Source organism: Podarcis bocagei (assembly GCF_964188305.1).
Source record: "Podarcis bocagei genome assembly, chromosome: 11".
In the NCBI taxonomy this organism is placed as follows: Eukaryota; Metazoa; Chordata; class Lepidosauria; order Squamata; family Lacertidae; genus Podarcis; species Podarcis bocagei.
The window spans coordinates 46,147,614-46,430,000 of record NC_138136.1 but is presented as its reverse complement, the minus strand read 5'-3'; the positions used below and the strand labels follow the sequence as shown (position 1 = coordinate 46,430,000).

The window sequence follows — 282,387 nt, the reverse complement described above, 5'->3', positions numbered from 1 at the left end:
TAGCTGGACCTGACCTCCCCTCCGTTCCCCCACTCTCCGATAGAGGCGTGGTCAGCCCTGACTCATCTTCTCTCCCTGCTTGAGGAGACGCTGGCCCTGACACACGGGACTCTTCCCCCCCACTACGCTCTGGTGGGGAAGCTGGTCCTGATTCCCAGCTGCTGCTTTGGGAGTCCCCGCTGGCCCCTTGTTTCTGGTGTGTCCCCCCTGGGACCCCCCTTGCTCTGACCATCGGCGCCTCCTTCTGGGAATCTTCTGATTCGCTGGAGAAGCTCATGGAATCTCTCGGGTCACTGTCATACTCCCCTATGCTGCCCTCAGATCCTTCCCCTTCGCTCTCCATTTCCTCTCTCCCCTGTGCCTCTGTTCCTGAGCCCCTGACATATATATATGTATATTGAGAGCTCATTATTTTTCTTCCATTTTTTTCTTCAGTTTCTTCTTCAAACTTTCAAGAAACTTCGCCTGAAAGGACTTCAGCAGATCCAAGGACTTCAGCAGAATCAGAAGTCATTCTGCCTTCTTTCCTTTCATTGGGAGATGGGATGCAGAGTTTGTGTGTAACACTGCTATTCAATTCTGAAAGAGGTGCTGTCAGGTGAAATTTATAAAGCTGCTTTTCAGGAAAGCTGAAGGGTGGGTTCCGAGAAGTCAAACATTTTGAATAGATAAAGAAATTTAGAGTGGTTCACAATTCAAGGTGAATCTACCTAAATAGCACTTTCCCAAACAATTTGTGAACCAAAAATATAGATTCCAGCTCTAGAATTCTATGATTCTATAGACATCCTTCAAAACGTGCACTTTTCTGAATTTTGCAGTGTCAAGTAATATGCACAAAAATGCATATACTAAGGTCATGTGTGCATAAAATGCGTACTTGCAAATTATATTAGTGAAAAGAACATACAAAAATGAATTGGGTGGAAAGGAATGTTTGCAACAGATGCAGACATGCTTGCCAGTCTAAGCTTAAATGTAGTATCTTCTGTGAAAAGCCATGAACACAAAGACAGAATTAGCTTGCCAGTTTAAGCAGGCTCACAGCCAAATGCCCATCTGCTATAGTAAGTGGGCAGCAGGTGGGGAGAAGTCGCACCTTGGATTTGTATAATGACAGGATGACACCTGGTGTTTATTAAAGTTCCTTTTTCACACACTGCCTGCCTGTCAATCTCACACTCCCTGGGTTATAGACAGTCAGAGCATGGCAAACTGCCATGCACTTGAATAAGCCCTCTGTTCTGTGACCTCTCAGTAGCATCCAAATTCATTCAGCTGTGTTAGCGTTGCAGTATCAGCACATGTTCATAGAATCATAGAATCATAGAATCATAGAATCCTAGAGTTGGAAGAGACCACAAGGGCCATCGAGTCCAACCCCCTGCCAAGCAGGAAACACCATCAGAGCACTCCTGACATATGGTTGTCAAGCCTCTGCTTAAAGACCTCCAAAGTAGGAGACTCCACCACACTCCTTGGCAGCAAATTCCACTGTCGAACAGCTCTTACTGTCAGGAAGTTCTTCCTAATGTTTAGGTGGAATCTTCTTTCTTGTAGTTTGGATCCATTGCTCCGTGTCCGCTTCTCTGGAGCAGCAGAAAACAACCTTTCTCCCTCCTCTATGTGACATCCTTTTATATATTTGAACATGGCTATCATATCACCCCTTAACCTCCTCTTCTCCAGGCTAAACATGCCCAGCTCCCTTAGCCGTTCCTCATAAGGCATCGTTTCCAGGCCTTTGACCATTTTGGTTGCCCTCCTCTGGACACGTTCCAGTTTGTCAGTGTCCTTCTTGAACTGTGGTGCCCAGAACTGGACACAGTACTCCAGGTGAGGTCTGACCAGAGCAGAATACAGTGGCACTATTACTTCCCTTGATCTAGATGCTATACTCCTATTGATGCAGCCCAGAATTGCATTGGCTTTTTTAGCTGCTGCGTCACACTGTTGGCTCATGTCAAGTTTGTGGTCAACCAAGACTCCTAGATCCTTTTCACATGTACTGCTCTCAAGCCAGGTGTCCCCCATCTTGTATTTGTGCCTCTCATTTTTTTTGCCCAAGTGCAATACTTTACATTTCTCCCTGTTAAAATTCATCTTGTTTGTTTTTGCCCAGTTCTCTAATCTGTCAAGGTCGTTTTGAAGTGTGATCCTGTCCTCTGGGGTGTTAGCCACCCCTCCCAGTTTGGTGTCATCTGCAAATTTGATCAGGATGCCCTTGAGTCCATCATCCAAGTCGTTGATAAAGATGTTGAATAAGACCGGGCCCAAGACAGAACCCTGTGGCACCCCACTAGTCACTCTTCTCCAGGATGAAGAGGAACCATTGATGAGCACTCTTTGGGTTCGGTCAGTCATCCAGTTACAAATCCACTGAGTGGTAGCATAGTCAAGACCACATTTTACCAGTTTCTTTACAAGAATATCATGGGGCACCTTGTCAAATGCCTTGCTGAAATCAAGGTAGGCTACATCCACTGCGTTCCCTTCATCTACCAGGCTTGTAATTCTGTCAAAAAACAAGATCAGGTTAGTCTGACATGACTTATTTTTCAGAAATCCATGCTGACTATTGGTGATCACAGCATTCCTTTCTAGGTGCGCACAGACTGTTTGCTTAATGATCTGCTCCAGAATCTTCCCTGGTATTGATGTCAGACTGACTGGGCGGTAATTATTTGGGTCCTCTCTTTTCCCCTTTTTGAAAATAGGGACAACATTTGCCCTCCTCCAGTCTGCCGGGACTTCGCCTGTTCTCCAGGAATTCTCAAAGATGACTGCCAGTGGTTCTGAGATCACATCTGCCAGTTCTTTTAATACTCTTGGATGCAGTTCATCTGGCCCTGGAGACTTGAATACATCTAAACTGGCCAAGTATTCTTGTACTATCTCCTTAGTTATTCTGGGCTGTGTTTCCTTTGCTGAATCATTTGCTCCAAATTCTTCAGGTCGAGCATTGTTTTCCTTATCGGAGAAGACTGAGGCAAAGAAGGCATTGAGGAGTTCAGCCCTTTCTGTGTCCCCTGTTTGCATTTCACCATCTTCTCCTCTGAGTGACCCCGCTGTTTCTTTGCTCTTCCTTTTGCTATGAACATACCCATAGAAGCCTTTTTTGTTGCTTTTAACCTCTCTAGCAAGCCTGAGTTCATTCTGTGCTTTAGCTTTTCTGACTTTGTGTCTACACGTGCTGGCTATTTGTTTGAATTCCTCTTTGGTGGTTTCCCCCCTTTTCCATTTTTTGTACACATCCTTTTTTAATCTTAACTCAGTTAAAAGTTCTTTAGATAGCCACCCTGGCTTCTTTAGGCACCTTCCATGTTTCCCTCTCATTGGTATTGCCTGACGTTGTGCTTTTAGTATCTCCCTCTTAACAAACTCCCAGCCATCATGAACTCATCATGAGCCATCATGATGTTGGTGTCATCATATAAGAAGCATGGAGTAACAATAGGAGGGTTGCTGTCTGGTAATGCATGGTCATTTTTCATTTCAAACACATGCTTCTGGACCACAGGGGAAGAGCTGCAGATCAGCCTTCTTTGTGGTCCAGCTCTCACTTCCATACATCACTACTGGGAAAACCATAGCTTTAACTATACAGATCTTTGTCTCTGCTTTTCCTTAAAAGGTAAAGGGACTCCTGACCCCTGACCAGTCACGGACTACTCTGGGGTTGTGTGCTCATCTCACTCTATAGGCTGAGGGAGCCGCATACAGTTTCCGGGTCATGTGGCCAGCATGACTGAGCCACTTCTGGCAAACCAGAGCAGTGCACGGAAACGCCGGTTACCTTCCTGCCGGAGCGGTACCTATTTATCGACTTGCACTTTGACGTGCTTTCGAATTTGCCATCCCCACCTGGGATCTACCTAAGGAGGGCTTGGAAATAAGTCCTGACCATTCAAAGCCTGGTTGACATCTGTTACATTACCAGGGTATGCATAGGTGCTTCTGAAGGAGCAGTCAAGGGGTTAAACAGGCAACGGAGGCAGGATCCTTTTGCTACAGAAGTTCCTACAAGTCGACGCTGGCATCACTCTTTCCTCTTGTGTCAATCAACCAACACAACACAAGAACAAGAACGTGTTCATTGCCCAACTTCTCCACTAACTTATTTTCTAACTTTCTTGACATGTGCTGCTAATTCAACAAATTTGCATGCTTCCGGTGACTGCAGTTGTGCGAAACTAAACTTCCAGCATCAGTTCAAGCTCAAAGGTTAGAAAGTTAGATTGATCATTCAACAAAACATCAAATGGGAAAAGTTTCCCCTTCCCCCCAATTTCCTAAGGCTCTTAAAATTTGTTATTGATTAACCAACTGATGGTTTAGAGGTAGAGTTTCACGGGCTGGGAGCCACTTCAATCTTCCCCATGTATCTTTAATGTTTACTATTGCTTAAGGATTAGTCCAGGCAGTAAAATCTCTCCCTGATGGGGAAATACCCAGCCTTTCCTCTTTCATTTCTAATGAAAAGAAAGGCAATCACTTCCTGCCTCAGTATCAAAATGTTCATGAAGTCCATGTTCTTTGGTGCTCTGCCAGACTCAGGGTGGGACTTCCCCTTTGCTCCCTGTGATGTTCTCTCAAATGTGCCAGTAAGGACTGATATCAGATTCCATCATACAATGTTGTTTCATTTATTTAACCATCAGAGGGTAGTTTCAGTGTTTACTTGGTCCTTTTATTTGCTAGCTGCCCCCCAAAGCTAAGGCTGATGGGAGTGGTAGTTCAGCAGTGTTATGTACTGAGTTGAATCCACTCTCAACTCCAAGTATATTTCAAGCAGCATCTGCAGCCAAAGGTCCCTAATGATAATAATGATAATAATAATAATAATAATAATAAAAATAATAATAAAAATAATAATAATAATAATAATAATAATAATTTATTTATACCCTGCCCATCTGGCTGGGCTTCCCCAGCAACTCTGGGCAGCTTCCAACCAAATATTAAACTACAGTACAGTGGTACCTCAGGTTACATACGCTTCAGGTTACATACGCTTCAGGTTACAGACTCCGCTAACCCAGAAATAGTGCTTCAGGTTAAGAACTTTGCTTCAGGATGAGAACAGAAATCATGCTCTGGCGGTGCGGTGGCAGCAGGAGGCCCCATTAGCTTAAGTGGTGCTTCAGGTTAAGAACAGTTTCAGGTTAAGTACGGACCTCCAGAACGAATTAAATACTTAACCTGAGGTACCACTGTAATACATCAAACATTAAAAGCTTACCTAAACAGGGCTGCCTTCTAAAAGTTTGGTAGTTGTTGTTCTCTTTGACATCTGGTGGGAGGGCGTTCCACAGGGCGGGCGCCACTACCCCATTCTTGAAATAAGGGGTGCATTTAGGTAGAGAATGCCTTCAGGAAAGGCTCATGGCCAAATGGAGGATGATAAAGCATATTTTCTTGACTCGCTTCATTGCACTTTCCCTTTTCATCTGTTTTTCTCACAGCTTATTATGTGCTGTTTAAAGGTACACTCAGGTAAAGGTAAAAGTACCCCTGCCCGTACGGGCCAGTCTTGACAGACTCTAGGGTTGTGCGCTCATCTCACTCTAAAGGCCGGGAGCCAGCGCTGTCCGCAGACACTTCCAAGTTATGTGGCCAGCGTGACAAGCTGCATCTAGCGAGCCAGCGCAGCACACGGAAACGCCGTTTACCTTCCCGCTAGTAAGTGGTCCCTATTTATCTACTTGCACCCGGGGGTGCTTTCAAACTGCTAGGTTGGCAGGTGCTGGGACCGAACGACGGGAGCGCACCCCGCCGCGGGGCTTCGAACCGCCGACCATGCGATCGGCAAGTCCTAGGCGCTGAGGTTTTACCCACAGCGCCACCCGCGTCCCCTACACTCAGGTAGATTACTTATTTATTACTGCAATCGCTAATTCCAGGGAATAATAGGGTTTCAAGATCATGGACATATTCATGATTGTGTTAATGGATGTTTTCAGGCCATTTGAATTGAATCAACTTATGTAAAGATCTGGTGAACACGTTATATTACATTGTCAATGTTTCTGTCTGCCATGGTGAACGATCCTCAATCAAACATTGATAACCAAAAAAATCAACCTTCCCTAGATGAAAATATCTTGTATGAGTGACATTTCCATACTCGCCACTCCGAAGAAAGGAGTTCATATATTTTCTCAATATGAATTTAATTGCATTTCGACCACAGGAAGTCAAAAACATTCTGGACAGCCACTGAGTGAATTTTTTAGGCTTGCTGAATTCTACAGGGCTGCTAAGACTCCAGTCTCCCTCTTTTTTGTCATTAGAACCCTTAATTCATTTACTGCAGAGTTTGGAGGACCTTGTTTTTAATCAGAATTGTAAAAGATTGCCATCCCCACCTGGGATCTACCTAAGGGTGGACTTGGAAATAAGTCCTGACCATTCAAAGCCTGGTTGACATCCATCTGTCTTGGGAGACAATGGAGGAATGTGCCTTTGGGGGTGAAGTCAAACTGTTGGAAGGTTCCAGCACTTGCTCCAGCTGTAGAGACATGTTTTGTTGCAGCTGGGGCAGATGAAGGCATCTGATTGTGCTGCTGCAGGTGTACCATGGCGTTTTTTCTTTCCACGCTCCTCCCAGTGGTCATCCTCCTCTGGTCACTGCTGCAGATGCACAATCTGACTGATTGTTTCCAGGCACAGTGGTCGTCTGGCAGGGATTCCCCCATGGCAGGGTTAATGCTGCTCGCCTTCATGTCACGTTTACAGATATCTTCAGAATATAAATGTTATGTGCTGAAGTTCTCACCCTGGGCCAGCAGGGGGATACTGTAGATAGTTATGCAAATAAGGGATTGAAAGTGACGTTCAGTGATTGGATAGTTTTAGAAAATTGTTACAGTTACGTTGTACTGGAGCTCTATATAAGCAGGCTGACTGAACCCTTCAGTTCAGTTCTGTTCTGGCCTGTGAATAAACAAGAGCTGTTTGAAGAATTGCTGTGTTGTCTGATATGTTCACCCACAACTTAACAATAAACAAGCAACTATGCAGTCCTATAGATGTTTACTCAGAACACTGTGCTTAGAAAGTGTGTTTAGGATTGGAGCCTAAGGGCTGCTTCTTGTACTTATGAGTGAACAGAGGGACATTAAAAGTTCAGAACATTGTATTATCTCTGTATTATCTGCACTGCCCTGACTGATCACAGCTGTCCAGAGTCAAGCATATTAAGGCAGCTTCCTGTGGGTCCCTACACATACTGTATTTAGCATCATACAGTGGTACCTCGGGTTAAGAACTTAATTCGTTCTGGAGGTCCGTTCTTAACCTGAAACTGTTCTTAACCTGAGGTACCACTTTAGCTAATGGGGCCTCCCACTGCTGCCGCCATGCAATTTCTGTTCTCATCCTGAAGCAAACTTCTTAACCCGAGGTACTATTTCTGGGTTAGCGGAGTCTGTAACCTGAAGTGTCTGTAACCCAAGGTACCACTGTATTGAACTATGGCTGCCTCCCACTGTAGGTGCTAGCTCCTAGAGACTGAAGCACTTGGGGGGCAAAGGTTTTTTTCCCCCAAGGGGGTCAGGCCCCCTCAGTGTTCAGAGGGCATTCAGCTCCAGCCCCTGGCTCCTGGCGACGTTGTGCACAAGATGTCAGAACATCGCATCTCCTTGATCACCCTGAGAAGCCGCCGCTTCTGCCTCCCACAATTTGTATATGTAATCAGGAGCTACAATAATGTGTCTACTCATAATCAATGGTTTCTAAAGGGACCATTTCTGTTGCAAGCATGACCTCTATATGGAATACCTGCTAGAATTTGGGGTGATGTTTTTCTGATGTTTTTTCCACTGATGTTTTGTCTTCTGTAGGACAGTTCATGGTCTAATTAGAATCATAGAATCATGGAATTGTAGAGTTGGAAGGGAACCACAAAGGTGATCGCTGAAGCTATATTTACCACACTTTGAGCGTTCCTACCTTAAAGCAATGGGTTAATAATCTCTATTTAGTGGCTATAACTATTTTTGCTGCTGTTAAAAGGCTTCCTGCTAACTCCAGATGCTTCCTTTTTAAGACCTCTTTAAGACACCCAAGTAAAATATACAGAAGATTAGCAGACACAGATTTCACACACATCTCTATCTTCTTTGATCCTTTTTTATGGCCACACTAGATTTGGGCCAAAATTGGGGAGGTTGTCTAAAAGGAAATAAAGTACATTGTACTTAGTGAGAAAATGGCACTTCTTAGAAGTCTGTTCTCCTCCTCTCTCCCCTCCCCCCCCCGGCTTTAATAAATACTTTAAAGGATTTTAATAGTGACTGTTACTATGACAACTTGCTATAGTAACCAAGCAAAAACCAAGGTTTTGCACTCAAAAAAGGAAACCAATCTTTGCTGCCAAATGAAAGAGACATATTAGCATTTTCCCGTGCTTAAGTCCGTCAGTTTAATATAATGCTGAAGAAAAACCAATTCAGAATAACCGAAGCCTTTCATTACAGCCAAACATTTCCTGGGCTTGCAAGATAAAAATCTTACGGGCCATATTGGCTCAGCCAAATATAAATCACAGGCATTGAAATAATACGTATGATTGGAACTGACTGGTGTTTAAAATGCAATGTTTGAGAGCTTTAGAGCTGCACTGATGGAGCTCCTCTCTTCATGGATCTGCCCATTTCTGTAGGCTTTGATGATTCCACAAGGGAATGGAAACTGCAGTTGGCTTTGCTGAAATCAGGAAGGACATCTAACTTGTGTTTCGTTTTGCAGCTCATCCAGGAGGTTAACACACCACTACCCTCTCTAAAGTGAGCTTGAGGTTGTGAGCCAAGGAGGTGCAGTAGATTGAGAATTAGACTTAGACTAGAGATGTCGGAGAATTCCAACAAAAAAATGAAAACAGGAGAAGAAATTGCCAGTGTTCGCACATTTGTCCCCCATGCATCATGGAAATCAGTCCAGCAACTATTATCATTACTCACTGTTGCTTTCAGTCTGAAAATGGTACATAATAGGTTATGCCCCCCTGCCATTTGCATTGCATAGCCTTTGCATTGTAAAGAATGGGGTTGAATTGTTGTTGTTGGTATCCGTCTGTCTCAAGAGACAGTGGAGTGCACCTCTGGGGGTGAAGCCTAACCTCTGCGTTTGCAGCATCAAAGCAACTTCCCCTTGGCTGCAGGAGTTGCTGGAAGGAGGCATACAAGACACCATCCAACTATCCTTAGTCTTTTCTTCTCCTTCTCCAAAAGATATCCCGCAAGGGAGCGGAGGTTTAGGACCAGAGCTTCCCTTCTCCTAGCTGGGTCATCTTCCCAAACTGACGAGCCCCATCTGCCTCTATGGCGCAGAATAATATAACAAAAAAAAATGTATGTAAGTTATGTCAGTACCTGCTAAAAACATTTTTATTTAGGCCAGCCTACCCTGATACACGAGGGATGCGGGTGGCGTTGTGGGTTAAACCACAGAGCCTAGGGCTTGCTGATCGAATCTCCGTGACGGGGTGAGCTCCCCTGCTCGGTCCCTTGCCAACCTAGCAGTTTGAAAGCACATCAAAGTGCAAATAGATAAATAGGTAACGCTCCAGCAGGAAGGTAAACAGGGTTTCCGTGTGCTGCTCTGGTTCGCCAGAAGCGGCTTAGTCATGCTGGCCACATGACCCGGAAGCTGTATGCCGGCTTCCTCGGCCTGTAAAGTGAGATGAGTGCCGCAACTCCAGAGTCATCCGCGACTGGACCTAATGGTCAGGGGTCCCTTTACCTTTACAAAGAATGTTTACATGTGCAATCACTTATTTAAACTATTGTTTGATATATATTTTTTGGAATAGCTGTTTTAAACTATTTTTTACAGCCAATTTTATTGCTTTATTATATTTGTAAACTGCTTTGGTATTGTTGGGTTTTTTACAATCAAGTCGTATATAAATTGTATGAAACAAATTTTAAAATACATTATATAATTAAATTACATAATTTTGCTGCAGCAGACAGAGATAAACAAAGTAGGTTTTTTGCAGAAGGTGAACTGCAGCGGAACAGTAACAGTGTTGCATGCAACAAAGCTAAGCAGGATCCAATATGGTTTCAGATTGGATATGGCCTCCCCACATGTTGAGATTCCTGCATTGCAGGGGGCTGGACTACATGACTCTCTATGGTTCTATGATTCTACGAAATACATCCTCTTCACTGACTTCTTCTAACTGAGCTCTAAAGACTTCCAACTCTCATCAGCTCCACCCAGCATGGGCAATGGCCAGGGACAATGTGAAATCTAGTCTAGCAACATCTAAAGGGTCACAGGTTCCCCCATCCTTAATCATCAATGTATACATTATGTATAGCTAAGGCATTAATCATTTAACACCATCTCTGTGTATCATGCAGGTCTAAATGAGAAAAAATAATAATATTTTCTTCATTCAGTTATAAGGTTGCCAGGTTTTAAAAACTTGCTCTGTATTTTTAACAGCACCCTGACACACAGAAATTTAAGGATTCCTCATTGTTTACCTCCATACCAGGAAAAACTGCTTGACTGGTAATTTCTGTTGTAAGGGATATAAGTTCAGGACTAGCAAAAAAAAGAGGCTGGCAACACTTTTCTCATGGGGGAAGACAGAATGCTATCTACGGATTGAAATCTAAGGTCCTCTGGTTGCTATATAGTGAGGCATCAGATCTGCAAATATGCAAAACTTATGCCATTTTTAAAAAATGCATAATTGCCTACTAATATATATTTGGTTGCATAACCCTGAGAAAAATTAATATCCTATACTTCAAAGCAAACTCCACCACTAGGGAGCACCAGCATACTAGATATTCAGGAGGTCTTCTTCTATTAAAAGCAACAAACACAAATACCCACTGGAATAGTTTAAAGTCAACATACTCAGGTAGCTTCAAGCTTCCATCAGGCAAGCAGCTCAATGAGCTTTGTCCCATTGATTTTAAGGAAACTGACACCATAATCAATATGCCACATATTCCTGAATCCCGAATCGTCCAACTGGTTTAATAAAAAAAAAGCATTGAAACTCATGTATTACATCCTGAAATGAATGAATGCAATATAGGATACTTCCACATTACCTGTTTCCCTGCTGGTATTGACCTTATTTACTTACTCATTTACTATCTAGATATCTCAAGATGACTCACCTTTTCCAGCTGAGGGCCACAGTTGACTCATGGTCAATCTGCCAGGGGCCACGAACTGATAGTGTAATCCCAATCCTGCCTACTCAGAGGTAAATCATATTGAATTCAATGGGTCTTGCTCTGAGGTAAAGAAGGGGGGCTTTTAGGATTTCAGACACGGTGCATTGAAAGCCTTACCTGGGCATGCCAGAAATTAAACCTGGAACCTTTTGTGTACCCTGTACCACTGATCCAAATGCTTCTCAAAAAACAGATGCAATTTGGCACTGGACAGAAGCAGCCAGCAGCTTTTCTGCAAAAATCTTCTACACAACAGCAAAAAGAACTTGGAATTTTAGAAGCATATTCCTTAATGGCCCACCATTGTTCTTAATTTGCCCAGGTTGTAGGAGGGGTGAGTTAGGATTAGGACCTCTCTCCTACTTACATTATTGTTGTGAATGAGAGCATAAAATGAGTTAACACTGGCAAAAGTATTCTACCAGGTAGGGCCATTGGAGATGGGGTGAACCCCAAGTCTTTTGTACAGGTCCCCAGATCTCCTGCCTCTTCCTGTCTCTTGAAAAATTGTTGTTATTATTAGTACTATTTTTTTAAAAAAAAAGCTTAAGACCTAAGATGTTGTCTTATGGTGAGTGAAACAATGCGTCCATCTAGCTTAGCATTGTCAACATTGATTGGCAGTGACTGTCCCAGATTTCAGGCAGGGAATGTTTCTCAGCTGTGCTTGGAGATGCCAGGAATAAATTTGCAAATGGGATTGTGCTCTGAGTGGCTGACAACACCCCAACCGCTGGTGTTATCCATCAGATTTTTATTGTTTGCGACCAATGGCTAGAAAACATGTAGCAACAACCTAATCCAAGAGTGAATTAAGCATAGGCATATTCAGAATGGCAAGTCACCAACACAAAATGCTCATTTACTTTTTAAAAGGCAGTTGACATCATCTGGGGTCAAAGCCTGTCACTTTCTGACCACCACAAGGGAATATAATGCTATCTTGAAGGTGTGTGTAGTGGTTAAGAGCGATAGACTTGTAATCTGGGGAACTGGGTTTGTGTCTCCGCTCCTCCACATGCAGCTGCTGGGTGACCTTGGTCTAGTCACACTTCTCTGAAGTCTCTCAGCCTCACTCACCTCACAGAGTGCTTGTTGTGGGGGAGGAAGGGAAAGGAGAATGTTAGCCGCTTTGAGACTCCTTCGGGTAGTGATAAAGCGGGATATCAAATCCAAACTCTAGCAAATTGGTTTGCATCAGCCAGCAGCCATCTAATTTTGAAGTCACCTGACTGACCTTCTAGAAAATTATGAATCTGTTCGTAGGTGAGTTGTAGAAAAGGCAAGACAGGCACAGCGGGGTGATTTCTCATGCAATACAAGCAGAGTTCCAGTCAAGCCACAAGGCCTCCCCTTCCTCTCCTCTCCCCCAAATATGGTCCAGAAGCACCCCCTCCAAACCTCTGGAGCAGACTTTGAGAGTGCATGGGGTGGTGTGGGGTGGTGAGGAGCTGTAGGGGAGATGAAGGGGGAGTTCTACTGAGCAAAGGGGCATCTGCTTCACCAGAGAAACAGCAGGCTTGGCTACAACTCAACATCTTTGATCTGATCTTTGATCTGATCTGAACTCCCAACTCAAAGATGGTCATTTGATAGCCTGTTAAAGAACTCACCAGCTGCTAGTAGAGAATGTTGGTGCATATGGGGCCCAGCAACTTAGAAGTCTCTGGGTGGGAATGCACTAACTTATCGCTATGACTTCTGGCAGGCATCTCCCACCCACTGGCTCGGCAGCAGAAATATCCAGAGGACCGTTTCCATAATGCGGCGCAATAAAAAAAGTCACGGTGGCATCTGTGCTTTGTTTATGGCTCCATTAGCCTTTCCTGAACTGCAAATTATTTGGCAGCAGCTGGGGAAGTGGAAGAAAACAACGCCAGAACATCACGACCAATTCAAGCCCTTTCAGGCTTCACTATCTGCAAAGGTATACGCTTACCTCTTGCCATTTAGAAAAGACGGGGGGAAACTCATTAGCGGGGGAGCCGCCGCATTCATAGCACCTAGATTAATGCAGTGCAATGGAACATGGAAAAGCTTTAGAAGGGTTTTAACAGCAGAAGCCGTAATCATCTTATAGGGATGTTTGGCATGTACATTTTTTATATTATTATTGCAATATTCAAAATAAGCCCACTGATTGCTTTTTTCTTTTTCTTTTGCTGAGCAGACAAGAGAAGGAAGCACAGTGAAAGAAAGAAAGAAAGAAAGAAAGAAAGAAAGAAAGAAAGAAAGAAAGAAAGAAAGAAAGAAAGAAAGAAAGCTGCAGACCGACATATCAGAACTTCAACAGGTACAGATTTTCCTGGCATAGAGATAAGGAAGGTGAAAGAGGAAGTCAACTGCTACATTTTTGTGTGTCAGATAGCTAATACAGTGGTACCTCAGGTTACATACTCTTCAGGTTATATACGCTTCAGGTTACAGACTCCGCTAACGCAGAAATAGTACCTCGGGTTAAGAAATTTGCTTCAGGATGAGAACAGAAATTGTGCTCTGGCGGCGCGGTCACAGCTGGAGGCCCCATTAGCTGAAGTGGTGCTTCAGGTTAAGAACAGTTTCAGGTTAAGAACAGACCTCCAGAACGAATTAAGCTCTTAATCCAAGGTACCATTGTAAAGACACAACTTAGCTATTTGAAAGCACGCCAGTGCAAGTAGATAGATACCGCTGCGGAGGGAAGGTAAACGCCGTTTCCGTGCGCTCTGGTTTCTGTCACAGTGTTCCATTGCGCCAGAAGCAGTTTAGTCATGCTGGCCACATGACCCGGAAAGCTGTCTGTGGACAAACGCCAGCTCCCTTGGCCTGAAAGCAAGATGAGCGCCACAACCCCATAGTCACCTTTGACTAGACTTAACCATCCAAGGGTCCTTTACCTTTTACCTTTAAAGGCACAAGAGCAAGGCTGGGTCAGGTGGGGTGGGAGAAGTTGCCAATCCTAGAACCTGGCAGTGGTTTTTGAATTATTACATGGCTTTGTAGACTCTTCATTCATAAAGTTCATGCAGAAGGCCCCAGGTTCAGTCCCTGTCATCTACAGCCCAAATAAGACCTGTGGTTCCTGCATCAGGCAGGGGGTGGCCTACAAGCAGAGCTGGCCCGCCCATGAGGCAGCCCCCTCAGGTGGAGGAATGCCAAGAGGTGGTCCCCTGAGGACACCTGCCCAGCCTGTTGCCTCTGCCACTGGCTGAGTAGAGGCGGAGCAGTGGTGGCTTCCAGCAAGATCTCAGGAGATTTCGTGCACTCCATGAGATCTCACAAGAGCTCTGTGAGATCTCATGGGATTTCACAAGAACCCACCACCACCACTTTGCCACAAGACCCAAGTAAAGGAGCTGTGTGCCTACTCACGGTATTAATGTACACTTTCATATAGGGTTCCAAGAGTAAAATTAGAGAGTCCATGCATAACATATAGTCAGTCATTACTTCAATTTCCATTGCTCTATTTTCCTAGAATTTTTAAATTTGGGGTCACATCCATAATATAAGATTTTCTACATGCATTTCAATTGCAATTTTGGCACAGAAGCTGCTTTGGTTATCCTGTGTGATGGCTTCCGTTGGGACAGAGACAGGGGAAATGTGTCCTGGTTAATTCTCCTCAACCTCTCAGTGGCTTTCAATACCATCAACCGTGTTATCCTTCTGGAGAAACTGAGTCAGGGGAGGAGAGGAGAGTGATCTTTTGCTGGGTGCTGCATTAAAGGTAAAGGGACCCCTGACCATTAGGTCCAGTCGTGACCGACTCTGGGGTTGTGGTGCTCATCTCGCTTTATTGGCCGAGGGAGCCGGCGTACAGCTTCCAGGTCATGTGGCCAGCATGGCTAAGCCGCTTCTGGCGAACCAGAGCAGCACACAGAAATGCCGTTTACCTTCCCGCCTGAGCGGTACCTATTTATCTACTTGCACTGCTGTGCTTTCGAACTGCTAGGTGGGCAGGAGCAGGGACCGAACAACGGGAGCTCACACCGTCGCGGGGATTCGAACCAACCTTCTGATCGGCAAGTCCTAGGCTCTGTGGTTTAACCCACAGTGCCACCCGCGTCCCCTGGGTGCTGCATTAGTGATGGATTTATACCAAATAGTCCACATGTCATTCTGCTTTATTAGTTCTTGTACTATGATTTCCCCAATGTCACTGAATTATTGCTGGTCTGGAGAGGCGCTCTTGCACTCCAGTGCAGTAAAAGCGGATTGAAAAATAAAATGTACCATCTGTCATGTTGCAGGGTTTCAGTTGGAAGTTCTGGGACATTCACTGAGTGGAAACAAAGCAGTATGTCTAAACCAAAACATCTGAAAGCACAAATGGCATTGAAAGCAGGACAGTGTATAACTGCCCTCATGAGCACTAATGCAGAAAAGGCCCTAAGATCATCAGTGACTACTATAGCCAAGTTGAATGGGCCCAGCAGCTGAAGGCCAAATCTCTATCAACTACATTATTTTGACTAATGATGGATAAGTCAGCTTCATCCTTTATAAGTCAATTTCATTTCTTACACCAACCAGCCTATTTTTTATTAGTCAATTTCATCATTTCAAAAGACCTTCAAGACCTTTGGAAGAAGACGGAGAGAGATTGCAACTGCCTCTTTAAGGGAACTTGAAGACTTACCAAGCTGAGGTTGGAGTGCAGTAGGAGCTCCCTCTTTTTGCCCCTTTAGGCCCCTGTAAAGAAGCAGTCTGCAGCTAATAGCATCAGGAAGCATCAAGCCCTGATAGCATCTGGAGCATCACAAGTAACTCAGCCCCATGTAATTATGTTAATTGCCTTTAATTGCGCCCAGAGACCCACACACACACTGCTTCACAGATTGCGACAATCAAATAGTAGTGAGTTAATTTAGAAAGAACTTCAACGAGCATGTAAGCCAGAATACAGCATGGTGGTACTCTTACTTACTGGGCTCACAGAATTATCTGGGAGCAGTTGATGCCAAAGTACCTGGGGAAGGGCAATGGGGAAGCATCAGTTTTGAATGCTCTACCAAGGTCCTAGGTTCAATTCCTGGCATCTCCAGGTAGTTCAAAGCCCTGTCTGAAATTCTGCTGCCAATCCGTGTAGATCATACTGAGCTGGATGGACCCAACGGGTATAAGGAAGTTTCCTATGTTCCTGCATCATGAGGTGGAAATGTCTGATGAATCCCTGTGTGGTAGATAACTGGGAGTCCCATGTAAGCTGCTTCAGCCTAAGGAAGTGGAGGGTATAAGCAGAACTAATAAATTACCTGTTTATAAATTACCTGTTTATACCTGTTTATATCCTATACAGTGGTACCTCTGGTTGTGAACGGGATCTGTTTCGGAGGCCCATTTGCAACATGAAAAGGGTGAAATCCGCAGCGGTGCGTCTGCGCATGCGCAGGTTGTGATAAGCCGCTTCTGCACATGCGCGAGTGGTGAAACCCGGAAGTAACCCTTTCCGGTATTAGGGTAGCCAATGTAATGTTCTCCAGTTATTGCTGAACTACAACTCCTATCAGCACCAACCAGCCTGGCCCAAGGTATTATATGTCTAACAACATCTCAAGGGCATATTGTGGGCTATGCCTGCCATAGATTGAGGACAGCTTACAATAGCTGGGGCAATCCTAGCATGAAAGGGCTTTTTTTTCAGCTGGAACTCACTGGAACTCAGTTCCGGCACCTCTCAGGTGGGCGCCATTGCCATTCTAAGAGAACAAGGGAGGTGTTCATGATGAGTTCTGGCACCTCTTTTTCCAGAAAAATAACACCGGCCGGAATGAATTTGGCCTGCTATTGTATTTCTGAACTCACGCGCCGCTCTCTTCTCCGACCCTTCTTCGGTTTGTGTGCTCAATTAAAAACACCTCAATCCTCGCCTTCACTTTTCCTCTCTTGCCTCTCTCTCTTCACCGCTGGAGTCGCCTCGTCCTTGTTAGAATCCCCACATGGAAGGCTCTTAGGCAGTTGTGGGTGACAGTTCTTCCTAAGCTGTCTTGACTATTAACTTCTCACATTCTTGAGCCCCATAGTGAGAAGTGGGAATTGGCAATGTTGCCTGCCTTCCTTGTCATCTCCTGTGACATTTCTCTCTATTTTGATTGCAATTTTTATTAAAAAAAAATATTATGCTCTCTCTCTCTTTCAGCTCAAAAAATTGGCTGATGTAGGTATGATCTGGTTAGGCAGCGAAGCAGGGCATGGAGAATTGTAGACTGTGGACCCCAATACGCCTCTGTTTCTGTATGAGCTGAGCACACCAATTTATCAAAATGCTATGCAGATCATAGGCTGAGAGCGCAGGTGTACACTTGGTTACAAATGCCCACATACTGCATGATTAGAATAACTTTGCCATTTCCCTCTTCAGTATAAGCAAACCTCAATAGTTGTCTTCATGTTGTTTTCTGGCAAGCAAAGCATTTTCAGCATGTCTGGATGAAAATTGCACAAAACAGAGTTGCTCTGGAAAGGACTTGGGTGAACTTGTTTCATTCAGGGTCAAGTTCAGACTATTCCCTTGTTTCATGATTTATTTATTTTTAATTATTATATCTGGGTTGAAAAGCACCTTCCATTTCTAAGATTTTTGGTCCATGGTGTTCTGACTGGCATGATCCATCACATTTTCCTCCTTTGTTTCAACTCTGCTAGGCTATCACAGATGTTGCCAAGCGTGCCTCATCATGCAGGGCAAATGCTGAGCTGAACTGTGCCATATTAGGAGGAAAAAGCAACTGACTGCCATCTCTCTCCCACCTTTTGAAATGAGAACTTTAACGCTGGGAGGTTCTGCTTCTGTTGCCGCCGGTATGAAACACAGAAACAGTTACACAAACTGGCACCATCCCCAGTGCATTCTGAAGAACTCTTTCATCAGTGGAAATGGTTTTATATTCCTTAATCAAAATTGCTTGAAACAAACATGTGAGCCACAACACACCAAAGCAGAGTCGAGCGGTTTTTGTGTCCTGCCACCAGGGCACCACTGTAGGAGCACAACATTCGTATGTGTTCATATTATCTTGTATTTACGCTGCATTATGGGTTTAGTGGAAAGCAATTCTCCCCAGGCACGCTCTTCAACAGCAGAGATGCAAAATTTGACCCCAAATCCATTTTAGATGCAAATAATAATAATAATAATAATAATAATAATAATAATAATAATAATAATAATTTTATTTATACCCTGCCCTCCCCAGCTAAGACCGGGCTCAGGGTGGCTAACAACCAATAATAAAAACAAGTTGATTGAAATACAACTTAAAAACAAGATTAAAAAACAACATTAAAACATTAAAATGCAGCCTCATCACAGGAGGAGGAAGGAAGGAAGGAAGGAAGGAAGGAAGGAAGGAAGAAAGAAAGAAAGAAAGAAAGAAAGAAAGAAAGAAAGAAAGAAAGAAAGAAAGAAAGAAAGAAAGAAAGAAAGAAGGGAGAGAGAATCAAATTGATTCCAAGCCAAAGGCCAGGTGGAACAACTCTGTCTTACAGGCCCTGTGGAAAGAAATCAGATCCTGCAGGGCCCTGGTCTCATGAGACAGAGCGTTCCACCAGGCCGGAGCCAGTGTTGAGAAGGCCCTGGCTCTGGTTGAGGCTAATCAACTTCCTTAAGGCCCGGGACCTCTAGGGTGTTGCTATTTATGGACCTTAAGGTCCTCCGTGGGGCATACCAGGAGATTCAGTAGCTTCTGTAGATTGAAATATATCACACATTCAGGATCCTCTTTTTCATCCCCATTGTCCTGACAGTTCACAACAGAGCATGATTAGGAAACCAACAACAGCGATAATAATTGCAGCAGTAGCGGTGACAGGAAGACAGCTCTGCCCCACCACACTGCCCCTCACTGTTGCTCCCTGAAGCTAGTTCCATCTCCTGCAAGGCAGCCCCTCAAGAGTTTTGAAGATGGCCACAGGAAGCCACACTTCTGCACCACCTTGCAGCGCCCGGTTTTGTACATGGCTAAGAAATGCCAAAGCACCACGGCCAGAAGATTAAATGCTTAAATATTATTTCGCTGAGCTGTTTGGGAATTTATGAATTTGAACAATGATCAATTTCCTCCCTAATCCCAGGAGAAAGCTATAAAACCAGGTTTTAATTAATTTAGTCACAGCAGAACATTGTTATCGACGTTCGGCGGCCTCATCTGTATGCAGCAGCACCAGCCTTCGTGCGATAAGAAGTGGGCAGCCAGGCCGCTTTATTAGTTCGCCTTCACCTTTTGCCACCAGAGCTAATTTGCATTGAGATTGCTTGAATCAATGCCACCAGCAAATTGCCACATCTCGTAATTCATAACAGAGCCGTTCTTAAAGCGCAGCCTGAAACCATGAACTCGAGAGCACAAACAGGGAGTGAGACCCATCACTTCGACAAAAGCAAGCGATGGAAACAATTCAATTACATTTTGTGCAATGACCTATAAAACGCTCTCTCTCTCTCTCTCTCTCTCTGTGTGTGTGTGTGTTTCTGTAGATGTGCATTGTGAAGGAGAGCATACAATTGTTCTTGTGCTCCAGTTCTGCTGAAGTGGTTTTCCTCTTGCTTTCAGATAGTCTTCGTGCTAAATGCTTGCTACGTTTCCCATTTGCTCGGACAAAAATGGCAACCTAGATTAAGAAGTGGAAAGTACGACAGACGAGGCTCCGTGAGTTCTCTGCAGAGCATGCGGCCTGTGTGTGCAAATTAGCATCACTTTTGCACATTTTGCGTGTGCATCGGATTGTAGTCCTCATGATTACGGGGGTCAGTTGGGAAGTATGGGGACAGAAAATGAGGAAACTGTTACATACTGAAGTTCTCACCCTGGGCTAGCAGGGGGATACTGTAGATAGTTTTCACTCAGGTCCACATATGCAAATAAGGGATTGAAAGCGACGTTCAGTGATTGGATAGTTACAGAAAGTTGTTACAGTTGCATTGTAGTGAAGCTCTATATAAAAAGGCTGGCTGAACCCTTCATTTCAGTTCTGTTCTGGTTTGTGAATAAACAAGAGCTGTTTGATATGTTCACCCACAACTTAACAGAAACCATGGCATGCAGTCTGCAAGAGGCATATGAAAGACTTTGGTGCATTAGTATTTTCAAAGGTAAAGGACCTTAAACACCCAGAGCAAAAGGCACGATAGATATATGCAGCATACAAAACCTTTATCTGCATTTTGGAAACTTGTTTGTTTTGTTTATCTGTTTGCTAGACATTTGGACCCCCCATAACCAAATTTGACAGGAAATCATTGCTTGGAAACAGTTGGACACCATTTTGAATCAAAATGATTGGCAGAACCTTTCAAAATCCTCAGTTTTCAGGGGTTCTTGGAATTCTGGAGCAGCAGTCTGGGTAGTAAAAAAGAAAGAAAGAAAACAATACAAATACAGGGCAGATCACCTGGTGTAGACTTACCTTTCAAACAGAGCTGGAAGATCTCAGTCAGTAATAGGACTCATTAAAACATTCAGCCTGGCACAGAGAAGATTAGGGACACACATGAGAGGTGCCTTCCAATATCTGAGGGGCTGCCATGTAGAATATGGCGCAAACATATTGCTCCAGAAGGGAGGTCTAGATTGAACAGGTGGAAATTGCAGATGAAGTAAAAACATCAAGTTAACATTAAGAGAAACATCCCAGTGGCTTTTCGACTGTAGAACAGGCTGTTTCTCCTGAAAGAATGTCTAAACAGGGTAAAGTGAAGTGTATCATATATTAATATGGACTTTGCCATGTTTAAGAACTGAAGAAACCACCCAAAGCCATCTGATGGGTACCAGGGCTTTATTAACATTTCACTGAATACAAATAAACTCAGCTGTCGCCGTTGTCTTTACATTAAATACATTCTTTTAATAAAAATCCACATTTGCTATACAGAACTGTAGGCGCGTTTTTTTGTTTTTGTTTTTGTTTTTAAGAAATGCAACATTTACTAAAGCACCCAGATTCTAAACGAATGAGAAAATCAGGTGCAGCCGTGTGAACCTTTGGTACACATTTGCAATTTGAGCCAACTTAACACATCCACAATTCTCATCCAAATAAAATCCAGTCACTCTGATGCTTTGAGCATGTGTTTTCTTGGAGAAAGAAGGAAAGTAAGGAGTTTAGGGATTAATGCTGTCCTGTCAGGGGAAAAAATTCCATTTGGATTTTCTTGTTGACAATAATTAGTACTGCATGGTGCAATGTATAGTTTATTTCTGGTCTGTTGACTGCAATAAACTGATGATGGTGTCAATCATTATAACCCCAATCCAGTTACAGTTCATTGCAAATGCACCCCATTGAATGCAATAAGCCAGTCACAAGATGTGCAACTGACATGTCTCACCACTTTCAATGCAGCACTTGGCCTGATACATTTAGCTGGAAGCAAATCTCAATAGGACTTACTCCCAAAGTTCTTGTATATACAACATGTCTTTAGCTTAGCCAGGAAACCAATGTTCTTAATGGCAATGAATGGTGGTTTAGCAGGTATTTCTGCCTGTAATAGTCCCTCAAGCATCAGCTATGCTGGCTGAGACTGGTGAGAATTGGAATCCAACCATGAAAATGTCCTGCTTTGGAAATGGCAGCTCAGTCAGTAGGGCGTGAGACTCTTAATTTCAAGGTTGTGGGTTCAAACCCCATGTTGGGCAGAGGGTTGCACTAGATGACCCTTGCGGTCCCTTCCAACTCTACAATTCTATGATTCTATCATCAAAAGCATGGTAGCGCCACATAATTTCCTGCTTATGAAGCAGACCCATTTAAGAACCAGGCCACCACCCTGCATGAAGTAAGACTTCCTTAAGGTCACTGAAAGCAAGGGTACCTGACTAGGTGCGGGAATGGGGCTTCAATCTGCAGCTTACAGTTGTGGTCAGCCATTGTGGTGGTGGTTAATTCCATGCTTAGGGCATCCCTTTATTTTCATATGTTTCTAATAGCTGGAGAGACGATTGCCTGGCACTCATGCGCAGCCCCACACAAAGTACTTACCTTGTGACAACTGCTGCCACCTACCGAAATTTGAATTGGCCTCAATGAACGCTTTCACAATAGGACTCATCTTGTTTCTGTGGTTGTAAGGTGTTTTTAATTGTTTTTAATGTTGTATTCTAATTGTTGTAACCCACTCTGGGACCTTAGGGTGAAGTGTGGGCAATAAATAAAGATGGTAATGATGATGATGATGATGATTTGCAAATAAGAATGGCATTATCTTCAGTTGAATTTTGGTAGCAGGACTATATTGACTCCTAATTCGAGAAGTGGGTTTTCAAAAAATAGAAGGTGTACTACAAGCCTATGCTCAGAAGTAAATCTCAGAGTCTTCTCCCATGTGAATATGCACAGGATTGTAATCTTATCCTTAGTCATGTCTACTTAGAAGTGGATGTTGATAGAGAAGCAAGTCCCACTGTGTTGAGTAAGTGAATTTAGGATTATAGCCTGAATCAATTTTTCTCCCTGTGAAAGAAACACCAGACTCAGTTTTCACTTCTGCTCAGAACTTCAGTGAAATGGCTGGCCAACTGACTTCCACTCCCACCCATTCCAGACTTGATAACGTTGGGTGGGGGCAGTTGGCACTAAAATGTTGCTACAGTACCGTATTTTTCGCCCCATAGGACGCATCGCCCTATAGGAAGCACCTAGTTTTTTTGGGGGGGGAATTAAAGAAAAAAAAAATTTTCCCCAGGCACGGGGCTGGTGCGGGGGAAGCCCGAGCTCCCCCCCCGACCCCAGCCCCCAGAAGAGCCTGCTATCCGCAAGCCTAGGGAGCCGCGCCGGTCTACCCAGGCTTGCGGACAGCTGTGCGAAGCCCGGGCGTGCTGAGGCTTCCTAATGCAGGCAGCTCTGCGCGACCCTCCGGAGCCCGGCGCGGCTTTGCACTGGGCTCCGGAGGGTTGCGCAGAGCTTCCTGAAGCCTGGAGAGCGAGAGCCTCTCACTCTCCAGGCTTCAGCGAAAGCCTGTTTTCGCCCCATAGGACGCACCCACATTTCCCCTTCATTTTTGGAGGGGGAAAAGTGCGTCCTATAGGGCGAAAAATACGGTACTTGAATTAGGTAAAAAGAAGTTAGTGCATACTGTGGGATACCCAGTGTTACTTAGAGTGAACCCACTGAAATCAATGAAGTTGTCTATTGATTTTAAATGGGTCTACTTTGTATATGACTTGGTTGGTCACCCACTGAAGGAGAGGCATGGGTTCAATGATGAGGACAGAACACCAGTGTTTGATATGTGTCTGAATGAAAACTGCTTCCTTTTTTGTTTGGTGATTCCCTTCATTGTTTGTGAGAAATGCACCATCTGAATTATTTAAAGAGGTTGTGTGACTTGGCTGTATAAATTAGAGTGGAAGTAATTTTTTCCATTCCATTTGAAATTTGACAAATCCCCCCTATCTATAATAGCTATAATATTCAGAACATTGAAAAACAAACCTAGCATAGTGTAGGCATGTATTTATGTTTGTTTTAAAATATTATATCCCAAGTGTCAGGAATAAAACAAGAATTTTTGGTATCTGACTTTGGTTTCAGTGTCACAAAACCTGCCCTCCCTCTCTCCTTCCCAGGTTTGAAACCTGGCAGTGAAACACAGATTATGCTGAATTTCAAATTTAATTATCATGAAACCTGCAAATCAATCCTTGCAAATTCATTCCATTGTAAGATTTGTGGTTGTATATTTGACATTGTTTTGATTTTTTTTAAAAAAAGCAAACATTCATTTTTCTTAAATCTTTACAATTAAAACTTGCATACTAAGAAGGAAAGCAACCGAACCCTAGGAGTGAGATCTAGGGAGCTTCAAGAGATCCATGCACTCGATGGTTTTTAAAGACGTCTTTCTATTAAAGAGCTCTCTGGATCTCAGCCCAAATACATTAATCCTCAAGCACACATGAAACTTCAAGATTTCACAAGCTGGAACATTTGTAGCGTTAAGGAAGATAACACAACTACCCTTTCCATTGAGGCTGAAGTTGCTAATTCTCATATATTGTACAACGTAGTACACACCCCACACCCCTGAACACATACATACACACAAACACAAACGTGAAAACTTACAGGAACACTGGCACAATTTCAAAATTATGAGCTGGGGGAAGAAGGAATCACTGAACTCTTAACAAATTGGTAATCAATACATTTTACAGAGTATACAGCGCATTTGATCTTTCTTTCTTTTTTTGTCGGCAGGTAAACGGGAACAGTTCAGAACAATGTAAACACAGAAGCTACTGCAGAGTTATGCCACACACATTGTATAATACACAATTAGCTTTTGCTTCACTGTAAAAGAAGCTAGACTAGTTATTGGCTGAGCTCTTACGGTCCACACAAAGGACAGCGTTCAGGCAGCTGGGCTTGTCCCTCCAGGTGTCCTATTTGAAATAAAGTACACTGAAGCTGTTCTGTAAAGCAGACTGACAATCCATCTTCAGAATTGCTTGCTCTAAGGCTGTGTACACACTCCTGCTTTTACTCTGCACTCAGTCTGCTCCCACTGCTGGTCGGGGAAGTGGTGTACACATGATCCTTATCTACCTTGTCATTTCTAACAACATACTGTGTTTTGAGGCATTCTCCCCCAAACCAGCTTCAATCTACATTGAGAAAAAGAATGACTGGCAGCTGGTAATGTGTGTACAGCCTAAGGCAGAAATGGAGAACCTGTGGTCCTCTTGATGTTGTCAGGAGTCAGTCAGCCCTGACGTTGGGCTGATGGGATGTCTGGGGCTGATGGGAGCCAGAGTCTGGCAACATCTGGAGGGCCAAAGGTTCTTCAAGCCCTCTTCTCAGGTGCACAATAGGCAGCTGTGTTTTGTTGTCCTACGACACCAGAAGGGAATATTTATGAACATTCCACTGAACCAGTTGAAAAAAAAAATCACACTGGATTTGAATGGGTGTTAAAATGGAAATATGGGATTCGGCCAAACAACCACAACCACACAGAAAGATACCCATCCCTAAACATATTGGCTTTAGCCAGTGCCCTTTTCTAGAAAAAGAGGTGCTGGAACTCACCATGAAGCCTCCCTTGTTCTCTTACAATGGCAATGGCGCCAACCTGAGAGGTGCCGGAACTGAATTCTGACAAGTTCCAGCTGAAAAACATCCCTGGCTTTAGCTATGCTCAACACCTGATAATTCTGGGTGCAGATTCCTAATTCGCATCCAATGATGTCTCAAGGTAGATGTTGGATATGCATGACAATGTGGATGGAGAAATCCATCCAGTTGTACGTTTGGTAGCATATCTGCGTCAGCAACTGTTACGGAAGGCTCCTTATGCTCCTGTGTTGGATCAGAATAATTCTTGCTTCTGGAAAGTTTGTTCCCAATAGTTTTTTTTAAACAACAACAACTGATTCCCACCCACCCCCCATCACTTCTTCCCATGAAAAATTGGTGTCAGATGTTGGTGAGATGTTTCATACGCTCCACTCAGCAGACAATGTTGGATGATTAGCCATCTTTGAACATTTGACAGTATTAGCCCATAGATGTTCAGTGTTTAGTCTTTCTTGTCGTCATTCATCTAAGGCCAAGGTTTTCTCAGACTATGATTTGGGGAACCATGGGATTCCTTGGAAGTTTATCAGGGGTTCCTCAAAAGAATAGTCATGGTGGACTTGGGGAAACTCCCCTTTGGCAGCTTTCCCACCAGCTCCACAACTGATATTTGCTTGAGTGCATGAGCACAGGGGAAACCTGGGCAACTATCCATTCATATATGGACTAGGATACTCTCTACTGTCACACCATTGGTCTGTCTTTCCCAGTAATGGGACTGACAGAGGCTCTGCAGAGTTTGAGGCAAAGATTTCTACCAACCCTTCTGATCCCTGTAACTTGGGACTGGGGGAACCTGTGACCCTGCAGATGTTGTTGGACTCTGACTCCTGTCAGTGCCAAGAAGCATAGTCTGCTTTTGCCAGAGATGCCAGAGACCAAAATTGGAACCTTGTGCATGCAAATCCTGTGCTTTGCCACTGACCCAATAATCCATCACACAAATGAGTTTGGACAGGTGGGAATAGAAGCAAGATCTGGGGATATTACTAAAAGAAGGAGCCTCAGGGAGCGAAGAAACTTGGAATCTTGCTACCCTGGAGCACAATTTGCTGAATATGGGAATATTGCACACCCATTACTGTTGTCCTAGCAGAAATGGAGGTGCAGTTAAGGCTGGACTTTGGAGCAGAAATCTAGGGTCCCCTTCAGCAGAATGAGCAGTAGGATCCCCAGCTGACATTTTGAAATAAGTGGAATAATATGTCTTACTCCACTAAACAACTTCCCTGTAAAACCACTAAGCTGAGAGTCTAGAATTACAGCGAACATTTCACCACTGAGTGGGACAATTGAAGTGACTTGAAGGTTTTCCAGTCATAGTGAAGCAAGGGAGGGGAGAGTTAAAAGAGGAAAAGGGGTGAGATTATAGAGTAATGTGGGATCCAGAGGTGAAGAAGTAGAGATAGTTGAAGTGGGGCTAAGATTGTGAAAGATCTGAATTTACGTATGGTGTCCACAGACTGAGAAGACCCGTGACAGAGCAACAGCTGGTAGATCAACTAAGCTAGGATGTTTCTCAGATTTCTCTGAAAATTCAAATAAATTATCAGACCTCTTCTTCATGTTCTGTTATGAGGTCTTATGAAGTTATGAGGTACTTCTCATGTGCTCTCTCTTTCGGGGGGTTAAAAAAAGAGGTGCTGGTATATATTGATAAAAGTACCATAGGTGCCAGCCCAAATTGGCTGGCATGGGCCACAAAAGAAGTACTGGTACTTCATACCTGTGAGTACTATGAGGAAAAATGCCCGAGGGGGGAGGATTACATATCTTCCAACTATATCTCTGAATTCTAGGATATGTTTATGTGTGAGGTACTTCCTCACATGGTCAAGTATATAAACATTTTGGATATTCCTTTAAGAACAACATGGGGCAGTCTTCCTTTGTAACTTTCTCTAGAACAGTGGTTCTCTCCCTCCTCGCGGACCACTTATTGTTTTTTTCTGCCTGTTGTAGCAACTGTAATGTGTGGTGCTACTTGTTGTAGCTTTTAATTGTATTTTTTAATTACTTCTTTTGTTTCTTCTATATTGCAGCTTACAGTACTATAATTTGAATTCCATAGAATGCAAACTGTAGTACAATAAAATCCAATATAAGGAATAAAAGAAGCAACAAAAACACAATTAAAATTCAGTACCATTATTTAATGGGATAGGTGTGCCTTCTCCCATCTTGAAACACAAATCCACAGACATGCTGCACACTACCTGAATGAAGCTCATGGACCACATTTTGGAAACTCCTGCTTTAGAAGGAATAGCTTTTCATCATTGATTCAGACAATAAAAGCTTATTTTAGCTTAACAAATGGGGCTTGCAACAGAACGCTGCAGCATGGAGTGCTTCCACTCAGGATCCCAGTCATGCCCTTTCCCTGGATGCTCCATTGCATTCCTACTCCCCAAAGGTGGTTAATGCATTTTATAACTAACTAACTAAAGTGACAAATCAATATAATGATTTTTTTTTTAACTGACTTCTCAGGAAGCCATGGTTCCAAATGGTAATGTAGAGTCACCCTCTAAAACTGCATAATGAAACTCTGTGCATAAGTCTATGACAGGCCTTCTGCCCCTCACAGGAGAAGACAGAATTAGACTCACAATGGGGAACTTCTTTTAAAAGCAATAGCAACATATACAGTGGTGCCTCGCAAGACGAAAAGAATCCGTTCTGTGATTCTCTTTGTCTAGTGGTTTTTTCGTCTTGCGAAGCAAGCCCATTGACGGATTAGCGGATTAGCGCTATTAGCGGCTTTTAGCGGCTTTTAGCGGCTTATCGGCTTATTGGATCAGCTGATAAGCGGCTTAGCGGCTTAGAAAAAGGGGGAGGGGGAAAAACCCGCAGGAACTCGCAAGACATTTTCGTCTTGTGAAGCAAGCCCATAGGAGATTCGTTTTGCGAAGCACCTCCAAAACAGAAAACTCTTTCGTCTAGTGAGTTTTCCGTCTTGCGAGGCATTCGTCTTGCAGGGCACCACTGTATTTGAAATGTTTAAAAATTTCAGGAAATCTGCAAGTTATTAGGCATTGTAACTGCAACTGTTAACTTTTGACTGGTCTTTTCTTTACGATGCCATATCCTTCCCTCCCACCTGAGTTCAACAAACCTGATGCCACCAATTTCTGAAACATTTCTATATACATATGGAGCACCTGGATAAGACTATACAATGTTCTTGTTCAGCAGCAGAATTACTAAAGACAATGAGAATCTACTGCACGGACAAAGGGCAATTCATGAATGCCAGTTACAAGTTAAGCATAGCGAATGATCCTCAATATGGCCAAAACCACATGTGGTTGTTGGAGAAATATTTATGAATGGCTTTCTTGAATAAGATAACTGTGTAAATGAAACCTGGTTGGGTTTCATGAGACACAAGCTAATCAATGTCAAGAAATGATCAGGCCAAGTAGAAAAACAACAACCCATTTTCTTTCTCTCTCCCCCCCCCTCATCCTTTCTAAGTCCTCAGCATTTCCAAAAGAAAAGAATAATATTCAGCATGTGCTTGCAAAATCTGTGCCACAAGATTACAACCTAACACAACTAAGGGAGATAAGTTCCACTTTAGAGCATGTCGGACACATTACGGTACTATCAAGTCGTATCAGCTTCGCCTTCAGCCAAGATGTAGTTCAGTTTTATGATCGTGCTGATAAAATCGCCAAGTTCTACAAAGTCCGCAGTGACAATGTTGACACCACTTTCGCCCGGTGTCTGAGTCTGGACCCACTGCATCATGGCGGGGAGAGCTCTGGGGAGGAAGAAGAGAAAAAATTACCCACCGTTGAAAGCATCAAATGTGCAGGGACATAAGAAGGCGCCTTACATTGAGTCAAACAATCAGCCCATCTAGTTAAGTGTTATCTACAATGACCAGCATTGGCTTCCCATGGTTTTAGACATGGTGACAACTCCTGTCAATGTTGTTGGGCTCCAACTCCCATCAACATACCTCAAGATGCCAGGCGGAGGAGAGAGAGAGAGAGAGAGAAAGGATTTTATTCTCAGCATCTTGAGAAATGTTCTTTTTTGTTTTCTGTTTCATTTTGGATGCTCTCTGGGTTTTGATGTTCTGACTGAAGTTCAGAAACATCAGGAGGGCCAACGGTTCCCCACCCTGATGGGGCCAGGTCTCAAAAATAAATAAAAATGGAGGTAGCAAATACAATTGGAAAACTTGCAGCAGAGAATCCAACTTAACAAAAGTCTACTTCATTTATTTCTCCTCAAGAGGAGAAGTTCACAGGTAGGAAAGTATATTTTTCCTTCCACAGATAATCTTAAAATTCAAATCACAACCAAAATCTGAACCATTTTAATGAAAATATTCCATATGTACATGGCAACGAGAAGAAAAAAACCAAGTCGGTGTTTTCCCTGGGCTGGAGGTGGTGTGTCTTGTTTAAGGATGGACAAATTTGTTTAAGGATGTATAGATCCATTAGTTTGGGTTTCTCAGTTTCTCAAACATAAATTCAATTCTTCACATTCCTGCAGCAATTAAAAAAAATAGAAACCAAACACCTCATATAAATGTGTTAACATTTTAGTGCAAATTTCTGCCAATAAACTACATTTTGTATGCAATTTTGATTACTATACACATGATTGCTATCAATTTTCGCTATTATGCGTTTTAAAAGTCATTTTCACTAATATGTGCATGTTATGCACACTTTCCCCTAATATGTACATTTTTGTTTGGCTGGAGAACTGCATCGCAAAATTTGGAGGACGACGAATTTCAAAAGATAGATGTGTTTTGGTTCACATATTGGCTTGAGAAGTGAGAATTAGGTGGTTCCTTATTAGAATTCAAACAAAATCAAATTTGTCCCTTGTCTTGTTTACCATTCCTTGTAATTCCCAGTGCCTCCATCCCTGTAATTGGCCTCATTAAGCAGTTTATTCAGCGAAAGCACAGCCCATGTGGCATGGCAGATACCCACATGGCTGAATGCTCTTAGAAACATAAAACAGCTACATTATACACCCTGACATTAGCAATAAACACCTTCTGGTTAGCTGTTAAAAAAGAGGGGGAGAGGGGGAGAGAAAGTGGATTATGTGTCTGGCCCAATGTGTTTCTCTTTCCCAATACAAAAACCTGCAGGTAGCCAAGGTCTTTGGAGAGTCAGAGAAAGATCCATCACAGTGTGGTGTAGTGGTTCAGAGCGGTGGACTTGTAACCTGGTGAACTGGGTTCGCTTCCCTGCTCCTCCACATGCAGCTGCTGGGTGACCTTGGGCTAGTCACACTTCTCTGAAGTCTCTCAGCCTCACTCACCTCACAGAGTGTTTGTTGTGGGGGAGGAAGGAAAGGAGATTGTTAGCTGCTTTGAGACTCCTGAAGGGGAGTGAAAGGCAGGATATCAAATCCAAACTCTTCTTCTTCACATCCCTGCAATGTTCCTAATGATTCCTCAAGTTTGCATCAAAATACCCACCCACCCCAAGGGCCAGTACCAGTTTTCTTCTCGAAATAAATAACAGGGCTATGGTTCCAATGCTACAGAATGGCCCTGATCTGACCCAAGACTATCTGGAGCTTAGAGTATACAGATCTGAGTCTCAACCCAATTTGGGGGCCTTGGGCAGTCATGTGGTAGAGGGATGGGGAGAAGGAGACAAATGTTTTCTTCTCCCCCCTGGACTACTTAAACGCGGTGAAACATGCAGTTGCAGGGAGAGAAAAGAAACACACCGGTTGCCTGCAAATCTCCTTCTGCCTCTCCTCATCACAATCACCCCCAGCTCTTTTGACATTCCCCAATCACTCCAGGCGAACCTTACGTGGCCCAGGCCAATCTTGGGCTGCCTCAACCCAATCTGGATGAATCCTGGGTTGCCCCAAATCAGCCCACTCCAGTTCAGAATCTGAGAACCAGCCATATCCAGTACATAGCCCTAGGAAGCAACAGCTACCAGTGGAGATTCAGATCGGTGCCAGGGCAGGCCAAGTGTTACGTCTCCTGTCCCCTTACACTGTGGCCTTGGCCTGGATTGGGTGACCCAGTGTCATGGACTGGCTGGATGCTAAGGAGTGGTGAGAGGCACCAGCAGGGGAACCCCTAAGGGAAGAAGGCTCAGAGCCAGGGAACTGGTGGTGGGACAGTGATGAGGGAGAAGAGGGAGCAGACTGGGAGGAGAAGGAGTCAGAAGCCGAAGACGCAACAGGGTCTAGTGAGCAGGAAGAGGCTGGGAAGAAGAAGAAGAAGAAGAGTTTGGATTTGATATCCTGCTTTATCGCTACCCGAAGGAGTCTCAAAGCGGCTAACATTCTCCTTTCCCTTCCTCCCCCACAACAAACATTCTGTGAGGTGAGTGGGGCTGAGAGACTTCAAAGAAGTGTGACTAGACCAAGGTCAGAGGCAGAATCAGAGGCTGAATTGAGGTGGGGCAGAGAAGCAGAGAGGAGGCAGGCCACTAAAGAAGCCTGGGATGTTCTTAGGTTACAACTCCCATCCAGCATGGCCAATGGTCAGGCATGATGGGAGCTGTAGTCCAACAATATCTGGAGGGCTACCACTATATTATGCTGTTTGCTTATCTCTCAGCCTGGTCTTTGCAACCAGAGAGAGGAATTCAGCATAGTGCTAGCAGACTGCTCTATCACTGCTCTATCACTGCTCACTCCACTGGCTGGTGGAATGACCTGACCTCTCTCCCCCCTGCATACTGCTCAGGGGATCTTCTGCCCCCCTCCCGAAGCCTATTTGAGAGATGCAGGGGACATGGGGGGGGGAGAGAGGGAGAGGGAGGCATTGTGTTAGTGGAAGTGCTTGCACAGGTTTCCACTGGCTGAGCTTGTTTGTTGTATCCCACCAAGAAACACAAGTCCTCCAAGTCGGTGGTGGTTCCTTATTAAAAGGAACTGATCACACGGGGGGTGAGGAATGGGGGAAGTAATCAGCTCATGGTTGTTGCCAAGAAACTACCGGGTAGTTATCAATCATATTAAAATGTTCATCCAGCCTCAAAATGTTAAACTGTGCCATCTGATTGAATATGCTTCCAAATTTTATCCAGCAATTGGAGAGTGCTGAATTATAGATAAGCATTTCAGCAGAATGAATTCCACGGCTGCCGAACGGCAATTTAGAAAAGCTGAATTCATAAATTTGTAAAAGTTACTTCCACTTGTTTCCAATGAGCCTGATGCTTATAAGAATGAAGAACTTCCATGGCTGATGCCCTGAGATCAGGAAAGAATCTATGTCAGGGACAGAGAACCTGTGGCATTCAAGAATTTGTTGGACTACAATTCCCATAATCCCGATTTTGGCCATGTTGGATGGGGCTGATGGGTGGTGAAGTCCAACATCATCATCCATGTCACCAAGAAGCTACTTGCACATTACTTTCCAATGTCCTGTTTTGTAATGGAGTGGGGGCTTTTCCAAAAGCAACAGACCCAGAAGAACCCCCAAACTATGTATCCGCTCCTCCAGATCAGCCAGCCCCCCAACCATCTGGTCTAGGGAACCACCCACTAACAGTGCCCAAGTCTTTGTTGGCTCTCATCCAGTCCATTACTGAGGCAGGACAACAGTCCAGCACATCCACTGCCTCACCCACAGATGTAAAGGGGAAGCAGAGCTGTGGGTCATCAGCAAATTGCCGACAGTGTACTCCAAAACTTTGGATAAACCCACCCAGTCATTTCATGCAGATGTTAGACAGCATAAGGGATAAAATCGAACCCCAAAGAACCCCAAATTGAAGGCTCCACAGGGCTGAAGAACACTCCCCAAGCAACACTCCCTGGAAGTAACCATCAGGCAGGACAGCAACCACCTCAAAGCCACCCACCTCTAACTTGGACACCCGCTCAAGAAGGATGCCATGGTCAATGGTATCAAAAGCTGTTGAGAGGTTGAGGAGAATTAACAGAAGAAGAGGAGGAGGAGGCGGAGGAGGAGTTTGGATTTGATATCCCGCTTTATCGCTACCCGAAGGAGTCTCAAAGCGGCTAACATTCTCCTTTCCCTTCCTCCCCCACAACAAACACTCTGTGAGGTGAGTGGGGCTGAGAGACTTCAAAGAAGTGTGACTAGACCAAGGTCACCCAGCAGCTGCATGTGAAGGAGCAAACCCGGTTCACCAGATTACGAGTCTACTGCTCTTAACCAGTATACTCCACTGGCTCCACACAGGGACACATTTCCCTTGTCTCTCCCCAACAGAAGTCATCACACAGTGCGACCAAAGCAGTTCTTAGAGCAGGGCTGGTGAACTTCAGGCCCAGGGACCAAAATGGCCCTCAGGATTCTCTCTAGGCCATGCCCTCCCCAGTTCACACCCCTTCTCAGGACACACCTATCACTGACTCTGCTCCAGATGCCCCAAAGAGCTTTTTACAGGCTGGAATGTGCCTTTAGCCTGTGATCACGGCTCCTGCTGCTTGGATGCAGGATGAAGATGTATGTGTGGGTTGAAACCACATCCACTTTTAGCTCCTGCCCCACCTACCCCTGGCTTGTGCCCACAATTTTGCAGCCCCCAAGCAGGAAAGTGTTCCCTGCCCCTGACTTACAGTAACTGGTCTGTGTTCTCATTTCTCCATGACTAAAGAAGAGTCGTATTATTAATGTTGTTAATTTTAACGACAGATGAACATTCAGATGAGCGGTAGTGTCGCTGGAAGGGTCCAGGCCAGGAGTACGTCTAGTTGCGCATGAGGGAAATGGTTGGCTTTTGCAGGAAGCTTCAAAACACACCAAAGGTTTAACGAAGGATGGCTAGCTGCCTAGTCATCGAGGTCTGTTGTGTTTCCCAGACAGATGGGCTGCCAAGGCATACCTTCTGTTACAGACAGCCAGTCTCACGGGAGACCACAGAGGGCCTGACTGTGGTGTCTATTCCCATCGACCTTCTTTGGTGACAAGATAAACCCTCTGTTCAAACTCCCACAGGCGTGAGGGAGAGGCGTTGGAGGCGACATTGCATTTGCATGCCGTTGTGAAAAACCCTGCACTCCTGCTACAGATACCCTTCCCACCATTTATATTTGCTGGCTGAGGAATTCGCCTTCCTCTCCCATACGGAGTCTCAGCCCCTCTTTTAATTGGATCCTTTGAACTGGCCTCTGCTATAGTAGAGAGATCGCATCAAAAGCCTCCTTACTGGCTGACTACATTCAAGGCCAGCAAGTCCTAGAATTCCATGTGGAGCAATTACGGTAATTTCTGTCAATTTATTGGGCTGATGTGGTTCGGTAGACGCCAACAAGAGCCAGCAAGCACCGTGGGCCTCGGGACGGAGGTCATTTGACACTGCTACCCAGACTTATTAAAAAAGTTATTTAACTGCCTTGCTGATAGATAATTCATCCATTGTAAGAGGTTGTAACAAGCATTATATGCTATTCATATTCAGGGAATATTCAGAGGATGATTTAATGAAGGTGGCATTTATTTTTCCTCTAATTCCCACATAAAGGTTGCAGCATCTGGGACTTTTTAGTTTAGGGAAAAGGCAAGCCAGTGGTATAATGGGGGGTTATGAAGATTTGCCTTTAAACCAACCTGGACTCATGATCTGAGGCCCTTCTTCAGCACCCCCTCCACAAACGGTCCAGAGCAGGAGTTGGCAAAGTTTTTGTGGCTTGGGCCAGTTCATGGTCCTGCAGACGCTGCGGTGAGCCGGAGTGCGCATGCGCAAAGACTATTTTCGGTCCTCCTTCCAGTGCGGAGGAGGCGTGCACAGCTTCCCATTGGCTGCAGGAGCTTCCTGCAGCCAATGGGAAGCTGGCCAGTGTCGCAGAAGGAGGTCCCCACTCTGCTCTGTGCCGGTTTAGCACAGCACATGGGAGCTGACCGAGCAGGCGGTGGGGGTCCATGGGCAGGTTAAATAACCCCCATGGGCCACTTGTGGCCCATGGGCCTTAGGTTGCTGACCCCTGGTCCAGAGGTTGACAACATGAGAACAACAACTTTCCTGCTCTGTTTGTGGAATGCTCTCCACAGGGAGGCTTGCCTGGCACCTTCACTACATATCTTTAGGCACCAGACGAAACCTTCCTCTACAACCAGGCATTTCGCTGATTGAACATGCTATGGCCTTTTAAATGTGTTTGCGGGAGGGGGGGTTATTGTTGGGTTTTTGTTGTTGTTGTTCTTATTATATGTATCTTGTGTTTTCGTTTTCTATTTTTATGCTGTAAACCACCCTGTGATCTGATGAAGAGCGGAATATGACCTTAATTAATTAATAATTTAAATGTGGACTGAATTGAATTTGTCTCCTAGCCCTCCATGCCCCCATTTTTCCTTGCCGATCATGAGGAAATGTTCATCAAATTTGCCCACTCCAACTTTAAAGGTATGTTATAGATTAGGGGGGGGCCACCACCAACCCTAGAAATTAATAAATGGTGGGATTTTGATTATTTGGGATGCGAAGGGAGAAATACAAGCTGCAGATGAATCCCTAAGTTAGCTTATGCAAAACGACCTGGCCAAGCGAGGGCCATTGAGAGCCATTGGCAATGCAAGGGAGCTGTCCTTTCCCCAGTGCCCTGAGGTGTGAACAGAGACTGGAGTCTGGAAGGTTGCAAGGATAACTGGGTGCAAAGTGACAGGAAAAGAGAGTTTTTAGCAGGGTGTTCTGTGAAGGAGGAGGAAGAAGAAAGACTGGGATCCATCTTGGGCAGGCTGGCTGAAGGCTAGCTAGGAGAGATGCCTTGGACTCCATAGCTGCACTGCTGTGGGGGACAAGCTCCTCTTGAAATGACCATTTAGTAAGACCTGGACTCCCTCCATGGAGACTGAAGGTCTAAATAGGTGAATATACCATATTTCTTAAAGATACAACGGTCTCTGAAGTCTTGGTTCTCCAAAGGAACACAGACCCTGGGCGAGTGCCTGGACCCCCCTAGAATCTTGCAGGTATGACACCCAGCTTTTGTAACAGCACCTTGATTGCACATTTCCCCACTTTTCTAATATATAAGGGAACATAAAGGCAAGTGTATGATCCTTGCACAAGTGTATGTGACCTACCTATGCAACACAAGATTCCTTACAGCTCATACCCCAACACAAAGGCTGTTGGTTGATGCTGAATTTCCAGCACCAATGCCCGTGGCAGTTGTGTATTCACTAGAGATTACCCAAGAAAATACTGACCAGGCTTACCCTCTGTCTCCGCTTATGATATCTGACAAGAACACGGCTGGAGGTAATTCAACTCCAGGCAATTACAATAGCCCTGATCTGCCCTTCCTGTACACAGCATATGTTATCTCCTTAAATAAAACCACATCGAACAGGCAGCGTTTTCTCTGCAGCGGGAGCCGGTAATGAATTGATACATCCCAGCGCTGTTGGATGCATTTCCCCGATGGAATATTCAGCGAGTGTAACCAAGAGTAGGAGCCAAAGTGACATGGTTAACCATGCAGCTGTGAAATGGAGCACTGATGTGAGAATCCAGGAAAGTGAAACTAGCTAGCTCAGGGACCGAGGCATACATGTCACTGAGCAATCAAGAGCTACATAAAGAAACAGCAGGGGGACGAATGATGAGACAAGTGACATGAATGGAGAAAGGGAGAGCCAAGGTAGCCTAGATTTTACCCAGGGACAATGGTGCAGCAAAAAAACACACCTTAGGGTGGCTCAAGGCATTTCTTCAGTGCTATAAATCTGGTTCTTTGCAATGTAAGAACCAGTCTTGAAGCAATGAAGAAATCCCTTGAGACACCTTAAGTTTGGGCCATTGCCACTGGGTAAAATCTAGCTAGCTTGTTTTTGCTAGAGCCAATGGATTAAAACAGCTCTTTTCTAATTATGCTTAGACATGCTGGTATCCTTAGATACTTGGAAAAATAGGTTCCCCTGGGCAGGACACCTTTTTAGCACACCCTTGCCCCAACCTGGTGTCCTCCATATGTTTCTGACTTGAACTCCCATCAGTCAGAAAGTTTTTGTCTTGTAAAAAGTCACCATCAACCTGGCAACAATTTTGCATGAACCCAGCCTCGCAGGCTGAAAGCTGGTACTATTTAGCACACAAAAGAAACAAACTCAACAAATCAGATTTTCTCCTCGTGGCAAAACTGACCTGACCTAAATATATAAAATACTGCTAACGCAATCTGCTGCCCTGCCTCCTTTTTGCACATTTCATTTATAGATACTATAGCATTTGTAAACTTGGGAAGTTGGATAAGAGAATAGATCTCTCCGCTCCCTTAAAAACATCTTGATGAAATGTCTGATAATAATGCTTAGTAAAAAATGGCTAGATTTAATGCATGCTTGCACCCCATTGCAGCTGAAAAATAACACTGAAAAGTACAATCAGTGCAGCTTTTCTTCAAAACAGCTAGAAATGGGAATGACCTGGGTTAGATTAATCTTTGTGATCTCTGGAAGGACACATTCCTACATTGTACAGCAAAATAATTATTGTTATGCCACAACAGCTACAAAGTAAAATACATGATTGAGACACCATAAGTGATTCTCTTAGCAATCATATCTAAAAGGTTCTAATGTAGCAAATAGGCAGTCCAATCAAAAGTGTCCAGATGGAGATCATGAACACAGCTCCCCCATGAAATTAACGCCAACAGTGATTCCTGCCCCCCCCCCCGAAGTAAGGTATAACTAGCAAAAAAAAAGGCAGCCTTTGAAAATAAGGAACCCATTGTGGCAATCCCACATTAAGGAGCTGTTATGAATTTATAGGTGGATTCCAGATTGTGTTGGTCTTGGGCATTTAATTCTCCACACCATGCATTACTGCAATTGTCTTAAAGCTCTTGAGGCGAAACACTCCTCTCTGATGAAGCTCAGTAAACAAAGGACGGACCTGGCAGATCTCCAAGGCTCCAAACTGCTCATCACCAATCAGTTTTGCTTCAGTCCTTAAAGCCACTTTATCAAGCAGTAATATATTCTACATGACAGTTGCTTAGCTACCAGAACTCTAATTTAGATGGCTCTACAATTTTAAAATCTCCCCAAAGGTCAAAGCCCATTGTGTGCTCCATCCTTCGGTCACTGTAAACCCATCTTTACAGCCGCCTCTTCCTTGTTCATTCCAGCCCCTCCAAGTGTCCCTGTTTTTCAGGAATGGCCCTGGATTTACAGAAGAACATCCTGGTTTCTGATTTGATCCTAGAATGTCCTGATTTTCCTTAGGACGTCCGTAATTTCTTCAGAGAAATATTGGAGGGTATGGAGCTATGCAACCCCAAGCCAAGGAGATAAGTATAACTATACAGTGGTACCTCGGGTTAAGAACTTAATTCGTTCTGGAGGTCCGTTCTTAACCTGAAACTGTTCATAACCTGAAGCACCACTTTAGCTAATGGGACCTCCCACTCCCGCCGTGCTGCCGCCGCCCGATTTCTGTTCTCATCCTGAAGCAAAGTTCTTAACCCGAGGTAATATTTTTGGATTAGCAGAGTCTGTAACCTGAAGCGTCTGTAACCTGAAGCGTATGTAACCCGAGGTACCACTGTACAACCTTTGGAAGACATCTGAAGGCAGTCATGCATAGGGAAGTTTTAAAAAATGTTTAATGTTTTTATATATGTTGGAAGCTGCCCAGAATGGCTGGGGCAACCCAGTCAGATGGGCGGGGTATAAATAATAAAATTATTATTATTATGGGATAGGACGCCCCATTTTCATCAGAGAAATGCTGAAGGATATGTCATTCTTTTACCAGCTCAAATCATGAAGTCTGGGGGAAGCGTCATTATAGCAGTTTGTGCATCTGTTTCGGCCCAAGCGTAATGTGTCTTCCCAAGCCCAAAGTTATCCCATCTCCATTACAAACTCCTCCTAGACCTCCTTTTACTTCTTTCGCTATAAAATTTGACTTCCGACAGTCAAGTGGGAATGCACAAGGCCTAACACTGAATTTGCCCGCCTTTCCCCCTTGCAAGGAAAGTACAATCAAATCGGAATAATGGCTCTTAAAGAAACAAAAACATCATCGCCTGTAATAATAATAATAAATAATAAAGAAATCACTGTGTTTTATCCTACTGCTCAAAATGAAGTCTGCATCTTTTTCCAGCCACGAAGAATCATGGAAAGTGCTTTGCAAACATTAATGAATTTAGCCTCACAAATCCTCAATGAGGTATTATAATAATTTTCACAGGGAAGAAAATGAGAAGTGAATCGCTGGCTCCAGAGATATTTCATGAACTACTGAGAGGCAAATGCAGTGAGGCAAAATGCGAGTCTCTGTCTTGCCTGCTTTTTATTGATTTGCTAACAAAATGACTGCTGTCATGGTGGGTGGGATGTATGTGGTCATAAACTGTGCTCTGGTGTGAGACTGGATGGAACAGGGGAGTTGATGAGAGGATGGAATGTGTTAAGGTAAGAGGCAGGAGGAGTCTGCAGAGGGACGGGAAGTTGGGGAAGAAGCAGTTGCAGTTTGCCAGTTAACATGTTGTTGTTGTTTAGTCATTTAGGTGTGTCCGACTCTTCGTGACCCCATGGACCAGAGCACGCCAGGCCCTCCTGTCTTCCACTGCCTCTCGCAGTTTGGTCAAACTCACGTTAGTAGCTTCGAGAACACTGTCCAACCATCTCGTCCTCTGTTGTCCCCTTCTCCTTGTGCCCTCAATCTTTCCCAACATCAGGGTCTTTTCCAGGGAGTCTTCTCTTCTCATGAGGTGGCCAAAATATTGGAGCCTCAGCTTCAAGATCTGTCCTTCCAGTGAGCACTCAGGGCTGATTTCCTTAAGAATGTATAGGTTTGATCTTCTGGCAATTTATGGGACTCTCAAGAGTCTTCTCCAGCACCATAATTCAAAAGCATCAATTCTTTGGCAATCAGCCTTCTTTATGGTCCAGCTCTCACTTCCATGCATCACTACCGGGAAAACATCACTACTGGGAAAGCCAGTTAACATACCCTCCAACATTTCTCCAATGACAATAGGGACATCCTAAGGAAAAGTGGGACATTCCAGGATATAATCAGAAATGGGGACGGCCTCTGTAAATCCAGGACTGTCCCTGGAAAATAGGGACACTTGGAAAGTCTGAGTTAAAGGAGTTGATTGGTCTGGAATTAGGGCAGAGAGTGCGGGTCTCTTATTAGGAATAGGTCTAGCAGATGAGCTCTGCTGCTTTGAACATTTTGAACCCGGAGGGCACCAGCTTTGCGGAGTCTGCTTCCAGGCGCTACAGGACTCTCTGTTGTTTTTCCTTGCAATAGACTTGGGTTGTGAAGCTGAAACACAGTTAGCTGAGGCTAAGGCTCATAAAACTCATTGGGACTTCTGAGTAGATATAGGTCAACATTCACAGCATACATATAAAGCACCATGACCCCCACGTTAAACTTTCATAGCTACCCCCACAGGATTCTGGGAACTGTAGTTTGTTAAGGGTGCTGAGAGTTGCTAGGAGGCCCCTACTCCCCTCAAAGAGACACAATTCCCAGAGTTCCCTGTGAAGAAGATTTAATTGCTAAACCATTCGGGGAACTGTAGCTCAGGAGAGGGCGGGTAATAGGGGTCTCCTAACAATTCTCAACACCCTTAACAAACCACAGCTCCCATAATTCTTTGGGAGAAGCTGAGACTGCTTAAAGCACTTTAAATGTATGGTGTATATGTGTGACCATACCTAGATTGCACTGTTGTTGTTTTTTAAATCACAAAATGATGTGGAAATGTGGAAAAGTGAACTTATATTTGTAAAAGTGTAAAGATGAAGGAAACCAACATTCACAAGATTCGCCCATCCCTGTTGGAGATTTTGACTCCATAATCCATGCCATCTCTCAATTCTTGCAAATTACTCCTCAAAATCCCACTTTTTCTAAAGTCTAGGTTTGGGCCAGGCAAAATCTTAGTGGCAGTCTCAGCCACACTACTGGTGGCCTAGAGCTATTCCCAACTGCTTCCACAATGGTGAGGACTCCTGATACTTCACATTTAATTCCTGCCTATGCTCCAAGCAACTCAGGATAGAAAGCTTGTGTGGAATTCTCTTCATTTTATCCCCAGCACCCAAAACCCTAGAAGGTTAGTGGGGGCTTTGCGGCCAAGTTGAACAACTCTAAGCTCCTTTAACTCACTGGCTCAGTGAGAGCCATCATTACTTAATCCTCGTCGCCAACTCTAAAAATACAGCTGTACCCTGGAGCAGCTAACACAAAGAGATATAAGAACCTTTGAAGATAAAAACCAGTGCATACAAAAGTTAGAAAATCTGGGCCAGAGAGCAGATACCTCTGGAGAGAGATCATCTCTGCCTGTTCTTGTAAGAAGGCTCCAACATATCTGGGAGGCATTTGGAGCAGTGTCCTGAGGACTGAAGTCGAGAGCTGGGAAAACCCATGGTAGGGCTGTCATATTCTGAAAAGTGAAAACCAGGACACCTCCAAAGTTGAGCTTACAAAAAAAAAAAGCCAAAATAACACAATTTTTCAATTGACTTGCCTAAGATCCAGTAGAAAGCAATAGGGGAGATTTATAACTTATCTTAAAGGTGACTGTAAACAGTTAAAATCGTTAGTAGGATTGGAATATCACTTGTAGTTTAATGGGAAATTTAGGATACAATGGAGAGATAAAGATCTGGGTTGTTACAAAAGATGCAGAAGGAAATGATTAACAGTGGGACCCACAAAGGGTAGGGGGGAAAGTCCAAGAGATTCCTTGTTGTGTGTTCTATGTTGGATAGGTGACTGCAAAATTTCAATCTGAGAAACAAACCCCCCCAAAAAAATTTCTGAAAAAAATAAGATCCAGGAGAAAGCGCCACCTTTCAGAAATCCACCCCCACCCCCACCCCTGGACGTCAATTCCACCTTTGAAATCCGAGCAATGTCCAGGAAAATCTGTGGGAACAAGTAAGTGCTTTCGCTTTTTTCATGCCTTTCAGAATGGGGTTTTTCTACTTTCAGAATGGAGTTTTCCTCCTGAGTTCAGGCCCCTAGGCTCTCTCCTCTGACTTGGTTGGAGTTGTGTTGACTTCCCAGGCAGGCTATGTACCTATAGGAGGCACATAGGTGAAGCCAGGCCAGCTCATTTGGCCAGGTCTCAGTTCTGCACAGCAGGTCAGAGCTCCCTCATTCATTAGGTGACAGATGGCTTCCTTTGGACAGAACCAGCATTCATCAACAGCTCCACCAGACTGGGGAAGGGGAGGGGCGTTGACCAATGCTCATCCCAAATTATGAAACATTACAGAGTGAGGGCCTCAATGTACCTGGAACTCCATCTTGCCCCTGGGAGTTTTAGGGGGTGGGTGGGTGTGAAACTTTGTTGGTTAGATTTAAGGAGGATCCATTCAAATGAATTAAGAGCGTAAGAACTACTAGCAGCTTTTATTTTCAATAATGGCCCCATCAGATCCCCTTTAGAACAGAAAAGCTGAACACACAACTGACTGCTGTTTATCCTCCAGCCTCTGGTTCCAGCCAATGTTGAAATTGTAAAAGGGAGAAGAAAGGCAAAGAACAGGATGGAAAGGGAGGGGAAAGAACAGCAGGATCGTGGTGAATTTGGCACAAGCTGCCTGCTAGTCAAAGAAGCTTGGCATGTACACTCTGTACAGGAGAACATGCGAAGTCTGATGTTGCCGCGAGCCTTCCATGTTTCTTAAGAAAACTGAAAATGGCAAAATAACAGGCAAGTGCCTACCTGAGTCTTCCCATTTACCCACCCATGCCAACCGCTGCTGGATACAACAGTAATCCAGGTTGCAGTTGTGAATTCAGAAAAGAGCTTTGAGGAACCTGACATTATGACACGCCCCACCTTCTTTTAGACACCAGGGACTAGCTGCCTCTGGTATCAAGCAGCAGAGTTCTTCAGTGAACATTATCAGCCAGAAGCAGACAAGACATATTTGCTATTGAGCTGTGTTTTAGGGGAGGCCTGCAGACTCCTTTCGCTTTTATCTGGATTACAACGGCGCTGCCTTATTGTACATTTGCTGTGTTGCTCGAGGGAAGGGGGCTGGGGAGGAGAGCAGAGCCATTTTTCATTCTGAGGAGGACATATGAACTGCGCCCTTGTAATTCCCGTCTGCATTAGAGAAATAGCTTTGTGGCAGGTGAGACGGTGTTTGTGCGTCAATGCACGGCGTCAGCACAAGCTGCTTTGTTGTGGGCATGCACTCATGCGCCACATCAGTGAACTCATCAGTCTTCAAAGACCTTATGGCTGGCTGCATATATTTCCGGCCTCCAGTGGAACATCTCCTCCTGAAGAATTAACATTTGGAGGGTTAGGGTCTGAATATGTACCTTTCTCCAAAAGTGTGTGTGTGTGTGTGTGTGTACGTGTACATGTACATATACATATACATACATATAAACATACACACACATATATATACATATATACATATAAAGGTAAAGGGACCCCTGACCATTAGGTCCAGTCATGGCCGACTCTGGGGTTGCGGCGCTCATCTCGCTTTATTGACCGAGGGACTCGGTCTACAGCTTCCGGGTCATGTGGCCAGCATGACTAAGCCGCTTCTGGTGAAACAGAGCAGCGCACAGAAACGCCGTTTACCTTCCCGATGGAGCGGTACCTATTTATCTACTTGCACTTTGACGTGCTTTCAAACAGCTAGGTTGCAGGAGCAGGGACCAAGCAACGGGAGCTCACCCCATTGCAGGGATTCGAACCGCCGACCTTCTGATCAGCAAGGCCTAGGCTCTGTGGTTTAACCCACAGTGCCACCCACGTCCCTACATATACACATATACACATACACATATACATATATACATACACACACACACACACACACACACATATATACATATATGAGTCAGATCACCCAATTAAGGAAATTGGAGCTGATTAATTGTATGCATTTTAATCAATGCATCCATTGTTTAATTGTATCTGCACAAATTTATGCATGCTTTTAACAGTAATTTAGAACGGGTTATGGAACCTGGAGCTTCCAGATATGACTGGAAGACAACTTCCATCATTTGAGGCCGATGAGAGTTGAAATCCACTGATTCCCCACCCCTATTTTAAAAGGGGGGGAGCATCGTTCCTTTGTTAGATGGTGCATGCTGTGTTTCATAGCAGACAACATCTTAGAAGAGTTATTTCCATCTGTAACACAATATTAGTTTAAAAGATATATATATATATTTATAAAGGAGTTCATTATAAACACATAAAGCAATAAACCCATGAATATATTCATTCTACTGAACCGGGGGGAAGGGAACAAGCCAGCTTTCACTTTTTCTTTAAATGTAAAAAAAAATAACCATAGGTGAAGAGTAAGGGTTGAGATACGGACTCACATTTACAGCTTTTGGGGAATGGGGGGGGGAGAGAAAGGGGTATTGGGGGGGAGAGAGAGAGTTAAAACCTGAAGTATTGGTTACTCCAAAGTAAGTCCAGGTCTTCAGATAACCATTACACAAATATTCATTAGGATTTGTAATGCACGCATTAGCAGTAAGATCAAATTTCAGACTGAAAACATACAATTAAGTGATACAATGAAACCCTCTAAGGCTTAGATGTTTTGCAACCCAAGCTAGGCAGCTGAACTTTGATCATTGCCCTATTTTCTTTGAATAATATTTCAAGTGCGAAAGAGCAAAAAAGGAAACTAATCCCCCATGGTAAGAAAAAACTAATCCCTCCGACAACCTTTGTATGAATGGAAATATATTTCAAGGTATTTTCCCAACAGAAGATGCAGAGATGGGTTTTGCACTACTTGAATAATCAGGTTCAAAGTAGTCCTTGAAGTGAATTGTTTCAAGGAAAAAAATTAATTACTCCTAAAACAAAGAAAAAGAAAACAAGAAAAGTGTTTTGAAAATAAATCCCCTTTGACAGAAGTAAAGCATGTGGTAAGAAGCATCCCTTGAGATGCATCTACACTTTGAAAATAAATCAGTTTAATAATGATTCCTTCTCTTTGGGGAACTCTGGGAATTGTAGTTCTATGTCAAGGGCTAGGGAGCGCTAACAGAGAAATCTCAACATCCTCACCAAACTACATTTCCCAGGATTTTTTGGGTGAAAGCTACTGACGTGATATCTAATATAAACAATATAAATTTCTGGAGTAGGACGGCCTTTAGCTCACATCATTTTATTGTGGCTTTCAACTTAATACAGGAATAAAAACTATTGGGAAGAATCATTTTTGGAAATAAATTGGTATTCTTCCCCATCTCTAACTTCAGGCAAGAAAATGTCATGGATTAGCTCTGCCTTGGTCAAGAGAACACTGTTGTGTTGTGTTGTGTTGTGTTGTGTTGTGTTGTGTTGTGTTGTGTTGTGTTGTGTTGTGGTGTGGTGTGGTGTGGTGTGGTGTTGTGTTGTGTTGTGTTGTGTTGTGTTGTGTTGTTGTGTTTTTATGCTCAGTCCCCACTTCCCTTTCTCATTTCGGAAAGGATCACAAAGTTGGGTGAACTGCAAATCTATCCCTACATATTTACATCTGGGTCACCCATTCCTTCCTCTCTGCATGGTGGCCACACCTAATCTTCAGACCCAGACTCAAGCTGCATTAAGGACATTAATCAATACTTAAACCCATCACCTGTAGATAATAAGCATGCATGTTTACAAACACAGACCAAAAAAGAGGGAAACAGTCATTATCTGATTTCTGGCCAATTGCTCACGAGCACAAGTAACAGTAACAATTGCTGTTTCTGCATTTTTTGACCATCATAAATGAATAAGAGAAGACAGCTCTAATAGGCTCTTACTTCCATGTAGTAATAATAATCATCATCATCATCTTTTATTTATATCCCACCCTCCCCGGCCGAAGTCGGGCTCAGGGAGGCTAACATCAGATATATAACATTGGTATAAAATCAAACAATAATTAAATCACCTCCTAAAAACAGGTCAAAATCAAATTAAAGTCTAATTAGATGGCTTAGGGTTGGGAACAGTACGTGCTCATAGGCCTAACCGTTTATGCTGATTTTATATGGGCCTGTGAGAATGCTGGGAGGCCGCTTTCATATTAGTTCTTATACAAAAAGAAAAGGGGAGTCAGGCTGAGCCCTGACCAAAGGCCTGGTGGAACAACTCCGTCTTGCAGGCCCTGTGGAAAGATGTCAAATCTCTTGTGGCAGAGCATTCCACTAGGCCGGGGTCAAGGCCAGCCTAATTTCTCTGAGGCCCAGGATCTCCAAGGTGTTTTTATTTGCAGACCGAAAGGTCCTCAGTGGGGCGTACCAGGAGAGGCAGCCCGTAGGTACGTATATCCTAGGCCATATATCCAAGCACACCTGGATTTGTAAGGCACTCACCTTTCTGTGATGGTTTCTCTGAGACCACTAGTGACACCTTTGACCACAGTGCTAGCCTTTGGGGTCAGCACCACCTGAGATATAAAAAAGGAGCCCTTCTTCCTCTTTTCAATGATGGATGCCTGGAGAAACTGGATCAGTTTTTCAGGATCTGTTGTGTTGGCCCACGGAGCTGGCATCATCTGCCCTGGCCACAAGAAGGAAACCTCCAAAGCCACTGGACTGTGATAAAACACCAGCACTTGATGATCCTTCTCCCACAGATACTGGAGACAGACTTCGTGAGCAAATATAGCCGGGCACATTTTATTTCCAAAAGTGTCTTTGAGCATTTGAACCAGTTTTTCATGGTGGCACATTTGCATCCCGTAGAAGTGGTTGAAGTCCAAAAAGACCACTTCCTTGTGGTGGTCAGCAAGAAAGGCACTGATCTCCTCGAGGCCCTCGTTGACTTTGGCACTGAACAAACCGTGAGCAAAGTAGAGTTCATTGTCGGGGTCTCTGGGCTTGGTAGAGATTCTAAGATCAAAATACCGTATGCCTGCTCCAAGCTGGCTTGTGAAGTTCATCGTCTGCGTCGCCAACCATTTCCTCATCAGCTTTTTAGCCACAGTTCCAAACACAGAGACAAAATTCTGGACGGTGTCAGGTTGTTCAGGTCCAACAGGTGAGGCTTCATCAATGTAGAAGCTAAATGAGTCATGAGAGCCTAAAAATAACACAAAACAACACATTTGCATTTTTTTTAATAAAAAAAAAGCAAGATTTGAAGACTGATACTCAGGGTTGCATGAAAATATTCCAGAGCTCAAATTACAACACAAATCACTTATTTCCTCTCTAACTGTTTTAATATCAGTTATTTTAGCATTGGAAAGATGTCTCTAGTAGTATCCAAATGGGCTACCTGTGCAGCAAGAGAATCACAAACTATGTTCTTTTCAGAAGGCACCTGATTGCTTCACACTTGCGCTGGTGTTCTGATAGCATTAGTTTGCACCTCGCAGAGTCAATGAAAGGGATAGCTGTGTTTGTACTATGTTGAGTGTTTGGAGGTCAAAGCATATTGTTTGCTGGGAGGGGGAAATGACTTAACTTTTCAGGCTCAGTCAGTGGTGTGCCGAGTCCCTGCTGGGTTGTGCTTCTTGCACAGAATATGACTCAGCACTGGCAATTGTTTGGTTTTCATTCTGCAACTCCTCGATGTGTTTGAGTTAGTCTTGAAGGAAACACACTGTTAGTCTTGAAGGCTGACAATGAGGAATAGCTCCAGCTGATATCAGGCCAAAATATATGAATCCAACACCTGTTTAAATTATATGAGAGAGGGCTTAGTCCTAACACCTAATCCTGACATCTGTGGCGGAGCCAGAGGTAAAAGCAGGCAAAGCCACAAATGTACAGTGGTACCTCGGGTTAAGTACTTAATTCGTTCTGGAGGTCCGTACTTAACCTGAAACTGATCTTAAGCTGAAGCACCACTTTAGCTAATGGGGCCTCCTGCTGCTACCATGCCGCCGGAGCACGATTTCTGTTCTCATCCTTAAGCAAAGTTCTTAACCTGAAGCACTATTTCTGGGTTAGTGGAGTCTGTAACCTGAAGCGTATGTAACCTGAAGTGTATGTAACCCGAGGTACCACTGTAAATTTGCAGCAGACTAGTTTTGACACACACTCATGCACCCTTCTCTATTCTCCATGAAGACAAGCCACTGAGATGTGTAGCCCAAGGAGAGTTATGAGGGCTGGATGGTGAGGCCATATTCAGTCCCTGGGTCTAAGCTTCCTCAACCCTGACCCAAATGTGCACTCAGTTTGGATCATCACCATCACTGTGTCCTTGCAGCAGCACAAACTGTGGCACTGTGCAGACACTGTTCAGATGATGGGGCAAAGTGCCAGGTAGACAGAAGGATGGCATGGGAATGGTTGTCATTATGGACTCATAGGATGAGAACCTATAAGAGCACCACTATGATGCAACTGGACCCTCTCAGATGACGATGAAACTGCACTATTCCTTTGGATTTGGATGGATGAATCAACTGACTCAATGGCAGGTCTATCACATTTCTATTCCACGCATCCTCAGAGGAGCAAAGGATGTGTCAGTTTCCAGGGCAGAAAAAGAGTTCATAACATTCAAAAACCAATAGCTGTAAATGAAAGGGGGCCTGCCATGATTCTAAGAAGGCTTTGAGTGATAATACGAGAAGACCAGTAACATTATATAAAATGAAACTTCAAAAGACTACAGAACAGTGTGAGCATGGAGGCAACAAGCTTAGCTCATCATAAACGATATCACGGGTTTTATCCAAGAGAGTCTTGGGACACTTCTGCCACCGTATTCCCTACAGCTCCCCCCAAAATGCAAGGATGACACCACCACCCAATACACATGCATGCATATACATAGGGATCTTTTTTGTTTCAGGTAAAAAATATTGCTGTTTAAAGGTTGAAAAACATAATACCCCAGTGCCATAGAGGATGAATCTGACAGAGGATAGGGAGGTTTGTTACAGGAGACGGATAGCTTCAAATCTACCTGTCTCACAGGATACCCAGGGGAAGGCATCCCCCAGGAAACAGTAGTGCATTTTCTTGCACAGCCTGAGGATGTAGCTCTTCCCTCTTCTAGAACTCTGAGCAACCCCTCAGAAAACCTGCCGGTGAAGCAGGAAATCCCACAGGCAGCAGAAGGCGCCCTAGTCCCATCACAGTCCAAGCCTAAGCAATAAGGCACAGCCCCTTTCAGCCCTGATAGGATTCTCCTTGGGAGTGGAGTTGCAAACAGCAGCCCTCTCTTGATTGCTCCAGATAATTGCTGAAGCGGAATTCCAAGTTTGCACGCCTGAGACTCATGTTTCCTGCCGGAGTTGGAACCTTGCTCCCCAAATGTGCTGACCATGGTCCTGATCTCCAGCGACCTATCCTAGGATCCAGCCCTAACCAAAAGCAGAGCAACAAAGGCTGAGGCTCTCTTAAGGAGCAGGCATGTGAAAGCGCCAGCAACAAATAGGAAACACCTGCACGTTATCTGCATGGCAAAGAGCCCTAGAAAGACTCTCATTGTGCCACACTCTGTTTAAAGTGTAGCGTCTTCTGTTCACTGCACTCACACTACCCTGCAGCTCATTTATTGAATCATAGAATCATAGAGTTGGAAGAGACCACAAGGGCCATTGAGTCCAACCCCCTGCCAAGCAGGAAACACCATCAGAGCACTCCTGACATATGGTTGTCAAGCCTCTGCTTAAAGACCTCCAAAGAAGGAGACTCCACCACACTCCTTGGCAGCAAATTCCACTGTCGAACAGCTCTTACTGTCAGGAAGTTCTTCCTAATGTTTAGGTGGAATCTTCTTTCTTGTAGTTTGGATCCATTGCTCCGTGTCCGCTTCTCTGGAGCAGCAGAAAATAACCTTTCTCCCTCCTCTATGTGACACCCTTTTATATATTTGAACATGGCTATCATATTACCCCTTAACCTCCTCTTCTCCAGGCTAAACATGCCCAGCTCCCTTAGCCGTTCCTCATAAGGCATCGTTTCCAGGCCTTTGACCATTTTGGTTGCCCTCCTCTGGACACGTTCCAGTTTGTCAGTGTCCTTCTTGAATTGTGGTGCCCAGAACTGGACACGGTACTCCAGGTGAGGTCTGACCAGAGCAGAAAGGGGATTAGACAAATTCATGGAGGACAACATTATCATTGCCTACTACTTATTACCAATGGGTAGTCAATGGCTATACATGACCTCCGGGATCAGAGGCAGTACTCCTTTGAATTTCCAGTTGCTGGGAAATACAGACGGACTTCCTGTATGGGAGCCTCCTATAGGCACCTGGCTATAGGCACGGTGAGAACAGGCTGATGGACTAAATAGGCCTTTGGCCTGAACCAGCACAGCTCTTTTTATGTTCTCAGCTCTTTGCAGTGATGCACCCAGTCCAATCCTTAAAAGGAATCTGAGTGGCTAGAGTGCTTTTCAAGCCCAGGGGTAAGAGAAAGGGTTGCATTCAACGCAGTGCTAAGCCTAAGGCTATCCTTGCACAACAGAATGTTCTCCCCACCCCGAAATCTATTCTGGGTGTTCTCCAAATCCTCCAAGGCAGATGGCCTGGGGGGGCAGGCAGGGGGAGGAAGGGAGGGAAAATCTCATTGTTTTGCTGTTTTCATTTTAATTACTTATTTGTGTTTTTATTTTGTATTTTTATCTCGTGAACTGCCCTGAGATCATCTGATGAAGGGAAGTATATAAACCTAATAATAAAGGGTAAATGAAATAAAAATTATACTAGTGGCAATCCCAGAACTATCTGGTTTTCTCACTGTGAGGGGGGAAAGGGGAGGACCTGTCACTTTGAACTCTTTGGAAGAAAACCAGTAAAAGGGAGGGGAACATAAGATTCCGTGCAGAAAAATACCAAAGAAAGGGTTAAACCAGCTGACCACTCCACCCCACCCAAGTCTCCTACCTTTAGAACATCTGTGTGTCCTTTGAAGACTACAGATAGATGGGGAGATACAGAGCAAGGTGAGATACCGAGCAATGGCTTGACTTAGGAATGAAGCGGATTCCTATGTTCCTAATTCCACTTGCAGAAGAACTCTATTTTATCCAGACCTCAGAATGTTTTTGAGGGCTGATTCACTCACGAATGTTTGTCATATAATGACTGAAGCACTGAGCAGTGGATTGCCATCATAAATCAAAATGCCACAGATATCACTTCACGTCACCTCAAATAGAGTGTCTTTTATTGGAGTTGGATTAGACATATTATGGTGAATCATCAAATGCTGGCTAGCTAAGAGCGTGCATGTATGAACCGGCACTCGCTCTTCGTGACAACAAATTTCACCAGTGTTTAAGCCACCATTGAAATAGTTCCTGCTAAAAAGTTCTCTTTTTAAAAAAAAATTTAAAAATACCAATCTTCGATGTTTCCTGCAAGCGTTCTTACTCAGATCTTACTACAAAGGCAAGCATGTAAGCACATAAAGTTAAATATATTTGTGCCTGGGTGGAAAATAATCTGGCAGACTTCACTATTCCCTCAGTTAATTATCTGATGATCTGAGATTTTCTTACACCCACAATCATTATGTTTTGCAAACCCAGGTCTGTTCATTCATGTGCAAATACTGTCTTCTGTCAATCTATTCTTGCCTTAGTCACTGAAAAGAGGTCCCCTGTTAGGAGAAATGTCTGTGTTGATTAAAAGCAAATAACTAGTTTCTATGTTGAAACCAGGGATGTGGAAGCTGTTGCCCTCCAAGTGTTCCTGGACAGAACAGGCAATGACCAGCAATGATGACAGCTCCCCAACCCTGATCTAACCCAATTACTACGTCATATGAGATGTTGCTTTTCATCATGAGCTGATTGTGGTGTTTTGTGCCCACACCTAGTAAAACGTGCTTTCTTCACTGCAATCTTATGATGTTGTGTCCTCACAGCAATGCAAGGATGGACAAGCATTTCTGAACTGCAATGGGAGACCTCACGTACTCTAAAGCCCCTTTCTGTTTTGCAGGTCCTGCTCGGAATGGCAGTCTTTGGTCCGCAAAGACTTCCCCTTTGAAGTTTAACGCAATCCCTGCTTCTCTGCAAAATTAATTAATGAACCATTTCCACCATCGCCTTGAAAAGGTTTGCAACCCAATTGTCTGCATTTCCACTCAGATGTGAAATCCTGCTGTATTTAGTGGGTACAGAGTTAGAGCCTGCAAAAACCTACCCCCCCCCCGAAAGAACCCAAGTTAAGGGGCAGGAGTTAGGCAGAGACCACTCTCCCCATCTCCTTTAGAAGTTCAGCCTCAATCCCAGCTGCACTTCCACAAGATGGGGCAGCAGTGCCACTCTGGCCCATGGGCATAGCCAACGGGGGACGGGTGGGGGGCAGTGGCCCCCTCTAGATCAAGTAAAACAATAGAAATACTTAACTAACTGACCAATCACATCGGTTCTTCCCCCTCCTCACACAAAAATCCTCCCCTCCCCACAACCAAGTCGCCCCCCCCCCCAAAAAAAAAATCCTGGCTATGCCCATGCTCTGGCCTAGAGGTTGTCCTAATGTCATCCTCTGGCTCAGAGGACTAAATTTCAGGTGCTCCAATGAGATCAGAGGGCAGGATTCAACTAATGAGTCCTCTCAGTGGAAGCCATGTGCAATGACTTCCGCTTGTGCAACAGCCTTTCCCCCTCTGTTTGCCCCCCCCCAATGCCACCCCCCAAAATGGAGGGAGGAGTGGGGGGGAAAATCTGTCTGGCAAGCTCAAACGCTTGAACTGTGCATGCTACTGAATTCCTCTCCAGGTCTGCCCTGCTCCATGTGAGTGAAAGACGGCTGGAAGGACCTGGTCTCCTCTTACTGAGGAGGAATCTTTCAGTGTAGGTGAACACAGGACAATCGCTGCTCCTATAAAGGGCTCGGTCTAAGCCTGGCTGTTGCTGAAGCAACATCCACCTGCTGTTCTTTGCTAGTACAGTGGTACCTCGGGTTAAGTACTTAATTCGTTCCGGAGGTCCGTTCTTAACCTGAAACTGTGCTTAACCTGAAGCACCACTTTAGCTAATGGGGCCTCCCACCGCGCCGCCGGAGCCTGATTTCTGTTCTTATCCTGAAGCAAGGTTCTTAACCTGAAGCACTATTTCTGGGTTAGCGGAGTGTGTATCCTGAAGCATATGTAACCTGAAGCGCATGTAACCCGAGGTACCACTGTAGTCAGGCTGAGCTCTCTGCTCCCTGCAGAACAAGCTGTTCTCATCTTGGCATGAACTGGGTTGAAGTTCCCTTCCACAGCTGGTACCATCAGGGTGTAAGGAACCAGTACCTGGGCCACAGGACTTTCTTGTTCAAGCTTGAGGAGGTGCAACTAAAGTTGTTTTATTGCAATATCAAAATATACAGTGGCATTGCTTTTGGTGGGGCCGGGCGGCGGGAGATACCATTTGCACACGCTTCAATTTCCCCCTTCCCACCTCTTGTGAGCACTTAGGAAGGATATATTGCATTGGAGACCTTTTTGTGATGCAAATGGTATTTCTATTAAAGAAGCCATCAGTCAAATGAAAGCCCTGGTTTAAATAAATCTATTTACCCAGCGTAAAATGTTTGCATTGTATCATCAAAACAAAAAATAAATCAGTGGTTAATAGCTAATTCTTTCTCCCAAGTCACATATATAAAGGCAGAGAGATCCATTGCCAGGCAGTTAATCTGCTCAGGGTTGCCCATATTGACTGCACAGCTTTTAAAAACTCATTCTTCAAGTACAGGAAGCCAGCTTTTTTTCTTTTTTAAAAAGAACTCTTTCCAGGATAAATTAGTCTGCAACGACTATGCAAAGATAAAGATATTTGGAAACCAATATTCAGCACAAAGGCAGATGTTAAAATATTGGGTGTGTTGTGCTATGATCATGAACAAAGCTGGAGTTGGATGCTAATGGATGGAGATAATTTTCTCTCTGTCTTTCATAATCTAATACTTGAACACAGAGGGAGGAAATGAAACCAAGTGGCAGAAGGTTTGGGACAGGCAAAATAACTTATTTGCACAACACACAATTTATGGAGTCCACCGGCACTTGCCTCGTATACTGAACTGTGCTCCTCAAAGGCTGAGTACCCAGCGTGTTCCCCTCCAAACGTTGCTGGACTCCAAATCCCATCAGCCCCAGTCAACATGGCTCATTGTCAGGGATGATGGGGGTTGTGGTCCAGCAACATCTGGCTATCCTATGTTGGCTATTCCTGCTCAAGGGTATCCTTTGGACTGCAATGCAATCCCCGTCACCCATCTTCAGGTGGCTCAGTGGACCAGTCTGGATGAAACACACCTCACTCTCTGAGTTTTATCTTCCATTTTCACCACTTGACTCAACCTGACACCCCTATTTAGATTTGTTCCTGTTCCCTTCCTCCATATTGCTACCTGCCTTGAATGAGTTTACTTGCTTCTAAACCATGGGGTTTTTTTCAGCTGATGATTCTGCAACTTGACCTTCATCCTTCATGACCTTCTGCCTTGTTTGGACTACATAACCCAAATCCATTGGGCCTTCACTCTTGGGGTTGCTTCCATGGACTGTTCTTCATTCTTCTAGCCCTGTGAAACTGAATCAGATCCCCAAAAGTATGACTGCCAGCAGATCCTCTCATCAAGCACGCAGCACCCCACAGCCAAAACAGCCACAAAAATAAGGAAATGAGCCCTTAACTTACAGCACAAATTATTAATCAACTTGAGCTTCAGTTGATTAACCTACCAACTAAATGGTCTAGCAGCTCTTGTGAGAAAAGTGAATAGGGATTCCATGCAAAGAAGGAGATCCACACACAATTTAATCAATGACCAGCATGCTCAAGTGAAACATGTCTAAAGTAGCCTACATTGCTGGGCAAAACCTGGGGCTTGATTTCCGCCCCCACCTGCAATTTCCTCCATAAAGCAGAATTCCTTGAGCACTTTCACGCGACTGAGCATGAGAGACAGCATCTTTTCTACGCAACAACGTCCCCATCATCATTTGCGTTTGGAGTAATCCTGGCACATCTACTGATAAAAGCAATTTAAGAAAGAGAATCGCTTGTATTAGAAAAGAAGATGATGAGATTTCCAGACGGTCCCTGCTAAAGGTCTTTGTAGCACACAGCATTAAGTGAGTGAGGGCAACACTTTCTAGTAAAAGGAAGTTGAAATCAAAGTGTTCCCGCTCAGCCCTGAGCAGTCTCTTGATTGATGTTATCTGTAACAACAACAATACTTAATAGATTTTTATAATGGGGAGAAACCTTTCTTTGAAGTACAGTGCTTCACAGTACTAACACGATTGCTGGACGAAAAAAGAAAAGAAAATGCAGTCTTCATGCCAATTACCGGAGCTCATCAGCGAAAGAAACCTTCTGGATCGCTGGCTTATTTTTCCACTATAATTTTCCCCCAGTACAATCCGTACAGTCCTTCCTCAGTGCAAGGCGGACTTGGATGTATATTTTTAGACTCCCTGCAGACTTTTTCCATGTTACTTTCACCTGCTGCTTGTGTAATAGGTTTTATTAAGACTGTAAAAAAAAAAAAAAAATCCAGAATCCATGCTGGAGTTTCATATTCTATCCTTTAAAAAAACAACCACCAGAAACCAACCAGCCCTAGCATTAGGCAGTTTGCTGCCACTGCCTCAGGCTGCAGATTCCAGTGAGAGGCAGTGGTGCTTCTCCTGGGGGGGGGAGGGGCATACCCTTCTGTTGGAGGACAGAGCTGTCCGTGCTATATGGCGTCTCCTGCATCCCCATAACTACCTTTACAAACTGCCATTAGTACGACAGCTATGGCCATTCCTGGTGCAGGAAAGTTTGACCACAGTAATTTATGCATCGATTCATTCAAGCCTGGGCTTCCCTTCCACTTGATCTGTAAGCTGCAGTTGGGTGCGGGATGCTGCCCAATTTAGAACCCCGCTCTGTACCCACTCAGCCACCCAGTCCCCAGTCCTAACTGGCAGATCACTGGCAGATCCCCCTATCTGACTCTGCTCTATATACTATATGTTTGTTTACTCTGCAATAACCTGTCCCCCATGGATTTAAAAGCTGGCAGAGGCTGCTTGTTCTTTTGCCTAAAGATACCCGGGGCGGGGGGTGGGGGGACTTGAATTTGCCTTCAGTGTGTTCTCTATGCTTCAAAATATACCTCAGCAGCTGCAGTGTGTGACATATCAAGCTGGGCACTGCACGGTGCCTTAATGTTCATGCCCAGGCAAAGACATCGGAGATTGTTAGAGCCCAAAACACCATGGTGGATATCACCATTAGAGGTATTATCTGTTAAAAAGAAAAACACAGAAGGCAAATGGGTCAGATATCAGCAATTAGTAAAAGAAGATCAAGGCCAATTAAGGTTAAGATCATATGAAGAACTTGGCCAGTATTGTAACACATGGCTACAATATGGAGAGGTGTGGAGCCATGCTTGCTCTTGCATTTCAACAAAAGAGAGCTCCTGCGAGTGCTTTTGCTTGGCTGGAAGGTACTGTTGAACTGTGTTGGTACCTCTTCCTGGGCAATGGAGAGATGAGCATGTGGGTGGTGTGTAGAAGATAATGGCTTTTGCATGGAAGGAAGGTAGCCAACTTTACATATGTTGGCCCACCACTTTTGCTTCTGGTTTTGCTGGCTTTTGCCTCCGCCCTGCCCTGCCAACCTCTGGCTTGCAGCTCTCGGCAGGTTGCACACAAGGAAAAATGGCCCCCTCAGACTGAAAAAGGTGTCCCTATTGCACGGGATAGCCCAGTTTAGGAGCTATATAAAGGGGCAGGGCAGACTAAGACTTGGGGCTGCAAATTGTCTCTTGCTTCAACTTGTGATGCCCCCCTTGGAGTGTGTTTGCAGCATCTGCATGCTAACAAATATATGCTGGTACAGCCATAAATCTCCCCCCACAACAAGTGCATAAAAAAAAATTCTAAACAGTTCTTACAAAATATGAGTTACGGCTAATTAGCGCGTGCCAGTAGCACAATTAGCAAAATGGCTTGTTGCCAGAAAGGAAGGGAAGAGAGACTTTGTAGGCATTTTAATTCCTTATGCAACAAAAATGGGAGCCACAAAGATGAGAGTTTCTAAAAACCAGAACAAGCAGCATAATAGCATATAAATCCCAGCCAGAGGGATGATGATGACAATGACTGCAAAAAGACTGAAAATACAAAGGTCTTCACCAGGTGCCAAAAAGACGTTTATGTAGGTATCAGGTCCTTAGTAACCTTCAATTTCATCTCTTTAAGTGGGGAACCTAACAAGGATCTCTGGTGGTAATAATCTGAAGGTCCAGGCAGGTATATATGAGAGGATACCTGGCCCAAACCGGTGTAAACAATGAGTTCTTGAGTTGTCAGAGTGAACCTTCTGAAGGTCTCCCTCTCACATGCAGATGTGCAAGGCTGCTGTGTTATGACTGTGTTATGACCAGTTTATATCTTTAGGATAATTAAAGGTATAATTACTGCAGTGTACTAATTCAGGCTAACCATAAAGAAGGCTGATCGCTGAAGAATTGATGCTTTTGAATTATGGTGCTGGAGGAGACTCTTGAGAGTCCCATAAATTGCCAGAAGATCAAACCTCTCCATTCTTAAGGAAATCAGCCCTGAGTGCTCACTGGAAGGACAGATCGTGAAGCTGAGGCTCCAATGCTTTGGCCACCTCATGAGAAGAGAAGACTCCCTGGAAAAGACCCTGATGTTGGGAAAGATAGAGGGCACAAGGAGAAGGGGACGACAAAGGACGAGATGGTTGGACAGTGTTCTCGAAGCTACAAATGTGAGTTTGACCAAACTGCGGGAGGCAGTGGAAGACAAGAATGCCTGGCGTGCTCTGGTCCATGGGGTCACGAATAGTCGGACATAACTAAACGACTAAACAACAACTACTTCAGGCTACAAAGTGGGGGGACTGCTTGAATGTTTGAATGTTCAGCACTTTCCTATACGTTGAAGTAAGACATGTAGGAGAAGTCTAGGCTGAATTACCCTGACATGCTGAGTTTCTACATGCAAGGAATTGCTTCCCAGCTAACAACTACTTACAGTATTAATTTACTTCTCAAATCTATTGTGGTTTTAGGAAACAGGTAAAAGACACACCTCTTCCACAGCAGGCTTTGGAATGAGGGGACAGCGATTGCAGTAATTTATTAAATGGTTTGACACTGCGGCTTTTGATATGAGTTATACAGAAATAATAGTTTTAAAGTTCTTGTGTTGCATGGTTATTACGTTGCAAAGTGGCCTGTGCACCAAATAAAGCATACAATCTAATACAGCATCAAAACCTACCTACAGCGTCAAATAGTATGATACAGCTAAAGCTTGATCTCAACATGCCTACTTGCATCATTGGCAAGGTAAAGGTAAAGGGACCCCTGACCATTAGGTCCAGTCGCAGATGACTCTGGGGTTGCGGCGCTCATCTCACTTTATTGGCCGAGGGAGCCGGCGTACAGCTTCCGGGTCACGTGGCCAGCATGACTAAGCCGCTTCTGGTGAACCGGAGCAGCGCACGGAAACGCTGTTTACCTTCCGGCCAGAGTGGTACCTATTTATCTACTTGCACTTTGACGTGCTTTCGAACTGCTAGGTTGGCAGGAGCAGGGACTGAGCAACGGGAGCTCACCCTGTCGTGGGGATTCGAACTGCCAACCTTCTGATCGGCAAATCCTAGGCTCTGTGGTTTAACCCACAGCGCCATCCGCATCCCTTATCATTGGCAAAGGCAGAAGCAAATTAAGCAAGGCTTCCTGAGACTTTTCTCAGCTAAGCAATGTAAGGAGTGTGCTCTCCAGCTTTCCAGTATAAAGTATTACCCAATTTTCAGAGTATTCAAAATAAAATGGCAATAACAGTTATGCCCCAAATATGCATATATTGTATTGATTCATTTCATTTATTTTGTACACAGAATTCAACTTGCTGTTTCTTGGGGTGTGTGGTTTGCTTTGCTTTGGTTTTTTTTTTTAAAAAAGCATTTCCATTTTACAGCATTTCCAATTTTCAGCTTTAGTGCCAAAACATAAACAAATATATTTGCCCAAAGCGCCTATCTATGGTGCATATGATCACTGTAATTATCTAAGCCAATGTTCTGCTCTAATATAGACTGTTTACACATCTTCCTTACATCAGTTGGGGAAAATAGCAGAATTTCTGCATAATTTAGGCAGCATAATGTAGATTGCATAATTTAGACCCAATTTGCATAATGTATTATATGTGTGCATATGTGTGTGTACACACAGCATAATCAAACTATCTTCCGTTTCTATAGTGCAGAAGTTTGCCAGATCTACCTCCCAGCTTAGTTGCTATGCAGACCAGGAAGCATGTGGCGCCGGGAAGTGGGGGGCGACCTACAGACTGGGGAGCGGGGCACAATACAGTACTTAAAATTGCCTTTCTGTGCGTCATAAAAATGATGCTCAGAATAATTACTATAATAGGCACGCTGAAACGCTGTTAAGCCAAGCAGTTCTCTGCAGAACATGCTGTTTTGATTGATGCGTCGGCTAGAATGCAAACTTTACTTAGCAATCTCTTATCTGCTGAATCAAAGTACTTAATCAATGTGGTTGGATGAAATGGGGTGTTTTCTCTCTCTCTCTCTCTCTCTCTCTCTCTCTCTCTCTCTCCTGCTTGATGCCGAACCAAAAGGAAGGCATGCTCTTGCACACTAGGCTGGGTGAGTCCAAAACAGATGTTTATAAATCCACAGCTTTCAAAAGTGAGTGGATCTTCTTGCAGTGGTCAAATATAGCAAGGAAGTTATGGCAGGATCAAAGAGGTGCTGGCAGGTAAATAAAGAACCTCAGAGTAAGCTAACGAGGTCAAGCTGTAGATATGATCACTCCAGCTAGAAAACTTTGCACAAAGGCATACAGAAAATATCAGATCCCAATAAATTAGATCTAATTAAGAAGGTATGCAATCAGTTAAATATGGTTAAAATAAAAGCTGTATTTGAGGAGGAAGGGAGGCTTAAAGAAAGCAGAAATAAGAGGAAACTGGTAATTTCTTTTATCTCTTTTCAGTGTTGGGAAATCCAGGACAGGGAATGGATAATACAGTGGTACCTCAGGTTACATACGCTTCAGGTTACAGACTCCGCTAACCCAGAAATAGTACTTCAGGTTAAGAACTTTGCTTCAGGATGAGAACAGAAATTGTGCTCTGGCGGCGCGGCGGCAGCAGGAGGCCTCATTAGCTAAAGTGGTGCTTCAGGTTAAGAACAGTTTCAAGTTAAGAACGGACCTCCGGAACGAATTAAGTACTTAACCTGAGGTACCACTGTATGTAATTATGAAGACATGAAATTAATGTTTTTAAGGAAAAGTCAAAAGCTTTAAACAAAACGAAGAATAAATCAAATGCCAGTCAAAGTATCTGCCCCAAAGATGTAGTATCTTCCCACTCCACAGCACACAGGATTTTCTTATCTATACTCACAATACAGGTACCCAGAAGGAATGAGTGCCATTAGCTTCGTGGTAATCTGCATGTATCTCTGAGCAAAACTACACATTACTTTTTTTAAGGGGCACTACATTGTTTAGCACGGCAGCAATGGCGCTTTTGAACTCCCAGCTTATTGATGCCAGGCAAATACCTTAACTGTATTCTTTTTGGCACCTGCTGAAGACATTCTCATTTAGACAAGCCTACTCAAAGGTTTGGGGACTCGGGTGGTGCTGTGGATTAAACCACAGAGCCTAGGACTTGCCGATCAGATAGTCGGTGGTTCGAATCCCTGCGACGGGGTGAGCTCCTGTTGCTCAGTCCCTGCTCCTGCCAACCTAGCAGTTCGAAAGCATGTTAAAGTGCAAGTAGATAAATAGGTACCACTCTGGTGGGAAGGTAAATGGCATTTCCGTGCATTGCTCTGGTTTGCCAGAAGTGGCTTAGTCATGCTGGCCACATGACCCAGAACTGTACGCCAGCTCCCTTGGCCGGTAAAGTGAGATGAGCGCCGCAACCCCAGAGTTGGTCACGACTGGACCTAATGGTCAGGGGTCTCTTTACTTTTACCTTACTCAAAGGTTTATAAAGTTTGTGTGAGTTTTAATTTATTTTAGTCTGTCCTATTGGAGAAGGGGACGACAGAGGACGAGATGGTTGGATAGTGTTCTCAAAGCTACTAGCATGAGTTTGACCAAACTGTGGGAAGCAGTGGAAGACAGGAGTGCCTGGCGTGCTCTGGTCCATGGGGTCACGAAGAGTCGGACACAACTAAATGACTAATCAACAATAATTGCGGTTTTAACTTTCTGTTACTTTCTGTATGTTTTAAAATTACGGCAGTTTTATTCCATCTTCCCAACGTTTCTCAAACTGCTGATTTTGTTTTATCTTTTACACAATGCAAAAGTCGCTTCTCAATGCTGTAGATCAAAGCATACCCTGTGGATGTGAGCTTAATCTGTAATGTCGTAAAAGATTTTCCAAGCCTGCTTTGATGCCATATGGATCACTGCATACAGAACATAACACTGCTACTTGTATTTGTCCTGAAAGACAATTCTCAGTGTTTGATAATTATTAATTTTTAAATTTAATAGTGTTTGTATTTTTGTAAGTGACTTCTGGAAGTCTAGCAGGATATAGTGGAAGCCTAGTGCTCATTTCTGTGTTATTTGCTGCCGGGAAAAAACTTCTGCTTGTGATCCCATTAAATCACAAAACCGTGGCAATTTTGTCCCAGTTGTTTTCATGATCACACCACTACTACTCTCATGACAAAATTTGGGGTAGCATCCTTGGCTGGCCAAACCTCCCCACACAACACACTCTTTCTGAATAAAGCTGCTCTCTCTACTTGTGCTGTTACAAATAACCTCTAACTCTGAAATTCAAAGAAATTCATAGGTCTGTTATACTGTGCCTTCTGCAGACAATGATGTTGGGTGTGTGTCATGCACTGCATAATGGAGTGTATCTTCATGAGGGTAAAAAAAACACAACTATTTCCAAATACTGAGATCTATTTATATCAATTGCCGGAGTTTGCCTCGTTAAAATGGCTTGCCAATTGTACCTACCGTACATTTGTGCTGATTAGCTCAAGGCCAGAAATCAGAACAGGCAATGCATCTCAAAAGGCTTTGGGCATAATCTGCTACTTTGTGCAGGAAAACTTCCCGCTAGATGAGCTTTCCCCATGCTGGAAACTTTAACCTAGTCAGGGCTGATGGGAGTTGTAGTCCAATACATTGGGAGGTCGCCAGCTTGCAGAAGGCTGTGCTAGATGGTGTCCATTGCCTGTCTTTGTCCTGGCAAGATTTCCTGAATCACTACCTGAATTGTCAGCAAACCCCTGAGCAGTGCAATCCTTGATACGTCTAATAATGTGCCGTGAGAATGGAGAGCAGGGGCAGACTTGGAAGTTGCCCACTGTCAGGCTTTGGGGGATCAGATCCCTCCCCTGGTGGCAGTAAATAAGCAGATCAAACGAAAGGAGCATTCTTACCAGTTAGTTTCTTTAATAATCACAGTGAGAAACAAAGGAATGCATATCTCTCTAGAAATGGTGTTGCTCCCAGTAAAGGTTTACCCCCTCCATCCCCATTAATCTACGTCACTCCTATATCGGGTAATCTGAGCTTGTGGCCGCTGTGCTCTCTGTTCTATCACTCTCAAAGTCCGTCTAGTCTTAGGCGAAGGGGGGTTAGGAATGCTGTCCAAGGGCACTGAATCTGCCAGCTGTCTCTCTCCTGGTGTTTCTTCTTCTAGCTGTTCCTCACCCAGTATTTCCCACCTTTTCCCTTCTGGACTATGCCCCTCTGCAAACCACTGCTCTAAATCAATACTGTCTTCCTGCCCTTAGGAAGGTTGAGGAAAAGGGGGGTGGCTCCCACCATCTCCTCAGTCCAGCGCTTGACACCCACCAATACTTTCCAAATCCTCCACTTGACGTCATCGTCTGCTGTTGGGACACATGGACCTCCAGGGGCAGAGGGAGGCAGGCAGCAATGTGAGAGCTTGCCCCTGTGTTACCATCTCCACCCAAATAACATGTGTAGAGAATTAGACATTTTGAAAAGTTATTATTGCATTTTGAGTTGACTTGTAAGACACCTTAGAATGATTTCGGTCCTTCAAGGTGAGATACACATGATTTCAAAAATAAATAAGCAACTAGATTGCTAGACTGATGCAATGCTGAGAGAAGGGAAGGAGGGGATTTTCTGATGGGAGCCAAGAACTTAGCTCTGCTTCCAGCTGGATCTTACTCCCCCTCCCCCCCCATCCCGCCATGCATTTATAAAATGTGCTAATGAAGAAAATGTGTTAATCAAGCTAAATCAAGGATAGGCAAGAGGGGTTTTCTGGTGGCAACAGAAAACAATGATCAAGATAAATCATGGAGGAAGGGGTTTTTTTTCCTGGTGGCAACTAAGAACTTATCTCCACTCCCAGCTGTATTGAGATCACTTTGCGCACATTTATAGAATGTGCTAATGAAGAAAATGACGGATTTATCTACGCTGTGTTAAGCTAAATTGTGGATGGGGGGGAGGGGTTTTTCTGGTGGTTCCAGAAGCTATGTTTAAATCTCTCCATTTTAATTGTTTTAAACTCTTTTTAATTATAGTATGTGTAAGTCACCTTGAGACAGTGGTTTAGAAGGGTGATTAATAAATTAAGCATAGAAATAGTAATTATAACGATACATTTGTAAAATGTGCTAATGAAGAAAACGAACAATTCACCTGCCCTGTGTTAATCAAGCTGAAACTAAACGCACGTGAAAATGCTTTCGGCGTTGCATTTGATATTCATGCTAACAGCAAGATGGTCTCGGAAGGAAAATAAGTATCCCTGAGACAATTCTAGGCACATTTTTTCAAGTTTGCCAAGTGCTGGCTTCCAGGTGATGCCCCTTGTTAGGGTTTGCTTGTCTTTTCCGTGTTATTTTTGGGTTTCCTCCTTCACACAAACATATACCCTTTTGGATGTACACACACGGAGGCAGACAGAGATTTAAGACGGTAAAAATAAACTTGCTGAGTTTATTCTCCAGTGACTCATAGCAAAGAGCAAAGGTAGAATAGAATAAAAAATTGTAGAGTTCAAAGGGACCCCAAGAGTCATCTAGTCCAACCCCCTGCAATGCAGGAACCTTTTCCCCAACGTGGATCTCGAACCCACAGCCCTGAAATTTTGAGGCTCCTGCTCCAACGACCAAGTTATTCCAACAGAGGAGGAAAAAAGTAGCAAGAATATTGATTGCAAAGTATTGGAAGACACAAGATTTACCCACACTGGAACAATGGCAGATGAAGGTGATGGACTACATGGAACTGGCAGAAATGACCGGCAGAATCCGAGACCAGGGAGAAGAGGTGGTGGAAGAAGACTGGAAGAAATTTAAAGACTACTTGCAGAAATACTGTAAAATTAATGAATGTTAAAGGTATGTTGGACTGAAAATAAGCAGTATTGGTAAAAAGATTAACAAGAATATGTAAATACGGATTGACAATGGTTGAAAATATATAGTTATAATAGGTTAAGATATTGAGTAAAGATAAATGATAGAGGGTAAGGATTTGCTGAATTAACCACGTGAACTGGAATACAAAAAAGGGGGGTGTGAGGAGGTCAGGAAACAAGTAAATGAAATATAAGATATGAAAATACTGATTTCTTTTTGACTTTTTATGTATTTTGTCTGTGTATTTTTGTATCTTTTTTCTTTTATTATTGTTGTTCTTTTTTATTTCTTATTTTTAATTTTGTAACCTTTTATTGTTTGTAAAATTTCAATAAATATCATTTTTTTAAAAAAAAACAGAGGAGGAAAAAAGAATGGGGAGCTGTTGATCCCACCCCCACCCCCACCCCCCGTTATCAAAATGATCAGGAATATCTAACCAGCATTGGTCAAGACTAAGACTTCTATACACATATTCACATAAGAATAAGGCCTTAGAATCATAGAATTGTAGGGTTGGAAGGGAGCATGAGGTACAACCAATCCCACCCCATGCAATTCAAGAATCTTTTACCCAACATGGGGCTTGAACACACAACCCTGAGATTATGAGTATCATACTCTACTGACTACCAGGGACCGTGCTGAGGAGCGCTGCACTGAGGAGGAATGGTGGGAGCCATCCCCTCTCCTGTTCCTGCTCCTGAATCTTCCCAGGAGCAGGAGGACAACATAGATTTGGAACAGTTGTTTGCAGAGGGGCATAGTTCGAAAGGCAGAAGCTGGGAAATACTGGGTGGGGAACAGCTAGGAGAAGAAACACTGGAAGAGAGAGAGTTAACAGATTCACAGTAGTTGGGCAGCATTCCTCCACCGCCCTCCCCAAGGTCAAGAAGAGCTCAGAAATTCTCAGAACAGAAAACGCACAGGGTACAAGCTCAGATTACAAGATGTAGGAGTGACGTAGATTAATAGGGATGGAGGGGTGTAAGCCTTAATTGGGAGCAACGCCATTCTACCAGAGAAGAATGGCAAATTAAGCTGTTGGAATATCCCAAAAAGGCAAAACTGACCGGAAGGCTCAGGAACCAAGAGGACAAAAACTTAAAGAAAGAATGGGAAAGTTTTATAATTCATTTAGGAGACCACTGTCTCCTATTAGCAGGATTCTAATAACACTTGTAATGTAACATAGATTACGGACAATATGGAGAGATACAAAATATGGATGATGAAATATTATGCAGTTGAAAATTTTGACAATAGGACCCAGGGAGGGGATGGTGGGAAGTCTGGAGATTTGGAGAAATCTCTGAACATGAACATGTCATGTATTTGGTATTGTTATAACTTTAAATTTGTAAAATCAAATAAAAATCATTTTTTTTAAAAAAAAGTGGTTTTGCTTATTAATCAAGCGCAACCTAGGCCTTTACATCTAGGCCACATGACACGTCCTTTCAGCACTAAACCCTGGCTTTTGTCCTTCTCACTCTCTAAGAACTGGAGGAGGGGCCCCACCCATTTGTCATCTGGTCCATAGCCCTCTCTCTTGCTTTCTTAATGGCCCCTTTGTTCTCTGAATACTTTCTGAATCCAGGGACTAAGTGTCTGGTACCCCAGTGTTCCCCAACCTTGGGCCTCCAGCTGTTTTTGGACTACAATTCCCATCATTCTTGACCACTGGTCTTGCTAGCGAGGGATGATGGGAGTTGTAGTCCAAAAACAGCTGGAGGCCCAAGGTTGGGGAACACTGTGGTACCCAGTTTAACACCCCAAGTCTTGATTAAACTCTAAAACTTACTAGAGGCAAGAATTTAGAGGAGTCTGGCACACAAAAACTCTACTTAAAATACTGGCTTTCACCTGTCTATGTATACCCATTTCTCTGTGTTTATACAAACTTACATAAAGTTAATAATTCACCAACAGATGGCTAATCAGTTAAAAGGATTTCATCAGTTGACAGCCCTAATAGAGAAACTGTACTGCTGAATCTTTTCAACACAGGTGTTCAATTCTTAATGATTTTTTTAAAATTGCCTGCAACATGTAGAAAGCTCAGTATGTGCATTTTATTCTTTGCAAAACAAATCTAAATTATCCTGCTTTTAATTGCCCTTTAATTGTTCTTCAGTAACATTTGCACCGCCGCCTTAGAAATCGTCCGGCTTTCGGTTCTGTGTTGCACACTGCATTGTGCTTTTATGATATGTAAGCCACTTTGTGTGGGCAGTGCTCAGAATGGCAGACTAGAAATGAATTTATAATAACAATAATTAAAAGCAAAGCATACTAAAATCACAAGCCCTCTGCCATTGTCATCTCAGGTCCTCAGACTCACATCGTGAGAAAATGTCCCAAACCTTCTGCAAAATGGCTGGATTAGAAAAGTTTCTCTGTAGAGTTCTGGTAGTTCTATTTAAATAGCCAGGGTGAATTAATGTAGGCTGGGATGGGAGGAAGCCCCTGTGAACCTTCTACTGAATGTCTGCTTTGGAAAACTGGGTTACAAGTCAAAAGCAGGGGGTCCAATGTGTGTACATTAATATGCAAATGTGCCCAGACTTCTGTCCTGGAGTAAATTTGTGGGTCAGGAAATAATAATACTAAGAATAACAACAACAACAACAACAACAACAACAACAACAACAACAACAACAACAACAACAAATTCTTCAGATACCAAAGATTCTTCAGCTATCTGAAGAAGTGTGCATGCACACAAAAGCTTATACCAAGAACAAACTTAGTTGGTCTCTAAGGTGCTACTGGACAATTTTTTTTTTTTATGGGAGCGGCTAGGGGCGCATTGGAAGATGGCCGGCAATACCATCTCTCTGGCTCACACAAGGTAATTAAGAGGCTAATATGGGAGTAATTAGCCTCCCGAGTTTTCCCAAGGGATTGGGAAAACACTGCCTCGCCTGCTGTGCCCATAAATCACCCCCGAGTTCGAAAGAAGGGGGGGTGAGGGCACTAGACACTTAGCACTCGTGTGGGTTTTCGCTCTCCCGGAAGCTACTTCTGATCATGACCTAGTTGCAGGAGCTGAAAATAAACAATTAGAGAGCAGCAAATGCACATGTTTCGAGTGAAGAATGGGAATATTGATTGATTGCTAATTGAGGCGACCTCTGTGAAGCTGAGTGACGGGCTGGACTGAACAATATATCAAGATGATTACATCCAAGATGTCGGTATGTCGGAACAGGGTGGAAAGGGGGAGGGACTTTTCTTTTTCTCTCTATGTGATTACCTAACAACCCCCCCCCCCAAGAAGAACCGTTGCAATAACCGATAATAAGTGAGATAATAATTAACTGTGTGGAAAATGAATTCTTAACCAAAGGCTTTGCTTTGCGGAAGATCTGGAAAGGAAATGGACGGCTTTTGGAATGACACACTTCTAAAAGAGACGCGCCACGACAAGAAAGATTTTGTTGCAGGATTGACGATCAAGAGGGGGAGGAAGCCATGGTTTTGTTATCATACTTGACTTTGTGTTTGATCTGGCAGAACCCCCTCAAAAGATCGATGTTGGAGCAACAAGTCTGCGAAAGATAATGAGCAGACGCTAAGATTGTTTTCTATGGAAGGGCTGAAATGGCGTCTGCTGGCTGAATATGACTTTTGGATTAATGTGAAAATCCACACAGGATTATAACAATGTTTGTTCCAACTCGCTTGTGGAGACTTTCAAAGGTTATAAAGAAAAGGGGGGGGAATACAATAATAACAAGAAGGTTGAAAGATGATTTGTAAAGGAAAACAACAAAGAGATGAATGGACAGAACTATGAGCACCAAAGCAGCAGAATTAAGAGTCTGAGAGTGAACCGGAGGAATCCCAGCCGGCACAGGAGTCCCCGCCTCCAGGGCCGGCTGAACTGGGGCAAGGCCTAGATGCTGAGGAGCCTGCACCTGTGCCAGATCCTCAGGGGCAGGCACCAGGTGAGACCATTCTGGCCCCAGAGGTGCTGGAGGACTCAGTGGCTACAGGTGAGCCTCCCCCGGGGCCCAGTAACCCTTCGGCCTCTCCTGAACTGCAGAGGCTTAGGGCAGAGAGGCGAAGGGAACTGGTCTCTCCCAGGAGGAGTGCTCGCCTTAAGGCCAGGAGAGGCGGGGCTCCTGGGGGCCGGGACCGCCCCTGGCCTTAGAAGAAGATAAAGGTCAGGCAGCCCGGTCCCAGGTTGCGGGAGCAACGTCGTTGTGGAGTACCTGCTTTACCCAGACCTAGATCTGCACTCCCGGTGTGCCTGTTCCTCGCCCGGCTTCCTGCTTCTGACTCTCCGGTGTTTCTGTTCCTCGCCCGGCTGCCCGCTGCTGACCCACCAGTGTTCCTGTTCCCCGCCTGGCTCCCTGCTTCTGCTCTACCAGTGTTCCTGTTACCCGCCTGGCTTCCTGCTGCTGCCCTACCAGCGTTCCTGCTTCCCCGCCCGGCTCCCTGTTTCGGACCTCGCGTCTCATCTAGTGATCGTCTACCCGGCTAGTGACTCTGGACTGAACTTCGGCTACGGTATTAGTACCTTTCCCCCCCGGGACCAGCACATGTTGTAAGCAACCAACAAGACCAGTTCTCTATGGATCCTGTCCATCTTTGTTTCACCCTTGCTTTCTAGGGGGACAGTGGACATGATTTTCACCGCTTGACAGCTTCAGGAAAAATGGAGAGAGCAAAACCAACCCCTGTATATGGTGTTTATCGACCTGACTAAGGCTTTCGATACTGAAAATCATAATGCCCTATGGACTGCCCTTCTGAAAACTGACTGCCCAGATAATTTGTAAACATCATTTGGCTCCTCCATGATAATATGACAGCAACAATTGCAGATAACAATGGCTCTCAAAGTGAACCATTCACACTGGGATCTGGTGTTAATCAAGGTTGTGATATTGCCCCAACTCTATTAATTATTTTCATTGCCATGATCCTACACTTTGTCGAAGGAAAACTCCCCACCAGAGTAGAAATCATATCTCGAAAAGAAGGAAAGCTCTTCAATCTGAGCAGGCTGAAAGCAAAGAGTAAGGTTACTGTAACTTCCATCATAGAGCTTCAGTATGCTGATGACAACATAGTGTGCGCACGCTCAGAGGATGACCTCCAAACCATCCTAAATATCTTTGCAGAAGCTTACAAAAAGCTTGACCTATCACTCAACATACAAAAAACCAAAGTGCTGTACCAACAAGTACAAAATAACCCCTCTGCAGTGCCACAAATCCAACTCAATGGTGTAACGTTGGAAAATGTCAATCACTTCTCCTACCTAGTTAGTTATCTTTCCACAAGCGCCAACATTGATGCCGAAATCCAGCATCATCTAAGCTGTGCGAGTGTGGCTTTCTCCCTATTGAAGTGCAGAGTGTTTGAGGACCAGGACATTCGCAGGGAAACCAAAATGCTTGTTTACAAAGCTATTGTACTACCAACCTTACTGTATGCTTGTGAAACATGGACCACTTATAAACGCCATCACCAACTCCCTGAAAGATTCCATCAACGGTGTCTCTGAAAAATTTTACACATCACTTGGGAAGACAGGTGAACTAATATCAGCGTACTGGAAGAAACAAAGATCACCAGTGTTGAAGCAATGATTCTTCAACATCAACTTCGTTGGACTCGTCATGTTGTGCAGATACCTGATGATCGTCTTCCAAACCAACTATTCTATTCCGAACTTTAAAATGGAAAGCATAATGTCGGTGGTCAACAAAATAGGTTTAAAGACTGTCTCAAGGAAAATCTTTAAAAATGTAGTATAAACACTGACAATTGGGAAACACTGGCCTGCGAGCTCTCCAGTTGGAGAACAGCCTTTACCAAAGGTGTCATGGGCTTTGAAGACACTCGAACTCGGGACGCAAGGGAGAAACATGCTAAGAGGAAGGCACGCTTGGAAAATCCACACCGTGATCAACTCCCGCCCGGAAACCAATGTCCCCACTGTGGAAGGATGTGTGGATCCAGAATTGGCCTCCACAGTCACTTACGGACACATTGTTAAAACCGTGTTTATGGAAGACAATCTTACTCGACTATGAGTGATCACCAAAAAGAGAGAGAGTAATATTTTATATCCAAGACATATCAGAGTCTCTATCGCTTACAATATATCTGTATCTATCTAGCTAGCTAGTTGGGTATGTTATGTGCCATCAAAAATTGTTAGCTCTCCCCCCCCCCTTTCTGAAACAAAAAGAAGAAAATACTGAAACAAACTGTGTTCAGCAAAGATACCAAGCATCTGTTAGGTCAAAACCACCCAGTTTCCTGCTGTGGAAACTTTAAAAGAATGAGAGATGAAAGGGACTTCAGAGTCCAGTACTTTGCTTCTACCACAAGTCCCAGAAAACTGTAGCGTGTGGCCAAGAAGACGCACTGGGATACAGCCAACTTATTTTAAGCCACTTTGAAACCTTTATGCTTATTCTTAGCAATTGTCTGAAAACGTTACCTTAAATGTTCGTACAACTTATTCTTTCTTTTTTTGAAAAATATACTGCAGAGAATTTATATTAACAAAAATGCCTGGTGCCCTTGAGCTAATATTGGACTACAGCTCTCACCTTCCTTTATCATTGGACATGCTGGCTGGGACTGATGGGAACTGTGATCCAAAACATTTGGAAGGCACCAGCGTCATGATGGTTGATCTGCAAAGTAAATGGGGGCCAAACCCAGGCACATTTAATGCTGCAAGAACATTGGGTACACATTATTATTATTATTATTCACATCTCCCATTTCAAACGGGACGCGGGTGGCGCTGTGGGTTAAACCACAGAGCCTAGGACTTGCCGATCAGAAGGTGTGGTTCGAATCCCCGCAACGGGGTGAGCTCCCGTTGCTCGGTCCCTGCTCCTGCCAACCTAGCAGTTTGAAAGCATGTTAAAGTGCAAGTAGATAAATAGGTACCGCTCCGGTGGGAAGGTAAACGGCGTTTCCGTGCGCTGCTCTGGTTCTCCAGAAGCGGCTTAGTCATGCTGGCCATGTGACCTGGAAGCTGCACGCCAGCTCCCTCGGCCAATAAAGCGAGATGAGCGCCGCAACCCCAGAGTCGGTCATGACTGGACCTAATGGTCAGGGGTCCCTTTACCTTTACCCATTTCAAACAACTCCTCCCAACCCTGCAATAAAGAACTCCATTTCTAGATGACCTTTGGGGTTCCTTCCAGCTCTACAATTCTATGGTTCTATTTTAGTTGTGCACCAGGACCTGGAATGGCTGAAACTTTGCCATTTAATTTATTCCCAGCACAGCATGTAACAAACATGATGGCTTCAGCTTAATCTGTTTGGGTTTTTTCCTTGCTTTAATTAGATAGCAGTGTCTCTTCCCCACCCACCTCAAGTTTTTAGGTTCCTGCTTTCTTTTATTCACCAACCTGACTGCAGAACAATATGACACTGCAGGTGTCTGCTGAAATATTCTGTTTGTTTATCTGTTTTTACAGTTTTATTTTGCTTTTGTTGGGAGGCTAATAAGGAGCAATTAAAACATGGCTTTCTGCACGGCCCTCTCCCCTTGCGTTTGTGCTTTTTCCACATTAACAGACTGCTCCATCCACTCCATCCACTGCCGTGGCGCAGGAAAATGGCGGATGCCACGGCAGCGGGCAGCTCCTGAAGCTAGCCAGAGCCAAGTGCGTTAACAGGCTGGCTCCAGGCTGCTGAGGCTGCCGCTGCCATGTTTACCGGGGACAGATTTGCAAATCTGGGGACATCCCAGGGACGGAATTTGTCCGGGGACAGATTTGCAAATCAGGGAACTGTCCCCGGGAACCGGGGACGTCTGGTAACCTTACACTGAAAGCCTTATTGTCCATGAATTTGTTCCCTTCTAAAGCCATCCAAGTTGATGGCCATCACTTCATTTCCTCCTGCTGGAGCAAGTTTAATTATGTGCTGTGTGAATAATTGTTTTCTTTTATCTGTCCTGAAGATTCTTCAAACATTCAGTTTCACCGGATAGTCACAAGTTCTAGTGCTATGGGAGCAGGGCAAAAACTTTTCTCCAGCAACTTTCTCCATGCCATGCATAATGTCACCTCTTACATTTACTCTAAGCTAACGGCAAAGTGCAAGTAGATAAATAGGTACCACTCAGGCGGGAAGGTAAACGGTGTTTCTGTGCACTGCTCTGGTTTGCCAGAAGCAGCTTAGTCATGCTGGCCACATGACCCGGAAGCTGTACACCGGCTCTCTTGGCCAATAAAGTGAGATGAGCGCCGCAACCCCAGAGTTGGCCACGACTGGACCTAATGGTCAGGGGTCCCTTTACCTTTACTAAAAAGTCGCAATAAGCTGCAAAAGTGACCCTTTTCTGAAGCTTTTCCAACTTTATGATCTCCTTTTTGAGGCAAGAGGCCCAGAGATGTATTCCAGACATGGTCACATATTTGCATCACAGCATTATGATATCAGCAGGGGGAGAACCATGAGCACCTTCAAGGAAAGGTGGGGAACAAATGCTAAATGAATACATAAAATTCGGTGTGGAAGGGGGCATAGTCCAAGCAGAATAGAGTCATGTGTCTGGAAGCTGAAAAGTCAGGTGGCACATCAGAGATAAGCTATTGCCACAGCAGCTTTTGTAGGAAATGGCTTATTTTATTGACTGTTCAACTAAAAAATAACAAACTACTAGATCTAGAAGGCTTCGATAACAGATTTGGATGGCACGCTTATTTATAGTTGGAGAAGAGGAAAATCCATAAGGGCTTTGCTAATCATGTCTTTAGGAGCTCCATAATAGAGGTTTGGGACAGGTACAAAAATATTTTGGAATCCAAAGTTCCACACTGGTTGTCACCATTAGAGGTAATGTCGGTAAAGAAAATCAATATGAGGGCAAACTGGATAACATATGGTGAGTTGGCAGTGAAAGAGGGGGAGAAATGGAAATTGAAGCCATATGAACAAGTTAAGGAGCATGTTTATGATTGGCTGCATTATTTTCAGGCAAATGAAATGTTCAATAAAGATCTTAAAGAGAGGGGTTATACAGAAAAAGTGTCTAAATTTCAATCAGAAATAATTGATAACGATGTTAAGATAATCTCAAAAATGTACAAAATACTTTTGGAATGGCAAACAAAAGATGAGGAGATAAAGTCGGTAATGATTAAGTGGGCCAGAGACTTCGGTTATAATATACAATTGGAGGATTGGGAAAAGGTATGGAATGAGAACATGAAATTTACTGCATGTACGGCACTAAAGGAAAACATAATGAAGATGGTATACAGATGGTATATTACACCGGTAAAATTGGCAAAAATGTATAAGACATGTAGTAGGTGCTGGAAATGCAAAGAAAAAGAAGGATCTCTCTTTCATATGTGGTGGGACTGCAGGAAAGCGAAGGGTTTCTGGGAAATGATATACAATGAGTTGAAAAAGATGCTTAAATATTCGTTTGTTAAGAAACCAGAAGCCTTTTTGTTAGGAATAACAGGAAGAGAGATAAAAAGACGGGATTATAAACTGTTTCAGTATGCTGTTATAGCGGCAAGAATATTGATGGCCCAGAGGTGGAAACAAGAGGAATTACCGACCTTGAACGAATGGAGGATAAAACTTATGGATTTTTCAGAATTGGATAAAATGACTGGAAAAATTAGATATCAGAAAGATCAAAAATTTATCGAGGACTGGGGAAAGTTTACGGAATATCTGGAAACTATATGTGATGAACAAACAACGCTAGTGGGTTTTAAAGAGACTTTGTGATAATTTAAGGTATATTGCAAGACAGAATTAGAGGTGAAAGGTTACTGTTAAATCGGCAATATTATATAGAAAATGCGGGAAGATAAGAAAAATGGATGATTGAGGGAGGTGCTGCTGGAAGTTCAAAAATTGTTAATGTGTAATCACGGTTGTAACTAATACTTGCAAAAGGAAACTTAATAAAAATTTAAACTAAAAAAAAAAATAAAAATTATTGACTGTTCAAAGTGGTCTGACAACAGCAGTCTGTTTATACTGCAGCTGTGTACTGAAACATTCACCTGGTAGCTATAGGCACCAGGGAATTCCACCCAGGCAAGAGCACTGAATTCCATGCTGGAGAATTGAACGGGCTGGAGGAAGAAAGCTGGAGCATTCTGCTGCTTTTCTGCATCCAGCATCGCTCATTTACTGCGTGGTTGGAGAACCTCCAGACTAATTTGGCCCAGCATGGGTCTCAATTTGACTCATAAGGCCACATTCCCCAAACCACAGCTGCTTCCCCTACACCTAATCTGGTGTAGACCTGGTCTTTTCCTCAGAGCAGACTAGTAATACTCCATTGACTGGGGTGGAGTTTGGGGGGGGGGGGCTCAGTGTGAGTCACTTGTCATGGATAGACCATTCTCTGGTGAGGTTTAGGCTAAATGTAACTACTCAACTCTGCCGGAGAGACTCAACGAGTTGGTGCACTCTCAAAGACTGATGGAATCTGATGGATTCCTGAGTGTTCTGGGGAATTTTCAGGCTGGCGCACTTATCAAGTCTCTTGTCTCACTGTGGAATGTGCTTCTTGAGAGACAAAGCGGCCTTTTCCATAACCACTGGTTCAAACAACCTAGCTTTTCTTTTGCTTTTTTTAAAAAGATCTGTCCTTGCTTTCCCTTTTTCTTTTGCATTAACAGATGAACTTTCACTCTGCCATACAATGCGCTCTAACACACTCTTCTTATGAAGCTAGATTATCGTGCTCGTGGAGTGCCAAATAATAGAAATCACAGAGTTCTTACACACAAAAAACATGCCATCCCATGTACATAAATGTCAAACTTTCATCACAATGCATAATGCTTTTCAAGATCTGCAAGGCACAGGGAGTATACTAGGGACAGCATGTCTGTGTAGGCAGGATGAATAGCAGGAACATTAATGCATGTGGAGTGGTAATGGCTTGGGTGGGGCTTACCCCCTTTTTATTTTCCACAAATGCGGGGGGGGGGGGGAGGGTTACCATACGAAACCAGGGAGGGAAGGGGGAGGATGGTAATGCGATCCCACCCATTAACCACTCCCTGCTAGGCACCAGCATAGCAGTACACACTTTCAAGAATCCGTGCAAATTAATAATGAAAAGGAATCCTTTACTGCTGCAGCCAAGAAATTACTGCATTAATTGGTGTTTAAATGATAGCAACACCCCGCCGAACCTCTGTTTTCTACATTACAGCACAAAGAATCACTATTGTCACTCAGAGAGCTAAACAGTGGCTTCTAACTCAAAAGAAAATTATACACGGGGAATTCCTGCTTTGAACAGGTTTTTTTTGAAAAAAGAGCTGTCCAAAGCAAGCAAGTTCTTTAAAGATTGCTATTTTTGCTGCTCATAGAATTTCTCAGCAACAAGGAAGTCTTAAAGCAGAGCCAGGCAGCTGTGAGTTGCAGGCAGGAGCCTGAAGGAGCTGCCTAGAACTGTGACGCTCTGCCATAGGGACCACCACAGCTCACTGATCAAGCACCAGCTTCAACATATGGAAGACCCCTGACTTGGTCTAATGTTCCCCCTTGAAATGACTAAGGCAGCTGAGAACGCAAGAAGAGTAGAATCCAGAGTTGGGTTCACAAGGTATTGCCATGTGTTTCACCAAGAGGTGAGGAACCTCGTGCCCAGGGGGGCAAATGTGGCCCTCCAGGTCTTTTCCTCAGCCTCAGGACACAGGACACACCCCCTCCCAAAGCCACCTCCTCTTGGAGTGATTTTCCAGGATGCATTTGGGATAAGAGGTTGTCCTATCCTTCCAGGAAGTGCAGGAGGCTGTGGGGGCATTAGAGACAGGTTTGTAACTTTCACGAGTATTAAAATGAAGAACACCACTCAGCCACCTCACAATGCAGGAGTGGGAAACCTCCTTCCTGTCAGCCAAATTAGGCCCCTGCCGTGCTTCCTCCTTTGAACTGTGCTTAAAGGCAGCCTACTGCAGCCTCATGGAGTTCTGGTAACAACACACACAACGTAAGAGGCTGTTCTTGACTATGTAACTTCTATTTCAAACACAATTCAACATATAATATCTCACAAAGTGTAGAACATATATACAGTGGTACCTCTGGTTGCGAATGGGATCCGTTCCGGAGGCCCGGTCGCAACCTGAAAAGAACGCAACCCGAGTCTGCAAATGCACGGGTTGCGATTTGCCGCTTCTGCACATGCGAGAGTGGCGAAACCCGGAAGTGACCCTTTCCAGTACTTGCGGGTCACCGCGGGATGCAACCTGAAAACGCGCAACCTGAAGCAAACATAACATGAGGTATGACTGTACGTGGAACATCAGAAGATAAGCATACCATATTGTGGTTATTGCCAATGTGCCAATTTAGGAACCGAATGCACTTTTTCTCCTGACCATCCATTGGACTTTAATTTCTCTTGATATGTTCTGTTTGCATGATATGTTGGTCTATGGAATTACACTTTGTGAGATATTATATGCTGAACTGTGTTTGAAATAGAAGCTACAGAGTCAAAAATAGCCTGTTACGTTGTGTGTGTTGTTACCAGCATTGTATTTACGTAACCTAAGATTTAGTAGTGTTTTGCCTCATGGAGTTCAGCAAGACTAGCAGCAGCAACTGAAATCTGATTCTCTATTCACTTTCCTTTGCTCAGTACTTACGTACTGAAGTCTAGATTCGTTGGACTGGTCATGTTGTGTGGATGCCTGATGATCATATTCCAAAGCAGTTATTCTATTCTGAACTTAAAAATGGAAAGTGTCACACTGGTGGTCAACAAAAGAGCTTCAAAGACTCTCAAGGCAAATCTTTAAAAATGTAGTATAAATACCAACAACTGGGAAACACTGGCCTGAGAGCGCTCCAATTGGAGAACAGCCTTTACCAAAGGTGTCATGGGTTTGAATACACTCAGACTCAGGATGCAAGGGAGAAACATGCTAAAAGGAAGGCACATTTGGCAAACCCTCACCATGATCAACTCCCACCCGGAAATCTATTTCCCCACTGTGGAAGGATGTGTGGATCCAGAATTGGCCTCCACAGTCACTTACGGACTCACTTTTAAAACCGTGTTCATGGAAGACAATTTTACCCAGCTATGAGTGATCACCAAAGAGAAAGAGTTTCTTTTGTAATACGGAATTTACTCTGTGTTGGTTCTGTTGTTGATTTTTGCCCTGCTTGAATTTATGGATACGTTTTGTAAGCTGGCTTATCTCAGCTACCCCCAATGCTTGCTTTTTTGATAAGTGGATTTTTAGGGGCATCTGCTTTGGGGCACAGCTCACTGTGGAACGGCAGCATGTAATTAATGAACTAAGCCATTCTGTCCACCAGGGCCATTTCAGCCAAGCCGCCACCACTTGCCCTATACCTAACATCAAATATGGCATCAGGGATAGGGAAGGCAAGGATGCAGCTGGACCAAAGCAGGTTTGTAGGCAGTGACAATCTGCTGACCAGTGGCACCCCTGAAGTCCTGCACACAGCATTTTGTATTGGTGGAAATCAGCACATTGCAATACCAGGTGACTGACAGGTAGGTGGCTCTGACCCCCTGCCAAACTTGCCTCATGAGGAGCAGGAGAGGTGAGGATCTGGTCCACCAGCCTAATTCAGGCTGAATCCACACAGTATCTTTTCCCTAACTGTTAATTTCCACATTTTACTTGAGGTTTCACACAATATAGAAGCCACCTGCAGAAATCTGGTGGCAGTTTAGTGCTCATTTCTCTGCTCATTGCTTCCATTAACTGCAAGTCCATTAAGTTAGAAAACTGCAGGAATAAAATGATGGAATTTGGGGTGGCATACTGACATGTAGTTCATTCTTGAGGTTTTCCTGGGTGATCTGTGGGGGAATAAGAAGCATGCATGGGGGGGGGGCAGTGACAATGTCCAACAGCATCCATTGTTGTGTCACAGCACGACCGCTGGTATGAATGAAATTTAGCATGATATGCCAGTGTATTGGTCAAAGAGCCACTGTTCCACAATGCAACAGGCACAGCAGTGAAAGGAACATTAGAAAACATGACAAATTTGCTAGCATTATAATCAAGAAAGTTTACACAATATTTCCCAGGTCGGAATGAATTCTCAAGTCCCCCGCCTCTCTCATGATGCTATTCAGCAAAACACCGACAGGCCACAGGGCACTGAATTTCTCCCACTCTTTCCTAATATGGACAAGGGAGCTATTTGCCTCTGTCCTGAATGGGCAGGGGAGAAATGCCTCCCAAATATCAGGTCATTTCTAGTCTTGACACCTGGCCACCCCCAACAACACTCCCAACAGTATGTTTTTATTGTGGTAAATTCTAGGATTGGCAATCTACAGCTTTTAAGTCAATTATTAAGGCCTTTTCTAAGCATACGTGTCTCAGCTTTCCATTGCAGGGCAACCATCAAGGTCACCCAGATCTTGGCACAGCCTCCAAAAACATTGAGCACAAAGCTCTAATGGAGGTGGAGAGAGGCAGCTCTTCTGACACAACCCTTGCAAAGGGTGCTTTGCAAAGAACTTCTCCATGCTGAACAATTTGCATTTGTTTCCCTCTGTTTTCTGAACAATGGGTTAGCAGGAAAATAACCTGGGGCATCATCCACCACTTTTCTCTATTAGATGATCACATGTTTGCTCATTACTTAAATGTTCCACCACAAATGCATAGCGCATTAAAAAAAAAAAGTTCACAGTAACGACAGCCAAGCTCCAGGTTCAAGAGAACGTCCTCCAAAAATATCTATAAGACATCCATTAAAACTCCATCTGTACTATACATTTAGAGTGGTGTAACACCATTTTCCCCTTCATGGACCACTGCCTTGTCGTGGTGAAGGGGCTTGAATAACTCCAAGAAGCTATGAGCTATGCCGTGCAGGGCCACCCAAGATGGACAGGTCATATTCGAGAGTTTAGACTAAATGTGATCCACCTGCAGAAGGAACTGGTATACCACTCCAGTATTTTGCCAGGAAAACTCCATGGACATAAAAAAGGAGAAGCTTTGAGAAGAAAGTGAGAGCTTCCAAGGTATGCTCTGGTTTATGGGGTCATGGAGAGTCGAACACAACTAAGACAACTAAACAACACCACAATTTTAAGCCGTCATAGCTTCCCCACCGAGAATCCTGGAAGCTGTAGTTTGCCAAGGGTGCTTGTAGTTGTTAGGAGACCCATATTTCCCTTATAGGGCTACGATTCCCAGAGTAGTTTATCAATCAATCCCTCTTCCCAGGGAACTCTTGAGTACTGGAGCTCTGTGAAGGAGATAGGGGTCTCCGTACCAGACACTTAACCCTAAACCTAATCCAACAAACACAGAGAGACAACCACACTCTCACTTCCACCCCAGCAATTAAGTTTGAGAGGTGATCTTGTGGAAGGCATCGAGGCATCATTCCTGGCAGTTGTAGGTGGCCCACAACTCTCTACCATAAAGCCATGTGCTCACCATGCAAGCCTGGTAGACCATCTTGGTATTGGATGTTAAGAATCACATTGTCCCATACCCTTTCAGAGAGGTAAGCCATTGCTGTAGCTGCCTTGCCAATATGCTTGTCTAGCTCAGCATCGATTGAGAGGTTGCTGGTTATGGTGGAACCCAGGTGGACAAAATGGTGTTGGTAAAGTCAAACTCCCCCCCCCCCTCAGTGTGCAGGGAATGAGAACAGGGCCACCAATTTCCAGGGATATTGGAAGCAGAAGCAGGACATAGTCTCAAGCCCTTTTTTTGCATGCATATGAAGGAACAACTGAATATGGCTTCAGACTGTAGTCAGTGGGTTGGAGTATTCTGAACACAGCTGGAGATTTTAGCCCCCAACTATCAGGCTTGTCTCTCCCTCCCTCTCTCATATATATAGTTAGCTAATTATTTGTTTCATAAATCTGCTGTTCACAGAATTTTTTTAAGAGATTCTAGATGTCAGCTTGACATTTGTATCAAGATAATTATGTGCAACATATTATTAATTTTTGGTTTTATGCAAGTTGTACGCTGGTAGTTTCCTTGTGACTGTTATTCAGACTTTTTTTTTTTGACAGATTCATAGCTCTGTTCTTACATCGATTTTACTTTCAGTCCATTGACACCTGCAGCTGCTTCTGATGAAAAGAACTGTTGATACACTAAGCGATCCTTTGTATTAATACATTCTCTTTAGGCACTTGGTTTAGATTCACCACTCTTCTCACTCCTCTTTTTTTCCTATTCTTTCTTTTCTGGCTCTCTTCTCACCACTGCCAAATCTGTGACACCAAAACCATTTGCTACAGTTATCCCTATCAGGGCCAGAGTCAAGCTCTTCTTGATGTGTGTTACTGGCACAAGGTCTGTTGGTCAGTGGGAAGGATCTTATTAGCACAGGAACATAAAGGGAAGTCTCCATCAATGATAAATGATCACATGTAATCCCCACCTTTCAGATGTAATTCCCGCCTTAGTACTTATGTTAACCAATTACAAGTTTCTGTGTGAATGTATCAACCAATCAACCACAGGCCCACCTGGGGCAATGCTTGCAATATTCAATAAAATAGGCTCTCAGGGTCCGCCCTGACAGACACCTAGCTACACCTGCCTCTCTCGTCTCCCGTGATTTTTCATTTCTACAGGAACAGAGTGACTGCTTGCATGTGGAAGTTCCCAAGTTCAAAATAATAATAATAATAATTTATTATTTATACCCCGCCCATCTGGCTGGATTTCCCCAGCCACTCTGGACGGCTTCCAAGCGAATATAAAAAACAATACAGTGTCAGACATTAAAAACCCAAAACAGGGCTGCCTTCAGTTGTCTTTTAAATCCCCAACACCTTCAGTACAGCTGAGAATGTTCCTGGTCTGAACAGTGGTGAAGGAAGGCTCTCCGGCCTCTGGTACAGGGTGTTGAGGGGCGGGGCAAACCACCCACAGGGGCGGGGCAAACCACCCAGTGGAGCATGTGTGGCACTGATACAGACGGCGCCAATCGAGCACGACCGATATGGACAGTGCTCGAGCAGCACCCATAACGACAGCGTGTGTGCGCCCTTGGCCACCCTACAGTGAGCGTAGCCTTCAGCCAGCCACCATTTTGTCATCCCCCCTCAGGGTGACACCTGGGGTGGGCCATCCCCCCACTCACCCTTCCTACGCCCCTGGGTCTGAAGCCATAGAGAGCCACTGCCAGATAGTATTAGGAGCTTCCAATATTCCTAAGCTTTCTGATAAGAATCACAGAATTGTAGAGCAGGAAGGAATTCCAAGCGTGTTCTAGTTCAACACAAACACACCCCATAAAGTGAGCCACAAATCTCAGAGGCCATCCAACCTCTGCTTAAAAGTCTCCATGGAAGGAAGATCCACAACCACCCGTGGGAGACTGTTGCATCGTCAAACAGCTCTTACTCTCAGAAAGTTCTTCCTGATATTCTTCCTGATGTTAAGTCGGAATCCTTTCTTGTAAGTTGAAGCCATTGGTTTGAGTCCTATCCTCCAAAGCAGGAGTAAACTAGCTTGTTCCCTCTTCCATGTGACAGCCCTTGAGTTACAGTGGTACCTTGGGTTGCAGACGCTTCAGGTTACAGACTCTGCTAACCCAGAAATAGTACCTCAGGTTAAGAACTTTGCTTCAGGATGAGAACAGAAATCATGCAGCGGCGGGAGGCCCCATTAGTGGTACCTCAGGTTAAGAACAGTTTCAGGTTAAGAACGGACCTCCAGAACGAATTAAGTTCTTAACCTGAGGTACCACTGTATTTGAAGATGGGTATCATATCGCCTCCGAGTCTCCTCTTTAACAGGCTAAACATACCCTCTCCCTCCACTGTTCCTCATGAGGCTTGGTTTCCAGACCCTTGATCATGTTCCAGCTTGTGACCCACTTTCATCTTTCTATCATGATACTGTACTTATAAAATTATAGTAACATGGTTCCCTTCCATTTATGCATGCCACTTTATAATGCTTCCCTCCTGGTTTGGGAGATTACCTTAACCCCACCAAAGTCAGATGCAAGGGAACTTTCTTATTATAAAAATGTTTACTCTGTTCTTCTATGGTTTATAAGCCATCCAGGGAATGGTGATGGTCACTGAAGAAGCAGGTATTAATTTTAGAAATAAACACATTCCTTCAAGGCTTAATACAAATACAAATGGGAGCCATTAGGACAATTTATCTTAGTGGCTTATGAAAAATGTACCCAACCCCCCCCAAAAAACCTGAAATATTTAATAAAAATATGCATGCACCCTTTGAAATGTTTTCACCTCCAGTAACTCTCTCCCTCCTTGTCTTTGTACACAGTAATATTGATTGAGAGATTGATCACTTGGGGCATGAGCCATAATTTGCAAAGCTGTTTTATTAAGTTGAACGTGATAATGATTTATGGACTGTTGTGTCATTATGCTGTCTACGTTTGAGAAAATACGAACCTAACAATCAAATAGCTCCTTGGTTCCTTGCCCATGTATGGTTTACCTTAAACCAGCAATGGGCAACCTGTGGCCCACCGGCTGCTTGTGGCCTTCACTCAAATTTTATGTGGTCCTTGGCTGACTTTTAAAACTCCTCTGCAGGTAATCTCGGCTCAGACATCTGGAAAGAATGATCTGTCCCTCCTGTCAGCCCATTGGATGAGCAGCAGGGGAGAGAAGGAGAGGGAGGGAGGGAGGGAGAGAAAGAGAATGAAAGAGAGGGAGGGAAGGATGCCATACCTACTTTGGGCTCTGGTCATTTCCACCATTGTCTTCAGCCCCATCTACAATCATCACAAGCCCCCTAACTTACACCAAAGGAAATTGGGCCACCAACAGCAAAATAAAGTTTGCTCACCACTGCTTTGACCATCTCTCCAGGAAGTACATCTTTAGGTTGTAAGCATGGCTGCTGTTCCACTCAAACAATAGACCTATTCTTGCACAATGGAGCTCCCACTCCTCCTTCACGTTGCAGTCCCTACTCTGTGCACCTTCAAAATCTGCTCTGATGGATTTAGGGACCCTCCATAGCACATTTCATGGGCATGCAAGTGGAATTCTGCTTGCCCAGCAGGATACAACCCTCTTGATTTCACCTCACAAAATGAGCCATTCTGAATTCCACCCTAGCTTATTGTCCTGTTTTGCGCTTGTGCTGACAGTATGCTGCCACTAAACTCCTCAAATCTCTTGTTCACACAAAAGGTCATCTTGCAAAATGAGAGTTAGATTTATATATACTGTCAAAAGGCAGGAAAATAAAGCCTAGCTTTCCGCCAAGATCCCAAGTTCAGATTCTAGCTCCCCGGTGATTTTGAGCCACAATCAGTTTCTTTTTCCAGCTACACCTTGCTTCAGAAAATTGTATTACAGGAATTATTTCGAAAGCTGGAATAGCTCCACTTCCTCCCGGTCTCATTTTTAAGAGCAAATTTTGTAATCCAATAAACCTCCTCAACAGGCTCTTCCCTCCCTAGCAACAGCAGCCTGTGTGTATGTCATACATCTCAGCTAATCTGCAGATGTAGTGCCACGTATCAAGTGCAGCTTTGTCTGAAATTGACACCGTAGAGAGCATTTTACTCTTCCCAGAGTGCTTGGAGATAGGCAGTACTGAAGGTTAGGTGGAAGAAAGATTGAACAACCTTTACACAATAGGATGTGGGCACTTCAAGCCACCATAATGGCCCCTGAGAGCACAAGAGGCAAGCAAGCCTTCTGAAGCTAAGCAGGTCTGCATCTGGACTGGGCTGGATGGATGAGACACCACAACAGACCCTCCAAGAGTCCCTGTTTTCCAGGGACAGTCCTGGATTACAGAAGCTGTCCGGGTTTCTGATTCATCGGAATCAAAGAAATGTTGGAGGGTATGCCACAATTGCTTGGAAACTCCTAGGCAGCAATTTGAATTCAACAGAAGAAAGGTGGAACATAAAACAAAATAAGTAGGTATAAAACAACTCTCAAGGAACTAGACAATATAATGAACTGGGCTATTGTTACTATTTTTTATTTTTTTGTTAAATTTATCTTCTTCTTTCTTTGGCAATCACTCATAGCCGAGTAAGATTGTATTCCATAAACACAGTTTTAACAGTGAGTCTGTACGTGACTGTGGAGGCCAATTCTGGATCCACGTGGTGGCGACATTGGTTTCTGGGCGGAAGTTGATCATGGTGTGGATTTGCCACACATGCTTTCCTCTTAGCACATTTCTCCCTTGCGTCCTGAGTTTGAGTGTCTTCAAAGTCCATGGCACCTTTGGTGAAGGCTGTTCTCCAACTGGAGCACTCGCAGGCCAGTGTTTCCCAACTGTCAGTGTTTATACTACATTTTTTTTAAGATTTTGTTTTTAGATTTGCCTTGAGACTGTCTTTAAACCTCTTTTGTTGACCACCATCATTATGCTTTCCATTTTTAAGTTCGGAATAGAGTAGTTGCTTTGGAAGATGATATCAGGCATTTGAACAATATGTCCAGTCCAACAAAGTTGATGTTAAATAATCATTACTTCAACACTGGTGATCTTCTCCATACCTACAGGTCTCAGGGTGGTTCACAAGCTAAGTAATGGTTGTGTGTTGGCTGCAATTTGTAGCTTAGCAGCCACCATTCCTTAGAAAATCATTAGCCCAAAGTGGAGACTTCAGCCTGCTTTGCTAAGGAATAGTGACTCCTAAGAAACAAACTGAAGTTTTGGTTTTATCTTCAATGAACCTCAACTAAAGGGGTACCTAGAGTGCTGGGTTCCTTATTACTTATACACAACATAAATGCTGGACTCCCAATTTTCCCCAATGCCAACAAGCAAGAATGTCTAACAACAATTTCACAGGAAGCCCTGAGCTCAGACTTTTGAAGCATCTCCAGGTATGACACGTTCACAACTGTGCAACAAGACAGCAAAAGTGGCCTTTGTAAATTCCTTGACCGTTTAGCCAAGTGGATGTTCTTGGCTGATATATAGTCTCGGCTGCTATGAAAGTCTGTGATGAAATGTAAAAGAGAAAATGGTCTCTACATGGTGCATTTAGAAAATCCTGTAGTTGCAGGGAGAGAGGGAGAAGATGGGGAAAGTTTTCCAGTCAAGACTTAATGGTATATGGGAAATGAACGAAGTAAGAGATATAAAAGAATAATTCCATATATTTTGTCCCCCATAGAACCTATCAATAGCAGTGGGATTTTACTGAAAGGAGTAGTAATAGGAAAGACAATGCAAAACTATCTTAATTTGCACTGAAACAACATGCAAATGAAAATGCAGGTTTTTGGTTTGGTTTTGTTGTTGTTGTTTTTTAAAAAAACTTCTTTGAATTTTGTGCTCCAACCAAAAATGTTTGCAAAAGTGGGGGATGTGTGTGGATTTTGTTCTCCAACCAGCCACAGTTTCCACCCAAGAATCTGGAGAACTGTAATTTGCTGAGAGTTGTTAGAAGACGCCTCTTCCCACCACAGACCTCCTCTGATGATTTCCAGAGTGGTTTAACAATCAGTCCTCCTTGCCAGGGAGCTCTGGGAGTTGTAGTTCTGTATTGGGAATAGGGTTCTCTTAGCAATTCAAAACAAACTACAGTTCCCAGTATTCTTTGGGAGGAAGCCATGGCCATTAAAGTGGTATAGTACTGCTTTAAAGGCATGCTCTTTCCAATTTTTTAACTATTTTAAATTGGTTTTTAATGTCAAGTAACAAAACGTACTCATACAGAGCTTAATACAGAAAAGATAATACAGAAAATAGCAGCCAATGGTTGTACAGTGGTACCTCGGGTTAAGAACTTAATTCGTTCCGGAGGTCCGTTCTTAACCTGAAACTGTTCTTAACCTGAGACACCACTTTAGCTAATGGGGCCTCCCTCTGCCGCTGCGCCACTGGAGCACGATTTCTGTTCTCATCCTGAAACAAAGTTCTTAACCCGAGGTAATATTTCTGGGTTAGCAGAGTCTGTAACCTGAAGCGTTTGTAACCCAAGGTACCACTGTAGTTTGAGACGTTCCAAGAAAAGCAGTTCCAATGAAAGCGCCTTTCCATAAGGTTCCATGAGTCAATGGAGGGTGAAAATCATGTTAATTTTCTTAAGAAAAATTGGCATCATATTGCAGTGAGAGCTTCACAGCTGCTGGTCTCTGAACCTGCATGCAGACACCACATGGATGATGCTCAGTCCATTCCAACCTCCTGCTCAGTAGAAGCATCTACAGTATCTCTAACAGATGTCCAACCTCCTGGGGTGGGATTCAACTAAGTTCCTACTCCAAGTAGACCTAAGTCATGTCCATTAGTTCAAATGTGTCTACTCTGAGTAAAATGCATATCTGAATTCTACTCCTTGTTCTACCTTTACAGGCATCCCGGATCTTTTTTCCAGGAGAAATTAAAATCAAGAGCTACATAAGCAACAGGCAGATGTGCTGCTGGCAGACGGATTTGTAAATGTGAGAAGAGCAATTAATCACTCAAGGTTAAGCCACCAAGGTTACTATTATTAAAATCAAGCAGCCATTGAAGTCAGAGAAGTGCCTCCTTGGAAACTGGCTGGGATTGGGTCTGAGACAAGAGACAGACAATAACTTTTAGGAGAGCTGAAAGTAGCACAACACGGATGTTGTCCCTCATGGCATCTGCAGAAATGTTTCCATTGTCCAACTCACACATCTGGTCAAAAAGATTTTCAAACAGTCCTGCGGAACCTCAGGCATCTTTTATCTGTGGTTTATGAAGTTGGCTGGTTGTAGTAAACCATAATTAGCTGAACAACAGCCTAGAGTTTAGACAGAAAGCGAAACTTGGATTAACTGAAAATGGAAGCCTAGGCTTCTGAACTCTTCCTTGTGCCCACGCCAAAACTGGAGATGGAAGTAGGAGACCATGATCCAAAGTAACATTTAGCAGTTATGTCTAAATTGGCCTATAGTGGCTGGCCCAAAGTCATACTGCAAGATTCATGACCGACCAGGAGTTTGAACCCAATTTTATCCACTCCGAGCCAGACTCTTCATACCTGCAGTGGCTCTCAGAAATGGAATATTCTAAGGTGCAGAACAGTAGCTGCAATCAGGATAGAGAGAAAGGAGACAGAAGAGCCCCAGAGGAAGCCCATTTTGAAATTCTCAGTTATTGCATTTGATCTATTTTCTATTCATGCCCGTGCTAAAATAGGAAGAAGTACTTTAGCAAAATTTAAACAGCTGAATGGTATAATTTCTACATGCTTCAATAGCCCCCAAATGGCTAAACAGATGTTCCTAAAACTTTCCAAGAAAAATTTGATCTTGGCCAAATATAAGCATATAGAAATGTCAGCCTAAGAGGTAATATACACCAGCAATTTGTAGATGCCAAGAGGAGGGCTAGAATTAAAATGTCATTAAGAAAGAGAGAGAGAAAACACCCCCATCATGATGCTAGGATTTTATACAAAGAAAAATATTCCACTGCTATACTAATATGAAGGATAATAAGCCAATAGAAAACAGGTGTTGGAATACACATCACGTACAACATTTGCCACACATTTCAATGCATGTGCAACATTTTCTGGGCATTCCAATGCATGTCTACCCAGAGGTAAATCCCAGTGAATTCAATGAGACTGACCGCTAGGTGTGTACAGGAAGAACCTTAAGAGGCCTTCCTGGTTCCAGCGTTCTGTCCTCACAGTGGCCAAGCAGATACAATCTATAGAAAGCCAGGAACACAACAGTGCTTGCCCTACTTGTGACATCCAGCAACTGATATTCAGAGTTATACCACCTCTGACAGTAGAGGCAGAACACAGCCATTGGACTAGGAGCCATTGATAGCTGTAGCCTCCATGAACTTGTTTAACCCTCCTTTAAAGCCTGCAAAGTTCCTGGTCATCGCTGCCTCCCATTGGGAGTGAACACCATCATTTAACTATGCACTGTGTGGCATAGTCCTTTATTTAGTCTGTCCTGACTCTTCCAACATTCAACTTCCTCAGAGATCCTGGACTTAGTACAGTGGTACCTTGGTTCTCAAACTTAATTTGTTCCAAAGTCGGTTCCAAAACCAAAGCGTTCCAAAACCAAGGCGCGCTTTCCCATAAGAAGTAATGCAAAATGGATTAATCCATTCCAGACTTTTAAAAACAACCCCTAAAACAGCAATTTAACATGAATTTTACTATCTAATGAGACCATTGATCCATAAAATGAAAGCAATAAACAATGCACAGTACTGCAGTCACACAATCAATCAATCAGTAGCTGAACTGGGTTCCACACAGTCACAAAAACAAAGAAAAAAGCTGCAAAAACAAAAACGCAAAATAAATAGCAAAAACAGACATCAGCGTTAACACTCAAAATGGAAGTGTGGCACTCAAATCAAAAGCATAACACTCAAAACGGAGCATGTTCAGCTTCTGGAAAAAGTTCACAAGCCAAAACCCTTACTTCTGGGTTTGCAGCCTTCTGGTTCCAAGTTTTTCAAGTACCAAGGCATTTGAGAACCAAGGTACCACTGTATTATGAAAGAGAGAGAGAGGTTTCCTATTGAGTTTCTCCACGCAGTGCATCATTTCAAACAACACTATCGTGTCCTCCCTTCCTACCTTATGCTGCAATCCTATTTACCTGGAAGTAAACCCCACTATTTTGTCACACTTACTTCTGTGTAGCCATGTTTAGATTGCGCTGCTAGTAGTTTGTAAGCAATGATAACGATAATGGAAATGATAATAACCAGATCAAATTTAAGACTGCACACTTACCTGGGAAACTTACTCCACTGACCAATGGGGTTAACTTTCAAGTAAACAAGCCCAGACCTGCACTATTAGACATGCTGTACATGCTTAGCATGGGCTGTACCAACTAATTCAGCATCACCAGCCAAATATAGCTCTTAAATCTCTAATGTTACACAAGCAAAGTCAGGCTCCAGTGGATTGAGTAGACAAGACCAGTAATGGGTCCAAAGGTCAGGAAGGGGGTTTCTGCATGTGTTGTAGAGGGAAGTGAGGAGCAGATAGGGTTTGTCAACCTGGGGAGGTAGCTCATCTAGGAGATCGGCTGGCTTGTGGGACATCTTCAGGAGAAGGAGCAAACCCTACACAAATCCAGAGTGGAGTCCCTAAGACGGTTGGATGGCACCTTGTACGCCTCCTTCTAGCAACTCCTGCAGCCAAGCTGGTGCCAAACGTATTGCTCTGCTTTCCTTTGGACCACATCAACAAGGCCAAGGGAGGGGTCTTGTTGTCTGAGCAACCCAGGACCTCCAGGCTTGCATCCCTGAGAGATCACTTCGGTGCTGCTAATGCTGCAGTTTGACTTCACACCTGGAGACGAACACCAATGTCTCTCGAAACAGATGGATGCCAACAAAACAATGTTCCACCTTAAATGTAAGGCTGGACCCTATATTTGCCTTTTCCTTTAAGGGCCAGGAGGAGAACAATGCTTCACAGGGGAGGCTATTTTCAGAACTCCCTCAAACGTTTTCTCTCTCTCTCTCTCTAGGAAGACCATTGATCCATCTGGCTCCCCAGGATTTTAAACGAGAGTTTCCCAACCATACCAAGATATCCCAAGGATTGCACCTGAGGCCCTTTGGGTTACAGCCCTTCTTGCTAAGATTAATCCATCCAGACAAGCAAGGATCATTCATTCATTCATTCATTGCATACCCTGCCTTTCCTCCCAAAGGAGTCCAGGGGAGGCAAACACATCAGCCATAACACAATCTAAAATGTAATGAAGTGAACAACATTGCAAGACAATAGGATTTGGCTATGTCAGAAAAGCAACTGAGAGTGAGGGCACAGTGTCCTGGGTCAGAATTGCCTCCACTCCAAATGAGCTCATAAGAATAAGAATATCCACAGGCCACCCTTCAATTTGTGGAGATATGTATTTATCATGCCATCACTGTGCATTATGATTTATAGAGTAACAGAAGCCAAATATATGTCCCTGCTCTAAAGAGCTTTACAGACTAAATTTAGACAGTGAAGAAGAGATTGTAGGAGCAAGAAAATGGAGAGAGAAGAATAGTAAGAGATAAGTGCAAGCAAACGTGTTTCTGTCAAGGACCGAGGGCTTTGCAGAAGAGACAGCAGTGGTTCCATGCTGGAATTGCAGGAACATATCTCATGCAGCCTCTTTTCAGAGAAATCTGTGTGACTGATTTGTGTTTGTTCAATTTTTGGATTATCATTCTGATGCCCTACCCCCCATCTCCCAGGCATTCAAGAGGAGTTGCTCAAAACAACACGCAGTTTGAAATGTTATTATGGAGGTGCAGCCAGAAAATAACATAAGGAAAGAATTCCAAAATGCTGTTAATACCATGCAAACAATACTGGGATTTGTGACGACTTCCAAACATGCTTCACATTCTTGAAATCTCTTACACACACACAAAACAACAACAACAACAACGCTGGGCTGCTATTTCGGGACTAATTGGACATTTCACTGACATTTCAAGCTGCTCATGAAATTACACACTTATTGGTATGAGAGGATGCATTCAAATAACCCATTATTCACATTGTGTAGCAGTTTTTCATTCTGGTTCATTTTCTTTGCAATAGCAGCAAGGCGAAACCTGCTTGAAAATCAGCAGTGTGAAGCTGTCCAGCATATGAGTAACATCTATGCCCACTTTGGTTTAGCAAACACATACAGTAATTTTATCCATGGACATAGCAATTCTTGAAAAATGTAGTGCATTCCAGAAAGGAAGGCTGCCTTACTTTAAAATGAATTCCACATTCCTCTCCCCGGTCAGCAGTATTTAATAACGGAAAAGAGAAAATCCTGCTCAAGAGGAAGACACACTGAACTCAGTAGGCTTAACTCCCAAGTTAACTTATTTGTTTATTTCATATGATTTAATGCATCACTTGATTGCAAAAAGAAAAAAGGACCCAAAAGCAGTTTACAAAGAGAATAAAATTATCAGTAAAAACAACTCTTTAAAACAGTCAAAAGATAAAATCAGATTAAAAACGTACGCCAACATTCTACATGTCAAGGCAAGCTCATCTAAACAAAAATGTTTTTATCAGGCACCGAAAAGAGTACAGTGAATGCAACTGCCTGGTGTCAGGCAGGGAGTGTAAGTTCTGCCGCATTGAAAGATTGATTTCTTACAAATGCAGATTAGGTATTATAAGGACCAGTTGCCATGCCAGTTCCACAGACTGAAGCGGTCAAGTGGGTGTATATGGGAGTAAGATGATCCTGCAGGTAAACTTGCCCCAAATTGCTAACTTGGATAGCACCCTGAATGTGTTTTACTGTATCAGGCTGCAGTCACAGAGTCCATTCTGAGCTGCACTGCCACTTTGCCAGGCCTACTGCCCCCCACTAAACCCTGGAATAAGCTGACACCTGATATCAACCAACTTGAAGACATTTGTAATCATTTCCACCCTGAAGAAGAAGAAAAAAATGCATCATTTTATTTTAAAAACAATTGATAGTCCAGAAATCCATCCTTGATGCTCATTCTGCCCGGTCCAGGTGGCACCCATGGCAGGACCCTCTTTCCACCCACTCTTGTTACATTGCTGGTTATCTAGTATAGCAGCACTTGCAGGGCAACAGTTAGCAACCACCTTGCTTTCTGCAAAAGAAGCTAGCGAATGAGGGCAAAGGGGGCACTGCCCACCCTCAGCCAGCGACTCCTGTCTTGTTACTTACGGCCATTTCCAGCAAGGGGCACTGCCTGCCACATTCCTCCTCTCCTTAGTTTCAGTGTTGCCCCTTGAAGAACTCAGCTGGGAGGAAGATGGGGTCAAATCCGGAGTTTTGGGCCGGGCTGCCATCAGTATGCTGATGACACCCAACTCTATCTGTTGATGGATGGCCATCCTGACTCGTCCCACAGAGGAACTTATGGTCTTCAAACAAAAACATCTTGAAGGTCCCTGGCCACAGAGAGGTTAGGCTGGCCTCAACTAGAGCCAGGGCTTTTTCGACTGTGGCTTCGATCTGGTGGAACGCTCTGTCACAAGAGACTAGGGCCCTGCGGGACTTGACATCTTTCCGCAGGGCCTGCAAGACAGAGCTGTTCCACCAGGCCTTTGGCCAGGGCACAGCCTGACTCCCTCCTCTGGCAATCTTCACAGAACTCTAGCCCAACAGTTGCCATCAATTTGATTTGAATTAATTTTATAATGAAATGATTTTAGAATGTTGTATTATGTTATTGTTGTTAGCCGCCCTGAGCCCGGCTTCGGCTGCGGAGGGCGGGATATAAATAAAAAAAATTATTATTATTATTAAATCTCAAATCAGTCAGCTCTGAGAGTCATCGACTCTGGGTCCACCTACTGGGTCCACCTACTCTGACTTCTGCCCAGGGGGTACCAGCCCCAGCTTCTTTGGGACATTGTCCTCAGCCCGATCCAGGATCTGCTTCCTTACCTGCCTGCTTGCCCACTTCCCAATTTTTCTGCATCCTGCTTCCAAGCCCCTTCAAATGGGCATCATAGCCCTAATCCTGGGCAAGTGACTGGTCCTTGCACTGAATTAACCTTTTGCTGAGGATGTCATCCCCGCCCCGCCCCCTTGCCTCCTTCTGGGTCCAGACTGCCGAGGTTATTGTTTCAATGATGAGTGTCAAGGCTGGTGTCTGATGTATTAACTTTGATATTGAACTCTCTCGAAGAGGATTATCAAGAGCCAATCAAATTATTTCTATTGCACACACGCACAAAAAACTCTCCTAGGAGCTGCAAATCTACTCCTCTCCCGCTCAGCACTTGACATCTGCATCAACTGAATGGGCAATTAAGGTACTGGACATCACAGAAATGGATCCATTAACAGATAATACAGGCAGAAGAAATGGACACGTTGGGGAGAAATAGGCTCTAAGTAGTTCTTATTGGCGTAATCATTGCAACTAGAACATAAAAGTGGAATGAAACATATTATTTCTTCTTCTTTTGTGGTAAAGTTTGAATTTCAAGTCAAGTGTGATGTAGCAGCAAGAGTATCAGACTAGGGTTAGGGAAGCCCAGGATCAAAACTCCACTCTGCTACAAAGCTCACCATAGGTGAACAATTGTCTCTCAGCCTGGCCTGCCTGGGCTGCTTCGTTATGCCAGTCACAAAGCAAACCACACAGGAGCACAGAAGAAATTTATTTCATGATAAATCTCATTTCTCAATTGCAAGGCTATTATATTTTGGGCGCATCAAAATCACGTTTTGTTACACTTATGGGAATTGTGAAAAGGCGAGATGTGCAGTGCGGCTGGGCTAATTACGAGCCTCCACAACGTCACTAGCAGCAGATCGCCCCTAAAAGCAAACATTAACTCAAGCCACATGACTCTTTCTCATTCTATGCACAAAGAACAAGCAAAACATGTAAGCACAGTGAATTATCAGGAAACCAAGTATATCTGATTACCCTAGGAACATCTTCAATATTGAATCAGTCAAGACAAATCCATTAGGAAACTGAAGATAAGTTATTGTATGAATACACACACACACACACACACACACACACACACACACATAACAACAGATGCAGATAACATTCTGAGCTCAAACTCTTGCTATGCCAATATCAGGATCTACTGGGGTTGCGGGGAGAAAACAACAAATTTAAATTCTGCCGTTGGTCCAGACTGATTCATATTTCAATGAGGGTGATAAGAACAAGCTATACAAAAAAAATCTACCCACGGGCGTAGGTATTTATTTCTGGAGAAAGGCTTACACATAAGAATTGAATGCAGTGTTCCCAATTAATATACAGCACTCACTGACTTCCCCAAAATGGTGCCTTGAAGCAATTTTGAGAAGGGTCACCATGTGAGCAGTGAGTGGGCCTGGCAATCAACTCACCAAGATGGCCTCAGAGGAGAGAAGTATACACAGACTTGCTGTCAGAGCTCTGTCAAGCTATGTGGCCACACTAGGCACACCCTTGATGGCAGGGGTGTGGAACCTCAGGTCCAAGAGCCAAATGGGACCCTCTGTCTGAACTCTACCCAGGTCCCATGCCCTTCCCAACCCTAAACATTTTTTGCCTGTCTGGAATGTGTCCTTGAACTCAGATAACACTTGCATTGCTGAATAGAGGAAAGAAGGAGAATCAGTGCGCAGAAACTAGCCTACTACACAACCTTACATTCATACACATGGCCCCGCCCACTTTTGCATCTGGCCCCGCCCACCACTGGCAGGTGGCCCTGAGAAGGTTACTCAGAAGGGAATGTGGCCCTCAGGCTGGAAAAGGTTCTGCAGCTCTAGAGCAGGGATTCTCAAACGTGGGTCTCCAGCTGTTTTGGGACTACAATACCCATCATCCCTAGCTAAGCAGGACCAGTGGTCAGGGAGGATGGGGAATGTAGTCCCAAAACAGCTAGAGACCTAAGTTTGGGAAACCCTGCTCTAGCGCAAGATAAAAGAATTTGGGGGTACGCCGGTCATATTGTCCACTGCTTCATTAACCCGTCTTTGAAATTGACATATGGAGCTGCCTTAAAACTGAGTCAGGCTGGCAGCTCATCTAACTTGATAGCCTCAGCCTGCTGCACTCTATCAACATGAGCTACTACAGCAGGGTTTCCCAAACTTGAGTCTCCAGCTGTTGTCAGACTACAATTCTCATCACTGCTGACCACTGGTCTTGCCAGCTAGGGATGATGGGTGTTGAGGTCCAAAAACGGCTGGAGACCCAAGTTTAGGAAACACTGTACTATGGCATTGGCTCTTATCCAGCCACAAAAATATGCACTGCTGCCAAGATTACCCTGTCATGCTTTTAACTGATTGGTGTATTAATTAACCAATTAAAAGTAACGTAGGAGATAGTTGGGAGAATTATGTAATGAGGATGGAAGGCTTTTCCTAAACTGACACTAAGTTTTTAGTGTGTGACATTTTAATGTATTTTTAATCTTTGTTGGGACGTGGTGGCGCTGTGGGTTAAACCACAGAGCCTAGGACTTGTCGATCAGAAGTTCGGCGATTTGAATCCCCGCAATGGGCTGAGTTCCCGTTGCTCGGTCCCTGCTCCTGCCCACCTAGCAGTTCAAAAGCACGTCAAAGTACAAGTAGATAAATAGGTACCACTCTGGCAGGAAGGTAAACGGCGTTTCCGTGCACTGCTCTGGTTTGCCAGAAGCGGCTTAGTCATGCTGGCCACATGACCCGGAAGCTGTATGCCGGCTCCCTCGGCCAGTAAAGCGAGATGGGCACCGCAACCCCAGAGTCGGCCATGACTGGACCTAATGGTCAGTGGTCCCTTTACCTTTACCTAATCTTTGTTGGAAGCCACCCAGAGTGGCTGGGGAAACCTAGCCAGATGGGCAGAGTACAAATAATTATTATTATTATTATTATTATTATTATTATTATTATTATTATTATTATTAGTTGTCAACTCCTAAGTTTGGTCAACTAACCTTTGAGGGTTCTCACTGGGTTTAAACTCAGTGGATCTGAGCCAAATCAGAATGATATACTTAGCATGTTTGGGCCTTTAGATCTAGGTGCAGAGCAATCCTGTACATTTTTACTCAGACGTAAGTGCTGCTTTGCTCCATGAAGTTTGTATATGTGATTTCAGCCCCAGCCTAAACAGCCCTGGTGCATTCCTAATTCCCTTTCCTCTCTTTATCTCTCATTTTAATGGCAGGAGTTCCAAGAGTTCTGAGCATTTGGGGATACTAATCCCCTTGCAACTCCTACAACAAAAGAATATTATCTTTTGCCACCTTCCAAGAAAGGGAATTGGAGTGCGTTAATCAATACTGCCAAGGTCATTTCAGATTAAGCGGTGGCAAATAAAACCCTAGTGGCAGGCACTGAAAGAAAAATAAACTCCCTCTATATTCTAGAAGGTAGCATGGTTGAGATTTGCAGGAGGGGTCCCAACATTCCCCAGCAAGATATGGAGCACACACCCACACCCACACACCCCAATCTCTTTCAATTAGATGCCTCTGTGAAGTCCACTACTTGGAAAAGGTCTATAAAAGAACAACCAAAATGATCTAGGGGGTGGAGCAGCTCCCTTAAGAGAAAAAGTTGCAATGTAAAGAGATTCTTTAGCTGTAGTTTCTACATTTCCAGGGAGTTGGGCTACATGACCCTTCCAACTCTAGAATTCTGTAATTCCATGATTTGGGGCTCTTCAGTGTAGGAAAAAAGTAAGAGGGCGTGTTCCAGGGGCACCTAAGATTATGCACGGTGTGAAGAAAGCAGATAGGGAAAGGCTTTTCACCCACAAGAGGTGCCGTGATGGCCGCCAACTTAGATGGCCCTGAAAGAGGACCAGACCAATTCCTGGAGAGCAAGACTATAAATGTCTAACAGCCATGATGTTTATGTTCTACCTCTACTGGTTTGGGAGGCATTATGCCTCTGAATAGCAGTTGCTGGGAATTGCAAGTGGGGAGGATGCTGTTGTGCTCAGGTGCTGATTGAGACCTTCCCATGCGCATGTGGTTGGCCGATGCAACAAGAGGACATCGCATGTTCCCTAAGGTTACCTGCCCAAAGTAAGCCCCCCAGAAATTATGGATCCAGCCATCCACCTACTGCAGGAAAGGTTGGGGAAATAGGTCCAGAAGAAGAACAAGAAAGCAAACAGCATTTCTCCCATTGCAACAGCAAAGCACAAGTAAGCAATCCCCTGTATTTATTTAATTTTGCTTGATTCGCACGTCCACCCTTGTCAATACTAAATCAGATCACCACTGAGCTGCAAAGCACTTTGTTCCGAAGGCAGATCAAGCCTACATTGCAGCTCTAGGACACTGCTTTGTACTGAGGACATTGGCTTGTCTTGCTCTCTATTGTACTGTATGCGGACTGCCAGAGGCTCTCTAAGGTTTCAGGCACGAACCCAAGACCTTTTGCATGCAGAGCATGCAATCGACCACTGTGCTATGAAGCATCTAGAGCAGGATTAAATGCCATCCACCCACAGATAGCCATCATCTGTTATTGCAAGAGCAGTTTGCGCTGTTCCATAATCTTGGCCCTACACTATGGGTTCTGGCTTCTGCCTTTAAATTGCTCGGTATAACAGGAAAGCTTATCTAACCACAGGCATTCCAACCCACTTCCCATGGCAGATCCGCTCAGCACTCAAGGTGCTTGAAAAACTCAGTGTGTGTGTGTGTGTGTGTGTGTGTGTGTGTGTGTGTGTAAAGAGAGCAATAATTGTGTGTTTTTGTTTTTAAATTTAACTAGCCAGATAAACACATCTCCAATCAGCAAGCCATCCACTTTCTATGTCAGAGCAATTAACCTATTTGCATGCATTAGTTTTCAATTAGCATATATTAGATTTCAATTAGCAATTAGCAGAGAATCCATTTCTTTGTACTGCAGAGAATACAAAGGATTTCTCTCTCTCCCTCCCTTTCTCCCCCTCCTCTCCAAAATGTTATTTTGGGCAAGTTATTTTCATATCAGACAATTATGGAAAGAACATATTAGAATATATTTTCCCCCCAAGAAGCTGTCTGATTTTTACCTTTGTTCTGTCTCATGCTGACACCCTAAACACTAGTGCAGTCTTCACAAAAGCAGGGTGCTCCAGATGTTGTGGTTGCAACTCCAGTCAGCGAGCTGTGCTCACTGGGAACAATGTGAGCTGTAGTCTAAAACATCTGGAGGGCATCAGGTTTGCAAAGGCTGAGCTAGGAGTTCAGAGGCAGACAAATTGATCACTGATTCCTCCAATGATCAGGCACCACCTCTCTCTTGCTCTTGCAAATTCCGAATAACCTTGGCAATCTGCACAGACCCTCCTTCGCACAGCAGCTTCAACACTGTCCCAAAATTAGAAGATATCTTTTGTTCCACAAAGCAACTCCACATTTTCAAGCCATGTCCTTTGTCCGAGGCCATCCAGAGCCAAGTGGTGTCCCCACAACTGCTTCCTTTGCACACATACCTTGCAATCCCAAGACTACAGGCATTAGGATGCATTTGGCATGTTGGTCTAGCAACATGAACACGGAGCGTTTTCACAAATGTGACTTAGAGCGCAATCTTCTCTGTAAGCCCAACTGAGTTCAATGAGACTTGGCACATTTACTAGGGAACAAGTTCCACTGAACTCAGTGGGGCTTGCTTCTGAATAGCAATAGGGTTGAATGGTTAAACACATTCCTTGCTTCTCAGTTTGCAATGAAAATATGAAATCTGCCCTGGCTAGAATGCTCATCTGCTTCGTCTTGCATAAAAAAAGCTTCCAGGTATCCACATGTACAGCATGAAATAAGTTGAAAGGCAATGTAAGTCTTGTGTAGGAAAACAGCACCAATATGACAATGGAGGGTTGTTTTTATTATTTTTTTTAAAAAAATCTTATTATTAATCCCAATCAATAAATTTATTCTGCTTTTCCAGAGAAAGGTACTTTTTCTAAACTGGATTTTTTTGGGAGGTGGGAGAAATCTTTCATGTGTTCTACAGTAGTGGCAGTGGCTGTTTCCTCCAAGGACATCAAACACTTACACACTTTATCCTCACAATGCTGAGAGGCAAACTCAAGGCTGAGACAACTTTCTCAATATACACCCTCCGCCTCAGATGAGATGCATGGCTGAGATAGGCTTTGACCCTTCAGTTCTCCCTATTACAACCCCAATTCTGCCATCCATTACAAACTATTGACTCTGCAACAGAGGAATAAGGCAGATCATTTTGAAAAGTTGCACTGTGTCAATGGTTCTTGGGTAGATTTCAAATGATAGATGAGTTTCCCACTTTACAAAGCAGGAATGGGGAACCTGTGGCCAGATGTTGCTGGACTCCATCTCCCATCATCGCTGCCCATTGGCCATTCTGGCTGGGGCTGATGAGAGCTGAGAATCCAACATCCGTTAGGACTAGGGCTACCCAGCCCATCATAGAGCAAGGCTATCAGCAATGCAGAGTGAGACACATCAACCCCAACAGACTTCCCTCTACCTGCTGCATGCAAACATCTTGACCCCTGGATCTTAGCTCTTGGTCTTGAACTGTCCATTCTCCATGGGTCTCTGATGGTTGCTCACACATGTACGCACACACTCCTATCTACAAGGGTCAGCTCCTGCATGAACACCCATCACCCTTTCCCTGCAATGCCAGGAAACATATTGTTGCATGCATGCAACGTCAATGATGCAAAAACCACCCAGGCTAAACATTGGTTTCATCTCACATCACCTGAAAGGTGCAATGCTTTGCTGTTTAGGCAGCTCACAAGCTTGGGACCACTAGACATGATGGTGGCCATTCTGTGGATTTGAAGATGAGAACTATCTCAACTATGCAAACAGAGAGGGGTGGGATGTGGTCAGGCATGCATGCCAGTAAGGTTTAGGACTAGGAACTGGGGAGACCCAAATTCAAACTCCCACTCAGCCATGAACCTCACTGGCTGAATTTGGGCCAGCTGTTGTGTCTCAGCCTAATCTACCTCACAGGGTTGTTTGTGAGGACAAAACAGGGGGAAGTAGAACCTTGAGCTCCTTGGGGGAAAGTCAAATAAAAAATAAAATGTAGTAACAAGCATGTGTGCCCGATTTTAACAGCAAGAGGTTGGTGGTGCCAAATATCTAAACTGACCTTGCTTGTCACTCATCAAGATGCAGCAGTCAGAGGCAGAGAATGAAGAGAAGGGCATGCACATGTACTAGATCATGGAAACGCATGATCTATGGGACACACATCAAGGTGCCATTGAGCTTCTAACAGAAGGTGGAATGGAAGAGGGAGAGAGAATAGAACGAAATGGTTTCATTAGTCTGAACTTTTGTCCCTCCTTTTTTTGGAACTAGAGATTCATTTTTAGAGACTTGAGGAGAATATTAAGAACCTGGATGCCAGGCAGTGGGGGAATTATCTGAAGCCATAAGCCTTCCAATGCAAGTCAAACACAGACCTTCTGGCCACAGAGGCAGGTGGAGAAGGTGAGGATTTTTAGTATTACACACACATTTCCAGAGGGCGAATTCCTTGTTGCAGTAACACTTTATATGCCTGTGGCACCCTAAGCAAAAGCCAATTTTATTGCGGCATAAGCTTTCTGGGATTCAAATCCACTTTCTTCCCATATGCCATATATATTATATACGGTCTCCAGCCTGTGAAAGATTATGCCTCAGGAAGGCTGCAACCTCTAACGACACTTCCTAGGGAGTAAGTCCCGTTGGCCACAATGGAACTTACTCCTGAGTAAACAATGTACGAGATGGCGTTGCAAATGCGCTCGCCTTCAAGGAGCCACGAGAGTCTTTGTTGTTTGCTTGGTGCAACGCGACTGATACCAGCTACCCTTCTGGAAAGCATGTGCACAGATGCGCACGCAATACGCACACACACATGAAACGCCGAGGGGCTCACATACAAGCCAGTTTCTCCCAGCCCTCCATCACACACGCCAGCCATTCCCCAGAAGAAAAGACATTATCTCCCTGCAGGCGAAGCGAAGAGATTCTCTGGCAATGTCACCTTTCCCATGTCTGGTGGCTGCTCATGCACATTTTATAAAGGACTTTTGAGGCAAAATCAACCAGTCATCCCCAAATCCCAGCCCTCGAGTCGCCTACCTGGGATCGCCAGATTCGTCAGGGGCACGCTGTGGATGCTCTCGGGCAAACTTGCCATCCAGTCCGCGAATTTCAGCTCCAGCTTGCCTTGCGACGAAGCCATGCTTGCAGGTCGGAGAGGGGCGCAAAAACGCACTCGCTCACTCAACCCCGCAAGCTGCGGCTGCGGCTGCTCTCTGGTCCCAGCCGGCGGCGGCAGCGGTACCAAGAACAGCGACCTCCTCCTCCTTCTCCTCCACCTGACTCCCTGAATCCCAGACTGTTCGCTCCTCTCCAGCCTCCGCTGCGCTCGGGAGTTTACGCGCCACGCTGCGCCACACCCACCCGATGATGGCGCAGGCACAGGCGAATTCGAATCGGGCTGCGCGCAACAAGAGAAACAAGCGGCGGGCTGGCGCGCTGCTGCTAAGCGCGCGCTCTCTCTCTTATTTTTGGTAACCTGCAAAGCAACCGCGAAAGCCTTTGGGCTGGAGGGAGGAAACCCAGCCTGGAAATGGGAGACTTCGTTCTTCTTTTGAGTAGGGCCCGGGTCACAAAACAACGAAGGCTGAAGCCACTCCAATCAGCCTGTTTCCCTGCCACCCCCCACCCCCGGGCCAAATCACAGCCCCGGAGTGGGAATTCCAACGAGATCATTAAGAAAGGTTGGGGGACATCTATCTCAACCCCCTTTTCTCATTGAGGGGACTGGTGTGCAGTGCTGACGTGACATTTATTTCTAGCCTGCTTAATATATATATTAAAAAATCCGTGCGGCTTAGGTATTTCAGGCAGGATAAATCTATCAGCAGCTACTACCCACAGTGGCTATGTAGCCAGTGTGCCTTTGAATACCCCATGTTGGAAGCTGTTGGTGGGAAGAGTGATTTTGTGCTCAGGTCGTGTTTGTGGGCTTCCCTTGGGCACCTGTGAGCTTCATGGCTGAGCTAGACGACTGATGGCAGCAGATAGCCACAAATGTGTGACACAATTGTTTCAGCATCTGCATTAACTTCCCAGCTATGACTGAGCCAGGTCTAAGGTCCTTGTCCTCAGCAACTGAGGTAAAAGATACCTTAGGGACCTCCTGAACCCTTATATCTCAGCTGAGTCACTGAGATCATCTGTAGGAGCATCTCTGGTTGTCCCGAGTTGGCAATGCTCATCTGACATCAGCACAAGACCGAGCCTTCAGCCACTATAAATACACAAGAAGAGTCCTGCTGAATCGGGCCAAATGCCCATCTAGTCCAAGTTCCTGTTCTCACAACCAGGTGCCTCTGGGAATCTCACAAGCAGAATTACCGTCCAACCACATTCTCCCCTCTTGTGATCCCCTGATATTCAGAGTATATGGCCTTCAGTAATGGAGGAAGGACATATTCATTGCAGCCAGTAGCTACTGATAGCCTTATCCTTCATGAATTTGTCACTCCAGTTCCATAGTTTAAGTAAGTGCTGCTTGATGAAGTACTTTCTTTTGCCTGTTCTGAGTCTTTGAGCATCCAGCTTCTTTTGATAGCACCCAGTTTGTTATTTATTTTATTGCACTTATATCCTACTTTTTTTTTACTCCAGGGAGCTCAAGGCAACATACATGGTTCTATGCCACCTCATTGAATCCCCATAACAACCCTGAGAGGTAGGTTAGGATGAGAGGCAGTGAGTGGCTCAAGTTTACCCAGCGAGCTTCATGGCTGAGCATAGATATGAACCCTGGTCTCCCAGGTGCTGGTCCCAACACTCTAACTACAACACCACACCAGTTCTCAAAACCTAAACTCTTACACTGTCCATAGTTCTCCTCTGAATTACTTCAAACACCTCAACTTTTAAACATTTATACCCCACTTTTCTTCCATGATGGAATTCTGGGTGATATACATGGGGTATCCAGAAGGTCTAGCATCATCCAGGCCCTGACCAGACCCACACCTGCTTTGCCTCAGCAACTGTTGCTGCATCCTGCGCTTAGAGCCACTGCCTTCTTGCACCTGTCGAGAAGATGCTATGGATCTCTGCAAAGTGCGACACTGACAAAAACACCAGTCCTTGCTAGTCTTCATTGCCGTTTGGGGGCAAAGTCAAACCTCATTTGGGTGTTACTAAACAATGAGCTGAAATTCTTCTTTCTCTCTCACTCTCTTCTTTTTTTCAAAGCTGTGTTGTTCAGCACAGCTAAAAGGAACCCAATGAAGTATTTTTATCTCCGAAGTGTTCGGCTAAACATGAAGGTGTCACATTTAAACAGTCACCAAGAGGATGTGTGAGATGGGACTTGGAGGAGGTTGTGTGTGTTTTTTCTCTCCACTGTCTGTTTCACATTTCACTTTCACTCTGATATCAATACTTCAGGTAGGTTTGCAACACTTGGCTCACTCCAGATTTCTTTCTCTAAAATAATAATAATGTGTGTTTATTAAGTGAAGCAGCAGAAGGAAGCCATGAAGAAGAGAATGGGTGGCAACTAAAGCAATCACCTAAATATCCCAAACCAGATCTAAGCCTATTTGCTTACTTGGAATACCAGATCTGCTCATCCTTCCATAAGCATGCTTAGCATTGTAGTCTGAGGGCCAAACTACATCAGACGAGAAATATGTGACTCCATTTCTGTCTTTTTAGACTTCTAAATATTTGTATATATCAGCTAGAGGGGATCTGGATCCACTCTGGGACCATGGCACAGCTAGAAGGAAGTTTTCACATTTCCTCCCTCTCTTTCCCCCCATCAAGTCCACACACATCCCCAACTCTTAATTGCTATTTACCTTGGAAGGAAAGACATAAATGGGATGGAATTTACCTAGCGAACCACAGCAGTGGAAGCCGTTCGCAAGGCTTTCTCTCTCTCTCTCCTTCCCCCATTGTGGGAATGTTCTGGGGTGCAGGAGAGGATATATTGACTAATTATATCCTTATCCAACTTGTGCTAACAAGTTCCCAAAATATCAGCAGAGTTTATACACATTCCCCTTTAAGTACGCAACGGTAACGTGTGCACAGGTTCGCTAGAACCTCTATAATAATTACTCTGGTAATTTCCCCTTTGTTCCCTCTTAAAATACAAGACACAACACAGTCTTTATAAAAGTATAAAAGAGTTTACTCACGATCTGTTCACAATATGATCCCAGACGGCAGACAGGCTTAAAAAGGTAAAATACACTTAGAATCTATCTTATAGGAAGATAGGCCTCTCCTCTCTTGGCTGAGAGCCAAGAGGGCATCCTGCTTCTTCGAAAGGTGATGGCAGAGAGAGAGAGATGGCTGCCTGCCCTGTGCTTTTGTCATTACCTGCACAGGTGAGGCCACACCCACCTCTGGTCACATGTGGAGGAAGTCCGTCCCCAGGAAGTTTACCTGCTTGATGGACAGACATCCCTCCCCATGTTGTAACATGTACACTCTAGGAATGTTGTCATTGACTGCTCCTGTGTTTACATCCCACATACCCCTTCTCAGGCAATACAACATATACTAAACATAAACAACTTTATTCAACCACCCAGAGTCCCAGCTTGACACGTAGATTCTGGAAACTCTCTCTTGGTAGGGGTTTCGTCAGGATGTCAGCAGTCATCTCTTGGGTGCTGCAGTAGGATAGTTCCACAAGTCCATCCTGGATCATCTGGCGTATGTAGTGGTATTTAACCCCAATGTGTTTTGTTCTGGCCAGGAACTTCTCACTCTGCGTCAGCTTCAGGCAACTTTGATTGTCCTCTAGCAAGCTGACAGGCCCTTTTCTCACCAACCCAAAGTCCTTTATGAGTTGATCAAGCCAGGCGATCTCTCTGCAGGCTTCTGTTGCTGCAACGTATTCTGATTCTGTGGAAGATAATGCTACACAGCTCTGTTTATAACTGCCCCATGAAACAGGTCCATCCCCAAACATGAAAACATGACCACTTGTGGATTTATAGTCAGCATTATCCCCAGCCCAATCAGCATCAGTATACCCAACCAACTTAGGGTCTCTGACGGCTGGTAACCTTAATTTACAATTCATGGTACCCTTCAAGTATCGCACCACCCTCTTTACACCTGCCCAATCATGCTCAGTGGGAGCATTCACTTTTCTGCTAAGAATCCCCACAGCATTAGCTAAGTCAGGTCTACATGTGGTAACTAAATACAAAAGTTTACCAATCGCCGACCTGTAGTCATTGTTGTCTGGCAACTGCTTCGAATCCTGCTGATTCTTCAGGAAGTCAGTAGCCATTGGTGTAGCAACTGGATGTGCATCTTGCATCTGCATGTGCTCAATTAGCTCGTGGATTTTCTGCCTTTGGCTGAGAAGAAATGAGCCGTCCTCTTCTCTTTCCACCTGGATCCCAAGGTAATACTGGACATCTCCTAGCTCCTTGACCTCCACCTCCTTGCTAAGGTGTTTTACTATCTGTGTATAGTCTTTCTCACTTGCTGTGGCAATAATCAGGTCATCAACAAATGCTAGGATATATGAGAGTTGTCCATTATTTGACTTACTGTACAAGCACTTGTCAGCGTCGCCTTGCTTGTACCCAAGTTGCATCAACATTTTATGCAACTTCTGGTTCCAGGCTCTGGCAGCCTGTTTAAGTCCATAAAGTCCTTTCTCCAGTTTGCACACTAGATGTGCCTCATGTGGTTTTACAAAACCTTTGGGCTGTTTCATGTAAATTTCCTCTGAAATCTGCCCATGTAGAAAAGCGGTAGCAATGTCTATGTGTTTCACCCTCATTTTCTTGGAGGCTGCAATGCTTAAAAGCATTCTTACGCTGCTGTACCTCACAGTTGGTGCAAAAACTTCATCATAGTCTTCACCAAAACGCTGTGAAAATCCCTGTGCCACAAGTCTAGCTTTGTAGCGCTGCACTTCTCCTTCTGACCCCTTCTTAACCTTGAAAACCCATTTACTGCCAATGGCCTTCTTACCGGGAGGCAGCTCAGTGAGTGTCCAGGTCTTGTTCTGATGCAGCGCATCCATCTCCTCCTGCGCGGCCTTCCTCCAGAGACTGGCTTCTGCAGCTGGCATCTCCTGTATCTCTTCCCAAGTGGAAGGTTCCTGTGGAAACGCCGACCCTGCAAGGTAGGACAACCGTAATGGTGGGACACCTCTGTTGGTTCTGGATGAGCGCCTGACCTCTGGTTCTCCGACCACATCAGCTTCTTCATCCTCCTCCAACGCAGGCATGTCCCCATCTGAGTCCTCATCTTCATCTCTGGTGCCACCAGGGTTCTGGTTCTCTGCGTCTTCTGGTGCGTCGCCTGTAGGGGGCGCTGTAACACTCGAAGGCAGATAATTACTTTGTGGGGTCTCAAAAGGGAAATATACAAACTCTTGAGTCCTTTCCGATTCATCTGAAGAATCCACAACAGTGTTCTTAGTGTCTACTTTTCCATATTCATCAAAATAAACCGCATGGTATGCATTTGTCTTACCAGTTTGTAAGTCCATAATTCTGTATCCTTTGCCTCCAGAAGCATATCCCACAAGGATACCTGCTTTTGCCCTGGAGTCAAGCTTGTGTCTGTGTTCCTTGGGCACGTGGAAGTAACACGGACTTCCAAACACATGTATGTGCGACAAATTGGGAGCTTTCCCATGCCAAAGTTCAAATGGTGTGCGCTCTGCACCTTTAGTTGGCAGTCTATTCTGCAAATAGACCGACGTGTACACTCCTTCGGCCCACAGCTTGTGTGGCAAACGTGCATCCTTTAGCATGCACCTTGTCATGTCCATAATGGACCTAAACTTTCTCTCAGCTATGGCATTCTGCTGTGGTGTGTAAGGAATTGTGGTTACATGTGCAATTCCTTCCTTGGCCAGGAGAGCCTGCATTTCATTTGAGCAGTACTCACCTCCATTGTCACTCATTAACACAGCTGGAGCTCTCTGGAATTTGTTCTTGACCATGGCAATGTATTCCTGGAGCTTCTCCACTGTCTCACTCTTCTCTTTGAGGAAATATACAACACAAAATCTTGAAAAGTCATCCAGAAATATTAAAATATATCTATTCTTTCCCAGTGAGGGAACATTCATGGGTCCACATATGTCAGTGTGCACTATGTCAAGCACTTTGTTGCTTCTTTGTTCTGCACAACGTGGAAATGAAGGTTTTACAGCCTTCTCAGTAATACAGCTTATGCACTTTGCTGGAGCTTTGTTGCTCTGCTTTACCTGCAAACCTCTTACAAGATTTCTTTTCTGTAGATCCAGAATGAGGCTGGCGTCCCTGTGTCCTAGCCTTCTGTGCCATAAGTCTAGATCTGCTTCATCCTTCTGGCTGGAATGTGCCACTTTTGCAGACTGGTTCTCTGAAAGATCAAGCTCATATACACCATTTATTAGCTTTGCTTGAGCAAACACTTTGCCATTTCTAGTCACTTTACATTCTCCATTTCCAAATGTGACCTGGAAACCTTTCTTGTCCAAAGTGGACACGCTGATTAAATTGCAGCTCAGCTCTGGAACGTACAAAACTCTAGAGATTGTGTTCTCAATGCATTCATTGTTTATATTGCATTTCAGACTCATGGAACCTGCACCTTTTGCTTTAACAATGTTGCCATCTGCAATCTCAATTTCAGATCCTTCTTCATCATTTATCTCATTAATCTCATTAAAATAGTCCTTTTTATATGAAAAATGCGAACTGGCACCTGAATCTAAAATCCATTTATTACGTTTACTTTCACGATTCTGGACAGCTAAATTCCTTTCTTGCAATAACCATGTGCATTCACATTTCCCCTTCTTTTCCCCTTTTGGCTGAAAGGGGTGGGGTTTCTTTGCTTTAGGAGCTCTGCAGTTCTTTACAATGTGTCCTTCTTTGTTACAATTGAAGCAAATCACTTTCTTAGGCATCTCTTTGGACTTTGTACATTGCCTAGATGCATAACTGCTGTCCTTGCTTCTAGCATTTCTCATTGGAGATTCAGCTCTATCTCTGCATTCTTCTTTTAAATAACCAATCAAGTCTTTAAAAGTCAGACCTTGTCTATGAGCCATCAAACTTACAAATGCGCTAAAGCGTGGTCCAAGTGATGATAACAAAAATGCTATCTTTGTATCCTCATCAAAAGCTTTGGGAGTCAGATCAATTCTTTGTATAATCTCAGTAAACTTGTTGATGTGCTCTGTGAATTCCTCTTTTGAATTCATCCTCAATCTGGTTAATTTACACACCAAGTTTCTGAAGCTGTTTATGCTAGATTCTCCATACACGCGCTCAATATCTCTTAAGATTTGAGGTGCATCATCTGTACTATTTATTAATGATAGCTGCTCATCACGAAGTCCACTCAAAATTATGTGTCTAGCTTCGCTGTTCATGCGTTTCCAAGCACTTATCTTGGCTAAATCCTCCTCAGACGATCCTGTAGGCTGAGGCTTTAAAGCTTCCAAAATATGCTTATAATCTAAACATGCTATCAAGCGCTGCTTCCAGTGTATGAAATTGTACTCATTCAGCACAGGCATTCCTAGCTTTGCATCACTATCAAAAGCTGCTCTAGCCATCTTAAAATCCAAAATTTGAAAATTCTTCAAAATTTCAAAATTTCTCAAAATTTTAAAATCAAAATCTCAAAAATCTCAAAATACAAAACAATTCTTCACTGCCTTGGGTCACTGTGAACTCTGAGGGAAGGGGGGGGGTTGCTTAATCCCCACTGCACAATGGAACAAAGGACCATGTGCTTACCAGGAAGTTAACTCAGAAAAATACCACTCAACTCAAAATCACAATCCAACGCAATCCTTCAAAAATATGCAGAAATATGCAATACTGGGCCCACTAACCCTTTGTGGGAATGTTCTGGGGTGCAGGAGAGGATATATTGACTAATTATATCCTTATCCAACTTGTGCTAACAAGTTCCCAAAATATCAGCAGAGTTTATACACATTCCCCTTTAAGTACGCAACGGTAACGTGTGCACAGGTTCGCTAGAACCTCTATAATAATTACTCTGGTAATTTCCCCTTTGTTCCCTCTTAAAATACAAGACACAACACAGTCTTTATAAAAGTATAAAAGAGTTTACTCACGATCTGTTCACAATATGATCCCAGACGGCAGACAGGCTTAAAAAGGTAAAATACACTTAGAATCTATCTTATAGGAAGATAGGCCTCTCCTCTCTTGGCTGAGAGCCAAGAGGGCATCCTGCTTCTTCGAAAGGTGATGGCAGAGAGAGAGAGATGGCTGCCTGCCCTGTGCTTTTGTCATTACCTGCACAGGTGAGGCCACACCCACCTCTGGTCACATGTGGAGGAAGTCCGTCCCCAGGAAGTTTACCTGCTTGATGGACAGACATCCCTCCCCATGTTGTAACATGTACACTCTAGGAATGTTGTCATTGACTGCTCCTGTGTTTACATCCCACACCCATGTACCCCTTTCACCACCACCCCCAAAATGGCTGCAGGGGGTCAGGAGAACTCCTATAACAGCAGGGAAGGAAGGGGAACCATTCCCTTTGGAAAGCTGATATGCTTGCACATTCAACATAGCACAATCCTGAATTCTTCCAGCGGTGTTGTCATTTGTGTTGTTTTCCTCCCAGGCAAAAGCAGCTGGAGGGGGGGGGCGTTGATTTTTCTTGGGAAATGACACAGCACTGTGGGGGCAGTAGTCAAAACTCCCGCCCACACCATTATGGTCCTGATTCAGATCAGGCCTACTACTCACAACTGCCAGGACAGCCCTGCCATCTGAGTCAACCCAATACATTTTGGTACCTGAGGCAAACCATAAAATGGTGTGGGTGGGTGCGTGGGTTCCCCCCACACACACACCAGGGAAGAAGGGGGGAGTGAAGATCAACATCGGGGACAAAGGGGGAATAAAGATCTACATTGGGAACTGGGGTGGTGGTCAAATCAACCTTACCCGATGGTTGAACTGGGAATCAAAGTTAATTGGGGGGGGGGCACTCTGAATCACACTGGGCAAGTGCAGAGCCCAGATGGCAGGCTTCAGGGACTTGGCTTCCTCCCCACCCCCCGGCAGTAGATAAGCAGAGCAAAGAGAAAGGAGTCTCTTACCAGTTAGAATTTTTAATGATCACAGTGGGAGAGAAAAGAATCCATTCCTAGGAATGAAGGTGCTCCCAAGTAAGGGTTCCACACACTTCCTCCCTAGTCATCTGTTTTCTCCATCAAGTCCACACACATCCCCAACTCTTAATTGCCATTTACCTTGGAAGGGAAGACATAAATGGGATGGGATTTACCTAGCGAACCACATCAGCGGAAGCCGTTCGCAAGGGCTTCTATCTGTGCAATGAGGCTTTCTCTCTCTCTTTCCCCCATGTACCTCTTTCACTGCCACCCTCAAAATGGCTGCCACCTTATCTGCTCCTCTTGACCTTTGGCAGAGCGGATGAATGCTTCCCAGTGACAGTGAGTCTGTTAACTCTCTCTCCTCCAGTTCTTCTCCTCCTAGCTGTTCCCCATCCAGTTCTTCCCAGCTTCTGCCTTCTGAATTATGCCCCTCTGCAAACCACTGTTCAAATCTATACTGTCCTCCTGCTCCTGGGAAGATTCGGGATCCTGACTAGGAGCAGGGGGAGGTTCCCACCATTCCTCCTCAGTGCAGCCCTGACACCAGGAGACTAAGAGGGAGACCCCTGCCATTTCCTCCCTAGGGGTGGGTGGAGAGCAGCAGCATCTCCCATTCACCGAGAGGCTATTGTGAAGGGGCTTCTGAGGAGGAGGCAGACCCTGCCTCAAGGAGTGTGCTGCAGACACCACTGCCACTGCGGCAGCAGTGGTGGACGATGTATTCCTTGGAGGCCAGATCTGCCACCACTGTGGCTCTGCTGCCTGAGATGATCATCTCACCTTGCCTCATGGATGGGCTGGCCCTGCCTGCCATGCAGTAAAGAGATGTGCTTCAGGCTGCACCATGAATAGATGAAAACAGGAATTGGTACCTGGATGTCCTTCGATTATTTTTTTTAAGGGTTGGTCCTGGTAAGTGTTGGGCAGGTGCCATCTTCAGGCAGCAAAACGTCCTGGGTTGGTAGCAACAGGCAAATGGAATTACCCTAAGTCTGTGTTCAGGTGCCCTAAGTCTATACTCTGATTGATCCACTGGGCCGCTTTTTCCAGAGCTGTAATCTATAGCATTAAAGCTTAAGTGACAAAAGTCCTTTAAGAAGAGACTTTGCTTTGGACAGAGGATTTCTCTCCTCCAAAATAAACCTATTAAATTAAGCTCAAAATTGATATGTTCTCCATATTTATGGAAGTGGCACTCTTGATATATGAGAGCCATTGTGGGTTTTATCACAAGATGTTTGCTGCCACACCTTGTAATTTATCTTAATTAAGGCTGAATGCTGCTTAAGCAGTGATTATTTATGCATTTCTGATTGCTTTATTGGAGGGTCATTGGAAAGGCAGTTCCAAACCTCCAGAGAAATCCTTGTTTTATTACCTTAGTTGTGAAATTGGGGAGGGAGGGAGGCTTAGCCAGATGGAGCCTCAGCGCTGCCAATAAAAGACACTTGACATGGGATTCACATATACGTACTAAATGTTATTGAATGAAATGGCGGACCCAAAGGCCGCTTAATTAATAACAAAATGGATTGTTCTTTCTTCTTGGTCTTTTGAGGCAGGATTGAAGGTCCATTAATGAAAAGGCTGCCTTGTACTTTTCAGAGCAGTGAAGATCAACTCTCTGGTAAAAATAGATGCAGACCATTACAGGCAGCTGCATGCGCTCAACAAAAGCTGGAAAGCTCTCACTACAGATGACAATTGATTGGGGAAGGGTCATAGCCCACTGGGGGAAAGGGCAATAGCTCAGTGGAAGTGCACATGGTTTGCATGCAGAAGGTTCCAGGTTCAATCCCTAGCATCTCCAGGTAAAAAAAGTCAGGAAGTGGAATTGTGGTACCCTGGAAAACTGCTACCAGTCAGTGCAGACAATACTGAGGTAGAGGCAGCAAAGGTCTCAACTATGCATAAGGTATAGGAGCCTTAAAGGCTTGAGGAGCGATGCCATTATTTGGCCTTGATGTTGCTGTTTTGGGACTATCTTTGCTTGTTCATCCCTGCTCAACCTGTATGTTGGCAACTACTGCAGACAGATATTACAGAACCAGGAAATGCTGCCTATCCCCCACTCCACCAACCAGTTGGTGTAAAAAAGAAAAAAGAAAGAAAGGAGAATTCCTAGACGCCAAATTCCAAGTTTGGGGCAAGTACTCATTGGTGAGAAAGCCCCAACAGAGAGTTAAAGTCACAAAATATACAGCAAAGTAGAGCATGGAAATATAGGCTTTAGACCTATAAAACATGAGTACCAAAATTTCCCTCCCAGCATAGGAAAAGACCACACCTTTGGTTAAAAATCGTTTACTTACTAACTCTCCAAAGGTCAGATTCATGTGCTTTTCCACACCTTAGTCAAAAAAGTTGCACAGGCAGTAAAACATAGCTTAGTTACAAAGTGGCAAAAAATCCTAGATTATTGGTATAGGAACTCAAGAGTGGCGGGTGAGAGCCATGTGGCTGAGCTGGAGCAAGCTGCTCAAGTCTCTTCACATGCTGTGTTTCTCGGTAAGCAATAGACCTGATTACCTAATTCCTCCCAAGATAAGAGGAAGTGGCATAGCTAAGCCTGGCAGGACAGCTTACTCTATGATTTTAACTCCTTCATGCATTAATTAGACTTAAACATGTTGCCTATATGAAGCTGGTTATCCGACACAACCAACTTGTCAACCCTCTCCCTTTATATCTCGCCCAAACCCATTATCACCTCACAGCTCCATTCCTGCCACACTTCCTTCTGTTGGTGGCACAGAACAAAGGGAAGAAAGACTTTCTCATCTTCATTCAGGGAAGTGGGAAAGCTTGCCATCCAATTGCCTGCTGACACTGCTGGCCTGCTCACTCATGCCACCAGCCTGCTTGCTCTCTCACTGCTGCTCTCTCACTCCAGCCACATGACAACTCTTCTTCTTACAAGTATATCATATAATAAGACAAGTCCCTGTTGTTCTCTCCTCCAAAAGGAAACTGACCCCTGAGGATCTTCCCTGGAAGTTCTCACCCACGTGTATCAAACATTACAGAGACAGCCTCTTCTTATCTCTTCTGAAACAACGTAAAGATTGTAAAGAGTTCAGGGAATTCAAAATGCAACACATGCAGATGCTGGGAAGCACAGATTGCCGCAATAAATCTCATTTTGTTTTATTGGTACCTTTCCACAGAAGTTTTCCTTCTCGCCTGACGAGCTTCCACTGTTTCTTAATTTTGGGTGCCCAAAGGACCTATCTCTATTTACATGGTAATGAAGCACTCCCCAAAGGTGTAGAGTGTCGTCAATGAGCCTAATGAGATTTTATGAAAATTACTTAAATCAATATGCTGGTTTCGGTCCACAGCACAGTTTGCGGGTTATGTTACCATCTACAATGCACATCTTGCAGGCCTGAAAACCAGAGGGACCTAATCAAGTTGATTATGCAAGACTGTAGTTCGTTGTGGTGGTGGTGGTGAATAAATGTGTCTATCCAACTCCTGGAAATGGGGAACCTGACTTCTGTAGTCCGTGCTTTGGCAACTTCGAGGCTGGGTTACTGCAACACACTACATGCAGCAGCCCTTGGGGCTGGCACAGAAACTTCAGCTGGTGCAGAATGCAGAGACTAGACTACTGTACTGAGCCCTTATGCCAGAAGCTTGGCTCTGCCCTCGCTGGTCCTGGAAGGATCCTTTAAAAAAAGTCCCATATGCTCAAAGACTTTGCGCCTGTTCATTGGGTTATATAGGAAGCCCAGAACACTTGTTCTTTAGATGTCCCTTTTATGAAGAGGCAAGTAGTGAGACCATTGATCCCCTGCTGGTGAGGCTCACTGACCTCCCGGAAAAGCAAAAATTTGACCTTTCCCTGTTAGGCAAAGATCATAAGACGACCCAGATGGTCGCCAGATTCTGTGTACAGATCTGTAGGTGTAGACCATCCCCCGATTCAAACTAGTTCGTGAAGAAAATCCCCAAACTCGGTTCTATGGGTAACTCTGGGTCATCTCTCTGCGGTAGCTTATCTTAAAGTTTATTATTGCATTTATAAATTTTAAATTTATTGTTGTACATTGTTTTAAATGTTTGTTTTCCTTCTGCGATTGTACCCCCAAGTGTATTTTATAAGCTGGTCTCTGACCGTAATAAATTATCTATCTACTGAACCCTCATATCTCAGCTGAGTCACTGAGATCATCTTGTAGGAGCATCTCTGGTTGTCCCCCGAGTTTATTATTTTTATTTATTTTTTAAGAAAAAAATTATTCGATTTTACAAATTATCGTTTACATTCACAATCATAAATAAGAACAAATAGACAAGATTCTTCTGAATCTTTAGACTTTCCTCCACCCTTCCATGGGTTCTTTGCTTAACCTTTTCTACTGCATATCATGTGTTGCTCCAATTTTTCAGTTTTCCATTGTATCCAAAGTCTTTGTTACCTTACAATAGTTATTTTAGACCTGCTAAAGAGTTCAAATGTTTACAGTGGCATTCAACTTTATTGAATTTTTGATCTTCCTGATTTCTGATTTTCCTGGTCATTTTTGCTATTTCTGCACATTTAGTCTGCCATTCCACTCTGGTAGGGACCTTGTCGTCTTTCTAGCTCTGGGCTACCAGCATCCTGGTGGCAGTCGTTGCATACATGAATAGTTTTTTCTGCTCCTTCAGTAATTTTGCACCTACAATTCCTAACAAAAATGCTTCTGGTTTTTTAAAAAATAAATGTTATTTTAAACTTTTTTTCCAATTCATTATATATCATTTCCTAGAATTATTTTATTACCTTACAATTCCACCACAAGGTGCATTCCTTTTCTTTACATTTCCAGCAGATATTTGAACTAGTCCTATACATTTTTGCTAATCTACTCAGAGTTAAGTACCAGCAATACATCATTGTCTTGTTTTTTTGTTGTTGTTTTTAAAATTGCTTTATTGAAATAAACAAAAGAAACATTCTTCGCCATCCATTAATACAAAAAATCTAAAACAAATCAACTAAAAGAAAAATTATCTAATATAATAGAATAAAGAATATCTTCTTACTTTACATACAACTTCCCATCCACTCCATATTTCACATATTCATTATTAACTTATTGCCAAAACTTGTCAAATTGTTATCAAAGCCAAAAGTATAAATAAATATTTACTTATCTGTGGTCTTGATTCTTACTACCAACTACTACAGATGTTATTCAAATGCTACAACAGAGTTTAGACTGCGACAATTATTTTTCAAATATCTTTAAACTACTTCCCACTTAGAAATGAATACATGTTTTGGTTTATTTTTCATTTTTCCCAATAAATTGTCCAACTCCACATATTCAACCAGTTTTTGAATCCATTCTGTCCTAGAAGAAACTCTGTCACTTTACCAATTTGATGCAATAAGCATCCTGGTGGCCACTGTGGCATAAAGGAAGATCTCTCTAACATTTTTGGAAATATCTGTATCTATGATTCCCAGTAGAAAGGCTTCTGGCTGTTGTTTTTTAAAGCAATATTTAGCATTCTTTTAAGCTCTGAATAAATATCCTTTCAGAACACTTCTATTTTCCTACACTGCCACCACACTTGAAATATTGTGCCTATTTCTTCTTTACATCTCCAGCATGTGCTAGAGACACTTTGTACATCATTTTCATGTAATTTCTTTTAATGTATAATATGCCGTAAATTTTAAATCCTCTCTCCATAGTTTTCCCCATGCTGACAGATGTATATTATATCCAAAATACCTTGCCCATTGGATCATTACCGAGTTAACTTCTTCATCTTTAGTATACTATTCCAATAAAAAATTGTACATTTTAGAAAGTAATTTCACATTATTTTCCAACAATTCCTTCTCAAACCTTTTAAAATTCCTTAAAATTCCTTAAAATTCCTAGGAGGTTTATCTCAGTGAAGACCTTACTTGGAAAATAAATACAACCCAGGTGGTTAAGAAAGCCCAACAGAGACTCCATCTCCTCAGAGTATTGTGGAAGAACGATGTCAATCAGCATTTGATGATCTCCTCCTACCGGTCAGCAATAGAAAGTGTCCTTTCATACTGCATCATAGTGTGGTACGCTGGTTTGACATCATCTGATAGTGCCTACAGAGGGTGCTGAATACAGCACAAGATATTATGGGCTGTCCCGTGAATCTGCTGGATGAAATAGTGGAAAAACGTTGCCTCAGGAGAGTGAGGAATATTCTCAGGGATGATTCACACCCTGGCCGGCACTTTCTTGATCTCCTGCCCTCGGGCAGAAGATATAGAAGCATGATTAGTCACACCAACAGGGTAAAGAACAGCTTCTATCCGTGGGCTGTTAGGCTGCTGAATGAAAAGATAACAACGGGGTAACTGACTTTCAGGTTTGGTGGGTGTGCGTCAGTAAACAAGGGGAATTAAGACTAAGAGTGGGGGGGGTGCTTGTGTAATCTCACTGTATACAAGTTGTATAAGTGACAATAAAAGGTAAACGTAAAGGTACCCCTGCCCGACAGGGCCAGTCGTGGCCGACTCTAGGGTTGCGCGCTCATCTCACTCAAGAGGCCGGGAGCCGGCGCTGTCCAAAGACACTTCCGGGTCACGTGGCCAGCGTGACGAAGCTGCATCTGGCGAGCCAGCACCAGCGCCGCACATGGAAACACCGTTTACCTTCCCGCTATAAAGCGGTCCCTATTTATCTACTTGCATTTAGGGGTGCTTTCGAACTGCTATGTGGGCAGGAGCTGGGACCGAACGACGGGAGCTCACCCCTCCGCGGGGATTCGAACCGCCGACCTTACGATCAGCAAGTCCTAGGCACTGAGGTTTTACCCACAGCGCCACCCGCGTCCCATCTGTGTGGTTGTCATCATATCTCTTGTGCTGCACAAATTAGACCAACCACACCAACGCACACACACCAGCTCTAGCTTCTCCTTGTTAGCATCAGCAGAAATTTCCATCCTGCCTGTTTCCTGAACCATGGTTGATGATAAAGTTAGGTGCATCTGACTCTTTTAATTTTAAATCCTGCTTCCTTAAAAACCGGCTATTTATTTTCTGTAATAACATTTGCCTGTTCATCCTAAAAATAATTTATGTGCACGTTTCATACTGAACTTTGCCTTTTGCATTTCTCAAAAAAAGGGGGTGTGTTGTCATTATATGCAAAAGCTCCAATGAATATGTTAAAATATTTTCATTACATGCAGAATAGTTTTGGATTATACAGATAATTAGGTGTTGAAACTGTAATAACATTGTACAAAATAAGGGATGAATTGCTAATAAAGAGCTCAGACCCCATGGGATTGGATCTCATTATTGTTTCTCAGTTTGAGCTACAAATTGCAGCTATCGGTTCCTGCAAAGTAAACTTACCGCTATTAGCAGGCATGGATTAAATAAGAAGTTAACCTTTGGAGACATCTTCAGCTTTCCCCTGGAAGCGTAAGAATCTTGTTTGGAATTTTAAAATAACAGAAGGAGAAAAATAGAACTCAGCAGCTACACAATGAATAATACAGCACCGGTCAATTAAGAACCCGTATCTTAAGCTAACAGCAGACTCATTCTCCAGTTGCGGATACCTAAATGATCAGTACAGCATCATCTTTGCCAAAAAGGGGGTATCAGCAGGCTTTGAGAAGCCTCAAAGTTTGTAAAAGTAGAGAGAGGGTTAGTGATTTTCGGCGTCCCCCCCCCCAAAAAAAAAAGCTCAACAACTCTAGGGCATCTCCCCCCATTTTCTTAAATTTGAATCCCAAAAAATAGGGGCCGTGTTATAAAAGGGGGGGTTATACACAGAAAAATACGGTATTTATTTCAGAGTAAAAAATGTTAGACTTCTCTCCCCTGCCCCCGCATCATGATGATGTAAGATCTATTCAGTTTTGTAGAGAAAGTTCTATCTTTATGGCTCGTGGTAAGTTCGGAACAATTCAAATAAAGAATCCTGTTATTTCTGATAGTTCTAATAAGAACTTTTACAATGACAAGAGCATTGTCCTTGATGGTTTGCAGACTCTAAACCACTCTTCTAACACACTGTTTTGAAAGCTCAGGTCCTCTCTGTAGCAATCATCAGAAAATAAAAGGCTTGTCTTTACAATGACATTCCATAGCACCTTCATTTAATTAGCCACATTGTTTGGCATTGGGTTTCTTAAGTGCATTCTAACTCTGAATGTCTCTATATTGCCCATGTCATATCCACCATAGTGTTCAAGTATGTAATGGAAGCATGAGCAAAAAGAGGCACGGGGTGTTCTTAGAGAGCGGCCATCCAAAGGTTACTTGTAAAACTTGTTTGGATACAGTGGATAATGTAGAGTGGATAATGGCCTGAGCTGTTTGTGGGGCTGCCTCTGAAGATAGTCTGGAGGCTACAAGTGGTGTAAAACATGGCTGCAGTTGGAGGCCAGGAGATACCGAACACATAACTCCAATTTTGCACCAGTTGCACAGGCTACCAGTAGTTACTGGAACCAATTTCAAAGTGCTAGACTTAACTTTTCATCAGAGAGTCTTGAACCTCAGACCAAGGGGACAAAAGTGGCTCTGCAAATCTCTTTTCCTGTCCCTCAGGACCAGATACTCCAAGATACAATTTTCCAGGGACATCCCTGATTTAGAGAAGCCAAACCAGTTCTGATTTGATCCTGGAATGTCCCACTTTTTCTTAGGATGTCCCTATTTTTGGAGAAATGTTGGAAGGTATGGAGTTATCTGACTCCCAAGCCATCTGAAGGCAATCCTGTATAGGGAAGTCTTTTTAAAAAAATAATTAATGTTTTATTATATTTTATATATGTTGGAAGCTGCCCAGAGTGGCTGGGGAAACTCAGTAAGATGTGTGGGGTGTAAATAGTAAAATTATCATTGTGGAATGGAACCTCCCTATTTTCATCTGAGAAATGTTGGAGGGTATGCAAGCCACACCCTTCACTGTCTAAATATGCAACCTCCTTGAGAGTTTTTGCTGGAACCTCCAGAACAGGGTACAGGTTGGGTGAGAGGGAAGATCGCACCGCCAGGCAAACTGAAATATTTTCACTAATGGAGTGGTCTCCTTAGTGCTACATTGAATTTCTCCCCTTGTCTTTCATGCCTTTGTACTTTGCTTAGTTAAAGCGTAGCTCTAAAGAGAAGTGTCAGACGTGTTATATCAATAAATATACTCTGCAGAATTTTGAGACATCAGAAATTCCAACAGATGTTCGGGGACCAATTTGGCAACGCAAGTTCAGATGCAGGCTTCACTCCCAGCCTCCCCTGCACTAAGGGAAAAGGGAAAGGCAGAATGCAGTGCAGCTGAATGCCGTCTCAGTCCAAACTGAGATGGTAGATTGAATCTGTGTGCGCACATGCAGCCTAAGAATGAACCCCAATGCTCTGTCTAGTTTGGTCCTCTGGCCCTTCTGTCAATCAATCAAACCTTTGCAATGAAGGGAGAGGTATGGGAGAGACTATATCTCAGTGATGGGGCACTGAGGGCTACTGTGATCATATCCTGCTTGTGAGCTCCCAATCAACCTTTGTCTGGCCACCATGGGCACAGAATGCTAAACTAGATAGGCTTTTGTTTAATCCTGCAGAATTTTTGTAGTCTTATTTATCTTGGTATGCAGAAGATCTGAAGTTCCACCTTGGCTACCACAAGTTAATAGGACCAGGTGACGGGCAAAAGTCTGCCTGAGACCCTGGAAAGCTGTTGCCAGTCAGAGCAGACGTTACTGGGCTATATGAACAAATAATTTGACTTACCTATCTTGCAGTGTCCTGAAATGGCTGCACTGAAGAGAGCGCCCTTGCTTCAGGACCATTGCTCAGTGGTGGAGCATCTGTTTTGGATGCAGAAAGTCCCAGGTTCAAAATTTGGCATCCTCAAGCAATGCTGGAAATGCATCCCATCTGTGTGGGAATGTTCAGGGATTCAGGAGAGCATATATTGTCTGATTATATCCTTATCCAACTTGTGTTAACAAGTTCCACAATTTCAGCAGAGTAACATTCCCCTTATTTTAAACTTTGCCACGGACACGTTTGCTCAGGCTCGCTAAAGCCTCTATAATAACTGTTCTGATATTTTCCCCTTATTCCCTCATAAAATGTAAGAGACGACACAGTCTTTTACAAAAGTATAAAAAGAGTTTACTCACATTCTGTTCACAATCAGATCCCAGAAGGCAGACTTAGCTTAATGAAGTAACATACACTTGGAATCTATCTCATAAGAAGGCAGTCCCTTTGTCCTCTCTTGGCTGGAAGCCAAGAGGGCATCTTTGGCTCAGTAGATGTTGTTTCTTCGATGCATGTGGTGAAAGAGAGAGAGAGATGGCTGCCTTGCCCTGTGCTTTTTGTCATTACCTGCACAGGTGAGGCCACGCCTACCTCTAGTCACATGCAGAGGAAGTCTGTCCCAGCCCAGAAGGAAACAGGAAGTTTACCTGCTGGCTGGACAAACATTCCTCCCCATGTGTAAACATGTTCATTCTAGGAACGTTGTACTTGACTGCTCTTGTGTTTCACATCCCACAATCTGAAGCCCTGGTGAGCAGCTACCAGTTATTGTAGTCACAATACTGGGCTACATGGACCAACGGTCTGACTCAGTATAAGAGAAATTCCTGTGTTCATGTTCCTAATGTCTCTGAGGCGCTTTAAAAGTCTATTCTGAATCAGAAGGTCAGTAATGGCAGAGAAGCTAATGGCAGAGAAGTAATGGCAGAAGAGAGCAACCTTGCCTCAGGACCACAGCTCAGACCTCAGCGTCTTCATGTAGGGTTAGGAATCTCTGCTGAGTCTAAAACCCTGGGGAGCCACAGCCATTACTGAGCTAGATGGACTTGAAACAAGGCCATTTCCTGCATTCCTTCTTTCACTTGGCCTTTGTATTTCCCTTTTCTCATTTCTGCATTTCCCTAGCTAAGAATTGTGTGTTCAAGTTTTCTCATTTGTTCCTTCATAAATTCTTAATGTTGCCTTTGCATCCAATAAATGCGATGCAGTTGGAAATGAGAAAAGTGGGGAGCACTGGGAGGGAGAATACAACAGCTCTCTTCTCCCTGTATAACTCCCAGCGGAGGTCATCTACCAGGATGGCTGAAGTTGTCTCTTTCCCCCCAAAATCATTCCTGAAGCTGGACTGGAATGTGCATCTGTTTCATCTGGCAACCTTTGAAGCTGACTTGCTACCACATAGCCAGACACCTAGTCCAAAAATGGAACACTGGCAGGGAATTCTTCAAAATGGAGAGTCTACACAATAAAGATCTAACCAGAGGCACTTTAAGGCATGATGGAACTAGAGTTTCCTCAAGGGAGAGGCATTAGCTGCTCTCCTGTCCCAAACTTCCTCCGGCTGTCTTATGTAGCCAAGACAGGGAAAGATACTTCCCCAGTGCTGTGCTGAAACCTGTCCTAAAAATTTTCTGCCTTCCTGTGGCCTTGGACCCATCGCACAAGTTGGGCTAATAATACATAGAAGGCATGAGTGAAAGTCAGGAGTAATAAGCAAGAGTGAAAGTTGGAGTGAGTCTTTGCAGCTGTGCTAGAGAATCAGTGGTTTCCTGATATATGATGTGCCTTTATCTTAAAGCAACCGTTCATGGTATTGGCCCATTAAAGTGGCAAATTGCAAGCATATTTTCAAATGCTTTTGGATCGAAACTTGCAGCAACAATTCAATCACCAAGGCAGACTGATATGGTTTAGTGGTATCTTTCATGGAACACATGGTCTCCAAAAAATGCCACAGCACTCCATTATTAATCCAGCTGGCAGATGTGGAAAAATACAACACAGTTTCTCTCCATGTTCAGAACCTTTCTCTTCTTCTTCGGTAAAGGACAGCTCCCCAAACTGAAACAGAGGCTTAGGGAGCGTGCTTTGAAGGATTACCGCTTTTAGATGTTCTGAGTTTTGGAAGGAGTGATATAGTGGAAAGAGACAGTAAAGGGGATTTTGCTATGATGAGAGTGAAATATTTATAAAAACAGATTTGTACCTAAACTACACGAAAGCCGCACGAGGGAGTTATAAATCGATGCTTGCAGCATGCGCAGTGAACTCCACTTATACTGGGTCTGATGTAGAGCTCAATCCAGAAAAGACAAAAGCCCCTTTTCGGACATTAAGGTTCCAGAGAGAAGAAACGAACAGGGCAGTCTTTCCCACTGGCATCAGTATACCCAGAGCAAATGTCTGAAGCAGGGGCAAAGGACCTTGGACTCAGTACCTCTCCATAGATCACGCCCCTCAAGTGCTTTCGCTGGTCGCTGAGCTGCAATAATGCCTCTTGCCTGTCCGGATGGGAAAATGTGCATGTGTAGAAAACATATGACTTTTGCATCTGTTGTTCTATCCACTTACACCTCTAGCCCTCCACACTGTTGGGAGTTTGGTATAAACAGCAGTCTTGTAAGACTGCTGGTTGAAAGGATGAAGTGTCTTAAGGTTTTTTTCCCCCACTCCTGGCAAAGAAAGCCAGTCCAAGCGCAAGCTCCCTTGTGGCCATATCATGAAGTCAATGAGGGGAACAAAAGGAAGACCCAACACAAACACTGACGAAGAGAGAAAGGAGGGAGGCCTGGGCGCGAAGAGCAGGTTGCTTTTCTGTCTGTTGCCCCCAACTGGTCCGGCTAACTCATTGCAAGATGGTTTCTTCGCTTCCATGTGTTCTGTTACTTGGAGTCCCTGACAGAGAAAAAGGGGGGGTATAAATAAATATATTACTAATACAGTGGACACCCGGGTTGTGAACGTGATCCGTGCGGGATGCATGTTTGCAACCCGCATCTCCGCGTCTGCGCGCACACGGGTTGCGATTTGGCACTTGTGTGCATGCACAAAGCGCGATTTAGTGCTTCTGTGCATGCGTGACCGCCAAAACCCGGAAGTAACCTATTCCGGTACTGGTTTTGGTGGTCCACAACCTGAAAAGATGCAACCTGAAGCGGCTGTAACCCAAGGTATGACTGTATTATAATCCGGCAGGGTTCTTACAATATTACAGTCTGATTCAGTAATGTGGTAGTAGCTGGTGTGTTGTTGTTGTTTAGAATTTATTGTTGATTTTTTCACAATGTGAGCGAAAGGAGAAACTAATCTACAAGAAATAAAGAAAAGAAAGAAACCAAAGAAAGGAAAAAAAGAAACTACAAGGTCCTATCTCATCACTTTCATCCTCTCCAGAGGAAGGTACCCCCTTCCATCTTTCACCTGGACTCAGCCCTCTGTTTTCACAGCCTCTCAACCTGTGAGATCTCCCCGTACCCGCCTCTCACACGGGGTCCTCTTAACTGTGTGTTGTTGTTGTTTGTGCACTGACTGTGAATTGCTTTTGGGTTTTCTCATCAAGGTTTGACTCCTGTGTCTGAATAAACAGTGACTTTCATAACAGTGACTTTCATAACAACAGCGACAGATTTTAAGCCATATGCATTTTGTCAATTCATCCATCAGCTACAGCTTTCCGCAGCCATCAGCAATCAGATCCTACCTAGTTTTATTGTCCCCTAGTTGTAGTAAGAACAAGGACCCAATAAAAGGCCATAGAGGCTCTGCTTAAAATATCCCTGGGCAGCACTAAAGCATCCTTCTTTGCCTTCTTTGTAATTCTATGCATCTAATTAACAGCCTTCATAAATGCACTAAACTGGCCCATTTATCTGTGCTTTTAACACAAGAGAGGAATAATTTCCTTTCTGATCCTCTCGTCAAAAGGCACAGAGCTGTGCCAGCTGCCTCTTATTAGTCTTAGCCCGAGTAGTCAATAACATTGTATTCTTTTACCAAGCTAATATTTTACCTTCTCTGTTACACACATCCTCATTTAGCAAATCAAATCAATGGATGCCCATTATTGATTGATGTCACTGCTGTATTTAGATGTCCCCCGCAAGAGACATTCAAACGATACCCCATGGAATCATAAGGTATCTTGTTTTATTAAAGGTGAAAAGGCCAGAGAAAGGTCTAATTTTTGGCAGATGCTGTTTCACAGCCTGTCTTCATCAAACGTTTCTAATGGTATTAAGAGCTGCTATGGATCTGTGGTCAGTTGGTAACAGCATGAAACTCTTAATCTCAGGTTCATGGGGTTGAGCCCCATGATGGGCAAAAAGATTTCTGCATTGCAGGGGGCTGGACTAGATGACCCTCATGGTTCCTCCCAACTCTAAAATTCTATAAAATTGAGTCTGCATCATGAACAGCTAGTGTGTACTGAGTGACTGACCATAAGCAAATCATGATTGCCTGGCCTCATTTCCTATTCTTAAAATAAGTTATTCCAATCCACAGAACTGGTGTGAGGATGAACTAAATAAACATAGTTATTTAGGATGCAGCCAGACCACTGGAAACTAGAGGTAATGGCAACATTAATCTCTTGTGGGGTGTCTACGATCCAGGAGTGTACAAGCAGCGCACACAAATAGCTGAACACTTGTACCCTTGTACTTTTACATGTCACGTTCAAAAAATGTTCAGTGTTTGCGCACCATAGCTGAGCTGTACAAATGAACAAGTGTACACCCTTTCACACAAATGCTTGCACACGTGTCGTGACAGTTTGTGCTTGTTTTCAGTGTAATGTCTGGACAATCCTAGAGTCAAGATATCCAAGGGCTAAAATAAAGGTAAAGGTAAAGGGACCCCTGACCATTAGGTCCAGTCGTGACCGACTGGGGTTGCGGTGCTCATCTCGCTTTACTGGCCAAGGGAGCTGGCGTACAGCTTCCGGGTCATGTGGCCAGCATGACTAAGCCGCTTCTGGTGAACCAGAGCAGCGCACGGAAACGCCGTGTACCTTCCTGCCAGAGCGGTACCTATTCATCTACTTGCACTTTGATGTGCTTTCGAACTGCTAGGTGGGCAGGAGCAGGGACCGAGCAACGGGAGCTCACCCCGTCGCAGAGATTCGAACCACCGACCTTCTGATCGGCAAGTCCTAAGCTCTGTGTTTTAACCCACAGTGCCACCTGCACCCCAAGGACTAAAATAGAAGAGTTTTAATCCAAAGAAGTGAGAGATGGGGCAGAATCTCATGCATAGCCAGAGTTTTGTTGACACTGGTGACAGAGCAATCCCCGCAGCTGAAGAGGCAAGCCACAGAAGAGTGTAAATAGGGCTTGTCCCTTCAGCTGTAGGAAGTATAACAGTACAAATCGCATATATAAGAGCCAGGGTTCTTTCTTGTTTTGTTTTGATTAAACCTGTTTTGTCAATCTAGCATGGAGAGGGAAGTCACCTTTCAAGTGGCAAGCCTAATGCAACTCATAAAGGTAATTTCAGTGCTCTGGATGCCCTCTGCAATTTCCCTTAAGTGTAGTTTAAAAATAATAATAATACAAGAAACATACTTGTCCTTGGGGACTGCTCTTTGAAAACATTTCCCTGGGCTCAGACACGAAAGCAAAATCGGGACATTTGCCATTCTTTAGAGGTGTCACTTTAGAATTTACCCCACGATTCTCTATACCCTGCTGACAGTGATGAATAACAAGCAGTCTCTCCATTCAGGTAGAATGTGTTTCAGCTGGGTGAGGGAGCATTTAGCATCAACAAAGAAAGACAGCACGAAGCTGTTGTCATGTTGTGCTATTGTGGTCTGTGAATACATGATCCTTTAAATTTCTACTAGCAAGAGTGGGGAAAATATCATTCACACAAGCTTTGTGTCTTTCTTCATTTCATGGAATTGTCTACTCAGATGGTCACTATCTTAGAACTGTCTTTGCCTTCTATTTTTGACAAAAATATTTTCATTCATTCATTCATTCATTCATTCATTCATTCATTCAGTATACCACCCTATACCCATAGGTCTTAGGGTGGCTCCCAACCTAAAATCATGGTATACAAAACACATAATAAAAACAAAGACAACCTAATAATCCGCATTTCCACCATACATTTTAAAAGGACAAATATAGATTTCTCCGTGTTGAGTAGCTAAATTGGACATCTCCATTCCAGAGCATCAGGATCTTAGAATTAGAGACATCATGGGAATTTGCCTGAAGAAGAACCCTGGGAGTTTGGAAAGCCTGCCCCAAAAGGAGTGGGCAATCTCCCAACCCCTGGTACTGCTCCCCTGCTCAGATCTAAAACTGTAGCACTGAGGGATAAAACCCTGTGTCCTGCAAGTCTCCACTCCTTCTGCACACCACCAGAGGACCCATCCCTGCAGTGCTTCCAGGCCCACAGAATGCTCTCCCCTCACACATTGCACTGTCCTTGTCAGTGGGAGAGAAGCAGTAGTGGCAGCAACTGAGGAATTAAAAGGAGAAGGGTATGGTATTTTCATTCCCTCAATCACACAGACAAAGAAGAGTGTTAAGGAAGTACAGGTCCCACAATTCACCAGTTCCCTGCCCTTTTTTTCTGGGCCAAGGGTGGAACTCTTAACAGATTAATATGGTACCCAGACACACACACACACACAGAGAGAGAGAGAGAGAGAGAGAGAGAGAGAGAGAGAGAATTTGAGGCACCCAACAAATTACCGTGTTTTTTGCTCTATAAGACTCACTTTTTCCCTCCTAAAAAGTAAGGGGAAATGTGTGTGCATCTTATGGAGCGAATGCAGGCTGTGCAGCTATCCCAGGAGCCAGAACAGCAAGGGGGATTGCTGCTTTCACTGCGCAGCGATCCCTCTTGCTGTTCTGGCTTCTGAGATTCAGAATATTTTTTTCTCTTGTTTTCCTCCTCCAAAAACTAGGTGCGTCTTGTGGTCTGGTGCGTCTTATAGAGCGAAAAATACGGTACATGATATTGCGGCTCCTTGAGGGAATGTCATTCAGTGTTAAGCATCTTAGCCAAGAGATAAGCCAGACAAACATATGAACAAAAAAAAAGCTCTCTGCAGTCTGCATAACGGTATGTGTGCCTATCGATCTATTTTAAGGATTTATAAACTTCTTCCCAACAAGTGTTTCTGAACAACAACAGAAATATCCCAAAACAACAAGTATACACACACACGAAAGAGAAAGAATGTGAAATACAGTCTAAAACACAGATCTTAAAAGCATCAACTTACAAAATTATATGTCATATACAATACAAAATGGCCGAGTTTCTTCAGGGGAAGCCCTTTAAAAAAGCAGTGATTCTCTGTGTTCAGCCAGAAGCTGATTCCATCGAGATGGAGTGCAAGCCTAAAGATTTGGTTTCCAGCTGATGTCAGTTGTACCTCTGGAGCATAAAGAACTCCTAATGTACCCCATGAGAGGAATGGCATTGCCAGGTTGGGGTACATGGAGCAAAGGTACTCCCTCAGGTAGCCTGTCAAGTAACCTGTCCCCAAGATGTAAAGGGCTAAAAGGAAAACCTTGAACTGAGCCCAGGAGCATCTTGTCAGCCAGTGCAATTCTCCCAGCAGAGGTGTCCTATTCTGTCTGGGAGACAGCCCAGCCGGCAGCTGGGGTTCTTCGCCAGCTGCCGCTTCCAGGCTGCACCCAACGGAGGAATATAACTGAAAGGGACTTTTCTAAGTACAGTGGTACCTCTGGTTGTGAATGGGATCCGTTCCAGAGGCCCATTCGCAACATGAGCAGAATGCAACCTGCGTCTGCACGTGAGCGGGTCGCAATTCGCCGCTTCTGTGCATGCATGTGATGTCATTTTGCGTGTCTGCACATGCGCAAGCAGCGAAACCTGGAAGTAACCCTTTCCGGTAGTTCAGGGTCGCTGCAGGACGCAACCTGAAAATGCTCAACCTGAAGCAAATGCAACACGAGGTATGACTGTATTTCACTTGCCTTCCACAACAGACAGTGGTGGCCACCCTAGTTGAATGGCTTTAAAAGAGGACTGGACAAAATCATGGAGGATAAGCCTATTAATGGCTCCTGGCTATGATGGTGACAGTAGCCACAAAATTAAAAGATGCCTGCTTCTTGGGAGAAAAGCAATGACAAACCTAGGCAGCATCTTAAAAAGCAGAGACATCACCTTGCCAACAAAGGTCCGTATAGTAAAAGCTACGGTTTTCCCAGTAGTGATGTATGGAAGTGAGAGCTAGACCATAAAGAAGGCTGATCGCCGAAGAATTGATGCTTTTGAATTATGGTGCTGGAGGAAACTCTTGAGAGTCCCATGGACTGCAAGAAGATCAAACGTATCCATTCTTAAGGAAATCAGCCCTGAGTGTTCATTGGAAGGACAGATCCTGAAGCTGAGGCTCCAATACTTTGGCCACCTCATGAGAAGAGAAGACTCCCTGGAAAAGACCCTGATGTTGGGAAAGATGGAGGGCACAAGGAGAAGGGGACGACAGAGGACGAGATGGTTGGATAGTGTTCTCGAAGCTACCAGCATGAGCTTGACCAAACTGTGGGATGCAGTGGAAGACAGGAGTGCCTGGAGTGCTCTGGTCCATGGGGTCATGAAGAGTCGAACATGACTAAATGACTAAACAACAACAAAGCTATGATGAAGGTTTCTGAGTACCAGTTGCTTCAAAACCACAGGAAGGGAGACTGCCTAGGTCCTGCTTGAAGACTTCTGGTTGGCCACTGTGAGTACAGGATGCTGGACTAGATTGGCCAAGGGCCTGATCCAGTAGGCATTTCTTATGTTCGGAAAGTAATATTACTCTTCTCTAGTTCTGAAAATGTACAAACACACCCACCCACAATGATAAAAAATGTTGTTGTTTTTTTTTAAAACATGTTTTTTATTCCATTTGTTCCAATGGCAATAGGATAACTTAGCATCTCAGCTAAAATAGGCAGCAATCCTTAATGCCAAGACCCTATTAAATCCAATAAGCATTACTTCTGACATGGCTTGGATTGTGCTGTTAGTCTGTCAATCTAAACCTGCAGCAAAGTTGTCATGACCGCTTTTGACACCAAAGCCTTGCTTGGTTTTAATTCCCTCGCCTCTCTTCTCATTTTTTGTCCTGTATAGTCAAAGCTGCAACTGAATACTAAATAAGTCTTTTCAGTTTTTGAATGAAAACATGTTTAAAACTGTTGTTATTCATGCAAAGCAGCTGCTATTTCTTCTTTGATCTGCTGAACATCACACCTTCCTGGCAGAGATGAACGTGTTAGGACTAGAATATTAACGCAGGGCCCAATCCACCAGGGAACTCCCCTGCTGCAAGCCCATTTCCAAAGGGTTTTGCAGCACATTTCAAAACCATTTTTCATTAGGGTTGCATAAGAGCAGATCTTAAAGGTTGAGAGCTATGGATACTTCCCACACTGATTATTACCCTTGTGTTTGCAATGGATTAAATACATCCACTTATTATTTTTCCTTTCCATTAGCTAGCTTCATTCCTGGCTGCCAAAGCTCTTGTAATTAAAGATTATAGCACCAGTCCTATTTTGTAAAATAATGGCCAAATCTTTCTGCAGCTCAGCTAGAAATAATATAATTATTACAGGAATCCCTCATTACTACCAGTTCTAAACTTGCTCCTTTTTAGGTCAAATATATTATCAAGAGCATACTTTCCCCTTTTTTAATTTAATGAAAACACCCAGTTGCATAGCAACCTCTCTTGATCCCTCTTTTACTTCATTTCCATAAACGAAGCCTAAGTTTGCATATTTCATTTTGTTCATTTATGGTAGGCTTTTCCACTAGCCAATAGAACACAAGAAGAGGCAGCTGGATCAGGCCAGTGGCCAGTCTAGTCCAGCACCACAGTGGTCAACCGGATGCCTGTAGGAAAATGGTAAGAAATAGCTCTGCAAATCCTTGACTCACATGTGTAAATAGCTACTTTGATCACATGCAGCACCTTTATTCACTTGCTCACCTATCTGGAGAGAAGCACCGGAAATTCATGCCAAAAACCAACTTGCCGTTAGTGTTGGGAGTACATCTCTTGGCTCAGCTTGAATGAATTAGACCAACTATTCTGAGCTTCCTGAATGAACATTGGTAGGTGGTAGTTCTGTTTTCAGAGGACCATAGGAAGGACCATTGGTCTAGATTAGCTTAATATTATCTGCTCCATGTACTCATTTCACTGAAGAAAAACTGGCAATGCTCTGTTGTTATTGTTTTCTAATTAGCAAGCAAAGCCCCTACACACACAGAGAGAGAGAGAGAGAGTGAATAAGGTATAGACCAGGGGTCTGCAACCTTTAAGACAAAAAGAGCCACTTGGACCCATTTCCGAAGGAAAAAAAACTGGGAGCCGCAAAACTCGTCATTATAAAAATAACTTTTTTGTCACTTTTTTATTATTTCTTTGTTTGACCCCTCAGAATTACTCCTCCTCATAGAAATAAACGTTAAATTAACAAGTTACCTTTTTTGTGTGTGTGTTCTTCACTCCCCTTCAAAACAGTGACCAGCGTACATGCCCCCTTTCAATGCAGTGACCAGCGTACATGCCCCTTACAATGTAGCGGGTGGGCGGAAGGGGAAGGTGACGTCGGGACGGTGCGTGACTAACGCACGCACCGCCCCCATGCGATGTCACAGCCAGTACAATGCCCGCCACAGTGGGGAGTGTTGGGGCGCACAATGCGCCTCCTCCCCTCGCTAGTATCCGCCCCGGAGCCGCGGCAAAGGTGTAAAAGAGCCACATGCGGCTCCAGAGCCGCGGGTTGCAGACCCCTGGTATAGATAAAAAAGTAGACAACCTTCCCCCCCATACACAAAACAGACACTTTCCCTGTCAGACAACTGAAAAGCTATTTAAAAAAACACTCCAAGTTTTAAAGTTTTATAAGATGCTAGAATTTAACCCATTGAACTCAAAAGCTTGCTCATTTCTTGGGCGGTTTTTAGCTGGCCCTTTAAAAGGCATTGGTCTATTGTCACTTTTGCACAAATTCTGTGGAGCCTCAAGGTGTGATTGAGCTTCCATCAGCCCATGTCAGAATACCTAAAAGCCAAGGATGGTGGGATTTATAGTCCTGCAACATCAGAAGTGTATTTTAGTATTTAGCATTCTTATTTGTGAGCTTTGTTTGTTTAGATATTTGTGAGGCTGAGGCTGCTTTTTTTTTTAATGAGTGGAATGAAACAGCTTTTTAAAGTCTCAAGCATTGACTTGACCCAGCTTCTGGACCAACCCTACTTTCTCCTCATTAAATCATTCATACATTCCATCCACACTCTATTTATAGCACCTTCCTACAATAAATGATTGCACACCCAAAGCGAAAAAAGCAACAGCGGCTCTCTTGCATTCCCTCCAGGAGTCAGCAGTATGTTAATTGGCACAGCAAATTATAGACCTGGCTCTATCTATCTATGTATGCTTTTTAACCTAGCTTGTGTCCTTATTTATTTGCTCATGAGAAAATAGCAGCAGCCAGGGATTTGCAAAGGTAAGTGCCAGATCTCACGGGGAACACCTTGTGTTCCATGAGCTGCGGAAGAAATACAGTTTGTGGCAAGTGACCTTTTTCTTTCAGCAGCCTAGGAATGTGGAAACTTCAACGGGGATTTAAAATAGCTTAAAGAAAAGTATCCTCTTGGTGAGCTGTACTGAGATAGATGACAACTTTGACAATACACACATACACATATTCGTACAGAAGGCTTGACCTATTGCCAAATAAAATCCCCTTACAATCAAGGACCGTAGCTTGCTTTAAAACCAAGAGCTGATATCAGGTGCTCTTCATATTTTGTGTGTGGTTCAAATTCCCCAAATACTGAAATGTTCAAAAGCTTTCAACAGCAGGTCTGTCACCCCGTTGACAGAATTATAACCAATAAATCATAACAAGCTCACACCAACTAATTGTGTACATTTGCAATTTCTGCTTTGCTCTTACCTAAGAAGAACATAAGAGCTCTGCAGGATCAGACCAAAGGCCCATTTCATTTAGCATCCTCTTCTCCCAATGGCCCACCCATAGGTGCCATTGTGGAGGCGGCCAGACCTCCTGGGAAAGAAACAAAAATAGTGGGTCTTTTTTAATGTGGCATGTTAAAATTTGGCGTGCTCTTGTTGCAAGAAGCATTTTTTTAAAAAAAGTTGCATGAAACAGTATGTTGGACTAGACAGGTCCTTTGTCTGATTCGGAAGAGCTCTTATTCTGTTCCCTTGCAAACTGTGCATACTCCCAAGCGTGGATTCCCAAAACCTAGAATACATGCCTGCATTATTCATTTCCATATTATGTTTTTAAAGAAGCCAAGAAACAGGAATCAAAAGGCATAACCCGTGAATTCCTCCCCCCCTTACTCATCACCTCAGCTTCCCCTCCCGCCTTTTTATACCTGCTTCTTATTTCTCACTCCAAAATTGGCTCCGGTGCCCCCCCTTCCTTTCACCCTTCAGAAAGGTGAGGAGAAAATATGATTCAGAGTATAAATACAAATTGTGCTATTGCTGTGAAGAGAGAAAATAGAAACATAAGCGCTGCAGTAGCATAACAAACCCTTCTCTAATCTGGGAAATGGTATGACACATTGTACAAACACAGTGACTAATATGTTTCATTGGTCCCCAGATATATTTCTTTTGTCCCCACAGGGAAGGAGCTTCACTGTCTGTGGGGACCACCTTTTCCCAAAATAAAAATAAAATTGCAAAGGTGATGTCCCCGAGAGAGAGAAAAGAGTTGATTCTTCTTTCTAAAGCTCATTGGCCTGTTGACCTTAACTAGTCACTCACCCACATGCCTCTGAACCCATGTTAGATCGTAATATGTTTATCGCCTTGCATTTTCACTTAGATTTAGGAGCAGGCCAGAAAAAGTAGTGTGTAGTTAGCTCTCAGGGATCTGTCCAGGGTGCTGAAGGACCTGTACCTGACAGCTGCCCACATTCTCCAGGCCATGGCTTCTGAATCTGGACTACATGCAGCCCTTGACCGCTTTTGCCATCTCCTCTTCATTTGTCACTATTCTTTTTTTTATGGCCTCACTATTTTTCTTTGCGAAATGAAGTTTGAGTCACACCCCACATCTGTGTGCATGGTGCTCAGAGCGCTGTCGCAGTTTACAGAACGGCCTTCAAAATACGAGCCCAGCATTTCTCTGAAGCTGATTAGCACAACCTCTGGCAAAGTGCCTCGGCCATCTCTCCCCTCCAATACCACCAACAGTCTGCAATATGAAGATAAGAATAATGTTTGTGCAAGCGGTTCCTGTTTACTAGGACTGTCCCTGTCGTGCGCCCGCCCCCCCATATTGTCCTAGGGTATTGTCTTCAGTAGGCACTGGAAATTCAGCAGGGAGAGGCCCCCTGTCTAACCTCAGCTGGAAGGCAGTTCCATAAAATTGGTTAGTGGCTGCTGGCAGCAGCAGAGCTGATTTTGTCAGATACCATTTTATTTCCCCATAATATCCCTTACTTTCCAAATTCTTCCCCTGCCTAACGCCCCAAGAATTAAGAAATATTCAAAGCAATCTGGGAAATTAAAATAGCATGCACCAAAATCAGTTGTTCTGCTTGCCGTACAAAGTAACCCAGATATATAGATATGATATACACACACACACACACGGCATTGAATGAGTGGCAAATGAATACAAAAGGAATAATAACAAAATAAGAGTGCGTGAAAAGATGAGCTCAATGAGCTTCACTTGAGCCAACCTTTATTTGTTGTGAAATGGAAGGCGCATGAACCCTGAACGCACCCCAATATTGATACTGTGCAGTGTGGTAAGAATTACTGGCGTAAATTATTACAATACAACAGAGGCTGGGAATAATTCCACCACCCATCAAGGATTGGTGGTTGGGGGGGGGGGGAAGGGACATTGTTCACAGTGATGTGTTACTATTGACCTTGGGCATATAGCCAGCCATTTTAGAGGGTAGTTATTCTTGACAACTGAGGAACGAAGCAAAGGCAGGGAAATAATATAAGTGGCTGTTCTGTGTTAGGTAGGGATGATTCATCATTAGCAAATAACCTTTAAAATAAAATAAAAAACCTGTACGATATTAAAAGCTTCACCCACACTAAGGTATCTATCTGTATCAGGATAGTCGGGCTCACACCCCTGGCAGGCACGGTAAGTGTCTGAAAAAATAACATTTAGTGGCAGTCTTCACTAGATCTGCTGACAACTACCTATGCAAGGTGATGGTGGGCTTGAACCAGGGAATCTGACAGCAGGGACCAGGTGCGTTCCTGTTCTGTGCCACCAGAACAGCTTGTAGGCAGACAGAATGTTTGGCCTGGGCTTCGCTGCTCCTCAGCATCACCTTGATACTGGCAGAGAATGAGATGGCAGCTGGTAAGCTCAGAGGGATCAGGTGACCTGCAGAGCCAATCATGGCCCTTCAGACCCTATATAGCAGGCATGTACAACCTATTGATTGCAATATACCTGTTGATCACAGGGTGTCAGTGGTTGATTGTGGGATCCTGATCGATTGCCTCCCCCCCAAAAAAAAAGCCCTGGGGGGAGGGAGCTCAACAACTTTGGTTCACCCTCCCCATAAAAATCTCAACAGCTTTTTTGCTCGTCCTCCCCCAAAAAAGCTGAACAACTCTGGTCAATCCAATGGGTAGATCACTGCCAGTTTATTTATACAGTGGTACCTCGGGTTACCTACGCTTCAGGTTACAGACTCCACTAACCCAGAAATAGTACCTTGGGTTAAGAACTTTGCTTCAGGATGAGAACAGAAACCGTGCTCCGGCGGCGCAGCAGCAGCAGGAGGCCCCATTAGCTAAAGTGGTGCTTCAGGTTAAGAACAGTTTCAGGTTAAGAACAGACCTCCGGAACGAATTAAGTACTTAACCCGAGGTACCACTGTAGTGGGAGTAGATCACAGTCTCTTGGAAGTTGGACGTGCCTGTTATATAAGAATGACCTTAGGCTTGGCCTAGCTCCTTTGCTGCCAGAGTAGCCAGGCTCTTGTGGGTAATCTCCACCTGCCTTGCCTCTGCTGCCTTCTGAAATCTAGGGCTTCTTTGCTTCGCACCCTAAATCTGGCCCTTGGGTTATACATGCCTGACTCTGGCCTTCCAGACTCTCAGTTGCTGCTTTTAACCTGTTCCTGCAGTAGACCAGGCAGCTGGCCTTCCCCAACCTCACTTGGTCCTCTCACTTCCCTAACGGCAAAAGACAGTTTGCATTTCTATTTTATTTATTTCATTTATATCCCACCTTTCCTCCAAGCAGCTCAAGGTGGAGAACATGTTTTCCTCTTCCTTTCCATTTATACTCACAACAAACCCTGTGAGTTAGGATAGGCTGACAGGCAATTCTCTTTGTAAACTGTTTTGGTTCTCTTCATGGACTGCTTTGAGGTGTTTTTTTAAGCATTTAGGCAGTGTATAGATTTTGTGAAATAACATAAATACAGTGGTACGTTGGGTTAAGAAGTTGGGTTAAGAACTTAATTTGTTCTGGAGGTCTGTTCTTAACCTGAAAGTGTTCTGCTGCCGCTGCGCCACTGCTGCACAATTTCTGTTCTCATCCTGAAGCAAAGTTCTTAACCCGAGGTAATATTTCTGGGTTAGCAGACTCTGTAACCTGAAGTGTATGTAACCCGAGGTACCACTGTAAAGTCACCCACGGCTGATTGGGGATTTGAACCCTCTTCCCTTGAAGCACCACTTTAGCTAATGGAGCCTCCCGCTGTCCAACACTCTAATTCATGGGTAGGCAAACTAAGGCCCGGGGGCCGGATCCAGCCCAATTGTCTTCTAAATCCGGCCCACAGACAGTCCAGGAATCAGCGTGTTTTTACATGAGTAGAATGTGTCCTTTTATTTAAAATGCATCTCTGGGTTATTTGTGGGGCATAGGAATTGGTTCATTTCCCCCCCCCCCAAAAAAAAAAAATCCAGCCCCCCCACAAGGTCTGAGGGACAGTCGACCGGACCCCTGCTGAATAAGTTTGCTGACCCCTGCTACTAAACCACACTGGCTCTCTAAGTATATATCTTGCATTTAAACCACTTCAGCTGCACAAAACTTAATTTCCAGTACGTGCTTGAATCCCTCCCACAAAATACTGACAGTTTGGAGTTGCCCCTGCTCTCTTTGAGATCTGTCATATTTGTTGAAACTAGAGCTTATCAGGCATGTGTTTCTTACCAAGAGAAATAACCCACCATTCATCACCACTGTGATTGGCATGTTTCAGAACTGTTGGTATACACTGAAGTCTCGCTACATGAACATAATGCGTTGTGAAGAAATTGTTTGTTAGGTGAGCATTTGCATAATGAGTCAGTGATTATCAACAATTCCCACGGGAAAATTTCTAATAAGTTCCATACCACAGAATTTTGACACTAAAATGATGGGGGAAGGGAGAAAACCAGGAAAACCCTTTGAAATTTTGCAAAAGGCAAACAAGGAAGGAAAAAATGCTGCCTCTGTACTCACTCACACCATGGTTTCTGGGAAAACAGCTGCTTTAGACAGGCAATACACAAAAATGTAATACTTGTTTAAGGTTTCTTATTTGTTTACAGTATTACTTGCAGGTCTGGCTGTTTGGGGTATCTGTGGTGTGTATGTATAATGCGTAATGATTTTTTGTATAATGAGTGTTTGGATAGCGGGGACCTGCATAGACTTTCATTTGACTCTACTGATCTGATTTTTGCCCTAATAGCATGCTGAGAAACTGAACTGGCCGGGTGTTTGGGGGCAGAGGCAGTACACACTTGAACCGAGAAAGCAGGATACCAATTAGAAACAGAAGCCCACAAGTGAGCAGCAGACACACTCCATGTTGGCCTCTGGTAAACAGGTTTTGCAGGGGTGTTGTATCTTTTCAAAATCCCCCAGAAGCTTTTGGACTTGCAGGTGCCTGAGGGGCCAAAAAAATAAGTGTACACAACATGGAAGGCAATGCTTCTCCCAAACCATCTTCAATTTTATCTCTTAAAACAACAGCCTTTCTCCAGCCAGAGAGATTGCTCCTGGCAACAGACTGCTGGACTTAGGAGACACCTGTCTGATCCGCTAAGACCATTCTTTGAAAGGGTTGCAGAAATCCAAATCAACATGGCCCGGTGCCAATTAAAAAGACCGGCTAGCCGAGTGCCTTCTTTTAGATAAGGCTGAATCTAAAGCAAAAGGAGACCTGGTTAAGGATCTTCTTTGCCAAATGTCGCTCCAGCTGCTGACAGGGGACTGTGCCTGAAACATAGTGGTCAAGGACAGTTCCTGAAGTTAAAGGATATAAAGAGAAAATGATGAATAGCTAGGTTTGGGGGCGGGGTGAAGCGTGTGGGAGGCCCAAGCCGGTGGCTTCTGTAAGGAAAATGAGGTTGTCTCGGAATGACTGGGAATTCAACTTCTCAAGGGCGACTTGGGTAGCAGTAGCTGCATTTTAATGAATTGGCATGCAGGGAGGAAGGGGCGGTCAAGGATGAGCCATCAAAGCATGTCAGCTAAGACTGTTAGAGCTAGGCTGTTCTGTTATGCAAGGTGGAAATAAAGAGACTTATCTATTGGGTTGGTGTAGGCACCAGGTTGGGGATGTGGGTGGTGCTGTGGGTTAAACCACAGCGGCTGGGAATTGCCAATCAGAAGGTCGGCGGTTCGAATCCCCGTGACGGGATGAGCTCCCGTTGCTCGGTCCCAGCTCCTGTCAACCTAGCAGTTTGAAAGCATGTCAAAGTGCAAGTAGATAAATAGGTACCACTCCGGTGGGAAGGTAAACGGCGTTTCCGTGTGCTGCTCTTGTTCGCCAGAATCGGCTTAGTCATGGTGGCCACATGACCAATAAAGCCAATAAAGCAAGATGAGCGCCGTAACCCCAGAGTCGGTCATTATTGGACCTAATGGTCAGGGGTCCCTTTACCTTTAGGCACCAGGTTGCCTCCAAGATTGAGGGGGCCCAGTGTGTGTCACATGCACAATGTGTGTGCGACAGAGGAAGCCGAGCATGCTAGAGGAGCTGGCCACTGGACCTGCAACATGAAACGCACACCACACACATGACATCACACACACACCAGGTCCTCTCAATATTGAGGGAGCCATGCCCCCTTCTGACAAATACTGACAGGGACGAGCTGTCTTCAGCCCCCTAGAGTTGATGGATCATCAGTGTTCGTCTTACGGGGGCAATATAGTGACAGCAATGAAATCCTGGCCCTAATATAAATGGAACTTGAAATCAAGTTTTATTATTTACAGCATATAAATGGGATTTTAAGTAATTGTGGGTGGCATTCAGCTATGTTTTATCCAGAGTGAACCCCCTGGAATTAATGGACCTAATCTAGTCATGTTCATTAATTTCAGTGGGCCTTCTCTGAGTAAAACTTAGCTGAATACCACCCCATGTGCAGGATCAAGTTGCAAGTCCCATCAAAAGCACCTGGATTTCTGTTGTGGTGAGCTTGTTCCCTTGGTTTCTATGGGACTAATTGGGACTAAAATCCACCAGCCAATTAAAAACAAATACACATGAAACCATCATTAACAATATGAAATCAAGATGAAATCAATTACAAAAAAATACCAAAAAAAAATTAGCTAAAGATTAGGCGATGTTTGAGTATGAGTCTTTTCATCTCATTGAAAGCTGTGTCTTGTTTGATATACACAGGTGGGTACCAGTTTTGTGTCAAAATGCAATTAATGAATAACTTATTCAGTAAAAGGATGAGTGCTTTAGGACTGTGCCTCGTCATACACCCAGCCTGATCAAAATCAGATTTCTGGTCTCGGTCACTGGCTACTTTCTTCCTCACAACTATTTCTCTCTACATCCTTTCCAGGAACATAGGGGTTTGTCATAACCAGAAATGACCAAGGCTCATTAAAAGCTATCTTCAAACTAGGAAAAACCACTGAAGAAGAATCCTTAGCTATTTTGAAGAACATCAACTGACCATCAGTGCCCATTAGAAAGCATTAGAAGACTGGCAAACCCAGTTAATGGACTGTGCTGAAATGGCGAAACTAACTGGAAAGCTGAGAAATCAAGATAAGAAGTTTAAAAAAGAATGGGAAATGTTTATTATGTATTTGCAAAAGTATTGTAAACAGGTTAATACATTGGCAGGATTTTAAGAACACTTGTAATTTTAGAATTCATATAGGATATTTGAGGTAGAAAAAAAAATTGGAATAGAAATGACATGCAGTTGAAAAGGGAATTTAAGGAACCGGGGGGGGGGGTCACGGGATTGGGAGACTCCCATTTTATCGATTTGATATTGTTGTTGTGTTTGTGGCTGTTGTGGTGGTGGTTTGTTTTTTATTTTTGTTATTTTCTGTTGAAATTTTAATTTAAAAAAATTAATAATAAAAAGGAATGAAGGTGATTTGTATTGTGGCATCACTATGCAGAGACAAAGGATTGAATGCAATTCACATCCCTCCTCCCCCACCGCACCCCAAAACCATGTGTTGTTTGGCCATGATACCCTTGAAGATTTTGAATGCAGATATACTGTTGTTCCGTAGATATTGCTCCATGGAAGGAAAGCATCTGCCCTGGAATCTTTTTCAGCAAAGACCTCTGTGGTGGAGGTTCTGCAGTGAGAAACACGGCGTTCCCAACAGCTAAAAAATCTATACCACAGCTAGATTATCCGAAAGTGCAGGATTATTTTTGAACGGTCTGTAGAGGTAGCGTAGTCCCTAAAGTATCTCGGTTTCAATCCATTAAGAACCATGCAAACTGGGATCGGGCCAAGCTTATTTTTATTTTATTTTTTATAGAAATTTTTTATTGCGTTTCTTTCCATAGGTTAACAGATTTGTTTACATAGCAACATTCAAGAAACATTTTTTTATATATATATAAAGAAGAGTAAGAAAAGAAAAGAGAAACCGAAGTTAGATATCAACAATTCATTTTCTTTTGGACCTCCTCACATCCTCTCGACATTGCATTCATTATTCTGGCCAATTCAGCAATTTGTTATCTTGTTTCATATCTTATTGTACCTTTGAATTTATTATGTTACCAATTTCAGAAGTTTATAATTTAGTTTCAAAACTTTTAATAAACATAATATTTTGTTTCTAATATGTCTCATTTTTCCATCATTATTTACTTTATCATTTACTTAAATAAATTGCAGAAGCATAATGTTTCTTAATCGTGCAAAATCTTAACATTCAAACAGCTTATAGTATTTTTGCAAGTAGTCCTTAAATTTTTTCCAGTCCTCCTCAATTGTTTCTTCGCTCAGATCTCGGATTCTGCCAGTCATTTCTGCCAGCTCCATGTAGTCCATCAGCTGCGTCTGCCAGTCCTCCAGTGTGGGTAAATCTGGTGTTTTCCAGAACTTTGCCATAAGGATCCTTGCTGCTGTAGTTGCATACATAAACAGAGTTCTATCCTTCTTTAACACCTTCCGGTCCACCATGCCCAGGAGAAAGGCCTCTGGTTTCTTAGAAAAGGTATATTTAAATACCTTTTTCAGTTCATTATGTATCATTTCCCAGAAGGCCTTTACTTTCGGGCAGGTCCACCAGAGGTGAAAGAATGTCCCTTCTGCCTCCTTGCATTTCCAACACTTATTATCAGAAAGATGATATATTTTAGCCAACTTGACTGGGGTCATGTACCACCGGTATACCATTTTCATAATGTTCTCTTTCAAGGCACTACATGCCGTGAATTTCATACCGGTGTTCCATAACCTTTCCCAGTCCTCAGACATAATGTTGTGTCCTACATCCTGTGCCCATTTTATCATAGCAGATTTAACTGTCTCATCCTGTGTGTTCCATTTAAGCAGCAAGTCATACATCCTCGAAAGTACCTTAGTCTTTGGTTCTAGTAACTCCGTCTCCAGTTTCGATTTCTCCAACTGAAAACCCACTTTTTTATCCATTTTAAATACCTCTTGAATTTGAGCATAATGTAACCAATCTCGCACCTTACTTTTTAGTTTGTCCTGGCTTTGGAGCTTCCAATTATCTCCAACTCTTTCTATCAATTCCCAATATTTTGGCCAATGGGCCTCCATATTAGGCCTTTTTTAAGAAATCTTGGCTTCCACTGGTGATAACCACCTCGGGGTCTTACTTTCTAGTAAGTCCTTGTACTTCATCCAGACGGCAAAAATTGATTTTCTGACAATATGGTTTTTAAACAGTTTGTGAACCTTCGCCTTGTCATACCACAAGTATGCATGCCAACCATACACATTATCAAACCCTTCCAGATCTAGGACATCGGTGTTTTCCAACAGAAACCAATCCTTCAGCCAGCAGAAGGCTGCAGCTTCATAGTACAACCTTAGATCCGGCAGGGCAAACCCACCTCTTTCTTTTGAGTCAGTTAGTATTTTAAATTTTATTCGGGGCTTTTTGCCCTGCCAGACAAACTTAGAGATGTCCTTCTGCCATTTTCCAAAACATTCCATTCTGTCCACGACCTGAAGGGTTTGAAATAAAAATAACATTTTTGGCAAAACACACATCTTTATAGCTGCGATTCGGCCTGACAAGGTAAGTTTCAATCTTGACCAAATATCCAAGTCTTTTTTAATTTCCAACCAACATTTTTCATAATTATCTTTGAAAAGGTTTAAGTTTTTAGTGGACAAGGATACCCCCAGGTATTTCACTTTTTTAACCACACTTAGCTCTGTCTCTTTCTGGTACCCCTCTATCTCTGTAGGTGTCAGATTTTTGACCAAAACCTTAGTTTTTTGTTTATTTAGCTTAAATCCCGCCACCCGACCAAACTCCAAGATAAGTTCCAGAACTCTTTTTGTACTAGATTCTGGCTCCTGTACTGTCAAGACTAAGTCGTCTGCGAAAGCTTTCAGTTTGTATTGTTTCGCTCCGACCACTATACCTTGCACCAACTGGTCCTCCCTGATCATATTCAGCAATACCTCCAGAACCGAGATAAATAACAGAGGGGATAGAGGGCACCCCTGTCGTGTCCCTTTTTCAATTTGGAGTTCCTCCGATACCACATTGTTCACTATCAGCTTAGCTTTTTGCTCTGAATAAATTGCTTCTAGTCCATTTTCAAACCCCCATCCCACTCCCATCCCTTTCAAGTTTTTCTTCATAAACATCCAAGAAATGTTGTCAAATGCTTTCTCCGCATCAATGAAGATTAAAGCTGCCCTTGTGTTTCTAATTCGCAACAGCTCCAGTATATCAATAATGTTCCTAGTATTGTCAGACATATGTCTACCAGGGAGAAAGCCTGCTTGGTCCTTATGAATTACTTCATTTAATACTTTTTTAAGTCTATTCGCTAAAATGTCTGCAAATATTTTGTAATCCACATTCAGGAGTGAGATGGGACGGTAGTTCTTAAGCTGGGTCTTTTCCCTTTCTGATTTGGGTATCAATGTGATAAATGCTTCTTTCCACGTTTCCGGTGCCCTCTTCCCCTCCATAATCTGGTTGCAAACCTCCAACAACGGCTGTATCAAGAAGTCCTTCAAAGTCTTATAATATTTGGAGGTGAGTCCATCCGGGCCTGGAGATTTGCCAAGTTGCATATTTTGAATGGCACCTTCAATTTCCTGTTGAGTTATTTTGCTGTTGAGAATTGATCTTTTATCTTGACTTATTTTAGATAGTCCATTTGTCCTCAAAAATTGGTCTATTTCCGGTTCTTTCTGAGGCCCCTGTGCATAAAGCTCTTTGAAATATCTGTGGAAGCACTTTCTTATTTCTTCTGGTTTCTGAACTATTTTACCTTGAATCTCCAAGTTTGTAACCGTGTTTAACTTTTGTCTTTTTTTCAACTGCCAAGCTAGCAACTTTCCACATTTGTTTGCTGATTCAAACGATCTCTGCTTCATTTGTTTAATTTTCCATTCAATCTCTTGATTGATCAATTTCGAATATTGTGCTTGATGGAATTTGATCTCTCTTAGCACCTCTTTTGACTTTGGTTTGGTTCTCAGCTTTTTCTCTCCTTCACTTATTTTCTCTAGAATTTTTTCCTTTTTTCCATTCCAAAATTTTCTCTTTATTGTATTCTGTTGTATCAGAAACCCTCTCATTACAGCTTTACTTGCGTCCCAGATTATTCTTTTCTCCACCGTAGTGTTCAAATTTATTTCAAAGTAGTCCTTTAGCATTTTTTGGGCCTTCTTAACAATCTCTTGATCTCTTAACAAGGTGTCGTTCATCCTCCATCTGAAGGATCCAGTTGGGATAAGTCTCAATTCCATTTTCAAGGCGTTATGGTCGGAGCAGGTTTTTGGGCAGATTTCCACTTTTCTTGTTTTAGGTGCCAGCCCTCTAGATATCCAAATTTGGTCAATTCGTGTCCATGACAGATGGGCCTCAGAAAAGAAGGTTCCTTCTTTAACCAAGGGGTTCTTTGTCCTCCAAATGTCAATCAAATCCATATTGTCTGTCATTTCAAAAAACGTTTTAGGAAGTCTGCCGTCTGTTGTTAGGTTTTGATTTTGAGATTTGTCCATATTTGTTGAAACCACCCCATTCATATCTCCCATCACGATAATATTTGAATAGTCCAGAAAATCCAGCATTGTCTCATGCAGCTTCTTGTAGAATTCTGATTTTCCATCATTTGGCGCATAGATTCCTAATATCAAAATCTTCTCCCCTTGTGTTTGAATTTCAATTGCAAGAATTCTTCCATGATCATCCTTGAATAAAAATTTTGGTGACAGGTTCTCCTTTGCATATATTACAACGCCTCTTTTTTTGACTTTGTCTGATGAGATAAATTCTTGGCCTAGTCTTTTGTTAATTAATACTTTCCTGTGGAGCCTAGTCACATGTGTTTCTTGAAGGCATATTACGTCCAGTTGTTCTTTTTTTAGGATATGAAATATCCTTCTTCTTTTTTCCGGAGAATTCCCGCCATTTATATTCCAACTAAGTAGCTGCAGAGACATCCTGTTCTGATTTAAATGTTCTTAAGATGAGGTGCCTTCCTTTTGCTCAAATCCCGAGGGTACAGGTATTAGCCCGCCTCCAGGCGGTATTGTTGGTAAAGATGGAAGCCAAACTGTTCCTTTTTGAAGCTTATTTTTAGACCTGCAAGTGTGTACATCCCTGATGACTATTTCAAGGCTGAACCCATTGCTAAAAGCCCCTTTTTTGCCCTGGCTGTTTATTCTGCATCAATCGGTTCGAGACTGAAGCTTTGGCCTCTGGTTGTGCGAACCATTTACTTCAAAATACTTCTGTGTTTTTGCCAGCAGTTGGTGTGCTACCGAAAAACACCTTTTAAAAGGACGAAGCCTCTTGCCGCAGAACAAGACTAGAACAGGAGCTTTGCGAGCAAAACGTCCCTGGTTCATTTGTAGGGCCAGCCCTACCATTAGGTAGAGAATGAGGTGACCACTTCCGGCAGCTGATGCTGGGAGGTGATAGTGGCTGGCTTTGAACCATTCATCATCTCCTCTCTTGCCCAGCCATTCCCCCTGAGGCTCCGCAGCTACTCCCATTCTCCTGAGGTTGGAGTGAGGCTTCCTTGTTGCAGGATAAGGCTTGCTGTCTGTCTCGCCTAGTCATCTTCTCCCAAAGTGTCACAGATAGTGTTGGAAAATCCCATTCCACCTTTAGTTGCAGACATGGAACTGTTGCATGTCACATGTCTGTTTACATACCAGCACAGCTTGCTGGGAACTTCTGTTGTGTGTATAGCTTTTGCTTTTCCCTGTCTCTTTGAGAAGACGGAGAGAGAGACGACATGTTTCTTTGTCCTGATTTATGATTAATATGATTAATAAATCCATAGTTGTAGTATGCTTCCACAAGCCTCAAGCCTATTCTGTGTGCGCAGTTCACTCTGCTTACATAGTGTGCCCTGGCTTTCATAGAATCATAGAGTTAGAAGAGACCACAAGGGCCATCGAGTCCAACCCCCTGCCAACCAGGAAACCCAGGAAGCCTGGGTTGCTGATTTATGTTGGAGCAGAGGCCGATGGGTCTTTGCAGCGGGACGGCTGGGGCTAGCCAGCTGGCCTTGCAATCCTCTGCATGCCGACAACAGATACCACCCTTGGGTCAAGAGCAGAAGGGGGCATCTATCCCACATCCCCGAGCCAGATCATCATAAGGGCTTGGATGCCTGGCCGCAACGCCACCCACCAAGATAGCCAAGTGTGCTGCCAAATACAGCAGTTCTTTCCAAGGATATCAGGACAAAAGGAATGAGTAGGTGGAAGGGGAACCAAAACAGTTTTATTAAGAAATAAACAGCAGGCATGCAAAGCATAAAATAGAGCATACCCAACAGGGGCTACCCAATCTCCTCTTCAGCTGCCCGGAGCCCCAGGTAGAGCAGCAGGAGAAAGACCCCGAGTGTCAGTCTCCCAGCATCAGGTCCTTTGATCTGGGTAGAAGCTCCCTGGGCCCCTCCCACCTATGGCTTTTATAGCCTGCCTTGATGTAATCAAGTGCACCTGGCATTACTCATGATTAGCCCAGGACCAAGGACTAATACAGAGCGGCTGAGAGTCTCCCACTACCTGCAGCCGGCATCCAGCCAGCACTTGCAACACAGAAGAACCCAAGAAACTCCCGACAGGTGTGTGAAACACAAGAATCCAGCAGACCTCAAACTGGGGATGTTAAAGGGAACGGGACATGCCATCTAACTCCTTGAAATACAATTGTCTTCCTCATTTCCGCTACAGTCAGCGGTCCTATAGGAAGGTATGCTTTAGAGCAGGGGTTGGGAGCCTTTTTCAGCTGAGGGCCACATTCCCCTCTGGGCAGCTTTCTGAGAGCCACATGCCAGAAGTAAGGTAAAGGTAAAGGGACCCCTGACGGTTAGGTCCAGTCGTGGCCGATTCTGGGGTTGCGGTGCTCATCTCGCTTTATTGGCCGAGGGAGCCGGCGTACAGCTTCCGGCTCATGTGGCCAGCATGACTAAGCCACTTCTGGTGAAACAGAGCAGCGAACGGAAATGCCGTTTACCTTCCCACTGGAGTGGTACCTATTTATCTACTTGCACTTTGACATGCTTTCGAACTGCTAGGTTGGCAGGAGCAGGGACCGAGCAATGGGAGCTCACCCTGTTGCAGGGATTCAAACCGCCAACCTTCTGATTGCAAGCCCTAGGCTCTGTGGTTTAACCCACAGCACCACCCACATCCCAACATGCCAGAAGTAGGCAGGGGCAAAGGCAAACGTGGCTGGACAAATCAATGTGCATTTTACATTTCTACATAGAGGTGGTTTCTACACCCCTCTGTGTCCTTCATCCAGACAAGCAAGCAAGAGGCACGATATCCAAGTTCAGGGACCCATCCCAGCTGAGCAAACATGCTCCAGGTTAGAATCAGGGCCAGTGATAGGGAAGCCTAGATAGGGAAGCCTAGAAAAACACAGAATTGTAGAGTCAGAAGGGACCAAAAGGGTCATGCAGGAATCTTTTGCCCAACGTGGGGTTCGAACCCACAACCATGAGATGAAGAGTCTCATGCTGTACCAGCTGAGATATCCCAGGGCTGCAGTTGTCCCCTGGGTCTGAGATTCCCCCGCTCCTAATTTGCAGAGAAAGAGAGAGGAATCCGTTTCTCCGAGACGGCAGGCATTCGTGGCAAGGAGCATGCCAAGCAGCCCTCTGTCATGATTAGACAAGAGCTCAGCACTGAAGGGTGTCAAACGAAGGAGCATCCGAAACTCCACGGCTCTGGAGTTCAGTCCATTGCCATCGCATGCCCTCCCCCCTTCCAACTCTGCTGGCGCTGACATTTCCGAAAGGTTGCTTGGGCAGCTGAGCAGGCTCGGTTTCATGCTGTCCGTTGCGCGTGAGATCCGTTGTGCTTAATGCTTCTGATTTATCATTTTAAATAGAAGCTGTGAGATCTGAGCGCCCCGGCTTCCAAGGGAAGGTAGCGGAGCAGAATAATGAAAAGAGCACTCACTTGCGGGCATGTCTCGCCCCCTCCTCTCTCCCATATCGGATGCAGCTTGGGCGTACATTTGTTTTGTCACTGCTTTTTATTGTTTGAAAAGATCAAGTGGTGAATATCAAGACCAGAGCAATGAAAGGACCAAATGAGGCTTTTATAGAAGAATCCACATTTGATCTTCACAAAATAAGTAGCCGTCTCCCTAAGCATCTTCTGGACCATGAAGGGAAAACCAGAAGCCCTCCAGGTGGTGCTGAACTTCAGCTTCTGACAATACTGGCTGGGGGCTGATGGGAGTATCTGCCAATATGGTGGGAATCAAAATGCAGTGGGCAGGAAAGGGCCTTTATTTTTGCTCCAGGCCAACATCTTCCGATCTCCACTCCATCACGTCCAAGGGTCCTTCCATTACAGCACTGTTTCTCAAATTTGGGTCTGCAGCCATTGTTGGACTACAACTCTCATCATCCCTGACCACTGGTCCTGCTAGCTCGGGATGATGGGAGTTGTAGTCCAACAACGGCTGGAGACCCAAATTTGAGAAATAATGCACTGCACCATCCTTCACCAATGTGGTGCCCTTTGGATGTTTTGGACTACAACTCCCATCAGCTGTATGCATAACCATGTTGGCTGGGGCTGATGGGAATTGCAGTCCGAAACACAAGTGAAACCACTAAATCAGGCATAGGCAAACTCCAGCCCTCCGGATGTTTGGGAATACAATTCCCATCATCCCTGACCACTGATCCTGTTAGTGAGGGATGATGGGAATTGTAGTCCCAAACATCTGGAGGGCCGGAGTTTGCCTATGCCTGCACTAAATGCATCTGCTCCTGCATCTGATCCTGTGAGCTGCTGCCTTAAGTGGAGAAGCCCCCAGAAACAAGATCTTGGTTCTAATGAGAGCAAGCTGGCTTAAGTGGAAGTAATCCATTGTCAAGGGCACTCCCTGGCACACAGCAGATAGTTAACGCTTTATGTTCAAAGATGACACAGTCATTTCTAAGGCTCTGAATACCTCCCCACACCAGTCTAGGCAGCTGTTGCCAGGTCTGTGCTCTGTGGAGCAGGTTACAGTGACAGGGAGCTACTCTTCTTCCACCAATTTATGTACCTACCCACCCCCCGACAGTCTGCACACATGAAGCCAGAGACTTTGCCTGTGTGGAAACGTCCTCTGCTCATCCCTCTTCAACCCCCTCCTGGTACTAGGAGACAGTGGTGCAGGAGAGGATAAGGAAGCACCCAGCCCTTCACTCACTCAACCTGCCTCTTCAGCCAATGTTCCACCTTCCCTCCATCTCTGAAGCTTCCCCTGCCTTTGACTCTGGCCTCCTGGCTGGTACAGTTCCCCCACAACTCAGTGGCCCCCTCTCCCAAGTCAGACTCCAGCCCCCCTTCCCCGAGTCCACACTCGTTAGCATCCTGCCATTCCCTGACATCCGTGCTGATAATTGTGGTCCACAAATTGTTTGTTTCCTGGCATGAATTAAGACAGTTCTTGTTGAGCTCCAGATGCGACATAATCAAATTGCTGAGATAGGGAAATAAACCATTCAGTCTCTTTGCTTTTCTTTTAGAAATCCAGAATGTGGGTTTGCTTTGGCAATTCCTTAACTTCAATGGATCTTTACAAATTTCCTCTCCTTGCCTATGTCTCCCCCCACCCCACCCCACCCCGTAAGATTGCTTAAACCCGCTGCCAATCAAAAAACCCAGGTGTTGTGTACATTAGTGATCATGATGGAGTCAGAACGCTTGCTGTGCAGTGGGAAGATCATTTGACAGGTTATTACTAAATTTATTTTGCACTGACACATAATGTCAGACCTCCTTGGCTATATTTTCAATCACTCTTGCTCGCACGCTCTTTGAGGAAATTGAAATACCCCCTTTTTCCCTACTCCTAAGTTTTCAAGTAAGTTATGACTGAGATATCAATATATCTTCCTGCAGTTCATGAGGAAGCTGGAGTTTTCCACTGTGGATGGCTCTACAAAGTGAGTTGTCGAACATGGCCTGTTTCCTAGGAAGCGCTGGTCTTATTGCAAAACAGACCCCCTGGCTGAAATCCTGGATAAAGGTAAAGGTAAAGAGGCCCCTGACCATTAGGTCCAGTTGTGGCCGACTCTGGGGTTGCGGCGCTCATCTCGCTTTATTGGCCAAGGGAGCCGGCGTACAGCTTCCGGGTCATGTGGCCAGCATGACTAAGCCGCTTCTGGCGAACCAGAGCAGCACACGGAAACACCGTTTACATTTTCGCCGGAGCGGTACTTATTTATCTACTTGCACTTTGACATGCTTTCGAACTGCTAGGTGGGCAGGACCTGGGACCAAGCAACGGGAGCTCACCCCGTCGCAGGGATTTGAACCGCCGACCTTCTGATCGGCAAGGCCTAGGCTCTGTGGTTTAACCCACAGCGCCACCCATGTCCCTTGAAATCCTGGATAGGTGCTGCCAATTAGTGTCTATTGTTTTTCAACCTGAGGTTCCCAAATGCTGTTAGACTACAACTCCCATTATCCTTAGCCATTGGCTTAGCTGGCTGGGGGTGATGGGAGTTGTAGTCCAAGAACAACCTTTGCCGAAATAGTGCTGTCTAGACATTTTGGATTTCAGTCTTATCAGCCCCAGCCTGTACATCGGGGGGGGGGGCGGGACAGGTTAGCAAAGGCTGCTATGGGGGTAACGTCTGTCGCCACCTTCAGAACGACAGCTTAATAGGATCAGAGACTGAGTTAACACGACAGCTGCATCTGCAGAACGTTGGAGAAGGTAAGGAGAGGTTTAATGAGGCCAGAGAATGCCAAGGCAATGAAACTCCTGCGCAAGTTTTTGTCTCCGCGGGTGGTATGTGTAAATGGCAAGGCAGTTACGAGGAGCATTACACACTGACATGGACACCTTTATTTTTCGATATATCAAGCGACAGACATTGATGCAAATGCCACCATGTGGCTAAGGGACTCTGGTATCAGAAAACAAGGCAACTGATAGGCGACAGTTATAATGAGTCACGATCTCTGTTGCTTCTTGTCCTGGGAAGAAACTTGCAGTCCAGAGGCGAGGACCCTTTTTCAGACTGAGGGCATTCCCTTCTGGTCAGCCTCCCAGGGGTTGTCTGCAGGTGGGCAGCACTAGAAGCAAAAGTGACTCAAAAAAGGATAATTTTTTTCCTTTGTACAGTAGGCTGTACACAGTCACACACCCCTTTCTATCCTCCCCCCAGGCAACCAAGAATTCAAGGACACACTCCAGCTAGGCCAAAACACTCAAGGAGGTTATGAAGTAGGGCTGGTGAGAGGTGTAGCTGTGGAGAGTTCTGAGGGCCAGGTAGAGAAGTCTTGAGGGCCACATTTGCCCCCTGGGTTTGAGGTTCCTCGCCCCTGCTGCCATCCATCCAGACAATAGCCTTGTTAGGCCAGTATTCTCTCCGCATCCTTAGGACTGCAATGAGAGAGAATAGGGCTGTGTGTACAGGCTGCTCCCCTCCGTTATATCCCTTGCCAATCCTGCCCACCTCACTGTCTACACACTGGGGGCTGAATGCAAACAGTTACTCCCTGTGATTGGCAACCGTGATCATGCAGTGCCTGTAAAGGAATCTTGCATGGTGTCTGACAATGGAGCATCTTTAGATTTGGACTTGACTGAAATTTGGCTGAGCACACCTAGCTCCTCCCACGTGATTATACATTTTATGTATGCATGTCATGCTCAGGGCTGGTTGTCATGCCAGTTCTTGTCACTTAAAGATCAATGCATCCATTCTAACCTTCTTCTTCTTCTTCTTCTTCTTCTTCTTCTTCTTCTTCTTCTTCTTCTTCTTCTTCTTCACTTCTATTTAGAAACCATCCAACTTCCTCTAAACCAATGGTTCCCAACCTTTTTTTGGCCATGCCCCACCTAAAGGTAAAGATAAAGGTCCCCCCCCCCATCAGGTCCAGTCATGGACGACTCTGGGGTTGCGCCCTCATCTCATTCTATAGGCCGAGGGAGCCAGCATTTGTCCTCAGACAGCTTCCGTGTCATGTGACCAGCATGACTAAGCCGCTTCTGGTGAAACACAGCAGCGTACGGAAACACCGTTTACCTTCCCGCCAGAGTGGTACCTATTTATCTACTTGCACTTGATGTGCTTTTGAATTGCTAGGTGGGCAGGAGCTGGGACAGAACAACGGGCGCTCACCCCGTCGCGGGGATTCGAACCGCTGACCTTCTGATCGGCAAGCCCTAGGCTCTGTGGTTTAGACCACAGCGCCACCAGTGTCCCTATGCCCCACCTAAGCATCTTAAAATCCTGATGCCCTCCCTCCCCGGTGACATATAATTCTTATTATTCAAAAAGCGAACTATTCATGTGTTAATAATTCATTCTCAAGTTGCCCCCCTTAAAAATCAAATTTACCCCCTGTGGGATGTGTGCCCCATGTTGGGAACCATGGCTCTAAACCCATCTTGCTTCCTTTTCACTCTCACTTTGGTCTTTGAATATATGCATTTTCTTCTCTTGACATTATTTCGCTACAAAATTTTAAACCGGCAATGGTCCAACATCATCTGAAGGGTCAAGGGTTCCCCATCCATCTTGCTTAAACTATGCTATATCAAATATTCATATTATGGAAGATCGTATTATCTGGGGGAAGTGATGTGCGTCACATGGATTAAATGTGGAGAACATGTTATTTTAAATAGCAGATAAGTGATTCTATATCTGAAATCATCATTTGACTTGGAAAAACATCAACAATCTCTGAAAGGTGATAGCCAACTCTTCCTTCCAGACATTTATGACATTCAGTCCTCCAACAAAGTATTTCCAGCAGAGCACAATGTGGTGAGTTTGTCTTGCAAGCATTTGCTTTTATAGATGAGATGTGCCATGCTCATGTTGCATGCCACCCTAATCTCGAGCAGTGTGAGAATCCAGGGGTTCCAGGTGTGTTTCCTTTTGAAATGAGGCACAGCAGAGACTGTGGTGTCTTTATGATATATGCTTTATTTTTTACGCAATGCGTCATTTCTGGTTGTGATGTTGCACCAGTGCCCCGCACCAGAGTGTTGCACCACTGCAACATATCTATGCGATGCGTGAGCAGCAAAATGGCAGGTCCAGTGTGGATGTTATGGTAGCCAGATTGTGGCTGTGCCCAGGAATGCTAAGGCCTACTGCTCTGGCTATTGTTCCAGGTGTGGCCCTCCCTAGAGAAGGCCAACCTGGACACATGGCTTGGTCACGTCCAGGATAAAGTATTGAGACATGCTCCACATGGAGCTGTCTTTGAAGAGCATTTGGCGATTATAGCTAGTGCATAATGCTGCTGCTGGGTGTTACTGGAAGCTTTCTTTGGAAATTATTACTCTGAGATCAGTATTGTCTGATGGATTAAGTGTATGGAAGTTGGAAGTCCAACAATGAGGAACAACAAGGTGGGGTTGTGCAAGAAATTTTATTCAGTTTGCACTTAAAGGAAAATCTTTCTAATTCACACTTTACAAAATGGGAACCAAAATGCAATCCTTCCCAAATTTCACAGCAAGGTTCCCCATCAAAGCGATGTAGGCAAAGGTCCATATACTATATATTTATATTTATATAATTTATTGCATTTATATCCCACCTTTTTTCTCCAAGGAGCTGAAGGTGGAATGCATGATTCTACCCTCCTGACTTTATCCTCACCTGGAGTACTGTGTCCAGTTCTGGGCACCACAATTCAAGAAGGACACTGACAAACTGGAACGTGTCCAGAGGAGGGCAACCAAAATGGTCAAAGGCCTGGAAACGATGCCTTATGAGGAACGGCTAAGGGAGCTGGGCATGTTTAGCCTGGAGAAGAGGAGGTTAAGGGGTGATATGATAGCCATGTTCAAATATATAAAAGGATGTCACAGAGAGGAGGGAGAAAGGTTGTTTTCTGCTGCTCCAGAGAAGCGGACACGGAGCAATGGATCCAAACTACAAGAAAGAAGATTCCACCTAAACATTAGGAAGAACTTCCTGACAGTAAGAGCTGTTTGACAGTGGAATTTGCTGCCAAGGAGTGTGGTGGAGTCTCCTACTTTGGAGGTCTTTAAGCAGAGGCTTGACAATCATATGTCAGGAGTGCTCTGATGGTGTTTCCTGCTTGGCAGGGGGTTGGACTCGATGGCCCTTGTGGTCTCTTCCAACTCTATGATTCTATGATTCTATGATCCCCACAACAAGTCTATGAGGTAGGTTAGGTTGAGAGACAGTGACTGGTCGAAGGTCACCCAGTGAGCTATGTGGCTGAGTGGGGATTAAGAACTCTGGTCTTCCAGGTCTTGGTCTAACACTCTAACCACTACACCCCACTGTTGTGATGACAATAACATACAAAATATGCATTTTGCTTAGCAAAAGGCTTCTATTAGGCAAAATTGCACACAAATATGTATATTAGGATAAATGCAACAAAAATGCCAGTGAATTTTTGGGAGGACTTTAAGAAAACCTTTGCAGACTGGCTTGGAAATGTACAGAACTGAGTTTAAGCTTGGATCAATGAAAAACTGAGAGAAACTGGCACTGACTGATTTGGCCATCCTTAGCCACAGTTTCCCTAACCCTCCCCTGGAACGACTCACTTCTTCGATGTAGGGAGTGCATAACAAAATAAGAACATTTGAGTGGGCTAAATGATTTATCAATAAACATCCTGGACTTTATTATCGGAGTCACTTGTGATGGACTGCTCATATCAGAGTCACTTGTGTGCTACCAGATGAATGCAGTTTTGTTTATATTGATTCCATTAAATTTTGTGAATCATGCTGTCATTGGCCTGACTTTCCCATTGCAATCTCCTTTATTTATTGAATCTACCTCCATAAATATGTAGATATGTCACCCCAATCTCCACAGCGGCGCAAGATTCCAGGGATTCCAAGCACACTTATCCAGGGTCTGTGTTTCCTTTTGGAAAATAAGGCAAAGCGTAGACTGTGGTGTCTTTATGATATATGGGAGGGACACAAATTATCCTAATAAAACAATGAAGGAACACACCATGCATAATTGCGGGTAAAACTGCAAGTAAAAGGGGTGCAAGTTATGAGACAACTGCCAACACTCTGTCTGAGCTGTGAGAATCCGGCCAATAGGGAGAACAGCCTGCTTCGTTAAAATGCAACAAAGTGGGTATTGCAAAAGATGCAATAATTCATAAGTAAGATGCCTGTCAACGGATAAGTCCGGCAGCTGCTATTCCTGGCAACCTTATGCTCTCGCAATTATAGCAGCTCAAATTGGATTCTTGTATTCCAGAAAGTTGATACGAGGAGACAATCTGACAATCTGCGCTCCAGATATGGAATGCCATGTTTCTTGCAATGCACATCTATCGGAGAACACAAGAAACATTAATTTGAACCTAACACATGCTCATAATCAAAATACCCCATTTTGGTGGGGTGGGGAATATAGCTCTCAAGTAGAGAGAGTACAAAAGAGCAAATAAGAATATGAAACAAGCAACAAGGCGAATCCATTCAAACATGTGTTTCTTCTATATATGTGCGAAAGGGGAAAGGGGAATTGAGCAGTCATAGCTGCCTTCAGCTGATCACCGAAGAATTGATGCTTTTGAATTATGGTGCTGGAGGAGACTCTTGAGAGTCCCATGGGCTGCAAGAAGATCAAACCGATCCATTCTGAAGGAAATCAGCCCTGAGTGCTCACTGGAAGGACAGATCCTGAAGCTGAGGCTCCAATACTTTGGCCACCTCATGAGAAGAGAAGACTCCCTGGAAAAGACCCTGATGTTGGGAAACATGGAGGTCACAAGGAGAAGGGGACGACAGAGGACGAGATGGTTGGACAGTGTTCTCGAAGCTACAGACGTGAGTTTGACCAAACTGCGGGAGGCAGTGGAAGACAGGAGTGCCTGGTGTGCTCTGGTCCATGGGGTCACGAAGAGTTGGACACAACTAAACGACTAAACAACAAAGCTGCCTCCCACCACATCAGACTATTGGTTCATGTAACTCAGGACTGTCTACACTCACTGGCAGTGGCTCTTCAGTGTTTCCCCAGCCTTACCAGGAGATGTGGGGGGTTGAGTGTGCTATTCCTAATCTTAAACAGGAGCACACCAATAGACTCCTTCCAGCAGCAAAGGTCGTTTTCTTCTGCATTGTTGTCATCTGAATGGTGGCCTGCCAACCAGCTCTAATGGGTAAGATGGATGGTTCATGTATAGGAAAAGCATTTTTGAGCCATTGTACCATTCAGCTCAATATCAGTCTGCTGTATTGACCTCCAGTGGTTGTCCAGGGTTTCAGAGACAGGACCACAACAGATCCTGCCTGAGAACTGCAGTTTCTAAGGACAGCCAGAGGGGCGCCATTTGGATGAGCTAATGACCAGAGCAGATCTCATGGGGATACCTGAGGAATGCCAAGTCTGAGTGTTATTTTAGCATCTGTTGTAGAAATGGTGGGAGATCTGCATTCAAACCTAACAATGCTAGTTAGTAAGGGAAGGAGTTAAGGCCCACAGAGTTCTAAATTTCTAGAGTAGTCTCAGCGATGCTATGCCCCCTTTTCTCCTGAGAGGAAGTAAGGCTCGTTTCCTTTTCTATCCCCCCCCCTTTCTCTCTGCATATAATTGAGGCAGACATGCCTCAATTTAGGTCCCTGCCTCAAACATGTATCTGAGGCTGCATTTGTATTTTTATACCTAATAATAATAATAATAATAATAATAATAATAATAATAATAATAATAATTTATTATTTATACCCCGCCCATCTGGCTGGGCTTCCCCAGCCACTCTGGGTGGCTTCCAAAAAAATATTAAAATACTGTAATACATCAAACATTAAAAGCTTCCCTAAACAGCAGCATTTACCTACATATTTACCTACATATTCATATTGCTGCACAAAGGATAATCCATGACTGTGACCTTGGATTAAGTAAGTAAAACAATTTTAAACTTACTTCGAAGTGTAGTCTGTTTCATTGCATAAGGGTAGAGAGGGGGCCAGTTGCCTCAAGCAGATGGAACATCATGGAGGTTTGATAATCTATTCCTATGCTTCATTAATCTCCCTAACGATGGGATTTAAACTCTGCTACTGGGGATCTTTATGTGCTAGTCCCATAGTTTTAAAACAGGCACCAGCCACCCCCCCTTTGTTAGTTAACCCACACATGTGGGTCTGTAGAGGATTAAATATAATTCGTATATGTCCTCTTACCCATTAGAAAACCACCAGCCTTTCCTGACAGGCTTGAGTTCCTGGCTGAGAGAAGTAACCAAGTAACCCTGAGTTCTCCATGCAGTCAGGGTGGGGTGGGGGTGGGAAGGGAAGGTTTTTAAAATAAGTGAGTGTCAGGGAACTGACATCAGAGCAGAGGGGGGAGGCGAGGCTTCCAGATTCTGCAGGAGAGGGAACGAGTAAGGGTAGAGAGAGAACATCATCTGGGGAAGGAAGTCCAGGTGACACCAGGAAGAAGGGAGAGGCAGAGAGCATCTCGGAGGTGAGGCTCCGAGACTCTTCCAGTGAAGTCAGTGAGGAGGGTGGAGGCACTAGGCACCACTAGGCAGGCCCACTCTGCGCAGAAGGCTTCAGCGCAGAGAGGCGAGGCGAAGGTTGTCCGTTAAGGAATTCTTATGCTGGAGGAAATTTAGGAGACGCCCACTCACGGATTCTTCGAGCGACTGAGCAGCAGCGCCCAAGCTGCTCAGTCAGGGAAAGACACAACCGCCCCTAAGCAGTTTGGAACACACAAGCAACCCCAATTCCCGTGACAGTGAGTGACAGATGAATCTGACACATGTGCATATCACTGCTCTGCAGATCTGCCTGCCTGCTTTAAGATTAAGATGCTGGGACTTTGACAGAAGAGGGGCATCTAATTCATTATAATTATATTTGGTTTGATGATGGATTTGGTTAATCCAGCCTTCCTCTTGCTCCATCCTGTTTCATTAATAGATGAGGAATATATATAGATCCCTAATAAAAAGGCTAACAAAGTGTATTTCATTGTCTATGCAATCTTCATTTATTTATAGAGCCATCCTACTTGAGATAGATTATGGCTTTCATGAATCCTGGGGACCTGGAGGCTCATAAAACTGCTGGAATCCCACCTTCTAAGAAAAGACTATTAGTCAGTTGGGTAGTCTCAGTTTCTGATGGGACCTTCTGCATGCAAAGCATGTGTCCTGCTGTTGAGCTATGGCCTGTCCCCCAAACATGCTCGTTGGTATTTCTCTGTTGATCTTATTGTGTTTATTGTATTTCTACTGATATTCTGTTAGCCATCCTGAGAATATAATACGTACTGAATATAATGTGAATGCAGAAATATATAAATAAGCAAACAAGCAAATAATGTCGTTAGCCGACATTGCAAAACAACATCGTGTCACAAGATGGGGTAAGTAATCCTAACATTTTAGGGAAAAGAATGGAATTTCATGTGGGGTGCCATTTTGATCCACAGCACTATAACCCAGTGTTTCCCAACCACTGTTCCGCGGCACACTAGTGTGCCGCGAGATGTTGCCTGGTGTGCCGCGAGATGTTGCCTGGAGGAAGGCGGGCGAGTCGGGCGGCGAGAGGCGGGGCGGCGGCGGCGAGGAGAGGCCGCCCAGTGCGGGGCTCTCGCCGTCTGCCTGCCTGGCTGCCTGCGAGCTCGGCGGGCAGCGCCTCCGTCCGCAGCGCCCGCCTCACGGCTCTCATTCCCTGCCCCTGCCAAAGCTCACCCAGCCAAGCCGCGCTCTCCTTCCTGCCTCGCTTTGCTGCCTCCTCCCCCCCACCCCCAAAGCTTGGAGGTTCCCCGGCAAGGGGGAGGGAAAAAATTGAAACTTACACTTTCGTGCGTCCCTCCCGGCGTGACGCTGCGCGCTGACGTCACGGGGCTGTAATGGTGGTGTGCCTCGAGATTTTTTTCATCCCAAAAAAGGTTGGGAAACACTGCTATAACCTAACAGGGAGTAGCGCTTTGAGGTATATTCAAGTACTAACTGAGTGGTGAAAATAACTGTTGGGGGGAAATAATAATTTTTTAAACTGTATCATTTTGATGATTTTTTTTTTCTTTTAAGCCTATGGCCTAGCTAAACTAAACAGGCCCCTCTGCCTGCCTTTTTTGTAGTACAAACCAGCTGCGTTTAGGTACTGTACATAGTGAATGTACGTTCCAGGACACAATCGTGATTAATGTTGAATTGTTTTGTACACAGATGAAAGAGGATATTGGGAGACATTTAATGAATAGGAAAATTAGTCAAAGTCTTCATGAGGAAAGGCACTGAAAAATGCTTATGTGTAATCACATGATATTATGACGAGGGCTGATCAATGATTTTGATTGGTTCAGGATGATGCCATTGGGTTGCAGCTATTAAGGTTGCTGTGATCCTTTTATGGGTGGGTAGAAATCATGTGTGTAATCTGGAAGTGTATAAAAAACATTGCTTTGGATGTGGTTCTTTGCAGCCTCCTCTTTATTTTTGAGGCTGTCACTATGTGCATTTATGTTTCAGCAAAGGCCTATATTTTCACTTGAAGCCTGCATTCTTTTCTTTTGTGTTTCAGGGAGGGTTACCTCCAATCTATGAACCCCCTTTTAAATTTATCCAACATAACAACTCCCATCAACTGTGAGGGTGTTTAAATAATACTACAAGCCCTTTTCCTGGCATTTTCTCATTCGGGTAATAGAGTTCAACGGTCTGGGCTCTTTGTATGATGCAAATGAATTCAAAATTGCAATTTAATAATCACTTCTGGAAAGAAAGAAAAAACCCATTATGATTAATCCATTAAAAAATAGTAATAGCAACATAATAGACAAAGGAGCACAGGGTGACATTTTATTTGTACTCAAGAGCCTTTTGGAAAATTACTCTGAATGATATTATTAAGGAAACAATTCCCCACAGAGGGCGTGTTAATGAACCAAAACAGACACTAGTTACCCCAAACAGGAATGAAGTCTTAGGATTTAGATCCAAAGTCCTGAAGAACATCAGACTTGCTTCTCAAAGAACAGCTTCTAGTGGCCCTTCAGATGTTGTTGGGACTACAAGTCCCTTCATCCCTGACTGTTAGCCATGCTGGCTGGAGCTGCTGAGAGTTGTGGTGCAACAACATATTGAGAGTGGCAGATTTTCCCCACCCCTGTCATATGCAATATAGCAATCTCCCCCACCAATGGCGTCGTCCAGGTATTTTAGAAATGCAACTTCCAGAAGCTCCAGCCAGCATGGTCAACAACATCTGGAGGGCACTAGTATGTACACGTTGCTATACGACAAATCTCTTTGGAAACTGAGAGGTGTTTCAGAGCCAATTACAACGTAGCCCTGGGGCATGCAGACTACAAGAAAATGTCAAGTTCCACCAAGCACAGCAAGGGCATGGGCATACCTTAAAAGGGTCTTTGGCTCAGCCTACAACTACAAAAAAAAAAAAAACCCCAACCACACACAGCAGAATGGTGCTGTATTTCAAAGTCTGCTAGAAACCCTGCCTAGTATAGGTGGAGAGCTGCCAAGTAAGGTAACAAAATTTGCATTTGATATCAAATGCTTGTGGTAATCAAAGCTTAGCTCTGCTGAGAAACTGCTGGATGATGGATAGTATTTCAGCCTGCTGCCTTTTCGTCGAAGTTTGTTAAGGTCACTATTGGCCGCTGCAAGATAATGGCAAGTGAATTGAATGATTCAAAATTACTCGTTCGCATTACTGGGTTAGAAATTAAATTGCATATTTGTTCAGGAGAGACACGGGCAATCCTACAACTTGCTAATAGTACATGCATGCATACTCTGGGAATGCAGCGTTCTTATTTAGGGAAGGGTCACAGCTGGTAGGGAATGTATTTTGCTGGGAGAAGGTTCCAGGTTCAATTCCAGGCTCTTTCCATCGAGGTCACATCACTGAAACTCAGCTCCAAACTCTGGCTTCGTCCTTCTAACTAACCACCCATTTGCCATCTCCCACAGAGCCCCTTTCCTTTGTTTCCCTTAATGGCCCGTCGCCCAGGCTATTGCCTCAACATAGAAAGCTACAAGAATCTTGCACACAGCCTACTTCCGCCCCCACACCAAACTCAGAAACACACACACACAAATAGTGTTGCAGTAGATGTTCCTGCTCACAAATATTAAACTATAGTTTGGGCACAGTGCTGAGTCCAATGGAATCCTCTGGATGCTTTTGCGACAGAATAATACCTAACAATGTGATTAGCAGTTGAGGTAAGCTACAGGAAACATGCCTCTTTGTGTTTTATCATTCCTCACCTTGCTGGCTCACTTTTCCCAATGAAAATCAACCAGCATTCATGTCTGTGTGTTCACAGCTTGCTGAGCAGCATGCGTTTGAGAATCCGAACTTGCATCATCAGGCTCCTGGTAATTATGCAGATGAGGCTGCGTTTTGAACTGCTTGAGAGCTACTCAAACTGGGCGCAGCCAAAGCAAGCTACAAATGGTGCTGAATGCTAAAACAAGGCAGGCGGTAAAAGGAAACTGTTTTCTGTTTTTACTTGCTAGAGAGGCGCGGCTGTTACCTGCAGGCATCGGAAACACTGGCAAGAAAGCAGAATTTTGAGGGCAGAATTGCCTTTTTCCTTGCAAAATTCTGCTTTCTTGCCAGTGTTTCCGATGCCTCTCCTTGTATACAGTACTGAGCTAGATCGGCCAAAAGAATATGCTCTTAATTCGCTTGCCATCAAGGCAACTGCAGCCTACCAGCCGAAGATGCTCAGCACTACCTCCCTCGTCTATGCTTGCAATGGCAGGCAAGCAACCTCCACCCACTGACTTGGATTAGGACTAACTTACAGTTTGCTCAGACTCTCTTCAGCTGCAATTAGAATATGTATGTATGCACAAGGTACGGGATCCCCATCAGTGCCTACCAAATACGGCCAACGCTCAGGGAAGATGAGAGCTGTGATCTAACAGGCAGAGGGCACCATGTTGGCCTTTTCCTGGTGTGGACAACACTGGCCTAGGTGGACAATGGTCTGATTAAGTTTTTTTCCTGAGATCCTGCTTCATTGCACAAGTCGGATTAAATGTGGGTTCTCCTGGCTCCCTATTTCTACACTGGGGTGGGAAGGTGGTGTGTCACCTCTGATCACTGTTGGGTAGAGGCTGTTGTGAGTCTAGCAAGAAGCACAGGTTTCACAGCCCTGCTCCAGAGGGAGAGGCTCCAATTTCTATAACAACCACCACAATTTCTCCTTATAACATTTTAGAGCCGTTCTCTACATAGCTTCCACCAAAGATACCAGTTTAACTATGAAGACAGCCGACTGCTTATTTTTGATATTAACACTACCAAGCCTTTCATTTTCAGGGGGTGGTAGACAATACAGTGCTTAGTAACTTGTTCCATTACTGCAAGCATGTACACCTTCCCCTGACATTTGTTAGAGGGGTTCACACAACTCTCCAGAGCCAATTTGGGGAGCGCATGGAGGCGCACAAGGAAAGTACCATTGCTCAAGCGTAAATCCTTGCACTAATGGAACAAGTCCATTAGATACCTCCTACTAACTCAAATAGCCACTTTCAAGCACAAAGGGGATTCCGCCTACATTCCACTAGGAAGCAGGTGGCTCCGCCTCCTAATATTAACCCTCACCTCACTGTAGTTCTGTTTCTATATTTTTTACTGCTCTGTTTTCCAAGCAGAAGGTGTTAGAAATCTTCATTTCCCTCCTTATTTGAAATGTCAAACTCTGCTAGCAGTTTTTGTTTGTTTTTTTAAAGAAAGAACTCATCTCACTTGTTCTTCTCTATAACCCCCCCCCCCAAAAAAAAACCCCAACAACAAATGTCACTCCACATCCTTATGGAGATTTAGAGAAAAATGAAGCTGTGTTGTGAAATCATCTGCGTTGTGAAATGTGAAGCAGGACGATAACAAAATACAAAGTGTTTCATGATTGCCTCGGTTCTCACAAAGCATGGATTACACGTTGACATGATGATCAATAGCGCAGCAAAACAAAGGTTCCTTTAGCATTATTGCTTGACAAAGATTCTCCCTCATGGTAGCCCTTTCATTTTTATTGCGGTCTGAATTCATCTCCCCGGATTACAAGCCTCAACACATTCTACCACAAATTTCACCTGCTTGAGTAAACAGAGGGCAAAGGGAGAAGAGGACTAGCCGCAGAACCTACTAGAACAGGGGTCTGCAACCCGCGGCTCCAGAGTGGCTCTTTTACACCTTTGCTGCGGCTCCGGGGCGGATACTAGCGAGGGGAGGAGGCGCATTGTGCGCCCCGACACTTCCCACTGTGGCGGGCGCTGTACTGGCTGTGACATCGCATGGGGGCGGTGCGTGCGTTAGTCACGCACCGTCCCGACGTCACCTTCCCGCCCGCTGTCAGATCGGAAGGCAGCGGCGCGCATGCTTTAAATGTCACAATGGTTTTGCGGCTCCCAGGTTTTTTTTCTTTGGAAACGGGTCCAAGTGGCTCTTTTTCTCTTAAAGGTTGCAGACCCCTGTACTAGAATAATATATAACACAGGAAAAGGAAGGGGTTCTTCAGCAACATCATGGGGCACCTGGAAGAGTACAGGGAGGAACCATGGCAGCGAATCCCTGGAGGCAATCCTGCATTTTTCCTAGACCACATTCACACTGTGGGTTGTATTCAAAGTAGCACTAAGGCTTCCATTCTGCAATTGGACTTCTCCCCCTATATATGTTCTACGGGTTCCCCCAACCTTCCATACCAGATTTGGGGAGGCCCTGTGGCCCTAGTGCTGTGCTTTCCAAACTTGGGACTCCAGCTGTTGTTGGGACTACAAATCCCATCGTCCCAAGCCAGCAAGACCAGTGGCCAGGGATGATGGGAGTTGTAGTCCAACAACAGCTGGAGACCCGAGTCTGGGAAACACTGTCCTAGTGGTAATCAATGTGCTATTGCGATGAGTTGGTTGAATACCGCCCTCTAAGCATTATGATACCATTTTAACAGTCATGGTTTCCCCCCAAAGAATCCTGGGGACTGTAGTTTGTGAAGGGTGCTTAGAGTTGTTAGGAGACCCCCTGTGCCACTTGAAGCTACAATTCCCACTTTCCTGGGAAGAGGTGTTATTAAACCACTATGGGAACTGTAGCTCTTTGAAGGGGATAGGAGTCTCCTTACAACTCTCAGCACTCTTCACGAACTACAGATCCCAGGATTCTTTGGGGGAAAGTCACGACTGTTTAAAGTGTTGTAGTATTACTTTAAATGCATAGTGTGGCTGTGACCCTACAATCCTTAACCAAAACATGGAAAATATGAGCTGACGGATAGGTTAGAGCTGTTTAGAGATGGAAACAGCCACCTTGTACCTGCATTTCCAGCAGTAGAAATTCAACTGATGTAACATTGCCAAGCACAGATGTCCAGTGACTGATAATGCACCCTCAACTGAAAGTGAGTGCCATTGAACTTACTGCATGGAAATGCATAGGATTGCATTGCATAGGATTGCATTGCATCTCACTGGATCCTCACAGGCTGCTGTCCTTTGATAACTGCGTTGATCAGGAAGAATTTTGACAGTTGCCAAATTGTCGGGCTGGAGTATAAAGACAGTTAAAATTAAAGAAGCACTGACGCTGGGTATCCTGGGCTTATGAAGAGGTTAAATAGTATCTTTGAAGACAATAGCATCAACCTTGGACTGCTCTTAGATAAGTTACATTAAGTTCAAAGCAATGAAATGCACTTTCTGCCCATCTCACCTCGAGCATTCTGTGCCCTTTTATTTTTTTAAAAGGCTTTCTAAATCACTCAGTCCAAGTCGCATAATCACAGGAGAATAATGCAAAATGTGCTTTTTTTAGGTGATAATGGCAGCCATCAATTGTTTGCTAGAACAGGAGAAATGGTGCCCATAAAATGAGTTCTTCACAGTTCTCACTGTTCTTAACCAACAAATTGAATAACGGGGCAGCAGACTTATCTTCACACTGATACCCAGGCATAAAATTGCTCTCAGTCATTTCAGTTCTCCCTATCCACACACACCCAGTACAGATCTATTAATACTGATAGCAACAAGGCATTTGTCTTTATTGTTGCCAAGAGTCTACTTGGTACCTCTTTCCTCTGGAAAGAGGTATATCTGGTGTATAGCTTTTCTCTATGTATTTAGAGAACAGCCATATTTCTCTCAGCAATTTTCTATTAGGCGTCGGCTTGTAGCTGGAATGGCTTTGTAGTGTTGGTAACCCTGCACAAAAAACCTCTACCAGGGAGCTGTGGAACTGAAAATGCTAAATTTTTATGCCTCGTGAAATTTCTTGTTCCCAAAGATCTTTGTGGTGTGTCACCAGTTCTTTTTACACTCAGCAACTTGGGTCCAAATGAGCCCTTTGTGCAAGGCAATCAGAAGGCATTTCTGCACACATAACCACCTCATCCTGCACCATATTCTATTCCAGGAGAGTATCCACAAATCCTCAAGAATTGGTCGAGTGTCTTGTGTGAGGTTCTGCAGTGGGACACTGGCAGGAAAGCACCATGGACCAAGCAGGATGCCTTCAGTTCTTTGAATGTAACCTTTTTCTTTCAGAAAGTAATTGACTTTAGGGTCACCAACATGGCACCCACAGTATGTGCCTGTAGCCTGACGGTACCTTTGGCCACAGAGAAAGGTCTCAGTAAATATTTTCTCAATGATCCACAATGCAGGAAAGACTCAGTTCCTGTTTGCTTCTCCTGCACACACAGCCAGCAGCCATTTTGTGCCACGCCACACTCCCACAGCAGCCATTTTGTGACTGGCACCCACAACACCTTTTCAACATCCCAGATGCGCCCACTGGTCCCTGGTTCTCCTGCCTCTTTCCTTCCATTTAAATGTGATTCTAAATAAACTATTAGCTTCTAGGGCAGTTGGGTACATTGGAAAGCGCAGGGTTGGTGGGAGTTCAGTCACCTACTGTCTGAGGTGATTGAAAATGGTGGGAGCCTCCCCCTGATCCTGAAGCTGCCCAGGAGCAGTAGAGCAGTATAGATTTGGAACAGCGGTTTGCAGAGGGACATAGTTCAGAAGATCGAAGTTAGGAAGAACTGAGGGGTGAACAGCAAAGTGAAGAACAGGAAGAGAGCCCTCCCATCAGATGTCAAAGAAATAAACAACTATCCGACGCTTAAAAGACATCTGAAGACAGCCCTTTTTAAGGAAGTTTTTAATGACTGATGTATTAATGTATTTTTAATCTTTTGTTAGAAACTGCCCAGAGTGGCTGGGGAAACCCAGCTGGATGGGCAGGGTATAAATGATATATAACAGACTCTCTCTCTCTCGCTGGAAAGTATTCAGCCTATCAGTCCAAGGTCACATGGAGCAGATAAGGTGGCGACACATAAAGCAGGGTGGTTGCAAGATCAGGTTGCAAGATGGAAGTGACCAGGGGGGAAGTGGGTGGGATCCTTAATTTCCTTCATTCCAAGTATGGATGTTTTGTTCTTTTGTTGTGATAATTAAAAACCCTTTAAATTGTAAGGAACTCTGTTCACTTTGTCCTGCTTATCTACAGCCAAAGTGAGGGAGGAAGCAGAGTCCCCAAAGCCTGGCACCTACCAACTTAAGCTGCCCAGGGACATCTGTATACAGTGGTACCTCAGGTTACATACGCTTCAGGTTACAGACTCCGCTAACCCAGAAATAGTACCTTGGGTTAAGAACTTTGCTTCAGGATGAGAACAGAAATCGTGCTCCAGCGGCGCGGCGGCAGCAGGAGGCCCCATTAGCTAAAGTGGTGCTTCAGGTTAAGAACAGTTTCAGGTTAAGTACGGACCTCCAGAACCAATTAAGTACTTAACCCGAGGTACCACTGTACTAGGACCTGCTAATGTGTGTCATGATGGGCCTGCATCTCCTTTAAGTATTTAGAAATTCCCATGCTGTGAAGGACAAATGAAAAATTCTAGTTCTTGGGGGGGGGGGGTTCCACAGGAACACAGGCAGTTGCCTCAAAAGTCCACTTAGTCCAGTCCTGCCCACAGCACTCCAGGATTTCAGATTTCCCAGCTCCAACTGGAGATGCTGGGGAATGAAAAAGAGATGCCCTATCACTGAGCTACAACCCTCCCAAAGCCTGTCATGACCACTATCATCACTGTATACTTTAAGAAGAAATTTGCAAGTGCTTTTGGGGGCACGGGGGAAGCACTGCCATACATGCATACCATCATCCATAAAGGAGGTATCAGCTGTCAAGAAGTAGTTGATTCATTTTCCCTGATAGTCGCACAAAATGATGGCACTGCAGGGGCACATGCTAATATGATCTTGGGTCATCCAGCATTGGTGAAAGCATGTCAGTATTATTATTGGTGCTCTGTTATGTGTTTTTAACATTGTACATCACCCTGGGATTTTTTTTATTATTATTATAAAGGGCAGTATAAAAATTGAATGAATGAATAAAACAATATCCATCCTTAGGCTCCTGAGGAATAGTACAGTACAGTGGACGCTCGGGTTGCGAACATGATCTGTGTGGGAGGCACGTTCACAACACGCAGCACCGCGTCTGCGCATGCGCGGGTCGCGATTCAGAGCTTCTGCACATGTGCAAAGCGTGATTAGTGCTTCTGCACATGTGTGAGCACCAAAACCCGGAAGTAATGCGTTCCAGTACTTCCGGGTTTGGCACGGTGCGCAACCCGAAAACGCACAACCTGAAGCATCTGTAACCCAAGGTATGACTGTAGTTAGGCTTTCAATATTATTCTTTGGGGGCAAATACCTAACCTCTGTAGGATTGCAGGGCCCTAGGATGTTGATTCTGGAAGAAGTGGTGGCTTCTGGCAATGGTGATTAGAGATTGCCAGACTAGAGATTTTTTCTGGGGCTATGCATACCCCTAAACATTTTGTTAATGTAACGGGAGAAAAAACTAAAAAAAATTAAAATTTCAGTTTCTTCTCTAGCAGGGTGAATCATCCGTTCCTTTGCTACCCCCGATGGCGGCCTCATTTCCTGTCGCTGTGTTTCCCAAGTCTCAGACGGAAGCGAGTGTTTAATGTGTGAAGTAGGAGTCGGAATCTAGCACGGTGATTTGTCATTTTCGTTGTTACCACCTCCAATGGCAGCTTCATTTCCTTTCCCGGTGATTTTCTTGAATCAAAATGAGAGTACCCCCAAACATATTTTTTTTAAAGAAAAAAAAAAGCACAGGATATTTGGGAAGGAAGGAGGTCGACATGGATCAAGGCATGGAAGTCTGAACTCACGCAGGAAACTTAGGGAGTTAGGACACCATTGTGCTTGATGTAACCTTTATGAGAAAAAAGGAGGGGACCATTAATAAAGGACACCACCCATAGCACTTTTGTGATTCCCCACCACTGCCAAAGTTTGAGCAAGATGAGATGGGGTGGTGATTGAGCCTAACTGAGGAAACGTGTGTGTGTGTGTGTGTGTGTGTGTGTGTGAGAGAGAGAGAGAGAGAGAGAGAGAGAGAGAGAGAGAGAGAGAACACAACCAATGTCTTCAGAGAAGGAGCCAAACACCAGCACATCAGAGCTCCATCAATGTTCCTCCAAGAATGGCACCTTAGCCCACAGCCACCCTTAAGCTGAGAATGTCTTGTCCAAGGCCACCCAGAGCTTAATCACTAAACAGGGACTTGAAACTAAGTCTTCCACGTTGAAAACCACAGGCATAGGCAAACTCGGCCCTCCAGACATTTTGGAACTCCAACTCCCATCATCCCTGGCCACTGGTCCTGTTAGCTAGGGATCATGGGAATCATAGAATCATAGAATCATAGAGTTGGAAGAGACCACAAGGGCCATCGAGTCCAACCCCCTGCCAAGCAGGAAACACCATCAGAGCACTCCTGACATATGGTTGTCAAGCCTCTGCTTAAAGACCTCCAAAGAAGGAGACTCCACCACACTCCTTGGCAGCAAATTCCACTGTCGAACAGTTGTAGTCCCAAACATCTGGATGGCCCAGTTTGCCTATGCCTGCTATACAACATTGGTTCTCAGTTGCCCCAGTTCTAATATGTAGCTTTCATCCAGTAATTTCTTTTTCTTTTAGGAATCTTTATTAATCAAGTATTAGATAAAATCTTTACAATCCAATTCGTACATTTCCACCATCTTTGGAACTGCTAAGGGCAAAAAGAGAGAAATGTGACCTGCTACCATTTTAAAGTATGGAGGGAAAGGTCCACTTTCGGGTGGCATAGTTACTATACAAACAGATAAATGGCACAGCAACTGCCGTAAAAAGGCCCTACCTTGCTCCCACTGTGTTGCTAGATATTTGTGCGAATGATTTGTTGATATCAAGGGGAAGGCAGAATCCAGACACTAACTGTAAACATGCAACTCTGTATGCATTTATTAAGAAGTCAGTTTTTTAAAAAAAATAACCATGAGAGCAGGACAATGGCTTCCATTTCAACAAACTTCCATTATCTGAAAGCTTATCAACTCACTGTATGTTTCCTATGCAACCTAGGGCTGTCTATAGAACTTAAATAATGAAAATCCTATGCCGAGGTAACCCAAATTTTGTATAAAGTACAGCTGCATTCTGTGGCCTGCATAATTTATGCAAATTAAATTTGCATCCCTCTGTTTATTTTGCATACCTCATTCTGCTAGCATTTCATTTACTGCTACTCTGAAAATTCAACACAAAAGTGTCCTAAGTGCTATTTATGAAGAAGGGGAAGGAGTTAGTTAACGCAGAGCACAAAGCCCAATTCCCTTACTGCTGGAAATCTCAAAAGCAAATGTCTCTCCTTGGTTTCTGAGGTTTCAGCAGGAAGAGCCCACAGACTTTCAAGCCTGTCTTTGCAGCCCTGAAGACCAGAAACATGGCGGTTTAACAAAACATGGACTTTCAATTACAGAATATAAACAGCTCCCCCTGCCCAGGTTTTTAGCTATGCAAACTTCTGTAAGTAGAACTCCTGAATATCCAAACATCTGATTATTTACATGTTTGAAAACCAACAACTTGTCCTGTACCTCTCTCTTTGTGTGTGCGCAGTTGCAGCCTACCGTACAGGCACTTGCAAATTAGCATGTTCTGTGCGTGGAAGTGACCTCTGCCTCCATACAGAGTTACAGTATTAACGTTCACATCTACAAGGGATTGGATGTGTTTGATCCTATCTCGGCTTAAGCAGAGATATGCATGAGCCTGTTGCCCACACCTGCAGCCCATTTGCGCAGCAAAGAATGGAGCTTCTATTGAACCACAGTCACCTGTTTCATCCAAACCAGGAAACTATGGCTACCAGCTTTGGAACAACTCAAGGTCTCAAGCCATGCTGTGGCTGAAGATCCTGGCTTGCTCACACTCACACAAAGGAAACTTTGGCTAACTAAAGACTTTCTGGGTGATTTGTGGCTTGCGCATGCTCCAAGAAAAGGCTCATGTGTTTCTCCGCTTCATAAACCAAGATAGGATCATCCAAAACAGGCGATTGTCTCTTGTCAGCATTTATTTGCAGTCAAACCTGCAGTGTGGCAATTATAAATATCTAGGTACCAGCTAGGATTTATTTTTGGAAACTGCACTGTTGCTTGCGAATAAACATTTACATAGTTCTAGTTACATAGTCAGCCTGAACGCTAACTACCAAAGAAACTACTTTACAAAGACCTCTTTAAAATGCATAATTGCAAAACAGACATTTGATTCCCCTTCGCTGGAAGCGTGGATGTTAAGCCCAGTCTACTTTTCAAGTCGAAATCTGCTTCATTGGCGAGAGCTTTGGCGAAACCTAGTGATGAAAGAAAAGAAAAATCAACGGACAAATAATGCAGCCTTGGTACCATATGCAGTATACCTTCTAGCTGAGCATCTAGAATGTATTTTGGAGAGACATGACCCTCTCCATTTTGCTTTTCAGCTTCCTTTTTAATCATTCCCCTCCTTTTTGGAAGTTTCTTCTTTCGAAATCAAAATGTGACCATGCTGGATTTTCTTGGCAATTATCCATTTATATAGATGCTGAATTTGACAGCGCCATGATCCCTGTTCCCAATGAGATCTCAGAGTATTAAGGGCAGGAATGGTGAATATGTTATTTCCAGATGTTGCTGGACAACTTCCCAGGTCCTATGCAGAAACCAAGGAGAGACCATGTTGGGTGAAGCTGATGGAAGCTGAAGGCTATCAAGATCTGGACTGAGATGGTTCCCTGTCTCCTGATTAATACCATACATCACTTATGTCTACCAGAATACTCATGTAATGATTTACAGGAGAAATCCATGCTCACAGTCTCACAGTGAGCTCAGAATTGGACAACATGACATCCTATGTCTACAGAAAACATACACACAGAAGATCACAGGTTCAAGCCCCGGTGTCTCCAAGCTGAGGGAGACCTCTACACCTGAAATCCAGGAAAGCTGTTGCCAGCCAGTGTAAAAAAGGTAAAGGTTAAGTCCACTCATAGGTGACTATGAGGTGCAGCACTCATCTCGCTTTCAGGCCGAGGGAGCCAGCATTTGTCCACAGACAGCTTTCCGAGTCATGTGGCCAGCATGACTAAACCACTTCTGGCACAAAGGAACACTGTGAGGGAAGCCAGAGCACATGGAAACGCCGTTTATCTTCCCGCTGCAGCGGTACCTATTTATCTACTTGCACTGGTGTGCTTTCAAACTGCTAGGTTGGCAGGAGCTGAGACAGAGAAATAGGAACTCACTCCGTCGCGAAGATTTGAACCGCCGACCTTCTGATCGGCAAGTCCAAGAGGCTCAGTGGTTTAGACCACAGTGCCACCCGTGTGCTAGTTGGACCATTTTTCTGACTCGGTATAAGGAATCTTCCTAGGTTCCATCCTGCCCGTTTTGATTTGTACCAGGGGTGAGAAAGACTTTTCTTTTTTTTACAGATTCAGTTTCCATTTGCCATTTTGCCCCATCGATGTGGCCATGTCAAATGCCATTTCCAACTCTGAAATAATCATCTTTTCTGTCTCCTACTATGGCTGATCTATGAGCCACAGGTGCGCTAATGACAGATGATCGATGCTAGCAATTGCAAAGAAGAATGTGATGATTACATGAGAAAGAGAACAGCTGGAGGAACTAAGCATTCTACTGCACACACCAAACTTCTCCATCTATGTTCTGGAAGCCAGTGTATTTGGCCTTGCAGTGCAGTCCTATACACCTACTCGGGAGTAAGCCCCACTGAGGTTAATGGGGACTGCTCCCACGAAGTGAGTATAGGCCTGCAGCCTTAATGATTTTTTGTGTCCCCTGACAGAGAACCAAGCTTTCACAGGAAGATAAAGCAGTTGAATCTTGCTGTCTGTGGACTTGCTTGCTTTAAAAACAAACAAAATATATCCGATTTATCCAGGTACAGCTTTCCATTCTGGTTGATTTTTTCCCCCATGGTGGCGTTGTGATTCAGATGATAAATTTGACACGTACAAATGAAAATCGTCCTGGTGGGACAATCTGTCTTGAAGCCAAGCTGTAGCAGATCTGATTTAAGGGCACAGGGAAAGTCAAAGTTTTGTCTTTGGGGCCCAACAAAATCCCGAGCGGACTGCTTATAATACCAGCTTCATAAAAAAGACAGGAGGCTGTAAATCACTCCTCCCTTGTTATGAGGCTGCTGTGCATGCTGCCTAGGGGATGCTCTTTCTAATAAAGCTGTGAAAATCAGAAAGTTCAGTCACAGCCTTCCAAAGAAGCCACAGTGCTGCTGCGTGGTTTCTCTTCTTTTGAGGGGAGCCATTTTGGTGCAAAATGTACAGGCCCTGCTTCAAACAAGACATATAAATTAAGTTTCACAGGGTTCTAGCAGTAAGCTAAGTTTCCAAGACTTCCCTGAGGCTTCTCTCTTTGAAGCAGTCCCTGAAGTGAGCAAATTGCTGGTTGGGAACCGAACGCTCCCAGGTTAAAGCAAGATATTACCTTCATTCCACTTTCAATCTATGCGTGAATACAGATACACACAGCGCAAGCCTGAAGCAAAACAGAAGATGGCGTCTCCTCCATTCAATGTACAGCAGGAGTAGGAAAGTAAATGTAGCTCAGGAGCTAAATGTGGTACCCACTCTGAACTTTCCCCAGGCCACAGTCCTCACTGGAACTGATTTTGCATCCTGGGTGTTTTTGGCTGGATGGAACGTGTCCTCAAATTCCATCCACTCATGCAAGAATCAGTTGGGATATGTGTGTGAAAAAACTAAGAAAGGTAAAAATTACACTCACTGCTCCACCCACTTTCAATTCTCTGTTCAGATCTACGGGACCTACGGGACCGCCTCTCCCGTTATGCCCCACAGAGAGCCTCAAGGTCCATAAATAGCAACACCCCAGTAGTCCTGGGCCCTAAGGAAGTTAGATTAGCTTCAACCAGAGCCAGGGCCTTTTCAACACTGGCTCCGGCCTGGAGGAACGCTCTGCCTCGTGAGACCAGGGCCCCGCAGGATCTGATTTCTTTCCGCAGGGCCTGTAAGACAGAGTTGTTCCTCCTGGCCTTTGGCCTGGAGCCAATTTGATTCCCTCCCCCCCTTTCTTTTTTCTTTTTCCTTTCTCCTCCTGTGATGAGGCTGCATTTTAATATTTTAATGTTTCAATATTTTAATTGTTATATTTTAATCTTGTTTTTAAGTTGTATTCATTCAACTTGTTTTTATTATTGCTTGTTAGCTGCCCTGAGCCCGGCCTTGGCTGGGGAGGACGGGGTATGAATAAAAATTATTATTATATTATTATTATTACTGTTATCATCTAAGAAACAAAATCCTACCAAACAAATGGAACCTGGTGTGTGTGTGTGTGTGTTTGAACCTTTTTTCATACTTCCCTCTCCAAAAGCACCAGAAACCTCTCCAGAACAAACGCCTTCAGCAGTCTTTTGCACCTGCAGCATGGACAAGCCATGTAAATAAACTTTCATTTGGGCTGATCTTTGCTTCCTTACCAAGCTCCCTCGGATCCAAGAAACACAACTGCAATGTTAGCCAGACAATGACTTACTGTGAACTCAGCACCAGTGCTTTTCTTGATGTCATCCACAGACAGCCCTTCCCAGATTTCAATCAGTGTCAGTCCCTTTTTCTTGTCGACATCAAACACAGCCTGCAGGTTCGGAAAGAAATGCAAATTGTTTCGGTCTAAGAAAAGGAAAGGAAGGGAGCCTTACTAGCTGAATGAAGCCAGTGCTTCGAGTTGATAAATACCAATTCCCTCCACTTTAGCACTGATTTTCAGGAGCACTTTTGGCTGGATGGGGTTATAAATGCCTTAAATAAAATGAAGTAAGGACTTAAGATTGCTATGCAAACTGCAGTATTTGGGAAATATGGCTTGACTGCTGCACGGTTACAAGAGCTGATAGCGTGTGAGAGACATCTGCATCTTCTTCCTGGGATAGGTTTGCAACATCCCTTCTCATAAAAGGAGCCGGGATATTAAAATTCAAGAGTTAGTCATGGGCAACTCAAACCCTCATTACAAGATTATCGAGAAGATAAAAATGCCCCTCCCAAGCCGCTCAGCAAAAAAGATGGATCAGAAATGCAACAAACGTAAGATAACCTACCTTTTCTGTTATGATGCGGTTCACACACTGTTTTCCCGTAATTGGCAGAGTGCATTTCTCCAAAATCTTGTGGGCATTGCCCTACAGTGAACACACACACACACACACACACAAATGAATGATCAGCTTGTCAGAGAAAACCAGTTGCTTGAAATTCAAAAGGACTTGCAGTCGGTAATTTCAGACTGAGACAAATATATGCTACCTCCAGCTCAGAAGCTTCCACTGTGTTTGGACCTGTTGTGGAAGACTCACGAATTCATTGCTGAAATATTCCGGGGTCCTTAGTGACATGGGTAACGATGACTTACTCAACAAGGCATACACAACAGGACTGGCATACACTCAAGTGAATCATGTGCCTAAAAGTTCACCTGGAGCCTTCATTATACATCTTTTAAGTGCCAGGGGAAAATGTTCCTCTTCAACCAGACCTTTGGCAAACTAACATCCTATATCCTTTCAAATGTGTTTGTGGAAGGGGGGGGCGGGTGGGAGTTATTGGTTTGTTTTGGTTTTGTTCTTATTTTCCGTATGCATTTTGTGTTTTAGTCTTGTATTTTTATGCTGTGAACTGAGATCTAGGGATGACGGGCGGGGGGCAAATTTTATAGATAAAAATAGCCATACGATAATGACTTCTGCACTCCGTGTTCCTGCTCACTTCCAGGACACCATGAAACACAGACATAGGAACCACATAGGAGATCACTGAATCAAAGAATTATAGAGTTGGAAGAGACCCAGAGGGTCATCTAGTCCAACCCTCAGCAATACAAAAAACACAGCTAGACCACATACCGTATTTTTCGTCCCATAGGACGCACCGAGTTTTTTTTGGGGGGGGGAATAAAGGGGGGGGAATTTCCTTTATTTCCCCCCCAAAAAAAAACCAGGTCGGGGAAACCAAACCAGGTCGAGGAACAGCGGGATGGCGGCGCTGCGCCTCCCTGCTGTCCTCCGAGCTTGTGGGGCTGGCCGATGTCTGCCCAGCGTGCGGGGCGCTCTGCTTTGGCAGGCTGCTATCCGCAGCGTGGGGAGCCCTGCGGGGAACTCCTGCAGGGCTCCCCACGCTGTGGATGTCTGCCCAGCGTGAGGGGCGCTCTGCTTCAGGGCACTCCTCACGCCGGGCGGCAGGCTGCTATCCGCAGCGTGAGGAGCCCTGCAGGGAACTCCCGCAGGGCTGCCTAGGCTGCGGATGTGTTCCTGAAGCGCCGGGTGCTCTGCTTTCAGCGCGCCCGGCGCTCTGCTTTCAGCGCACCCGGCGCTCCGGGAAGCAGGCTGCTATACGCAGCCTAGACAGCCCTGCGGGAACTCCCGCAGGGCTGCCTAGGCTGCGGATGTCTTCCTGAAGCCTGGAGAGCGAGAGGGGTTGGTGCGCACCGACCCCTCTCGCTCTCCATGTTTCAGCGAAAGCCTGCATTCGCCCCATAGGACGCACCTAGATTTCCCCTTCGTTTTTGGGAGGGTGTTCCACAGGGAGGGCGCCACTACTGAGAAAGCCCTCTGCCTGGTTCCCTGTAACTTGGCTTCTCGCAGTGAGGAAACCGCCAGAAGGCCCTCGGTGCTGGACCTCAGTGTCCGGGTAGAATGGTGGGGGTGGAAACGCTCCTTCAGATATACTGGACCGAGGCCGTTTAGAGCTTTAAAGGTCAGCACCAACACTTTGAATTGTGCCCGGAAATTGTGCCCCAGGAATATTGAAGTTTCCTTGTAGCATTGCCTAGAACGACACAACTATTCTCTGCTCATATTTTGTGATGACAATCTTAAAAATTGTCCCAATATACTGTTGCAATGGTATGTCCTCCTTTATATGCAGGGACAGGCAAAGCTGTAAAGGACAGGGGCATCTGGGATTATCTTAAAATCTTTCCTACTCTTGCCCTGTTGTTCTCCTATGTTTGGCACATAAAAAAAACAAAAAAACTGTTGCCTATAATGTTTTTTCGCAAAATCGAGCCCTCTCTCCAACTCCTTGAAGGTTGCCCTAATTGCAAAAAAATAAAACAAAACTGCTTTCCTGGGTAGTCAAGCATTGTCCCTTTTACAAATTTTAGTGGTGTCGACTCTGCCTACCAAAATGGGTTTTTAATTTATTCTCCCCCCTCCCCACTTTATGTCAAGGAACAATTGCTTCACTCCAAGTCCTACCAGTTAACATCTGTTTCTGCATTCAAGGCAGCTAGCCCCCCCCCCCCGAGTGAAACTGACAGGTATTTAAGGGGAAATGACAATGCTTAATTCAAGGACCTTCCAAGTTCTGTTCCCGACAAAGGAACAATTCATCTGTGCTATTTTTATAGAAAAGTGTTCATCAACCCATCAGGTATACCTTTAAGGTCATGCAATATCTCCTTCTAAGCATCCCGGGGAGATTGAAATGCTCAGGCTTGAGGAAAGAAGACTGCTTTCCAGGCAGCCGCTGTGACCCCAAGCATTGCAGAATGCTGCAGTTAAATATGATCTTGCTTAACTGCAGTTAAATATGATCTTATTGTCACTGGTTAAAACCTTTCTGAAGCCGCATCTACAGAAAAGAAGCCGCCAAAATGGGAATAGAAGTACAGAGATATTGACCAACGCCTAGTCTTTGTAACATCGTCCTATCAAATCTCCCCACAAGCAATTAATAAGGGAAGACTCATGCTTAGCCCAAAGGTTGAAGGTCAAGGGTCAAAGCATTATTATTTCTAAAAATGTGTATTACATGGTCCCATTCTGCAGCGGTCCATTTGCATTGGTCCATTGGTCCATTTGCACAAACACCAACACACCCCTCAACTGTGAAGCATACTATACTCTAAATCACGTCTATCTATTTTGGGGGGTGGGGTGGTTTTAACTCAAGCCCATCCCAACATGGCTCCCTTCTCTCCTCACCCACCTTCAGGACAATATTTAGTAATTTTCCAGGGACTGGTTTGGGGGTGGGGTAGACGAGAGAGCGTATAGCCTACCAGTGCCCATTTTATTTCTGACATTTCACCCCCCATGGATTGACATTACACCACCATGTAAACACCATTGCAAGGGAACTCACTGATGGGGAAGGGAGGAATGGCTGCTGCAAACAGTAGCTAAGGAAGTCAGAGACTGGAAAGAAGCATATGGATTGCTTATGGTGGCAAGTGAAAAAGCAGCAAAATTGGGAAACCTAGCCAGATGGGCGGGGTATAAATAATTGTATTATTATTATTATTATTATTATTATTATTATTATTATTATTATTATTATTATTATTATTATTATTATTACTTTAGAAGGTTTCAGAAATGTGGTCAAGAAGGCAAGCTTGTGTGGTGGTGGTGTTGTTTTAAGATACAAGGGAATTAGTGAGATGAAGAAAGAGGACATCTATTCCAGGATATAAACAGCACAGCAAAGGTGTGGGGAACTTTACCTGTCCAGATGTGGCTGAACTACAACTCCCATTAATCCCAGCAAGCATGGTCAATGGCCAGGGGTGGTGTCAGTTATAGTTCAGCAACATCTGGAGGGTCATAGGGCCCCCACACCTGGCAAAGTGTTAAACACAGAGAAAGCAGGCAATGGACAACCTCATGCAGAAACAATGGACCACATTTAATGCCGCTGTTCACTAGGACGGCAGAAATCTGGCAGATCCACACCACACACTGGTGTTTGGATTTGATATCCCGCTTTATCACTACCCTAAGGAGTCTCAAAGAGGCTAACATTCTCCTTTCCCTTCCTCCCCCACAACAAACACTCTGTGAGGTGAGTGGGGCTGAGAGACTTCAGAGAAGTGTGACTGGCCCAAGGTCACCCAGCAGCTGCATGTGGAAGAGCGGGGAAGCGAACCTGGTTCACCAGATTACGAGTCCACCGCTCTTAACCACTACACCACACTGGCTCTCAGTGTGGTCTTAGTTTGTTCAACAAATGTTTAAAGCACGTGATCTCTCCAAGAGAATCCTGGGACCTGTAGTTTCCCACTTAAAGAGCTATGGTTTCTAGCACCCTTAACAAACTACAGTTCCCATGATTCTTTGCGGGGAGCCAGAAGAACACGAGAAGAGCCTGTTGGATCAGGCCAGTGGCCCATCTAGACCAGCATCCTGTTCTCATAATGGCCAGCCAGATGCCTATGGGGAGCCTGCAAGCGGGACCAGAGCACAAGGCCACTCTCCCCTCCTGTGGCTTCCAGCAATTGCTATTCAGAAGCAATTGCTGCCTCTTGACTGTAAAAGGTAAAGGTAAAGGACCCCTGGACGGTTAAGTCCAGTCAAAGGCTATGGGGTTGCGGCACTCATCTTGCTTTCAGGCCAAGGGAGCCGGCGTTTGTCCACAGACAGTTTTCCAGGTCATGTGGCCAGCATGAATAAACCGCTACTGGCGCACAGAGGACCGTGACGAGTGCCAGAGTGCACGGAAATGCCATTTACCTTCCCGCCACAGTGGTACCTATCTATCTACTTGCACTGGTGTGCTTTCTAACTGTTTGGTTGGCCAGAGTTGGGACAGAGCAACGGGAGTTCAACCCATCATGGGGATTCGAACCGCCGATCTTCCAATAAGCAAGCCCAAGAGGCTCAGTGGTTTAGACCACAGCACCACCCGTGTCCCTTTTGACTGTAGAGGCAGGGCAGAGCCATCATGGCTAGTAGCCACGTGCTTTTAAATCTGCTCTTCCACTCATGCAGCAAAACTTTCTCCTCCTCCCCACAACCCGTGCACCCTGAAAACCTGCTCCAGAAAGTTGGAGGAAAACACAAGAGGAGAAGAAGAAGACCCATTGTGTGACTGGAACTCTGTGCACACAGAATTGGACAGAACCCAGGGTGTGTTTTCAGTCTAAGGAGAAATCCACAAGAAGAGAATATTTATAAAAAGATTACCTTTGCAGAGTGCTCCATAGTGACGACCACTTTAGTTCTTGAGCTGGACACCAAGTCCATGGCGCCTCCCATGCCTTTCACCATCTTACCCTAAAAACACAAGATTTCACACACAAAAGAAAAAGAAGAACAGGTGTCAACAGCACAGCTCAATATACCAACACTCTTTGCTTTGATGCATTTAATCTACAGAATCTGGAAAACAAGCATCAGACAAAATGCAAAATTTAGCCAATGGTCCCTTTAGTTTCTCTTTGAATAATGATTCTTCATAACCTCTCCAAGTCTACATATCACAAGCATTACATTTTGAGAGGGTTCCCATATTATACATGGGGAAAGAAGATTGATGGGCAAAACAAGGAACTGCATCTTGTCTCTAAATATCTATAATTCTTCAGCACACATGGGTTGTGTGACCAAACGTTTTGGATTATATTGCTAGGCCACTGAAAGGCTCAATTTAGTTGCAAACCTGATAGCAACCACTTAGCGTGCATTGTTGTTTGGGAAATGCAGTCATTTCAAAATGGCAAACTCGAATTTAATTTAATCCACTTTATTTCCCAGGCTCCTTCAGGAGGAAGAACTGGGTGCTTTCCCAACATGCAGGTGACACATTCACTTGAAGGGTAGTTCCCATTTGTTTTATGTGAAGCAGAAGACCGCCAAGCAAGCTCTGCTGCCGAAAGCCTCGTGTGACTGCCTTGACGTATCTAAACAGCTGATCCTTTGGATTGGCCAAATTGTGTGAAAGTTCTGCAGAGACAGGATCAGCATTGGTCCATCAAGCTCAGTACTGTCTAACCTGCCTGGCAGCAGCTCTCCAAGGTTTGCGGCAGGGATCTCTCCCAGCCCTACCTGGACATACCAGGGATTGAACCTTGTTCATGCAAGTAGATGCACTACCATTGAGCCAAGACCCTTCCCCAACCAACAGGTCCACACCCAAATAAACCTGTTTAGAACTGAGGCAGCAGCTAACCAGAGCTGGCTCTGCACTGTATAAGCCAGAGGTTTTCAACCTTTTTGAGTCCACGGCTCCCTTGACCAACTACATTCTTTCTGCAGCACTTGGGAGCCCAGTTATGTCACCCCTTGACTGCAGAGCTGGCAGCCTCTTGTTTGTTGCTGTTGTTTAGTCGTGTCCGACTCTTCGTGACCCCATGGACCAGAGCACACCAGGCCCTCCTGTCTTCCACTGCCTCCCGCAGTTTGGTCAGACTCATGCTGGTAGCTTCGAGAACACTGTCCAACCATCTCATCCTCTGTCATCCCTCTTACCAGCCTCTTACCCTTCTTCAAACACCCTCCCTTGTGGAGAGTTCCTTCAGCCTCCTCTCCCCTCTCCTTGGAAGTCCTCTGGGCAGCCGCAGCTGCAGCCCCTGGTCTCTGAGCTGCCCCACTGCCCCACAGGGACCTGGGAAGCACCCCCTGGCCAGCCCCAGAGGCACCATTCGCCCAGGGAGCTTGTAGCCAGAGCTGCTGCAATATACAGCTGTGCAAGCCTTTGGGAGGCAGAGACGCAAGAGAGCATCAGAGGAAGGAGAGAAGGAAGGAAAGAGGGACAGAGGCCAGTGTTGCCCGCGGCACCCCTGACCATCATTCAAGGCACACTGGTTGAAAACCACTGGGGTAAGGTGTTAAAGCTAGTTTCTACTCATACTCTCCTTCTGTGGAAGAAATTGCAAAGATTTAAAAATAGCAGCACACAAACAAGTGTTCGGCAATATGTTATTTTTGCAGTTTTAGAAATCATTGAAAGTCATGAAAAACAAACCATAAGGATGCCTTGAACAAAATTTCCTTCTTCCCCAAGTCAGTATGTTTCAAATATATTTTTTTTGGTATTGTACTTTGTGTAAAATGTAAACAATATTAATATCCACTTCCTGCTACCGCAGCTTGAGTTATTTTTTTAAAAAAAACAAAAACAAAAGCTATCCCCTTGTGCTTGTTTTCCCATTTCCTCAATAAAAAAGTACATGACTGGAAAGAAGCAAAGATGAATTGCCCTGATATATCAGTGTTTCCCAACCGGTGTTCCCCGGCACACTAGTGTGCCGTGAGACGTTGGCTGGTGTGCCGTGGGAGGGAGGCGGGCGAGTCGGGCGGTGAGAGGCGGCGGCGGCGAGGATCCGCGTCGAGCCGGGGGCGGCTCCGCGGTGGTGGTGCCGAGCGGCGGGGCAGCGCGTGCAAAAGGGAGGAGCGCGAGACAGCGGAGGAGGAGGAGGCCGGCATGTCCGGGCAGCAGCAGCAACAGCAGCAGCAGCAGCAACTCCCGGCGACGGCTCCTCAAGCCCCGCCGCCGCCCCCTCCTCCGCCCGCTATCGCCGCCACCACCACAACAGCCGCCGCCGCCTCAGTTGCCGCCGCCCCTCAGTCCCTCGCTCTGCTGCCTCCTCCCACCCCCAAAGCTTGGAGGTTCCCCGGCAAGGGGGAGGGAAAAAACTTTCACTTTCGTGCGTCCCTCCCGGCGTGACGCTGCGCGCTGACATCACGGGGCTGTAATGGTGGTGTGCCGCGAGATTTTTTTCATTAAACAGGTGTGCCGTTGCCCAAAAAAGGTAGGGAAACACTGTGATATATATTTGCTGTGTCATTTTTCCCCCAAGTGACTACCAGCCTCAGAATGGTACAATTACAGAACTATTGTCATCATATTGCTATCTCCGACAGGTAGATTAGATCTGGAGGAATGCAGAGGAGGAGAGAAGAGCCCAATGAACTTTAGCAAGAAATGCAAGGAAATTACTATGCTGACATCCCCCCAGCCGCCCCGCCCCCCAGCCGCCCAAGGAATAAAAGCATAAAGCTGGTTCAAAAATCCTTCAAGTGCAATGCAGAAAGATATACAAACGCCAATCTGAACACCTGCATGCTCAAAGCTTCCAAAAGATGGGCATACACCATATTTTTCGCTCCATAAGACGCACCTGACCATAAGACGCACCTAGTTTTTAGAGGGGAAATGCAAGGGGGGGGAAATTCTTTAAAGGGAGCACTGAGCAGAGCCTCCCGCCTGCATTCACTCCATAAGACACACACACACATTTCCCCTTACTTTTTAGGAGGGAAAAAGTGCGTCTTACGGAGCGAAAAATACGGTATCCTATATCCACAATGTGACACTTCCCTCCCTTTGTCGCAGTGCTGTCTGAGCAATCCTGCTTTTGAACCAACAGTTATTTACAGAGACAAAACATATAAGGTTCATGCCATTTGCCACTCTTGGCATACACCACAGACCCCAGAACTGACTCGAAATTGTGCCTATGAAAATGGCAGGCTCGCTTGGACCTTTCTGCCACCCACGTTCCCATGGGCAAAGAGGCAAGCCACAGTCCGGTCTTAAAAAGGCTTCCTTTAGAAGAAATTATCTGCTGGATCAGTGGGAAAACCTCAAATGATCCATAGGGGGGTCACCTTTGGATGCATGCAGCTTATCCTTCTGTAATAGCTCAACTGGTGGAGCGTAATACCTAACACATCCCCAACAGAGCCAAGCTCTAATTGAAGACCTCCCCATTACAGAGTGTAGAACATTTATTTATTTTCTAGTTATTAAATGTATACGCCGCTCTTCATCCAAGGATCACAGGGCAGTTTGCAGCATAGAACTACACAAATGCGTAACGTAATAGCAAACAAAACAGTAATGCCTCCCCCCCCCTCCAAAACACACACAGAGAGAGCGAGAGGGCGCATCCCTTTGAGGTAATTGGTTCCACTGCAGAATTGCTCTTTCTTTCATGCCAATTTGGGAAATTAATTCCTCCTTAAAGCTTCATAGTCCAGTAGGAGAGCTGAAAATAATGCCAATATATTTCACGTCTGGCAAACCATGCGCCCCTTGGGCTTCAGATAGTACATAGGGAGACAAATCTAACAAGACCGGGACACAAATTTTCGCAGCCCTCTGCTGGGCCATTTACCAGAAGCAATGTATTTAGCGTTAGATCTGGAAGTGTATACTAGATTCTGACCAAACTAAGCCTCCTGGAGCAAAATATACATAGGAGGCCTGGTTTGGTCAGAATTGGGTATACACTTCCAGAGTTAAATCTAAATACATCACTTCCGGTAAATGAGCCACCATAGCTGCTAGAGGGCTGTGGAAATTTGTGTCCTGGGCTTTTTAGACTCTTCTTCCTATGCACTATCTGAAACCAAAGGGGCGCATTGGTTGGCAAATGTGAAATTCTTTTCAGCTCTCCTACCCCCTATTTAGGGTCTTGGCTTACACTGACCTCTAAAGATACAGTGGTACCTCAGGTTACACATGCTTCAGGTTACAGACGCTTCAGGTTACAGACTCCGCTAACCCAGAAATAGTACCTCGGGTTAAGAACTTTGCTTCAGGATGAGAACAGAAATCATGAGGCGGCGGCGGGAGGCCCCATTAGCTAAAGTGGTACCTCGGGTTAAGAACGGACCTCCTGAACGAATTAAATTCTTAACCTGAGGTACCACTGTAATAAATTGATGCATTCATTAATGTATCTGACTTTGCTTGTCTTGTGGCATCTATGGAAAACCAAATGCAAATACACACCCTGTAAAGGAGCGACATTTTTGACCACATCTGTGTCTTCTGGTAAGCCGCACCATGCATTCCTTCTTCTGACTCTGATAACTCTTAAGATAAGTAATCTTTAAAAGAGTTCCTGATACCCTCTTCCTCTCCGTTTACGGTAGCCAATGTGGTGTCTTTCAGGTGGTATTGGAATATGACTTCCATCATTGTACCCACCCCACACAAATGGGAGGCTCTCAACGCCTAAAAAATACCATGCATAATGTAACCCTATTTCTAGTTACATGGGACGTAAGTTTTGTTGTTGTTTAGTCATTTAGTTGTGTCCGACTCTTCGTGACCCCATGGACCAGAGCACACCAGGCACTCCTTTCTTCCACTGCCTCCCGCAGTTTGGTCAAAGGCATGCTGGTAGCTTCGAGAACACTGTCCAAGCATCTCTGTCATCCCCTTCTCCTTGTGCCCTCCATCTTTCCCAACATCAGGGTCTTTTCCAGGAAGTCTTCTCTTCTCATGAGGAGGCCAAAGTACTGGAGCCTCAGCTTCAGGATCTGTCCTTCCAATGAGCACTCAGGGCTGATTTCCTTCAGAATGGATAGGTTTGATCTTCTTGCAGTCCATGGGACTCTCAAGAGCCTCCTCCAGCACCATAATTCAAAAGCATCAATTCTTCAGCGATCAGCCTTCTTTATGGTCCAGCTCTCACTTCCATACATCACTACTGGAAAAACCATAGCTTTAACTATAGGGACCTTTGTTGGCAAGGTGATGTCTCTGCTTTTTAAGATGCTGTCTAGCTTTGTCATTTTAAGTTAGTCTACCATTTCTGAAGCGGAAGGGTCACGATGAGGTGACTTTCCCCCCACCCTGCAATATTTACTGGGGTTGCTGTGGAGATAAACAGGAAAGCAACTTTAAGGCCCTTTGCCAATAAGCACTACGAAGAAGCATTCAAGGAGGCTAGAAAGGGCTCTGCCTGGTTTCCTTGGGGTGCCTGCCGCCATGGTAGGTAGCCTCGTCATAAGGCATCTTCAGTAATATGGTTTTGCCCAGGAGAAGCAGCTGCCAGGAGCAGGCATTTCTCAAGAACCCCTTTCTGAATACAGGGAGAGCTGGTAAAAGTTGGCAGAAAGTTTGAAGCGTTTGCATGCCGACTGTAGAACTTTCCCCAAATTTATTCTTCAGGATTCATCAACAGTTAGCCTCAGGGCATCTGTCACTGGTTCAGTGGTTTATTTGCTGTTGCATCAGAGCAGCACCACCAGTATTTATGGTATTAATATTAATAAATCCCTAGGAGACCTCATCCATCACTTTTAATCTCTCCTCCAACTCCTACCCCATTGCTCTTAAAGTGTGATCTTCAAGGGCTCAGGGCTATTTTACCAATATAAAAGCATCATTAGTCAAAGAAACTACAGCCTCATATTCAACGTTTCTGTCGGGGGGGGAGGGGGTGTTCCACCCAGAAGAGCAACATAATTCATCGCAAAATGTACTTCTTGATGCAGCCGTTCCAGATAACTCATCACAAAAGAACCAGTTTAAAATTGTGCTTTGTGTTTGTTTTTTTACAAGATAGAACCAGCTAAAACAAAAAAAAAATCCACAGTAATTAGTGCTTCAAATACTATTAAGGAAAAATTGCTAGTGAACGTCAAGTCTTTTCAAAATGGACATACTACAGGGTTGGAAACACCTCCTGCAAATCGTAAAAATGATGGCTTCTGCATGTTTTATGTCAGAACGTATTATTTTCCTCCTATTTCAAATGAAGGTGTATCCCGTCTGAAAAGAGAGCTTCTTCAGATGCACGAATGGGCTCAATTATAGGGAAGCAGAGTTTTGACTATTCTCTTTCAAATGGAAGCTCCTGGTGCTGCTGTGTTGCAAAATGGTTTGGTCTTTCAAATCTGGAGGGTGAGGGTATAGGGGTAGGCTGGGGTCCCCCCCCCCATTATTTCAAAAATAATAGCCCCACTGTTCACATGGAGCTTAGCAGAGTATGAAAAGAATAATTTCATTCATACCTACATGCTTAGCCAGAAGTAAGCTTCATTAAGTTCAATGGGACATACTCCCAGACGTTGTGCAATTGTGTATAGGACTCCAGCCCAAGGCAGACTTTCTTTTAAGAAACTAGAGTATAGTGAGGATCTCAAACACTAACAGCAGGTTTACAGCAGGAGGAAATTGTGGCCATTCAGATCTTGCTGGACTCCAAGTCTAATAATCTCTGACCACTGGCCATGCTTGCTGGGGTTAATAGGAGTTGGACTCCCAACAAATATCTGAGCACATTCAAAGGACAGGTTAACTCTTAAGAAGCCATTGCTCTTTCAGATTCCAAGCAAAGCAAAGAGGGTCTAAATATTATGTTAGATTCATCTTTCGTTGGTCAAGCCTCAAGAGTGAACTAGACTATTTTTTCCAGGATCCCTAAATTGGTGTCAGGCGAGGCTGCATGAAAAGGCTTAACTGCTGAGAGTGAAATATCACAAGTTGCAAGTTCTCAGTGGGAGGGGAACAGACTCTGAACTACACTAAGAAAAGGAAATCCTTGCAATAAGAAAAAAACAGTTTTTTAAACAGCCCATATTATGGTGATGATGATGGTGGTGACTACATTACATGTGTGTTTACTTCTGGAAATTGATTTAATTCATTCTGTCACCTACATTTTAGGCTTTTGCCAATTTCTCTAATGAACAGCTGGATTCCTTGCTGTGCCTAGGAATGACAAGATTACAAAGTCGAGAACCAAAGATGTTTAGGGAAGGGCTGTGGCTCAATGGTGAAGCATCTGCCTTGAATGCAAAGGGTCTCAGGTTTGATCCCCAGCTCCTCCAGGTAAGGCCATCTGAAATCAGGAAGAACTACCAGTCATTTTAGACAATACTGAGCTAAATGGGCCAGTTATAAGACAGCTTCCAATGCTCAATTGGTAGGTGAAGGTTACTAGCCCGTTCTCTACTTTGATTACACAATAACATGTTTTGTTAGAAGGAGTCGTGAGCACCCACCCTGTTCTTCCGAGAACTTATGAACTGATGCTGGATTTTTTTATATGTAAAAAAAGGAAGAAGTTGTTCTTCAATTACAGAACAAAAACAAAGCATTGGGATCATTGCATGCATCCAAAAGGAGTCATTTTTACTATTGTTGAGAACACATCATTTCAGTGAAATGCAAAGACGCTTCTAATCACTTCGAATAAAATGCATGATGCAAATATATAATAAGGACGCTTCTCCATCTACTTACAGGAATCATCCAGTTGGCTAGATCACCATATTTAGACACCTGCATCGCTCCAAGCATTGTCAGATTAACATGTCCCCTGATAAAAGGAACAAAGAAAGAAACGAGCACGCTTTTGGCATCAGAAATTCTGGCACAGTTTTTGTTTGTTCCATCTACAAGCCCTCTAACCATTCCTGAACAGTAAAATGGTAAAGGGACCCCTGACCATTAGGTCCAGTCGTGGCCGACTCTGGGGTTGCGGCACTCATCTTGCTTTACTGGCCGAGGGAGCCAGCGTGCAGCTTCTGGGTCATGTGTCCAGCATGACTAAGCCGCTTCTGGCGAACCAGAGCAGCGCATGGAAACGCCGTTTACCTTCCCGCCAGAGCGGTACCTATTTATCTACTTGTACTGGGACGTGCTTTCGAACTGCTAGGTTGGCAGGAGCAGGAACCGAGCAACGGGAGCTCACTCCGTCGCGGGGATTCGAACCGCCGACCTTCTGATCAGCAAGTCCTAGGCTCTGTGGTTTAACCCACAGCACCACCCGCATCCCAACAGTACCTCTCTATAAAAGCAAGGGCAGAAAAATAGCTTAAAAATCAAGCGCCGCTGGATAGCTGTGAGACTAAAATCCCATGCACGTTGAGGCTGCCATCTTATACCCACTTACCAAGGAGTAAGATCCATTGAATTCTAAGGCAGATATAAGGGTAGTGTCATTACCTGGGATTATGTCCCACTGAACTCAGCGGCCTGGGATAATTATCTACATGTCAAACTTGGTACCATTCGGCATTTGCTAAACAACACACCAAGGCGGTAAAAACAAAACATCACTGCACAGCCTGTACCACAAAATCACCCTTAATACTCTGTTCATACAACACAAAAGATTAGTACAAAAAAAGTGTTGGCCTGACAACTGACAGCACCAGCCGAGTTGACTATTTTGAGTTCGATACCCAGCTGCTAAATCTATTGAGTTCCAACACCCAGCTACTAATTATTTTGCTGTTTCGCAGAAGACTGACGGATAGTCACTTTGGTGTGGGTTACTAATAAGTTTAGGCACCAGCTGGGCCTGTGCTCTTGACATTTAGCAAATTAGGTTTTTTCATTACATACCCTCGAATCATTGCAAAAGATTCATCGCTAGAGAAGTAGGAAGCCCCTGGTAGCACGGTGACCGTCTCTTTGCCTGTAGAAGAAACTCGGTGTTAAGTTTGCTATGGCCAACAGGCAAAATCCCAGGGTGGTGCTGGGAATCGATGTTGTCTGTGTCGCCCCACAAGGCTTCACAAAGTTTCTACTCTTTTTTTCCGGGGCCGGGGTGGAGGTGAGGAAAACAGAAAGACAAAAGCAATAAAACACAAATGACAAGAGTCCCTCCAAACTTCAAGTAGACTCTTCCAAGGGAGAATGCTTGCGAACGAAGATCCTTGCCAGTGACTCTGATAAAATTTTGTGACATTCCCTTAGACACAGATTATATATATATGTATATATATATATAGTGACATTCCCTTATATACGAATATATATATATGAATGTCTCTGGCATGCTGGCTCTTAAGTAAACTTTAATTTCTCTGCAACCTTTTAAAAAATATATATTTTTAAAGGTTGCAGAGAAATTAAAGCTTACTTAAGAGCCAGCATGCCAGAGACATTCAAATGCTGCACAGTTGTACCTTGGATCTCAAATGCCTTGGCTCCCAAACAAATCAGCTCCCGAACAATTGAAACCCAGAAGTGAGTGTTCCGCTTTTTGAATGATTTTCAGAAGCCGAACATCCGGCACGGCTTCTGATTGGCTGCAGGAACTTCCTGCAGCCAATCAGGAGCTGCACTTTGGTTTCCAAACATTTTGGAAGTCTATCTGAAGCTATCTGAAGCTGTCCATGGTTCTGTTTCCCTGCTTTCCTCTCCCACCTCCCCATTAACTTCTTGAAGGAAGGGCAGTATAAATATGCGAAAGGAAGACAAAAATCGGGTTTAACCTGCATTGATGAGGTCAGGGTCAACTTCGCTTTCAGATGGGTAAGGTCCCTAGTTAAAATACAAAACAAACACTTGCATTAACTTTCCAGTCAAACGGTTGTGTTGTGTATTGATTCCCGTTGCCTGTGTCCCATTCTTACCAAGCCAAGGACTCCATTTTCACTCTGTAGATGAACAGTTATATCTGGACTGATGAAGTTGCTGGCAAGCAGTGGGATTCCAATACCCAGGTTAGCTTAAACAGATTGGTCAAGGTTAAACAGATCCAAGTTCTTTATTCTGTACATGGATTTATTTATTTTATTTTATTTTTGATAATTTTTTATTAATTTTCATTAATACACATACACTCATTACACATCTATACATCCCACATATACCTTTAGCTCTGCCGAGCTTCGGACTTCCCTCCATCCCTTCGGTAAGTATCATATAGTTTTTTACCTCGCGTATTTTATTTGTTACTGTTTTGTCATGTGCTGTTAGAGTTATTCTAACCCTGCCAGTGTCTTTAAGTTTTTACAATTTTCTCCTATATACACCAAATATTTACTCCAACTTTCACAAAACTTTTCATCCTGATCTCGTATTCTTCCCGACAATCTAGCCAGTTCTGCGTAATTCATCATTTTAACCTGCCATTCCATGATAGTAGGATTTACATCTGTTTTCCAGTTCTGAGCCAACACAGTTCTTGCTGCTGTTATGACGTAAAGAGGTTTTTATCCTTCTTTTTAATTTCCTTCCCTGTCAATCCCAATAGAAAGGCTTTGGGGGTTTTTAAAAAAAGTATACTTAAAAACTTTTTTAAGCTCATTGTAAACAGATTCCCAGAAACCCTTCACCACATGTGGTAGAGATCTCCCTCTGCCTCTCCACATTTCCAGCACTTCTTATTTTTCAATCTGTACATCTTTGCCAGTTTTGCCGGCGTGAGATGCCATCTATATATCATTTTCCATATATTGTACATGAATTTATTTAATTCAAATGCGCCTCAAAAATAATTTTTTAAAAAAGTGACTGCATTCCACACAGCCAAAGGATACCGTACATGCCATCCTCGAATTCAAGGGCCGCTCGCCTGATGATCCTCTCCCTTACGTTATCGCCATCTTTCTTCTGCTTGCCTTTGCTATCTTCAGCTTTGCGTAGCGACAACCTCTAGAAAAGCAAGCAGAGTGAAAAGGGTGGTGACAGCTGTACTCTTTCGTGGAACATTAAGGACTAGCATATATTATATCACAGTTGGCAAAGGCAGACCTCAGACACCCTGAAGCAGTAAGAAATATTTTTAAGATGGCCTGGGTTGGTTTACGCTAAACACTGGCCTGATCTGCGCATAACGTAAACAAAGAGAAACATTTGCAGTAAATAAGAGAGGCGACCTGGAGGTCCTATATTTACGGTAAGCTCTCTGCAGGTGTCCCTTTGCCTGTTTGCACTCAGAGTCAAACCAGGTGGCAAATTCCGTTAACCTTTTTGTGGCAGTATTTTTGATCACAGTTGTTAAGTGTAGTTTCAGCCTTTCTGTGAGTGTCTTGAATAGTTTCATGGCCTCAGCAGCAGAGTTAGCCGATATAATCGCAGTATGGATGTCCTTTAGCTCAGCCGTTTGAAGAAGGTGAGTCAGGGCTGCGTTCAGGAGGGGGGACCATTTGATTCTTTTAGCTGCGGATATGCCAAGATTTGCATTAGGGATATATTGCAGTTTTACGATAGAATTGTTGTGGAGCGGACCTGCAAAAGTCAGAGTTAAGAGTAAGTGGTCGCTTTCAATGTTACAGCCCACTTGGAACTCCGTGACAAACTTGCAAATCTTGAGATTAAGATATAATCTATGACACTACTGCCAAACTTTGTGAATTGGATTTATTTCCCAGGGCGATCCCTCTCTATATTGGTGTTTAATATTAGCAGGTCCTTCCGCTTTGCGGCCTGGGCTAAGTAAAGTCCTGGGTAGTTGCATCTAAGATCTTTAGAAAGGCGGGCAGTGCCTGTATCTAAATGGATGTCAGAGTCCAGAAACTGGTTGTAGGGGGTGTATGAGCTGTGATCATTAGCACCCATGCGTGCGTTGAAATCTCCACCAATAATGAGCAGAACAACAGGATGGATGGATGGATTCGAGAGACTCTATATAGGACTCTAAATCTGCCCAAGTGGCGTTAATTGTAGATTTTTTCTGGCAAGGAGGTATATAGACGTTGACCAGCAATAAAGAGGCTCTCCTTAGTTTGAGTAGGAATTTCCTTTTCTGCATATACTGTAATGTTTTGCTGTTGCTATGGCCATTGGTTAATGCGAATAAAGTTTTATCTTTCTAACGTAAACCAAGCTATTGCTTATTGTGGACAAGCAAGTGTGCCAGAGCCCAGAAAGACAGCAATTGCTGTTCTGTTTCCCCTTGCACCAATGCCAACTCAGCTCACCACCTTTCTGAGTATAGACTTCTCCACAAACTTTACCCAGCAGGTCATGTAAAGAAACTACCTTATACCAGGTCAAATGATTTGTCCCTCTGGCCCAGGGGTAGGTGGAGCCAGAGTAAAACAAAAAGAACAGAGCAACCTCGTTTTCATTCCCTTTCTCCATTTCCTCCCCATCATGCAAGGTTGCTAGAGGAGGGACATCTTGTTCTGGTCAGAATTTCACCCATTTTGGTACAGACATCCCACTCGGTTTCCGTCCAGTCTTCCACCACACACATGAAGTTAGGGCAATGGCCACAGGCTGCCCCCAGAGACTGGGGCTTGAGAAACTGACACCTTCTAGTTACAAACATGTGCCTACTTAAAGGTAAAGGGACCCCTGACCATTAGGTCCAGTTGTGACCGACTTTGGGGTTGCGGCACTCATCTCGCTTTATTGGCCGAGGGAGCCGGCATACAGCTTCTGGGTCATGTAGCCAGCATGACTAAGCCGCTTCTGGTGAACCAGAGCAGCGCACGGAAATGCTGTTTTCCTTCCCGCCGGAGTGGTACCTATTTATCTACTTGCACTTTGGCGTGCTTTTGAACTGCTAGGTTGGCAGGAGCTGAGACAGAGCAACAGGAGCTCACCCCATCACAGGGATTCGAACCACCGACCTTCTGATCGGCAAGTCCTAGGCTCTGAGGTTAAACCCACAGTGCCACCCGTGTCCCTGTGCCTACTTAGGGGTGTACAAATTTGTCATTTTCGGTTCTCTAAGTTTCCCCTTTTCCCTCAGTCTTAAACTCAGTTCTCTAGATTTCCACAACAATTTGTGCATTAAAAAAAAATCCTCATGAAAATTTCACCAGCATTCACTGCTTATTTCTGCTATGTTTGTGTGCAGTCCTGACTCAATACACACATTCAGGCAAAGCCATCTTCCCTAACTTACTGCATTTTTTGCACATTGTTTCTTTATTTTGCATCGCAAAATTCGGAGAAGTGCAAACTTCATAGGCTAGCGGCATTTCCATTTGCCTATCCGTTCAAGAAATTCAAATTAGCTTCTCATTAGAATGCCAACAAGATCAAACGCCTCTTCCATTCCTTAGCACCAGCCACTCACTTACACGATGAATTATACTCTACCTTTTAGGGAAACTTTCTAAGTTATAGAAAAACACTGAGCTATATGGACCCTCCCCAAACCAACTGCTGTGAACACAGCCTTTGGGTGAGTGAACGACACACTTGCCTGGTCCTTCCTCAGGTTATGCCTGAGCAACAGAAGCCCATTTCACCAAGGCAGCACTGCTAAGGGAAAGTCTCTTCCAGCTTCTGCTGCAAAACCAAAGTGCTGCTCCAGGTTGCCATCTGCTGTTACCGTTTCATACAGCATGCCAACTCCTTCCTAACCCAACGAAGGGCTGACATTAAAAAACACACACATTATCAATGGTGGATCAGGGCAGGTAAGACACCACCACTGGTACTCCCCATTATCCGAACCCACATGTGCAAGAAGCCTTTTCCAGAGTGAAACTGAAGCAGACTTGTCAAAAGAGCAGAAGAAACTATTTATGTACGCTACAACAGCGGCTAGGATATTACTAGCCCAAAAATGGAAAGATGACAAGATACCAACGAAAGAAGAATGGCAAGAAAAACTGATGGAATATGCTGAAATGGTGAAGCTAACTGGAAAACTTAAGAGACAAGGACAATAGAGATTTCAAAAAAGACTGGGAACCGTTTATGTTGTATTACAGAAACACCGTAAAGAAGTGGACTCACTAGCAGGGTTTGAGTAAACACAATTAAGAAAACAAACACAGAAGCTAAGATGTAATAATTGGAAAATAATGAAGTGTAAGATGTAATGTGAAAAGAATTATGGTATAAAAATGATAAGAATATAATAATATTTAATTTAAAGATTACAATATTAGAATCATAGAATCATAGAGTTGGAAGAGACCACAAGGGCCATCGAGTCCAACCCCCTGCCAAGCAGGAAACACCATCAGAGCACTCCTGACATATAGTTGTCAAGCCTCTGCTTAAAGACCTCCAAAGTAGGAGACTCCACCACACTCCTTGGCAGCAAATTCCACTGGCGAACAGCTCTTACTGTCAGGAAGTTCTTCCTAATGTTTAGGTGGAATCTTCTTTCTTGTAGTTTGAATCCATTGCTCCATGTCCACTTCTCTGGAGCAGCAGAAAACAACCTTTCTTCCTCCTCTATGTGACATCCTTTTATATACAGTGGTGCCCCGCAAGACGAACGCCTCGCAAGACGGAAAACCCGCTAGACGAAAGGGTTTTCCGTTTTGGAGGCGCTTCGCAAAACGAATTTCCCTATGGGCTTGCTTCGCAAGACGAAAGCCCATAGGGAAATCTCTGGGACAGCGGGGAAGCGCAGCGCATTTAGAAGCGCTCGGGGAAAGCAGCGCACTTCGCTGCTTTCCCCGGAGTGCTTTTAAATGCGGGCGGCTGGGAGGGAATCCCTTGGCCCCGCGCGGGACTTCCCGAAGCTCTTTTTAAGTCCGGCGGGGGGCCAAGGGATTCCTTCCCAGCCGCCCGCTTTTAAAAGCACTCTGGGCAAAGCAGCGCACTTCGCTGCTTTGCCCAGAGTGCTTTTAAATGCGGGCGGCTGGGAGGGAATCCCTTGGCCCCCCGCGGGACTTCCCGAAGCTCTTTTTAAGTCCGGCGGGGGGCCAAGGGATTCCTTCCCAGCCGCCTGCGTTTAAAAGCACTCCGGGGAAAGCAGCGCACTTCGCTGCTTTCCCCGGAGTGCTTTTAAATGCAGGCGGCTGGGAGGGAATCCCTTGGCCCCCCGCGGGACTTCCCGAAGCACTTTTGAAGTCCGGCGGGGGTCCAAGGGATTCCCTCACCGCCGCCCGCCTTTAGAAGCGCTTGGGGGAACACCTGCCCCAGTCGCCCCACTTCGGAACAGCTTTCCGAAGTGGGGCGGGGGGCGGGGACACCTGCCACCGCCCCCCCCACTTCGGAACAGCTTTCCGAAGTGGGGCGGGGGGGCGGGGACACCTGTCCCATCCGCCCCACTTCGGAACAGCTTTCCGAAGTGGGGCGGGGGGGCGGGGACACCTGCCGCCGCCGCCCCACTTCGGAACAGCTTTCAGAAGTGGGGCGTGGGGGCGGGGACACCTGCCGCCGCCGCCCCACTTCGGAACAGCTTTCCGAAGTGGGGCGGGGGGGGCGGGGACACCTGCCACCGCCCCCCCCCACTTCGGAACAGCTTTCCGAAGTGGGGCGGGGGGGCGGGGACACCTGTCCCATCCGCCCCACTTCGGAACAGCTTTCCGAAGTGGGGCGGGGGGGCGGGGACACCTGCCGCCGCCGCCCCACTTCGGAACAGCTTTCAGAAGTGGGGCGTGGGGGCGGGGACACCTGCCGCCGCCGCCCCACTTCGGAACAGCTTTCCGAAGTGGGGCGGGGGGGCGGGGACACCTGCCGCCGCCGCCCCACTTCGGAACAGCTTTCCGAAGTGGGGCGGGGGGGGCGGGGACACCTGTCCCATCCGCCCCACTTCGGAAAGCTGTTCCGAAGTGGGGCGGGGGGCGGGGACACCTTCTGAAGGCGGGCAGGGGGCGAAAGTCTTTGTCCCCCCTGCCTGCCTTCCCAGGGGCTTTTAAATCGCCCCGGACAGCGGAGAAGTCCTCCGCTGTCCGGGGCGATTTTAAAATGCCGCCCGCCAGCATTTTAAGATAGCCCCGCACAGCGGAGAAGTCCTCCGCTGTCCCAGGGTTTTTTAAAATGCTGGGGGTGGGAAGAAAAGCCCTTGTCCCCCCCCCCCCCAGTCTTCAGAAGAGGTCCGGGGACAGACTGTCCCCGGACCTGGTCTGAAGGCGGTTTCCCTAGGAACGCATTAATTGATTTTCAATGCATTCCTATGGGAAACCGTGCATCGCAAGACGAAAAACCCGCAAGACGAAGAGACTTGCGGAACGAATTAATTTCGTCTTGCGAGGCACCACTGTATTTGAACATGGCTATCATATCACCCCTTAACCTCCTCTTCTCCAGGCTAAACATGCCCAGCTCCCTTAGCCGTTCCTCATAAGGCATCGTTTCCAGGCCTTTGACCATTTTAGTTGCCCTCCTCTGGACACGTTCCAGTTTGTCAGTGTCCTTATTGAACTGTGGTGCCCAGAACTGGACACAGTACTCCAGGTGAGGTCTGACCAGAGCAGAATACAGTGGCACTATTACTTCCCTTGATTTAGATGCTATACTCCTATTGATGCAGCCCAGAATTGCATTGGCTTTTTTAGCTGCCGCGTCACACTGTTGACTCATGTCAAGTTTGTAGTCAACCAAGACTCCTAGATCCTTTTCACATGTACTGCTCTCAAGCCAGGTGTCACCCATCTTGTATTTGTGCCTCTCATTTTTTTTGCCCAAGTGCAATACTTTACATTTCTCCCTGTTAAAATTCATCTTGTTTGTTTTTGCCCAGTTCTCTAATCTGTCAAGGTCGTTTTGAAGTGTGATCCTGTCCTCTGGGGTGTTAGCCACCCCTCCCAGTTTGGTGTCATCTGCAAATTTGATCAGGATGCCCTTGAGTCCATCATGGTAGAATAAAATAAGCAGAAGAAGCATATATTTAAAGAACCAGAAGAGGAAGTTAAGGGAAGTCACAGGAGGGGGGAGATTGGGAATTATATGGTTTTTTTTTCTTTGTGATAATGGTGGTTGTAATGAATCTAAAATTGTAAAATTAATAAAAAATATTTTATTTTTTTAAAAGTGTGAAACTGAAGCAGAATGAGGCAGTAAAAGTTAAGAATTCTAAGATCAGTGAGAAAAAAATGAAAACCAAGAAAAACAATGAATCAGACACAGAATGAATGCTAAGTAGCAACAGCAGCAGTGCTTTATTAAAATTAATAATAAATAATCAGCAATGCCGCTGATTTCATCTTCTTCTGAAGATAACGCCTCTGGCAGTACACATTTGCATGAATTCACCGGAAGTTTGGAGTAAACATTCAGCAGCTCCCAAGCCAAAAATGGATGGCTTGGAAAGATGTGAATTGGCCCAATAAGCAGAGCTCAGTGCTTCAACAGAAGTTGGAATAAGCTCCCCAACATCCCGGGGGAATCGGTACATTTGAAGTGCTTCCGCTTAGGACCAGTGGTTTTAAAAATCCTTCAGAGTTTTTCATTTATCTTCGTTGCTTAAATAAACCCCTGCCCTATTTCACTTTCCAGGCACATGGCTTTCATTTGGCAGAACAGAGAGAGAGGGAGAAATTACACATCTTTACATTCTCCCTCCAGGGCACTCCTGCATGCATCTCAGAACTGGAAGTGGAAGCCTGGAAGCAGCAAGACTGCTACCAGGATGCTTATACAGTGGTACCTTGGTTCTCGAACAGAATCCATTCCGGAAGACTGTTTGACTTCTGAAAATGTTCAAAAACCAAGGAACAGCTTCCGATTGGCTGCAGGAGCTTCCTGCACTCAATCGGAAGCCATGGAAGCCGCGTCGGATGGCTTCCCAAAATAGTTTGCAAAGCGGAACACCTACTTCCAGGTTTGCGGTGTCAGGGAATCAAAACATTCGAGTCACAAGGCGTTCGAGAACCAAGGTACGACTGTATACTGTATCCATGAAGCACCAAGGCTTCTGAATCTAAAACTCTGACTTGCATCTTGGCCCAAGTCTCTGCTTCTTCTCACTTTTGAAACTGAGGCATAAAGAAAACGCGAAGATATGTTTAATAGCAGCTTAAATCGGAATTAGGCTTCCCTTGGGATGTTTGGCTCTCCCAGCCAGAGCCAGGCTAGATATTACAGCCATAATTATTCCTCTCCTAATATGATAAACTATCTTCCTTTTCCAGGCACTCTAAGCTAAATCTGCTTTATACTGGAACCCTCACTCCGCACTCGGGTGGATAACCGCATTCCGTCCAAGACCAATTTACATTTGAAGAAGCGAGCCCAGAGCCTCCAAGGTAGATGCAATTTTTATAGGCACTCTCACTCTTAAGACAGTAAACAGAGGAGCTTGCCGTTTCATCGCCTGTTTTGACAAGGCAGATCCCTAGAAGGATTACAAAACTCAGCAGACCAAAATTAATCCCTGCTGTAACTTTGGTCTAGACGATATAAAACACTTAAAAACGAGGTTGGGGGGGGGGAGGAGTGGCGTCGTAGGGAGGGAGGGGAGAAGCCGGTCTGGAGAACAGGAGAAAAACTGAAAACAATCATGGCTTGGCTATGCAGTAACGAAGATCTATACCCAGCCTCCTATCGGGCTGAAGAAGAATCAGGAATAATATTTGATGCTTAGCCTCAAAAGGAAAAGGTAAGCAGTGCTATCGTTCAGCACACGTAAGATGCATTTAATTATTTATTATCTCTCTCTCTCCCTTCCTTCCTTCCTTCCTGGAGCTCAAAGTGACATATATGGAGGTTCCAAAATGGTCTCCTGTCCAGGTACCGGTCAGACCCTGATCTGCTTATCTTCAGCAAGGTGGCTGCATCATATGCCCTTAGGACCTTGCCTTGGAACCAAAGCACTAAAACAAGAGTTTTATCACAAGGGTCGGTTTTTCAAGTTTTCTATGTTCAGGTATCCATTCTTAAGGAAATCAGCCCTGAGTATCACTGGAAGGACAGATCCTGAAGCTGAGGCTCCAAGACTTTGGCCACCTCATGAGAAGAGAAGACTCCCTGGGAAAGACCCTGATGTTGAGAATGATTGAGGGCACAAGGATAAGGGGACGACAGAGGACGAGATGGTTGGCCAGTGTTTTCGAAGCTACCAGCATGAGTTTGACCAAACTGCGGGAGGCGGTGGAAGACAGGAGTGCCTGGCGAGCTCTGGTCCATGGGGTCACGAAGAGTCGGACACGACTAAACGACTAAACAACAACAACAACAAATGTTCAGGCAAAGCTTTCCCTATGGATATGCCTGCTGAGGAACGGTTCCGTATCTGCCACAGACCCCTTGTGCACTGCAACGAGTTCTGAGGCAGGTTATATAGAGGGTGTGCAAATTGATGTGAGACACTGCCCTGGTGTTCCTTCCCAATTCAAGCTTTTTTTTGCCTCAATCTATCCATGGAGCTGCCTTATACAGGGAGTCACAACATGGGTCCATTTATTTTTTTATTATTTTACATTATATATTTCCACCAGGTAGGTCTCAAAGCGGCTGCCAACAATAAAAATAGACACTGCGCAAAATTTTAAACATAACTTAAACCTCCAAAACACAGTTAATACTGACTGGCAGGGGCTTTCCGGAGTTTCAGCCAGGGGTTTCTCTCTCTACAGTTGCTGGAGATTGCCATGGACTAAACCTTTTTGCATGTAACTCATGAGCGCCAGTTCTGAATCGCACCTCTTCCCTAATCTCAGCGTTCCTCGCAAAACAGTATGGAAACCACTTCTAATAATAGGTCAACAGAATCGTAAGAAATGAAAGCCACCTGGCCCTACCACCAGCAACATGAAACACAATTATCTGCTGAACAGGCTTCCAAAGGATCCCCTCTTGGCATGAGGTAGTCAGGTTGGTACCTTCCAAAATATCCTGTCATTCCTGACCATTTGTCATGCTGGCTGGGAGCAACTGAAGTTGGCTACCCCCCCCCCAAAAGGTCACTCAAATGACACCCATTCTCCTGAGAAGAGGTGTGCACTTGCAGAGACAAGAGCTCTAGCTGGCTTAAGTAAAGGTAAAGGTAAATGGACCCCTGACCATTAGGTCCAGTCGTGACCGACTCTGGGGTTGCGGCGCTCATCTTGCTCTATAGGCCAAGGGAGCCAGTGTTTGTCTGCAGACAGCTTCCAGGTCATGTGGCCAGCATGACTAAGCCGTTTCTGAAGAACCAGACCAGCGCACGGAAACGTCGTTTACCTTCCTGCCGGAGCGGTACCTATTTATCTACTTGCACTTTGACGTGCTTTGGAACTGCTAGGTTGGCAGGAGCAGGGACTGAGAAACGGGAGCTCACTCCATCACGGGGATTCGAACTGCCGACCTTCTGATCGGCAAGCCCTAGGCTCTGTGGTTTAACCCACAGCGCTACCCGCGTCCCAGCTGACTTCAGTAAGCCAAGATAAAAGACTGAGGGATGCTTGGGCACACATGCCCACACACAACATACCAGCCAAGCATCTTCGCACCCCCAGATCCTAGGATGGCAGGTCAGGTTTCTTGCCAATGCAAAAATATGGTAATAACCGGATCCTAAATGTGAGCTCAGAATTCATCCACTATTTCTCACCAAAGGATGTTGGACACAGCTGCAGTTTTGGGGGCTATTTGGTGAAATTCAGATGTAATTAATGAAGTGCTGAGGATGCGTTCTGTTAAGTGGGTCGCATTGGGATTCAACCTTCATTTATAATTGGATATGGAAACGGCATGGTGTCTGCAGAGGTCCACAGAGGCACAAAAATGTTTTACTGCTTATACATTCAAGCTCCAATGAGATTATCAGCTTTTGTTTTTTTCAAAAAAGAGAGGGGAAAAACAAGTTTCCAACCCCTCAGGATGAAGATATGCTTGGGTGGGTGTGGGTTTGTTGAATTTTTTTAGAAGTCAGAGAGGTAAGTTTCACCCGTGCTAGGAAGGCATCACTCCTTGTAACTAGCGAAACCCATAATTATGCAAAATAAGAGCAGCAACACAAATGTGCCCAGGCTGCATGGGCAAACACACAGGATGGCCCCAAACTCGTTAAAACTTACCTCGATTCTTTTTTCATACTTTCCCCCTTTGATGAGACGATGGACGTAGATCTTGGGGACATGAATATCTTCTGGGGCAAAGGAACCAACGTCCACAATTTCTTCTACCTGAGCAGATGTGAAAAACAAAAAGGGTAAAAATCAGAGAGTGCACACAGTACACAAAGATTAGCAGATGGCAACATGCAGGGCCCTTCAGTTCCTTTTGAAGAGGTAAGTCCCCTGGTTCTTTTTTGAAGCAACAATGAGTTACATAGCTCCAAGCTCCAAGAGCTCTCAGTTTATGAAGTGAGGTGAGGGCTTGGGAGTGCCAGCATGGTGTAGTGATTAAGAGCGGTGGACTCGTAATCTGGTGAACCGGGTTCGCTTCCCCACTCCTCCACATGCAGCTGCTGGGTGCCCTTGGGCCAGTCACACTTCTCTGAAGTCTCTCAGCCTCACTCACCTCACAGAGTGTTTGTTGTGGGGGAGGAAGGGAAAGGAGAATGTTAGCCACTTTGAGACTCCTTTGGGTAGTGATAAAGTGGGATATCAAATCCAAACTCTTCTTCTTCTTCTTCTTCTTAGATCCTTTAACTGGAAGTCTCACTTTCTCTACTACCCACTTCCTGGTTCTGCAAGTAAGCGTTGCACAGATTGTGTCTAAACACACTGAGCGCCATGTGCACAGCATGCTTTTAAGTCAAGAGCGTCAGGTGGTTCCCAAGAACAACCGTGGCAAAATACTTTATGCCACCCATTCCCCAAGGTAGTTTGCTGTCCCAAGATCACCCACTGAGCTTCACTGCAGAGTGGGGAGTTAAAATCCAGTCTCTCCTGCCCTAGTCTAGCAGGCCAACCACTTATACTACACCGACTCCTGACACCCCACCGAAGCTTCCACACTGAATATTCTAGAATCAAAGAGCCTGAAGCCAAGCAGGTAATGCTTGCATGTTTACGCTAGAGGAGAAAGCCGCCTCGGCTGCCTATTCACACTCTCAGCACTGCAAGGTCTTGCTATTAATTGCCAGATGGGAACAGGAAGTCCCCAGCCAGTATTTAACTTTCTTGTTCTCTCCAGCAAAACAGTGAGGTACTGTGCAATGGTCCTCTCTTTAACCAAAGAGTCATCCAAGGCGATGGCTTAGAAGTGCAATCTGAAGGTGCAACTGTGCCTGTAGCTGCTTTGAGAACCAGCAGCTACTACAGTCACTAGGAGGCTTCTCTCCATACGACGCCTTTCCAAGAGCAAAATATTTGAGCAGGCACTATTTTCCCTCTCTCTTCATATACCCATGATCTTTCACTTTACTTCTTGGAAGCAAGGAGCATTTTACAAAGCAATATATATATATATATATATATATATATATATATATATATATATATATATATGCAGGTTTTGGTGTCTTCGGGTATCTTCCCGTGTAAGAGTTGGGGTGTCTAGGCGACGTTTCGACGAGGTCTCACTCGTCATCTTCAGGCTGGTGACGAGTGAGACCTCATCGAAACGTCGCCTAGACACCCCAACTCTTACACGGGAAGATACCCGAAGACACCAAAACCTGCATTCCTGTACCCGTGAAAATCTACGAAAGCAAAGAAAATCTACGAAAGGTTCTTGTCAGCTGGAAGGTTTCCTCCCCGTAGAGGTACGGGGTACAGCTGACAAGAACCTACGAGAGGTACAGCTGACAAGAACCTACGAGAAACTAGAAATCCGAAGAGCCACCATCTTATGTGATCTCTTGTTCCTACGCAACTGCCGAGACAACAACTTAATTCCCACATGCTTCCAACTTAAATTCCACTCTAAAACCCCAGCTACCGAAAGGATCCTGAAACGAACTGAACTATCCCTAATCAGAAACGAACTACATAAGAAAAGATACCTACTAAACCAAACCAACAAAGATCTGCTCACTCTTCACCTCAAACTCTGTAACAAAATCCACCCTGCACTCTGGGACAAATGCAAACAACTAGCCGTTTGGAGAGCTGAAACAGAGTCCTCACATAAGACAGACACACACACCAACAAACTCCACAAACTAGAGAAACGCCAGAAGCCCAGCCACCCTCCACAACAACCCATGAAACAAACAGTACATAACATATCAGACAGGATCCTCACCTCAACTGAAACCAAAGTACTCTCCAAAGGCTTCAACTTTGCAGTCGCCCCGAGACGCATCCCCACGGAAAACATCATATGCGGAGTCGAAGCTAGCCTAACCAAAATCAACCCAGATGAAGCCAATAAAATCAGACTCGAAGTCACCAACATCCTCTGCTCCAGCAAACCACCCAGAAGCAATTTACACAAAGAAGAACAGAAAGCACTCACCAACCTGAAGAAAGACAACAACATAATCATTCTCCCAGCAGACAAAGGTAATGCCACTGTTGTGATGAACACATCGGACTACCAAGCAAAACTATCAAATCTACTCCAAGACCCTACCTACCAACCTATAAAAACAGATCCCACCACCTATCTGGAAAAAACCACCAAATCCAAAATAAAAGCCTCTCCTATCAGTGAAGAAATCCAGCTAAGAATCATCCCCAGAGAAAAATCATCCAGATGCCCCAAACTCTACGGTCTCCCCAAGATACACAAAGAAGGAACACCACTCAGACCAATAGTCAGCTCCATAGGCTCACCTCTACAAAATCTCGCTAAATTTCTCGCTAAGCAACTTCAGCCCTATGCAGAATCTATCGCTTCACACGTTACAAACTCCTTCCAGTTCATAGAAACAATAAAGAAGCAAAACCTACATCCCGATGACCTACTTGTGAGCTTCGATGTTGTATCTCTCTTCACACAAGTGCCCATTAATGAAGCCTTGACAGCCATTCAAAACAAATACAATCCCCCCGAATACATCCTGGACCTGACCAACCACTGCCTAACCAACACGTACTTCATCCACAATGGACAAAGATACAAACAGATAGAAGGAGCACCTATGGGATCACCCCTCTCACCGGTCATCGCAAATCTGTACATGGAACACTTTGAAACCAATGCTTTAGACAAGTCAGAACACAAACCCAAACTTTGGCTCAGATATGTTGACGACACCTTTGTAATTTGGCCACACGGGAAGGAAAAACTAGATAGCTTCCTCACACATCTCAACAGCCTACACCCCAAAATACAATTCACTATGGAAATAGAAGCCAACAACCAACTTCCCTTCCTTGACGTCCTAATCTACAAAAAACCTGATGGCTCCCTAGGACACACTATCTACCGGAAAAAAACACACACCAACCGCTACTTACATGCACAATCACACCACCACCCTGCACAAATAAACTCCGTAGCCAAGACTCTCATCTCCAGAACCAAACGCCTGGCTGACGAAGACCACTTGACAACTGAGTTACAGAATCTCTCAAATGTGTTAATCGCCAACGGATACCAGCAAAACAGGGTTACGAAGCTAATCCAAAAAGAAACACCCCCCAAAAACCAAGACACAGAAGAAAACAATGGCATGGCCCTCCTTCCTTATATCAAGGGCACCACAGATAAAATTAGCAAAATCCTCCATAAACACAATATCAAAACAGCCTTTTGCACCAACCAAAAAATAGCCAATATCCTCAGAAACCCAAAAGATAAAATCCAGTTAGAAAACCAAGGGGTCTATGAAATACCCTGCAAAGTCTGCCCAGCCACGTACATTGGACAAACAAACAGACGAATAAATGCACGTATCGCAGAACACAAGAATGCCGTCAAAAAAGAAGAAAAAACTTCCTCTCTTTACCAACACATGAAAGAAACAGGACACGAAATTAATTTTGCAGATTCCAAATTGCTCTTTAACATGGAACATCACCACAAGAGAATAATCATGGAAGCCATCGAGATAGAGAAACACCCTCACAACATGAACAAGCGTGACGACACGTCCCGCCTGCCAGACATCTGGAAATTAGCCCTCCCCACAAAAACCGACACCAGAACCAGAGGCACACAGAACGCCATCTCCAATCAACCACACCAGACCCAAACCCAGACCCTCTCCACAGATAAATTACAGATACCATCCAGCAGCCAAACCATAGTGGCACCTCCGGATGCTGCACCCCCCTGCAATCCCTACACAGATCTGGCTGGCACAGGGCACAAAACCACAGCTCGCCCCTATACACGAAGCCAAGCCAGAGCACAACTAAGTGCAGTACAGCCATCTTCTCAGAAAAACTCTTCTCAGAAAAACTCTGAAAAACTCTTCACAAGCTCAAGAGGTCAAGACACGAAAGCTTTAGCAACTAATCCACACCTAATGACCCTCCTAAGTGGTACTCAGAATATCACTCAAGAAATCACTCAAGATATCCCTCAAGTAATTAATGAACAAAAGAAGAAAAGGCACAATAACCTGGGAACTTCCTCTCTGCCCAGAACGTTGGAGGCTATACACCACACCCCCTCAACAGTATTTATAGGAACTCAAACACTGAGATCCTGCTCTGTTCTAGTAACAAGAAGCCGAAAGCACCAGCCTGAAGATGACGAGTGAGACCTCGTCGAAACGTCGCCTAGACACCCCAACTCTTACACGGGAAGATACCCGAAAACACCAAAACCTGCGCATATATATATATATATATATATATATATATATATATATATGCTTTCGTAGATTTTCACGGGTACAGGAATGTAGGTTTTGGTGTCTTCGGGTGTCTTCCCGTGTAAGAGTTTTGAGTGGCCAACGCTGTAATGTTTAATACGGAAAAGTGATTGTGTGGAAGCTTGGACACGATCCAGGAAGCGACCCTTGACCCTCCAGATGTTATTAGACTCCAACTCCCATCGTTCCCGACCTTTGGCTATGCTGCCTACGGCTAATAGGAGATGGATTTCAACACCATCTGGAGGGTCTCAGGTTAGCTACCCCTGAATTAGAAAAAAGGGACAAGATAATAATAATAATAATTTATTATTTATACCCCACCCATCTGGCTGGGTTTCCCCAGCCACTCTGGGCAGCTTCCAAGAGAATATGAAAAACACAATAAAACATCAGTCATTAAAAACTTCCCTAAACAGGGCTGCCTTCAAATGTCTTCTAAAAGTCAGATAGTTGTTTATTTCCTTGCCATCAGATGGGAGGGCATTCCATAGGGCGGGTGCCAATACTGAGAAGGCCCTCTGCCTGGTTCCCTGTAATCTCACGTCTCACAGTGAGGGAACCGCCAGAAGTTCCTCGGAGGTGGACCTCAGTGTCCGGGCTGAACGAGGGGGGTGGAGACACTCCTTCAGGTATACTGGGCCGAGGCCGTTTAGGGCTTTAAATGTCAGCACCAACACTTTGAATTGTGTTTGAAGAAACTCACTGGTAGGCCAAAGCCCCTATTGCAGCTTCCTGGCTGATGCGTAGTCAGTGTGGCGCATCTCGGAATTCAAATTTGTGAGGTAGAATTAGAATTAAGCAGAGTTTCTGGGACGCAAGAGCAAAGACTGTTATTGGCAATATAAGAGTGTGCATTTATAAGCATGGCCATTTCTCAGCGTCTCATTGTTAACAATGAAAGCAACACCACAATTTTTGGTGACTAATGGAGCTATTCATTCCTGTCCCACAATGTAATGAAAGTCCATTGTACCTGCGATAGCAGCATTCTAATGGCGTTGCTAAGTAACCAAAGATACATTGCAGGGTTTTTAATTACATTTCCTTAATTAGTTGTGGGTGAAAGAGCATTTCTGCACTCAGATCTGAGCCCCACCCCCACCCCTTTGTTCCTCTTCCTTGCTAAATCAAACCTCATCTTCCAGTCTCCCAACTATTCCATAATGAATGAGGATCTCAAAAATCAGGAGGAAAACTAGGCTTCTGTTATCCTAGCTTTCGTTTTTCCCTTTGGTAAGGAACCATTCCACTTACAAAGTATTCTACAAATGGGATATAAAAAGAAACTAATGACATGTGAAAACAGCACGCTCAATTTTCACTGGACTGCATTGGAATTTTTACCTCTATTTGCCATTTATATCCTGCATTGGGGTTTGTCTCTTCGTTTGAGGCAGGATGGGTATGTTGCTGTTTAGTCGTTTAGTCGTGTCCGACTCTTCATGACCCCATGGACCAGAGCACGCCAGGCACTCCTGTCTTCCACTGCCTCCCACAGTTTGGTCAACTCATGCTGGTAGCTTCGAGAACACTGTCCAACCATCTCGTCCTCTGTCGTCCCCTTCTCCTTGTGCCCTCCATCTTTCCCAGCATCAGGGTCTTTTCCAGGGAGTCTTCTCTTCTCATGAGGTGGCCAAAGTATTGGAGTGTCAGCTTCAGGATCTGTCCTTCCAGTGAGCACTCAGGGCTAATTTCCTTAAGAATGGATACGTTTGATCTTCTTGCAGTCCATGGGACTCTCAAGAGTCTCCTCCAGCACCAGAATTCAAAAGCATCCATTCTTCGGCGATCAGCCTTCTTTATGGTCCAGCTCTCACTTCCATACATCACTACTGGGAAAGCCATGGCTTTTAACTATACGGACCTTTGTTGGCAAAGTGGTCCCTTCATGGATCACTGCCTTGCCGTGGCGAAAGGGCTTGAATAACTCAGAGAAGCTATGAGCTCTGCCGTGCAGAGCCACCCAAGATGGACAGGTCATAGCGGAGAGTTTTGACCAAACGTAATCCACCTGCAGGTGGATGTGGGTAAAACCTCAGTGCCTAGGACTTGCCGATCGCATGGTCGGCGGTTCGAATCCCCGCGGTGGGGTGCGCTCCCGCCGTCCGGTCCCAGCGCCTGCCAACCTAGCAGTTCGAAAGCACCTCCGGGTGCAAGTAGATAAATAGGGACCGCTTACCAGCGGGAAGGTAAACGGCGTTCCGTGTGCTGCACTGGCTTGCCAGATGCAGCTTGTCACTCTGGCCACGTGACCCGGAAGTGTCTGCGGACAGCGCTGGCTCCCGGCCTATAGAGTGAGATGAGCGCACAACCCTAGAGTCTGGCAAGACTGGCCCGTACAGGCAGGGGTACCTTTACCTTTACCTTTAATCCACCTGCAGCAGGAACTGGCAAGCTACTCCAGTATCCCTGCCAAGAAAACTCCATGGGATGGGTATACTTGTGCCCAAGCCTACCTACACAAAATTCTTCAACTTCTCTCTAGATGCGTAAGGGCAGCTTTCTCTTCCATCCCTGGGGACAATCAAATAATTACGGCCTTCAGAACACCCGTTGTTTTGCAGAAGGGTTAACAAGCGCACACTGGAAACTCAGGTTTGTGAAATTAAAAGTGCCTCAAAGTTGCTCTGTTTGCCCTGGCTCAACAAATCTGTTTTAAAAAATCACCACCACCACAGAATCTTTTGGGGCTAGGAGAGCAACCAGAAAATCAGGATGAATGCTGACAGTCATAAATCTTCCCTGCAAACAAATCGGATTGAAAGCTCAAGTGAAAAACTGGACATATACCACCCTGGGCTCATTCGGGAGAAAGGGTGAGAAACAAATTTTATTTATAAAATAACCTCTGAGTAAGTTTTGGATAAGCAGATTGGAGTAAAAGCTCAATAAACAGGCTGTCTGGGGGAGTCCAAAAATAGCTTCTCAGTGTGAACCAGGAACTGACATCCAGAAAACAAGATGGTTATATAGATCTCTATATAATCTATATATTCACATAAGCCTGTTCTGCCCAGTCTATTCTATTCCCTTCTGCTACCTAGTTCTCAGTTTCCCCATTTTTCTGTCTGTCAGTATTCTACAACATTTACTTTTTGTGTAGCTGCTTCCCCACCCTCTAGGATATATTTTAGCTATAGATTTGCTTTTCTGTCTGTGTATAATTATTACCTCAAGTCTGCTGGGTACTTCTTCTCTTGAGAGTCAGTGAGGTTTTGGCTACATAAGCACAAGCATGGGAAGACTGGTATGCCAGCATACAGCTGTTGAAGATCTCATCTGCACTATACCTGAAAGTGGTATGATGCTGTTTTAAACCAGTCATGGCTTCCCCCAAAGAATCCTGGGAAATGTAGTGTGCTCAGGGTACTGGGAGTTGTGAGGAGACCCCTATTGCCCCTCACAGAGCTACAATTCCCATAGTTCCCTGGGAAGAGGGACAGACTGTTAAACCACTCTGAGGACTGCAATCGTCCCTGCTGATATCGCTTTCTATGCAATGGAATTTCAATATAGTTTAGTTTAGTTTAGTTTAGTTTAGTTTAGTTTAGTTTAGTTTAGTTTAGTTTAGTTTAGTTGGTGGAGGAACATTAAATCTTGGGGGTCTCCACCTTCAGCCCGCAGGCCTCAGGTGAGCACTAGGCCTTTCGTAGTTGTTTACCAGAAACAGGTGTTCAGGTTTTACGTTTACGCAGATGATACCACAGCTTATCATCATTTGGGTTTTTCCAAAATCCTTCCCTCTTCCATCCCTGCTGCAGGTAAAGGCATATCATCTTCAACTGGAGCAGAACATCACGCCTGGTTTCAGTTATGCATGTATACAGCATCTGTCAACTTCATCTGAGCAATTCGCAAAGATCTGTAAGGAGTCCTTGCAAGCTTTGAAGTACAAGTAAAAATTGTTTGACCTTACCTCTACTACAGTTGTTCTGGCAGCTTTACACATGGGCTGGTTAAAGTTTCTTGCAGTTTTCCTATTTGAGGCAGAGAAAAGGGGAAGGGAAAGTTAACTGAAAGCAAAAGATAGGAGAGTATTTTCTGCTCACATTCAGGCTGTTATATTACTGTAATATCAGGGAAAGCACTGGGTCAACCTGAATTTAAAGGAATTAGGGAGGAGGGAGAAGATAGCAGTAAGGAGGTAACATACAGACCTTTGCATAACTAGGATATGTTTAAGAACACATTTAAAACTGCAGGCTTGTTTACCATGCAGTGTGTGTTTATGTGCATGTGTGCTACTGTTTAAAAGAAGGGGTGGGGGACTTTGCAATGCGCTCCTTCTAAGTGTCAACCGGGAAGTAGGTTCCACTGAGTTCAGCAGTGTTTACTCCCAGCTAAATAAACTGGGCAACAGGGTGAACATCGAGGGCACATTTTGCAACGTGGAGGGGAGAAAGGAGATTATCCAAGTTGCACATCATTTGTGACACCTATTTGACCATTGAATGAGGGAAGAGAAAGACTTAGCTGCAGAAATACTTCATTGCCTTCTACTCAGAAGATTCCCACTAGCAAACCAAAGCCCATGGCAAACACAATATTGATTGTTTTTTTCTGGGGAGGGGGGAGGTTATATAAAAATCAGACATATGTTTAAGAATATAAGAAGAGCCTGCAGGATCAGGCCAATGGCCTATCTAGTCCAGCATCCTGTTTTCACAGTGGCCGACCAGATGCATGTGAGAAACAAGTGCAAGAGCAACTCTCCATTCCTTGAAATGAGCTGTCTTTGTTTGATTGTGTTGTACATGGGTGAAGAATGGGAAGGGAAGAGGGGGGGGCGGTTGGTGGGCAGAAAAAACAGGGGGTGAATCCCATCGTTATATGGGTGTCAAGTTTTTCTGATAATGTGTCTCAAATGATGGTCTAAGGCACAGACTCTAAGCCTTGGTAGAGCAGCCTCAAAACTAAATCAAAGGATCCTATTTTCTAGATATTTCTCTCTATCCTGAGCTTATCATACAACATAAAAAAATGTTTGGGCTTCTACTGCCCCCTCCTGGACACCTTTGCTTTATTAAATGCTAAACGAGTCCCTGCGCTCACCAAATTTGGGTGAGAAGAAGAAGGAGGAGGAGGAGGAGGAGGAGGAGGAGGAGGAGGAGGAGGAATTTATTTTTACCCCGCCCTCCCCGGCCAGAGCCGGGCTCAGGGTGGCTAACACCAATAAAATCACAGTAAAAACATAATAGGGGGGAAATAGAGGGGGGGCCAATTTAAAATACAGGTTAAAGTGCAATTTAAAATGCAGCCTCATTTTAAAGTAGCCAATAAATCAAGACCATAAGGGGAGGGAAACATAAGGGTCAGACCGAGTTGCACCGAGCAAGAATAGATACAAGAAATGCAGATTTCTTTTTTAAAAAAATTCAGATCGACCCTATTTTTTTTTTATAGCATTATAAATTCATTCTCCATCTATTCAATGCTTATATTTCCTAAATCTCCACTTTTCACAGGTTATAAGAAACAGAGTCAGACCATTGGTCCCTCTGGGTGAAAACTGTCTGCATTAACACACTCAAAACCTAAACATAATCAAAAAAACCCAACCCTGAAGAGTGGGCTAAACAACTTTTAAATTAAATTTAAATTATTATACAAGTCAAGTGAGCATAATGTGCCCCATGTGAGCTGCAGGTGTATCCCAACACAAGGGGGGGGGAGCCCCTTGGAGCTGCGTATTACAGGGGAAGAACATTTGCACACTGACGGGTCAGCTTTGTCCAACATGACTGACCTTCTCGTTCAGGATACTCTGGTGAGCTTCCAAAGGAAGTCCAAGATTTCCTGGCGAACCCTTTGAAAACTGCTGCTTTGGAGAAAAGCACATTAGCTCTGTGTGCAATACTGTACCTGAAGATAATGTTCCCGGCGCGATCAGATTTCCACGCCTTCACTAGTGCAAAATCCCCCGTTATCGACTTTTCCATAATATAGTGTCGCCCATCAAACTCTCTCACCTGTGAGAAGTCAGGAGCGGGAGGAAATATTAGAAAAGTTATTCATCTTGAAAACTGTTCCTTCCCATGTTGGCATTTTAAATTATTCCTTTGCAGAATGCCAAGCAATAGGGATGGGGACATGGCTGATGCTAACTGGTCAAAAGCCTCACCTGGCTTTAATACTAATAAAATACTAATAATACTAATAATACTAATAATACTACTAATACTAATAATACTAATAATACTAATAATAATAATAATAATAATAATAATAATAATAATAATAATAATAATAATTTATTATTTATACCCCGCCCATCTGGCTGAGTTTCCCCAGCCACTCTGGGCAGCTCCCAATTGAGTGTTAAAAACAATACAGCATTAAATATTAAAAACGTCCCTAAACAGGGCTGCCTTCAGATGTCTTTTAAAAATAAGATAGCTGCTTATTTCCTTGACATCTGATGGGAGGGCGTTCCACTGGCCGGGCGCCACCACCGAGAAGGCCCTCTGTCTGTCTGTTATGGACTCTCTTCCCAAGAACCATGGTCCCCTACCGCTGCCCTAGCTCCACTATTAAAACACACAGGCATGATCTTTTACCTCTCTGGGCTCGCTGGCAAGGGCAACAGTACCGTCTGTGTTGTATTTGATCGGAGCCCCTCCTTCTTGCACTAAAGTCCCGTACCCCGTGCTGGTGAAGAAAGCTGGGATACCTGCTCCTCCTGCTCGAATGCGCTCAGCCAGGGTGCCCTAGAAGGAAAGAAACTGTTAAGTACAGAGACCGATAACAAGAGAGATTCCCGGGTTGTTCAGGACATAAGTGGAGCCAGCAGGATCAGGCCAATGGCCCTTCTAGTCCAGCATCCTGTTCCCAAATTCCCTACTTCTCCTGCTTTCTCCCCTTTGACGTCTTCTGCCTTCTTTCCACCAAACAGCTCCATTTTCCCTCAAACGGCATGTACTGCCATCTGAATGCAAAAGTATGCAGAACAGCACTCATTAAGGGATTTGGTTTCACAGAAGGTACACATGGGTCTTAGGGTTTCGAATCTCATTGGCTGGCCTGCTCTGATGTCACAGGCTCTCTTAGCACTCTGCTGCCTGGCCTGGAGAACCACTCCTGCCTATCCCACGGTGACATGAAAGCTGATCACCCAAAGACAACAGAGAGAGGCAGAAAGGTCCATGAAAATATTTTATGGGAGAACATCCTGCCAGAGCAACAGACAACTGCTAATCTGGCTAGAACCTGCTTTATTCCACCTTTGCAATGGTGGCCTGTTTTATGGATAGGATACAGTACTTTTTGTTGCTAGGAAATTCAACATGCCAGCAAACCTGCAAACCTTACACACAAAAAATTGCTTGATCTCAGAAAGGCCTGAATAAATTCATTCTATACTTAAGTTTGATCCACAAGATGGCAGCATCTGTACTTTAAAAACCTGTTTCTGACAATTCTTATCTACCCACCCAATTTGTTGTTGCTGTTTAGTCGTGTCCGACTCTTCGTGACCCCATGGACCAGAGCACGCCAGGCACTCCTGTCTTCCACTGCCTCCCGCAGTTGGTCAAACTCATGCTGATAGCTTCAAGAACACTGTCCAACCATCTCGTCCTCTGTTGTCCCCTTCTCCTTGGGTCCTCCATCTTTCTCAACATCAGGGTCTTTTCCAGGGAGTCTTCTCTTCTCATGAGGTGGCCAAAGTATTGGAGTCTCAACTTCACGATCTGTCCTTCTAGTAAGCACTCAGGGCTGATTTCCTTCAGAATGGATAGGTTTGATCTTCTTGCAGTCCATGGGACTCTCAAGAGTCTCCTCCAGCACCATAATTCAAAAGCATCAATTCTTCGGCGATCAGCCTTCTTTATGGTCCAGCTCTCACTTCCATATATCACTACTGGGAAAACCATAGCTTTAACTATACGGACCTTTGTTGGCAAGGTGATGTCTCTGCTTTTTAAGATACCAATACCTATTGGTAAAAGTGTGCCTTATGAACTATCTGCTCTCTATTTACTGTAACTTTCCTCATGATTAGTTTTGAACATTTGACTCTTCCAAAAACACCCGCAAGTGGCAGTAATGTTTCTGTCCAGCCAGTTAGAACTGTCAGCCTAAAAACGCCCACAAATAAGACTGAGCTGGGGAAAAGGCACCTGGCTTGGGCTTAGAATTGGAAGGGACCACGAGGGTCATCCAGTCCAACCCCCTGCAATGCGGGAATCTTTTGCCCAATGTGGGGCTCAAGCCCACAACCCTGAGATGAAGAGTCTCGTGCTCTGCTAACTGAGCTACCCCAGCTTATGATTTCTTAGCCGCCCTTCGCCAGAAGGTTTCAAAATACAATATGAAGAACGGTTTAAACCAAATTAGTTAAGAGAATGGGGTGTGTCAGGTGTCAAAGACCAGGGTAAAGACATCCCTACACTTCTGTGATGCTGCGATTCTTAGGTATATAATGGAAGTGCCAAATACACCTCTATGAGGAGGGAATTTCACAGCTAAGGGACTGCTGTGGAGAATGTCCTCTGAGCCTCCAAGGGTGGTGGAACACCAAGAGGGGCCCCTTCTGTCAACCTCAACTCCTACGAGGGTCTGTGGGGAAGGAGGTGGTCTTTCAGATATGATGGTCTAAGCCGCCTTCTTTGGCGATAACTTGTAGCCGAGTAAGATTGTCTTCCATAAACACAGTTTTAACAGTGAGTCCGTAAGTGACTATGGAGGCCAATTCTGGATCTACACGTCCTTCCACAGTGGGGACATTGGTTTCCCAGTGGAATTGATCTTGGTGAGGGTTTGCCAAGCGTGCCTTCCTCCTAGCACGTTTCTCCCTTGCGTCCTGAGTTCGAGTGTCTTCAAAGCCCATGACACCTTTGGTAAAGGCTGTTCCCCAACTGGAGTGCTTGCAGGCCAGTGTTTCCCAGTTGTAGGTGTTTATACTACATTTTTTTAGATTTGCCTTGAGAGAGTTTTTAAACCTCTTTTGTTGACCACGGGCATTACACTTTCTATTTTTAAGTTTGGAATAGAGTAGTTGCTTTGGAAGACAATAATCAGACATTGGCACAACATGACCAGTCCAATGAAGCTGATGTTTAAGAATCATTGCTTCACCATTGGTGATCTTTGCTTCTTCCAGTACACTGGCATTAGTTCGCCTGTCTTCCCGAGTGATGTGTAAAATTTTTCAGAGACACCTTTGATGGAATCTTTCAATGAGTTGGAGATGGTCTTTATAAGTGGTCCATGTTTCACAAGCCTAAGTCATTCAGGGCTTCAAACACTGATGTTGGGCCTGGAAATGAACTGGAAGCCTACACAGCTATTTTGGAACAGGGGCTATGCAAGTTCCAGGAGGAGCTCCCTTAAGTTCCTTGGAAGCCACGTGTTGGACTAGGTGGAAGTTGCAAGTTGTCTTCAAGGGCAGCCCCACATGAAACACATTGAATCATCTAGTCTGGAGTAGTACAGTGGCCAACTCATCTCTGTCCAAAAGGGGCCTTAGCTGGTGAACCAACAGGATCTGAAAACAGACATTCTGAGCCTCTGGTGAAAATGTTGGATCCAGGATAAACCTTTCTACAGACTTCCAGGGGAGTCTAACCCCACCCAGAACAGGCCAAGAAGTCAAGGTTCACTCTATTAGGTATAACTGTTTTAAAACCCCATAGCTAGCAGGCTGACGTCTGGTGACAAAGCAGAAGCAGTCTCTTTCCAAAGCAGCGATTCTCTGGAACACCTTCTCCTGCCAAATCCAAGAGGAGTCAGCTGTGATGTGATCTACAGGCCTGTTAAAAATGTATTTATTTGTTCATTTCCTTTTGTTAATTGTTAGATGGCACTGCTCAGTATCTTGTTTTAGTATTCCATTTTTGTTTGTGTGTGTGTGTTGCATGCGTATCTATAAATTCATTAGCTAAATAATGAAACACATATTCTTAAAAAAATATTTAGCCCCTTAAGAAAGGCGTTGTACCTGTGGCGTAAGCTCAACCTCCAGTTCTCCAGATAAATACTGCCGCTCAAACTCTGCGTTCTCCCCAACGTAGGACGACACCATGCGCTTGATTTGCTTCGTTTGGAGTAAGAGTCCCAGCCCAAAATTGTCTACCCTGCACAGAAAAAGTTGTTGGGCGACGGTTACAACAAAACGAATGCCACAGAATATCATGAAAATTCCACCCTGGGGCACCCGCCTTCCAAAAGGGAAAATAAGATAGATATGCCATACTTGGCATCACCCTTTTGAGTTTTGCATGTAATAACCTGCACAAGTGCCTCTGTGCCAGAATTGCAAAGGCCCCCCCCCCCAAAAAAAAGAATTGCAAAGGCCCATCTCTAGGTGGCACTAACTGTATCACACAGCTGGACCGGCCATGAGGCAATCAGTTTGTGCTTACATCTTGTCAGTAACAAAAGGAAGCTGGCAGACCATTCATGCACCTAATTCATTTGTCTATACAGTCGTACCTCAAAAGTCGAACAGAATCTCTTCCGGAAGTCGTTCAACTTCCAAAATGTTCGGAAACCAAAGCGTGGCTTCTGATTGGCTGCAGGAAGATCCTGCAGCCAATCAGAAGCTGCAGAAGCCCCATCGGACGTTCAGCTTCCAAAAATAGTTCGCAAACCGGAACACTCACTTCTGGGTTTGCAGCGTTCAGGAGCCAAAACGTTCAAGAACTAAAGCTATTTGAAAACCAAGGTACGACTGTACTAGGAGTGGGGGACCATTTTTTGCCTCCTCCCCTTCTGACAACCTTCCAAGGGCCACTTGCTAGAGATGGGCAGCACCAGGGTCAACAGCGGGTGGAGAATGAATGTAAATATCACTTTCATTAAGCTAGTTTCTCCCCTCTCTATCCTCCACCCAGGAGACCAAGAGTTCATAATCAGAGTTCAAGGCAAAGAACATCAACGATGGGATGAAGCAAAGACAGTAAGCGGTGTCAAGTTGCAAGAGAAGGTGTGCCCTGGTGAGAGTCCTGAGGTCCAGATAAGGAGGGCTAGAAGGTCACATTCTCCACCATCCCACCCCAGTCCTGAGGCTCCTTACTTTTGATCTATACCAGTGTTTCCCAAACTTAGGTCTCCAACCATTTTTTGGACTACAACTCCCATCATCCCTAGCTAGTAGGACCAGTGGTGAAAGATGATGGGAATTGTAGTTCAAAAAAAGACAGCTGGAGGCCCAAGTTTGGGAAACAATGGTGTACACCAACTGGCATTATTTCCCCCACCTAAATCTGGGGGTGCCAGGAATGGAAATTGTGAGTGTATTATCTTCTTCAATGTGAGGACAACAGTTTGGATAGAGGACACACTGTAATTCAGAATTCAATAATTATATGGAATTTTTTAATTTGCTCGCTTGCTCTTCCTAGGTTATAGGACTGGCCCATCTGGCAAAATATCCTGCAAGGCTGGCTCCTTGCCTAACTCCTGCTGCTTCCAAGCCATAAAGTCATAAAAGTCCCCATAAGCCACTTGCTTTATGGCCAACTGGGTCAGCTTTCCTCGATCCATTGTGAAAAGGACTTGGCGAATGAAGTCAGGAACAGGCAAGATTTAATGCTGCCCCAAGGCTTTTAAACTGCCGGATGTGAACTACACAGAAATTATCATCCAGTAATTATCAGATAGGAAATGGGGCTGGACGGGGTCATTAGACAACGCTGCAAAGCTGAGCTTATGGAAGGCGATAAGATAACAGAATCATGTTTCTAAAGAGTTGTCGGTGCCCCTAAGCAAAGCCATGCCTCCATCCACAGAAACACACAGAGAGAGAGATGAACCACTTTAACTCACAGGCAGGGAGCAAGAGCGAACAACCTGCATTACCTACTTTGATCTCAGCATCACTAATTCAGATACAGTGGTACCTCGGGTTCTCATCCTGAAGCAAAGTTCTTAACCTGAAACACTATATCTTGGTTAGCGGAGTCTGTAACCTGAAGCATATGTAACCCGAAGTACCACTGTATACATATGGAAATACAGTGGTACCTCGGGTTAAGTACTTAATTCGTTCAGGAGGTCCATTCTTAACCTGAAACTGTTCTTAACCTGAAGCACCACTTTAGCTAATGAGGCCTCCTGCTGCCGCCGCGCCGCCGGAGCACGATTTCTGTTCTCACCCTGAAGCAAAGTTCTTAACCTGAAGCACTATTTCTGGGTTAGCGGAGTGTGTAACCTGAAGCGTATGTAACCTGAGGTACCACTGTATACATATGGAAATAGCAGCAAACAGCAGTAAGGATAATTATAGTGGATTCTACTGCAGCACACAATGCAGCTGTAACTTTGCCATCTGCACATTACAGGGGTGGTAAAACTCCCTGCAGTGCTGCCGTAGGGTCACAAATACATGTTTTGTTCAGTATTAGCTGAGAGCCATGTTCCCTGCAACAGATGCGGCTCTAACCTTTCGTGCGCTCCAGCCACACAGAGGAAGCCGGTGGGTGTTGTTGGTATTTTAAGACATATATCTCCATACAGGGAAGCAAGAAGCATGGCCACAGTTCAAGGACACATTCCTGACAGGGAAATGGTGCTCAAAAGCGGGTGCAGGGCAGGGCTGGTGAGGGGTACAACCTGGAGAGAGTCCCGTGAGCCAGGTGGAAAGGTCTGGTAGAGGGCGCATTTAGCCTCCAGGTCGCCTGGCCCTAGCCTTATAATACAGTGGTACCTTGGGTTACAAACACCTTGGGTTACAAACACTCTGGGTTACAGACTCACTAACCCGGAAGTAGTACCTCGGGTTAAGAACTTTACCTCAGGATGAGAACAGAAATCGCGCACCGGCAGCATGGCGGCAGTGGGAGGCCCCATTAGCTAAAGTGGTACCTCAGGTTAAGAACAGTTTCAGGTTAAGAATGGACCTCCAGAACGAATTAAGTTCATAACCAGAGGTATCACTGTACTTGCATGCCGGCAGTGCTCCTCTTGAGATCCAAATGGGATTAGTAGTGGGTCCCAGACCCACCAGTTGAAGACCAGTGCTCTAGGCCAGGGTTTCCCAAACATGGGTCCCCAGCTGTTTTTTTGGACTACAGTTCCCATCGTCCCAGACCATTGGCTGCTAGCTAGGGATGATGGGAGTTGTGGTCCAACCAATTGTCTCTACCCAAGTTTGGAAAGCCCTCCTCCGGGCCAAGGATGGAGACCCAGTAGCTTTCCAGGTGTTGCTGGACTATAGCTCCCATCATCCCTGGCTACCACCATGCTGGCTGGGGCTCTCTTGGGAGTTGAAGGCCAACCACAACTGAATAGCCAAAGGTTCTCCACCCCAGCTGGGTTCAGTTCATTTGTGTGCTCTCTTTTTCCTAGAACAGCTTCTGTTTCTTGGTCACTCTGAGGGTGAAGGAAATAGAAGCACAACAGACAAGGAAACCTCAAGCTTTTAGGGGTCCCCTCCTTCATGTTATACATTGTGGATATCATGCAGTCAGTCACAATACTCACAACACAAGCCTAGCAAATGACATCTAATAGGGCCTGGAAAGAAGATAAAGTCCCGACCAGAGAAGAATGGCAGACTAAGTTGATGGATTATGTCGAAATGGCAAAAATGACCGGAAAAATAAAAAATCAGGAAGACCAAAATTTTACTAAAGAATGGGAGAAACCATTGTAAGCAGTTAAAATTGTTAGTAGGATTGGAATAACACTTGTAGTTTAATGGTGAATTTTGGATTTAATGAAAATGGATTACTATAAAAGATTCAGGAAGGAATGGCTAACAATAGGACCCACAAAGGGGAGGAGGGAAGTTCAGGAGATTCTTTGGAATCTTGTTTTTATGTTGCATGTTGGATATGCGATTGTAAAACTGTAATTCGAAGAACCAAATAAATAAATAAATAAATTTTAAATGACATCTAATAGGGGCTGCAAGCCAAGGTTAATCTTTGTGTCTCTCCTGCATGACAGACTGTTCCAATGCAGTGGCTGACTTCTGGGATGGAAACCCTCCCGTGTTTCCATTCCTCGTTTGTCGCCTGAATAGCAAACAACCCTGTTGACAGTGTGAGAATATTCAGAGCCTCCGTATGTTAGGAATTATTAGCGGGACTGTCTGACCTGCCAGAATGCTGAAGTAACCTTCCCCCTATAAAAAGAAAGTGCTGTTCTGAAGTGTGTAGGGTTGACACTGTCAGTTCAAAAATACACACAGTTAACATCTGGTGAAATATGGTAAAATAATTTAGGACCATAGAATCATAGAATCATAGAGTTGGAAGAGACCACAAGGGCCATCGAGTCCAACCCCCTGCCAAGCAGGAAACACCAGCTGGGCTGGTCCAAATATGTATTTCCATTTATTTCAAGGTGAGAATTGGGTGCCGTTGTGAGGTGAAATGAAAGCAAACAAATCCATAGGCAAGCCAGTGTTGCATAGAAAGAGGCTGCAAATCAACATGCAGTCTTATTTTTGGGAGGTGGGGAGAAGGAAGAAGAAGAAGAAGAAGAAGAAGAAGAAGAAGAAGAAGAAGAAGAAGAAGAAGAAGAAGAGAGAGAGAGAGAGAGAGAGAGAGAGAGAGAGAGAGAGAGAGAGAGAGAGAAGAGATTGTGTGTGTGGTTCTAGCACCTGTGCTTTCTGATTTCACTCATTTGCAAATGTGCCCAACCAGTATACAAATTTAATTAACAACAACAAGAACCCCCATACAAAAAGCAGGAACCCAAGCCCTGGGGAAATGCCTCAGTGAGCTTCTTCACAGGTGTAGCGTAGGGCAGCAAAGCAACTGGTTGAGCCAGGCACTCAGGAATGCTGAAACTGGTGCCAGCATCAAGGGATGCAGAATTTAAAATAGGTCGCCCAGGAACTTAGCCAATATTTGTCATCGTGTCCCCATATACCCTTTGTCCCCTTTTGACACGCATTAAGAAAATATACGACTGAAGTCAAAAGAAAAGTAATAGATGTGACACACAACTGGGGGAATATGTAAAGGACTGCAGAAGATTAACACTGGGTGCAACAAGCATAATTTTCTTTGTTTCCACAATTTGCATGATGTCCCATAACAAAAGGTTATCTGGACAGTGTGCATAGCTATAGATATATAGATATATGTATATCTTGTGCATATATATTCTTCATCATCACCCAAAAAAAACTTGAGCATTTCATGTATTCCAAGTACTGTGTCAAGTTTCCAGCAATGACATTCAAATTGGGTAATGAAAAAAGACTAAAAGTGTTTTGATTATAAAGGATATCAGCATGATCTTATCATTTAGCTACACTGTAAATAGCAGTATCAGGGAAAACCTTATTTATTTATTAATGTTTAACCAGATTCAGGTCTTTTACACCAAGCATCCAAATCCCTCTGGTGTTTTGTAAACACTCGCTAACACTGATAACATGGGACAAAGTTAATTTAAATGAAAATGCAGGTCTCGGTGCTCCGCTTATGTGAATGTAACCAAGCACGGCAGCCAAGCATGGCAGCTCAGCCCTCATTGCACTTGTATATAATGCATTTAGCGTAGTACCAGCCTCATCATTTCAAGTTATTATTAATTACAGTGGTACCTTGGATGTCAAACGCCTTGGTACTCAAACAACTTGGAACCTAAACACTGCAAACCTGGAAGTAAGTGTTCCGGTTTGCGAACTTTTTTTGGAAGATGAACGTGCTCCGTTTCAAGTGTTACGCTTTCATTTTGAGTGCCACACTTCCGTTTTGAGTGTTACGCTGAGGTCTGTCTGGTTTTGCTATTTATTTTGCGGCCCTTTTTGTTTTTGTGACTGTGTGGAACCCAGTTCAGCTACTTACTGACTAATTGTGAGACTGCAGTACATTGTTTATTGCTTTCATTTTATGGATCAATGGTCTCATTAGATAGTAAAATCCATGTTAAATTCATGTTTTCGGGGTTGTTTTTAAAAGTCTGGAACGGATTAATCCAAGCGTACCTTGGTTTTGGAACACTTTGGTTTTGGAACGGACTTCCACAGCAGATTAAATTTGAGAACCAAGGCACTACTGTATAAATGTATATATCTCTTTACGCCAAAATAGTCTTCTATTTTGAAATGTGGGTTCCTCCAGAGGGTGCTTCCTCACACATACACAGGCTGGGGTCCATCACCAGTTTGCAAAAAGAGAATCCCAATTAGATTTTGTACAAAATCTATTCCAAGAACAGATGCACACGTACCCTGCATTGTTACTGACAGCGGTTATCCCTTTTACACCAGTCTTCAACAGTGCTCCTATGAGGTTCTCAGGGATGCCACAGAGCCCAAAACCTATGCAACACAAATTATTCAGCAGTGAACATCTCCATTGCAAAAAATGACCCACCACCAACCATTCGCTCACCTCAAGCAGGGACCTTCTTCAGCAGCGCATGATGGACCCGGCCTTCCAACCCAGAAGAAGGGATCTCTCCCATATTACGCTGGTCTTCAAAGCCAACACAACGCCCATTTTTGTTTGCATACCCAGAAGATATAGGGAATGGGAAGGGCCAATGGAGACCACAAATTTCAGCCCACTAGTAAGCTGACCCAAAACACACGGATCCTATTAAATCTAAGTGTTGTGATCAAATGATGTGGTTTGCCAAGCGGCAAAAAAAACAACTAGCACCTGAAACCATGGGTGGAAACACTCAAACCTGCAGAAAGCAGTAGTTCAATTCTCCCTCACCTCTGCGGACTAACTTTGACAGGTGGGCAAGATCAACACAGCTTCCTTCTTAACTGAACTCTGCACTGGTCTCCCCTTTGTGAAATTACTGGCCTATATAACGACTCTCCCTCCACAACAATAAAAGAACGTACACAATGCTTCCTTTACTTATCTCTGTATTGCCCTGGGCTGTTCAACTTCTAGAGCAATTCTCTTGGTGATAAAGGTACAGTTCTGAAGTCAGCACAGACCAAACCACAGCCCTTTATAGTCTTAAGAGCTCTCAGCTCTAAGTATTTTTAATGCCGTGACGTGAGAACTCTGCATTCTGAAGCCCTCACCCTGCCCTAGAAACGTTACTCGTAAAAAGCGTTTTATGCTTGCTTCCCCATCATTTTAACACCATCCCTGAAAAGCCCATAGATACACAGACCCACTGAAGACAATAAGTCTGAGTAGGCGCAGCTGTTTTTGCAGCTCTAAAGCACTAGGTGTGTCTCCTAGGCTGGTTTCTTGAAGCCAATGATGGTAGCAGCTCCTGTTCAGAGGCAGAAGTCCAACTTCCTGGCTCAATCAAAGTGGAAGCCCTTTTTCTCATCTTCTAAATCACATGCATATTGAGGGGAAGCAGTTCCACACCCACTGTCTCTACCCCATGATCTTCACACAATTGGCAGAAGGTCTGAAAAAGGCCTCTGTTGACATACAGGTGTAGGCATGTAGCCGTTCCACAAGGTCAGAACCCAGTTTAATCAGGGTTCCAAGTTGTGCAGTGAACCCATGTATGCAGAGGTTCCTTCCAGACCTTTGGCCAAATACATATGGGGCAGAACCCCAAGGCACCCAAGTGTTGGAAATGGGGCTGGTAAGCCCAGCTCTACTCCTTGTCCAACCTTGAGTGCCCAGATGGTTGTTGGCCTCCAATCATCCTTGGCCAATCTGGCTAGGGATGATGAGGGTTGCAGTCCAACAATTTGTGGGGACCCAAGTTTGGAGAAGGCTTCTATAGAAGACTGCAAGGGGAAAGGAATCAGGTTAAATCCTATTACACAGGAACATAGGAAGCTGTATGGGATTACCAGCACTGACTGGCAGAGGCTCTCCAGGGTTTGAACCTTGGTTTTCTGCATGCAAACCAGCTGTTCTACCACTAACCTACAGCCTTTCCCCCATTTTACCAACTGCCTAGAAATCCTTTACAGTGGTACCTTGGGTCCCAAATGGCTTGGCTCCCAAACAAATTGGCTTCCGAACATTGCAAACCCGGAGGTAAGTGTTCTGGCTTGCAAATGTTTTTTGGAAGCGAAATGTCCGTTTTGGCTGTCGGCATTGTTTCCGGCACCAATCAGAAGCCACGCCTTGGTTTGCAAACGTTTTGGTAGTCAAGCGGACTTCCAGAACGGATTGAGTTTGGGAACCAAGGTACCACTGTATTATGTTCATGGAGTGGCAGAAATGTTTCCAATTTATAGAACTGAGCAAGTAATTCATTTGGCGAAGAGCAAGTAGATTCCAAAGTACTTACCACCAACGAGGAGAGTGGCCCCATTGGGTATGTCTTTTACTGCTTCCACCGGATCATTATAAAACTGGGTGTTGTGGCGGCTGCTTGTTGAAAAATAGCAGCCACAGCTCTAGAAAGAGTAGAAGAAACAAAGGGGAGACAGCGTCAAGGTACAACCTTAGGTGCTCATTCACAGTAACAAAGGATATCCCACCAGCAGTTTTTAGAAAGACATGCACAAGGAATTTGTGCTGATCAGAAAGTGCAAAGAATGCATGCCAGAGGCTCATGGGCAACACTAGATTTGAAGGGTGTACGTCACTATGGTCAAAACGACATGTATGCTGCCATTTTATACAACCAGACTAATAAAATAAATGTGATGCAGAATTTCCCAATAATCTCTGCTTGCTTGCTTTCCTTCCTTTTTCAAAGAGCAAATTTCTAGCCACTTTGCTTTAAAGTTTTCAGGCAATGCACCCTGAAACATCAGAAGGAACTGCAGTTCCAGCCATGTTCTGCATAATATGAGCTCTGAATCACTTTAGCAAATACTGTATTTAGGTGAAGGACAGTAGGGGAAAGATTTAAATTCTTTGTTTATTCCTTGCAGCTTGGAAGTAAGGGTATTATTACAAACACCAATACTCTTAAGCAATTAACATATTGTAAACTTGAATTTCCCAAACCACATTTATGGGGTCTGTCCTCGATATGTCTGGTCACATTTTTAATTAAAGAAAACAGTGTCTGAACAGACAGTACCACTATCTTAAGCAACTCCTAGGAAATATATTTTCTCTAGACATGCAACTAGGGCAAGGGTGAGTATATTTCAGATTTCAACAAAATGCCTGAGCTTCACAAGCTTGCAGAATCAGAGTTAAGAAACTTTATGCTCCAACCCTAAAAAGACTAACTTAGAAGCAATTGCCACAGGTCACAGGCTAAAATCCTGTAGGAAGTAAATTCCATTGAAGCCATTAAATTTCATTCTGATTCTGCAGACATGGATACTTATGGATTTTATTTTATTTTATTTTATAAATTCCATTCATATCCTATCTTTCTTCCAAGGAGCTCAAGGTGTCATACTTTGTCCCCCCCCTCCCCATTTTATCCTCATAGAATAACAACCCTGGGGGGGTAGGTTAGTGACTGGCCCAAGGTGACTCAGTGAACTTCAAGGCTGAGTGTTTTATTTTAAATAGTAAAACTAATGTGGTATATCTTATAAAGAACAATATATAAATATTTTTTAAATAAACAAGGATCTGTCTAGTCATACTAACATATACTGTATTGTAAAATGACATACAATTGTTCCTATTTAAAATTTATTTACAATTCTTTATTATTTTTGAAAATAATTTTGCCATCTGAGTAAACAACACAAAGTCTTAAGTTATCCAAGGTTCTAAGGCTGCAATCATAACCCTACTTACCTGGAAGTAAGCTCCATTCAATTCAACAGGACTTACAGTACCTCTGAGTAGACATAGCTAAGACAACACAGTAAGATGTTGATTCTATTGCAGTTAAAACCCTTTCTATTGGAATTTCAACTACGTGTCAGTCACCTTGTGGGTGTTTCTAAATGGCAACGCCAGGTAAACCTCTTAATAAACCAGATTCCTGGCAGTGCAAGTATATTTAGTCAGCAGCAGGTTTTACTGAATTCTATGAAACATACAGTAAGGTAAAGGTAAAGGGACCCCTGACCATTAGGTCCAGTAGTGACCGACTCTGGGGTTGCAGCGCTCATCTCGCTTTACTGGCCGAGGGAGCCGGCGTACAGCTTCCGGGTCACATGGCCAGCATAACTAAGCCGCTTCTGGCGAACCGGAGCAGGGCACGGAAACGCTGTTTACCTTCGCACCGGAGCGGTACCTATTTATCTACTTGCACTTTGATGTGCTTTTGAACTGCTAGGTTGGCAGGAGCAGGGACCAAGCAATGGGAGCTCAACCTGTTGCGGGGATTCGAACCACCGACCTTCTGATCAGCAAGTCCTAGGCTCTGTGGCTTAACCCACAGCGCCACCTGCGTCCCTTGAAACATACAGTACTCCCTAATAAATGATCTTAGAAATGTAGTCTTAGGCTGCATTCTGATACAGCAAGGTGGGGAACTTCCAATCCATGGGCCAGTTTGGCCCAGCAGGGATTCCATTTTGGGTTCTGAGGCCATTTTTCTAAAACCATGGTCACTTGTCAATCAAGTGACATCACCCAATGGGCATGTGATATCAACTGATTGGCAGGACTTCAATCCAGCTTGTACGTTTTACTTCCCTGCAAGAAATGGTTGGCCCAGAGGCTTCAATCCTGTTTTGTAGCGTACACTTACCTAGGAGTAAATTTGGTTAACAACAACAACAACACATCCTCCATGTAATCCTATGACATCTCCACTACTCTTTACCTATTTACAAAAATCTGAGATGTCTCCTGGCCTGACCAAATATGTAAAATTATGTCCTATTTGTAATCAGATTATTAAGCAGATATACAACATGAAATAGGAGGGGGGGAGGAACTCATTTTCCTAACTATTAATGAGCAATGAAGCACTCAGGATTTCTTAACCAGACGCTTCTGACAGCCTTCTGCACAAGATACTTTAAGAAGAACCAGCCGACAATTCTCCCCGACATGGAAAGTCACATGCTATGCTTCATCAACACTGGCACAACAACAGAAACCCCAAGCAACCAGTTCATTCCCTTTCTCCAACAAGGACACATCTCTCAGCCAGTCAAAGTGTGCCGACTAGGTCAAAGTCATTTCTCCTTTGACACAGAGCTACAGCCAGCCTCCAATTTATACTGCAGCGCAGCAGTTCAAATTTCTGCATATGGAAACTTTGTGAACCAATATTATTATGCACATTGAGAAAAGTTGTGTCTAGCATGTTAAAAACACTGGGTGACACTGAATTGTGGCATCCAATGAAGGACTTCTACTTAACCTTCCTCTGGGGAATCCTCCAAGAGCAGAATGAGGAGGGAGGGAGGGGAATTCTGGGGCATCTATTGGTGTGACATTAAATCTGGCCTACAAGGTTTCCATTGCCTTGTCAGGAAATCTAGAACAGGGCACAACACCTGAAGCAGCGTCCCAATAAACAAGAGATTGCCAGGTACCAGCACAGGATTACATGCTCACTTGCAGAACAAGAATGCCCAACCTCAAGCGCAGACAGCTGAAAGTTGTGGCACTTCTAGACAAGAGCAGAACAGCCCAGAGGGCCTGAGTCTATGGCACAACAGAGCTAAGCCTATGCTATTGCTTCCCTCCCCAGTGACACACCCTGTCTTCCTTCCCAAAGCAGGAGACTAGAAGCAGAGCCATGGAACTTGCTCCCATAAGAGGCAATGGCAGCCACCAACTTGGATGGCTTTAGAAGAGGATTAGAGCAGGGGCAGACTTTGGTAATAAATATGGTGCCCTGAGCAAGGACAAAATTTGCCGCCGCCACCCCAAAAAAGCATTGCTTAGTTGCACAATACAGTGGTACCTTGGGTTAAGAACTTAATTCGTTCTGGAGGTCTGTTCTTAACCTGAAACTGTTCTTAACCTGAAGCACCACTTTAGCTTACGGGGCCTCCTGCTGCCACCACATGATTTCTGTTCTCATCCTGAAGCAAAGTTCTTAACCCGAGGTAATATTTCTGGGTAAGCGGAATCTGTAACCTGAAGTGTATGTAACCCGAGGTACCACTGTAATGTCTTTAGTACAGTTGCTTTCTTATGGATCTTCTCAGTAGGTACCCGTATAAATATAGGGTTGTTGTTGTTGTTGTTTTGCGCCCCCTCGGCTTGGCACCCTGGGCAGGGGAACTACCTGCATCCCACTAATTCTGGCACTGATTAGACAAGACAAGGCTATCCTCTGTTCTGCCTCTGCTCGAATCGGGCCTCTGAATACCACTTGTTCCGCTCATGTCCCACTGGGAAGAGGATGCTAGACTGAATGGGCCTGATCCAGCAGGCTTGTCTTATGTTCTTATTCAAAAGGTAGCATCTGTTTTGCATGCAAAACGTACCAGATTCAGTCTCTAGGTAGGGCTGGCACAGTCCAGACCAGAAACACAGCCCGTTAGCCTAGACCAGCCTTTGCCAACCAGGCCCCCTCTCCAGATTCCCTTTGGGGGATTAAATGAGGAGAGAGTACCATATACACCAACTTGAGCTCCTTGCAGAAAAGGCAGGATATAAATGCAACAAATAAATGAATGTTTAGGACTTTGATTCCCATCAGCCCCGGGGAGCAAACGTTCTAAAAAATATATATACTGTATTAGAATTTCACTGCTTTCTTTAAAACTTTTTTAATTTAGTTTTTTCCAGTTTATTTAGGGGGACTTTTCTTGAAGGGCGTGGAGGGGTGGGCGTAGCCAAGGAAATAAATAAAAACACTTAACTAAAAGCAGAAATTGTAGAAAGATTTTGACAGGTGTTCCCCCCCCCCCCTGAGCACTTGGGGTCAAAAGAAAGTATTTTAAAACAACTGTTGTTGAGACATTTCATTCCAAATCGGCTAGGCAGAGTCAGACAGAGGGTGATGACAGGTGGGTGTCCTGCCGCCCCCCACCCCACCCCCCAACATAAATCCTGGCCCCACCTGACTATACCAGTTCTATTTGGAATGTACCTGTTTCTGTGTTTCCACATCTTCCAAGAGGCGTAAAGGAACGCCTTAATGAAAGATGCAAGAAGACCTCTGGCTAGGCCTGTCTTACCGCCAGCCAGCCTGATCCTATCCTAAGTCACTTAGCCAGCCAGGCCCCTGGGGATGGGGACAGAAAGGGACAGAGAGCGGGCCTGCAAGCGAAGCTCGCTCCCTTCCTTCTTCCTCAAGGTCAGCTAAACAAACAGGCGCCTCTGTTCCGCTGAAGGACGCGCGCCCAGCAGGTAGGGATCCCCTCCGGCCTGGTCAGCCCAGGGGCGCAAGGAGAGAGGCGCGCCGCTCCTTCTGCCGCGCGTCGCGGGGGAATCTTTCCGCCTTTGCAAGGAAACCTTCGCGCGCAACGAGCCTTGAAGGGAAAGGCGAGCAGGAGGTTCATCCACGGTTCAGAGCCGGCCAGGGGCCAAAGGGAAGGTAGCCAGGAGGCCGGCGAGCGGATTAGAGAGCAAGAGGGCATGGAAATGTCAGTGGGACGCGTTGCTGTTTAGGGGGGAAGGGGGCGAAAGGTTGCCCAGTGGCCAGGAGAAAAAAGAAAAGAAAAGTGGGGCAGGTGGCGGAGAGAAGCAGCCTGGCCTGCTCTTGCGCCTTCGTAGGGGAGGATTTTTGCATCACATGGAGCGAAACCTGATCTCCTGCTAAGGCTCAAGCTGCGCCGGCGAGCCGGTCCAAGTTGCAGAGGCTGCAAAGGCTTCCTTGCGAGTAAGCGCGCACCGAGCCGCCGCAGAAGGGTCCTCTGCAACCATCGCCGCGCGCTTGCTTACCTTGGCCGGGGCTCGACGGAGGAGCTGCGCCGTGCCGGAGCCGGGGAGGCAGCGAGCAAAGCGGGCCAGGAGGCTCTGAGCCGCCATCTTCGTGCGCTTCGCGGCGTGCAAGGCGAGCAGGAAGGAGCCGGGGCGAGCAGCGGCCTTGGAGAAGGAGAAGAAGAGGAGGCGGTGGCGGCGGCGGCTGATGCCCAACCCCCTCGGCGCGAGGCTGCCGGAAAAAAAAGAGAGAGCAGGGCGCGCCTGTCAAATGGGATGCGAAGCTGGGGGAGGGTTAGGGGGCTCGGCGTCTGACGTCGTCTTTAACCCCTTGTGAGACCAAGCGGGAGGCTGGAAAATTGCACCGGCTCCTTGGAGGAGGCGCAGAGGCGCCTCTTGGCCTGGGAGTTGGAGATGCAACAGGGCACGCTCTGTGTTCCGTGGCGCTTGCTCCCAGGAACGGCGCCCTTACAGATTAGCAGACTGTGTCCTTTTAAACGTGTTTCTAGGATGGAGGGGGCGTGTTTGGTTTGGTTTTCCTCTTGTTTTCGTTATGTACTTTGTGGTTTTATTCTGAGATCTTCGGACGAAGGATGGTATACAAATTTAATAAATATACAATTGTACTAATGATGCCCCCAACCGAGCCGAATGTTTTGGTTGCTTAGTTGATTTGACTTGTCTGCCGCTTTTCCACAAGGAGCTACATCCAGAGCGGCTCGCAGCAAACTTTCGGAACGGCACAACGGAGCACCCTGGGAATACAAAATGCAGATCATGTCAGCAAATTCGAAATAACGAAAATCATCCATTTAGCAAATACAGAATGAATTCAGTGATACAAAGAAAAAACTTAATATAGGCTTAAATACTACAGAGCAAAAACGAATGGAGCTTTCACTCAATAAAGCAGGCTAAGGGATGCAAAAGGTTAGACATAGTTTACTTGGGAGGGAGTAAGCCATATTGGGCTCAGTAAGACTTCCGAGTACACACTGCAATGCCTGGGGTGTAAGATCCAATGAAATCAGTGGCGCAAATTTCTGAGTAAATTGGTTGTAAAGTGATAGGGCGAACTTCCAAAGACAAAATAAAATTAAGGAGTGGATTTTAATGGATCCTTGTGGTTTGGTTTTTTTAGGTTGCCTGCTTGTGAACTGGCCCCTGTAGCTGCTCCCTGTAGCAGCACTTTTATTTCTGCAGAGATTAGCAGGTTTTCATTTTACCTGCATCCTATGAAATTTTTTACTCCTGATTTCTGCATATCAAACCTCAGCTAAAAGCAGTGAGGTTTTGGGCTTTTCCTGTACAGTTGGCAGCAACGCTGTTCGGCTTTGTCATGCAAATGCAACAAAATCTGCTCTCAGAAATCATAATGTTCCTGCAAATTGCATTAAAACAACAAAGAAATCAGACCTTTATGTAACTATTCTGCCGTGGAATATGCTTCCTGGTGAGGTTGTGAAATAAGAACATGTCTCCTTTTGCACCATACATTGAAAACACTATGGTACCACTTTAAGAGTCTCTGCTCCCCAGAATTCTGGGAACTGTAGTTTGTTCAGAATTAGAGCCTCCCAGAGCTACACTGTTAGAGTAGTGCAACAATCCCTGCCCTTTAGCTTGTTGATGTTTGGGGGGGTTTCAAGGGGTTAATCTCCCTTTTGGGATGGGTGTTTCACCCCTTGATTAAAGGAACCTAGTGATGGTCTGTCCTCTGAGAACCTCTTGAAGTCTGGCCTGCCAGAAGTTGTATGTGCAAAAGACCTCTTTTGTGCAGTTTTACATTGGATTTCTCTGTGTTTAATGTCCCTGCTACGTCCAAATAAATGTATTCAATCACTGTGAAGCACCCCTAGAGCTGGGGAGCACATTTTTTAATCACGGAGTCCAATCAGTTTTGCAGCACAATACCTTTCTATCACTCAGGCTACTGTCTGCAGAACAGAGCAGGACCCAAAAGTAAAAGATGTGTCTGTCCCCGGCTTAGAGCAGTCAGCTTCTATGTCAGCAACAGACATCTGACAGCCTGAAGTTAGCATTTGAACCCTGCAGTCATATGTCATGGTGTCATTTTTCAAGAAAAGCAGGAGTCAAATGAATATTAGGGTTTGGGTTTCAGGGTTTAAATATGCCAGTGTAATGAAGCAATTGAATTAATGCGCGTTATGCATAGTCATTGCATGGCTCCTTCTAATGGTACTTTTTTATGGCTAAACAACAATACACACAAAGAAACATGAGAGCAAGCACCTACATTGGCTGATAAAACTGTTTCCCAAATATCAGGCATGCCGTAGTTGTGGCACCTTTCAGTTTTTTAGTCAGATCAGTGCAGTTTAGCAGCTAAGAGTTATGAATCAGGAAGCCCCTGGTTTGGATTCATCCTCTGGCATGAATTTCCTTAGCAAGCCCTTCTTTTCAGCTTCAGTATGGCTATTGGGAGGCATGGGAAGAGGAAGGGGGTGCGGTGGGGGCGGGTCACCCCAGGTGTCTCTACCAAGGGGGGTGACAAAATGCCGAGCGGCACTCATCATCATCATCATCTTTATTGAACTAGCCAAAGGCCATGGCATCATTCACAAAGGGAACAAAAAGAAAAGCAGCAATAACCATAAAGACATCAGACACTGCAGATGCAATAAACCACGATCACATCTCCTAAGAATTATTTGTTGCATACGATAGAATAGCAAGGGGTTCTCAGGTAGAATGTGCCAGGTTAAATGTCCGAATCACCTTTGCAATTGACTATTTTATCTAGTTCTTTTCTCCTGATATTCTTAGCTGCCAATGCATATTGTTGTTGTTGTTTAGTCGTGTCCGACTCTTCGTGACCCCATGGACCAGAGCACGCCAGGCACCCCTGTCCTCCACCACCTCCTGCAGTTTGGTCAAACTCATGCCGGTAGCCTCGAGAACACGGTCCAACCATCTCATCCTCCGTCGTCCCCTTCTCCTTGTGCCCTCAATCATTCTCAACATCAGGGTCTTTCCCAGGGAGTCTTCTCTTCTCATGAGGTGGCCAAAGTCTTGGAGGATCTGTCCTTCCAGTGAGCACTCAGGGCTGATTTCTAAGTTACAATCACCACGGGGCCTGCAGCACGCCTGACCCATGCATAAAGTCACTCCTGGGAGTGACATGGTGGCTTGGGCACACACAGGTTCCCTGCTGCCCAAAAATTCGCCCGCTGCCTCCCCCAGCTGTAGGGCGGCTGAGTGGGAGGAGACAGCCAGACTCCTTGGAGGCCCCATGGAGCACCCTGCCCTGGCTGGCCCCACCCCTGGGCGCAGGGCATGCCCACAACCCCAGTCGCCCGATAAGTTTGCTCCACCGCTGATTGGAGGTGAGCACTATGGATATTGTAACTCTGAAACACGGGGCAAATGAATATTAACTTACCTAAGCTGCGGATAGCTCACTTGGTTAGAGCGTGGTGCTGGTAACACCAAGGTTGCAGGTTTGATGCCCATAACGGATAGCTGCATATTCCTGCATTGCAGCGGGTTAGACTGGATAATCCTCAGGGTCCTATGAGTCTGTGATTACAACCAGCTAATGTAGGATAAGAACCTTGAGCCTGTTACACAGTGGACCTGGTTATCAATTTAAAATCTTCCTTATAGCTGACTGCATAGTTATCCACTCACACATCTGATTCTGTGCTGCTCAGCAGTCTGACCAGCTTTCGTAGACTGATATTGTTTTTAAATTTGATCCTATATTCTAACATTTTTGAACTTCTTCCTAGGTTTTTTTTTATTATCCGTGGAAATACCCAATCTACCCGTCTATGTTCTTAATGTTTGCTGGCAGTGGAGATCAAGGGATGCAATACATTGGAAGAAAAATAGGAATTAAAGAGATGGAGAATGAATATATAATGTTATAAAAAGAATTGGGATATATATAATGAACAAATTAATCAATTTTTCTAATTTTATTTTTCTACATATAGCTGCAAATTAAATTAGATGTAGATATCATACTGTACTTGCATTTTAAAAATTAAGTGCATACTGTACTGAACACACATACTCCCATCCTTGCCATTCCAGAATGTACAGTATGTTTGACGTGGATTTTCCACTACCATTTTGAGTTTTATTGTAACACTGGCCAGCAAAAACAAACCAAAAATCATACATTTTGCAGGGAACAGTAGCTGGAGTTTGGAACTTCTTATGCTGAACAGGGGTAATTTGCCAGAGTTAATGTGATGGAAGGAACTAAGTTAAACCTGTTAGAAGTTAATCATTACAGACACTAGTCTTAATTTTCTTAAACCTTAATCAAAACCACTAGAACACTAACTTGGTCATAGCAATATTGGAAACGATCCAAGGAAAACACGGTGTTAAAGGAATGAATAGTCATGAGAACTTTCCCGAATTCATCTCCTCGGATGGAGCACACATTTTATTTTTATTCCTACTTTTCTTTCCCTGCCATGTTGCAAGGATGAATTGCAGTGTATGTTCAATTCATTTTTTTTAACTACCACCACCCAATTTGGTTGCTTAGGCAACTAAATCATTAGTTACACAAGGTCACCCATGGAGAATCATGGCTCAAAAGGGATTCCAAGTAAGAGCAGGAGGAGTAAATTGATTTTGTTTGGTTTTTTTAATAAGAAGCTACCTGATCTGCACTTCTTGAACTGGAACACAGCTATCCTTTGAAACTCTTATTGATCCCAGTTTTGTGATGCAGCCTTCCAGCAAAAGAATATGCACAAAAGTCAATAGAATGGGGGAAATAACAAATTAAATTCATTATATAGGCTACCCTACTAGCTGCACGTTCTGAAAACAATGGAAGATGTTTTTGTGCCCAGTTGCATGAATTTGTCTGTCATTTTGCATATATTTTGCATTGCATTGTCCAAGACAGCCTTTCACTTGGTTAGTGCTGGGTTACGGGAGATTCACATTCACAACTCCATTTAGCTGTGATCTTAATTGGGTGATCATGGGTCAGACGCCATCTCTCAGCACAACTTACCTCACAAGGTTGTTGTGAAGATAAAGGAAAGGGGAGATAACTATGTGTACAGCCTTATGCTCCTTGGACGACAGCCAGGATATAAATACCGCATTTTTCGCTCTATAACACACACCCGACCATAACAAGCACGTAGTTTTTAGAGGAGGAAAACCCGTAGGCATGCCACCCATAGGCATTCCCTCCATAACACGCACAGACATTTCCCCTTACTTTCTAGGAGGAAAAAAGTGAGTGTTATGGTGCAAAAAATACGGTATAACTACAGTGGTACCTTGTTTTACGAACTTAATCCGTTCCAGAAGTCCATTCTTAAACCAAAGCGTTCTTAAACCAAGGTGTGCTTTCCTATAGCAGCGGGGACTTAATTTACAAATGGAACACACTCAACAGGAAGCGAAACATGTTCTTCTTCCAAGGCAAAGTTCGCAAACCAAAACACCTACTTCTGGGTTTGCAGCGTTCTTAATCCAAGTTGCTCATAAATTAAGCTGTTCTTAAACCAAGGTACCACTGCACTCTGCTTCTTGCAGTCCTAGTCACAGGTGATCTGTGACAACAGCCATATCCGATCATCCCTGGTTTCTTTACTATTATGTACATGAAGAGTACATAACAAGATGATGAGATTGAAGCTAAGACAGTAGCACTGTTATAACCAGAATCCTCTTAGCAGCTGACAACCAACATGCCAATTCATGTCTGATAAAACCTTCAAGAACAGGATTTTCTGGACTGTAATACAATATTCAAAGGATTATTTCTACTCTGTTCATGTAACACACTGTACGTGTTACACTCTATATATAAGCTGCATGGTGATACTGTCCTTAAGGATTCTCAGGAAAAGGCAGGAAAGTGCTTCAGGCGGAAAAACGCCTTGATCCAGTCCTGCCCTGCTCAATACAGCAATCTCTGCAACAAACTCTAGATTTGCTGAACACATTGCAGTACTATAACTGCAGTCACAAAACCTTCACCAGTTCTAAAGCCTTCAACAGGTATGTTCCCAGCCTTGTTCTCCTGACATCAATCAAGAGCTCGACTGGCAAAGGAGCTGCTATGTGTGAATGATTAAGCCGGTTGGATTGAGGTACATCTAGAGGGCTTGTCATAAAGACTAGGGCTAAACATAGACCTCAACTAGACACAGGCAGGAGAGTCCGGAGCTGACTTGTAGGTGCCCCTGGAGAAAACAGCTGATCAAGACTCTCTTCAGTCTGTTTCATTATCAGTTTACTACACTTTTTAGTGATAGCTGATCCATGGCCATCTGATGTACCTTTGGGGACTATTAATTTGGTATGTATTTATTATTGGTTGGTTAACATGCAGGCCTGTCATTTCTTTCACGGACTGTATTTGAATGTAATGGTTTTCATTTCATATTATTGTTAGCTGTTATAATTGAAACAGTTCATTATCCTGGAAGAACTATACTGTCTGCTGCTGTGCTTGGAGCACCCTATTGAGACATTTGGAGCACCCATCATCTCACGTTTGTAGGATATTGGCTGTGGCATTCTGCCTCCATTTCAGTAATCTTTTGACAGTGACTTACCACTCCTACCATTCATGTTCATTGAACATTTATTTGATTCTTATTCGTTTGTGACTCCATGCACATATTGCATGTCTTCTGTTTATGAATTTTGAAACAGCATAGTGTAATAATGGGGTGCAGGTGGTGCTGTGGGTAAAACCTCAGTGCCTAGGACTTGCCGATCGTATGGTCGGCGGTTCGAATCCCCGCGGCGGGGTGAGCTCCCGTCGTTCGGTCCCAGCTCCTGCCCACATAGCAGTTCGAAAGCACTCTTAAGTGCAAGTAGATAAATAGGTACCGCTTTATAGCGGGAAGGTAAACGGCGTTTCCGTGTGCTGCGCTGGTGCCGGCTCGCCAGATGCAGCTTCGTCACGCTGGCCACGTGACCCGGAAGTGTCTTCAGACGGCGACGGCTCACGGCCTCTAGAGCGAGATGAGCATGCAACCCTAGAGTCGGACACTACTGGCCTGTACGGGCAGGGGTACCTTTACCTTTTAGTGTAATAATAATAAAATTTATTATTTATACCCCGCCCATCTGGCTGGGTTTCCCCAGCCACTCTGGGTGGCTTCCAACCAAATATTAAAAACAATACAGCATCAGACATTAAAAACTTCCCTAAACAGGGCCGCCTGTTATAAAAAATATTATCAGTATATTATCAGTATGTTGATGACACACGGCTCTGTTTTCCCATTCCATCTGAACTGGGTGTGCTTTTCCACCTGCGAAGGTGTTGGACCTGGAAGCCATGGTGGACTGTATGGGGGCCAGTAAAGTGAAGTTGAATCCCAATTCGATAGAGTTGTTGTAGTGGGGGATTGTTATGCCTGAGTATTAGGTCTGAGCACTCATTTACCAAGTGGTAACTTATCAGAGTAGACAAACATCAGTGGGAGAAACTGCGGACACACGTGTGCCAGGGAGAAATTTATCCACCTATTCATACCCAAGGACATAGTGACATTCTCCCTGTCACAAGTGGGCATGCAGTAATGTATGTGTGAATGAATGTAAACAAGACTGGTTACTGGGCATTTTTACATTTGATTTGTTCCAGTAGCCACTGAATTCCATCTACCAGTCCATCCAAGGTGGAAGTTTCAGTGTCCTGAACCTGTGAAATGCAGGAATAAGCAAATGTTAGTATCTTTCACAAAATAAAAGCACTTGAGGCTTCGGCTTGATTGGGAAAGAGATGAAGGCCTGTTTTCGGCAGGCATTGCCTCTATGAGCGAATTTCCTGTGGGATGAACGGGTTCACACTGCTGATTTAGTAAGTGTTGGAGGCCTGCTTTCTCTTGGCAATGGTGGTGCACCTTACGGCTCCCAATTGCATGCTAGTAGCTGCATCTCTATCTGTTCCTGATGGCGTCAGGTGAGGGCAAGTGAGCACAGTGTAGGGAAAATGGCCTTGTGGGCCAAATCTGGCCTGTGGGCTGCTATAGACACAATCTCAATGAATTTGACCAACCCTTAAAAAAAGAAAAAGGCATCAAAGGTATAGGCCAGTTCTGTAACCTACAGTGAAATTCTATGCATGTATATTCAGAAGGCAGTCCCGTTGGTTTAACAGGCATTACTCCCATAAAACTGAGAATAGGATGGCAGCCTCAATTACACGATGTGGAATGGTGCTTCTAGAGCCTGTTGTCAATCAGTTTCATGATCCCAGATACTTAAACAAATGAAACAAATGAAAATGCTACCATCCATGGCCGCGTGCCAAGCAGGTTCAGCTGCAGCTGATGCGCCATGTAAACACAAGGAATTCTTTCGATCTCAGCACAGGAAACGCAGGACAGGACAAGCAGAGGCCTATCTGTACGGCCAAGGACTGGGTCAAGCATCGCTGCCAGCCAGTCAAATTCAAGTTGACGGTTGTGTCCTGCAAAAAGAGAGTGAGGGAGATAAAGGATTTGCCACCCTCTGCCAGCTGTACGCTAAAAGCTATGTTGGCATCATTCAAAAGCCCTTACATTTATTTATTTTAATTTTTAAAAGGTTTTTGTTGGTATAAAGCACGTGCACACAGCAAACAATAGAAAATACAACAGATCCCCCATTCTTAGACCCTACTGGGTTGTATAGCCACATAATTATTGCTTTTTGACCCATATGGCGCAAAGGTCCTTACCTTCATGAGTGTCAGCATATGCAAGATAGATGAACCCATCCATTAGTCTGCACACGTTTTTTAAATGCTTGTTCAGACTGTAATGCATTTTCCCATCAACACCGGACTCCGCACAGAACACTTTGTTGACGGGACTGGTGTTCTCTTCCTTTTCTCTGAGACTTTCCTCACTGGAAAGAGAGGAGAGAAACCAGTTGTTGTTGTTTTTCAGATACTGTGCAGTAAGGAAGGGAGAAACTATGCAGAACTGAAGGTGTTGAGGACTAGTGCCTTAAGAAAGAACAGTGTGGTCTTTTGTACACATCTAGGCCAGGCAGTTCATGCAAATGAACAATTCACAGGTCTACTCTGGCTCCTAGTAATCTAAGTCCCCCAATTCCTGAGTGAACTGAGCTAATGGGGCCATGTCCCAGACTGTGGCCAAAGGTTTCCTTGAAAGAAACGTGCACAGAATGAGCACTTCTTGAAAAGGGCTTGCTCTCCTCTTCAGACAATCCTATTACTCTTAGAAAATTCCCATATGGGGTTCTATGATGATGGAGATCTAGAATTTTCTTATTTTGGGACAATCCTATCACTGTTGGAATACTGTTACTTGAAGGGGTGGGGAAGCAAGCAAGAAAAAAGCAAAACCTCAGATAACACTTACATGGCTTCTGTACACAGTGTAATATTGAATTTCTGGCCATTCAAATGATATGTGACTCCTAATTCTATCCCTGTTTGAGACAAAGAAAGAAGAAGAATTTGAGGCCTGTTTAAAACTGATAAGTTCTTAAAAAGGTAAAGGACCTCTGACAGTTAAGTGTAGTTGCGAATGACTCTGGGGTTGCGGCGCTCATCTCGCTTTACTGGCCGAGGGAGTCGACGTTTTGTCCGAAGTTTTCCAGGTCATGTGGCCAACATGACTAAGCCTCTTCTGGCGAAACCAGAGCAGTGCATGCAAACACTGTTTACCTTCCCGCTGGAGCGGTACCTATTTATCTACTTGCACTTTGACATGCTTTCGAACTGCTAGGTTGGCAGGAACTGGGACCGAGCAACGGGAGCTAACCCGGTCGCGGGGATTCGAACCACTGACCTTCCGATCGGCAAGCCTTGGCTCAGTGGTTTAGACCACAGCGCCACCCGCGTCCTACATCCTTCTAAGTTCTTAGAAGATTATAAATGGCAACTAACAGATTGAGGTTGAATCCTGACAAGACAGAAATACTGTTTTGGGGGGACAGGGGGCAGGCAGGTGGGGGGGACTCCCTGGTCCTGAATGGGGCAACTGTGCCCCTGAAGGAGCAGGTGTGCAGCCTGGGAGTCATTTTGGACTCACAGCTGTCCATGGAGGTGCAGGTCAATTCTGTTTCCAGGGCAGTTCTTCTCTTTCCAAACTCTTAGGGCTGGCCCTACTCTGCCTCCAGTTAAACTATGTTCTGTAGCTCGGTTAGAAAATGTTCCACTCAGAATAAGGAGGCTTCAAATGTTCACCATTGCCCTTTCTGTTTGCCTGCTTAAGATAAAGAAATCATGTTACCATGCAATTGTCCAGAAGGAAAACCAGCCAGCGGCCAAATATCCGGACACACCGCCATTCTGTACAACAAAGAGTTGTCCAGCTCTTCCAACACAGGTCCAAACATTGCAAAGCGAGGCTCTGTCTGTGTGATCAGCGACTGTAACATGGAAGTGACAGATCCGGAAGTGGGTTGGCTGGGTTTTGGACATCTTTTACGCCAGGAGCAACACTTTTTGTACCTGTGTGTATATAGAATGTGTGTGTGTGTGTGTGTGTGTGTATGCCCAGAAAAAACAACAACACACCATAATAATGAAAACTGATTGTAAAACCTTAAAAGGAGTAAGACAAGTTTTTCAGCATGAGCTGAAAGATCTCACAAATAACAAAAAAAAATGCTCAGTGCTGTTAAGCCCAAAGGAAGCTGCTCAGAGCTTTCCAAGGAAGAGTGAGCTGCACATTTGTTAGCTTTGAAAGTACTCAAACTTACTGTGACACTTACTGTTAACAATTTCATGGTGAGTACCAGCACCTATTTTTCCTAGAAAAAAAAGCATTGCCTAAAACCAACACTTTGGATATATGCTAATAGCAAACTCAGTTCTCTGAGCGTGGATCCTTATGCCATCAAAACATCGCCATCTATGGTCAAGAGGGAAGCAACAAAGAACCCTTAAGCAAAAGCTGTGTTGTAAACAATGGAGGTACAGTGGTACCTTGGGTTAAGAACTTAATTTGTTCTGGAGGTCTGTTCTTAACCTGAAACTGTTCTTAACCTGAGGCACCACTTTGGGGCCTCCCACTGCCGCCACACAATTTCTGTTCTCATCCTGAAGCAAAGTTCTTAACCCGAGGTACTATTTCTGGGTTAGCGGAGTCTGTAACCTGATGCGTCTGTAACCTGAGGTACCACTGTAATATGATTCTACGATGGCATACACTAACTGTCGATGGCAATCTGCTAACACACAAAGGTAATTCTGGGGTGGCATAAAATTTAATGATATATTAGTGGCAAGTGTATTATTTATATCCCATGATATATAATGTTTACAAAAAGAGGAGTAATTGTAGAATCAGGTTTTAGTATTACTGAATGTTTATAGCTGTTCATCAATTTATGCTATTTTAAATCTGTTACGTTTTTGGTTAAAAAGATTAGGAGACATACAGAACAAAACTTCATATGCCTATAAAGATGTGCGTTACCTATATGGAATTTTAGAGGATACTTACGCAGCCATGTAGTCACTTGAGGCACTATTATGAAGCTCAAAAAAGGATTTATTAAATATGTTTGCATCAGGGACTGACTCCCAATCAATAGAATGACAGGAAGGAAGATCGCGGATGAGAAAATAACGCCATAGTAAGGGGTCCTGGATTGTTAGACTCCAGTAGCGATTGGTGCTTCCCAAATTACTCAGATCTTGGGGTGTGAGGAAGGACATAATGTATAACTTCAAATCTATCTGGTGGGAAAAAGTTTAAATATTTATGAATGTATCATTTAGGAAGCATAAAAACATAACAATAGCCCCTATCATATATATATGAGAATGACCTTGGGAAGTCCCTTCCAAATTTACCATTCTATGCTTCTATGAGATGCTCCAGCAATGGCCTGGAGCCTTGTCCCAAACAGCTTGACGGAGTCACATATATATTTTTGTTTTCATCCAATCAATTTGTGCATCTTGTTGACTTTTTGCAGGTGGTATTCTTAAAAATTAATAAACTTAGTGTTATGAGTTTGTGGGTGCTAGACCTCTTCAATCCTTGGATCCAGCAAGTGCTAGAATTTAATCAAGGTTTGTGGTGTTAAAACTAGGTGCCCTGAATCCAGCAAGGGTTAAAAGCTCATCAAGCCAGGAAATTGCCTGAGTGATGGGCCATTAAGAAGGAAAAAGGAAAGGGGATGAGCCATCAAGAGATAAAGGAGAGGGGGCTCTGTGCCCCTCCTCCAGCTCTCAGATAGTTAGAAAGACAAAAGTCTGAGTCTTAGAGCACCTTCTGCTGTGATGTGACCTAGAGGGAAAAGCTGTCAGCTGGAAAAAAAAAGCCATGCCTGATTTCTGCTGGAATCCAAGGCTGCAGCTATGGGAGAAACAAGACCCCTTTTGGGGTGTTAATGCTGTGAACCCCTCCATCATATACTCAGGTTGTATATATGAGTTAATAAATTAGATGTCATAAAGACACCAGAGTTTTAACTGTGCCTCATTGCCAAAAGGAAACACGGACCATGGGTAAGTGCCTGGAACCCCTGGAATGGGGGTGGCGCACAGCAATATATTAAAATAAAATAAAATAAAGAGTGCAAATGCCTGGCGTCGAAGGGGCGGGGCCGTGAAGGGACCAATGCGAAGCCGAGCGAACAGGAAGTTCCATCGGAGAACTTTCGGCAACACTGCTGGAAGCGGCGGACGTTCGCCTCGCTGGGATGAGCCAGCCGGGCTCGGGGGCGACGGCGCGCTTACCGGCAGGGCCTCCAAGGCGCTGGGCGGCGGCGGCGTCTGCTTCTCCTCCTCCTCCTCCTCCTCCTCTTCCCCAGCGCGATCGTCGCTCTCCGGGAGCCTCCCCGGCTGCTGCTGCTGCTCACACTTGCTACGCAGGACGCGCAGGCTGCTTCGCAGGAGCGTCTCCAAGCTCTGCCACTCCCCGCCGCCCTGCGCCATCGCTCCGGGGCGCACCGGCAACCCTCCCCGTCTCTTACTTAGCTGCTTCTTACTTAGCTGCGATTCAGCATCCCCGGCACTGCAGCAGCTGGAATCCTGCGCCCTTTGGCGTCGGAGCCCGGAGCCCACCAGGAGGTGGGTCTCAGTAGGAGGAAAGCAGCGTCCGCGCAAAGGCGAAGCGCGCAGTGACCCTCTGCGGCCACTACTTGTGCACAAGTAAGAAAAAGAGGTCTGGCGAAGAAGAAGCCGCGCGCCCCGGTTTGTTCCGGAGGCGTGGGAGGCATTCGGACGCCTCCTCCGCAGTCGCACTGGCAAGTGCGCGCTGCTGCTCCGGATTCTAGTCCTGGGTTAGAGCCTGAGCATCGCAAAAACAAAACCCCCGCGATTGATTATGCATTCGCGGCCGCGTGGAAGTTCCAGAAGTCGTGGTGCAATAAACGTATGGCCCCCACATTCCGCTGCAAAATACAGTACACATAAAACCTTCTAGAAATTTTAATTATATTTATAATTTTTAATGATTATTGTCATATCAACTATATTCCTTTGCTTTTCTGTTAGGATCATATGACGTTTATGATAAGACCCAGCTAGACATACGCGTCCTTTTACTTGTTCCTCTATGGTTTCTTAATCAGTTGAGAATGCTTCCTTCCTACTTAACAACCATCTCATAAGGTATGCGCCTCTTAAGGTTTACTTTGATGCAAGTCCCTTGTATGTTCAAATGGCCTTACTCTCTAATAATACGTTTAAAACTTCAGCCTCAATAAAAAAAACAAGTGAACACCTTAAATACTATTAGTCAATAAATTGTGGCATCAGCTTTCAGTTTGTCAGATTTGTGTTTATTGGCCGAAATTTATTCTTTCATTTAATTTGCAAGAGCAGATATACCAGAATGTCCCGTTCTGCAATGTGAATGTTACTAGCACTGGTTGTAAAATGGGGTCAGCTCAAATTAATAGCATGTCTACCTCTAATCCCAAAAGCAAACCAACAGCGTGTCTTTTGAAAGAGGGGCTATACAGTAAAGTGAAACTTCTTTTGGACCCAAGTGAAGGCCAGCCTGGGTCTACAACTCCCATCAGCCTCAGACAGCACATCTGTGTGCATAGCATCTGGAGGAACCTAGATTGGGGAAGGCTAAGCAGACAACACTGGGCAGATTGTGGTAGGCTAAGTAGACAAATAGCCTGAGCATCTTATAAGGCACCTTCCTGTGTGCTTTTTAAAGAATTGGATTACACTGTGGACTAACATCATGCATGTCGTAAATCTGGAATAAAAAGTATGGCTTTGTAGGCACGTTGTGGGATGTGGAATCCTTTAAAAAATGTAATATAATCTTTTGGTACAGCACATGTCAACATTTTAATCAACTCTGTGATTGAGACTGGTTACATTTATTCACGTTTGCTGCATCTCTGTGTTGAGCTTTTTCTGATTAGCAGATGCTATTCAACCTGCTGCAAGATCTGCTACTTAAAACTCACTTCTGAAACACTTCATTATATCAAAATTGCACGTGTGCCACAAGATAGCATTCATCTAAGTTTCTTATGCTAACTTTGAGTATCCATTCAGGTATACAGAACACCTTATTTGGCAGTTACTTTCAAGCCACCTCACATAGTGTGCATTTCATGTGCTCCATTCATGCATAAGTAATCCAGTGCAGAATGAAAAAGCTACAAAGGCCGCCTCTAGATGAGCTTATTGAGCATTCATACAAATTTGCTGGCCCAAGATTATGCAAAGGTTAGATTGTGAGTTTTACTGTGCATTTGTTCCCATTTGTTTGTGTGGAAGTCATATGACAGCAGAGTATTTTTCTGCTTCAGAAACGTGTGAAGAAGCACAATGGCTTAGAGCAGGGACCGATCCACTGTCCTTCAGAGCCTGTGGGGGGGGCGGACTATATTTTTGGGAGGAAAATGAACGAATTCTTTTGCCCCACAAATAACCCAGAGATCATTTTAAATAAAAGGACATATTCTACTCATGTAAAAACATGCTGATTCCCGGACCGTCCGCGGGCCGGATCCGATCCCCAGGCCTTAGTTTGCCTACCCATTTTTTTAATTTAGAGGATCTCAGAATGCCAGATTCTAAGCTCATTAAGGTTATGGAAGACAATCAGGGTTGTCTGAAATTGGTGCAGTCAGAGAAGGTAAATGCACGTACTAAGCACATAGACCTAAAATGTTATACAAGAGATTTGAGCCAGAATGGGTTTATTGAAATGCAGTATCGTCCAACAATGGAAATGACAGCTGATATTTTAGCAAAGCCTTTATTGAAATGAAAGAAAGTTTTGAGAAGTTATGTGCTAAACTAAATTTTATTAATTCAAATTACGCACAGTGAAGAGATTGTAACATTTGTGACATTTATTAGGATGTCTGGCATCAGGTGGGCAGGGCTTATGTGTTGTGCTCTGGAATCGGCCCCTCCTTTCGGATGTTCGGTTAAGTTCAAATGGACAGGCCAACTGTCATTCTTGCCTCATGATCCTGTTTTAGTTTCTCTCAGACGGTATGTTATGTTACAATTTTCTTTATTATTAAAGCTTTGTTTGATATATACAGTACTTGTATTGAACAAATTCCTAAAAGAAAAGAAACATTGCTAAAAGAAACTCTGCTAAAGAATGGTGGAATATCCTAAACTGGGTGGGGGGGATATTCCCAGACTTGCCAGCATGCCCCATCCATAGTGTCACTGAGGCTAGCTGTGCCCTGCAGGTGGCTTGGGTGCCTTACAGGTCCTGCGCTGCCAGAAAAAGCAGTGCGAGGCTGGCATCCGCCTGCTGCCTCCCCCTCAGCTGCCCTCTGGGTGGAGGGTGCCTGGGAGGGATGCAGCAGCTTGGGCACAAGCCCCACGCTTCTTTGCAGGCAACATGGGAGGGACACAGCTCCAGCAGCACACAATCCTGAGGTCTGTGAACCACGCAGTGTCTCTGAGGAAGGCATCAGGGTGGCACCTTTCTCCATCATAATGGCTGTGCTAAGTAGCATCTGTGCCACCTGCCTTTTGGGGTTTTTTTGCCCTCCATTACCTGAATGAAATGAAGGACTGGTGCAGCCAGGGGCTGGAAGGCAGAAGCATGAAATTCTTTAGAAGGTAAAAAGAAACTAACTACTTGTCTTCCTACCTACCCAGGGGCCTAGAATGGGGGAGGGCATTGCCCTGGGCATTTTTTTCTTTGGGGGTGGGGTGGTGGTACATCAAGGCACCCTGCCCCGTTGTGAGTTGGAGGGCGCCTGGGAGGGACACAGTGGCTCGGGCGCTGCCCCCCACGCTGCTTTTTCAGCCAGCGCAGGGCCTGCAGGGCACCTGAGCTGCTGCATCCCTCCCAGGCACCCTTCTGCTGGAGGCCAGCTGAGGGGGAGGTGGCAGGCAGATGCCAGCCACTAGGGCTCTCTATGCCACTGCCTTAGGGGCCCAGGAAATCTTTGTCTACTCCAGAAGATCGGCCAATGGGAGTTCTGGAGAACCTTGGGCTGGTGAACTCACAATGGGGGCCATGCATGGACAGGGAAATTCCAGAACGCCTTCAGTTGGCTTTGGAGTCAACTGCCACCTGGCTGAGTTCATGGCTGCTCCAAGTGCACTTTGGGACTTAGTACAATATGCTGCCGAGCTGGCTGATCCTGAGGGTCCCATGAGCCGCCATGACTGTATCCTGAGAGTGTCACTGAGTTATTTGAAAGGGAAGGGGAATCTACCTGTCTTCTTACCTACCTACCTACCCATCCACCCCATTTATCTTCATCTCTTCCTCCAAAGAGTTAAGACAGCAAATCTACTTCTCTCCCCCATCGTATCCCCACAACAACCCTGTGAGGTAGGTAAGGCTGAGAGACAGTGACTGGCCCCCAAGGTCACATCCTCTTTTTCAGTGTTAAAAATGGTGTCCAGGCAGATTTCTAGAATTCGGCAAAGCATCCAGTTGTTTGGTTTTGTATGGCTGCTGTCGGCAACCAACTCTCACAAGCCTTGGGCACGCAGGGCATCGCTGCTGCGGCTTGGGGTGGCGTCATTTCTTCTTTCTCAGCTGCTTTATTCTGGGACTAAGAGGGGCCCTAGCAAATAATAGTAGTAATTTATTATTTGTACCCCGCCCATCTGGCTGGGTTTCCCCAGTCACTCTGGGCGGCTTCTAACAAAGATTAAAAATACATTAAAATGTCACACATTAAAAAACTCCCCTGATCAGGGAAAAGAAGGAGGAGGTCCCGCAAAAGGCAGGTCAGGTCATCGTGGAGAGTTAGCCATCTGGTTTCCAGGATAAAAAGGTAAAGGGACCCCTGACCATTAGGTCCAGTCGCGGCCGACTCTGGGGTTGCGGCGCTCATCTCGCTTTATTGGCCAACGGAGCCGGCATACAGCTTCCGGGTCATGTGGCCAGCATGACTAAGCTGCTTCTGGGAAACACTGGGAAACACTTCCCTCCGGAGCGGTACCTATTTATCTACTTGCACTTTGATGTGCTTTCGAACTGCTAGGTTGGCAGGAGCAGGGACCGAGCAACGGGAGCTCACCCCATCGCGGGATTCGAACCGCCGACCTTCTGATTGGCAAGTCCTAGCCTCTGTGGTTTAACCCAGTGTTTCCCAACCACTGTTCCGCGGCACACTAGTGTGCCGCGAGATGTTGCCTGGTGTGCCGCGAGATGTTGCCTGGAGGGAGGCGGGCGAGTCGGGCGGCGAGAGGCGGGGCGGCGAGGAGAGGCCGCCCAGCGCGGGGATCTCGCCGTCTGCCTGCCTGGCTGCCTGCGAGCTCGGCGGGCAGCGCCTCCGTCCGCAGCACCCGCCTCGCGGCTCTCATTCCCTGCCCCTGCCAAAGCTCACCCAGCCAAGCCGCGCTCTCCTTCCTGCCTCGCTTTGCTGCCTCCTCCCCCCCCCACCCCCAAAGCTTGGAGGTTCCCCGGCAAGGGGGAGGGAAAAAAATTGAAACTTACACTTTCGTGCGTCCCTCCCGGCGTGACGCTGCGCGCTGACGTCACGGGGCTGTAATGGTGGTGTGCCTCGAGATTTTTTTCATCAAACAAGTGTGCCTTTGCCCAAAAAAGGTTGGGAAACACTGGTTTAACCCACAGCGCCACCCGCATCCCTGGTTTCCAGGATACAGGCCTCGAAATCCGACACGCGGGTGAAGGCAGTGGGTTTCTTTAGGGTATCGTAACCCAGGGCGACGACAAAGCTGGCAATGCCGTGGGCCTCCCATCTCCTCCGTCCGTAGCCTCGCAGTTCATGGGGACGCCAGTCACCTTGCAGCCGGCGCAAATGTCCCCTCCGGCAAATATAATTTTCTGCCGCCGGCACAGATCAGATACCCAGAGCAGGAGGAGAGCAGAGACAGCGGGAGCCGGCGGGGTGGCTGCTGCTGTGGTGGCGGCGGTGGCGACATCTCTTGCCCGCTCGCCCTAGCTTTGTCTCCCTCAGCGCCGGGGCTGGCCTGGGACAGGCCCCGCCGGGCCTCCATTCCCTCGCCCTGACAGGACGTGGCGAGCGGGGCAGAGGGCGGCCGAAAGGGCGACGAGGGTAAACCCCGCCCACTACGACAAGAAAGTGACGGTTGCTGAGCGGTGGGAGGGGCAGCGTTCCGTGCGCGGCTTTGAATTCAAAGTCAATTCAAAGCGGCGCGAGGGCGGGCAGGTGGGGCGGGGCTGCTCTTCCCTTGCCTTACGGTGGCTCCTTTGGGACATACTGCGCAACGGCGGAGCGCGCCCCGCCTCCCCCCGTGACTCCGCCTCTAGATTCGTGGCCAAGCGCCGCGTAGTCTTGGGTTAGCGCGCGCATTGCAGAATCCGCACGATGGGCGATGCAATTGCGGCCGCGTGGAAGTTCGAGAAGTCGTGGTGTAATAAAAATACGGTTCCCACCCCCAATTCCAAAATACAAATAAAATCCCCTAGAAATTTTAATGGTTATGTTTTTACTCTTGATGATTATTGCCCTATCAACTATTGCTCTCCTGTGAGGGTCATTTAATGTAGATGAAGATGGTAAGTGTTATGTACTAAGGTTCTCACCCTGGGCCAGCAGGGGGATAGTGTAGATAGTTTTCACTCAGGTCCACATCAGTTATTTTAGGCGGGAAACCCTGGGTTGTTGTTGCTACAATGTTGATAGCCGGCTGCCTATAAAAGCAGGCCGGCTGAGCTGTTTGCTGTTCAGTTCTGTCCAGTTACAATAAAGAGCTTCTCTGGAGAAATCACTGTGTCATCTGCTATGTTCGCCCACAACTTAACAGTAAGACACAGGTAGAAATACACGTCCTTTACTTGTTCCTATTTGGGTTCTTAATCAGTCGAGAATGCTTCCTTCCTACTTAACCACCACCGCATAAGGTAGGCAAAAAATAATAAATCGAAATTATAGATGGGGCCTTTGGAGGCATAGATAATGGGTGGTTTACAGGGGCGCCGACTTATAAAAAATATTGGGGGGGCCCATACCGGGGTCCTGCCGCTGGTTCGCTCGGGTAGCCGGGAGAACGCAGTTCGAGGTGGCGGTGTTGGGGAGAGACCCTCGCTCAGGGCGCCACTAGACTTGGCGGCCGGCGGCCTATCTGGGGGGTTTTGGAGCGTATTTCGGCGGAGCGATTGGGGAGGAGGGGGCTTGTTGCCGGATTCTTCAGCTGAGCCGGAGACCCGCTGCTGGGGGTCCCTGGGCCGAGTTGTGAGCACGGCCTGCTGAAGGGAGATCCAGCCGATTGCGCGACAGGGACGGCCGGGGCTCTCCGGCTAGGGCGCGCGGCTGGCTGGCTGGCGAGGGAGCAGGTGGGGAGGAGGCGGGGGTCCTCACTCTCTTAGGAAACGCACCCGTGCGCCCGATTGCCACGAAGTCCGAAGGGTGCGTGTGTGGAATTAAAAAGCAAAAACGAGATACGGGCAGGGCAGGCAAAGAGTTTTCTGCAAGAGGATGGAGGGCAGGTTGAAGAGAAAATCACTCAGGATGAGACAGTCAAATCAGCCATGATAAAATGGGCTCAGGATATTGGGTATAACATCATGTTTGAGGACTGGGAAAGGTTATGGACCACCGGAATGAAATTCACGGCATGTAATGCCTTGAAGGAAAATATTATGAAAATGTTTTATAGGTGGTACATGACCCCAGTCAAGCTTGCAAAAATATATCACCTGTCTGATAATAAATGTTGGAAATGTAAGGAGGCTGAAGGGACATTCTTTCACCTCTGGTGGACTTGTCCAAAAGTGAAGACCACCTGGGAAATGATCTATAATGAGTTAAAAAAGGTATTTAAGTATACCTTTCCCAAGAAACCAGAGGCCTTCCTCTTGGGCATTGTTGGCCAGAAAGTGTTAAAGAAGGATAGAACTTTCTTTATGTATGCAACTACAGCAGCAAGAATACTTATCGCAAAATATTGGAAGACACAAGATTTGCCCACACTGGAAGAGTGGCAGACGCAATTGATGGACTACATGGAACTGGCTGAAATGACTGGCAGAATCCGAGATTTGGGAGAAGAAACAACGGAAGACTGGAAAAAATTTAAGGACTATTTACAAAAACAATATAAGTTGTATGAATGTTAAAAATTTACACGATTCGGAAACTATAGCTTCAGCAATTAGATTTGGGAAACAGGAAATTATATTTTAAGTAAGAAAAGGTCAAAATCTAAGGTAATACTATGTTTAATTTAAGATATAAGTAACTGATGAAAAGTATGTTAAATTTAGAGGTATAGTATTTGAAAAGTACAAAATAAGGTACGAAACAAGGTAATAATTTGCTGATATCTTTATTATAAAGAATGCAGGGTAAGGGAGATGCGAGGAAGTCCAGTTAGTTATATAAAAAATGTGTTGAATGGTTGGTTTTCTTTTCTTCTTTTTCTTTTTTCTTTTTCTTGTTCTTTTACTTTTTTCTTCAGTGTATGTTTCTAACTTTGTATTTGAAAACTTAATAAAATATTTATAAAAAAAAAGAAGAGAAAATCCTTTCGCTTTTCTGGGGCGCAGGGAAGTCTCAGAGCCGGAGGTTGGGGAAGGGACCCCCTTTGCTCTGCCCTCTTCTCCCGTCTTAGATTCGCATGGGGGTCCCCGCCCGAGCTTGCCTGGCCACCGGGCCACACAAGGGCCGCGCTCTACGCGGCGCGCCTTGCTAGCCGCGCAGCTGTCCTCCGCGGCTGCGGAGCGGCCCTGCGCCGGTGCCCAGCCCCTCTGGGCGCCCGCTGCGCTGCCAATGACAAGCGGGCGATGTCGCGGGCGGGGAAGGCGTCGCTTTCTTTCCCGATCCTGCATCCTCCCAGTCTTCCAGCCCTTTTTTGGGTTGGAAGCTCGTCTCGTTCGCCCTTCTCCTTTCTTCACCCTGCGCGCAATTTTCCTCCCTCGTCTCCCTCCCCATTTCTCCTTCCTTCCTGACTGACTGACTGGCTCTGGCTCTGACTCGGGCTCTGGCTTTGGCTCGGGCTCGGGCTCGGGCTCGGGCAGCCACAGCGTCGGCGGTGTTGGCGATCGGCGGCGCGGGGGGATGGCCCTCCCGGGGGAGCCGGCGCTGCTCAATGGGGTTGCCAAGGAGACAGGCCGGCCGCCCCCCTCCCCCGGCCCGGCGCCCCCCGCCGCACCGGTGCCCGTTATTGAGCTGGTGCGCGCCGGGCGCCCTATAAAAGCCGCGGACGCGCCCACCGCCGCCCGAGATTATTGGGGGGGCTGAGCCCCCCCAAACGAATTTTTGAGGGGGCTCGGGCCCCCTCAAGCCCCATGGAGTCGGCGCCTATGGTGGTTTAAGCTAGTTTATATCCAAGATAGCTTTGGTTTATGGTTCTTCTAAACAACTCCTCTGAAGAAAATGAAATATTTATCATCGTCATTAATCTAGCCTTGTCTGTGTCTGTAACAAGAAGTCCTCAATGGGGTGGTGAGTACATCTGACTGAACTCAAGCATCTTCAAGAAACCGAAGGGGGTGGGCGGGAATAAAGTGCTGCTCATTTTATATATTTAGGCTGTGAACGTCATTCCCCCATTTTGAAAGAGCGTTCAAGTTTGTTTGTTTTTACTTCCAAACTCAAAGCTCAAAAAACAAACAAGACCCTGTCCTGCCATCAGAGCTGATGGGTGCAAATGAGCTGCTGACTTTACAATTCCCCCCACCCACCCAAAAAAAAGGCGGTTATAGTCCTTTAGACCTACAGTCAGGTCACCTTTCAAACCGATTTTGTAAAGAAAAAGAGACAAATGCTCCACTGTGAATTAAATCTGAACCAAGATCTGCAGTATCGATGGCTGGGGATGTGCGTGTCCCAAAACCCGGAAGTGGCCTCAGCGATTTTAAAACCCGGGAATCCAGGCAAGTTGCCCCCCTCTATCCTTTTCCTATCTCTCGTGGCTACAAAGCCTCCGCGGCGCGATCCTCCCCTCCTCTGAGCTGGAGCATATCACGTGACGAGGAAAAGAAAGAAAGAGGCGTGGTCTGCGTAGCAGCTGCCAGCCCGGACCTGGGAGGCGAGCTCCGCGCGTTCCAGATGGCCGGGGCCGGTTTCGCTGCCGAGCTGCGGCTGCGGCTTGCGGCGCTCAAAGGAAGGCTGCAGCGCTCGAGCCAAAGCGAAGAAGCCTCCGAGGGTAAGAGCGGGGTGGTTAAAACTGCGAAACCCGCTGCGGGGAAGAAGCGCTTCCTGTTTGCATTGAACCTCCCATTCTCCCTTTTAGCTTAATTGGGCAGTCCTTGGTTTTAGGGTTTGTTTTTTTCATAATTAAAAACCTCCCATTTCTTGGGTTTTTTTCGCCGCCGGCGGCATGTGCCCAGTGCCGGATTTACGTATAAGCTAAACAAGCTATAGCTTAGGGCCCCACTCTCTTGGAGGCCCGCAAAAAAATGGATGTACATTTCCAAAATATAAGATAAAAAATAAAAATAAAACCTACATACAGCAAGTGTTTTGTGTTGTGTTGGCTCCTATGATGTAAGTAATGGGCCCCACCTGCTAGCCTGCTCCGTAAAATACCACTGGTTTGCTCATTTCTATATATAGGGTGCCTTACATTCTGCATGGACTGGTTGCATTGTTGTTGTTTAGTCGTTTAGTCGTGTCCTACTCTTCGTGACCCCATGGACCAGAGCACGCCAGGCACTCCTGTCTTCCACTGCCTCCCACAGTTTGATCAAACTCATGCTAGTAGCTTCGAGAACACTATCCAACCATCTCGTCCTCTGTCGTCCCTTTCTCCTAGTGCCCTCCATCTTTCCCAACATCAGGGTCTTTTCCAGGGAGTCCTCTCTTCTCATGAAGTGGCCAAAGTATTGGAGCCTCAGCTTCACGATCTGTCCTTCCAGTGAGCACTCAGGGCTGATTTCTTTAAGAATGGATACGTTTGATCTTCTTGCAGTCCATGGGACTCTCAAGAGTCTCCTCCAGCACCATAATTCAAAAGCATCCATTCTGCGGCGATCAGCCTTCTTTATGGTCCAGCTCTCACTTTCATACATCACTACTGGGAAAACCATAGCTTTTACTATACGGACCTTTGTTGAACTGGTTGCATGGCAACGTGCAAATGGCTTTAGATACCTATTAGATCCATAAATTACCACATAGCATATATTCAACGCAAAAAACAGCGACAATTTGTTGTTGACAAAGGACAGCTGGACATATAAAGGGCCCCGCTACCTTCAGTAGCTTACGACTTCATCAAACCTAAATCCGCCCTGTATATGCCCATGGAGGTGCAACCAGAAGCAAAGCCTTCTCCCCAGCTTAGATGTCAAGGTCTGCATAGGATTGCAAACCTAAGGACGTAGGAAACTGCCTGATCCACACTATGGGCGCATATGATTTGTTGTTGCCAACACTGGCTGGCAGTGGCTCTCCAATGGATTCAGTCGAAGGCACCTTGCCAGCCCTACCTGGATGAACCTGAGGCCTTGGCATGCAAAGGAGGCGTTCTGCCACGGAGAGCAGCTGCCTTCTCCTGGATTTGTAAAGGGTTTCTCATTCATTATGTTGTAAGGGTTTTGGGGGGTGGGGTTCTGTATCACACTTGAGTCCCTTCTAATTTCTTGGGGGTCATGGATCCAGAAAGGGTTGAAAAATCTAATGGATTGTTGTACTAGTCAGGCAGAAAGGGACGCGGGTGGAGCTGTGGGTTAAACCACAGAGCCTAGGACTTGCTGATCAGAAGGTTGGCGGTTCGAATCCCCGTGACGGGGTGAGCTCCCATTGCTCGGTCCCTGTTCCTGCCAACCTAGCAGTTTGGAAGCACGTCAAAGTGCAAGTAGATAAATAGGTACCGCTCCGGCGGGAAGGTAAACGGCGTTTCTGTGCGCTGCTCTGGTTTGCCAGAAGTGGCTTAGTCATACTGGCCACATGACCCAGAAGCTGTATGCCGGCTTCCTGGACCAATAAAGCGAGATGAGTGCCGCAACCCCAGAGTTGGTCACGACTGGACCTAATGGGCAGGGGTCCCTTTACCTTTACTAGTCAGGCAAGTTTTTTGTGGCACCTTTGTAGCTCAGTATGAGACTTTTGCTTCGAACCCCACATTGGGGACTCTGGGTCGCATGGAAACTTTTGCACCCCTGTGGTGCAGGATTGGGTCGTGCATAAGCTTTTGCATGAGCCGCTAATGTTTTACAGGTTCTGAATACTGTAATATTTCAATGATGTTTGTGGGGAAAATACTGTCTTATATGGATTGTGTTTTGATGAGGTCTTTGTCTCTTTTCATCAACAGATCCCTTCTTAATGCAAGCTTCTGCTACTCTGGAAAACTTGACGGACCTTTGTAACCAGCCTGGAGAAAATGGCACACTTTCCAAACTCTTGCAACTTTATACGCAGGTACTGTGCAGTGATGAATTTTCAGCATTTTAGGCTGCAATTTTAAGCATGCTTGGACAATAGGATTTATGGTATGTGAACAGCAATATGGTTCGTACTGGCAAGTAAGAGAATTTCCCAGTGAAAGAGTTAATATGAAATAAATGCTTTTTTGTGGTTAAACTGGAATGGGGTTAAGGTTAATAGCACTGTGAATACATCTTAGAGTTGTATGTTTAAAGGAACAGACAGGGCAGTCCATGAACTAGTTTATGGGTGTGGTATAAATATTATTTTTATTTATTTATTTACCCTATTTTGTATGTATAAACTGAGGTGCTGTTGTAAAATTTCAGTGACACAAATAAAAAAACTAGCTTAATGGTGATTAAGATGAGCTTACCTTTGTGATTCCATTGACTTACTAAATTTGCTTAAATGCAGTTTTCAGCCTTGATCTTTCTGTGGCTTAAAATGTAGAGCAGTTACGTATTCTAGTTTCTGTTTCATTTTTTAATTTTATTTTAAAGAAATTAAGAGGGCTTGATACGGTCAGTGCTTTTTTCTGGGGGGGGGGACGCATACCCCTAAACATTTTGTGAATCTCTTTACTTTTGTCCATTTACTGTATTTATTTTTCCCAATTTGAACTATAAAATGGTGATTTTCCTGAGTCAAAAAGAGAGTACCCCAAACATTTTTTTAAAGAAAAAAGCACTTGATACAGTTATAGAACCATAACATGATAACTTCTGACCTTCACTGTTCTTAGATTTGCTCAGACTGCTTGCCCCAGATATAAGTGAGATGACTTAAGACAGTGGTTGATAAACACAGCAATACTTGCTACCACAAATTCTTGCCAGTGTAGAGCAGGCACATAGGAAACTGCCTTATCAGGCTTTTATTGATAAAGTCAAGTTTTGCCCACTCCGATTGACAGCAACATTACAAGGTCTTTCTTACCACCTGGAACCTAATCCCTTTTTAACTGGAAATGCCAAAGACTGAAGCTGGAACCTTCTGCTTGAAAAACATGTCTTATACCACTGAAGTTGACCCCTTCCAGAACAGCCTTAAAACTGAGGTGCTGAGCTGATTCATTGCATCAGTATATTTGTCAAGGCAGAGAATAGCAGACCTGTTATGCTAATATCCACCACAGGATGCTTAATTTTCAAGTTCTGAGGTTACAGAGAAGGTATTGGTGACCTGGAAGTGTTGAAGGTAAATGTGGTCTTGCAATGATCAGTGATGCGTGTCCCCCTCCCCCTTGTTTGTATATTCTAACATGCTATCCTGATCTTCGGAAAGGGATTCCAGGATACAGCAATGAAAATACTTGTACAGGTTGAATCCAGGCCAATGCTGGCATTAGCAAATCCACCCGTTGCACTGTGGTTTGTAAACTTCTGGTTTAGAAATCCTTGCAGCCTGGTCAGGGGAGAGGGGGAAGTGTAGAAGGGACTTGCTTTAAATCCCCTTCTTAGAAAGTTGCCTTAACATACAGTGGTGCCCCGCAAGACAAATGCCTCGCAAGACGAAAAACTCGCTAGACGAAAGGGTTTTTTGTTTTTTGAGCTGCTTCGCAAGACAAATTTCCCTATGGGCTTGCTTCGCAAGACGAAAACGTCTTGCAAGTTTGTTTCCTTTTTCTTAACACCGTTAATACAGTTGCGACTTGACTTCGAGGAGCAACTCATAGAACGCAGTGTGGTAGCCTTTTTTGAGGTTTTTGGTGATTTTTGAAGCTTTTCCAAAACTTCCGACACCGTGCTTCGCAAGACGAAAAATTCGCTAGACGAAAAAACTCGCGGAACGAATTAATTTCGTCTTGCGAGGCACCACTGTAGTACTTTGTTTAGTCGTGTCCGACTCTTCGTGACCTACTAGCACTACTCAGAGCTTACTTGGACAAGGTGGACTGTCAACTAGGGAGGACGAAACAGGTTGCAGATTGTGGTGCTGATATTTTTCCACCTTTTTAAAGGCCGTCCTGGATATCACATATTTTGAGGAGAACCAGCTTGTCGATGAAGACTTTCCAGAGGAGTCCTCTTTGCAGAAAGTTGAGGAACTAATCAACACACTTTCAGAGCCAGAGATCTTGATCAATGAAAGCGGTACATCTCAAGAAGTGAGTACTAAGTGTTAAGTCTCATTCGCCTGTATTTCTTTAAATTTCATGTAACACACAAAAACAACCTCTAAGCCCTGTTGCCTTCAGTGTCTCTGTTCAGATTGTATTCTCATTTTCTTTGTTTTGAATTTTTCAGCCCATAGCATTCAGTGGTATTATCAGCAATAAATACTGACTTGACACCCGATGGTTGTGTTGAACTGTGTTAACTTTTATTTAGGGAAATTCACTGTTGTCAGCCTCAAGCCAGAATTTTTGTGTTGGTGGTGGGTTCCCTAAAATGTGAGAGGATAATGCAGTACAGTGGCCTGCATCTAAATAAAGGCAACATAACCTAATTTAAAGTTTTTAGGTGCTATTTAGCCAAGTTTTATTCCGAGTAATTTCCTGCTGAAATTAATGAAACTCACCTGGTTTGTTCATGAATTTCAGTGGCTCTACTCTGAGTAAAAGTTAAATACCACCCATTGAGTTGCCTTAAAATTGAATTTTAATAAAAGAAAATGAAATTATATATTTAAAATAAGCACCTGTTGCTTATAATTTTACCTCAGTGCATTTCTACTCATTAGCTAGATTACTGGAAGGCTGTGTGACACAAATCCTATGCATGTTGCATGCAGAAGTAAGTTTCACTGTAGTAAGATTTGCGCAAGAATACACTGGATTGCACCCATTCTGATAGGACCCTGCCTGCCTGTTTTATTTTGCCCCAGTAAAAGTGGAATCTGTAACCCAAAGTGTTTGTAACCTGTAATTGAATATAATGGAGATAATGCAATGAGGGAAGCACAGCGGGAAAATAAATTGAGACAGGCTTTGCGTGTGGAAGTTTTAGTTGTGCACCCAGTCAGCTCTGTTCAACATATGTAGTTCTACAAACAGTTGGGTTTCCTGTGTCTTGTGAATCTGAATCCCTCAGAGTGTGGCTACAGCGTACAAATCTGATTTGTTTCATGCCGTTGGGAGACATTCACATTAAAAGATATGAAACACTATTTTTTAAAAAACCTCAAAACTCATTCCACCAACTCATTTCCAAATATGCTATGTTTGCCCTTTTTATTCAAGGTTTAGGCATCTTAATCAGTGTGGATATCTGATTTATTTATTCATTTCCAGCCACTCGCAGTGCTTGGTGTAGAACTGCTGGAATGTCTTTACTGGAGGAGAGGAGCCTTACTCTACATGTTTTGCCACACGGTGAAAGGAAGGAAGGAGAGGTTGATGAATAAGACCGATTTGTTCAAAAAGGTAAATCCCTTTCTGCTTAAAAAGTTGTTGTTGGCACCCATCTGTTTTGAGACAACGGCGGAGAGAGCAAGGTTTTGCCTTCAGTCCTGCCCAGCAGAGCAGCAGGACTGCAGATACAGCCGTGGCCACAACACTCCATCATGCTTTGTTGCTGCCCAGCCAGGGTTAGGATTGCTCTGTTAGTTGACATCGTGCAAACTTGGTAAATAAAGCCCAGCATGTTTAGGATTGGATTTCCTGCCAATTTTCATCCAGATTTAATTTACAATTTAATGTTTGTCTCTTTTCCTTAGTATACAAGAGAGGTTTGAAAGGTTTGACTGTAGGTAAAGGACTGTACCTCAATGGTAGACCCTGTATTTTGCATTCAGAAGGTCCAGGTTCAATCTTTGCCATTGACAGGAGTCTTGCCCAGCCCCGAGACACCAGACAGCTACTTCCAATCAGTGTAGATAATACTGAGCTGTAAAGTCCAGTCGCCTGGCTCAGTATTAAAGCAACAGCTTGTGTTTGCCTTCTTTAGGAGTTGTGTAAATTAAGCGGTTCTTTTGCACCCGACTGCTCTCATGCCATGACTGAGTCCTGTTTGTCATATTTAGTACTGTTTTTTAAGCTTTGTGACTAGAAGAGGGAGGACATTCTTTCAGAAGGAGGAAATGAAGTTTAAGACTAAATACATAAAATGCAGTGCTTATATTTTCTCCTTCAGTTTCTTAATGAAGGAATCCAGTACTTGGTGAAGATGCTTGAGTTCAGATGTTCTGATCACCCCGTTGAGGACTTCGTGTTTCAAGACACAGACACGGCTAGATTAATACATGAAGGTAAATATTCCATCTCCTGCCAACCTAGCAGTTCGAAAGCACGTCAAAGTGCAAGTAGATAAATAGGTACCGCTCCGGCGGGAAGGTAAACGGCGTTTCCGTGCACTGCTCTAGTTCACCAGAAGCGGCTTAGTCATGCTGGCCACATGACCTGGAAGCTGTACACATGACCCGGCCAATAAAGCGAGATGAGCTCCGCAACCCCAGAGCTCGCCACGACTGGACCTAATGGTCAGGGGTCCCTTTACCTTTACCTTTAAATATTCCATATGGTGCTTTTTTTGTCTCCTTTTCTTTTAGAAGAGTTGTTTAAAAGAACGACAAATCAAAGATAATCTTAGATATAAGCTATTTTAAGCCACCCATTATCTCTCCCTCCATAGGCCCCATCTATAATTTTGATTATTTTTTGCCTACCTTAGGAGGTGGTTGGTTAAGTAGGAAGAAAGCATTCTCAACTGATTGAGAAACCAAATAGGAACAAGTAAATGATATATATTACTAGCTGCCTTATCTTCTACATTAAATGATCCTAACAGGAAAGCAAAAGAACACATTTGATGCGACAATAAGCTTATTTTTGTTTTTATTATCACAGTCTAAAAAAGTATCACCCTTGAGTAAATTGTGAGATTTTTTTCAATGGACCTCTCACACCCACACTTGAGCCCAGGTCAGGCACAATGCTAAACTATGGTTTACTGTTCCATGCATGGGCCACTGGCTTGCACACTCCCCTTTCCACAAGGACTACACTGGTATCCCAATTGGAATAAACCACCTGTGACCAGTATCTTGGGAACTTTATGCTGCACATTACAGAACTTGTAGGGATGCGGGTGGCGCTGTGGGTTAAACCACAGAGCCTAGGGCTTGCCGATCAGAAGGTTGGTGGTTCGAATCCCCGCAATGGGGTGAGCTCCCGTTGCTCGGTCCCTGCTCCTGCCAACCTAGCAGTTCGAAAGCACGTCAAAGTGCAAGTAGATAAATAGGTACCGCTCCAGCGGGAAGGTAAATGGTGTTTCCGTGCACTGCTCTGGTTCGCCAGAAGCAGCTTAGTCATGCTGGCCACATAACCTGGAAGCTGTACACCGGCTCCCTCGGCTAGTAAAGCGAGATGAGCACGCAACCCCCGAGTCGTCCGTGACTGGACCTAATGGTCAGGGGTCCCTTTACCTTACAGAACTTGTGAAGAGGAACAGGTGCAATTTTAGGGATTTCTCTTGTATGTTTGTCGCTCACAAATTGCAGCCTTGTCATTTGCAAAATGTAGCTATTAGATAGAAGTTGTACCTATTCAGAACCGCTGCTCGCCTTCAGCTGCTTCTCTCCCCTACCTTTGGCAGGCATATTTAGCGACACCCACCTGCTGGCTATGATGTACTGCGGAGAAATGTGCTACTGGGGACTGAAGTACTGCAGAGAAGTTAAGGAACGGAGTCGAAGCGTAGAGGCAGGATCGAGCAGGGAGCAACCCGGAAGCTCACAGAGCGAAGTTCTGGACCATCGAGAGACGGGAGAGAAAGTGCTCCTGAAATACATAACTGTGTGTGAAGGACCGTTGAGACTGCATGACTGGGATACCAAAAATGCAAAGCTCATACTGGACTATTTTAAGCAGTTTTCTGCCTAATTGACTTAAGGCCACTGAGAAATGGGGGGGACACATTATTTTTCCTTTTAGAAGCTACATTCCCTTGCAAATAATCCGTTGGGGACCACATGACACGGGTGGTTAGAGCACTGCTTTTTTTTTTCTTCTCCCCACAAATTACTTTTTCCCCTTCCCCCAAATCTTCACTTAACCACGGTTAGCCTTGGAAGTTCTGAAGCGACAGGAATGTTTGTTGGGTTAGGTGCCAAGGATGCTTCCCCTACCTATTCCCAGTGTTTTGTCTGGCTCATTCTCTTTGCAGCAGCTTCCACTTCTGCTGGAGAGAATTGAGGGTCAAGAAAACACCAGGGAGCTTGGAGGCCTGACCACAAAGAATGGCAACTAGAGCTTCCCAACTCTCCTCCCAGCAGCCATCGCTTTTGCTGAGCGGAATGAGGGAGGGACTGGGAAGCAGGGGGCTGGCTTGCAGCAGAGGAGATGGGGGGAGTTGCAGAGGAGGGGGTTGTGGCCTAGGTGGAGGCACCTGAGGCCAGGTAGAAAGGTGCTGTGGGCTGGGGTCGGCAGAGAGGCTGGCAGTTCCTTGTCCCTGATTTAAGCGGATGGTGTGCCTTCCCAGAAAACTGGGGCAACCTTGTATAGCTCCTTGCGAACCTGAAGTTGTAATTTGTGCCTTTAAACAAATACACAACATTTCAGAGCATATCTTGACTTAATTTCTGTACAGTTTACGAAACTGCCGTACAAGTTACTTTACAGTAATCCTTCTGAAGCTGCTCCAGTTGCCGACAGAGTATAAGTCTCCAGGTAGAGTTTCAGGTAAACCTATGTTGTTGGCATCTGTCTAGAGACAATGGAGTGCGCTGGGGCGGGGAGTGAAGCCAAACTGCTGTATTAGCAGCACCAAAGAAAGATGTTCTGGTTAAAATCATATAATTTAGCTTTGCTTGGTACATAAAACACATGCAAAATTGCGTAGAAATAACTAAAAATGATTACCAAGTAGCTGCAGTTACATTATATATTATTATTGCTGTTATTAATAATTATTATTATTTTACCCATTGGAGATACCTAAGACTTTGGAGGAAACCCAGTTTGGCATCAACCCCATGCACAGAGATAAGCAGCACACAAGGATGCAAAATAAAAATTAGATGTAATTTCCATGTTTGCAGGAGTTCTAGGGTTGCTACCACGTCTGGAGTTACTTCGATGTTGCTGAATTTCTGCTCCCCAGCAGAGAAGTGAAAACTGCGGCAATATCTCAGTAAAGTACCCTGTTTCTGGGTGTCTACCTTTTCTAAAATATTTCATTCTCCCAGCCACTTAGCACCATGTGGCCAGTGAATGCGCTCAGTCTTTGCTGGGCTGCTCTGGTGATGTTTTGTGCTTTGACAACCCTTTTTGCATTTTGCTGCCTGTTCATACTCTTCTATGTGGATTAGGTGGAGGAGAACAGAATAACCTTCCCATTTAATGCTTATTCATTAACATGGTTTAATTCCCACCTTGGAACTGTTGCATGCTGCAGGGAAGGACTAACAATAAATATATGCTTGCATCCTACATCAGGTTTTTAAAGGGCCTAATTGGCACGGGAGGGACAATTTGGGAATGACAGCAGGGCAGACAGCTCCTCCTTGAAAATCACTGTCCTCTCCTTGCAACATTTAAGCTTTTTTTAAAAAAAAGTTGGTGTGCAATGGAAGCTTTTTATTTATTTTTTAAGTTTGCATAAATAAAAATGTATCACTGCAAAAGAAAACCCAACTAATAACATTTCAATAAACTGAAAACAACGTAAGGTTGTACATTGTCATTGTACTTACCGTATTATTCCAGTATATCAGGAACACTCTTCATAAATTTAGTGGGTCAGTTTGCATTCTCCTATAGTAGGTTAATTTAGCCATTGTCACAACAGACAAGACCTTTTTGAGCCATTCAAAAATAACAGCAGCTCTTTTTCCAGGTCTTTTTTTTTCAATTGTAATTTTTGTAGTCATAATTAGGTCAGATACCACTTCTGTATCATATGAAACAATGTTCAAATCCAAGTCTGCTGGTTCTTTTTAAAGATGGAGAGCTGCATAGGGTGGTGGGGCTGAGGAACAGAGCTGATGGGGGGAGGCAAAAAATGGAAGGGGGGAAAGCTGGGAGGATGGGATGGGTTAATGTGTTTGAAACAGATGGGAGATAATGAATGGAATGGATTTGTGGAAGTGTTGGTGACTCCTGCCGTGTCATAGAATACTGTAGAGTTTGAAGGGAGGACAATGGTGAACCAGTCCAACCCCCTGGAATTAATTTTCTGCCCAACGTGGAGCTTGAAACCACATTTCTGAGACTTGAGTCTCATGCTCTGCCGATTGAGCGAACTCCTTTCTTGCAACTTTAAGCCATTGGTAGAGCAGCAGAAAACAAGCTTGCTCCATGTCCACTGTAGCCAAAGAGCGGATGTTACTGACTACAACTCCCATCACCCCTGACCACTATTCATGCGTACTTTGAAGCGTATTTTTATTGCACCACGACTTCTGGAACTTCCACGCGGCTGCGAATGCTTAATCATGGGGGTTTGGCTTTGCTTTTGCGATGCTCGCGCGCTAACCCAGGCCTATGTGGCGCTGGCCACGAATCCGGAGCAGCAGCGCGCAGTTGCCAGCAGGACTGGAGGGGAGGTGGCCCGAGTGCCTCCCACGCCTCCGGAACAAACCGGAGGTGGAATCCCGGTGGGGGCGGCGGCTTCTTCGCCAGACTTTACTTGCGCGCAAGCAGCGGCCGCCGAGAGCCACCGCGCACTTCGCCTTTGCGCGGACGCCGCTTTCCTCCTCCTGAGACCCACCTCCTGGTGGGATCCGGGCTCCGACGACAAGGGGCGCAGGATCCCAGCTGCTGCAGTGCCAGGGGTACTGAATCGTAGCTAAGTAAGAGACGGGGAGGGTTGCCGGTGCGCCCCGGAGCGATGGCGCAGGGCGGCGGGGAGTGGCAGAGCTTGGAGACGCTCCTGCGAAGCAGCCTGCGCGTCCTGCGCGGCAAGTGGGGGCAACAGCAGCCGGGGAGGCTCCCGGAGAGCAGCGACGATCGCTCTGGGGAAGAGAAGGAGAAGAAGCAGACGACGCCCAGCGCCTTGGAGGCCCTGCCGGTAAGCGCAACGCCGCTCCGACCCCCCTAGCGCATCCCAGCGAGGCGAACGGCCGCCGTTTCCAGCAGTGTTGCCGAAAGTTCCCGGTTGGAACTTCCTGTTCGCTGGGCTTCCCATTGGTCCCTTCACGGCCCCGCCCCTTTGACGCCAGGCAGTTGCACTTTCCAATTTTTATTTTAATAATATAAAGATCCGTGCTGCTAAATGTTTAGGTTTAGTGAATATTAGGATTTAAGTAAAATTTCTGTTTTATAACTGGGATATGTTATAAGACAGTCTCTATGTATTAGAAAGGGAGTTATGCAAGGAGGTTGAGGTGTTTATGTGTAATGACTGGATCTTGAGAATGTCATCAGGATCCAAGAGTATTGGAATCTGTGGACTTATGAGCATCAGCAATTAGCATGTGAAGAGGTAAAGGTAAAGGGACCCATGACCATTAGGTCCAGTCGTGACTGACTCTGGGGTTGCGGCCCTCATCTCGCTTTATTGGCTGAGAGAGTCAGTGTACAGCTTCTGGGTCATGTGGCCAGCATGACTAAGCCACTTCTGGCGAACCAGAGCACCGCATGGAAACGCTGTTTACCTTCCCGCCAGAGTAGTACCTATTTATCTACTTGCACTTTGACGTACTTTCAAACTGCTAGGTTGGCAGGAGCAGGGACCGAGGAACGGGAGCTCACTCCATCGCGGGGATTCGAACCGCCAACCTTCTGATTGGCAAGTCTTAGGCTCTGTGGTTTAACCCACAGCACCACCCGCGTACCCAGAGTAAACCTGGATAAATGTCCTAAGTGTGTACCAGTCTTTAATCCCAGTCAATCTACAGGTGCTGATGAAGTAAGGGGAACCCCTTTGTTAGGTGACACCTGGCGGAGAGAGATTAACCGTTAGTACTTCAAAGCACCAAAAGAGCTGGCCATTAGAATGCAACTGAATAAAGGAGGCTTAGTTGTTAGGAACAGCAGAATTAGGATAAATGCCTTGGACTCCATGGCTTGGGGAACAATCCCCTCTTGAAATGACCATGCTGTAAGATCTGGACTCCTTCCATGCACACTTGCAGGTGTAAACAGGTAAATAAACCATATTTTTCAAAGCTACAACAATCTTGGCCATGACTTCAATTCTCCAAGGGAACACAGACCCTGGGTGAGTGCCTGGAACCCCCTGGAATCATGCAGAGAGTGGGAGTGGCACCCAACTTTTGTAACAATCTTTTGCTGCGTGCCACTCCAGTTTTTGAGGGCTGTGAGACTCCGGGGGTCCCAGTGCCTTTTCAACCAGGGAATTTCCTTTTGGGAATGAGGCACAGCTGAGATTGCGGTGGCCTTATGATATCTGGTTTATTTACACATATATACAACCCGAGCCAACGATGGCGGGGTTCACAGAACAAAAGGGTCTTGTTTTCCCCATAACCACAGCCTTGGATTGCAGCAAAAATCTTTTGTGGGTTTTCTTCTGCCTTTCCAGGCTGCAGCTTTTTCCTCTAGGTCGAATCACAGCGAAAGGTGCTCTGAAACTCAGGATTTTGTTCTTATCTGAGAGCTGGAGGAGGGGCCCCACCCATTTGGCATCTTGCATAGAGACCCCTTTCCTTTGCTCTCTTAATGGTCCATCACCCAGGCGATTATTTGGCTTGATGTGTTTTTTACGCTTGCTGGACCCAAGGGTTAAATGTCTGGCACCCTGTTTAGCACCCCTAGCCTTGCTTAAATTCTAATACTTGCTGGATCCAGTGATTAAAGATGTCTGGCTGTTATGAGACATTACAGTGGTACCTCGGGTTAAGTACTTAATTCATTCTGGAGGTCCGTTCTTAACCTGAAACTGTTCTTAACCTGAAGCATCACTTTAGCTAATGGGGTCTCCTGCTGTCGCCGGAGCACGATTTCTGTTCTCATCCTGAAGCAAAGTTCTTAACCTGAAGCACTATTTCTGGGTTAGCGGAGTCTGTAACCTGAAGCGTATGTAACCTGAGGTACCACTGTATTAGGTAGATCAGGGGATTATTTGTATATATTATTATGCCATTATTATTTTTATTTGGAGGTCCATTGCTGGGCATATTCACACCATAAATTTAAAGCATATGACTTCCCCCAAAGAATCCTGGGAACTCTGGTTTGTTCAGGGTGCTGGGAGTTATAGCTCTGTAAGGGGAAAATGGCAGAAAGTGAAGAGGAATTAAAGAACCTTTTAATGAGGGTGAAAGAGGAGAGATCATGGCCACTGGGCCCATCACCTCCTGGCAAATAGAAGGGGAAGAAATGGAGGCAGTGAGAGATTTTACTTTCTTGGGCTCCATGATCACTGCAGATGGTGACAGCAGTCACGAAATTAAAAGACGCCTGCTCCTTGGGAGAAAGGCGATGGCAAAGCTAGACAGCATCTTAAAAAGCAGAGACATCACCTTGCCAACAAAGGTCCGTATAGTTAAAGCCATGGTTTTCCCAGTAGTGATGTATGGAAGTGAGAGCTGGACCATAAAGAAGGCTGATCGCCGAAGAATTGATGCTTTTGAATTATGGTGCTGGAGGAGACTCTTGAGAGTCCCATGGACTGCAAGAAGATCAAATGCATCCATTCTTAAAGAAATCAGCCCTGAGTGGTCACTGGAAGGACAGATCCTGAAGCTGAGGCTCCAGTACTTTGGCCACCTCATGAGAAGAGAAGACTCCCTGGAAAAGACCCTGATGTTGGGAAAGATGGAGGGCACAAGGAGAAGGGGACGACAGAGGACGAGATGGTTGGACAGTGTTCTCGAAGCCACAAACATGAGTCTGACCAAACTGCGGGAGGCAGTGGAAGACAGGAGTGCCTGGCGTGCTCTGGTCCATGGGGTCACGAAGAGTCGGACACGACTAAACAACTAAACAACAACAACAAAAGGGGAAAACTACCATTCCCAAGATTCTTTCAGGGAATTCGTGGCTTCTATATGCATGGTGTAGATCTGCCTGGTTCCGATACCGTTAGCATATATTTTGTAGTAAATCTTTTTTAGAAATATATGCATTCTTATATACGTGAAGAGGAAATTTTGTCAGGGACTACTGTTAAGTTTTTATGTTTCCTAAATGATTTATGAATAAATATTTAAATTTTATTTTCCAGATAGATGTGAAGTTATACATTATGTCCTTCCTCACACCCAAAGATCTGAGTAATTTGGGAAGCACCAACCACCACTGGAAGCTAACAATCCAGGATCCCTTGCTATGGCGTTATTTTCTCATCCGCGATCTTCCTTCCTGCCATTCTATTGATTGGGAGTCAGTCCCTGATGCAAACATATTTAATAAATCCATTTTTGAACTTCATAATAGTGCCTCATGTGACTACATGGCTGCGTAAGTATCCTCTAAAATTCCATATAGGTAATGTACATCTTTATAGGCATATGAAGGATTGTGCTGAATGCCTCCATATTTTATATATATATATTATATATATATATATATATATATATATATATATATATATATATATGTAGGTTTTGGTGTCTTCGGGTGTCTTCCCGTGTAAGAGTTGGGGTGTCTAGGCGACGTTTCGACGAGGTCTCACTCGTCATCTTCAGGCTGGTGCTTTCGGCTTCTTGTTACTAGAACAGAGCAGGATCTCAGTGTTTGAGTTCCTATAAATACTGTTGAGGGGGTGTGGTGTATAGCCTCCAACGTTCTGGGCAGAGAGGAAGTTCCCAGGTTAATGTGCCTTTTCTTCTTTTGTTCATTAATTATTTGAGGGATATCTTGAGTGATTACTTGAGTGATATTCTGAGTACCACTTAGGAGGGTCATTAGGTGTGGATTAGTTGCTAAAGCTTTCGTGTCTTGACCTCTTGAGCTTGTAAAGAGTTTTTCTGAGAAGATGGCTGTACTGCACTTAGTTGTGCTCTGGCTTGGCTTCGTGTATAGGGGCGAGCTGTGGTTTTGTGCCCTGTGCCAGCCAGATCTGTGTAGGGATTGCAGGGGGGTGCAGCATCCGGAGGTGCCACTATGGTTTGGCTACTGGATGGTGTCTGTAATTTATCTGTGGAGAGGGTCTGGGTTTGGGTCTGGTGTGGTTGATTGGAGATGGCGTTCTGTGTGCCTCTGGTTCTGGTGTCGGTTTTTGTGGGGAGGGCTAATTTCCAGATGTTTGGCAGGCGGGACGTGTCGTCACGCTTGTTCATGTTGTGAGGGTGTTTCTCTATCTCGATGGCTTCCATGATTATTCTCTTGTGGTGATGTTCCATGTTAAAGAGCAATTTGGAATCTGCAAAATTAATTTCGTGTCCTGTTTCTTTCATGTGTTGGTAAAGAGAGGAAGTTTTTTCTTCTTTTTTGACGGCATTCTTGTGTTCTGCGATACGTGCATTTATTCGTCTGTTTGTTTGTCCAATGTACGTGGCTGGGCAGACTTTGCAGGGTATTTCATAGACCCCTTGGTTTTCTAACTGGATTTTATCTTTTGGGTTTCTGAGGATATTGGCTATTTTTTGGTTGGTGCAAAAGGCTGTTTTGATATTGTGTTTATGGAGGATTTTGCTAATTTTATCTGTAGTGCCCTTGATATAAGGAAGGAGGGCCATGCCATTGTTTTCTTCTGTGTCTTGGTTTTTTGGGGGTGTTTCTTTTTGGATTAGCTTCGTAACCCTGTTTTGCTGGTATCCGTTGGCGATTAACACATTTGAGAGATTCTGTAACTCAGTTGTACTTGAGTGATATTCTGAGTACCACTTAGGAGGGTCATTAGGTGTGGATTAGTTGCTAAAGCTTTCGTGTCTTGACCTCTTGAGCTTGTAAAGAGTTTTTCTGAGAAGATGGCTGTACTGCACTTAGTTGTGCTCTGGCTTGGCTTCGTGTATAGGGGCGAGCTGTGGTTTTGTGCCCTGTGCCAGCCAGATCTGTGTAGGGATTGCAGGGGGGTGCAGCATCCGGAGGTGCCACTATGGTTTGGCTACTGGATGGTGTCTGTAATTTATCCCTCAAATAATTAATGAACAAAAGAAGAAAAGGCACATTAACCTGGGAACTTCCTCTCTGCCCAGAACGTTGGAGGCTATACACCACACCCCCTCAACAGTATTTATAGGAACTCAAACACTGAGACCCTGCTCTGTTCTAGTAACAAGAAGCCGAAAGCACCAGCCTGAAGATGACGAGTGAGACCTCGTCGAAACGTCGCCTAGACACCCCAACTCTTACACGGGAAGACACCCGAAGACACCAAAACCTGCATTCCTGTACCCGTGAAAATCTACGAAAGCATATATATATATATATATATATATATATATATATATGCAGGTTTTGGTGTCTTCGGGTGTCTTCCCGTGTAAGAGTTGGGGTGTCTAGGCGACGTTTCGACGAGGTCTCACTCGTCATCTTCAGGCTGGTGCTTTCGGCTTCTTGTTACTAGAACAGAGCAGGATCTCAGTTCTAGTAACAAGAAGCCGAAAGCACCAGCCTGAAGATGACGAGTGAGACCTCGTCGAAACGTCGCCTAGACACCCCAACTCTTACACGGGAAGACACCCGAAGACACCAAAACCTGCATTCCTGTACCCGTGAAAATCTACGAAAGCATATATATATATATATATACACACACACACACAAATATATATAAACAAAAAAAGGAAAGGGATTTATGATAGCATAAGTTAATGGACTACTCTTCAGTAATAAGTAATTTAAAGGTACAATTTCATGCTAAAGCCTGATTCTAAAATTACTCCTCTTTTTGTAAACATTCTTTAACTCTTGGCATCAATTATATACTTGCCCATTCGTATATCATTAAAATCTGTTGGGCTCTCTGAGTTCTCAGCACTGAGCATTTTCTTGTGTGGGGCCCTTCAACTCATGCTGAGTCTTGCCTTACTCCTCCTAAGATTTGGCACTCAGTTTTCATTATTATGGGGTGGGTTGTTGCTTTTTAATTTTTACACAGGTACAAGAAGTGTTACTCCAGGCGTAAAACATGTCTGAAAGCCAGCCGGCCCTATTACGGATCCGTGACTTCCTTTCTGCAGTCGCTGATCACGCAGGCAGAGCCTCGCTTTGCAATGTTTGGGCCGGGCTTGGAAAACCTGGACGAAGCTTTGGTGAACAGAATGATGGCGAGCCCACATATTTTGCCGCTGGCCGGTAGACCTTCTAGACAAATGCACGGTAACGTTGTTTTCTCTTCTTTTAAGCAAGCAAACGAAAATGGCCATGGTGAACATTTGAAGCCTTCTTATACTGTGTGGGATGTTTTCTGACCCTGCTACAGAACGCGGTTCAGCTGGAGACAGAGTGGGACCAGCTCTACCATTAGGCAGAGAGAGGCAGAGGCTTCAGGTGGCAAATGCTGGTGGGGAGGTAGTGATCGGAGGTTTGTGTGTGTGTTTTATGCAGCCTGCCCCCTGTAGACCCCAAGCTACCCTTTGAAAAAGTAAGATTCAGCTGATGGCCCAGTGGGTTGTCTTGCTGTCTCAGGGAGCGTCATGTCTTGGGCGGGTCTGACAGAAGGTGCCAAGTATTGTGCCTTGCCACTGACCCATTGTCTCTCCTAAAGCATGCTGGCCAGGTTGGTGGTTCTGTGAATTAATGGAGGACTAAGATTTGACAAGGGGATGCGGGTGGCGCTGTGGGTTAAACCACAGAATCTAGGACTTGCTGATCAGAAGGTTGGCAGTTCGAATCCCCGCAACGGGGTGAGCTCCTGTTGCTCGGTCCCTTCTCCTGCCAACCTAGCAGTTTGAAAGCACGTCAAAGTGCAAGTAGATAAATAGGTACCACTCCAGTGGGAAGGTAAACGGCATTTCCGTGCTCTGCTCTGGTTCGCCAGAAGTGGCTTAGTCATGCTGGCCACATGACCCGGAAGCTGTACGCCGGCTCCCTCGGCCAGTAAAGCAAGATGAGCGCCGCAACCCCAGAGTCGGCCACGACTGGACTTAACTGGATTTGACAGGACCAAGCAGTAGAGGATCAAGTTGGCCTATTTGTCCACATGCCCAAAGCCAAGGTTGGTCAAGTTATTTTGGCACCTGAATTGGGAAATTCACATAAGCCCTTCTGTCCCTCTCTGAAGCAGAGCTTAAATAATTTATTGCACAATTTAAAAACAAAACAAAAAAGCCCACACTGTTGTCCGTGACACTTAAAACAGCAGCTGCTTCAGTTTGCCTAATATCAGTGCCAATCTATTATATCTGGGGAATTTAAAGCTCATGCTTTCAAATGACACACTAGGCTGTTTCTGAGGGAACCGGGCAGAGGGCCTTCTTGGTAGTGGAATGCCCTCCCTTCAGATGTCAAGGAAATAACCATACAACTTTTAGAATACATCTGAAGGCAGCCCTGTATGGGGCCATTTTTAATGTTTGATGTTTTATTATGCTTTTATACTTATTGGAAGCTGCCTGACCAGAGTGCAACCCAGTCAGATGGACAGGATTCAAATAATAAAATTATTATTATTATTATCATTCATATATGATCTTCTGAAAACCTACCAGCTCTCAAATTCTTTGCCTTTCATTTCTTATTTCTTTGTTTCAAACAGGGATAGGATCAGGGGTCACATTTCGTTTGAATGGCCAGAAATTCACCATTCTGCCATTGTATACAAAAACTAGGTAAGTTGTTATCCAAGGTGCTGTTTTTCGCTTGCTTGCTTTTTTCTTCTCGAGCAACGGTATTCCAACAGGGATAGGATTGTCCCAAAAGAAGAAAATTCTAGATTCTATCATCGTGTAGATTCACACAGGAATTTTCAAACTCTAATTGGATTGTCTTAAGAGGCGAGCAAGCCCATTTCAAGAAGTGCTTATTCTGTGCAAGTTTATTCCAAGGAAACCTTTGGCCACAATCTGGGACATGGCCTCATTTGCTCTGTTCACTCAGCAGAAATGTGGAAACTTCGATCCCCAAGAGCCAGAGTAGACCTGTGAATTGTTCGTCTGCTTGAACTGCCTGGCCCAGATGTGTACAAAAGACTACACTGTTCTTTCTTAAGGCACTAGTCCTCAGCAACTTCAGTTCTGCGTAGTTCCTCCCTCCCTTCCTTCCTTCGTGCATAGTATCTGAAGAAACTGGTTTCTCTCCTCTCTTTCCAGCAAGGAAAGACTCAGAGCGAAGGAAGAGGACACTGATCCTGTCAACAAGATGTTCTCTACGGAGTCCAGTATTGATGGGAAAACGCATTACAATCTGATCGAGCCCGTTAAAAACATGTGCAGACAAATCGATGGGTTCATCTATGCTGCAGATGCCGAGGTTGATAAAAGTAAGGAGCTTTGCTCTGTGTGGGTGAAAAAGGAATAATTATGTTATACCACTCAATCTGCTGGGGGATCTGTTGTATTCTGTATAGTTAGTTGTGTGTATATGCTTTATACCAATGAAAACCTTTACAAACTAAATAAACGTAAGGGCTTCTGAATGATGCCAACATAGCTTTTAGGGTACAGCTGGCAGAGGGCGGCAAAGCCTTTATCTCCCTCATTCTCTTTTTGCAGGAAACAACCGTCAACTTGAATTTGACTGGCTGGCAGCAATGCTTGACCCAGTCCTTGGCCCTACAGATAGGCCTCTGCTTGTCCTGTCCTGCGTTTCCTGTGCTGAGATAGAAAGGATTCCTTGTGTTTACATGGCGCATCAGCTGCAGCTGAATCTGCTTGGCCCGCGGCCATGGATGGTAGCATTTATTATTATTATTTTGCTCTTGTTTGTTTTGTTTAAGTGTCTGCCCCAGCCTGCATTCCACTTTTGGAATTATGAAACAGATTGACAACAGGTTCTGGAAGCACTATTACTCCCCTTGGTGTAAATTGAGGCTGCCAATCTATTCTCAGTTATATGGGAGTAATCCCTGTTAAACCCAATGTGACTGACTTCTGAGTAGATCTGTATAGAATTTAACTGTAGGTTACAGAACTGGCCTGTACCTAGGATGGCTTTTTTTTCTTTTTAAACAAAGAATTACAGTGGTACCTTGGGTTACAGACGCTTCAGGTTACATACGCTTCAGGTTACAGACTCCGCTAACCAAGAAATAGTACATCGGGTTAAGAATTTTGCTTCAGGATGAGAACAGAAATTGTGCAGTGGCGGCGCAGCGGCAGCAGGAGGCCCCATTAGCTAAAGTGGTACCTCAGGTTAAGAATGGACCTCCAGAACGAATTAAGTTCTTAACCTGAGGTACCACTGTACAGTCGTATCTTGGATTCTGAACACCCTGGTTCTCGGACGTTTTGGCTCCTGAACGCCGCAAACCCGGAAGTGAGTGTTCTGGTTTGCAAACGTTCTTTTGTAACCCAAATGTCCGACAGGGCTTTCGCAGCGTCTACTTGGCTGCAGGACCTTCCTGCAGCCAATCAGAAGCCATGCTTTGTTTTCTGAACGTTTTTAAAGTCGAACGGTCTTCTGGAACGGATTCCATTCGATTTCCAAGGTATGACTGTATGTCTATAGCAGCCTGTAGGCCAGATTTAGCCCACAAGGGTATTTTCCCTGCACTGTTCTCACCTGCCCACATGTCATATGTGATACCAGGTGTGGGGCAGGCAGAGATGCAGCTGCCGATTGGCAGGCTTAAGGTGCATCACGAGTTGTGCATTGCGAAGGGAATGCAGGCTTTAGCTGGAGACTGGTGGAGTCAATGCCTGCCAGATAAATTGTGTAAAACAGTTCATTCCACAGGAAGTTCACTCACAGAGGCAATGCCTGCAGAAAGCAGGCCAGTGTGGTGTAGTGGTTAAGAGCGTTGGACTCGTAATCTGGTGAACCGGGTTCGCTTCCCCGCTCCTCCACATGCAGCTGCTGGGTGACCTTGGGCTAGTCACACTTCTCTGAAGTCTCTCAGCCCCACTCACCTCACAGAGTGTTTGTTGTGGGGGAGGAAGGGAAAGGAGATTGTTGGCCGCTTTGAAACTCCTTCGGGTAGTGATAAAGTGGGATATCAAATCTAAACCCTTCTTTCAGCTCCATGCCGATCAAGCTGAAACCTCAAGCACCTTAGCTTTGTGTAAGATACTGACATTTGCTTCTTTCTTGGCTTTTACAGGTTCAGGATACTGAAGTTTCCACGTTGGATGGACTGGTAGATGGAATTCAGTGGCTACTGGAACAAACCGAATGTAAAAATGCCCAGTGAATCAGGCATGCTTACAAATGCCAGTGTGATTTAAAATAAAAAGAAAACAAATGCCTTATTTACAAGCAAGACTTGAGGCGGGCACAATTTCTCCTTAATTTGACATGAGCTGAGAAGAGATTTTTGTGCATAACATGGACCAACAATGTCCTAAACCTGTTGCTATTTAAAATGCAGACTGGATAAAACGGAAAAGGGAGGGATTGTATCTTGGGGGGGGCATTGGCATAGTGGTGGCACTCCTCTTATGCTAGTGTCCCTCCCCATTGGCGAGTTTATCCAGTAGTAAATCTCTGAGAGGTGCCAGGCTACTGCCATTTAAATTTCCCACAATGACTTCAATGTAACATTGCTCTGGGGCAGCATCAGTGAATTACGATGGTAGGCACTCAATCCTGATCACCAGATTTATTTATTTAAAAAGTACCGTATTTTTTGCACCATAACACTCACTTTTTTCCTCCTAGAAAGTAAGGGGAAATGTCTGTGCGTGTTATGGAGCGAATGCCTGCGGGTGGCGGGGGGATCTGCTGCAGTCGTGAGCAGAGGATCCATGGTTCCCCTTCCTTCCCTCCTCCATGGTTACAAAGCATGGATCCTCAGGATTTTTGCATTGGGCTACTCCAAACTCACTGTCAGATCACATGTCTGTGGCCACAGCATGAACCACAAAAATTATATATCCACTATTTCGTTTAGAATATTTTTTTTCTTGTTTTCCTCCTCTAAAAACTACGTGCGTGTTATGATCTGGTGCATGTTATAGAGCGAAAAATACGGTAACTGGGGGGACAGGACTGGCAGCTGCCCAAAGATGCCATGTGGTGATGCCAGGCTTGCTGGATTCTAGTTGTGTTAGGCTGTTTATGGTGCTGACAGTATCCAATGCAGGTTGGAATGTCAAGCTTTTAATCAGGTAATTCTGGACCATAATGCACAAATTTATTGGAATCTCTGCAACGGTATAATAGACGGGTAACTGATGGACATTTCTTGGAGTGGAGAATATGAATGACCATTTTATCAAGTGCACATAAGAGAAAAGTTAGCCATGTCAATCAATCAATCAATCATTCAATCTTTATTACGGTCCAGAGACCCAACAAATCATTACGAATCAATACACAATTCATACAGCCTACCTCCAGGTTAAACAAGCATTTTGTTTAGAATATAGGGCTCATTTATTCTTGCAACCACCGATAAAAACTTTGCCACTGCTAACGTTCTAGCATTTGTCCGGTCTTCCAGTAGGAACCTGACATAGTGAGCCTCTGGTTTTCCCGGGAAAGGTACCAGCAAGGGTAGTATCAGTTCAGCCCTGGAGTTGGCCATGTGCCCCCACCCAAGTTTGTTGTTAATGCCCAACATGTTTCTGAAAATGATTTCAATCTAAAACCCATACAAAAGGGGTCAATCTAAAACCCATACAAAAACTTTCTCTCTGTCTCTCTCTCTCTCTCTTACTGTATGTCTCAGGAAACCACTTAAAACATCTTAACAAAGAAACTTGCTCTGGTCAAATTCATTGGGAACAACCAATCAAACCTTACCTCTTCTGGAATGAACCAAACACAATAACTTGAAATACAATGCAATGTCTTTCTGAACCCAGTTCTACTGGAAACTACAAATATTGTTTTATCAGGAGGAAAAAGGGGGGGCATTGGTGAAAGAGAACAAATAAAACGATATCACAGCACTTTCTAGTTACTCCTTTTGTTGGAACATTGCAGGAAGAAAAAAATACTATGGAGGTTTTTTCCTTGGCCATATGAAGCTGTGAGGTTGAATGCCCTACTAAATGTTCGCTTATACAGAGGGGGTATTTTGAAGGTCATTGAGTTTGGTCGACTGTAGAAAAGGTTTTCTTTTTACAAACACATTCAATCGCATATGCATTACTGCATGCCCACTTGGGGCAAGGAGAATTTCACCATGTCTTTGGGTGGATAAAGTTCTTCATGTGCGTCTACTGTTTACACAGTGATGTGTGATAAGTTGTCAGTTGTTAAATGAAAACCAGAACAAGGGGGGCATGGCACCGGATACAGGAAAACAAAGGAGAAGAACTCAAAATGGACCTCCAAACGTTAGCTGTAGTTAATACTGCCTCCAGCAGTGGCGGGAAAACATCACCATCGTGGCTAGCAGTGATCAATAACCTTATCCTCCATGAATTTGTATAAATCAGGGTTTCCCAAACTTAGGTCTCCAGCTGTTTTTTTTAGACTACAACTCCCATCATCCCTAGCCAGCAGGACGAGTGGTTGGGGGTGATGGGAATTGTAGTCCCCAAACAGTGGGAGACTCGAGTTTGGGAAACCTTGGACTTAACCTTTTTTCAAAGGCATGCTGGCCATGACTACCTCTTGTAGTATTCCATAGTTTTAACTATGCATTGCATCAATAAGGGCTTTCTTTTGCCCTAAATGTGCCTGCATTGGCGATCCCGAAGTTCTGGTATTATGAAAGAGGAAGAACAACCTTTATCCATTTTCTTCCTCCACGCCGTGTGTGCCCACTCTTACTTGCCTTTCTTACTAACTAAAAGGTCCCAAATTCACCAGCCGCTTCCTTTTGAGCACATGCTTACAGTATAATCTATAGCTTAATACATATATATAGTTAAGTTCCACCACCGCCTTGCATTGCTATGCCCATTCCCCTGAAGTAGGAAGTCTTCCTGCAGAAGTTGGAGCCAGTGTGGAATAGTGGCTGGTGGACTAGGACCTGGGAGGTGAGAGTTCGAATCCCACCTTGGACATGAGGCTCACTTGGGCCAGTGGCTGTCTCTCACCTTAACCTACCGTGTAAGACTGTAGTAAGATTGGCGGAGGCATGGACACCACCTTGAGCATCTTAGCGGAAAGATGGGGTATAAATGTAAAAAAATAAATGTAGACCTCACTAGTGGAGGGCAATAGACAAAGCAGGACACGGGAAGGGGGGTGGAGTTGTAACAGTTGTAGATACAGACGTGTTTTAATTTACTGCTAATTGTCTTTAAATGATTTTAAATTGATTATTCTAATATTTCTTTTAAACTGCCTGAAGGTTTTGCTACGGTCAAATTATATTATTATGTTTTGTTAAATAAATAAAAATGTATGAATCGCCTTCCCCTCAAGGCTAAGGTGACTTATGTAAAAAAAGCAATGTACCAAAAAGATAAATAAAGCTAGGTTTTTAAACTATACAGAATGAACACCTTTTGGGCCAGCTGGAAAAATCTGTCGAAACAAATATGTCTTCAGTTGTGTCTCAAAAGTACAAACTGTGGGTGGCGCTGTGGGTTAAACCACAGAGCCTAGGACTTGCCGATCAGAAGGTTGGCAGTTCGAATCCCCGCAACGGGTTGCTCGGTTCCTGCTCCTGCCAACCTAGCAGTTCAAAAGCACATCAAAGTGCAAGTAGATAAATAGGTACCACTCCAGTGGGAAGGTAAACGGCGTTTCTGTGCTCTGCTCTGGTTCGCCAGAAGCGGCTTAGTCATGCTGGCCACATGACCCGGAAGCTGTACACCGGCTCCCTTGGCCAATAAAGTGAGATGAGCGCCGCAACCCCAGAGTTGGTCACGACTGGACCTAATGGTCAGGGGTCCCTTTACGTTTTTTACTGTGTCTCAGCAGGGATGCTGTCCCGTGGAACCAGTCCTGCCGCATGGAAAGCCCTGCTCCTAAGTTGTTGTGGAGTTGGCTCCTGATATTTTAGGGGCTTCCAAACGAAACTCCACTATACAACAGAGTAATCTATGTTTACTCAGAAGTATGTCTACTATGCAGTTCAGGCTTTACCTGCAAGCAAGTGTTCAAACTATTGCACCTCCTTCCCAGCCACCAGGTGTCACCTATGTTACACTGGAGTGATGAACAGAATTTAGAAAAAAAATCTAGCTCCTTTTTATCTACCTGCATTTTGCATTCGGGTGTGAATGTGTGAAAGAGTTGTTGAGCTTTTTGGGAGGGGGGTTTTAAAGCACTTTTTCTGCAAAAACAACAATTTTGGAATGAGTTGCCATTCGTCTGGGTTTTCCCAGATGTTTTGCCGATTGCTGAGAATTCGAGGGTCGAATCCTGTATACATCTGGGGCGTTTGGCAGCCCTAGTGTAGCTCAGCTGTTGTGTGTGCGTATGGGGATACTGTAGACTCATTGACCTTGTGCATAACTATGAGTTCGACTTCCAAAACATTTGGAAACCAAACTGCGGCTTCTGGTTGGTGGCAGAAAGCGGAAGCCCCGTTGGACATTCGGCTTCCAAAAATAGTTTGCAAACTGGAATAGCCAAAACGTTTGAGAACTCAGCTGTTCAAAAACCAAGGTATGACTGTACTACTCAGCTGTGTACATAGGTACCGGTACTCAGATTGTTCCCTCACTGAATGTAACGTGGAGTTCCCTACAAAGAAGAAAGATTGAGGAAACGGCAACCAAGAAGAAACAGAAAGTGCACTTGGAATAGGGGCAGAGTAGAGAAAGTTGAGCAGGCTTGTTCTGTAAAAACCAAAAGTCTGATTTTAGATCCCTTTTGACTGACTTTTTGTACAATAGACTCATCCTCTGGACCGACCAAAAAATGTCAGGTCTTGACTCTGCCTCCTGTCTAAGGGAGCTTCATATTGTCGTTCAATCTCAAAATGGGGCATTGGCAACAGTCTACTTTTTTACGAAAAGCTTACAGGATTCCTCCCACCACCACCCTACCCCAGAAGGATAAAACTGCATTAACCTGTGTGGATGCTCCCCAAAATATGATGAAATGCTTGTCTGAGCACCCACCCCACAATAAACCCTTCTCTGAAAGCATTGCAAGATCTGTTCAGGGTTGACTTTGCCCCATGACCCATAGGCATCCCATTCAAATCTCTGCCTAGGGACCAGAATCTCTTATTTCCAGATTTGGCATCCCTGGGAATGACTATCCCTCTCATAGACCAAACCTACCAGAGAGGCTGTAATAATAGTAGACGTTCCAATGTGCTGTTTTGCTAGCAGATGATTTCCTCTGCTTGCGATTTAGTCTCTCAAAGGATCAGCATACCAAACAAATGTAACAACGATATTCTAAATAAGCACCATTAGCAAGTCTGTGAAGCAGCATCAAACTGCCAGTGTTTATTCCTGTGGGCATTTTTGCTGAAAGTTGAATTAGCATATGAGGTAACTGAACCAAAACAAGTGCTTTTAGCTTTGGAAACTGTGGATGGTAGGGCTTGCATATTACTCAACAAGGGCTAACATCAAACTAAATTGAAGCTGTTTAGAGGAACCAAACCCAAAGATGAATTTCCCCATGGGAGAATAGCAGCTTGGCAATGTTCCTGTTTAAAAGTCTGCTGGCTCATTTGCGAAGTTGGGCTGGGGGAATCCAGATTGGAAGGGTTTGGAATATGTACTCTCAGCAGCTAGAAGCATCATAGCCAGACACTGGAGAGACCTGGCAGGAGTAAGCATAGACCAATTGTATCAAATAGTATGGGAAACAGCTTTATTAGAAAAACTAACCAACAAACTGAAACTGACATGGGGGCAAATAGAAGAAGATGCCCTTCACCCAGCATGGTTCCCCTTTATAACATACGTACTTGGAAAATCAATACAACCCAGGTGGTTAAGAAAGCCCAACAGACACTCCATCTCCTCAGAGTATTGCGAAAGAACGACGTCAATCAACATTTGATGATCTCCTTCTACCGGTCCACAATAGAAAGTGTCCTTTCATACTGCATCATGGTGTGGTACGCTGGTTTGACATCAACTGATAGGAAGTGCCTACAGAGGGTGGTGAATACAGCACAAGATATTATGGGCTGTCCCGTGAATCTGCTGGATGACATTGCGGAAGAACGTTGCCTCAGTAGAGTGAGGAAAATTCTCAGGGATGATTCACACCCTGGCCGGCACTTTCTTGATCTCCTGCCCTCGGGCAGAAGATATAGAAGCATGATTAGTCACACCAACAGGGTAAAGAACAGCTTCTATCTGTGGGCTGTTAGGCTGCTGAATGAAAAGATAACAACAGGGCAACTGACTTTCGGGTTTGGTGGGTGTGCGTCAGTAAACGAGGGGAATTAAGACTAAGAGAGCTGAGTGGGGGGTGCTCAGTGTGGTGTAGTGGTTAAGAGCGGTAGTCTCGTAATCTGGGGAACCAGGTTCGTGTCTCCGCTCCTCCACATGCAGCTGCTGGGTGACCGTGGGCCAGTCACACTTCTTTGAAGTCTCTCAGCCCCACTCACCTCACAGAGTGTTTGTTGTGGGGGAGGAAGGGAAAGGAGAATGTTAGCCGCTTTGAGACTCCTGAAGGGGAGTGAAAGGCGGGATATCAAATCCAAACTCTTCTTCTTCTTCTTCTTCATTGTATACAAGTTGTACAAGTGACAATAAAGTAGTTCAATTCAATACATAGCCCAACAAGACAACAAAGACCCACCAACAGCATTTGAATCAATCTGCCTAACCTGATCCAAACACACACACACCACTCACATGAAAACAAATTTCACTACAGCCAATCAAAGACCACCAACCACACCTTAGGGCAGTGATGGTCAAACTTGGCCTCCAGCTGTTTTGGGACTACAACTCCCATCATCCCTAGCTAACAGGACCAGTGGTCAGGGATGATGGGAACTGTAGTCCCAAAACAGCTAGAGGGCCAAGTTTGGCCATCACTGCCCTAGGCCAACTCCAACCTCTCTCATCACCAAAGGAATGCAAGTGAATATTAAAGAGAACCCGCACAAGCGACGCTGACACAAAACCCAACACATACACTAAGTAGAAGAATAGAAGCATTGATACCCGACCCCACCCCACTCACCATTCCCCCCTCCACCTCTTTCCCCCTTTTCTTCCTAATGTAACACTAATGTCTCAACAAATGAAACTGATCTGTGGAAAATGTAACTCGAAAAAAGAGACACTGCACATACCGTACTTCTGTAAAACAGGAAATCTGTATCTATCATCTATCTATCTATCTGCTGGCTCTCCTCAGGGTGCTTTCAGATTTTTTAAAGTGGTTTCGTGCATCCCTCAGGCCCAACACATTAGTAAGTTAACTTTTTAAAAATATGTATTTTTTAATTGATTTTTCAATATTCCAATAACAGCCGCATTGTAACAATACCAATTCTAGCCAATTAATACAATTATTAATGCCAATTATTCAAATGTCAAAATTATACAGTTTAATTAAACTGGCCCCCTTGCATGCTAGAGTTGATGAGTTCATTCTTCTACATTTTTTCTGCGTTCCAAAATTTTAATAATTTCCATTACATTCTATTCAGATATAATGATCCCTTATATAACAGCTACAATCTTGTGATTTCAGTTTGTGTTGGCATAATAGGTAATTTATAAAGTTTCAAGTGAGGAACTTTAGCTATAATCCTTATTCTTTCCTGTGTGGCAATTTCCCCCATGGTGTTTTCCCATCCATATATGGTGTATCCTTTATTCCTGCAACTGTTGATGGTTCCTGTCATGTCTCAGGAGAAGCTTTTATCTCACAGTTTCCAAAAGTCACAGCATCACTTTGTTGCGTGATTCAGCTTCCAGTAAACAATCCGTCTTTGCAATTTTTCCAGCCTAGGAAGAACGGTCTGAATCCAGACTGCAGATAGTTAATCCAAAAACTTCTATTCTCCCAGCTAGTTGACTCCTTTCCTCCCTGCCACTGATTTATGGCCATTTAGCCTTATCTCAAACACATTCCTTTGAGGATAATGGAGGTTAGGGAGGATTTTGCTCTATATTTTAAAAGCATAGCATTTATTTCCCCCTTCCCTCTCGTTTCCTTTCTCTCAAACATGAAGTTCCAATTCTGTTAAATTCCATATTATATTCCAATTTCTCACTTGTGCAGATATTTTAAAATAAAACTTTCATTCGGGGGGGGGGGGGGTGTTGCCATATCATAAATGTAGAGAAAAACCTTAAGTAAGCAAACTGTGGGCTCCCTTCCCATCATCATCTCTTCACTGAATGAAATCCGCTCTCAGTCCAAACCTTTCACATCCTTGTAGCTAGGTTGTTTTTGCAGTTTCTGACCTCGTCATCCCTGGCACACACCTGTAGTTTGCTCCAATTAAAATCCAATTAACCTGTGCTTCCAGGAACGGGATTGGGGCGAGGGTCGCAGCAGCCGGAGTGCTCCATGCACCCAGTGCCTTTGCCTGCCCTCACATTCCATGGGGAAGCGAGTGCCAGACCACCAGGCAAACTGCAGATGAGAGCCTGGTTCCTCTTCCAACCAAAGAGGAATCCAGAAAATGAAATCCCCCCATCATTATTGTGATGGCCTTGGATTCGGACACAGAGGAATCCCATCCTGCACAGGAGTCCCCGCCTCCAGAACCAGCTGAGCTGGGGCTGAGGCTTGAGCCTGAAGGGTCCTCACCTGTGTTGGATCCTCAGGTGCAGGCACCAGCTGAGACTGCTCTGGCTCCTGAAGTGATGGAGGACCCATTGCCTGCAAGTGCTCCACTCTCAGCCCTGTCAGAGGAAGCTGTGGCTGCCTCTGGGTCCAGTAACCCTCCAGCCTCTCCTGAGTTGCAGAGGCTCAGGGCAGAGAGGTGGAGGGAACTAAGTTCCTGCAGGAGGAGTGCTCGCCTCCAGGCCAGGAGAGGCGAGTCACCTGTGGACCGGGGCTGCCCTATGCCTTGGGGCAGATAAAAGCCAGCCAGCCCCAGTCCCAGGTTGCAGGAGCAACGTTGTTGCTAGCCTGTTCCTGCCTGCACCCTGTCCTGCTCTTCTGCCAGAGTTCCTGACCCCACACGACTCCCTGCCTTGGACCCAGGTACAGCTTTGACGGACAGCCTCCATACCGCACCCTCGACCTCTGACTGGACTCAGACCTCGCCACACGGTTAACTCTCGGGACCAGCACAATTATCTGATTATCTCTCTGTGTATGTCTCTCTCTCGTGCGGTGTTGGAAGCGGCTCCATTGCTGGCGCACCGGAAACAGGAAGCCCATTAGTAAGTTAGCTTAGCAGTGGGCACCCTGAATTCTCAGACTGCCTTAGTACATTATCACACAGCGATGCTCCTATACAGACAACCACAGAGCTAACAATTCGCAGAGTGGTTTAACAACTGATTCTCCTTCACAGGGAACTCTGGGAATTGTAGCTCTGCCAGGGGAACAGGGAATTCCTAACAACCCTTAAGAAACTACAGCTCCCAGAATTCTTTGGGGGAAGCCATGACTATTTAAATTGGTTTCATAGTGCTTTAAACACAGTGCTTTTTTCTTCTGAAAAAGTGTTTAGGGGTACTCTCATTTTCCTACTCATATTGAAATACTGCCCCTCAATGAGGCCAAACTTAGATTCACAAAATGTTTAGGGGTATGCGTACCCCTGTGTACCCCCAGAAAAAAGCACTGTTTAAACATATGGTGTTAATGTATAAAAAAGTGGCAGATCAAGAAGCTTCCTCTCAGTTTCCCAATTTACACACACAAAAGTTTACTAGGTGTGCATGTGAAGAGGGTCCTGTATCAGCATAAACACAATGTTAAATTTTAACACCACCTACTGTAATTGGCATGTGAGGCTACAAGATTTAGACCAAATAATTTATTACAGAACCAGTAAATCAGATTTATGTTTTGAGGAGTAAGTAGGCCCTTCAGCAACACTGGATTTAGGGTGCTGCAGGCAGTTCCCCTACACAAGGCGCTAAGCTGAGGGGGCGCAAAATAATAATAATAATTTTTAAAACTTATATTTATTTGGGTACTTACTAGGAAGAGCCATTGAAAACGCAACTGTACCAAAAGGAATTATTGTGACAATAAGAAATATTTGTTGGGAGGGCACCAGATTTTGTGCCGCCCTTGCCCTTGAATTCTTCTGGTTAAACAACATATTGCCTATATGAGATAGCAGAGGAAAGATGACATTAAATTTAAAAAACACATCTATTTCTGAGCGAGCTACTGGGTAATTGTGTTCATGGAAATCATTACCCAGGCGCATAATGACAGTAAGAGCACTCACATAACGTAGGCACCAGCCTCTACACAAAGTCATACCAAATGCAAATGGTAAATTGCACTGGAAACGAATTATTTGGTTTCCATAATTATGGTTGATGGTTGGTGTGATTTTCTCATCTCATTTCAGGAAGTGATAATTTCCAGGGAATGTGTGTGTGTGTGTGTGTGTGTGCACAGACATATATATAAACCTAATATATAGCAAGGACTAGTATGAAGTAAACAAGCTGATATTTCTCCGAAGTCTGCAGAGAACCAGGAAATAAGCAGATTTACACACAGTGCTATAGGTATGTGGGTGCTCATAGTCACAGCTATGCACAAGCTGTTGGGGCTTTTAACACATTACTAGTGTGTCGCTGGGTCCCCTTACAGCATGGCTCCTTCCTGCTTCACAGAAGTAAAATCAAAAGTTCTGGAAAATGTGAGTTATATCAGAGACGTGGGGGAGGGAAATGGAGTCACTGGAGAGCAGGGGAGGGAGAAGCTAAGAGTGGAGGGTGTGTGTGTGTGTTTGAATACTGGAGTGTTTTAGAGAATGAGTGTGAGACACAGGGCCCTTTTAGATGTCCTTTTTAATGTGTGTGTGTGTGTGTGTGTGTACACACACTGCACACACACACACCGTTCCTCTGAATGGGTTGTACATTCATGATAAATGCTTTCATCAGTAGAAGTGCAATTCTGTTATTCTTATTCGATCTCTCTGTGGACACTTAATGACCATGGTATCCTTCTGAGCCAAATTAGTGGGATGGTTTAACATATAGAATAAGAGAACAATAAGAACATACGTTTAGAGTGGATTGGAAAACGGTTATTGAATGTAAGGGAAATAACTGCTGAAAATGCTGGCAGCATTAAGATAAATTCAACAGTGTAAACAAGTTATGATGGATGTAATAATGGAATACTGAATGATATAGTTTCTGTAAAGTATGCAGGGATTTATTATATGTAAAATGAACCATGGAAAGAAGGAAAGTCACTGATATCTTAAGGATGTAAACTGTAAAACAGAAAATGTAATTATATATATAAAAACAAGTTAGTGGGATGGGTATTGGAGGTACTGTTCTACAGTTCCTCTAAGCCTGTCTCCAAGGTTGGTTTCAGAGAATAGCATTGGGCTCTTGTCTTTCAGCCCTCTGGCTGTGCTAACTTATGAGGTGCCTCAAGGTTCCATCTTGTCCCCAATGCTGTTTAACAGCTATCTAAAGTTTCTGGGAGCAGTCATTAGGAGATGTGGTGAGGTGTCATCAGTGCACTGATGATATCCAGCTCTGTTTC

At 44.7% G+C, this 282,387-nt stretch overlaps 5 protein-coding genes and 1 long non-coding RNA gene across 8 annotated transcripts; 3 read left to right on the top strand and 3 right to left on the bottom strand.

Moving 5' to 3' along the window:
• Positions 1-28,259: 28,259 nt before the first annotated feature.
• Positions 28,260-101,548, bottom strand: PLCXD3 (phosphatidylinositol specific phospholipase C X domain containing 3). The gene is made up of 3 exons (XM_081213163.1): positions 101,042-101,548; positions 46,547-47,255; positions 28,260-29,040 (listed from the first exon to the last, which is right to left on the bottom strand). Exons 1-3 carry the CDS (start codon positions 101,142-101,144, stop codon positions 28,884-28,886), a joined length of 969 nt encoding a protein of 322 aa, XP_081069289.1. The 5' UTR covers positions 101,145-101,548; the 3' UTR covers positions 28,260-28,883.
• Positions 101,549-168,110: 66,562 nt separating this feature from the next.
• OXCT1 (3-oxoacid CoA-transferase 1) lies at positions 168,111-227,544 on the bottom strand. Its single transcript, XM_081213115.1, has 17 exons — positions 227,328-227,544; positions 221,899-222,007; positions 219,898-219,988; positions 213,704-213,839; positions 210,324-210,473; positions 209,629-209,735; positions 207,683-207,743; positions 199,124-199,231; positions 189,023-189,137; positions 188,114-188,208; positions 187,973-188,021; positions 187,098-187,170; positions 185,991-186,066; positions 178,190-178,279; positions 173,327-173,407; positions 172,762-172,863; positions 168,111-169,532 (listed from the first exon to the last, which is right to left on the bottom strand). Exons 1-17 carry the CDS (start codon positions 227,412-227,414, stop codon positions 169,491-169,493), a joined length of 1,572 nt encoding a protein of 523 aa, XP_081069241.1. The 5' UTR covers positions 227,415-227,544; the 3' UTR covers positions 168,111-169,490.
• On the top strand, positions 204,168-214,763 carry LOC308597420. The gene is made up of 4 exons (XR_014012965.1): positions 204,168-205,783; positions 206,148-207,301; positions 207,352-207,661; positions 214,599-214,763. It is a non-coding gene; the product is annotated as an uncharacterized lncRNA (long non-coding RNA).
• Positions 227,545-234,772: 7,228 nt separating the features above from the next.
• On the bottom strand, positions 234,773-240,179 carry LOC308597274 (F-box only protein 4-like). Of its 2 annotated transcripts, none has more exons than XM_081213107.1 (7): positions 239,980-240,179; positions 238,736-238,971; positions 237,518-237,738; positions 236,642-236,711; positions 235,993-236,162; positions 235,565-235,743; positions 234,773-234,972 (listed from the first exon to the last, which is right to left on the bottom strand). In XM_081213107.1, exons 1-7 carry the CDS (start codon positions 240,175-240,177, stop codon positions 234,883-234,885), a joined length of 1,164 nt encoding a protein of 387 aa, XP_081069233.1. In that variant the 5' UTR covers positions 240,178-240,179; the 3' UTR covers positions 234,773-234,882. The 2 variants fall into 2 exon arrangements, with proteins under 2 accessions (XP_081069233.1, XP_081069234.1); XM_081213108.1 differs by lacking the exon at positions 239,980-240,179 and adding an exon at positions 239,744-239,773.
• A 9,202-nt stretch (positions 240,180-249,381) lies between these two features.
• RIMOC1 (RAB7A interacting MON1-CCZ1 complex subunit 1) lies at positions 249,382-259,615 on the top strand. The gene is given in 7 exon segments (XM_081213105.1): positions 249,382-249,571; positions 249,574-249,780; positions 251,893-251,999; positions 253,969-254,115; positions 255,241-255,372; positions 256,082-256,196; positions 257,543-259,615. Coding segments are annotated over 7 exon segments (1,170 nt in total). The 5' UTR covers positions 249,382-249,396; the 3' UTR covers positions 257,830-259,615.
• Positions 259,616-259,887: 272 nt separating this feature from the next.
• On the top strand, positions 259,888-271,512 carry LOC308597278 (F-box only protein 4-like). 2 transcript variants are annotated; one of them, XM_081213113.1, is made up of 7 exons: positions 259,888-260,956; positions 264,077-264,312; positions 266,897-267,117; positions 268,496-268,568; positions 269,049-269,218; positions 269,451-269,629; positions 270,998-271,512. In XM_081213113.1, the coding sequence occupies exons 1-7, from the start codon at positions 260,777-260,779 to the stop codon at positions 271,085-271,087; spliced, it is 1,149 nt and encodes a 382-aa protein (XP_081069239.1). In that variant the 5' UTR covers positions 259,888-260,776; the 3' UTR covers positions 271,088-271,512. The 2 variants fall into 2 exon arrangements, with proteins under 2 accessions (XP_081069239.1, XP_081069240.1); XM_081213114.1 differs by having other exon boundaries at positions 259,891-260,738.
• Positions 271,513-282,387: the final 10,875 nt, after the last annotated feature.

Coding starts and splice junctions, on each gene's coding strand:
- LOC308597274 (XM_081213107.1), bottom strand. CDS start 240,177: ATGGCGCAGGGCGGCGGGGAGTGGCAGAGCTTGGAGACGCTCCTGCGA. Junction 238,972..239,979: donor GCGCCTTGGAGGCCCTGCCG/GTAAGCGCGCCG, acceptor TTTTCCCACCAG/ATAGATTTGAAGTTATACAT. Junction 234,973..235,564: donor TTGGCACGCGGCCATGGATG/GTAGCATTTTCA, acceptor TGCATTTCACAG/GTTCAGGACACTGAAACTTC.
- OXCT1 (XM_081213115.1), bottom strand. CDS start 227,414: ATGGCGGCTCAGAGCCTCCTGGCCCGCTTTGCTCGCTGCCTCCCCGGC. Junction 222,008..227,327: donor TCCGTCGAGCCCCGGCCAAG/GTAAGCAAGCGC, acceptor TACTCTTTCTAG/AGCTGTGGCTGCTATTTTTC. Junction 219,989..221,898: donor GGCCACTCTCCTCGTTGGTG/GTAAGTACTTTG, acceptor TGTGTTGCATAG/GTTTTGGGCTCTGTGGCATC.
- LOC308597278 (XM_081213113.1), top strand. CDS start 260,777: ATGGCGCAGGGCGGCGGGGAGTGGCAGAGCTTGGAGACGCTCCTGCGA. Junction 264,313..266,896: donor TCATGTGACTACATGGCTGC/GTAAGTATCCTC, acceptor ATTTTTACACAG/GTACAAGAAGTGTTACTCCA. Junction 269,219..269,450: donor AGATGCCGAGGTTGATAAAA/GTAAGGAGCTTT, acceptor CTCTTTTTGCAG/GAAACAACCGTCAACTTGAA.
- PLCXD3 (XM_081213163.1), bottom strand. CDS start 101,144: ATGGCTTCGTCGCAAGGCAAGCTGGAGCTGAAATTCGCGGACTGGATG. Junction 47,256..101,041: donor GACGAATCTGGCGATCCCAG/GTAGGCGACTCG, acceptor TGTTATTTTTAG/GCTCTCATGACTCATTTAGC. Junction 29,041..46,546: donor AGAGAAACCATCACAGAAAG/GTGAGTGCCTTA, acceptor CTTCCTCCCCAG/AGCTCTCCCCGCCATGATGC.